The 236845-nt window shown below is 35.6% G+C and overlaps 11 protein-coding genes across 21 annotated transcripts; 6 read left to right on the plus strand and 5 right to left on the minus strand.

Moving 5' to 3' along the window:
* Positions 1-21257: 21257 nt before the first annotated feature.
* On the minus strand, positions 21258-29875 carry LOC144433788 (26S proteasome non-ATPase regulatory subunit 11A-like). The gene is made up of 11 exons (XM_078122152.1): positions 29778-29875; positions 28671-28772; positions 28085-28209; positions 27720-27849; positions 27135-27246; positions 26384-26466; positions 25625-25769; positions 24974-25097; positions 23014-23175; positions 22373-22424; positions 21258-21868 (listed from the first exon to the last, which is right to left on the minus strand). Exons 1-11 carry the CDS (start codon positions 29857-29859, stop codon positions 21726-21728), a joined length of 1260 nt encoding a protein of 419 aa, XP_077978278.1. The 5' UTR covers positions 29860-29875; the 3' UTR covers positions 21258-21725.
* Positions 29876-30133: 258 nt separating this feature from the next.
* Positions 30134-39073, plus strand: LOC144434509 (uncharacterized). Its single transcript, XM_078122969.1, has 7 exons — positions 30134-30294; positions 30859-31009; positions 32066-32111; positions 32650-32732; positions 37117-37275; positions 37578-37718; positions 38394-39073. The coding sequence occupies exons 1-7, from the start codon at positions 30201-30203 to the stop codon at positions 38977-38979; spliced, it is 1260 nt and encodes a 419-aa protein (XP_077979095.1). The 5' UTR covers positions 30134-30200; the 3' UTR covers positions 38980-39073.
* A 2213-nt stretch (positions 39074-41286) lies between these two features.
* LOC144434681 (ADP-ribosylation factor 1) lies at positions 41287-46678 on the minus strand. 4 transcript variants are annotated; one of them, XM_078123195.1, is made up of 5 exons: positions 46534-46678; positions 45340-45537; positions 43661-43771; positions 42995-43119; positions 41287-42651 (listed from the first exon to the last, which is right to left on the minus strand). In XM_078123195.1, exons 2-5 carry the CDS (start codon positions 45485-45487, stop codon positions 42490-42492), a joined length of 546 nt encoding a protein of 181 aa, XP_077979321.1. In that variant the 5' UTR covers positions 45488-45537; positions 46534-46678; the 3' UTR covers positions 41287-42489. The 4 variants fall into 4 exon arrangements, with proteins under 4 accessions (XP_077979321.1, XP_077979320.1, XP_077979323.1 ...); XM_078123194.1 differs by having other exon boundaries at positions 46464-46621; XM_078123197.1 differs by lacking the exon at positions 46534-46678 and adding an exon at positions 45761-45916.
* Positions 46679-50643: 3965 nt separating this feature from the next.
* Positions 50644-61176, plus strand: LOC144434630 (kelch-like protein 18). Its single transcript, XM_078123119.1, has 6 exons — positions 50644-50738; positions 52738-53786; positions 55626-55991; positions 57204-57319; positions 59875-59984; positions 60647-61176. Exons 2-6 carry the CDS (start codon positions 52817-52819, stop codon positions 60882-60884), a joined length of 1800 nt encoding a protein of 599 aa, XP_077979245.1. The 5' UTR covers positions 50644-50738; positions 52738-52816; the 3' UTR covers positions 60885-61176.
* Positions 61177-65856: 4680 nt separating this feature from the next.
* LOC144433885 (uncharacterized) lies at positions 65857-74065 on the minus strand. Its single transcript, XM_078122277.1, has 2 exons — positions 73951-74065; positions 65857-71421 (listed from the first exon to the last, which is right to left on the minus strand). Exon 2 carries the CDS (start codon positions 71370-71372, stop codon positions 68754-68756), a length of 2619 nt encoding a protein of 872 aa, XP_077978403.1. The 5' UTR covers positions 71373-71421; positions 73951-74065; the 3' UTR covers positions 65857-68753.
* A 532-nt stretch (positions 74066-74597) lies between these two features.
* Positions 74598-90607, plus strand: LOC144434155 (mitogen-activated protein kinase kinase kinase 20-like). The gene is made up of 15 exons (XM_078122610.1): positions 74598-74691; positions 77162-77340; positions 78275-78362; positions 79854-79952; positions 80773-80867; positions 81429-81566; positions 81863-81949; positions 82970-83099; positions 83743-83794; positions 84470-84681; positions 85085-85287; positions 85938-86036; positions 86658-86849; positions 87199-87481; positions 88149-90607. Exons 1-15 carry the CDS (start codon positions 74646-74648, stop codon positions 89369-89371), a joined length of 3126 nt encoding a protein of 1041 aa, XP_077978736.1. The 5' UTR covers positions 74598-74645; the 3' UTR covers positions 89372-90607.
* Positions 90608-100494: 9887 nt separating this feature from the next.
* LOC144434679 (serine/threonine-protein phosphatase 6 regulatory ankyrin repeat subunit C-like) lies at positions 100495-151108 on the minus strand. 7 transcript variants are annotated; one of them, XM_078123187.1, is made up of 27 exons: positions 150876-151108; positions 150617-150670; positions 133572-133655; positions 127733-127811; positions 126101-126171; positions 123873-124073; positions 120248-120335; positions 119712-119854; positions 119086-119211; positions 118288-118453; positions 115659-115682; positions 113288-113402; positions 112367-112449; positions 111832-111895; positions 110911-111120; positions 109988-110171; positions 108785-108859; positions 107606-107807; positions 106654-106859; positions 106099-106303; positions 105201-105288; positions 104571-104654; positions 103727-103872; positions 103357-103439; positions 102893-102975; positions 102124-102215; positions 100495-101426 (listed from the first exon to the last, which is right to left on the minus strand). In XM_078123187.1, exons 1-27 carry the CDS (start codon positions 150993-150995, stop codon positions 101200-101202), a joined length of 3303 nt encoding a protein of 1100 aa, XP_077979313.1. In that variant the 5' UTR covers positions 150996-151108; the 3' UTR covers positions 100495-101199. The 7 variants fall into 7 exon arrangements, with proteins under 7 accessions (XP_077979313.1, XP_077979316.1, XP_077979311.1 ...); XM_078123190.1 differs by having other exon boundaries at positions 109988-110099; positions 111832-111925; XM_078123185.1 differs by having other exon boundaries at positions 111832-111925.
* On the plus strand, positions 150865-159156 carry LOC144434680 (bifunctional coenzyme A synthase-like). The gene is made up of 9 exons (XM_078123193.1): positions 150865-150980; positions 152281-152914; positions 153698-153918; positions 154605-154736; positions 155418-155607; positions 156346-156495; positions 156987-157084; positions 157638-157784; positions 158407-159156. The coding sequence occupies exons 2-9, from the start codon at positions 152290-152292 to the stop codon at positions 158491-158493; spliced, it is 1650 nt and encodes a 549-aa protein (XP_077979319.1). The 5' UTR covers positions 150865-150980; positions 152281-152289; the 3' UTR covers positions 158494-159156.
* A 927-nt stretch (positions 159157-160083) lies between these two features.
* On the plus strand, positions 160084-197307 carry LOC144433800 (sterol regulatory element-binding protein cleavage-activating protein-like). Of its 2 annotated transcripts, none has more exons than XM_078122166.1 (23): positions 160084-160183; positions 168630-168799; positions 172930-173092; positions 176002-176159; positions 177335-177543; positions 179934-180048; positions 180621-180723; positions 181569-181647; positions 181769-181895; positions 182330-182442; positions 183267-183361; positions 183688-183786; positions 184303-184635; positions 185362-185744; positions 186407-187003; positions 187894-188632; positions 189139-189227; positions 189548-189651; positions 190289-190446; positions 190738-190818; positions 191408-191620; positions 192573-192635; positions 193000-197307. In XM_078122166.1, exons 2-23 carry the CDS (start codon positions 168681-168683, stop codon positions 193180-193182), a joined length of 4323 nt encoding a protein of 1440 aa, XP_077978292.1. In that variant the 5' UTR covers positions 160084-160183; positions 168630-168680; the 3' UTR covers positions 193183-197307. The 2 variants fall into 2 exon arrangements, with proteins under 2 accessions (XP_077978292.1, XP_077978291.1); XM_078122165.1 differs by lacking the exon at positions 160084-160183 and adding an exon at positions 161217-161326.
* A 1062-nt stretch (positions 197308-198369) lies between these two features.
* On the minus strand, positions 198370-204443 carry LOC144433906 (acyl-CoA-binding protein-like). The gene is made up of 4 exons (XM_078122308.1): positions 204323-204443; positions 201920-202037; positions 201128-201190; positions 198370-199621 (listed from the first exon to the last, which is right to left on the minus strand). The coding sequence occupies exons 1-4, from the start codon at positions 204329-204331 to the stop codon at positions 199551-199553; spliced, it is 261 nt and encodes an 86-aa protein (XP_077978434.1). The 5' UTR covers positions 204332-204443; the 3' UTR covers positions 198370-199550.
* Positions 204444-204509: 66 nt separating this feature from the next.
* LOC144434712 (cullin-2-like) lies at positions 204510-229543 on the plus strand. The gene is made up of 22 exons (XM_078123229.1): positions 204510-204586; positions 206273-206400; positions 206831-206933; positions 208182-208276; positions 209379-209481; positions 211173-211255; positions 211888-211984; positions 214472-214582; positions 215608-215770; positions 216512-216601; positions 217033-217067; positions 217950-218057; positions 218489-218551; positions 219035-219163; positions 219874-219960; positions 221045-221191; positions 222073-222150; positions 222746-222812; positions 223194-223393; positions 224423-224521; positions 224945-225061; positions 225683-229543. Exons 2-22 carry the CDS (start codon positions 206282-206284, stop codon positions 225812-225814), a joined length of 2226 nt encoding a protein of 741 aa, XP_077979355.1. The 5' UTR covers positions 204510-204586; positions 206273-206281; the 3' UTR covers positions 225815-229543.
* Positions 229544-236845: the final 7302 nt, after the last annotated feature.

Below are 236845 nucleotides of genomic sequence, written 5' to 3' on the forward strand. Positions count from 1 at the left end.
TTCCATTCAGTAAAATTATATGAGCACCAAAAACAAGCGACCTATATATAAGAATAGCTCCGCTGTTGTTTTTTGGTTTTTTTTTTCGTAACCTGTAGAAGTGGTTCTGTTGTTCAGCTCTTCCACTATGCAGTTACATTTTAGCAAAGTAATAAATTGGTTAGTGGTTTCATATCATGACTCACACACATAGTCACACTATAAAACACATTTCACACAGAAAGTTGGTAAATATTGTATTTTTATATTATAGTAACCATTTTACAAAATTTCTATTTTTACCCATAATTTGCATATTAATAACCCAATCAACTTGTCTTGAACAAACTTATATCTGCTCATCCCAAGACACCAACACAATAAATTTCAGCTCAATTGACCCAGTAGTTTTGGAGAAGATTTTAAAGCATTTTTACCAAAAATTCTATTTTTACACTTTATTTGCATATTAATGACCCAGTCAGTTTGACTTGAACAAACTTATATCTGCTCATCCCAAAACATCTACACAACAAATTTCGACTTAAATGACCAAGTAGATTTGTAGAAGATTTTTTGAAGCATTTTTACCCAAAATTCTATTTTTACCCCTAATAACAATACATAACAATAACCCAATCAATTTCTCTTTAACAAACCTATATCTGCTCATCAAATGACACCTACACACCAAATTTCTGGTTAATTTACCATGCCGGTTTAACGGACGGATGACAGAGAATCAACCTAAAAATGGAACACAGTGAATAAAGAGTACAGAAACACATTGTCAAAGATTCCAAGATTCAAAGATTGATAAATTCATTCGACTTCTCAACAAAAAATCAATTTACATCATTCAGTTAAAACTTGAAATCCCATGTATGCCTTTTTTCTTTACCTCTTTCTTTTCATTGAATAGCTTTTGTAGTTCATTAGTTTTATTATGTTATGTAATGCTTCTTTTAGATAGTTTATTAGTTTTTTTATTATTTGTACCTTTTAACAACTTTTGTTACGTGTACTCAAATAAATAAATATATAATGTAACATTAAAGAGGACGTTATTTGATGCCATATTTGACACTGGTAGGCAATTTTTGGGATGTATGCATCACTGTGGACACGTCATAAAAAGAGAGAGGACAAATGTATAGAATAAGGCAGCAATGCAAAGTTCTTTATCATGCTGTCTAAATCTCTAAGTGTGGTGTGGCCTGTGATAATTTGAATATGACCCATCGTAGGCAAATCATATAGACAGTTTCATCTGCCTCATGTCTATTTCTTGAAGTGGAGATCACATATAGAGTAATTTTTGAAACTATGTGCTAGTAATATTGAACACATATTGCCTGGCCTATATTCGGGCTATAGCACCCAGTTTATTACACCTGAGGGACTGTGAGTTACCAGAATCACATGCTATTTCCCGAGGCCAAAGGGGGTAATGAACGAGTGCTATATAGCCCGAATATAGGCCAGGCAATATGTGTTTTATAATATACCTCATGTCGTGAACTCGCGGTGGCAGACGACATCTGAACTCGCGGTGGTCACGTGACCATGTAAAAAGTTGATGGAACTATTTCCCTAGGGAAATAGTCATTCTATTTTCCTATCACGTGACTGATTCTAGCGAATCATGGCAAAGCATTATCACTAGGTATATTATAACACTACCTATCCACATGATTAGTTACTTATTAACAGACACATGAGACCTTGAGACAAGCAATGTGAGATGTGGTTAGAAAGGTTTTGGTGTTTTATAGTCTTTTATAGTTTTTTTGCTTACCCTGTCTGTTTCCTGACAAATGTCAAAATAGACTGCTAGACACGACGTCATATTTTTCGAGTTTCAATCTCTGACATTATTGTGACTTGCTGTCTTCGAATGAAAGAGATTTTCAAGATTACTGTTATTTGCAGAAAATGCAATGTGCATGTGCGCGCTTCTTTTGCACTTTCCCGCACATAGAATCTATAATTCACTACGCTGCAAAAAGTTACAATTTTTCACTGGACACATTTTTATGCAAAGTTAAGACAGCATACAATAGAGAGAGACATTAGCAAGGAGTCAGTGAAGTACAGTCGATTTTTAATAACATCACTATGTATTTGAAAAGTTGCATTTTTTCCCTAAAAATCTCAGAGGGGGGGGGGGGGCACATGCCTTTCATCTGTCCATGGGGCACCTGCATGATATAATAATGTGAGTTTGTAATGTGCCTTTCCTCCTGAGAGCTCAAAGCGCTCACAATTATTATTCCTGGCACAGATCAATGGCAGCACAACGGCCCTTTATACTCCCTGGGGAGCATACAATCCACTGCAGCCTCTATAAGCGCATAGGATTCAAGCATTCACAAGGCAACCTCTATCCTACCAGGTCCCCAATTATACAGCTGGGTTGACTGAGGCATAATCATGGTTCAAACCTTGCCCAAGGACTTTAACCATTCAGAAACAAACGGCAGTGACAGGGCTCAAACCTGCAACCTGCAGATTCCAAGTTGGCCAAAATAACCATTCACCCATCATGACACCACACTCCTTTCACCTGTCTATGGGGCACCAGGATTTCAACTATCTACAGGGAACCTGACTTTTAACAATTTATGTGCCACTTGGTTTTCAATCATCATTGTGGCCCCCACATTCATCTGTCTATGGGACTCCTGAATTTCACATGACGTTAAACTCTCTACTAGGTACCTGGTTTTCAACTATCTGTGGGTCACATGACGTTAAACTCTCTACTAGGTACCTGATTTTCAACTATCTGTGGGTACCTGACTTTCACCTGGCAACTCGGGCTTTTATAAGATTGTATCTACATCGAATGATTGTTGACAAACGCTTATGTGCACACATGACATTTTCAGTAATGTATTGCAGTGTGAATCCCAATTGTATGCATACACACTGGTGTAAGTAATCATTTGTACATTTGAAATGGTGATATATTGTTGATTTCACATCTCAAATGAATTGCTTAATCTATCTATCTATCTAATAAATTTATATAGCGCCAAATATCCAAAGAAAACAATGTTCAGTGGCGCTTAGAGTTAGAAAGGAGATGAAAAAGCTCTCTGAAATATGTGGGTTTTCAAGCGTCTTTTGAAAATGTTAACATTGGGAGAGGTTTTAATGTCCAGGGGTAGAGAGTTCCAAAGTTCAGGAGCTGCTGAAGAGAAGGAGCGGCGACCATAGGAAACCAGATTCCATTTGGGTGTATGCAGAAGGCATTTATCCGATGAACGAAGAGTGCGTAATGAAGAACGAGGTGTAATTAAGTTCTTGAGATATTGTGGAGATATTCCATTTAGGGCTTTATAAGTGAAGAGCAGAAGTTTGAAAACAATACGATGAGATACTGGAAGCCAATGAAGTTGTTTTAGAATAGGGGTTATGTGTTCGAATTTCCTGGTGCGCGTAATAATCCTAGCTGCCGTATTTTGGGCACGTTGTAAGCGTTGTAAGTGAACGTCAGGCAGACCATATAGTAAGGAATTGCAATAGTCCAGCTTCGATGATATGACAGCATGGACGAGGGTGGCACAAGAATCCTGAGAGAGGTATTTCCTGATGTGTCCAATTTTACGAAGGAGGAAGTGAATGGTGCGGCAGGTGGTAATTATGTGTTGTTGAAATGTATAATTGTCATCAAATATGACACCAATGTTTCTCGCAGATGAAGTAGTTTCAATAACACTTGAACATATGTTGATGGAAGTGAGAGGCAATGGCGAATGATCAAATTTGGAACGAATTAAAATGACTTCTGTCTTAGAATCATTTAACTTCAGTTTATTTTGCGTCATCCATATCTTAATATCGTTGACACATTCTTCAATAGAAGATATGGCGGAGGTGGTGTTGGATTTCTTAAAAGACAAGTACAGTTCATTATCATCGGCGAATTGGTGAAACTGAAGTTTATGACGGCGAATGATCTGACCGAGTGGTGAAATGTAAATAGTAAACAATAGAGGTCCTAGGACAGAGCCCTGAGGTACTCCGAACCGTAGCAATTGAGCAAGTGACATTTTCCCATTTACTGTAACTGACTGAAATCTGTCTGTGAGGTATGAGCAAAGCCATTTAAGAGGAGTTCCTTTGATACCAAGATCTGACAAACGCTTTAGAAGTATTTCGTGATCTATGGTATCAAACGCTGCAGATAGGTCTAAAAGAACAAGAAGAACAATTTGTCCGGAGTCGAGTGCAGTCAGAATATCATTATGTACAAGGAGAAGTGCTGTTTCGGTACTGTGATGTTGTTTGTAGGCAGATTGAAGTGGCTCAAATAAAAGGTTATTATTCAAGAAGTCTGTGAGCTGAGCAGCAACTACCTTTTCAAGTAACTTAGACAGAAAAGGTAGATTGGAAATTGGACGAAAGTTTTTGAGAAATTCCGGATCGAGCGTGGGTTTCTTTATAAGTGGTGTGACAACTGCAGACTTCAATAAATGAGGTACAACGCCAGATTCGAGTGACAAATTAATAATCCAAGTGATAATCACGAGTAGTTTATCAAGACACAGCTTGACAAATGATGTTGGCAATGGATCTAAACTACTTGACTTGTTTGGTGCACCCCTGATGATATCGTGAATTTCCTTCTCTGATACTGGTTGAAAACAATTAAGCGATTCCGAAGAGATGACTTCCACATTGCTAAAGTCAACAGCTGAGCTTTGGGCATCTAGACTTGAGCGGATATCAATGATCTTTTGCATGAAAAAATCACAGAAACGGTTACTTAATTCTAGTTCAGATATGTGAGAAGGAAGCAAAGTGTCATTAGGTGATGAAGAAATTGATGACAATATTTTGAAGAGAGACTTTTGATCATGTGCATTCTTTTCAATGAGATCTTTGTAGTAGGTCACTTTTGCGTTGCGGATCAGGAAGTTGACATTTTTACAAGATTCACGATATGTTTGTCGGTGAATTTCAAGTTTTGACTTACGCCACTGCTTTTCAGCACAGCGTCTATCTTTCTTGGCAACTGCAATGTCAGATGTGTACCATTTACAATCCGGTCTAATAGTAACAACACGCTTTTTTATGGGTGCATGCTTGTCAAGAAGTTCTCTAAGTTTGGTATTATAAGTATTAACAGCATCAATAAGATCAGACGGTGGATCGGAGAACTCTGTAACGCTGTCAAGATCTTTCAACAAATCTTCCGTTGAAATTCTTGCAAGTTGACGATAAGTAATTTCTTTTTTGAGTCGACGTGGTTTAGGGAGAGATAACTTGGCAACAACCGGGTTGTGATCAGAGGAACGGAGACCATCCACATGAAGAGATGATATGAGAGAGTCATTGTTACATATAACTAAATCCAGCGTGTGATGATTCCCTTGGAAGTAAAATCAATAGATGAGGTGTCGTATGAGATCCAAAATAAGACGATCCGCTAGAAATTGACGTCACCCCTTTGTACTTACACCTATTGACACTTGACGTCTGCCCTTTCACATTCACAGCCAGACAGCAAGTGTCTTCTTCTATTGTACGTCATATCACGCAACACAGACTGCGATTGCTGCTATCATTACCTTTTATGGTACATTCACCTCAGACTGTTGCATTCATCCAACAACAAATAAAAGATCTGTTTCTCTTTAGTAGCCATGCAACCATAATGGATGAGCCATGCATTACACTTTAATAGTTTGGATCTACAGTCATTAGAACAACAGTACTACAAAACCATTTTCTATTTGACAAAAAACAATGTGAAACAAAATAGACACAGCATGTTTTGTAACTCAATAAATTGCAAAAAAACTGTTACAGTATTAAAAGTTTCATATCATCTATCCAGGAAGCAGTTTGTAAATAAACTGAGTAAAGATATGAAATCACAATGTCGGGTTCAGTCACATGCATCAGTCATTAATTCCCATAATTATGTTGAAATGTCATCTTATAGTTAGAAGTGTTTACTTGTGATTATTAAAAAGTAATAACTTGTCATTACCTGTCACTTTTGTAAACTCAAAGTATTATTTTAATTAGAAATTTAGCAAAACATTTTTTTTTGCAGCAAAAGAAAGGGACCAGCAAAGTCAATCCAACAGAACAACTAAGTACACATATCAAGTACACATGACTATGTATGCATTCTGTGATCTATTTATTTTCATTAAATTAAGCCCTCGAAATCATTAATGTAAACTATTTTTTTCTCAGTTATGTAATACTTACAGGCCAGTGGTCTACGGTATTGAAATAAAGATTAATATTATTATTGCCTGGTTGTTTACAAATTGCTCTTTGTATGTATGTTTACAAAGTGTCTTTTGTATTTTTTCAGTTTTCTTACAATTTCTTGATTTAGAAAAAAAACAAGTCATTTGTGAATATTTCCATCTGGAGAGACAATATGAATAAAGCCATTTGACCATTTAATTCATATGAATGTCTAAAAGACACGCATCCAGGCACCTTATACTTAATGGAGAAAAATGACTTAGTTTGGACGAATTATTAGGAGTAGTAGTAGGAAGTATTATTACTACACAAATCAAAGACATAAAACCACATGAAAAATAAAATAAATGTTTTTATTTCCAAAAAGTTTCAACACAGTCATACAACAGTAAAGTATTTACCACTAATACTGTTTTTAGACACCAGGAACTACAATTGAATGATGATGTCTGACTATGAGAGGCAGACCACCTGGAATCAAAGCAACAAGATTAAACAGCTAGTCATTGGCATGACTTCATTGTAGTGACGCAAAGACAAGCGCAATCCATCGGGACTATAGATTTATCTGACGTATACTTACACAATGCAGTGTACAGCATTCGTACGTAGTTAAACATGTAGTAATTACACAAATATAGACTGCAAAACAAAAGTGGTTACATATCTGACGCATTGTTTTCTTAACAACGACGTCTGTGTTTTTCAAAATGTAAAAACAGTAGGGTAGAGAGTTTAGTAACCAGGATATGCCCAGCCATGCATGCAGTGGTAATGACATTTACAAGACAGTACATGACAGTATATCACGCTTGGATTCAATTCCAAAGTGCTATAATTTGACATTTATGATGACAGCATTTTGGAATTTACCAGACCACGAACTCTGAGTCTCTAAAACTGATAGGTGCAGTTGATGGTTTGATTACTAATATTTATTGATATAATTTACCTCGTCTTTTCTAGTTCTTGGTCTGAATTGAAATGTAGTACTTTTGCATCTTTTATATGTTTCATCTATTTGTTTTGACCTTCAGGGAATCATAGTATACATTGTTTGAACATGTCAAGTAAAATATAGTATACTACCCTGTCAGTCTGTGTGTGTGTGTGTATGAAAGTATGTATGTATGTATGTATGTATGTATGTATGCATGTATGTATGTATACTTATGTGTATGTATGTATGTATGTATGTATGTATGTGTGTCTTAGTGTGCCATTAATGTCTGCCTATGACATCTTTCATCTACTTGCAAAATACAAATCAATGTCAGTTTTAATACACCTCATAGCTGTAGATTACAAAATCCATTTTTTTGTTCACTGAATCAATACCATACCTCTAACATAAATCTTTCAACTCCACCACAGACAAAGTGCTCTCTATTTTGACCTTTCTATCTCAAAACAATAAGGTTTTCTTCTCATGTTAAAAATCTACACACAAACATTCATAAACACAATGCTGGCAATGGAAATTTAAGATACTTTCTACCATTTCCATTTTGTTTCCCAGTGATCCATTATAGTGTTATTTTGTCACAGTTTTGTATTTGTATTTTCACATTTTCCCTTTTTTATATGGACCTTGAGTCTGATTCAAACAATAAAGAAATTTAAAATAAAAATAAACCACTGACTTGTCACTTTCCTACCAAGTCTTTCGATCTCTGTCATCTTCAATTTTTCACACCACTGCTCATTAGCATTCACCTGACCTTTGACCCTGCCATCTTTTTAATACACATAAACAACTAAATCTGTGCTGCCGATCCCGGCCTAATCCAGGAAGAAATCAAGGCTTTTGATCAGATTTCGAATAGATTTTTCAGCACTTTTTCAAAACACCTACTCACAACAAGCTTGTCCTACAGAGAGTAATCAATTCCACATATCCTGTTTATGTCGTGGCCTAGTAGCCTGGTACATAATTGGTCACTTTGAAATGATTTTTGAAAAATGGTAACGAAGCAATAAAAATTGCTTCAATATCTGTCCAAAAATACTGACAACTGTTGACAGGAAAATTTATAATAAAGAGAATGTGCTTGGATATATCCTGTTTGTGTTCATCAGAATGAACCTATAACATAGAAGACGCCTACGTGCAACGTTATTACTATTGTCGTCACCTAGGCCTATATTCCGTTCACAGGAAGTACCAAACCTTGAGTGGCCATATGGATAACAAATGGGTATTCATTTAGGATTTTAATTCATAAAACAACACTATGCTTTTATACTTGAAACAATAGCACCAATGGTGTTGTAGTACAACTGTACAGTTTATTATCTGGTTGCCAGTCAAGTGAACTATCTTTACCATTTATGCCATCATTTCGCTGTTGCTATGGGCATAGTCTTGTTTATTTGCATTCACCTTTTGGATGTTTATTCACTTGCCTAATCATCTCTGTTGTTATCTTGGCGATATACACCATCATTTGGCCGTTGCTGTAGGTGTGGTCTTGTTGCTAGGCATATTTGCATACATTTGTTTTAATGTTTATTCCCTTGCCTATTAATGTCTGTTATTAACATGCTTCATCTTTTGGCTGTTGCTATGGGTGTGGTCTTGTTGCTAGTCATATTTGCATACATTTAAAAAATATTTAGTCACTTACCTACCCATCCCTGTTGTTATCTTTGTAATATGTATCATCATTTCACTGTTGTTGAGGGCATGGTCATGGTTTCTAGGGCCTGTTTTTTTCATATATTTTGACCAGTAACCACAGAATAACACCTCCAGAAACATCCCCACCAAGTTTCACCCCCATTCCCCATTTAGTTTTCAAGATAAGTTTTTGACCAAAAGTTTAGTTTTTACACCTAATTTTTATATCACCAATGGGATCATCATGTAGAGAATTCACCTTCATCTACACATCCCCAGATGCATTCCCATTGAATTTCAGCTCATCCCACTCATTCATTTTGGAATTATAGATTTTTGTCCACTAAGACACATTTTTAACCCAAATCATACACCGGTGATAAGACCATTCTGATTTGAACAATTTCTAAACTAGACACCCAAGGTAATATACTCATCAAATATCCTGGCAATCGGTCCAGTGGTTTTTGACATGACTTTAAGTTGTTTAAACGCACGCACGTACACACACACACACACACACACACACACACACACACACACACACACACACACACACACACACACACACACACACACACACTTTTCCATGCCTATAGCACTACTGAACCTAGTTCAGGTGTGCTAAAAAACAATGTGAAACATAAACTAAATCCTTGTTTGTAACTCAAAACATTACAAAACATTAAAAAATGTTTAAAATATTTGTTATCGTACGAACAATAATTTACAAACTCTGCATGCTTTTTAGCTATTTGTAATCTATTGAGTTACAAACATGGATTTTGTCAATGCTGTTTCACATTGTTTTCCCAAGTAGGAAAACATAGTAGTGTTGTCTTAAAACTTAAAAATCCAAAATAAAAACCCATTTGTCATTCATATGATATGGCATGTGAACTCTAAATCCTACTTTGTTCAAGAAAACCCCCAAGCTATTCTCAGTTCAAATGAACAAAAAGTCTGGGGTATAATTTAACTACCATACTTTTTTAAAAAAAACAGAAGTCAAAATTTGATATCAAATTTACAGCAGTCATTTTAGAATCCAATATGGCCATCAAATAGTGTTATTCAACTCTATTCAAAAATAAATGGTTGATGGTTTCCATGAAAACAACTTACTGAACCCCCAATTTCTTTTACTATTTCAAAAGAACCTCAAACAAGCTTCCATATAGCAAAGTTTGGAGACAATGGAGGAACTCATGGAAAATTGTCACGGAGACATTCTCCATTTCTTCTACATATAGTAACTTTTTTGAACAACACACAGATTGTCTATCAGAAGGACTGTACTTAATTCAATGTTTCTAATGACCCAACCAACTGTATATTTCTTGAATTTGGCAAAATAAAAAAAATACATAATTGCTTGAAAAAGTCTATACAGCAGCAGTGACTACATTTGTACTTAGACTGGACAAGTTGGCAGACTTGAGCAACATTATCACCAAATCTACTGAAAATTCAACACCTCATTTTACACAGGCATTTCAGGCACAATACTGCGTTGAGATTATCAAAAGGATGAACTGAACTTGGCTAATGTAGTGTTAGGTTTGAAGGACTAACCATGATGTACTTCGCCCCCGAGTATGTGATATAATGCTTAGATTTATTTGGCTAAGCAGTTAATCTAAAAACATGATCAAGGACTTTAAGTCTTAACATTTGTCATAACAGCTGAGACCAAAAGCTGATTTTATCGTAAGCAAGTGTCTTTCTATAGCACTGATGCAGTATTCACATCAATTGGTTAGGTAGCATTTTCACCATTTGAATCCACTTTACTTGAATGTATGTATGTATTCACCATTATTCAGTTTGGTTTTGATTGAATTGAATTGAATTGAATTGAATTGAAATTTACTTCCGACAAAAGAGATAAACATACAAATAACAAGTAAACATTAACATCCTAAAAATGGAAGTGATTTAAAGTTGTGAGTGAGAGATTAGAAAATAGTTTCACTTAAGAATGTTCATTGTTCTTATAAACTATCTCCAAAGCTGGTATGTATTTTGACCTGATTATATCAAAGCACATCTGACAATGCTCTGTGTAAAAGTGTGAAATATTGAGTTTTTCTAAATTAAACCTTTTGAGTTAAGTCTTGTTGAGACCATCCATTTTTCATTTTATTTTCAGTTCTTATCTTGTTCATTGAAATTCAGTCAATAACAGGTCTTCATTGAAGACTCCATCCCCACCCCCACCCCCCACCTCCAAAGTTATACTTAATATCTGTAACTGTTCACACGGACAGGACCATTTGAAGCGTCTTACATTGTATTTGTGTGTATTCCATTGTTTGGTTTTGATTCACTCATGAATTTTGAAGTTTTGTTATAAAACATTTGCCAAGCTTTATTACTTCAGTTTATCCTAAGTTATATCCTGTCCATCAAAATCCAGTAAATAGCAAGCGTTTTAGCACTGTGTATGAGTGACAATCATTACTTGTGTTACAACTATCAAAATCCAGTAAATAGGAAGCGTTTTAGCACTGTGTATGAGTGACAATCATTACTTGTGTTACAACTATTGAAATCCAGTAAATAGGAAGTGTTTTAGCACTGTGTATGAGTGACAATCATTACTTGTGTTACAACTATCAAAATCCAGTAAATAGCAAGTGTTTTAGCACTGTGTATGAGTGACAATCATTACTTGTGTTACAACCATTGAAATCCAGTAAATAGCAAGCGTTTTACCACTGTGTATGAGTGACAATCATTACTTGTGTTACAACTATTGAAATCCAGTAAATAGCAAGTGTTTTAGCACTGTGTATGAGTGACAATCATTACTTGTGTTACAACTATTGAAATCCAGTAAATAGCAAGTGTTTTAGCACTGTGTATGAGTGACAATCATTACTTGTGTTACAACCATTGAAATCCAGTAAATAGGAAGTGTTTTAGCACTGTGTATGAGTGACAATCATTACTTGTGTTACAACTATTGAAATCCAGTAAATAGGAAGTGTTTTAGCACTGTGTATGAGTGACAATCATTACTTGTGTTACAACCATTGAAATCCAGTAAATAGGAAGTGTTTTGGCACTGTGTATGAGTGACAATCATTACTTGTGTTACAACCATTGAAATCCAGTAAATAGCAAGTGTTTTAGCACTGTGTATGAGTGACAATCATTACTTGTGTTACAACCATTGAAATCCAGTAAATAGCAAGTGTTTTAGCACTGTGTATGAGTGACAATCATTACTTGTGTTACAACTATCAAAATCCAGTAAATAGGAAGCGTTTTAGCACTGTGTATGAGTGACAATCATTACTTGTGTTACAACTATCAAAATCCAGTAAATAGGAAGCGTTTTAGCACTGTGTATGAGTGACAATCATTACTTGTGTTACAACTATCAAAATCCAGTAAATAGCAAGCGTTTTAGCACTGTGTATGAGTGACAATCATTACTTGTGTTACAACTATCAAAATCCAGTAAATAGCAAGCGTTTTAGCACTGTGTATGAGTGACAATCATTACTTGTGTTACAACTATCAAAATCCAGTAAATAGCAAGCGTTTTAGCACTGTGTATGAGTGACAATCATTACTTGTGTTACAACCATTGAAATCCAGTAAATAGGAAGTGTTTTGGCACTGTGTATGAGTGACAATCATTACTTGTGTTACAACTATCAAAATCCAGTAAATAGCAAGCGTTTTAGCACTGTGTATGAGTGACAATCATTACTTGTGTTACAACTATTGAAATCCAGTAAATAGCAAGCGTTTTAGCACTGTGTATGAGTGACAATCATTACTTGTGTTACAACTATTGAAATCCAATAAATATGAAGCGTTTTAGCACTGTGTATGAGTGACAATCATTACTTGTGTTACAACCATTGAAATCCAGTAAATAGGAAGTGTTTTAGCACTGTGTATGAGTGACAATCATTACTTGTGTTACAACTATCAAAATCCAGTAAATAGCAAGTGTTTTAGCACTGTGTATGAGTGACAATCATTACTTGTGTTACAACCATTGAAATCCAGTAAATAGCAAGCGTTTTAGCACTGTGTATGAGTGACAATCATTACTTGTGTTACAACCATTGAAATCCAGTAAATAGCAAGTGTTTTAGCACTGTGTATGAGTGACAATCATTACTTGTGTTACAACCATTGAAATCCAGTAAATAGGAAGTGTTTTAGCACTGTGTATGAGTGACAATCATTACTTGTGTTACAACTATTGAAATCCAGTAAATAGCAAGCGTTTTAGCACTGTGTATGAGTGACAATCATTACTTGTGTTACAACTATTGAAATCCAATAAATATGAAGCGTTTTAGCACTGTGTATGAGTGACAATCATTACTTGTGTTACAACCATTGAAATCCAGTAAATAGGAAGTGTTTTAGCACTGTGTATGAGTGACAATCATTACTTGTGTTACAACTATCAAAATCCAGTAAATAGCAAGTGTTTTAGCACTGTGTATGAGTGACAATCATTACTTGTGTTACAACCATTGAAATCCAGTAAATAGCAAGCGTTTTAGCACTGTGTATGAGTGACAATCATTACTTGTGTTACAACCATTGAAATCCAGTAAATAGCAAGTGTTTTAGCACTGTGTATGAGTGACAATCATTACTTGTGTTACAACCATTGAAATCCAGTAAATAGGAAGTGTTTTAGCACTGTGTATGAGTGACAATCATTACTTGTGTTACAACTATTGAAATCCAGTAAATAGCAAGCGTTTTAGCACTGTGTATGAGTGACAATCATTACTTGTGTTACAACTATCAAAATCCAGTAAATAGCAAGCGTTTTAGCACTGTGTATGAGTGACAATCATTACTTGTGTTACAACTATCAAAATCCAGTAAATAGCAAGTGTTTTAGCACTGTGTATGAGTGACAATCATTACTTGTGTTACAACTATCAAAATCCAGTAAATAGCAAGCGTTTTAGCACTGTGTATGAGTGACAATCATTACTTGTGTTACAACTATCAAAATCCAGTAAATAGGAAGTGTTTTAGCACTGTGTATGAGTGACAATCATTACTTGTGTTACAACTATCAAAATCCAGTAAATAGGAAGCGTTTTAGCACTGTGTATGAGTGACAATCATTACTTGTGTTACAACTATCAAAATCCAGTAAATAGGAAGTGTTTTAGCACTGTGTATGAGTGACAATCATTACTTGTGTTACAACTATCAAAATCCAGTAAATAGGAAGCGTTTTAGCACTGTGTATGAGTGACAATCATTACTTGTGTTACAACTATTGAAATCCAGTAAATAGCAAGTGTTTTAGCACTGTGTATGAGTGACAATCATTACTTGTGTTACAACCATTGAAATCCAGTAAATAGGAAGTGTTTTAGCACTGTGTATGAGTGACAATCATTACTTGTGTTACAACTATTGAAATCCAGTAAATAGCAAGCGTTTTAGCACTGTGTATGAGTGACAATCATTACTTGTGTTACAACTATTGAAATCCAGTAAATAGGAAGTGTTTTGGCACTGTGTATGAGTGACAATCATTACTTGTGTTACAACCATTGAAATCCAGTAAATAGCAAGTGTTTTAGCACTGTGTATGAGTGACAATCATTACTTGTGTTACAACTATCAAAATCCAGTAAATAGCAAGCGTTTTAGCACTGTGTATGAGTGACAATCATTACTTGTGTTACAACCATTGAAATCCAGTAAATAGCAAGCGTTTTAGCACTGTGTATGAGTGACAATCATTACTTGTGTTACAACCATTGAAATCCAGTAAATAGGAAGCGTTTTAGCACTGTGTATGAGTGACAATCATTACTTGTGTTACAACTATCAAAATCCAGTAAATAGCAAGCGTTTTAGCACTGTGTATGAGTGACAATCATTACTTGTGTTACAACTATCAAAATCCAGTAAATAGCAAGTGTTTTAGCACTGTGTATGAGTGACAATCATTACTTGTGTTACAACTATCAAAATCCAGTAAATAGCAAGCGTTTTAGCACTGTGTATGAGTGACAATCATTACTTGTGTTACAACTATTGAAATCCAATAAATATGAAGCGTTTTAGCACTGTGTATGAGTGACAATCATTACTTGTGTTACAACCATTGAAATCCAGTAAATAGGAAGTGTTTTAGCACTGTGTATGAGTGACAATCATTACTTGTGTTACAACTATTGAAATCCAATAAATATGAAGCGTTTTAGCACTGTGTATGAGTGACAATCATTACTTGTGTTACAACTATTGAAATCCAATAAATATGAAGCGTTTTAGCACTGTGTATGAGTGACAATCATTACTTGTGTTACAACTATCAAAATCCAGTAAATAGGAAGTGTTTTAGCACTGTGTATGAGTGACAATCATTACTTGTGTTACAACTATCAAAATCCAGTAAATAGCAAGCGTTTTAGCACTGTGTATGAGTGACAATCATTACTTGTGTTACAACTATTGAAATCCAATAAATAGCAAGCATTTTAGCACTGTGTATGAGTGACAATCATTACTTGTGTTACAACTATCAAAATCCAGTAAATAGCAAGCGTTTTAGCACTGTGTATGAGTGACAATCATTACTTGTGTTACAACTATCAAAATCCAGTAAATAGGAAGTGTTTTAGCACTGTGTATGAGTGACAATCATTACTTGTGTTACAACCATTGAAATCCAGTAAATAGCAAGTGTTTTAGCACTGTGTATGAGTGACAATCATTACTTGTGTTACAACCATTGAAATCCAGTAAATAGGAAGTGTTTTAGCACTGTGTATGAGTGACAATCATTACTTGTGTTACAACCATTGAAATCCAGTAAATAGCAAGTGTTTTAGCACTGTGTATGAGTGACAATCATTACTTGTGTTACAACCATTGAAATCCAGTAAATAGGAAGTGTTTTAGCACTGTGTATGAGTGACAATCATTACTTGTGTTACAACCATTGAAATCCAGTAAATAGGAAGTGTTTTAGCACTGTGTATGAGTGACAATCATTACTTGTGTTACAACTATCAAAATCCAGTAAATAGCAAGTGTTTTAGCACTGTGTATGAGTGACAATCATTACTTGTGTTACAACTATTGAAATCCAGTAAATAGCAAGTGTTTTAGCACTGTGTATGAGTGACAATCATTACTTGTGTTACAACTATCAAAATCCAGTAAATAGGAAGCGTTTTAGCACTGTGTATGAGTGACAATCATTACTTGTGTTACAACTATTGAAATCCAGTAAATAGGAAGTGTTTTAGCACTGTGTATGAGTGACAATCATTACTTGTGTTACAACTATTGAAATCCAGTAAATAGGAAGTGTTTTGGCACTGTGTATGAGTGACAATCATTACTTGTGTTACAACTATCAAAATCCAGTAAATAGGAAGTGTTTTAGCACTGTGTATGAGTGACAATCATTACTTGTGTTACAACTATCAAAATCCAGTAAATAGGAAGTGTTTTAGCACTGTGTATGAGTGACAATCATTACTTGTGTTACAACTATTGAAATCCAGTAAATAGGAAGTGTTTTAGCACTGTGTATGAGTGACAATCATTACTTGTGTTACAACCATTGAAATCCAGTAAATAGCAAGTGTTTTAGCACTGTGTATGAGTGACAATCATTACTTGTGTTACAACCATTGAAATCCAGTAAATAGCAAGTGTTTTAGCACTGTGTATGAGTGACAATCATTACTTGTGTTACAACTATTGAAATCCAGTAAATAGCAAGCGTTTTAGCACTGTGTATGAGTGACAATCATTACTTGTGTTACAACTATTGAAATCCAGTAAATAGCAAGCGTTTTAGCACTGTGTATGAGTGACAATCATTACTTGTGTTACAACCATTGAAATCCAGTAAATAGCAAGTGTTTTAGCACTGTGTATGAGTGACAATCATTACTTGTGTTACAACCATTGAAATCCAGTAAATAGCAAGCGTTTTAGCACTGTGTATGAGTGACAATCATTACTTGTGTTACAACTATTGAAATCCAGTAAATAGGAAGTGTTTTAGCACTGTGTATGAGTGACAATCATTACTTGTGTTACAACTATTGAAATCCAGTAAATAGGAAGTGTTTTAGCACTGTGTATGAGTGACAATCATTACTTGTGTTACAACTATCAAAATCCAGTAAATAGCAAGTGTTTTAGCACTGTGTATGAGTGACAATCATTACTTGTGTTACAACTATTGAAATCCAGTAAATAGCAAGTGTTTTAGCACTGTGTATGAGTGACAATCATTACTTGTGTTACAACCATTGAAATCCAGTAAATAGCAAGTGTTTTAGCACTGTGTATGAGTGACAATCATTACTTGTGTTACAACCATGTCCTATCCTTCTTATTTGTATGTTTTTCATGACCTAACCTTCATCCCGTCACACAGCTTAAACCAAAAGGTTGATCATATCTACTCAATCAAGATACCACCCTCAGTCTTTACTGCGTTACATGACTGACAGTCAGCTTAGAATCATGTTGCTAGTCATGATATCAGTCACAATGGATGGTTACATATAATCATCTAGATTGAATCAGTGTTCAAATCATCCGGATTGAATCCGTGCTCAAATCATCTACAAAGATTGAATCATGGCTCCAATCATCCAGATTGAATCAGTGTTCAAATCATCTAGATTGAATCAGTGCTCAAATTAATTTAGATTGAATCAGTGTTCAAATCATCCAGATTGAATCAGTGTTCAAATCATCTAGATTGAATCAGTGTTCAAATCATCTAGATTGAATCAGTGCTCAAATCATCTAGATTGAATCAGTGCTCAAATCATCCGGATTGAATCGGTGCTCAAATCATCCGGATTGAATCAGTGCTCAAATCATCTAGATTGAATCAATAATCAAATCATCTAGATTGAATCACTCCTCAAATTGCCTAGATTTACATGTAACATTCACTTTCCACTATAGTCGGGTTTCAGTGACAGAGTTCAATCTCATTGAAATGAAGAAATTATTCAATTTCATTATTTTTACCATAATCCAAACAACTGTGTGTTTATACAGTATACTTTGTGTGATATATAAAACAAGTAAAATAGCTTGTAACTACAGACAGAATGCCAGATTTCCAATTACATCCCTTGCACGTCCTTGCAATGAATCATTTTCTGTACAAAATATGAGTGACAGGATTTTAGAAATAAGCAGTTAAACTTTAAGTAACATCTGAGTGCAAAGGGTTAAACTTTTCTAGGCCAGGTGGCACAACAATAGATTTGCAGACTATAAGAAGACATTAGTTATGTTCCTTTTAGTACATATCATGACCAAGCCAGTTGCATCACGTTTGATATGTACCGGTATGTATTACAGGGTGTGTTCCACAGACTTGAGGGGTAGGCTGTGTCACTCAGCCATGGCTCACTCACAAGACGAGAATGAATGGGGGGGGGGGCTTCTAGAGTACCTATGAGAGAAATTCCACATTCCTGTACAAAATTTATTCACCAAAATAACCATGTTCAAAGTATACACAAGTTCAACATCTCCCCTTATACCTCCATCATTCAAATCCCATGATAGACTGTCCTTTTTTATGGTATAAAAACTCATTCATGCACCCTGATGAGGAAAAACATTCCTTCCCTGCATCAACAGAATGTGGCATTACACACAGCAACAGGTGAAACTGATCTTGCTATAGTGAATCTCTATACAGCTTAGACACAATCACAACAGGAAGCTACCAACCCTGACCTGGATACATATACACACTTTCTCTCCAGGACATGGTTTATACATGATATCACTTGTGACATTAATGTGATAAACATGCCAATATCCTTCAAATAGTCTATCCAACTGAGTCTGTTGTCATTGAAAACATCTACAACTAGGGACATGTAATCCCTTGTAATGTCCTTCCTAATGCTCATCCATCAAACTCTACATACTGTATTCTGTAGATGTCAGCTTTAGATACTGGGTAATGTTTATAGGACCCTGCAGGTGATTCAGACTACCTAACTTAACCACTTTTCATAATAAAAGACCCTTAATTTGATGAAGGTTACCCTGCCCTTCAAATAGGGCTGTGAATGGGTAGGTCACACTGTACAATATTTTACCCATAACTCTCTCTGATTTGTACTTTCAGACATCATCTCCTTGAAGCCGGACAAATCTCACCAATGTACAGGGTTTTGTAAAAACATTTTTCACATTCGCGAAGCATAGAATTGCTACTGATGAGTTTCTGAATACCCATTTTCATTGGTTCTGATATTACTGAAATTTTGTAGGAGATAGCAATTTTAGAAATTTGTCAACAGATTTTCTTGAAAGACATGCAGAATATTTGTAACGAAACTAAGGAATATATATGCACCTGTTATGATTTTGCCAAAGAAGTAGATTACTCTGAATAGGTATAACAAAAGAAATTTGCATATTAAAACTCTTCATACAAACTGACTACCCAAGTTAGTGATACTTTCATATTGAAAAGTGTTTTATTCAGAGCACATGTTTAATTTGGTTGTTAATACATTTTTATACAATATTTAGAACTTTATTTTTGATTGGGAAGCGTCTTTGTTACATATTATTTAAACATAATTATTATGCTTAAAATATTAAGGTTATTGAAGAAGTTATAAAATAAAGACCCTCCAAGCATACCAATGGCGCCCTCTAGTTTTGATGGTATGATCGGGACATCGTTTAGGTTCTAATATTGTCTGTGTGAACAAAAATGTTTATGTTTTATAACAGTAGGTGATGCTCTTTGTTTACAATGGTGTGAATACAGCCAACGTCTTTGGTTCTAATGTCATCTTTCTGTTAACAAAATTTTTTTTTAACATTAGATGGTACTACTGTAGTTTTCAAAGGTATAATCATGTTTATGTTCCAAGTTTCTGATACCATTTCAGTTAAAATAGTACCCTGGTCTGTGTCTGCCACTTGGTGGCGCTGCAGTTTTCTATAATTCATCAACAGAGCCAAATATTATCAAGAATTCATTCTATCCTGAAAAAGAACATACAGTACTTTGAATGTATTGAACTGTTAATAATACCCTTGAATCGGCCTTTAACCTTTAACCTTGCTGCACATTTTTGTTCAAGTCACATGATATAAAATAATCAATCATACCAGTCACGTTCAGATGCAGTGGTCAAAAGATGAAAATCAAGCACATCAACATTTTTCATCCATATGTGTTGAAAATATAAAGTTATTAAAACTTCCCTATAAATGTTTCGGCAATGGCATGAATTGACATGAATATTGGCAAGCCATGTCTGATTTATGTCAACTTTTGTTAGTTGGTGTACTGTTTACTCAACTGTATGAAAAGTTAGCCGTTTGTTACCCGTTTATATCCTGAACTAACCTATACTACTGTAGACCCTGCATGATGAAGGGAGCCCTCAGTGTCATCAATTATCACATTGACCTGTCTATGAGGTCACTGTACATACATTGTGTAGCTCATAGACCCTCCACCCTGGGAGGAGGGTCTATGTGTAGCAGGATATACACTATATATCTACTGCACTTCTGTAAAATCCTCAAATGTGTGTAATATCATTGCAGTTTTTTCCAACAATACAGCATCTTTGACTGTGGTATAAATGTCTGTCTGTATTATAAACACCATCTATTACCATGGTAACGTAGAACCCCCAGTCTTTTAACCATTTGTCTAACATTTGTCATCGTTGACTGTTGTAAAATACATGTAACCACCAGCTGTCCATCCCCCAAGCTACTGTACCATAAGACGTCCAGGGGTCTTACTAATTGTCCAGCACTGCACTGTAGCATGGCGAGACTGCATCAACTTCATTCACATTTACAGACAGGGGATTCGTTTTCTATGGGACAATCAAACCCTGAACACATTGACATGGGGGGGGGGGGGTGACGTTATCGAAGAGTGCATGTATCAAATCTCCATGAAATACGAAACTGGTAAGTGCCATTGATGGTAGATCTGATCACAACGTGTACACCAGCAGTCTCCAACAAATATTCACAACCTTCAGACAGGGAATACACATTTGTACATTCATTCAGTCACAACTCTTTTCTGAACTTCTTGGGGTGTTTACAGAAATAAGCTTAATTAAATACACAGCATCACTGCCATATTTACTTTGCTTCTTTTAAAAATTGGGGGTGGGGGACATTTTCAGGTCAGACTGAACTAATCACAAACTGATATAGATGTTGGTCAGTTCTTCACGGCAATGTCTACATATGACCGACAGAGGGCGCTGTTTACAAAGGTTCACATATCCTTCACAACAAATTATTTCAACACCTATGGGCTATACATCATCATCATCATACCACAGAACTACAAACACATCAAATTTACAACATACACATATACAACCAAGTTGTGAAATACTGGTAACATTTAATAACTGGTGATAATAACGATTTATACAAGGTATTGAATTTTGTTATTAAAGACATCTAAGGTACTTCTCTATCACTGTGTAGAGTATATATAAAAAATTCAACAGAAACATCTTTTCTCAGAAAACAATATGTTGTATTTCAGTTACTGAATCTACACTTGAGAAAGTAAAGGAACTTAGCGTATGAAACGGCTGACATAAATGACACCAATTTGTGAGAAAGAAAGTCATTTTTTCTGACTTACTGTCGTGTTTAGAGAAATAAACTTTAAATACAAGATATTACTATTATATGTTTAATTTGTTTCTTTTAAAAAGTAGGGCTGGGGAATATTTTCAAGACAGACTTAACTAAAAACAAATGATAGGTTAGTCGGTTCTTTGCTGCAATGTCTACATGTGACCGACAGAGGGCGCTCTTTACAAAGTTCATCTCAGGGGACTGATCAATGACAATTTAGCATTTAATACAACTTCTTTGCTTTGTTGTAAAGTGAGTCCACCACTTTACCCATACTCTGGATTGTTTCTAATGCATTTTCATAAGTTTTATCCACGACTGGTTCATCAAAGACAACCAAAACACCCATTCCTTGGTCCAAGATACCTGTGGGTAGGTGAGAGGGTGTGCTGTTTACCAATATCATCAATATGTGTGTATGTGTCAATGAGTGCCAATATATGTACATTGTGTGTGTGTGTGTGTGTGTGTGTGTATGTATACATGTCTGTCTAATGATGTGTGTGTGTAAATATGATGTAGTATGTCTTACAAAGTCTGTTGTTAAAATAGTTTTACTTGTGCAACTATGGTGTTAACTTTACTGTACAAGTGGAAAATCAGTCCAACCCATCACCCAATGGCATACGGATATAACTATTCACTGTTAATTTCACAGCAAAACACAGCACACAATTGGGTTAGTAGAACACACACAAATTACAGTTACAAATTCCATATGGAAGCAACCCCATCACCATTATCATAATGCAAAGAAAGTCACACAATGACACAACACAAGCAAGGCTATCTTACTATGAAAGCCACACCCACATATTTAAACAACACAATGTAACACAACATAATATAACACAAACAAAGATGTCCTACCATGAAACTTTTTATCCAGGATCATCTGTGACAATTTCTTCTCTACCAGATCCTAAAGACCCCAAAAAGGGACAGAAACATTTATAATAATCAACAAGACAGAAGCAAAGGGAAAGTAACACGGAATATACTAGAAATCTACCAGAGTATTACAGAATGGTGTTCACAAAATTGGAAATCTTCCTTTCTTTAGGGAGTAGTCTGCTGCTGTACTGAAACTAACACAATGACAGTATCATACAGCTTTACATTTGTCAAAAGAAGAGAGAAATGCTATACACCTGTACATTGTACATTGGTCATATTGTGACAACCCCACCACCCCCATCCCTCACCCCCCTCCCACATCTACAACTTCTCACACCAGACAATGGGTACATTATAATTCTCACTTTACCAATATAATTCTAGAACTCTCCCTTACCAATGTAATCATGCAAGTCACTTACCAATGCTAGTTTTATAACTCTCTTACCAAGACTAGTTTTATAACTCACTTACCAAGACTAGTTTCCTAACTCTCACTTACCAAGGGTAAACCTAGAACACTCACTTACCACAGCTAGTTTCCTAACTCTCACTTACCAAGGCTAGCTTCCCAACTCTCATTTACCAAGGCTAGTTTTATGACTCTCACTTACCAAGGGTAATTTGATAATGTTGGCTACATGCTGTACTTGTACTCTGGAGAATGGTTCAATAATTCTACACAGATTCTGTTCCAGTAAATTATCATAACAGGAATCAACATGTGCTTTGATAATTTTATCTTCTACTAATTGTTCCTTGTAAACTTGCAGGGTCTATAGAGGTAGACAAAAGACAAGACAAGGTTGAATGAAATCATAGATTTTCATGTTTCTCAAAACATATAATATGAAATTCTATCTACGTTGCTTATGTTTCACATTACACAAACAACTCCCAAATGTGAATTGTGTTTGCCAATTTGGATGAAAGAGAGACACTGATAAAGACACAAGGTATGTGTGGACGGTGTCACTCTGTGCATGCATGTGTGAGTCTGTGCGCACGTGTGTATGTGCATGCGTGCGTGCATGCGTGCATATACGATAGACTGGACAGCTTGCCAGCACCCTCCTATGGTAAAACAGATTACCAGAGGCAAATCATCCCCAGCAATCATGGGAGTTCAATCGTTCACCCATTTATCAAATTGTTCATGAATAATATATCAGGGTTCTGCCAAGCTTGAGAGTAGTCCCGGTCATGCTAATTTGCATAATTAATATTCATTAATAAATTAATGGTGCATTCAAAGTACATGGAGTATGATCAAAGTTGCCAATGAAAAGATAAAACCAACTTTTCTTTCTCTACAGATTTATAACTCTAATCTCAATCTTTGCACATCGATTTTTTCAATCACAGTTTTTGATTAGTTTTCTCAGAAAAGCTAAAGTTGTTTCAATCAAACTAAATATCCAAAGACGATTGCAGTTTCAAAACTCTAAAAAGTTGAGTATATCCACACATGTGCATTGCATTTAGACGAAATCTCGTGATACATGAGACCTCGCGATAGTTTGTGACGTCACCACCCGCCATTTTGGAAATTACGTGTTTTCATCGTCGTGCTATGTACGATGTCAAACTACTAAGTAAAAGTGTTTTCAGAGTAAAATTGAATAGAAAACTAATGATCGGACACAACGTCAACACTTTATAAAAAGGTATATGAGGCTGTTATACTTTTTTGACGACGCTGAAGAATGCTAGTCAAAAGTCTGCAGCATCGTGTTTGCCCTGTAATTCACACGTACTCACTGTATACGAGATATCAATGTATAGCGTCAGCTGTTGTCAGTTCACACTTCATCTTTATAAATAGTCGAGTATTTGTCATTACTGTAATTAATGGTCGTCTACATTGTTCTTTTCTCAAAGACATTTTAATACTTCATTATCTTTTAAATCAATGCGACCATGTGGGCAGAAAATGACAGTAGAATTATTAAAGTGAGTGTGGGGGGGTCGATGGTAACCGAAAAGTTACACTTGAAGGTGGTGGTTGGCAACCTGTTTTGGTGGTCGCCAAGACTGAGTCCCGGACGCTAGCGACCGGTGCCGACCGGTCGTTGGCAGATCCCTGTATATATCATCTTGTCAGATATTCAAATCATTCCCAAACAACACACGATATCAAGGTCACAAGATTTCACTGTCATTTGAAACTTACTTAAAACATCACTGATAGAGAAACATCTTAAAGTGGTCATATGGATGAGGATTTGGTATATATTTGAGATTTATAAAACATTTTTATCATGGCTTCCGACTTGAAAACTCAATGTGCAACAACATTGACCAAGTGCGTGTTTGTAACTTAAAACATTGCAAGAAAACTATTTTAAAAAATATGTAAATGTTTGTTATTGTACGTACAATAACAAACATTTTACATATTTAGTAATTTTGTGCAATTTATTGAGTTACAAAGAAAGACTTGGTATATGCTGTTTCACATTGATTTTTCAAGTAAGAAGCCATGATAAAATTGGTTTATAAATTAAAACGCCAAAATAAATACCCAATCCTCATGGCCACTTTAACAGACCTCTGTACACAATGAAACTTTACCTTATTGAATTCTGATAAAGATCTTTTCTGGTAAGCTGACGCAATACTTTTCATGGCTTCTACTTCTGGACCTGCGTACCTTAGGGCCAACTTTCCACTGATAATAGACTGTACATCATCAGGACTGAAATAGGAATCAGAATTTCAAAATATCATTGATGAGAACAGTACATAGGTACAGTTTATCCCAGTTTTTTAATGACAAATTTAATCTTAATTTGCCCGAGTTTGAGTACATTTCCCCCATTACCAGCTTTTTAAAGTACTGATTCATAATAAAAGGTGTTAGCCTGGGACCACGTCCATATTGAGACACTTTTAGGTGTTCTTTACCAAATAATCCCACATATACACAACTTCAATAAATGGCAATGTCAAGTCAATAGCAATGTGGCTAGTTCACAAATGTTTGCGAGTTCTCTCTTAAGGGTGTGTTATTATAGTAGGTGCCCATGTCATGTAATAAATGAATACACACTGGCCTCAAACATGCCATTTTCTTTGGAAAGCAAAAGGGATGGCATCACATACAGGGCCAGGTGAGAGTTCCAAGATTCTGAAATTAGGTACAAGTTTTTTGTTTTGTTTTCGTACACAGCGCCCTCTAGCAACCATATTTTGAGATTCAGTTGCTCTCCCTATTCTACTCACCTGTTGAGTAAAATTTTACAGAGTAACATATATTTCAGAGCTTGTACAGCTTTAGGACTATCTATGGAGTCATAGCCTTCAAAGGCTTCATAGAAGTATGAAAATGCAGTCTTGAAGTCTTTGTCATCAGCAGCATGGAGAATACCTGTAAAATGGTACAAACGTGTGGTTTATAACAATTTCAGAAATACTAGTATCTCGCTCACAGCTGGCAATTTTTTATATAAGTTACAGCACCCTCTAGTGGTAGCATTTCAAACACATCATTGTAAGGTTCCTTGCATCAAACCTAATTCCTCCAGGACTTTGCTGACTCTAATAGTCTTTGCTGCACACATAACGATTACAGTGGAACAGCTACACTGCAACTAGAAATGGTTGCAATCAGCAACAGGGGCTGAAGAATGAGGCAACTGGGAATGTGCAAACCCACCAGGTTGAATGTTGCATCATGGGAAATGTCATAATAAATACTAATCAATTACTATTGTAAACAATATTGTTACATTGTTTATAACCACCAATAATCAATTCATGTTTACCCTGACCAGTGTGAGAGATTTATTTCATCGGTAGCTCCAGATAAGTTATTACGATAACCACAAATAATCCCATAGTCCTTTGCATCTGAGCATGCTCAGTCTGGATTGCAAGTCGCCTATTACTTCTGCCTCAAAACACCAAAGCTCAGTGGAATGAAAAAGGCATTCACAATTTAAAAACTTATCACAAGAATAAACTGTTTACAAAGAAATTTACCTGACTGCATGTCCAGAGCTGCTTGGAGTTTTGGTGGACAATATATCGTGTTGGCAGTTGTACGTGCTGATGTCAGGGCAGCTCTGTAGATGTGAAGTTGATACTAGTATGTTTAATTTAATGAGATGAAGACTATCATTAAATCCATTTAAACTATGTACCGAGGTAAGAATGTTGATCATACTCTCACAAATTTTAATACAACTTCTTCCAAACTTGGCTTAAATTTAGGTCTAACAACTGAGAGTTTAGTAATCTTAAAGTGGTCATATGGATGAGGATTGGGTATTTATGTTGGATTTTTAATTTATTAAACAATTTTATCATGGCTTCCTACTTGAAAAATAAATGTGAAACAACCTAGGCCAAGCCCTTGTTTGTAACTCAATAAAAAGTTTATCAATACGTTCACTAAATAATTCACCATTAAATATTTAGCTTGAAACTTTGAAATAGGTGAGAATGATGATAAATGCTATAGATTACAAACAACTTGGTAAAAGATAATTTGTCAGAAGGTGAGAAGCACAATGTTAAACACTTCAACAGCAGAAAATTTTCTTTTAGTCAAATAATAGTCTGTAAGAATAAGATATGTCATGTCGCTCTGCCCTCATCAGCCTCCTCTCTCCAGCTGGGGTTGACTGATGTGTGAGGGCCCCCATCACGGTATACCTTACACACTAGGCACATAACTGCACATAGAAATCGTTCTTGTAAGGGATATGAAAACGACATTGAAATGCTTTACCTTGACTTTGGAAGATTAGAAAGACCATGATAAACTTTACTCTCTAGTAGCTGGACTTCCATTAATAACGCCTTGTCGTCCATTTTCTTCAGTTCTTTTAATAGTGCAGTACCTGAATGAAACCAAGTAGGGCAATAACTGTCAACATGGATAACTCTATACTTTGATTTACAACGGTTATAACGCACAAGCTGTGCAAAGTTTTTAGCACTGAGCTTTCAATCTGACTTGGTCCGATGATCTTCATCTATATTTTATTTATAGAAAAGTATCTCAAGTATGTTTTGGGTATAAATTGACAAAAATTGGGGTATACATTTCCATCTATAAAAGAAATACAAAAGGGTGATTGGAACTATGTGTTGGATTATGCAAACCTTGGAAAGAGTGACACACACATTGACAGAAAGACACCAACAGAAATAAACCGAGATATGCACACACTGTGTAACACTATGTCGTCGCGTCAGTGCAGTAAGGTTGTATCTGCCTATACAATTGCATAGCAGATACGAGCTTACTGCACTGACATAGCAATGTGTGTGTATCTCTGTCTGACTAGTGTCATAGCCACACACTACTTACCTAACTGAAGTGCTTCTAAGTATTGTATAGTTTCATAGTAAAGTGCTATAAGCCGAGCTTCTAATGCCTGTCTTAGGAATGTCCTCTTCTCATCTTTGGCCCATTCAATACACTCCTTACAAAGTTCAACCTACAACAAAACAACAGATGTTCTTGTATGTTCAAAGAAAGGCATTATAAAACAGCCCTACTTCCTTGATGTGTATGCACAACAGTTAATTGTAAGTGGTGGTTAAGTATGCTTTGACAGTAAGTACAATACTGGGAGTACCTTTCAAATATGTAGCAAAATCTACACCCAAATACTTATAAACTCTGCATGTGTCCATTTAAACTTCAAGAATCTGTTTTCCATTTGTTCTTACCTCTTTACCCGTACCAGCCTCCATATCTAAGAAGAGATCAACCAGGGCTCTAACCATTTTAGCAGCCTTCGCTTTACTAACCAAATTAAGGAAAGGTCTTGCAAACTTGATTAACCCGGCCAACTCTGAAAAGTATCAAATATTCAATATTAACCTCACACAGGCAAAATAAACATTTAAAAAAAAAATCAAATTCATACCCTGGTAGTTCTCCATCATGGCAATGCACATCTACATTACTAGTTCTACAAGGCTCAGGCAATGAGTCAAAACATTTTAAATCACCATTATTTTTTCCAATTTTTCATAAATTAGTTTGTACAATAATATTATTCACCATACACATGATGTAAAGGTTTTGTCACTACTTGTCCTTCAACCTGTAGTGACAAGGCCCCTTAGGTTACTAGTATTTTCCTTGGCTGATTTTTTTTCCACAAAAAGATGACCAAAATGAATTCAAGTCAGTACAAAATACAACAGACTTCAAGAAAATCTTCCAAGTAGAATTCAATCAATGGATGGATGATGGGCTAACATACTAAGTTTAATGGCATGGTTGCTTGTTAAAATAAAGACAATCTACCTTCTGCTTGGCCAGTCTTTTGTAGAAGTGTCCCCAGTGCTAAGACACCTTGCTCTTTGACCCGTACACCTTCTTCATCTTCTACACTGACATCTCGTTTCACTGGAAAAATCAAAAGAACAATCCATTTGATAAATAACGTCAAAACCTTCATATCAATTATATGACAATCTCCCTAACAGGACAGTGACATTGTCAGAATCAAGTCCAGACTTACTCTACAGACAGGACTAATACTTTACATGAGTGTGTGAGCATGTGAGTATATTTTGGGGGGTTGTCGAGTGGTTAAACCACTTGCCCCTTACCACTGCGGTCAGGGTTTGAACCCATTCAGGGTTTGATTAAATTTACCACGCTGTAAGTAGGAAAAGTGTCATTAAGTTTGACTCTACCAAACAACACGTTTTCCCTGGGTTTCCTCCTGCACTAACACTAAACCTTCCTCCTGTTATTGGTATAAATAAATTGAACTTGTGGACCATACAACTATGTTTTTTGTTTCTCTTTCTTTTCTTTTCTTTTTTTTTTTTTTGGGGGGGGGGGTCATGGATTTATTGTCTTTCCTCTTGTCGTTAAAATGCCACGTTCATACATTACAATGGGCATAAATATGAGAGAATTTAGTTTAAGAGGACTAGGATTTTTGTTATTTTTTCAAAGGACACAATTTATTATTTCATTCATTTGATACTTAATTTATATTCAAAAAATTCAATTTTGTGCCATATCATGCCTATATCCTATGCAACATATTTACATGGGTATATTTACTGTTAGATCAAAACAACTGCAAACGTCAGTATATTGATATCCAAATACAAGAAAATATCTTGAGGAAAGAACTGTCTATGGTATCATGAAACATGGTTTGACAGAAAAACCTACAAAAATTATTGCCAACATATTCACAATTCATAAAACGATACAATAATTGTCACACTGATACACACACACTGTGTGAATGTCTGTATCGTAACCGTTGCCGTGAGTCAGCCACTTTCGGAGTTTTCAAAATGGATACAATTCGTGAAATAAGGAAAGAAAATAATTCAAAACAGGCAGACATTGAAGTTATTAAATAAGCGACAGTAACTTCCCACTTACCTATGGCGTGTAAAATACCAACTGCTGAGCTTGGATCAGTTTTTGCCAGGGCTTGTGCTTTCTCCAAGTCGGCTGCGGCCATTTTGATAACATGTGAGTACCCACAATTCAAAGTAATTTAACCTTTGACACAACACCTTGTTCAAAGAGTATATTTTGAAGTAATTCATTTATGTTCAAAACAAATTCTATTTGAACTACAGAATATACTTAAAAATACAATATACAAAATTAAATATACAGTTTCAAGTATAATAATGGTATTGAAATATTTCAAAGAATAACTAACTTAGAATACTTTTTTCATATGGGAAGAGGATATAGTAACCTCTGACCTTTCTTTCAGTCAGTGGGAAACTTGACATGATACAAATATATGTGCAAAAGATAGATGAAAATTTCATTGAATAGACTACTTTTAACATGTATCATCCCTCTCGTGGAGGTGTTCGTGGTGGAACAGACCAGTTTACTTGGGATGACGTGAAATCAGATAAACACAGAGAAAGTTACCTTGGTAAATCTCACACATTTATGTTGTCAATGTCAAGCATGATTTGTACTTTGTAAAACTTGAAAGTTTGTTGATTCACTGCCTTCCATAGGCACTCGAATCAATTGTATGATTTAAAAAAAAATGTGTATGAAATAAGAGCAAATCGGGACTTGCATGTATGTATGTATGTATGTATGTATATGTGTGTATATGTATGTATGTATATATGTATGTATGTATGTATGTATGTATACATACATAATGTGTATATTCCATTAATTATTTTATGACAAAGTATGGTCAGATACATTACATAACAATCAGTAGAGCTGAGGGGCATCATAACAATCATTTATTGATAATTTATATAATTTTACTGTCACCATATACATTCTAGATTGTAAGACATGTCACTCCTCCACCTGTGTGATTGGTGGCTGGTTGGTAGACCATTTTTGAGATTGGTAGTTGATGGACCAGCATACTGTGTCATGTCTTAAAAACTATATTCATAAATCCATATTTTCCACTGCTGCATTTTACTTATGAAATGTGCTGATGATTTGTTCATATTTTTACTTTAAGGTCACTCTGTGAAAGCACCAGTAGGGCGATGGCAGAAGGGCAAAGACTTGACTTGGTACGCCAAGGAAAAGAAGGGAGGCAGTGGACTGACAAAGGCTGAAGAACTAGCTTTGATAAAACAGGCAGAAAAAGAAGCAATGATGGTGGCATTGTAAGTATTACTTCCCCACCTCATCCCACCTCGTACCTCTGGGGCAGGGGCTACTCCCCTTATATGAGTATGCGTATATGTGCCGCCCTTTAGGGGGTGTTTTCTAGCCCTTTGGTCTAAAATGGGGTCTGTTCGTTTCGAGCTAAAGAGTCTAAAATGGGGTCCACTTTCCATTATATTTTTATTTTGCTTGGTCTAAAATGTGGTCCATTGTCCTTTACCAAATCATTGCCATTAAATTGTCTCAAAATGTTGCCTCCTAAGGAAAATATATTTGTCTAAACTTTCATTTTTTTAAAAACCTGTAATGATCTAAAATGGGGTATTGATTTTTGGTCAAAGTTGGTCTAAAATGGGGTCTGGGGTTTCCAGCACTGGCCACACACCCCTACCAGAGCTGGCCCTTGGTACTGCCCCTGGATTCCACCTTTCTGCAAAAGTAACCCATTTACTATCTACCTATCTATCTATCTATCTGTCTGTCTGTCTGTCTGTCTGTCTATCTATCTATCTATCTATCTATCTATCTATCTATCTATCTATCTATCTATCTATCTATCTATCTATCTATCTATCTATCTATCTATCTATCTATCTATCTATCTCTCTAGCTCTCTAGCTCTCTAGCTATATATTAGATCTACCTATCTCTCTATCTAGCTAGCTATTTATCTATCTATCTATCTATCTATATAGCTATCTATCTATCTTTCTTTATTTATTTATTTTACACTACCAGAGAGTGTGGTATGGTACAAATCTTGAAAAACAAAATGTACTAGACAAGGCTCACAGCTCAAAAAGTAAGCAAGCAACTTGCTGCATGGAGCTACTAGAATGAAATGTGTATTTAAAAGTTTAGCATATATGAAATGAAATACATGTACATAGAATTGATATATCCTATCCAAATAAGAAGAGTGTGTTGTCCAAAAAATGGGTTTGTTAATAAACAGACTGTGACCAATATAGACATGATGTAAATACTTGGTGTTTTGCTGTTTTCTATTAAAGAGAATACAATATACAATATAGGTGATTTGGTTTTTGTTACAGAGGATACAAAGTTGTCAAGAAAGAAGCATCAGGATTATCTCAACAGGTCAGTGTTGTGGTTTGTGTATGAATTTGAATATTCTTGTTAAGTTGACAGAGTCTGTGGAACAGAATGGGGAAATCGGGTCAACTGTATCTTCCAGTACTATACCATTACCGTGGTAGGGAATCCTCATAACGTAACTTGGGAATTCAGGTATATTTTACGTACATGTAAATTACCAGCATTAACAAAAACACTGGTAGAGAATGCAGGTAAATGACTGTGGAACTTGGGTAGATTTTACCTAGTACATGTACACCCGTAACAAAAAATACTGGCAGGAAACCCAAGTAAAATTATTTCATGGTTCAGGTAGATTTTACCAAATTACCAAAGGGCTCTCCCAAATTGTCATGGAAGATCAGAAAGGTTGTAATTCCTACAGGACATACATATAGTAAAATTGTCTGACTGACTTTGGTCTTGTTATATAAAAATAAAGCCTACATGTATATGTAAAATTATTGTTTCTGAATATTTCAAGTATACATTGTATATTGATGTGTTGATGTTTTTCTACACATACCCACAATTTTCACAGGAGCTGGCTGAGGTTTGTAAACGAGGAACAACAGAGAGAGATTCCAGAGATATTGAGAGAGTACAAGGAATGGGATATGGAGGGTAAGTGACTTTAAAAATGATTTTGATAAAAACCTGGGATTGAAACTATGGCCTTTAAAGCTGCATTAGCTGTACCTGGAATATCAATTTTGCAATCAGACAGCCAACAATATATTCACTGACAATTTGTTAAAATATTAATAATTCTATAGACATAAACCATAATAGCTAGAGGTCGATTTAGTCCGTAAGTAGTACAGTAGGAGGTTGAAATCTTGATCACATTGGGGTACTGAGTTTTAGGGTGCGGACCCAAAAATGATTTTGATTTATTGTACCATATTATGTGTACATCAACATGAATACATTTACCTACAGGTGATTTGATACTGTGCAGGGTGCACAACATGATGACTAACTACATCATTATATCTAACAAAACAGGTTTTTTTTAATGTGTCAGTTGCAGCTTTAGCAAAGTTTTTATGTAAATGTTTGTCCATTTCAAGTTTAGAGACTCATATTTTGTTTTCTCTATTGCCCCAAAAGTTATGTACAGTTACTGTGGCTCAATCATGATTAGGTCTTCAAATTGCTGAAGGTTTTAGTATGATTTTGAATAGCCATTTCACTGACATTTTTGTTTGTGCTGGGAATTGCTCCCAGCGATTTTCTGCTATGAAGACATATACACACAATCACACATAATGTTACAGAAATCCATTCAGCTTTGGAACTAAGTGACAGGGCTGTGTTGCATGCTCTATATCACATTGCTGTGGAACTGTTAAGGCTTTCCCCCGTCATTCCACAGGCTATCCCAGAGTCAAACAGGCACGGCAAACATAGCACCTGCGGGCTCCGTGTGAGTAATTGTCCCTGACTTTTCAAGTCATTTCTCCAGGAGTCCCCCCAAATTCGCACTCGTCTTGTGAGTGAGACACGGCTGAGTGACACAGCCTACCCATCGAGTCTGTAGAACACTCACCCTGGGTTTGGGTCGGTCACAGAAAAATCCTGTTTCCATTGGGATTCAAACCCATGGCCTCATGACTGCTAATCCTGTGTGCTAACCACTATGCTACAGGGAGCTGTTTTCATTTCACTGATATACGTGATAGCTGTTTTTGTTAAAACTCCTACAATAATTAATACCTAATGTATGAAATGCCACGGTTTCCTGTCCCTCTCTCTGCAATGTGTATGCTTCAACATTATAATTCTCTCCGATGCTAAAGTATGACCAATTGAGAACTTCCCAACCTCGAAAATCCGAGGTTAGTTAATATGCTAAGCTGGTAGAAATGTGTTAATTGGCCTCATCATCTATATCAACAGAAATAAAGAAGTGTCGGGTATTTGCATAATCTTCTTTTCCATCTTTTCATTGTATGCATGGTGCGCTCAGACCACTATAGAAAGAGGTTGTCTTGCTGCTAGATGTTCGGGCTTCTCCCGACGAAGTTCGCTGTGACGGCGAACGCCCATCCTTGTCGTATTGTAAATTCGGAATAACACCTGAGGTCTAGCAGCTAGACTAGGACATGAGTAGCTGTGGCCAGATTCATAGGAAGTATTTATAGTAGGAGCACAGAAACTTCAAAGGCTTATTTATTCTTTATTGTTTAGTATAATGTCGTAGCGTTATTTTACAAATTGTGACGCGAACTTGGCCGCTTTATAATGAACACGCAGGACAATAGCCACCTTAGCTCTGAAATATGATTTGAGAACTCTCTGTCAGCAGTTGTGTCGCAGTTCTCTGAGTGCACATTTCCAAACTTTGACCCGTCTTTTTTACACCTGACCCCATGAAGACGCGACATTACACAAATATCCATTATTTGATAAAATCTGATTTTAGACTCTAGGTTAGATGCTTGCTCTGATTCACTTTTTATGATATTATCCTATAAAAAGTACTCTGTACGTGCGAAGAGTAATATTAGAGTCTAAAATTCGATTTTGTTGGCGTCTGTCAAATCGCTACCTAATCTTGCTGCTAGATGTTCGTGCTTTCTTTCGATACTAATTACTATAAGCGAACGAAGTTCGCAGTGAGGGCTTGCCTTGGATGTTCCATCCTCGATAGCGATGTTCGGTCGTGTGTCGAATTGTATCGGAAGAACATCCGAGGTCTAGCAGATAGACTAATCGCTACCATGAAAAGAGGCCAATGGTTTGCGTGATGTTGAAAATAAAACATCCATATGATTATTATATTGAAACGGCTTAGTGAATACACACAACTAGCACTATAAACGGAGATGTGTTCCAACTCAGACTCAGACCACTAATGAATATTTTCAGTGATCTGAGGTTACACAGACAAGGAACACAAAATTGCAGTCCCGTGCTTTTAAGTTTTATAATGTTTTGCACTCGCAAATCCGTGATCAAAGAATGTACACTTGCTATTGGATCCAGGATAAATAAAGTTTAAACGTTGTAAACCTTTCTCGAATATATTCTGACAGTGATGTTGAATTTGAGGGAAAATTCTGTTTGACAATAGAATAGACTAGCCAAGATTACTGACTACATAGCTCTTCAATGTAAGTGTGAGCAGTGAAGTGAAAACAGCTAGTGTACTTCCCGTTTCTCGGACAAGGCAACATTATATCGCCCTTCACATGCTATTGTTTGTAATTGATAAAACAAAAGGCGTTCTATGGAATATCATATCCCTTCGTCGCTAAAATTAACAGAGACGAGAAAATGACGGAAATGCAAGTTATCGAACATTCAGGACAAACACCTTTTTCAGTTAGAAAAACTTCCCTTTTTGAAATGGAGATTAGTCCCCAGCATCATTTTCACAAACCTGCAAAGAGGCCTTGATTGACACAACATTGTACAGTCATGGACACAGTCTATCTGAGAGACATTCCTTACTGTTCACAAATACAGGCATTTCTACTAGGCTACATCCATTTCGTAGGGTCTATGATCCATCTCAGACCGGTTGACCACTAGTGGTCTGAGGGTCCATGTCGCCCTGCTTGCATACGGAGTAAGTCACCTACAAAGAGACAGTTATGAAACCTGGGCTTACCTGAAATGCTAGTATAGTAGTAACTAAAGATTTAACGCATCTGTGTTCAAATATCAGCAATAAATCGACTATTTAGTAATTTTACCTCGCCTTGGTTACAAAAGTACTAGTCCCAGTCCGGAGGACCAGAAATCCCGAAATCACAAGTTCAATCGTAAAATTTATGCCCAAGCGGACGCCCGATCAAATGTGGCGGAGTTTGTAAGGCGGGACTTTGAAATCAGTCGGAACTGGAAAAGTTCCGATTTCGACACCTTTTGTGATCGTACCAGCGACTACTATCGTCAAAAAGATGTAAAATGAGTACATATTCGACCGATTGCTAATATTTGATAGCTTTATAAAAAAAATTATATGTAATTATTTTGTTATTGGTGCGAAAGTATTTTGTTTTCGCACTCGCTATAGGACGGTTACTTTTCGTAGGACGGTGTTGAGCGAAACGCGTGCACCTTCTGCAAGCAGGACTGTGAGCCATGGTACAACATCTGAGCACAGACAAGGAACACAGTTTCTTGTCTGTGATGTGAGGTACAACTACTGACCATTATCGGATTGAGAGGTGTCAACGAGTTCCAGCAAGATGCTTAGTTTAGACAAACAAGTTTTATTTACACATAGCCCCAAAGCATAGGCTGGTGGCGTTATTCACCATATGGGTACAGGTGTAAGAAGGTGCTAAAAGGTGTTACTTTTAGCATCGGCAGAATTGTAATGAGTAACATTCTAAACAGTCACTCTTCTAGCAGTGTTTGACTTCGTCATTTAGACACACATTTGCATGCAAAGCAGTACAAAAAATAATAATTTATGTCAAAAAGTGCACTCAAAAATTTTTTTGGAAATGGGTTTCATGGGGGTAGTGATGTACTAATTGGTGTCTAGATTATAAATGAATCAGTGTAAGATGATGTAGTAAATGGTGTCATGTGTAAGGCCAAAAAAAGAAAGAAAAAAGAATTGTTTCTGGTCTGCCTGCACTCGCATCACTTAAATACACCCACCCCCCACCCCCGTGTTTGTCCAGCCCATGCAATCTGCAGATCTGTGGGGAAACACAAAAATAACCCTCTGTCCTCCCTACTTCAGTGAAGACAACTGCAGAGCCAATTATAAACAAGCAAATGATATCTACCCCACATACACACTTGCTCTAAAGTAGTAAATAAAAAGAACAGTAACTGCCTTAAATAGTAGATTGAGTGACATTTTTGATGAGAATTAAAAAAAAAAGCATGTCATCACACCATTTTAGACACTTTCCTGGCCAGAAACAATTCTTTTGTTTTACTTGGCCTAATTGAGGTCACGTTTTTTAGAAAGAAATTGCTCTGATTTCTAAAGTAAGTTCAGTCATGTGACAATGCCGTTGGTGTTACTTTTTCACAGTTCAAGAGCACAAAAACTTGAAGTGTCCAAGACTGATAGAGATGCTGAGAAGATAGGGGGTACTGTGTTTGAACATGTCAAGCCAAGTGGTTCATCCATGGCAGAACATGATGAAGAGAGAAGACAAGATAAAAGAGATGGAGATGATAGTACTCATAGGTAAAGTGACTTTTTTACGGTGTGCACCATCTGTCCCCTGTAGAGAATTTCACAAACAAGAAGCAATGACAGGAGCTAACTCGGAGATATGTTTGGGACGATCACAGTGTTGCATAAGTCTCAAAAATAGAATTTTGTTCGTTTAGAACCCCCCACCCCCACCCCCTTGTGTGCTTGTGTGAAATTGTACAAGTTATACAGAGTTTATGCATTGGCACCCACTGTTTTAAAAGGTGTCAAGCTCCTGACTTTTAATCGGTTTCCCATGATGCCTTGATTGAACCATTTCTAATGATCTTCAGGGAAACTTCAAAGAAGAAGAAAAAAGACAAGAAATCAAAGAAGGAAAAGAAAAGAAAGAAAGAAAAGAGGAAGAAAAAGAAGAAACATTACTCAAGCTCGTCAGATTCACAATCAGTTTCATCATCTCCACCAAGAAAGAGGTACTGTAGATAGTACTAAACCTAATACTCTTTAAAAAGGAATACCACTGCAGAAATGAAGGCATTTTCATAAACTTTAGGGTCTGGAGAGTCTTTTCATGATTTTACATCTCTTACATGCACAGTTGCTGAAAAACACCAAATAGGGAACTTGCAATCCAGACTGAGCATGCTCAGACGCAAAGGACTATGGGATTATCTGTGGTTATCATTATACCTAATCTGGAGCTACTGAAAAAAATAACCTCCCACAATGGTCACGGTAACTATGAATTGATCATTTGTGGTTACAAAGAATGTATCAACATTGTTTACAATGCTAATTGATTAGTATTTATTACCACATTTCCCATGATGCAACATTCAACATGGCGGGTTTGCAAGTTCCCTATTGAAACTTTTTTTCCTGTCATTGTTCAGTGGAGGTCCTTACAAAGGATGTGCATTTTCTCACAGGAGTCAGCAGAGATGTATATTTAATAGCGGGACATAAATATTCAAGAGTGTTTATTACCAAAAGTATGGAAACCTGTACCAATATGATAGTCGTGGCAAGAATGAATTTTCATGGACTCTGCATTCACAGTTATTGTGAAATGAAAAATTCTACTCTGAGTCAAAAAATGTTTTAGAAGCAAATCCCAAATTTTCACCGACATTTCGATTTTTTTTTAGGCGACATGATAGTGATTTAGATGAAAGCCAGTCACCTAGGAAACAGAGGACAAGAGACAGTTCATCAGATAATGAGAGGCCAAGTACTACAAGAAGGAGAAGACATGACTCATCTTCAGGTGATGAGACAAGAAGAGATAACAGAAATAGAAGACAGCAACAGTTCAGTGACTCAGATGACAGGATAGCAAGACACAGTGACAGACCGAGAGACAGGAGGGGGGTTAATACCCATCAGAGAACACAAGACAGATATGATGATAGAAGGAATTATAGACCAGAAAAGAGAGAGGAATATCCATCAAGATCTAGGCATCAGTCAGATGATGACTCTAGAACACCCTATAGAAGGGACTCGGAGAAACCAATTGACAGTTACACTAAAATTGATAAGAGACATGACAGTGATTCGTCAGATGACGATACCTGGAATAGACATGACAGAGACAGAGGTAGAGATAGATCAACTTCAAGGACAGGAGAAAGGTCAAGTGGAAAAGGGTATGAAAGTTTCAGACACAGACAAGATACATATACACAAAGAGAAGAAGATAGACGTAGAAGACATCATAGATCCAAATACTGATAATGTAATCAGATTTTTGTACTTTTTAGTGACACTATTTTGCCATTTTGTCTTGTGTTTTTACGAATAAAATTTTAGTTGTGAGGATTACTTTCATTGCAATTGATAGAGAGGTGCTTTATTCCTTGTGGCCAAAATTTTACAAGTTCAAGTGATACGAGATTGCGATAAATACTTCCCCCAATATCGTAATTATGCCCCCCCCCCCCCCAGCAAGAAAAAACAGGAAATTGTGAAAGTTCGCAAAAATTGGTCTTGATTTCATTCGTTAACCTTGGTGTAATGTGTGTACAAAATGTGACATTCCTTACTAATTGATGGCAGCTATTTGAAGTCAAGTCAGCTAGTTTTTTTACTCATATCTTACAAATTCTGGCAATTTAAGGTTTTAGAAAAACATGTCAATGGTGGTGTGGCACAACTGCACATTTATGTAGGGATTCAAGATTATGTTCTTTTTGGAGGATTTGATTGGTTAGAATTTATGTGTGTTCTATACACATAATGTCATAGTCATGTGATTCAAAGCAACATAGGTGTGCTGTATCAGATGATGCCATGTCAAAATGGCGGTCTTCACCTAACTGTTAATACGTGTTAAGTTTTAGTCATTTTGCATTTTCGCATTTTTTATATCAATGTTTGGCGGCATAACAGTAAACTAATTGTTTGCTTTTTCATTTGGGTAGTTCCTGGAAAAATGGCAAAAATACCGACATGTTTAGAAAACAAAGTCATGTGTTTGGCCTTCTGGACAGAAGATGTCAACGTGCGCATGCACATTCTAATGCCTTTCACGTTTGTGTTCAGAACACATAAATAAACACAACTTTGTACACATCATTACATGTACACCTGCACATTAAATGCACCCGCACACGTATGCGTTCTAACATGTATCTAAACCTCTCTTATGTTGCCTAAAAACTTACAATTTCTGACATCAGACCGGGGACAAATGGAACCTGTTACAAACAATGAAAGTAAACAAATGAATTGGATTAATAACACTTGGCATAGCATGTTGGAACAGCAGAGACTTGTATTTACACACCATGGTTTGATAAGAACAGTTTTATGGCCTCTTTATGTGTACATGAAATGCCAGGGGAACTGGAAATTTATTTGTGAACATGAAGTATGAGGTAAAGTGTCCATAAAACTGTTCTTATCAAATAATGAAATGTAATACAAGTCTCTGTACTTCCAACATGCTGTGCCAAGTGTTATTGTTTACTTTCCCTGTTTGCAACAGGCTTCATTTGTCCATGGTCTGGTGTCTGAAGTTGTATGACCTTAGTCTACCAAATGGCTGACATTGTGGGATAAACCATTCAGAGCCTCCAATTCTAAAATTGTGTGTGGAAGACATTTAGTCTGCACGTATAGGAAACTAACAGATCAGCCATTGAGGGCATGGTCTAATCTCTCTTTTAGGGCAGGCTGATATGCCCAGACCGATGAAGTCATTTAGTCTAACATGCGAGCATCATTGGTACCCACTTCTATTATCTTGGACAAGACATTGTTGTTAGGTTGTAGCTTAGCCACAGACGAGTAAGATTTCTTACTTGTCTGTGTTCCAGCCAAGGCCATGTTGTTATGTATGTTCGTGTGTATAATTCTAGAATGCTCATCCACCTGTATTACCATCAGTGTGGCTATCTTTGTAAGATATGTCATTGGGCCATTGCTATGAGCATGTTCATTGTTGCAAGGCATGTTTAGTTTTGAAAGCTTGTTCACTTGTCTACTGAGCTGTTATTTTGCTGACGGCCGAGACAGAAAAGGCGTCAAGGAAAGAAGAAAAAAAGTTTTATATCACCACAAAAATCAATGAGTCAATTGATCAATATCACACACAAAAGAAGTTTCATTTCACCACAAAAATTTATCATTCAACCAAATAATAAATATATAATCAATCAATCAATTACATGTTCGCTGCACCCTGTGGTTGATCGTTTGCACTTCACAAACAATAACACAAATAATGCTGAAGTACAAAAGCAAGATAGTAAGCTGGGTGGTCTCAGATCAAGTCACATTTACTATTTGAGTAAGTTGAGGGTCTCAAATACGGTCTCAGATTCACTCGGATCGCCTTCACTGTTTACAAGCAATGTTGAGTCTCAACAGCAGTCGCAAAGACAGTCACACTTCATGTTTACGTCATACCGAGACTCTCAGTTCTACTCGTATTTACCCAGTTGAGAGGGTTGTACATACCTGGACTAGGGCACAAACGCAAAACAGTACTACACCACACTTGCTAACATGGACAAAAACTTCACACACAAGTATAAATTGGTTTAAATGAATATTTTATTAGGGATTGACCATTTAACATAACAGCACTTTACATGTTTTGCTTTTTTTTTCAAATTCAAAAACCTGCATAATTACGAACATAAAAGTCAAAAGACAGAAATGATAGCACTAATAACCAAATCACAATTCCAAACTATTGTTTTTTGTCTATAAAAATACTAACACTGATAGTTACTTTTTCATGCTTGATCATCCTCTAAGTCTTTCTCTCTTGGCTGTACACAATGACATTCATATAAAACTTGTACATACAGTCTGTAGTTCTCTGAGAAAACTTCTGGCCTGACTTGAGTGCAACCAAGAGACAAAGACTGACATCCACCAAATATGCTATGTGTCATGTTAAGGTCCATCACATTACAATTAGCATGAACTCTAGACACTACACAGGAACGATGCTGGTTTTATATCTACAGCAGTATACACAGAAAGACGTATAGTACGCATGTGATTCATGTTTTCTACTTCACATGGGTATGTGTGAGCAGACAAGATATTCTGGACCTTCTGCTGGTACAACTATGCCCCACCCCCCTCCCCCACTTCTACAAATCCACCACTGAGGAATGTACCAATAACAAATGGCTCTCACAAAGCATGCATAAAGTTTGACATCTGCTCACAAGCTTTTGCGTTTTTTTCATAACAAAACTGTCTTGCACGGAGCTCTCCTCGTTGACCCTGCATAAATTACAATAGGAAAGGCCCAAGTATGGTTCGACACCATATTAAATACTGGTAAGATCCCCCATGGTTAGGAGACATTTCAATAGGGCAATTATTCAATTTTTTAAATGTTATTTACCAGTGTTTATATCATTTCTGAACTATAAAAGGTACTGATGATTACACATTAGAGAGTCTTTCCCCCATCCCCACCCAGTAAGTTCCCACACCCCCATGGTCTTCACTGTTTTGTTCCTGGTCTCCACCGACAAAAGTCCTCTATATCAAATGTTTATTGAAATAAAATAGGTTGTGTAAAATTGTCCACAGAAAACACCTTCCTTACAGGGAAGGTCCAAGTAGGTATGACTGGATGATGGCCAGGAACTAAAATTGTAAGTCTTCAGTTTTATTTCTCTGTACATATTGAACAAGATATCAATATTGGTGGTGGAGATGATGCTAACCAGACAATTGCTTGTTCACTCAGATTACATGTGTGTTGAAGACAATCTACTTAGCATTCTTCAACTGATTTGACAACCAGTCAAGTCCTTCATAAAGACCATCTCCACTAGTAGCACACGTTGCCTGGATGTACCAATTACGGTTGCGAAGTGAATGTAGTCCTAGTTTATCTGTTATTTCTGCTGCACTCATAGCATTTGGTAAATCCTGTACAAAAAACAACAAAGAACATCATTTCACAACTATACCCAGAACAGGATGTCAATATTCACATGAAAGCAAAATGTTGAAAGGGAACATTTTTCAGCTATTTTTCAAACCAAGGAGTCTTCTTATATTTCATTATTATTATATTATCAAACACAATTATTCCTGTATTTCCCAACTTTCGAGGACAAACAAAATACTCACGCCCCTGACTGGATGACTCATCAGCTGTAGTTACCATGCAATCATGAGAGACGGCACTGGTCTACTACAAGGCGTTCTTTACTCAATCACAAGTCAACAATGCTAAGCTCAAGCAATTTCAAATGATTGCCATTCATACCTGTTTGTTGGCAAATATGAGCAAGACAGCCTCTCGAAGTTCATCTTCTCCCAACATTCTCATGAGTTCATCTCTTGCTTCGCAAACACGTTCCCTGTCATTGCTGTCCACGACGAAGATTAAACCTGAAACAAAACATAAACACTTTAACTAACCTTGCAAAAAAAGTATATATATATATTCAATATTTTGCACTTGGGACTGTCAGGTGCAACACACTGTATCCAATATAGACTCCAGACTATTAAGAAGGAGAATAAGGTCTCACGTCAATTGATTGCAAACAACATATCTTGTAGCAAAGGTGAATATCAATGGTAAAATCACACAGAACAAGTTTAGAGGCAAACAGTTCTCACGATGACAAGATAAACAAGTCTTCTCTTGGAGCGTGGCAACTCAAGACGTAACAACACGGGAAAAACCACCAAACTGTTTCCCCACTGGGCAGGCACTGTTATACACACATACTAGCTTCTAACTATGCAGAGAGGCATGTCATGGCCACTGCTTAAAATTCCTAATCCTATACAGAAAATTCTTCCTGCTGTGAGTTACTGCATGTAGAACAAGAACACCCAGTCAAGGATCAAGGGTCAACATGGTCAATCTAAGCATGTCGTTAGTTCTAACGAAACTTGGTTGGTAGAGTTGAAATCTGCTTACCTTGTGTGTTCTGGAAATAATGGCGCCATAACGGTCTGATTTTATCCTGCCCACCTACATCCCACACTGTGAAACTAATATTCTTGTATTCAACTGTTTCTACATTGAAACCTGAAACACAAAGCCAGAGGAAACTGCTTGAAATACTTTCAAGGAAACGACTGTACACCAAGGTTACTTGAAAACAAGTCTACATGACATCACATCTTGAATTGCTTTTGTTTACAACAAAATATTTTAGAACAAGGTCAACTTGTAAAAAGATATTTCTACACTAGACCAAGGGGACATCAGTTTCAGACTGCTTTTCACGATTTTCCTTTCAATACAAAGACAATCCATCTGAACAATAGAATGTTAGTTTGATAGATAGATTTGTACACTACCAGGAACAGTAGATCCTGTGAACTTTATTTAGCCTCACACCAAATGATGCCCTTAACTCATTTCAACACCTACACCTTCACCCCCACCCCTACCCAATCTGTAAATACCAACTTTAGTATAATGTATAATTTTTACTCAGATTGAAATGTTACTGTTGAGGTGAACTTGTACCATCTTGACATGATCACAACAATTCCCCACTTTTCTTCATCTGTAGTTAAACACATAAACTGAACTGCAATCTATTCCTAGCTTATCCATCCACTCATTCACTTGCCCAACCCATCCCACCCTCATCCCCACACCATACATTTCATATCATTCTCCATACAGATGTATGATATTGCAATGGTAACTATTCTACTTGATTATCAACATTTGACTTTTATTTGAGGGTGTTTGGGATAACTAAAATTCTAGTTGACAAAGAATGTTTCGGCTCTGGAGTGCGATATTCCTTCACAGGAGTGAAATATCCAGTGTCCTGGTATCAATTTTGATTATCAATGACTAGTTATATTCTTGAGCAAAGTCCAAAGCTGCTTCATAGATTAACAGTAAATATATCAGAGATTTTGACATTCATACATAGCTGTAATAATTGCAGCGTTTGCTGTGAGTTTGAGGCAGTTTTCTGCTGTTTGTCGTTCCGATGTGAAGTGGAAGCAAGCGCTACAATTCCTGTAAAGTAAACGCAAATAGACGAGATCACACTGAAAACGTCAGCAAGATGTCAGCGTACTACCCATTTCAAAATGCTGTATGTGTTGCTACTTTTGTTGATTTTGATGGGATTGGGCTACCTCTGAATATTTCTTGGGTCTTGAAGGCTCTGTAATTAATGTTGGTGTTAGGAAATGTCCAATTTGTTGGCAGGTATAGCATAATTTAGCAGAAAAATTCATCCAACTTTGCAATTCAGATCTGAATCACTTCCACCTATTTGCGTTTGTTACAGAAATTGTAGCATTTGCTTCCAGTTAAGCATCGGAACAACAAAAAACACAAAAACAGCAGAAAAAAACTCAAAATCACAGCAAACGGTACAATTATTGCAGCTAATTCATACATACATACATTTCCTACTTTCAACGAGATTAAATATGACAAACGGATTATAAACATGTAGCCTAACACCACTTGGCAATGTACAAAGCACTTCAAATTTTTCCATTGAATTCTCAACTTTCCACACAACCATAATCATATTGATTTCGGTTACACATTTTAGTTATCTTCACAGCAATTTCATAGACAATTAGACGATAAACTAAACATAAAAGAGTACTTACCAATTGTGGGTATTGTAGTTACAATTTCACCCAATTTGAGTTTGTATAAAATTGTTGTTTTACCAGCAGCATCAAGTCCTACCATCAAAATACGCATTTCCTTTTTACCAAAAAGGTTTTTGAAAAGGGTCTGAAACATGTTACCCATCTTAATTTATCTATGTCGTCTACAAAACCGGTATCAAATAAACACAGTGCCTGTGGGATAAATGAAAGACTAAATTAAAACAATTGTCAATATACCATTTCCCTTAGCAGCAGTTATAAACTTACAAGCAATAATTACTCGCAGCGTGAGTTGGTTTTGAGACATCTACTAATATTATAATCCCGAGAAATTTCCATTTCCAAGGACCGTTCTTTGGTTCAGGTAACCGAAATAATTCGAGATTTCATTCATTTCTATTACGCACGAAAACACTTTGGAACCACTGTCCGCAAGGTGTTAGAATTCCTCTTTATTCCCTTGGTCGAAAATCTGCGTAGATATCAAACGATGTGTCCGTCTCGAAGCTGTTAGAAAACCAAATAACGAAAGAATGTACAACAAATCAAGGCGTCTCCCGTCTAAGAACAAACATTGACGTTTCGGCCAACACATCCGTCGCGTCGTAGATACGTGGCCTTTTATTGTAATATTTTCTGGTTTATTTCCGGTACAACATTCAACCTGTATGATAGTTACGGTGTAGGTCCTGGGTAAGGAATATAAGTAAGTTCAATACAATAATGAAAATGCTCATTCACTTGTGCCATATACACGATTTACGGAAGAGTTCACGAATCGTTGCAAGCTGTGTCACATGATAACATTTTACCACCCGTTCGACGAGGAAGTGAATCTGAACCAAGTCAACAGTTTGCGGAAATTTGCGTTACACCTTGATAACAGTTCATCTTTTTTACGCTAGTTCATACCCATTTATATATATTCTTAGGGTAGTACATTAAACTCCTAAAGCACCACAAAAAAAGATAATATCTTATTCTTATGATAGGCTGAAAGACAGGAAACAAGATGGCGACTACCAAAATGGAAAAACCGGTTTTTCTACATATTGGTTACATTCGTCTAATGTTTACCCACCCATTTGGCGTATTTCTACTGTAAAGTACTGCCTTACCTGTTTACGGTTGAAATGAAGGTATTGAAATGAAGTAATAGCTTATGTGCTGAGGAATTCAAATACTGACCTGTCTCGGTCACTTCAAAATGGCGGACGTGGAAGCAATAACGTTACATGTGCCACGTCAATGTCTAGGCAATTGGGGTATGAGTAATGCAGCATTCAGACCCCTCCCTTTGAAATGATGATATCATCGCTTAAACTTTGAACTATGGTGGCGATGACGTGAACGCCTACGTACAAATGAACATGCGAAAGCTATCCTTTTTCGGAAGTGAGTTGACAAAACCTTCCCCATTGTTTTCGAATGAGTTACATGGAAAAATGACATTGGAAAAATGTAAATTTCACAAGGAAGTAAGACACATTCCAAGAAAAAGTAACAAATCACTACCATCATTGGCCTTATCCTAGATCCTGTACATAAATAATAATAGTTTGCCATCATCCTCTCTGTTGGCAATTACCGTCAGTATGAGTATGATGCGCATGCCGAGTTCAAATCTTTGATATCTTATTTTCATAGTAAATATTGTTTAATCATAATTTTCTTGGAAGAGGAGATAATCCATAGTCTTTGAAATAAATAAATAGTTAATATATGTATATACAGTATATGGTCGATCAATAACACACCGGGGGCACAGTGTGACCAGGAAAATTTCGAGAACGAGTGGCCAGAATCATATATAGCATCCTTTTGATCTTACACGGTTTATTTTTTTTAACTATGTGAACTTGATATATTAAAATGGAAACAATGGAAAACAACGTTTCCCTTATGGCAACCGTCCAACTTGGCTCTTACATGTAAATTAATCATATGACGTAATGGTATATACTAGTAATCCCATTGTTGTCACATATGATGTACGCTAGAACGTATGCATGTGTCTGGCTGTGGTCCGGCTGGATCACGATCTGTGTATACACGTAAATCACACACATCATCATGTAAATCATATTGTTTCTATATGCATGGTACTGTACAACTTACTGGTACATAACAGTAATCAGTCGACACGTGACTGGCCGTATATATAAAACTGATGGTATTGTATCGATATGATATAAACTTTCCGTCGTATTCGCACCGTTTACATTTTGTAATTCGTTCAAAGTATCAAGATATTTCGATTCCTTTATTCTGATCAAAAGAAAGGATTTTTTTCCCTTTTTTTTTAAACTTGATTTTCTTTGTACTTAAGGACCGGTCAGTATCTTCTGCCGGGGGGGGGGTTACCCTGTTTTTGAAATTGGCAGTGGGGGGGGGGGGGTCATGCTGTTTTGAAAATTGTGGATATGGGGATCATCGTGTTTTGGATTGTGATGGAAAATCCCTTTCTACAGTGGCATATAGCCTTGTCTGAACTGACTGGTACATGTATAATATATTATTGTCCCTGTTTCTTACAATTACATAAATTCTTTAATATTACTTCACATAAGAGTTCAAACATACCTCTGCATATACATATACATGTACATGTATTTTCTAGCTAACACATTAGTTACAGAACATGTCATGTAAATACTTGGCTGTTTATATTGCACTTTGGGGCAAAAGTGAACTTGAAGGTTTCGTAATGCTCATCTTCAGAGATAGTTTGTAAAAGCAGTTAATCTAAATCATTCTTCTCTTCTGTATGAATAGTAGATGCACTTTCTATTTTGTTTTTATTTATATTAACACTTCATGTTATCGAAACTACAAATCACCACATCTCATCAAATTCCAGTTTCTATTAAGTATTATACACTAGGTATGACCACCTAAAGTTCTCTAACATACCAGTGACTTTACTATACATGCAATATTCAATAATGCCACTGTGCCAATGTTAAGGGCCAATTTTTATATGACATGGGAACCTCATTTAAAATTTACATTAACTAATAGCTTCGAAAACTTTCGAAGCTTTGAAATATTACCTTAAAGGCTATGAATAACCTAAAAATTGTACATATTCCCTTCTCAAGCTCCCCCCCCCCATCTTTCACGGTCTAGATGCTATTAAACTCCATTTTGAATGTATTTACCATGTGTTGTCAATAATTATGTGATAGTGCTATCCCAGGATCTTGTAAAGTATTTGTGAGACAGTCAAGCAGTCCACATTGAGTCACGATCAAATCATACCTGTTATGTGAATATGAATATGGTATATGGGGGGGGGGGGGGTCATCATGTGGGTCAGCCTGGGTTTGGTTTTACAGATAGGGGGGTCAGTAACTTTTTGTCGGCCTAATCGCAAAATCCACCGCCCCCCCCCCCCCGGCTGGAGAAGCTGACCGGTCCCTTACTATCGTAGCCACCATGATATATCATCAAAAGATACACTGGTCCAGAAATAATATTTCCAGGCAAGGCAATATAGTAAGCGTGTGTACACTGGTGTTAAATTTACTGTTGATGTTATGTCCAGAAGTGAAAGTTTTTCCCACCTCCTTTCCTATCGGGATGTGTCCTTGCCATGGTGGAGCGCCCCCTTTGGACTGAGTGGTGTTTTCGGCTCATCCTTGTTTTTGCACGTGTCATTTTGCATGTGCTAATATATATATATATATATATATATATATATATATATATATATATATATATATATATATATATATATATATATATATATATATATATATATATATATATATATATATATATATATATATATATATATATATATATATAGTTCGGAAAACAAAAGTATGAGTCGTTTGCGTCATCTAAACACAAGGAACGCATGCTCAGTTAGGGAGCCGTCATTATTTACGGTTGGGGGGGTCGGAGTAATTGGTTGATAAGAAGTGGAAATTCAACTGCCCCCCCCCCCCCCACCATCCTGCAGGGAAAAAAATCTATGACCCCCCACCTGACTTTAGAAATTGGGATGACCCCCCCCCCCCCCTCGTTTCCACTATATACATGAAGTGGTGGGTATTAAAAAGAGGAAATTATATTATTTATATTGCTACAATTGTATTATTAATGATTATTGGGGTACTTACAAAACAACCTCATTTCAGTAAGAATACTTATTTAAAGCAACAACAAATCCAGTTACAACCCTTGTCTCACTTCTTTGTAATTTAAATAATTTAGACTCACCAGAAACAAGGCAAGTCTTGTGAGAGTAAGGGTAACCATCACAATAATGTGTGATATTAAAGTAAGCCAAATTACCCAAAGTTTGTTGGAATGGTCATCTGTCTGGTCACAGGTATTACATCAATGCATGCCTTTGCTTTTAGTAGTCAATTATCCAAAGAGTGAAATAATCAGGTGAAATTTACGAGACTGTAAGACATTTTTTTTGCAATGTGTTTTACTAGTCGAGACTTTCCATTGATATATTTGCAATCAGAATTTTTACCTTATTTAATACAAAGCAGAGACACTTCTAAGCTGAAACAAAATAGTGATGACAAGCTAGTGTTACAGTGCGTGACACCTGTCAAATTATAATGACTTCAGTACATATTTACAAACTGGGTGACAACCTAACAACTAATTGATTCAAAGTTTGCTTTCAGAGTTTATACTGGTAGTTATATATTACTCACATATTTATTTTAAGATATTGTTATATAATTTAGTTTCTACTTCACACACAACTCCACATTGTACATGTAGTACATAAACAAATATTTAGGAAAACCAAAAACTTTAAGTTTTGATAATATTTTCTATTTGTTTTAAAATGTTAATAAAGTTACATTTTATGTGACAGGTTAAATAATCCTGATACTGTGTACACACGTTTTTCGAAACACATTTTTGTGTAGCCCCCCCCCCCCCCTACTTTCCCTCATTTTTCGGTAGACCCCCTGACCAACTCCAATTTCCAAGTGACCCCCCCCCCCATTCCTCCGACCCCCCAACCGTAAATAATGTCGGCTCCCTTAGTTTTGCTAACGAAAACAAACAAACAAACAAACAAACAAACAAACACACACACACACACACACACACACACACACACAACTATATATAAATGAATAAATACTATACTGACAAACATCAACAGTAATCACCCCAATTTGACCCCAAGTAGTGTAAGAGGTCAGTTAGGTCATTGGGTCACATGATAGTTTTATCACATGTGTCACGCATGTTTAGTGTATGCAGATTAGTTGACCGCGGTAGTTAGCGAAGCGGCGCTTTTGCTTTCACATTTCACGACAACCAGTCATATTACCATGTACATTGTACTAAAATGTAGAGTACCAATCCGGATGTAAAATACCCACCGTCACGATCCCGGCGATTTGAAGGTATGTATGGTAGCGTACCATGGTAGATTTTCATTTGCTGATATTGAATCCATTCAATACATGTAGCATTTAGACTCAGGTACATGTAGGTAGTCTTTTCTAATAGTATAGTATTGTTGGTTAGACTTAGAGCATGGAGTCTGGAGCGAGGTACGAAGGACTATGGATTTTTTTAAAATAACAAAACTGAGTTGAGGTTTAGCATTGTGTGATGTGATGTGATGTGGTGTGGTGTGGTGTGATGTGTGTGTGTGCGTGTTCTAACACCCCAGGGTGGGTTGGTGGTGGTGGTGGTGGTGTGTGTGTGTGTGTGTGTGTGTGTGTGTGTGTGTGTTCTAACACCCCAGGGTGGGTTGGTGGTGGTGTATGTGTATACAACTACAAGTATGTATGTATTCACTATTTATTTATTCATTCAACACAAAATCCACTATGGAAGCTGTATAAGATTACCATACAAAATGGAATAAAAGAATGAAGGCAATAAATACAAAATAAAACTTTATAAATCGTGACAATGAAAAAGAAGCAAGCAAATAAACAAACAAAAATGATATTGGTTTGTTGGTGCATGGTCAGTGTGTGTGTTTATAAAAGAACAATTTACAACACTGAGCTCTGTGATCCACACACACACTAAACCATTGTTATTATTGGACAGTGCAATATACAATGTACTAGTTGGTACTTTGGGAGGGTAAATTGGAAACAACAGATGTGATGTTTCAATCCATCTAGACATAGTCGGAACGAGACGTCACATTCACTTCTTGGAACCATGAACAATATATTCTCCATTGCTAATTTGTACTGTGAATATCTGTATACATCCACAACAATGGAACCAATACACTGTACATGTACATAACAAACGGTAACTGTAATTTATGGACACAGGATAGCTCGTTTGCAGAGGTGTAGAAAACACACATGTGGAAGCTTGTATTCAGACTGTGTGATGAGTGCAAGCTTCACTTGGCCATAGTGAATAATACACACGACATCAATCAAACATTGCACAATGATCATGAATCTCATTTCCTGTTATGAAAGATAAAACTGGTGTACAGGCCTTGCTTGACATGAAATGCATTGTCAACTGTGTTGATATTGTAATTGTTCATGTATAACAACAATACAAGCAGTTAACAATACATCTAATGAAAGTTGTCTAGTAAGACACATAGTAACTTCCACCTAAATGTTGGATGGAAGCCAACAGTGTACTGAAAGCGAATTTGCATTCTATCTCATCATGCAAGGTTTTATCAACATAGTGAATTCATAAGGTATCCTTTCTCTATAATGTTATAACTGGTGATGTATATTTGTAGTTGTTTTGTTTTACTTATACCATCATGCACAAGTCAAGATATTGTCCGTGAACAGAAAATATGGATTATATACTCTGGTCATTCTACGTCACGACAACCTGTGTGGTTCTGCGGTGTTTGAAAGTATGAGTCAAAACGTTCCAAATCGCCTTTCTTTTTCCTGAATATCCATGATTTGTATGCTTATGGGGATATAATTATATTACTCCCCATAATATTTTTCTTCAGTCAGCTGGAAAATACTCAAAACCCAAGGATTTGTCACTATGAGTTACTAGACAAGGCCCCTTAGGTCACGAGCGAAGAAAAATATTGGGGAATAATATCTAATTACATCAGTGTATGACTGGTACAAAATTTTAAATATTTTGATGAGAAATTATTTTGGGGTGAAAAGAGAGCCATAGAAATAACAACATAAGTATGATATGAAATTAACGACATTTCTTTTCAGAGATTATTTATTAAAACGATATTGTATTCTTCCTTTGAACTCAGACGTTATCTATATATTTGTTGGTTGTAAGCACACAATATGTCATGAGAATGTGTTTGTACATGAAAGTATGATTTTGTATATACAATGTATGTATATTTTGTATGTTTTGCATGATGCAGATATTAAGTATGATAAGCAATTGTTATTATGTGGATTTACATTGCAGGGGATGGACAGATGACAGCTGTACAGTTTATCTGATCTTTTGACTTTGCTGTGTGTGTGTGTGGAGGTTATTATCAAGAATGCAGGAAAACCAAGGAATTGACATTGCTAATGCTGGAAAGGCAGGAAATTACAGAAATGGTCTCAGGCGTTTGAACATCCAGGATGAATGTGTCAGTAGCAGTGATATGGATATTGAGAAAATGTTACAGTTGCAGCAACATGCAGTTAGTATGCTGTCTACCATGCAAACACTGTGGCAGAAACAACAACTCTGTGATGTGACACTTTCGGTTCAGGGAAAGCATATTCGGGCTCACCGCTTAGTGCTTGCAGCATGTAGTCCTTATTTTAATGCAATGTTTACTAGTGAAGTTCGAGAACGTAAAGAAGACGTTATTGTTCTGAAAGATCTTGAATATAATGCTGTTGAAGCTATCGTTGATTTTGCATATAGCGCTGATGTGAAAGTGAACGAGGATAACGTACAGGCATTACTCAAAGCAGCCAGTTTGTTGCAGCTAGAAACGGTACGAATTGGTTGTTGTGAATTTCTGAAATCGCAGCTTGATCCCACAAACTGTGTCGGTATTCGTGGATTTGCAGAACTGCACAGTTGCTTTGATCTTCAAGCAACAGCAGACACTTACATGCAGCAACATTTTCCAAAAGTAGCACAAAACGAAGAATTCCTCCAACTCACAACTGATGATCTGATTGATCTGATTGCAAGAGATACCTTGAACGTCAAAAACGAGGAAGAGGTGTACCACGCAGTCATTGCCTGGATCAAACATGATCCTGAAAATCGCATGAAAAAATTAGTAACAATTCTGGAGTATGTACGTCTTCCACTCTGCTCATGGGAATTTTTAACTTCCCAAGTTGCAAACGATAACATAGTGACTGCAACTAAAAGCTGTAAGAAATTCTACAATGATGCTAAACGTTACCATGCACAACAATTCCATCCCCAATTACAAGGTGAACTCAATATCAGAACTTTACCAAGGGATTCTTTCTGTCAGGCCAAGTATATTTATGCTGCAGGTAAGCTAAGTATAGAATTATTTTTATGATATCTAGGCCAAATAAAATATAGTTTGAGGATCTATTTTGGCACTTGAGGTCCACAACGGATTTGACATTTTGCTTTGGATCGTGACGGGAGAAAACTGGGTCCTTGTCTATGCGTATTTGACCATAGACCACCCTAGGGTCTATGATTTGACATACTGTCTTGGCGAAAGAAATCACGACATAGTCACTCCAAAGTTATGCAGGAAGTCCTTCAGCTGTGGTGCCTTAAACTTTTTGAAGTTGTCCATGATGAACACAATGGAAAACATAAAATAAAAGTCCCTTATACATGTATACGGGCTTACACAGTGTTGTCAAGCATTTTAAATGATACATGGCGGCCAAAGCTTGACTTTTGTCATGTGATGTGGTTAGCAACTGTTGCTAGGCGATCTCGCAAGATCTCGCCACTACTGGAAGATCCCTTATTTGTGAATGGCATCCATTAGTGTATCTGGTGTAGAGAACAGTGATCAAAAAAAGAAAGATAAACATGTAATTATTTCAACATGAAACTAAAGTAGCCAACAAGAAACATAAACTTACTTTTTATTTGTATTAGCTCCAAACTGAGAACGCAAATAGTTCATTAAGTATATTTTATCTAAATCACTCAGCTTTTGACCTGTATACCATAACAGCTGAAGAAGGCAGAGTGATGTAGCCATAGTAACAGTCCGCCATATTGTTTTTAGCATTGACACTAAAAGCCAACACACAAATTATGCAGGTTTATTTTGTAGAATTGACAGGTACTTTAGTGATTGAATTCAGAATTTGATAGTAAATCCAGTTATACCATGTATAAATTTACTTTCAAAACAGAATTGAAAATGGCAGTAGAGATACTAGTGAGTAAACACAAAAATAATGATATGCCTGAATACAAATTTATGTACATATTAATTGGGGACACCACACACAACTGAAAACTCCAATTGAGAATAGACTATGTACAAATTGTAATACAATAGAAGACGAAGAACATCATTTGATACATTGTAATCTATATACAAAGCAAAGAGATAAATTATTTAATGTCATTTATAATATCAATTCAGAATTAAATAGTGTAGAAAAGAAAGAGCAATTTAAATTTATTATGCAATCAAAACAAAAAGAGATTATAATTGCAGTGTTCTCCCCAGGATTGAAGATAAGCATGGTGGAAAATTTGCATATCAAGTTGTATATCATTAGCATAATAATTTACATATATTAATTTGCATATCATTAGCATAATAATCTACATATAATATTTTTGCATATCTCCAACATTCAACCGCTTTGCGCCTAACAAATGTGAGGATGTTGCTGTTTGTTAGTAAAAACTTGCACGAGCATTGTCGGTAAGTTCTAACATAGTGGGCTGAGTTCCAAGCATGGCAGTAACTTCATGGTTTCTCTATGCTAGGGAGAACACTGTTTTGTATCTAAACTCATGGAAAAATATTTAATAAACTAAATTGTAGTGCTCTCTAATATCTTTACTACACTTATGTACCCAAATAGAATTGTATTTATTTTGCCCAGCGTCCTTATATCTTGCCATGGTGGTGGGTATTGTAACATCCCTAATCCAATTTACATCCTTCATTTTGGTTGGGGAGGAAACAGGCTAAAGGTACAACATACATGTATGTATGTGGTCCATTTTACCTCAGTGAGAACTAACACCTCTAACCCTAATGCTACTTGTCTGCCTTCATTTTGGATGAGTTACAAAATGGCATAGATACACTAAATCCGTATTGGTCATTTTTCTTGTCTCTCTTAATAATTTATGGCATTTTGTATCTTGATGTACAGGAGGTGAAACCACACCAGGTAGATGCACTATCAGTAGTGTAGAAAGATATAACGTCCTGTTAGAATGCTGGACTCCGGTTACACCCATGCGAAGCTCACGTCGTGGAGTCGGCGTCGCAACCTTACAAAATGTCCTGTATGCAGTTGGAGGATCTGATGGATTAAACGCATTGAAGTGCGTCGAGTGTTTTGATCCACAGACTGATTCATGGAGGATGGTTGCCCCGTTGAATGCCCACCGTAGTAGCGTTGCAGTCGTTGCCCATCAAAATCATCTCTATGCATTGGGTGGTTATGATGGCATGACTAGTATTAATACAGCAGAGAGATACAACCCTAATAACAATGAATGGATTCCCATACCAGGTAATTTTTGTGTGAAATAATACAACGATACTATTCATACTCATTAATAGCACTATTACGAAATGTTTTGCTACTCTAGGTAGGTCACTTCCATTTTGCAGTTATAATCGATCACATCTGCGATATTATGTGCCACAAACACAATCCAGCGAAAGTACTTTCGGAAGGCTGAGTTGATCGTATGACCGTTGTCACAATATTGCTCAAGATTATTTCATTTTCAAACACTGAGTACAACTAATATATCTCTACATATTATAAGGTATTATGTATTTTTGAAGAGAGGAACTTATTAAGTGCTTTTGCTAGATCATGTGTCAAAGGCCGCTGCACGCTCTATTGGGAACGCAGCGATAAAATATTTCGAAATCGTGCTATTGCACATGTAGTACACTTTCCATGATTGTGGTAGCACAATGAAGACATACATTGTATGAGAATGCAGACAATGATGCTATGATATTCTGTTAGGGTCTTAAGCTTTGTCATGAAGAACGACAACATGATGGTGAATGCCAGGTCTCTGGATGGATGCAATAATTGTGTTCTATACCATAAAAACTATGACAGAGATTACTAAAATCCCATATTGCCAATGGGCTGAGATGGAATATCTCATACAAGTTGGGGAGACAAAATGTCCAAATGAGTTTGAGATATTCCATTTTAGTCCATTGTGTGTGGGATTCTTTTTCTCATATCCCTTTTTTTTCTGGTAGGAAAACAAGTTAAAATCAGGTTATTTACTGATTGAAATAATAACACCAAGGGTGCCTTTACCTTGTGTGTTGGTGTCAAAACATTGTCCCTTTAATTCAATCATAACTACTAATTCCAGACATCCTAATTGAGATCAACACTGTCTTTATTCTTTATTCTCAAAGACTCATATCTGTATTACATATCATACTTCTAGTATTCAAAATTGTGATCGTCTCTGAGTTTAACTTGCACACTAATACAGAGTACAAGATCAAATCGATCTCACACGGGCTGTCCCACACTCTTAGCTTGCAGGGACGTGAGAATACCATTTCCAATGCAAATAGAAGGTAAAATCTGAAAAGAGAGTGAAATAAGTGTACAATATCAGAAAAGGTGGTGCCATAGTGTACTAATGTAGGAATTATGGGTAATATGAAAGTTACCATGTAGCTTTTTGATGACACAATATCAAGTATTCTTTTGTATTTTTTGTTCCATGTTTTGCAGACATGTCTAGTCCTCGCAGCATGGCAGGTGTGGTGGTATTTGGTGGTTGTCTGTATGTGATTGGTGGATATGATGGTGCTAGTGATCTCAACTCCGTAGAACGATACAACCCAAAGGTAATTTATACATACACATAAATGCATTTGGACTTGTTACTTTTTAGATCAAAGAAAACTTAAAGAGAAACGCACCTCATTGCTTCAGTCTTTCAGAGAGTGCATTCCACGATATTTCATTTTACAAACCAGGTAAAATAAAATAAGCATGTTTGAAAACTTTGCCACTGTGAAAATTTGTTGAAATTAAGTCCTTGGCAAATATATGAGAATTACTTGATATTACTTGATACTTGGTCTTATATGTTCGAATGATTTCATTCACCGTGAAGAGTTCTCAACGAAAGTTAATTTCATTGACTGATAATGACAGTATCAAGGACTTGCCGTATTTTGACAACCAACAGCCATCTTCAACTGAGAATGAGGTCATGATGTTCTTGTCGTTAAATTGAGAAGCCTGAAGATATAGTATACTATCATGTACCAGATTTGAACTGCCAATTGCTAGATTGTATTGTTAAAGAGGAAGATGCACAAAAGGAGGATTAGAAGGGCGATATATTTTCAAGTTACTTCCCAAATGAAGTAGTAAATCATTATGCAGTAATGGGTCTCAATCTTATGATATTGTGAACTACCATAAAAATTCCACTCTTCTGTTGTACATCAATAGCACTTGAGAGACCTGAATTTCACTTACTGAGAGGGTTAGTATTGTCATCATATTGGCTAAATTACATTAGCTACTAGGCTCAAGTCATGCATGTCTATGTTCTATGGCTGTAGAGTTTACGATTGAAAAGTTGATGTCAAAAGAATTGGGATGTTAAAAGACTCTGGTCATTATGGTTCTATGTTTTTAGTACAGTGAGTATTTCTGCAGGGTGAACAAAACTATTACTTTCAGGTAGAAGACTATGCCAAGCATGAACAAAATTTGGTTTGGCAGAAATTAGTCCAATTCTACAGCAATCTAGCTTTTCCCCATGTACAATAGGTGTAAATACAGCAATGATATGTCAGTTTTCGGCCATGACAGTATTGTCATCACCACTGCTGGCATTGTTACTCGTATAGTGACTTATAAGATGTTTGTTTGTTTGTTCCATTTGAACAAAGGTGCTATTCATGACACATGAATGTACTGTCTACTGTATGGTTATATGACAATCTCCCTCTCTTTATCAAGTAATTGTCTCCCAGAACTGTCTGGTCATTCCCACAACAATTCACCCAAACTACAAAGAGCTTCTAGGTTAATTAGCACTTTATCACTTTATCAAACAAATAGAGCATGACGTGCTCTCCCCCCCCCCCCCCTCAAATATTTGAAATTTTTGATGACTATACACTTTCAACTGTTGTCTGCTATGAAACTTTAACCTTTTGTCAATGCTGATCATTTGCACTGCAGGGAGAAAGATGTAGACAATTCACACATTTCATTTTGTATTTCTTAGTTGACTTTTTTTTTGTATTTGATGACATTTTTATTGGGGTTTATTACAAAGATAAAGATACATCTCTTTTTCATAAATGGAAATTTCACATTTTTCTTATAGTTTTCAATTTCAAAAACTTCCCATTTCTTAATGTGTGCAATTAGTTTACTTTTTCTAACCACAGTATGAAACTCTACACTCTGAACATTTTGCAAGTATTTTCACTTTGAGAAATATAAATATATTGTTTAGCTACAAGAATGTCAAATTTAAGAATGATGACAGTTGTTTTCTTAGTTGACTTTGTTCGTCATAAAGCTTTGCTCAGTTCAAGGTCATAGAGACATATATAAAGCAATTGTTTCTGTGAAAAGTAAATCACGCTCCAATAGTTTGACAAATTGATGTTGACATAGACTCCGTCTGTATTGCAAGGTCCAGATATGCTTGATCTATTTAACTTGTATGCGTATCATAGACTTCCAAGAAATGCATTAAATGACACAGCACTGCGTTCATCATTTTCGACATAACACTTGACTTGCAGTATTTTTGGTAAGGGTGGTAAAGTAGGTAAAATCTACCAGGGTTCCCATGTCATTTGACCTGGGTTCCCAAACAAAATAACTATACAGACGCTATGGGGAAACACTGCCATTTTTACCCCTTTCTCCCTTTCTGTTACCGGGGTTCCTCAACCTTAGCAAAAACACTGGACACATCAGTTGCTTCTCAGAGTCTCACTCTGAAACTTGCGAATACTACCATGTATGTTCAAATGTCACTACCGGTACTGTAAGAACAGCTTGTGCTTGGTACCAGTACTAAAGTAGTAACACAGTAGTCATGAATATGTTGATTGTAAACACTTCATAAACAACCTCTTTACTGTCGGACGACAACAACAATCATAACAGACAGTGTTGTTCATGTTTGGATTTCTGCCAAATTGTAACTTAAGTGCAGAAATCTTCAAAATGACACAGCAAATCTCTTCACTAGCATAGTACTAGTACTTGATACAGCTTTGTCATGAATAACCAACATGCAAATTAGAATGAATATTAATGAGCTCCCAGGATGCCCCTCTGCTTCAGCAGACTCCTTTTTGTGCATTATGGGTACCGTATTCATGACAATGTGTTTCCTCCTCCTTTTATCCTTTGCCAGACAAAGCAATGGAATACAGTATCACCCATGTTAACAAGTAGATCTATGTTAGGTGCTGCAGTATTGAATGGTAAGATCTATATAGCTGGTGGTTGTGAGCAGGACTTGAGGTAAGAAATATCGACATATGAACTTGGGATCTTTTCACTTTGTGAGACCCTGCTGTATTATTGGGAACCTGATAGGATGGATATTGCTATGTGAAGGATTTAATCAAATACATGCATTGTATACACAAGGGATTGTATGCTCCCCAGGGAATTGAGGAAGAATAAAAGAGTTGCTGTGTTGATATAGGTCCATGCCAGGGGTACCAATAGGGAACTTGCAAACCCGCCATGTTGAATGTTGCATCATGGGAAATGTGATAATAAATACTAATCCATTAGTATTGTAAACAATATTGTTACATTGTTTGTAACCACCAATAATCAATTCATAGTTACCCTGACCATTTTGGGAGGTATATTTTAGCGATAGTTCCAGATTGCGTATTACAATAACCACAGATAATGCCATAGTCCTTTGCTTCTGAGCATGCTCAGTCTGGATTGCAAGTTCCCTATTGTAAAACTGTGAACAATACAGATGAAAGTGCTATGTAGAAACTGCATTAACTGACATTACTATCAGTGTTGTTATTTTCCTTCTAGTCTTGCCAGTGTTGAAGTGTAAAGGGTTGTTGTGCTTTTATGAGTACATACACTTTGAACAAAGTATTGGAAAGCATTGTGTGTATAAACTAAATTTTATCATCATTTGTACTTTTTAGTCTTGCCAGTGTTGAGGTATATGACCCATCTATTGATACATGGAGTCTGGTGTGTCCTATGAGTCAAGCTAGGAGTGGAGTTGGTGTCGTTGTACTACAACAGAAACTCTACTGTGTTGGTGGCTACGATGGGAATGATTACTTGAGAACTGTAGAAGTGTATGACCCAGATAGAGATGTGTGGAATGAAGCAACTAGTATGACAACATGTAGAAGACGATTTGGTTGCTGTTGTTAGTTAGCATGTGATAGAGTAATGGAATTATAGGAATTTGGTATATGTACCTTCCATAGCAACATGTAGGAGATTTGATTGCTGTTATTAATTGAATAATGAAGGTACATTAGTTTGTATACCTTCAAATATGACATGACAACGGGTAAAAGAATTTTTTATTCAAATGATAGCCCAGAGACTTGGCTATCTGACTTGACATGCTGGCTTGACAGTATAGCCCAGAGACTTGGCTATCTGACTTGACATGCTGGCTTGACAGTATAGCTCAGAGACTTGGCTATCTGACTTGACATGCTGGTTTGACAGTATAGCTCAGAGACTTGGCTATCTGACTTGACATGCTGGCTTGACAGTATAGCCCAGAGACTTGGCTATCTGACATGACATACTGACTTGACAGTATAGCCCAGAGACTTGGCTATCTGACTTGACATGCTGGCTTGACAGTATAGCCCAGAGACTTGGCTATCTGACTTGACATACTGACTTGACAGTATAGCCCAGTGACTTGGCTATCTGACTTGACATTCAACAAACTACATTGCCAGGCTAGATAGTGATGTCTCAAGGCATCTATATTTTGTATACCTTCAAACGTACTGTATGTCAAGTTGACAGACACACTTCTGTACTAATAACTGTTAGTAACTCACTATTATTGTGTGTCTTTCCACTTGTATCATTTATAAATGCACTCAACATACTTGGAGATATATTGTCAGTTTTAAATTTTACTAAGTTTTGGAATTTAACAGATTTTGTATATATAAAAAAGACAATCAAGAAATATCTAGTTTAGAACATATATATGTAAAGTTGGTCTCAGATTCAGAATATGAGTAAGATTGGAGGTCTAGTCTCATATTGAGCCTCAGATTCATATTGAGCCACAGATTCAGCCTCATATTCTCTGAAATGGAACACCTGACAAAATCTGTGAAATACCATTGAGACTACAGGAAATGGTCCCACTTCACACTCACTTGATGGGTGAGGGAGTGACTTGGTTTTTACAATTTTTATATGGGAAAATGACATGAAATAGGGATAAGCACCTGTCACCAAGACATTTGTAGTAGGTCATAGTTCAGCTGATGTGTGTTTGTTTGTTTTCACTACTTCCAATGTTATATCTGTAGTTTTACAATAGAGAAATATTTTAATCTTATTTAAAAGTCTGTAGAAGTAACATTACATGGTGAGTGTGAAGTGAGACCATTTCCTGTTGTCTCAATGGCATTTTTCTTGTTTCACTGATTTTGTTGGGTGACTCGTTGTAATTTCCATATCTGAAACTAAGAGGCTAAATGGTAGGCTCAATACTAGACTAGCCTTTGAATCTGATGATCAACTTCATACACATAGTTTAGAAGGAGAATTTTTTTAAAGTATTTTCGTTTGATAATGTTAATAGGATGTACCTATAAATCTATGTGTATTTTGTATATTTTTGGTCATTGTTTATCATCTCTGTGGTTACTCAAAATAATCAGAAATTATTCTGTATATGGATTGTGTGAATATAAATAACTCAGACGCACCTTTTGGAATATAGAATTCTTGATTTTCTTGGAAGACGTGATTTAATATTTTTTTGTAGTTTTAGTTAGCCATTTAAAAAAGTCACTTTCGTATGGAGGAATTTTGAATGCAGGTGCTGATAATGTTTTTTTTTTTTTTTTTTTTTTTTTTTTTTTTTTTTTTTTTTTTGATAGTAAATATTTAGACTGAACATGGACAATGCAAAACTTTATGTAAACTCTTTTTAAAAAAATACCTATGATAAAAACATGTTTTGTTTGTACTTTTGGAATGTAAAATGACCGACTCATGATTAACTTTCGATGTTGTACCTATCATTGAGTTTGAAAATTATGGTGTGCAGTGATACACATTGTATGTTGGGATCAACACAATGACGTGGTGTTTTTCAATTGTGTTTATGCATGCATATGATGTATACAAGTACACACACACTGTGACACACAGATAATTACCCATAAGGCAATGCGTGTGGGGTGTTTATAAAACTACAAGTGAGGGATTACAATTACAATAGAACAAATTGATAAATATGTTGGAATTACAGGTGTTTCAGTTTTGAGGCCAAGGATTTACAAAAGCAGACAACAATGCAATTAACTTGTTAAATAATATATTCTTTATCTTTTTCAGCTTTCATTAATGTTGTATATGTTGTATAGTTTCTACTGAAATAAGCAAGGAAAGTGATGGGGGGGGGGGGTGATGTGAGGAAGCAGTGATGTGGGGGAGGGGGTGATATGAGGAAGCAGTGATGTGGGGGTGATATGAGGAAGCAGTGGTGTGGGGTGTGGGGGGGGGGGTATGAGGAAGCAGTGATATGGGGCTGGGTGATATGGGGAAACAGCGATATTTGGACTGTGGTGGTTGGGGCGCTAACCTCACTGAATGTGGATCTACAGGGGTTGAGTAATTGCGTCATCCTTTTTGTAAATCATGAGAATAATATGGATGGAAGTTTATTGGTATAGAATCTATTTCTGTAGTCATAGGTTGTTTAGGTGTATGTTTTGAAATTAACTGATTTTAAAGCAGTTGATTAATTTATTTGTAGGTGCAATACCTTCATATTAGTATTACTAATAGTGCCTTTGCCTGTGTAAAATGAACCCACCATATCAGTACGAGTGATAAACGACGAGTTTGTCAACTCTGATACTAAAGTGCACAGTGCCTTCTCAGACCTGTTTTAAATTTTAAGCCTTCAAATTCTTACACATTTAAACAGTTTAATATAGAGATGGTTAGATCTCAAATGTTATTCATTAAAGTCTCCTGCTTCAAAATTAATATTAGTACACGTCTATTCTTGACAAAGAGAACAAATAGCACACATTCTGTAGAGGAAACCTGTGATGGAACTTTATATAGACAACATTGGGTCATTGTTACCATGGTAACATTGGGTCACTGTAACAGAGGTAAACTCATCTGAAATATTTTTGACACATTGAGTCTGTTGACAGGACTTTTTTTTTTTTAGAACATTGCAATTTATAAGAAGACTGATTCAATGTGATGATCACGGACTGGATACTTGTGAATTATATTTTCTTTATTTTCCTTCAAACATTTAATGTCAGAAACTTTTATCTTATTCTGAGAAACGGGGAAAATTTTATATTTTGGTAAGATTTAACAATATCATTACTTGATATCAGTTCAGATTATAAGTGATTGATATGAAGTTAATAATTAATATTTGTATAATTTCGTGTATTGTAAGTATTTCATTTTGAATAATGATTTATTATTTATACAGGAAGTTTGGAAAATAAGTGACAAGTGCAGCTGATAGTGCTTTGTGTGGTTTATTTACAATACAACTGCCAACACTGAAGCATTGACAAACAAACTTGTTACGAACAGGGAATGAATTGGATACACTTGGCACAGCATGTTATATTGCATTTCATGGTTTCATAAGAAGAGTTTTATGGCTTCTTTATGTGTGCATCAATTGCCAGGGAACTTCAAATTTGACTGTGAAATCATTGACCCTCCCCTATGGAGGGTCAAGATGGCGGGTCTATGGTGAAATGAACTATTATGTAAAGAGGCCATACAACTGTTCTTATCAAATGATGGAATGTAATGCTTGTCTCTGTACTTCCAACATGCTGTGCATGAAGTTATTAATCCAATTCAGTTGTGTATTTTCCCTGTTTGTAACAAGTTCCACTCATCAATGCTTACATGTCGCTGATTGTAAAACCAACAATAGCCTGGCCTCTCTACTCGAATTCAATTCAACAAACCTACCTAGTTCTGCTTGTTGTGAGGTTGTGCTTCTGTTACTCAAATATCAAAGACATTCACTTGACTGTGATGCAGGGACAGCTGAGTTGCAGAAGTCAAAACATTCAAGTGGAGCTCTCTTATCATGTTTTACTTGCATGATAATATCTTGATAAAAGTACTAACAGAGTAATGAATTAACATTGGTAACTTGATAAAGACTGAACATTTCCAGAACCTGGCAATTTTTGTTTTGAACTTTTTTGTGTGTTTCTTAAGAGTATTTTGTATTTGGGGGTACATTTTTTTTCAATTTTTTCCATAAATTTTATACTATAGATATTTATTTGGACAGTTGTCCCATATTTGTTGTTATTTCTAGATTCACTTATACTTTGATTTGCTAGAGCGACAGATTTCAAGTGATTTTGGGAAGTTATCCCTGATGTTTGTTGCAGTTCACTACAAAATATTACCATCACACTGCAGGATACTTAATACATGTTGGAATCAATTGTACAAATTAATTTCTCTTATTTCAAGTGGCATTTTGTCGTGTCTCCCCCCCCCCACCCCCACCCCCCATTCATTTAGGATCTGTTCAATTGTGAGTAAATAGGGGTGAGCAGTATGAATGATTGGGTGGTGGTGAGATGTTAATTAGGTAATATAAATTCTTTATCAAGTATTGTATTTACTTGTTGATGATGATAATGAAAACAATAAAATTGCAATAATTGTGTATCACTGTATCACTTGCTTTAGCTCTTTTTGATTGAACATGTTGAAGAGATGTGTATTTGTCAAAAAACATAAAACACTTCACCCAGATACGTTTCTGAATGGCTAAAGTCCTTGGGCAAGATTTGAACCATGACTGTGCCTCAGTCAACCCAGCTGTATAATTAGGGACCTGGTAGGATAGAAGTTCCAATGGGAATGCTTTAATCCTATGCGCTTACAAAGGCTGCAATGGATTGTATGCTCCCCGGGGAGTTGAGGAAGTATAAAGGGCCATTGTGCCGCTATAGATCTGAGCCAGGATTAATAATTCTAAAGCACTTTGAGCACCTTGACGGGGTGGGAAACCCAGCCAAATATCAACATTAAGAATTGCGACATCTCATTATATATTGTTTATTTCACAAACAACAATTTAATATTTGCAAAAAATATACAGTTACAGTTGTAATTTTGTGAGTGATTTTAAAAACCATATTTATGCACATCAAATAAAACCTCATTTACATTATGTACATGGTGAAAGCAAGCATCAAATAAAAAATAAAACAAAATACAAACTTTATCACTGCAGCATTCAGATTACAATTCATAATTTTTTTAAATTTACTTTTAAGATTTATTTTTAGAGAAGTTTGAATTCTTCTGTACAATTCTATTGTTTCATTTCGTTAATAACTTATTGCGCAATATATTAAACTGTGTTGTCACTTACTGTTACCATGGGGATCACTGAAATCAATTTCATCAATTTCAAATGACTTCCTCATCATTGTAAACATAGATTTATTCGTCTTTGAATAATCATGGGATTATGACAACAATATCGTTTCTAATCATCATAGCTTGAACCCTTTCCTTACAGGGTTGTATAGTTACAATGAAATGCGTAAAATGTGAAAATGACCTTAGTAGAAACACTATTTTTTATAGACAATCTTGCAAAACAATGGATTGAACCTTAGACTGAGATTGAACACAAGATATCTATTTCACGACCTCCTGTTATCAGATATCACACTTGTCAGTTGATTGTTTGAATTCGACTTTCCAAAGAGTGTGATTGTTTATATACAGGGGTCTATTAATTGAGTTTATCTTGAAAATCACCAGTCATTCCTTTCACACTGGTCATTTGAATTTCGTTGTAGTTTGGCTCCAAAACAGTTACAAGCTGTTGTCTAGCAAACAAAATTGACCAACCAATCACAAATACACCCCTTTTACTATCAAACTGTTTTTTTTTCAACATGGTTGCCTCAGACACCAAAGTCTTCAAAATTGGTTGATAGGTCAATTGACATAAAAACACAACATCAGCTCTAAAAATACTTAATAGGGGATGTTGGATCACAGAATCGACAAAGGTATGGACCTGCCATGCCTTGTCATCTTCAAAACTACTAAAGCACATCATGGCACCCAACTGTACTTTGAGTTGTTAATGGCAGCCAATCAGGTTAAACCGTTTGGGATGCACTCACATTGCAAACACCAAGGAAACAAGTTCAAGGAATGTCACGATGACAACTGATACTGTACTCAGAGAATACCTTGATTTGTCAAAACGAGATTCAAAAGAAATGTAATTTGTAGTATGAAAACAATGAAAGGGTCACAGCAAAAAATTGAATCAGGACGGATTGTTGAAAATGATATGGACGCAACCTATAACATAAATACACTCCTACATCTATAAAACATTGGTCCTTTCATATCACAAAATACAAAAAAAAATATGAAATTCTGTACAAATCTATATATATCAAATATACATATTTCAAAGCCATCTTGTCAAGTACAAACGACAACCAAACACATCTCAAGCACAAGCAGTACTGTGTTTTTATCTATTGTTCTACCCAGCTGTAGTGATCATTTCAATAGGAAGTGACTACCCAAAGGTTTTATGATCAGTAGACCTGAGGGGAGAGATTTACAGAATCTGCCACTGGGGGCGCTGTCACTAGATCCATCAACATTCCTCTGGACAGTGGACAGTTTCTTTTATGGAGGGCTTGAGCAGCAAGTTGTACATTATAACAAATTTGTCCATGTCATTATTTCTCTAAAATTGTGCAAAACCTTAAATGCAAATGACACTGTGTGATAAGGCAATTATTAATTTGCTTTTTAAAGCATTTGAGCATCTGTGTAAATTGCAGGAGACAATAGATGATAACTCACAAGTCACACAACTTGCGGTTGAAAGGAAGTCTGATCTACAGAGAGTGTTTGTAACCTTAGGGATGAAATCTAAGATGACTTGGCTATTGAGAATAATAGTTGAACTCGAGTCAATTTATCACTTTTCAGTGATTTCAGTCAGCAAAAGACTACAATGTACCTGTATTTTGAAAATACAGTAGTCTAACAAATGTGGATGTAAGGGAAAAGATCAGCCATCAGAAAATGTTGAGTTGTGACAGTTTCTCAGCTACTAGTATATATACAAATCAGAAACAGCTAATCAATATTTCTACTCCCTACCCTAGGGCTTGTTAGTATTGCTCCCTCACCTTTGTGTTGCGTTTGAACATCAACGATACAGAAAGAGAGAGATGTAATCGAAGCCACCCCCCTTGCCTCATTGATAACTAATGGTTTATAAAACCTATATTTTGACAGGATGTGCTTTACATTACAAGACTTTCTACTAGCTGAGTGATATGTATTACAGGTATTGTGTATTCAACCTGCATATCAAAGTGACATAGTTTAGAAATTCATTGGCTTTCATATTTATTTTTGTACGTAAACTAATTTATACCTATGGTTTATGTTACCATGACGACATTTACATAATGTCCTTATTATCACTTACATAACAGCACCTAGACCATAGCTGTATTGTAAGTGGTGTTTTTCCAATTTATGACTGTTTGTAACAGCTTTACTCAGTTGTTTGCACTATACATAATTATTCTCAAAAAGCAATAGTATATTTTCCTACTGATGCAACCAATCCAACAGAAAACAAACAAACTGTGTTTGTATTATATGGATATTAATTATTCATGAGTAATACCTCATTGAGAATTGTCATGACCAATCAATGATCAGCTTTCACAGAACAGACTCTCTGATTGGTTCTTCTTGTTAGGTTAGGACAACTGTTCCAAATTTGCTGCACTGCACTCATTCTAACCCCGGCCTCTGTGAGGAGGCATCTGTGTGCAGCACCATAAAGAGGCTAGTAGTTACTATGACAATGACATAACTGTACTAGCTGGTTTTATGTCAAAGTACAACATCACCTAGAGAGATACTATCATTGTTTTTTTGTTGATATATGACATCATCTAGCTGAGATAATCTTGTTGGTTTTCTGTCAATGTATGACATCACCTAGAATAGCTGCACTCTGTGGTTTTCTCTGTCAACGACTACAATCTTGCCATTAGACATCAACCCAATTCCTTCCACTCCTTTGACCTGGCCATTACCTGTACCATAGGTACCAAAACTTGACATATATGTACCAGATGGACGGAAGATCTGAACCCTGTTATTTCCGCTGTCACCGACAATGATGTAGCCGCGTGAATCTACGACAATGCCACGAGGGTACTTGAACTGGCCGTAGTTGCTGCCTTCCTGGCCAAATTTGTATTGAAACTGGCCCTCACAGTTGAATACCTGGATGCAGTGATTGCCACTATCACTGATATAGACTTTGTTGTTGTGGATCGCCAGGTAGTGGGGATGATCCAGCTGACCAGACATGTTACCATGTCGACCAAACTTACGCACGAAGGTGCCATCTGGTCTGAATACCTGGATTCGGTGGTTATCTTTGTCACAGACATAGACGTTATCTGACCGATCACAGGCCACTCCCCAGGGGTAGTTTAACTCTCCATCACCTGCACCCTCTTTGCCAAATGTGCTGACAAACCTACCACTGGGTTCCATTATTTGAATTCGATGATTATATCTGTCTGCTATGACAAGTTGCCCTCTACTGTTAACGCATACGCCTGTCAAACAGTCAAACTCACCATTCCCTGTACCACGACTGCCAAAGGTACACAGGATCTGTCCACTCTCATCAAACACTTGGACTCGATGGTTACTGCTATCACATACTACAATTTGATTGTCAGGTAGTGTGGTGACACCTCTAGGCCATGAGAAACTGGACTCGGCACCACCCTTCTTACCAAAGCGTAACTGTGATCTTCCTTTCTGGTAGTAATTGACAAAAGGGGGAGGTTCCTGGCTAATTTCTCTCCTACTTGGAAGAGCAGCATTGTCGCCATCCTCTATGATAATAAATTCATCTGTATTACCATCCAATCTAATATCAAACCTACGTGGTCTTGGTCTTGGGCCAATTGTTAGATTCCCGGCAGGATTTCTAAAGTCAGAGTTAGAATTCGTTGCCTGGGTAACTGAGATTTGTGTCCTCGTTGGCGGAGTTGATGAGTCATGATTCATCGTTCTTGTAACAGGACGTTCATAGTGATTCTCACCAATCGTCAGGTTACCTGCAGGATTTCTAAAATCTGATTGGCTGTCACTGACTTCAGCAATACCAACCATATCATTAGCAAAACTACTGATGACTGGTCGATCCCACTGACGTCGTCTTCCTCTAGGTCCCCTAACGACTGCGCTTCTTGTCACCTGTGGTCCTATGGTATGGTTTCCAGGCTGTCCTGTTGTACTGCCAGCAAGATCTTCAATGTCTCGAAATAGTAAACTAGGATTATCACCATCACCAGGTGGCCAGTGACTAAATGGTGGGATGCCGGTACTAGAGGCTGCCCTGGTGGGACTAGCTCTGGTGGGAGTAACTGTAGACTCGGTTCTCAATGGGGGTGGTTCACCAAATATTGCACTTGGTATGGCATGGTTGATTTGTAGGCTTATAAAGTCACTGGTAGTTGGGGGAGGAGGTGTACTTCTTGATCTCCTCAATCCTCTTGATGCTGGCATTGAATCTGAAGTTGGAAGAGGAACAGGTCTTGAATTTGAAGTTGGAAGTGGGACAGGTCTTGAATTTGAAGTTGGACGAGGTACTGGCCTTGAATTTGAACTTGGACGTGCATTGTTTTGATTAATGATGCTAACTTCACCATATGACATTAAACTTGAATGGAATTCATGCCGATTTGTTTCTGTGAACTTTACTTTCTTGTTTTGAGTGATAGCTGGATTTACATCCAGGTTTCTCAATTGATCCACAAACTGCACACATTGTGAGTATAAAGTCCCTAATTCATGGAGACCAACGTCGTTTGGGGCACCGTTCAAATGTCTCTCTGTAGCATCACAATGACTCGATGTACTCGCTAACTGCACTTCTAGGTTCTCTTTCTGAATATTCAATGCTCTTGATTCAGCCAACATGAAAGTTTCAACTTCACTAAGCAGCATATGTTCTCGGTTCCGTAACTCTGCAACAAGTCGATCAACATGACCTTGTATCTCACCCTTAACAGACTCACAGTGTTGGGTCAGCCGATCACTCCTCTGTTCAACCACAGTCAGTGCATCAGATATCTTTGGTGACCCCCGTCGTAGATGATTCACAAGTCGGCCTATGTCTAACTTCACTTCATCCCTATGTCTGTTCTTGCAGCTTTGACAGAAACTTCTGTTGCAGTGTGAACATTTTGATCCATCAGTCAACTCAGCCTCACACGATGCACATCTCTGATCACTCCCTGTTCCTGTCCCCCTCTGGGAACCTCTTCCTCCAATAGTGCTATTCAAAGTGTCTGCTGGAATATCCAAGAAGCGTGAGATTGTCAAATTGTTGGGAAAACCACTAATCCCATTTCGTGGTATTTTGTGTTCACGTCGACATTCTGGACATTTGAGGGCCCTGGTGCGAATGTCCACAAGATTTTCCAGACATGGACGCTGGCAGAATGTGTGTTGACAGGGTAGTATTTTAGGTCTGGTAAACCTTTCCAGACATACTGGACAATTCAACAATTCCTCTATTTGTTGTGCCATGGCTGTGATGTCAATCACCTGACCATCACCTGACCATCATATCCCTTCCCTGTAAGAAGTGGAATTAAAAATTCATTAACATACTTTTGTACACAAGCTGATCAGGAAATTTAACCCATTACAGTATATGAATGATGTTGCCTTGGCGACATAACTCATGTGACATAACATTTTAGTTACACACACTCAGACAACTTCAAATGCAAAAAGAAACAATTATATAGGTTCTGTACATCATAGTGGGGATGTTAACATGTTGATTATCAGTTGGAAAGTAAACAGTTGAAGTCATTAAATGATCAAGTCAACGTTTAATTTTTTCAGCAGAAGCCTGTTTCTAGCCGTAAAAGAATTCCAACACATATCAATTTTCAATGTGATAGGGTAAAGGATCCTGCTTCAGTGTAAGTGTTGCATCTCTGCTATTGTGTTAGTCTGTCTGGAGTTGTTATCTTTGTGTCAAAAGCATGTCCTATGAGTGAAACACCAAGCCAACATCATTTCAACTATAAATTTTGAAGTAGTCTACCATATTCTTATATTTGTGATTCATGTATTAGATAAGAAATTCCTACAGTTTGCCATACAACCTGGCAATATTTTAAAAACCTTTTTTTTTTCTGTCTCAAGAAAAGACTTATCCTTTAAAAGGTGAGTCTAAATGCCCCAAACCACAACCTTGAAAATGGTTCTTTATTGTTTCTTCATCAGAAGATGCAAAACAAACTATTCAAAAATTGCACATGTGAGAAAAAAGAGTCAAAACAGGCGATCTGTGAGATTTGTGATTATTTAAGCAAATTGTTTACATTTGTAGAGACTGGTAATGAATCACCGTCATCTTAACGTTTTCCCATCAATTGATATTTTAATATTTCAACTTCAAATGTGTCTGCAACATCTACTTTCACTATATTACACTTCCTACAATATTGTATAATAAGTAGAAACCATGTTTTCATATTCAGATATGCTTATCTTTGACATGAAAATGTGAAATGTAAAAAAAAAAATTGCTGTTAAACATAAGTTGAGGTAAAGCAATTATATTGTGTCTTGTATCTATGTAGCACACAAGATTGATAAAATTTAGGATTTACTTATTAGTTTGGTATATTGTTTTTCCCCTACTGGGAGAAAGCAATATCCCAGTTGACAAGTGATTCCGTTGTGAGCTGAGGATTTGCGTTCAATGTAATATAATGTGTATGGCACAATTTCTTCACATTATACATGTAAAGCCTAAAAGAAATTGTGTAGTTCCGATAATGCTCAATTTTAGAATAGGTTGGGTGGGTAGATTTTGGAATTTTTGTTTTATTATTTGATCTTTTTTTTAACCATATGTGATTGTCTAGTTCAGGTAGTTATGTCTTCCATATAGTCTCTGTGTTATGCCCATCAGATGTACAGCCATTACAGATTGGAAGAACAGTTTTATATTGTCTTTTTAAGTTGATGTCAATTTCTGCATCCACTATAACTATTTCTCATGAGATTTCACAATGTTCCTGATTTCAAGGTAACCCGGAACCAAACAATTCTTTTTATAGGCCTAATTGGGATTAAATGAACAAGTCATTACCTCCCACTGTCCTCTCATTTACCCAGATTCACACTGTTGGTGGCTCTACAATCTGATTAAAATTGGATGTAGATGTCGGCTAGAGGAGGCGATCAGGATAAAAAATGTAAACATGTACCAAGAAGGTCAATTCAAAATAACGAAGGTAAAATAACAATGAACGATTAGCCAACATCTACATCAGATTTTAATCAGATTGGTGGCTCTACTGCCCCCCCCCCCAATTATTGAATATAACAAAAATGTATATCATTATTTTCACCGCAAATATAACACTGTAAATTTGACTACTATGCTCCAATTCAAAAAATGTCATTGATTTCAAAAGTGAGATATTGTGGAGCTGATTTAATCTAGTCTCCATCTAAAATGTTTACATAGTTGATGATAGATTCATCAATTGGTTTCAAAAAGTTTGTCTCGAAGTTTACTTCACTTGTGGAAGTGTACAATAAATTACTTGAAGATTTTAAAATCTGTCAAAGTTGGATACTGATAAGTAGTTGATGCATTTATAATACTAGTATCATATTTATTGAGCTATGTCAGTCAGTGCTGTCTATCCTATCATGTGACTGTCGATGGAAATATTTAAAGATAAATCTAAAACATCTCAAAAACAAAGTTTACAAATTCAACATCACCTGATCTGGACAGTTGATCGATTGATCAATCAATCAATCAATCAATCAATCAATCAATCAATCAACGATTTAAGTAATCAGTCGATCAATTTCCCAATAAATCAAATGTTAAGAAAGACATCTTGGTAGATCTTGGATGTCACTGTCATTCGACACTTTCAATGTCATTCACCACTCCTTCACTGCAACAGAAATACATCATATGACCATGATAAGACCATGGTGGGTTATACTTCCATGATAAGACATACATGCAGTGCATATAATAAACAACACATTTTGTTTATATTTGCTTGTCACCTCTATGTCCTTGTCAACCGATTTTTTGGAATGTGGTAGCGATACTTACTTCCTTAATTACGGCCCTTACTCCATAATGCCCAAAAACTGTTTCAATCATTACGTACGTGTTGTCATATTTGGGTCTCCGTGCGTAGACCCCGTAGTACGTTGGCAGACCACAGTATGGACCACAGCGTAGTGCATTGCTAGCACACAATGTTAGTGAGTTCCCATAAGGAATCTAAGTAAACAATTACAATGCACACCTCAACCATTTCATTGTTATTGCGCATGTAAAGAATAAGTTCCACCGACATCACATCTATTTCGCACCTCTCCCGTTCGTTAATCAGTGGGATTAATTCGTATTTTGCAAAATATGCAGAAGAAAATTAATAAAAGTAACTGAATATATAATTTAGCGGAGCTGGTTTGGTTTGTGGATGTACCTCATATCAACCAGGTACGTGTGAAACGGTTACCTGAAAAGGGTGAGTTAATGTTATCGCAAACGCTCCTTTCTTATATCTAAGAATTTTATGAAATATTCTATGACTAAACACAGTAATAATATTTGTATTATAAATTATAGCAGTTCCTCTGTCATCTATATGCTAGAGTAATGACTTTTTATTCTGTATTGCGGCAAGGTGTACCTTTACGGCAGTTGTATCTCCTTCCGGAAGGACAAACAGACCACATTCATTTGATTGAGGGTTTCGACGCGACGAGCGAGTGATTCATGTGCTGTGAAGTTTGTACATGAAGCATCCAAACGTGGCCAGTGAAGCCGTTTCCAAAACGGCGGGTAAGTATAAGGGCTTAGATTACACAAAACGATGGTGTACGTGTGTAATGTGTCAGCGATCGGCGCGGTGTGACACTGTCACCATAGCAGTGCCTGCTTTTGCAAGAGCGAGCGAAACGTGAAGTTGGGTTAACTCGGTGACTGCACGAACGACATGCAGCGATCGCGGCGTGACTCATCTGCCAGGCTTGCTTACTAAGTGCATGACAATGTAATAGTCATTGATATTAGTGTAGAGGAAATATTTTACTCTGTGCCCCGCTTTCTTAGGACATTGTGAGATCTAGTGATGTTTACACCGGAGCTTCTCTCCGATGCGAAGTCGGTGAGATTGATCGCTCATATACGGATGATGACATTGTTTATTGATACAACTTGTTTACAATCCGTCAAGGTCGTATCGTGGAACCCTGGAATCTTGCGCAATCCGGGAATCGGCGTGTTGTTTCCATAATTGGGGTTTCCCCATCTCTTGCTCAACGAATATCTTTTCTTATACACGCCCTACAACAATTTTTGCTATAAAATTGTATATTAGTCGCCATCATGGTAATACTGGAAGGTAATATTTGGCTCTGATGATGATGATCTGTCCTGGCTGCAGAATCATCGGAGATTTATCATGGTCATATTAGGTCATTGATAGAGCAGGTATTTTTATACGGCCCTGCTTACAGAGGAGTAAGTCTGGACTCGATTCTGACAACACTCCTCTCCTCTTGTGTAAAGGAACAATTTTAGAATCGAGCCCTGTACACCATTTGCAAGCAGGATTAGGCAAAAAAAAACAAAAGAGTTTGTTTCTCGTCCTAGGTAAATTAAAAAAATGATGCGGTGAGTGTTGGTTGGGGAAGCACACTGACTCATCAACCATTACACTATCACATACATGGTGTTACCACTGAAGCTGCCCTGAAAAATTAAATAACATTTTAATATTAAACTCTGAAAGTAAACTACATGCATTGTAAACTTTTACAGCCTCTCATCTGTACTTCTCAGCTGTTAGGTTTCACCATCAATATGGAAAGTAGATGTTGGCGAAAACGGGAAAATAAAGTAAAAATGTGTGACGCGCATGATTTCAGATGGCGCGCAAGGACAAGAAACATTTTTAGCCTTAGTGCACATACATGATACAATGTATATAAAATGTCCTATGGATGTACATGTAGAACATCAAAACATAGCTGTTGACACAGTCTTACCACATTCTTCTTTCCCATTACTGTTCTTGGCCATGATTTTTTTTCTGTCACTTATTGTTTTTGTGGTTTTTTTTTGTTTTGTTTAAATTAAGTAATTAAAATTCAATGTCATGTAAAATTACGTCACCATGATATGAACGAAGTGGTAGATGGGGTCTAGCTTTATTATGACAGGGATCAGTGATGTCTCTCCGGTGTCACTGAGATTGATCACATTATTAATGATGAAAACAATTTATTTTTGTCCAGTTTTACAGATATTCAGTTGAATTTCCATTCATATAATTATAACAAAGAAAAAACTGCAATAGTTTGGTGCCAGTATATACTTAGTATTCCTTGAAAAAAAAAGTGTTTTGAGGTTATGCAAATTTAGACATAAAGAACATGTGTAAGCTGTAGGCAGCTAACATGGCTGTAGGGATGTCCCAGAAGGTGGGAGGTATAGGTACTTTTTTTGAAGTATTTTTTCAACGCCATTACTTAGTTACTTTAGCCAAGAAAAGAAAAGAAGGTGTGGCAGGTGCTTGTAAGATTGAGTAAAAGTCAGTTATTTTTAGTACTGGATGATAATGAGTCTGAAATGATGAAGCTTAGTTTTTCAAACAAAATCGTTACTATGGATATTGATAACTGTTGAAATGTTTTAATATTTCATAATAATAATTGGAGTATATACTTGTTAGTGTTGGCATTGTGTTAAAACCTTGGGTGGTATGTCATATTATCTTTGTGAGTACCTGGAAATATGACAATAGCCCTGTTTGTTGTCCCATGTGGTTTGAATGATCAAATTACAATAATTGTGTCCCCAGTTGACTTGATGGAAATATGACATTAGACCTTTACCAACTGACTTCAATAAATGAACCAAATTACCCTGCTTGTTATCTGTATCTGTATCTGTATCTGTATCTGTATCTGTATCTGTATCTGTATCTGTATCTGTATCTGTATCTGTATCTGTATCTGTATCTGTATCTGTATCTGTATCATTTTAGAGTCATTTTAGAGTCATTGAGATTGAGTTCATGACCATAATAGTTTTTTGGGATGGGGGTAGGGTGGGCGAGATCATAATAGACTTTGGACAACTGCAGACTTTGGACAACTGCAGTAAAATTTGAATAAAACATGAAAAATAAAGAAACATAGACACGTAGTACATCATACAACACTCTTATCCATGTAATATTTGTTAATTTATATTGAAATTGTGGGGAAATTGATTTCATTTATTTTTTTATATTATTTGATTGCAGGTCTTAACAATTTGACCCAACATGCTCTCACAATGTGTGATTTTGTGGAAGTCAAATGGGAAGACTTGGAATTCTATGAGAGGTGTGGATGTGGTACATTTGGCAGTGTGTATAGGGCAAAATGGAAATCAAAAGACATGGAAGTGGCGGTCAAAAAATTACTCTTCTTGGAAAAAGAGGTTGGTCTATTTTTTTGTTTGATCACAAAAGTATGATTTAGTGACTGAAAAGAGATGCTGCAAAGTATGTGGGAATGTTCTCAGCTTTGGTGGATTTGGAGGAGGGTGGGGGGGGGGGGGGCAAAACATTGAAATGGAAACATTTGAAGGAAACAGTTCTTTTTGTAACACTCCTAATCCATTTCCTATGTTGTGATTTGTCAATACCTGGTCACATGGTATTTTAGAATTTTTGCACTGTTCAATGCAAATGATGTTTACCAGTTAACAATTTTCATGGTCATGCCTGTATGAACATCATCACTAAAAAATCATATGTGCATGTGTACATGCTTTCACAGCAGATGAATATGGTGTCACCTTCTGCTGGTATAGACACTAGGGTAGAAACTTCACAGCGTGTACAATTTTCTGAACACAAACTTGCCACCCTCGTGCCAGATAGAATTTGGAATGAACAAAGTTGGTAATTATTAAAGGAGTAAACTTTGCTGATTCCTGTACTGATTTCCAAACTATCTTATGGTAACCCTGCAGTGTACATGTACTGTATACTTTTTAGGTACAGCATACAATATGGGAAATGATGTGGTGTGTTACAAAACACGTTGACTGATTGTACATCATACGTCAGGTTTACTTAGGTTTACTTAGGTGTATTCTGAACACAGGCTTTGCAGCCTATATGTTCAGATCCAACTGGTCTGGAATTCTGCTCTGCTTGAATTTTGCCTTGTAATTACACTTGATATCTATGTTCTTCCAGTGATTGTCCAGGTGCTTGTTTATAAGCCATACATCAGCTCCCTTCAGGCCTGTGGGTAACCCCACAATTCCTCTAGGAAGTAGACATATGATATTGCCCCTGTGATCTGTCAACATGTGTATAATGTATGATAAACTGATACAATTGTTAAATTATCATTTTTTGCAGGCTCAAGTACTAAGTCAACTCAGTCATAGAAATATTATCAAGTTTTATGGTGCTGTAACTCAGGAACCCAATTATTGCCTTGTTACTGGTAAGTTATGGTGCTGTAACTCAGGTACCCAATTATTACCTTGGTACTGGTAAGTTATGGTGCTGTAACTCAGGTACCCAATTATTACCTTGGTACTGGTAAGTTATGGTGCTGTAACTCAGGTACCCAATTATTGCCTTGTTACTGGTAAGTTATAGTGCTGTAACTCAGGTACCCAATTATTGCCTTGTTACTGGTAAGTTATGGTGCTGTAACTCAGGTACCCAATTATTACCTTGGTACTGGTAAGTTATTAATAACTGTAAGCCTAGATGGTACAATAGAAATTGCTTCTGTACTCCTTTAAATACAGTTAGTACAGACAAATCTTAAAAGTACCATTTTTGCAGTCCAATTTGAAGATACTACCGAACTGTCAGAATTACTTGGACACTAGATATTTCCATAACCAGAAATTTCAACCATTTTACAACCTTCAATTAGTTCCCAAGGACTAATTCTTACAAATTACTCTGAACTTGATGCATTGTGTTAACTAGAAGGTAATTTTAGTCAAAGCTTATTTTTGTGTATTTGCTTTCTATTGAAAGAAGAGAAAATATATCTTTAGTGAAAATGTCCAGGCACTAGAATAACAGAAACTGAAAGAAAGCCAAGTGGTGAACAGAATAATATGTATGTAGCATACAACTCTGTTGTACAGAGTGCAGTAGCAACACAACTATTTATCACAACGTGCAGTGCTTCTGGGAAAATGGAACGGTTTGTGTTATTCTCAGAATTCTTCATATCTTATGAGTTCCAGGAAATACTTTAAAAAAGGAATGTTGGACGATAGGAATGTTGAACAATAGTATTGTTAACTTTGATAACATTTTGACCCTAGTCTGTAAGATAGGACATTGTGACAGTTAATCAGGTATTGTTGGTTTAGAAGTCTGATACAGCTAAACAATTGACATATCTTTACAGTCTAGATTGACCCTGGAGTTTGTGACCTTTCAACTCTTTTTAGACAAATGTAATTTTATACCGTTAGTATATACCCACCTTACTGTAGGGATGGGGGGGGGGGGGGGTTGTGTTGTGTTGTGTTGTGTTGTGTTGTGTTGTGTTGTGTTGTGGCTTTGGTTGTATTTAAGGTGTGTGCAGTAACAGTTTTCTACACATTTGCTCAAATATACTCCTATTATCCCTAAAATAAGAATTTTGACGTTTGTATGAGTTCTTTGTTCTTCACTTAACACAAAATTATGTATTAAACCCGGTGAAATATTTAGAAGAAAAAGAATATTTTTATCTTTGTTCGATAAAATTCAACCCCAGCTGACACCAACAAAATTAGTTTGAAGAAAATCTGAATGTACAATTCAATTAAATTTAATCTAAAATTTGTGGAATTCCAGCTACTAAATGAAACTAGCCAAATTCCATTGGTACTTGCATGTATAGTCAACTGTTGTTGACCTTTAACCTTTGACCTTAACTGTGTAGTTTCAATAAACCTTCTCTATGTCTTTCTGTTGACAGAGTATGCACCCTTAGGGTCAGTATACGCCTACTTAAATAATGTCAAGAATGACCTTGGCTTTGAACAGATACTAGCCTGGTCTTTACATATCGCATTAGGTAAGTATATTGTATATTGCATTCTTTTTATCATTTCGTTGAAAATTACAAGTGAAAAACTTAACTATTTGCATTTATCTTTGAATCGTTGCAAATCAAATTTGAAAGTATTAACCTGAATGAAATTAGAAAACTGGTCTGATGTATGTGTGTCTACAGTGAAATGTTTCTTTTGTGTAGATTTTATCAAATATTTGACCAAAAAATGTCATTATTTCCCAGTTAGAAGATGCATTTTAGAGTCTGAAGAATTGTAGTCTGCTTCAAGTGTTGTGTCTGATTATTGCCATTTGCTTGCTTGAGTGTGAATGCAGTTTGGGTGGCTACAAATATGAATTAATTTTGAACACATTTATTCGCTCCTAGTGGGCATGGCACAGAAGGCTTTATAGGCATGACCCATGTCTGTCCATCTGTCTGTTCATGTCTGTGCATCCAGTTGTCTATCTATGGACAGCCATATCTTTGACATGTATGAAACTCAATTCCAAACTTGGCATAAATGCATACTATACTATACTATACTATAGAGGGCTCCCTTCATTTCGTGACCTCCATATCTTAACCTTTTAAAGCCTGACACTCTATGTTTAGAGTGTAATTACTAGAAACTGCAAAGGTTAAAACAACATTCATATTTGTCAAAAAGATTTGATTAGTTTAAACCCTGGAGTGAAGATTTGTAAGGCTGACCATAGTGTATAAATTATACACAAACCAGGTATATACATATAATTTGTCCCTGGTACTGTGCACAACACCTTACATACTAGTAATTACTACTGTACTTGGAGTCACAGTGTTATATTACCTCTTTCAGGTGTGAATTATTTACATAATGAAGCTCCGGTGAAAGTCATTCATCGAGATTTGAAATCTAAGAACTGTGTTATAAGCTCTGATTTTATTATAAAGGTAAGTAACTTAGTCACAACCATATGATGTGTTGATGGGTCTATTATAGCAGTATATATGAAAACAATGTAGTTACTATTGTCAAATTGGTGAAATAGGAAGAAAGGCAAGAATGATTTGAACTTAAAATAAGATATTGCCCCTTGGCTGTTTGATAATTACATGTTGTGCCATGCTATAAGCTGTAAGTGATAAACAAAGTGACAGCTGATAGTGTGGCACATGTCATATCTTACAGACCAATATAACCCCCACTCCCCATATATAATTTATGCCCATTAATTAACTGCTCAGTTCTACCTCGTTATCCTGTACTTCGAGATCACGTGAGAAAAGCATTGCGACTGCGTGGTCTTCAATGTGTTGTTTGTATTGCGTATGATGGACGTCCATATCTGAGGCTGCAAGTATTGTTGCCGGGAACATCCGTTTTAATGTTTCTATTTTCTACAAGTTCAAAAAACAGAGTGCCTCTGAATTGATGTAAGTTTTGTCCAGCATACACTCCAAAGAAGATATTAAATCTTGTTTTATGTTGAGATATTTGTTTATTTCTTCCAGTTGTGTGACTTTGGAGCATCTAGATTTATGGGTAGTACAACCAAGATGTCATTAGCTGGTACATTTCCATGGATGGCACCTGAAGTCATACAGAGTCTACCAGTGTCTGAGACAGCTGATACGTTCTCCTATGGAGTAGTAAGTATTAACACTTTATACGGCATGGAAACATTCCTCATTTAGAAATCTGGATGGGTTGGTGGCCATAGAAATCCTCTAACCTCCCTCAAGACATAGACGATGGGAACTCCCAGCAAAGATTTATGGCAAAATCCGTGGTGATAACAGTGCATTTTCTAATCTCTTAGTCTTTGTATTTGTTGAGACAAAAAGTTTGGGTATTAAAGTAAATAAGAATAATTGTATGTTTTCACTTCAAATGCAAAAGCTTGTGATGTGCATGATGTAATAACAATATTGCATTTTTTTCACAGGTGTTATGGGAGTTACTTACCCGTGAAGTACCATTTAAAGGGTTAGAAGGAATTCAGGTGGCTTGGATTGTCGTTGATAAAAATGAGGTCTGTGTTAGTTATAATCTTATGCTTAGATCTCAACAATTACAGTTACTGAAACCACAATTTGATTATTATTATCGTGTACAACTTAAACATACATCGGGTCGGGTTGTCGGTGGTTGAGTAGTTAGCTTATACGCCTCTTATTTCTGCAGTCTGGGTTCAAAGCGGCCAAACATCGGGTTTGATTAAAATTTAACCAGGTCTGCATATAAGAAGGGTGATGCTTAGTTTGACCCTCCAGGGAACACCAGTTTCTGCCTGCTTCTTCAATGCTAGGACACTAGGGTGCTGCTCCCGTGATGACCATTCAACAAATTTATTTGGAAGAATAAAGATTAGTATTATTACATGATATACATTGAAATGCATTAGCCCAGTGGAAGTAACCAAATTAAACAGTCACTATTAAACTAAAGTACATTATTTTAGTTTATGTGTCTTTGATGATGACTTATTTGATTATATCAGCATTAACATAGCATATTAGAAGAGATTCAGTGCGAATAAAATGCTTGATAAACAAGACTATATTTGAAAAAATGTTTTGGTTACCAAAAAATAATGTTACAGTTGTATCATATCTAGATACCTAACAACTCTATCAGTTGCTACATACCGTACTACCGGGGTAGGTCACATTGGACCTTTTATCTAGGGCCTATCCATGGCCAGGCCAAGCAAAGGCAAAAAACACAAGTGCAAACAGTTTTGGTTGTGGCCAAGCTCGAACAAGTTCTTTGTTCCACCAGAGCAAATAGGTTGTGTAGGGCTTTGGAATATTAAATCTGTCCGTAATGGCTAACTTGGTGATTTGACTACTTTTAGGGACTGCCACAGTGTAGTTTCGGTATCTTTTACATCTGTGTTGATTTTACAAACAAGTGAATTGGAAGGCAGTAAGAAGACAGTTTAGTTTATTGCAGTTCTCATTCTTGAGCTATTCACCACTGGTCATTCATGATTGATAGTTGAAGGCAATTTGTGATGTACAATTTCCTTTTTTTCTGTTTTCCCTGACAGAGGCTGACTGTTCCTACCAGCTGTCCTAGATTATTTGCTGATTTGATGCAACAGTGCTGGGATGAAGATGCCAAAAAAAGACCATCATTTCCTGAAATACTTGCCAGATTGGAACAGATGCTGGATGACAGTAAGTCAAATGATCTGTCAAACGAACAGCGCTCTCTAGTGGTGATTTATTGTAGCCTTACATAGGTTTACCTAGTAAATAATACACTACCCTTTACATTATTTATATAAACTGGTCTGATAGTTGGAAAATGTGGTGTGCAAGCTTGACTTTAACCTGAAAAACTGTTCTTATACTACGCTGAACGTCTGGTTCACATAATTCTGTCTATGTCTTGCCCAACCTGTTCCAATGTATACACAGGTATAAGGCTCTCTGAATTCAGTAACAAATTTATGTTTTATTGAAATAATGAAAGTACTAGAATGGCTCTTTGAGAGTGTTAAATAGAAAATCCAAATAAATATTTAAAATATGACCTAGGCTATGTGCATTATATAGTGCAGCAGATGTTTCTTTGAAAGTTGTTCCCGAGTCAGTCAGTCAGTCAGTCAGTAAGTAAGTAAGTCAGACTGCCAGTCAATCAGTCAGTCAGTCAGTCAGTCAGTCAGTCAGACAGACAGACAGACAGACAGACAGACAGACATACATACACAGTCAGTCAGTCCATGTCAATTAGTTAGTCTGTCAGACAGTCAGTCAGTCAGTCAGTTAGTAAATGAATGAATGAATGTATATAATGTTTATTTTGTGTTTTTCACAGGTGAATTATCTGAAGAAACAAATTCCTTTCTGGCAAACAAAGAAGAATGGAAGTAAGTTTAATTTGCATATTGGTTTCATTTCACTGATCAGGATTGTAATTCTTAAAGATATGATTTGTATCAACTGTCAGATATCCTAAGTTGTGTAAATATTTGGGATTCTGTAGTACAGTCTTGGTACACTGTGTAGTGATGACCATGAACGTGAAGTTTTTATTTCAAGCATAACCCAAACAACTTAAAATGGTTTCATCCATTCCAGAGAAAAGAATAGGAAGAAACCAAATGTAATAGTTAGTGGGGATAACCAGGCTATGTAATGTTCAATAAACTAAGCCAATCTCTTTACTTACTACACCTACAACAAGCGTTAGTTGTGAAATACACATTGTCTGTACTTTAAGATCTTAGATTGGATCCAAGATCTATGATCAGTAACTTCCACCTTTTGTCAAATATAGTTCTATCTTCAGTGACTTTTTATTTGTATAAGTTAGGGACTGTATTATCAACAATATTTGCTGTAAGCATAATTTCAGCTGCTCCAGTCAAAATGTACATGTTGTATAACACCATGATGTTTGTACTGTTGTGAACTTTAGAACTGTAGATGAAATTGTCTCAGCTTTGGCAATCAACTTTTCCAGTTGATTTTTCTTCAAGTTTTTCCCAGTCCATGTAGCTATCTGTAACTATAAGGTTCCATCTCTTCCATCTGTCTGACAGGAAGGACATTGAAGAAACATTTGAGAGGCTAAAGAAAGTGGAAAGAGACTTGTGCAGTAAAGAGCGGGAACTTGAAGAAAGAGAAAAACTTGTGGAGCAACGAGAGAAGATTCTAGAGCAACATCATTTACATATTCCTCCACTAGATCATGACGTGAACTTTTGGACTGAGGATCAGGTGTACGTGTGGATACAGCAATTAGGAAGTGATGGTGAGTAGTGGCTTTGTGAGTGTTCGTATCTAGATATTTACTCATCACAGCTACCATGTTAGCGCCCTCACACAGCTGTAAGCCAAGTGCTTTTGTTTAAACAAGCTTTTTTTTTTTTGAAAAGATTCTGCTGAACATCCAGCCCAGCATTTCTACATGCAGTGTGTATGTTTATAGCAAAAAAGTTTGTATGTAAAAGTTTCCGTGGTTACACCTAGTCACTTTCTACAACACTCAGTTGAAAATGCTGGTAGAATTAGAATTGGAATAAGAAAGGTGCGATAGTTATGTATGAATATACAGTAAGCTGCTTTGAGGTCAATTATGTTCCTTTAAAAACAAATTGTATCTGTAATGGTGTTCGTTGTCAATAACTTCAAGTAAAATATTTGCTTCTTTGTAGGTGTAAATTGCAGTGACCTGTCTCAGTATGCTGATATTTTCAAACAAAATGACATCAACGGACGCAGGATGTTGTTACTGACAATAGATGACTTGAAATCTATGGGCGTTACGTCAGTGGGACATCGGGTAGACTTGTTCTCTGAAATAGAGACTTTGAAACAAGACAATCACAGACTCTTACATTTCCCTCCACTTGCTGTGGTAAGTTTTTACGATCTATGTGGTTTGAATGTTGTCGGATACATGTGGAATGATGGCCAACCATTGAAGGTGATGCATATCAAATGTATGTTAGGGAGTCTTACCCTGTTCTTATCTTAACCTAACCGTAGCCCTAGCTCCCTAGCTTGAATACAAATGTGAATAATATACATTTGGTCCGCTGTTTTCTGTTCTTGACAATTTTATCGCTGTTTTGATATAAGTAGCAAGTTGGTGAAATATATGTGTTTTAGCCTCTTTCTAAACATATTGTTGACCAAATGAATGTTATCAATGCCAATTTCATGTGATTTCTAAAACCTAGGCAAATTAAAATTACTCATTATACACCTCTGGTGAACTACGCCCTCTAGTGTCCTGATATAGAAGTACAACTCTTTCTTTAAATTTGTTATGAAAGACATTTTAGTTGCCAATGTTACTAATTCTGATTTGACAGCATAATTGCCAAACAAATTTACAAAAAAAAAATTCTTCAATGAAAGATGTAAAATTAAAAGGACTTCTAGAACATCACTAAAAATTATCTTGTCATGAGAATAAGCCATACAATTGCTATTTTTTCTGGAAATTGTATAAATATCAATACATTTCTGAATTATGTGATTTTGTGTTTATTTAAATTCCAGACACAGTCTCACAGTAAACAAGTATCACCACCAGTACAAAAGAGCTTGACCTTGACACTGCTGGTTGGAAATCACTGTAGACTAGGAGCATCAGTACAGGTAAACTCTTCTGTATAAATTATTTTCAGAAACAATACCAGTGGCTGTAAACTTCTGACCAAGTGTTGTTCTGACCTCCCTACATAGCAGTATGCATTCTGTGTTGTTTGTTTAACACTCAACAAATCCAAGTTTTGCACCAAAGGATGCTATACCAGCATAACTGAGAAAAAACCCCACATTTAAATTGCCAAATATGTCAATTTAATTTCTCTGGATTTTTTAATGTTCTTTCTTTCGATATTTCCTGTTAAGTGCCTATGAACATTTTTTTGGGATATATGGCACTATATAAGTGCTCATTTATTATTTATTTATTATTATGTACGGACACTCAGGTGTTGATATTGATTGATGTGATGTGGTTGTCATCAAGGATTATAGATGAAAGTGGGTACTAAGAGATTCATTACTTTGTTGTTCTTGAGTAAAAAACCACGATTGTTTTACTAGGTTTACACTGAACCTTGTTTCTTCAACACAGCAACTACATAATAATCGTTATAATCATGCTAATTTATCAACAGTGAAGGACTACAGAAATGACTTGATCCTTCCAATAGTTTCACACATCAGTGGGTTAATTTATGAAATTCACTGTGATTTTTCTTTTGCTGCAAGGACCATAAATGGAAGATGTATCTGGAGATTGATGGAGAATCAGCTGCTTTGACTTGTATCAAAGAAATTACGTTTATATCTAAATCACCTCCCTATGATATGAATAAAATATATCAACCACCATTTGTAGAGGAAAACTGGCATGTAGGACCTACCCAATCTATGAATGTGGAATGTGTTGTCACTTATGAAGTAAGTTGTGTGTGGGTGTGTGTGTGTGTGTGGGGGGGGGGGGGTGCGTGTGTGTGTGTGTGTGTGTGTGTGTGTGTGTGTGGAGGGAGCAAGACAGACAGGCACAAAGACACGGACAGGTACAAAGACTGACAGACAGTGAGTTAAAAAAGAGAAGAAGAAAGTCAAGTGAGAAAAAAAGTTTGTGTATAGGTATAAAATGTGACAAGTCAGCCACTTGTCAGTGACAGCTTTGTTAGATGTAGTCCCCCTTCTATAAAGCTATGAAAAGGTAGCCCAGAATATTAAAGTCATGAGTAGTAATCTATATGATTAATTTTAATATGTAAATCTTTTTCTCCATCAACAGAACCATGTTAAGAAACCAAGGAGCACCAAATGTGTGCACAAAGTCCAGCTAAAAGAAGGTGGAGCGGTGACAGAGAAATCTGTGTCCATTGTTTACAAATGTGGTGGAAGCGGTAGTTCAGGCCGTAGCACGCCAGATAGTTTGTACAATACACAACATTGGTCTTCACGACCTTTGACCCATTCGGTGACATCGCCAACATTGAAGGGTGTATGGAGTGAGAGAAATCTGAATTACATGACAGGTCCTCCCCCTCCGTCTGGATTCAGAGACCGTAGTGAAAGTAAGTTTGATGTGTTATTTGTCAAGTTTTACTTGATACAGAGATGAAATGTTAAAAGTTACTGAAGAATTAATGCATATCATGTAAGTGTACCACATTAGCTGTAAACAGTAGGCAGTTTTTTTGCACGTGTTGTTTGCATGACAGAACTTCAGTAGTGCTAAAGGCATGGTGAAGTGTCTGTCTCTCTGTGTGTGTGTGTGTGTGTGTGTGTGTGTGTGTGTGTGTGTGTGTGTGTGTGTGTGTGTTTTCAGGTGTGTATAAATGACTTCAAGTCAAAACCATTGAACTGCTGTCAAATCAAAATGAGCAGAGCATAGATATATGATTTTGGTAAAGGATGTGATTATTGGTAAAAAAAAAAGGCAAATTGTTCTGAAATTGAGTGGGGATGTTTCTAGGGATGTGAAGATGAAGAATTGTTCATGACACCGTTGTGTGTATGCAAATTAGGTAAAAAATCTGACATATTACCTCATCTGAAATGAAATTTCTCTGATGGGTACTGAAAAGCACAATAAGCTATGTTGTTCACAACTAGCATGTTATGTTCATTGTGTTAAAATGTAGTAAGAATGCCTCTTTCTGTTGTGCTAAATGCTAACTGAGTTATTCAGAAAAAGATAATATTTAAACATCACTTCTTTTCATACTTTTTCTTTTGCAGGCAATCCATCAGTTTGGGCAAATGTTGTCTCTGGAAAACTAAGGACACCTCCACCTGGTGTCATGGCAGGGAGACCTACCTCACCTACACCGCTGTACAGGCGATCTCAATCTGAGAAATTTACAGAACAATCTCTGCAACAAATGTCTCTAGGACAAAGGAGATTGTCACGAGAGTTTAGTGGGAAAGTAGAATTTATACTTGGGTCGGAAAATGAGGAGGAAGAAGAGGAGGAGGAGGATAATGCTACCCCAAGGGCATCAGAGAGGGGATCAACATCAACTATTTCTACATCAACACTTGATAATGATGTCAATTCTCTGTCATCAAGTTATGCTGATGCCATCAAGAAAAGATCTTACTCACAGAATGACACCGTTGCCATGGCAACTCATGACGCTAAGTCAAGAACTTCAAGCAGGCGACAAAGTGGACCTCCACAGTATGGGAACAAATCTAGGCATAAGGGTAAACGACAAGATGCAGGGTGGGGTAATGGTTGGGACAAAGGTAACGCCAAAGGTTATAATAAACACAGTGAGGCTGATAGTGGATATCATCCAGAAACAGAAGACTCTGGCACTCAGACTCCATCTCAAAGAGGGAGAGGATTTTTCCGTGGATTTAATCGAGGACAAAGAAGGGGTTTTCGAGGGGGCAGGGGTAGAGGAAGAGGAAATTACTCCCGCAGTAAGAGTGATACACAAGATGAAAGGCATCATGAACAAAGACACACAGAAGGTGGTAGGGGTTACTCTAGGGCGATCAGTGCAGGCACTGACACTGATTCCAATGACAGGAGACATTATGAATTTAAGCAACAAGAAAGGTCAACACCACGTAGATGGAACCCTCGTAGGAGGTTTTCAAATCTAAGCAAAACACCAGAAGATAGTGACGACAGCAACTATGCAGAGACCAATGAATCTAACGTGCAACGCAGACCAAGCTATCACCGCCGACATCATCACGTAGAAAGACAACACAGTACTGCCAGTAGTGATACACCAGACAGTGTTGAAAAACAACCTGAATCTGCAAACAGGACTTCCAAAGAATGGCCAAATAGGGGATGGGGTAGGGGCAGGCGACCTTGGAAGAGAGGTGGAAACTACAGTGGGGTAGGGTATGGGGAGGAAAGAAGTGGCAATGTAGGGGCAGGTGGACCAACTTGCAATAGTGCAACCGTGCATGGGGGTAATATGAAATGGATGAGGAAATAGCCAAGAGATATATATACGCCATTTCAATGCATTTTGTTTTAAAGGGGAATTGAAGTATGGCTGGAACTGTCATTAATTCATTTAGCATGTTTTAAAACCTAGGAAAAAAGATACTTTTGCATCATTGAGCTGTGTGTCATTCCTGAAAAGTGAAGTGAAATTATAATTTTTTAGGAATCAACATTTTCATAATATCCTAGGGCTTTACATGGTCATGAATTGAACCCTGGAAAATGAGTTACATCCACACTTAAATACCCCATTTATTTTGATCAGAAATACAGCGTCATTTGTATTGTTATCTAGGTTTCGTTCTCGGTCTCGGTGAAAACATTTTTGTCTACAAAGTTGTACTTTTAATACCCCAGTCAGTGTTCAGACATTTTGGGTATTAAAATGAGATTATAAAACCTTTGAAAGGCCAAAATTGAATGTAAATGTGGTACTCCTAATCTGTACCATCCAAATTTGTCCAAGCTATTAACTTAAAGATATTTTAGAAATCTTGTGAATAATATTGCTGACTTCCAAATGTTCAAGCTTTGATATCTTGAATCTGTCTTCATTAGCATAATATGATGTAATGTGTGCTTTGACCAATCAGTATACAGGTAGCCTTTCCCTATGAATACATAATTGATGCCAATGATTATGTGTACGTAATGACTGTAGGTGGTGATGTACAAAATGTGCTAGATACAAACCAAAGCCTATAATCATGGTATGACAGTCAGAATTCAAACCACAGTGTGTTAAAGTGTAATGAAGAGAGGGGCAATATAGCATTCTTCAAAAGAAGTTGAGAAACCCTGTTGATTGATAGCAAAATATGCCATGGACTCAAACAATGTTACTTTCATCTGGTATTTATTTGAGTTTGTGTTTACCTTGTTACTCCATTGCCTGTCATCATTTTGTGTAACCTTTGGTATATATGGCCTTGCTTCTCAGGTTACTGTGTCCTCATTTGCATAATATGAAATAATGTGTGCTTTGACCAATGAATTTACAGATAGCCTTTCCATATGAATGTATAATTAATACCCAGGATTACATGCTATGATTACAGGCAGTGATGTCCACAGTTCTCTTGATCCAAATGCAGTTGTGACACTAAATAAGTATATTATGTTATCACAGATTTCAATTTTACTTTAAATATGATATTCAGTTTGGGAATCAAGGTACGATCTTCTGATTGAGTGGCTTAAATAATGAAGATATTTGGGAAGGTCAGAATACTTTTTTTTTCACCTTTACATGTGAAACTGCTGGCAGTATTGTGTAATTTTGATGTTGTAAGTATTTTGTAAACTTTCTTAACATCTGTATATTGATGCCTGTTCAGTTTATAAACTTTGAAATAATGTTAATAGATGAAATGAAAACTTGCTCGTGAATGGTATGTTTGTGTTACAGGCCATAGCATCAACTGTGCATGTCTATACTTTAGTAGTATGTGTATTTGATATTGTCAAAATTATATCAAAATTTAGTCATTTTAAATTTCAACATGGTTGCTGAGTACTGTGTTAACTTCATGGAAAAATACAACAATTATCACTGAAGTAAAGCACTTTCTCAATGGGCTACACTCATAATAGCATTCATATCAAGTATGAAAATATACTGTTTCAATTTGTTTATTTACTTACTAATGTGGTCAATTAGCAAATGAGACAGTATACTTTTACACTTGATATGGATGCTATAAATGACTGTGGTACATACAGAAAACGCTTTACTTTGGTGTTAAGGGTTGTAAAAGATTGTGGATTCCCCAGAAAAAAACCTTGAACCCCACATTTGTGTGATGATTTTGAAGTGACCAATCACAAGCTTTCATATTGTAACCTTTAGAGAGATTTTAAAGTCTTTGATATTCAGGGAAATGTGTCTCCAACGAGTTTCCTATCTAAAATACAAATCATGTTTCAATAAGATTTTCCAGACATGTGCATGTGATACTTTGGCCCATTAATTTGTTGATAATGAATAGTGTGGTGTGTGTAAGTTTTGTACTTTTTTGTATGTTTATTTATGTGTGTTACTTATCAAATACTTGTTTTCATCAAATTATGACAAACAACTTCAAGAGTACAAAAATCTATTATTTTCAATTCAAATTATAAATCTTCTCTGCTGTCAAGTTGAACCTGTAATACTTGTAAGATACGTTGTGTTACTTCACCCTCATGGGCCTTGTTCCTGTGAAAAGGTTTGGTCGATATGTGAGGGGGCACCCCATCATGGCATACCTTACAACATACAGCACAGTCTGTTTGACAAATTCAATTTTAAGAGTAGTGAAATAACAACACCAAATATATCTCTGGTGAACATTAAAGGGGAATACCACTCAAGGATATAAAAAGGCATTTTCAAAAAGGCACAAGATCAACTTGATGTTTCTCTGAAATTGCAAGTAATTGTAGGTGATGTAAAATCATGAAATGACTCTCCAGAACCCATAGTTTATAAAAATGTCTCTATTCCCTGGAGTGGTGTTTCCCTTTAATGTTCAGTGTTTTGCTATCATAAAGATTCTGACTAGATTTGTAAGTAGATTATTTACAAAATGATGGTTCTGTACCACTGTAAAACAGCTGTACAAAACAAGAGTTATCAAATACTCAGTGCAGTTATTTGTCAGAATCAAAATGTTGCCAGCTACAATTCTTGTATTATCATATCTTGTTACAATACCAGATAGTCATGGTACCGGTTATAGTCATAGTATGGCATATATTACAATTTTTAAAACCAAATTCTGCTAAATTATATGTGTGTAAGTTTAGCCTGTACTCTGTGTATTTTATGAATTCAAAACATTGCCAAAAGTCAAAGTGTTGTGACTGTGTATTATCATAATCCATCCATCCATTCTTAGATAAGGGTCACCCCTTTGATGTTTCTCATCACCTCATCAACCTTGTATTTCTTTTGATGCAACACATTTTTTTGGTTAAATTGACACAATCTACAGAAAAAGATAGTAAGAGATACCACATGCATGTATCTGGATGAAAATGATCATGTATTGCTTCAAATTTGGATATTTAGCAAAATTAATGGTTCAGAACATTGAAAGGATGAGTCATATTATCCTTCCAACTTTATTTGTCATTTCTGAGTCATCCAGACTGTTACACATAAAAGTATGATTATGAGCGCTGAGATCTTATTTGTCAAACTATTAAAGCAACTCACAGAGGTTAATTTCTAACAGCTAGCAGTCCTTCCCTCACAAGTTTATTTAATACATCATGTCAAATTATAAAGAGACCAAACTCTGTTAATGTACAGATGTCATGTACTGGTATAGGTGACACTGTGACTCTAGGCTAACTTTTGATATCTGAAATATGAAAAACACTGTAATATGCAAACCATGTGCTAAGTTTTTACTAAAAGAGGATTTCTAGTATTAACAATGGTGTATTTGGTCATCATGTCATAAAAAGTAGAAGTATAAACTGAACATTACAAGCATTTTCCTATGGCAGACTGAACTTTGAACTTTGAAAACATTCATAGAGACTATATTAATATACAAATTATTGAGTTGCTATTATCAATTGTCGTATTTTGTGAAAAAAATTTCAAATAATGAATGATTATGCTGTTTGAGATCGAGGTCTTGTGATCAATATTTTCAGAAGAGGTCTTGAAACTATAATTAAAAACTTAAAACAATATTCAAACTGTCCTTTTGTGGATTAAAATAGTTGCCGCCAAATCATATATTTGATGGAAATGGGACTGAAAACAATCTCATGGGAATACTTTCTGTAATTCTGATTGGCTAAAAGTGCATCACAAGTTATGCAAATGATTTAATGTTGACATTGCTGTCCAATCATGTTATAGAATAACATTGTATTTAAATTACATGTAAATGAGAAGCACTAAACTTCAGCTTACCTCACCCTTTGACCTGTACGTGTTGCCATGAAATGCCTTGTATATGTGCAATATTAATGGTATTGTTTAATGATATGTAAATACTATGCTAATATTGTTTTTTAATTCCATATAAAGACATGAAGTCAAAGGTCATTGATGTGATATTTACATAAACATGTAAATGATGTTGGAAAGTAGTGTGAAATTTACAGTTACTGTAACTCTGGGAATGGGATCATGTTCACGGGATCCTGATCATGATGACAGATTTAATACAACATTAAGGGATGTACAATAAACAAAGCAAGTTTATGATGAAGGAGTTTCTGCCTTCATCTTAAGATTATATGGAATACTGACAATTCCTGTAATTTATGTTTGTAGTGTCATTAGTGTATAAGCAATGGCTTCCATGGTGTTTGACTGATAGTGTTCCTGCTGTGTTAATGTCAGTTTTCGTGATGTATGAATGGCAGTTTCACTATAAATGAATGGCAATTTTCAGTGTATGAATGGTAGCTTCCACTGTGTATGAATGGCAGATACTGCTGTATCCACTGTATGAAAATATATGAATGGCAGCTGCCAGTGTGTATGAATGGCAGCTCCCTGTGTGTAAGTAGAAGTTTCCACTGTTAGCTTCCATAGTGTATTTTTACGTTGTGTGTTTTATACAGCATAAACAACAGAGTCCATTTAAATGTACATATTACTGCAACATGTATTCTTCTACTTACAGTACAAAATAAATATAGGCTAATAGTAACATTCTATGACTCAGTGTGTACAATGTATTACATCATATACTACATATCTACCTATGTGTCATGCCCTCCTGGTATGGAGGCAGTACCAGTTGCCAACTCTGGTAGTGGTCAGCGGCCAGTGCTGCCAACCCCAGGCCCCATTTTAGAGCCATTTTGACCAATATACCAATACCCCATTTTAGACCATTACAGAGATCAAATGTTTAGACCAAAATACATTTCCCTCAGGAGGCAGCATTTTGGAATTATGATTTGGTAAATGACAATTAATGGACTACATTTTTAGACGGAGCAATATCAAAATTAATGCAGTGGATCCCATTTTAGGCTCTTCAGCTAAAAAAAACCTAGACCAATGGGCTAGAGAATGCATCTCAAAGCCAGGGTGGCACACATGTCAAATAAGGGGAGTAGAGCTGCCCCCCCCCCCCCAGCGGTCATGCCATTGGCATCTTCAAAATTACATTTCAAATTGGCGTCAATATCATTTGTGCACTGAAACTGAATCTCTGAAGTCCATCCACCTTTTTTTTTAAATATTCAAAATAAATAAAATTATTGTTTTTCATCTTCATGAGGTATACGTAAGGTACATGCTATCCTTCTGAACTAGGAGCACTGTGGCTGTAACTGGAGAAGTGTCGTGAGTATTCAGCATTGTCTATAAAAGACATTGTATCTGTTAATTAGTGCTCAATATTATTATACATAGGTAGTGTAGTGGTAAGTTTCAATCTTGAGCATCAGCTTGGTTTTGAATCTGTAATCATGATCGCCGTTGAGGGCGCTGATTTTGGGTGCATACTCAAAAATCAATTTGATTTGATTGTGTGTACAGCTACAAAAATGTGTTTATCCCAGGTAATGTAATACTATTCAGGGTGTACAATATTACGAGTAAGTTATTGTACCTAACACTTTAAAAAAAAATCAAAAACCATTTCAGTTGCAGCTAGTGCAGCTTTAAAACACTACCATAAATTTGATCTGTAAATTGGCATCATCTATTGAAAGAATAAGTAATAGTAAAAACTTGTTGGTAGAACCGTGTGGGGGGGTGGGGGGGGGTGGTGGTAATATGGTGGCAGGACATGAATGAAATACCAAGACATCACATCCCTGAAGAAGACCTGAGGACTGAGCTTGAAAGCTAGGATTTATCCAAGTATTTTGTTGCAGCACTACAAAGTTTAGATTTATTTTGTAACTATTAATCTGTACAGACGAGTCTTCATCGTAAGAACGAAATTAGTCTATGCCCGCTTTCCTAGCTGGTCAAACATATATTTCATATGACATATTTGTATAAGTTTGTGAAAGAATGTAAACAGAGACCATATATATGTAGTGGGTTAATACAGCTGTATTTGTAACACTTTTGAAATTCAGTAATATATCCAATATATATATACAGTACATAAATCCACAGCATTTTGCCCTATTGCATAGTGTCCATCTCTTTTCTACATGTCATACAAAATCAAAAATAATGCAGTCAAAATTGTTACAAATCAAAAATACGATGAAATGACAGACCTCTTGAAAAGACCATGACCCAGCGTATGTGACATTGAAAATTTAACAAGTTTTTTTATCTTGACATTGAGAGTTGAAGGCTGGAAGAGAACTGGGTCACTGATTCACAATGGATTTCTTTCAAGTGTCCCATTTGAAATAAAAACCCTGGCATTGAGATGCTAAGTGGCGCTTTAGCCCCATCAAAACACTCTTATCACCATGGGAACTCAATAACATGTAGTATCCAAGTGTCACCAAATGTCATCAAAACAGGTGGTATTGTATTACACAATGCATGGTTTCAGTCAACAGAGATGATTTAATTTACAACATCTAGTTCTGACTATCTGACTTTAATAGTTGATACAAGTCTATCATGTATTTTGATCTCCTGTGGTTTGATTCCTCTTACACCACATTTTATTACATATGTACCAATGATTACTTGCACTGATGCATGCACATACTATTAGTATTTGCAGCGCAGTGCAATACCGAAAATATTATTGCATACCTGCATATTAATGATATGTAAATGATGGTGCAATCATTCTTGTACATGAGAGCATGTGACAGCACAATGTCATTATTGTCGTTCGGTGTTTCAAGTAAACATATGTAATAATAACAAAACCCCATGCCATGCGAGTGCCAGTGTGGGTACTCAAAGGTATTTGTACTCATGCTTGCAGTGTTTTCTGCTGCACTTTCACTCGCTACGGTCATGAAAGTACGGCCACATGGAACGCTGCAAGCACTTGAGCAAATACCCTGAATACGCCATACTTGCATTCACGCATCATGAGGTTCTGTCGTATTATTGAATTCCATGGTACTATTAAAGTACATACAAAACTTTACAGCAAGGTTAAAACACAACAATTAACACAGTGTGTCAGGTTGTGGTAAATGTAACATTTCAAAGCAAATCCATTGTCAATGTCATATGTACAACACTATGTTCAAATTTGACACTCTGTTCCAGTGAACTTGACATTTGTAGATTTACCAACGACGTGACTAATTTACATGTTAATTTGTGCACCAAAATAATTTCACTGAGAGAGAAAAACCAAGACTAAGAATTCATTCCATCTTTACATTCATTATTTTAAGAGTCATTTACATATTAAACCTCACTTTTCAGATCGCAATTTTATCAGTAACATCAGTTGAAACATATATTGTAATTCTATAGAACTGTTAGTACACACCTGCTTATACTTGTACAATAATATATTTTACATGTAAAAGAATGAAGTGTAATTTTTTTGAAATAGTACAAGTGAGTATCATACACGGAATGACATATCAGTGCGTCATTCTGGATCAAAACTCACATTTTTGGGGGGTTTTGTATTATTTTTATTCATTCATCCAAGTGAAAGTTTCTAAAATATAAAGGCTGTCACCATCTAGGTATTGTAGTTATCTAACTCGGCTATTTCAGATTGTGTGTGAGTATACATACACTATGCTATGTATTCCTAATGTTTTTGTATGACATCAAGTGTATACTTGTGAAATATACACAATATTTATGTGTTTTTAATATAACATCAAAGTGTGTGTCATAAAGTTGGAAGACGATTGCTTTGCTGGAAATCTAACACTTCTAGTACTTTTAGCCTTAGGTTGCTTTAAAACAATTCTACATTACAATATGAAAGCAAGTTTTTGAGTAGAACCTCTAGCCTTGTTGGCTAGCTGCCACTAGAGGGCGTAGTAGATAGGTGTTGTTGGGTTGTTCAGAATTTTGAAATGCGCAACATACATGAATAATGAATGTCGTCTGGGCAAAAATCTTAATATAAAACACTGCTTCATTTGCTTGTTTGACATAGTAAACCAAACTCTTACTAACACTGTTACATTTTATTGTCTAGTTTCAACAAAAATCTTACCAATAACAGATATGTCAAGAAGACAACAAAATGTGGTAAAATGTTGGTAAGATTTTTGTCAAGCCAGACATTTTGTTTCAGGTCTTGTGATTTTCGTTGTATTACTAAAGACTTGTCACACTTGAGGTCAAGCTGGCAGAATACACAAGTTTGTGCCATCAGAGTGAGACAGTTCAAGTGTGTTTCCCTTTATATCAAACATACATGTGTAAAAACCAATCCAGTAAGATTCACATAAGAATTCATGTAAGGATTGAATGAATATTCATGAATTCTGGGGGTTCATAATTACAAATTAAATTTCTGCTAGAATCAACTCATTTTAAAAAAGACAACTCTCAAATTTTGACTCATGTCTTTGAGCAACGAAATGACGACAACCAAATGTAGTAAAATCTCTGGCCAAGCTGATGAAATGTCACTGAAAATTTACGAATTTCCTTCTAAGTTATTGTTTCGACTTTAATTGCAAGTGGAAATTTTCGTTTGTGCACTTGTAGGCTGTGACAACATATTCTACCATAACTAGTTTTTTGGGGTTTTTTTTAAAAAGGGGGTTATTTTTTTCTCTTGAAAAGATTTGTGCAGTCATTCGTTGTAAAGAAATTTGCAGCCATTGTGAGCATCTTGTTAGTTTTTGTAAGGTGTTAAAAGTTTGTGTAAGAAGTCTAATAAAGAAGCAAAAATTGAATAATTTAGTATAATGATGCTGATCTCTCTATTCTGGCCAACTACTCCAAAAAGTCAAACTTACACAACTCGTTTTTGCATGGAAAATGACAAAAGTACTAGTACTGTACTTTGAAATCAGTCAAAAAATTCAACAACAACAAATACTTAACAAATCTGGGTATAAAACCCAGCTCCTGTGTACAAATAGATATGATTATTATGAGGTAATTAAATTGTCCCCTCCCAATCCAACCACTCCACCCCACCATATCTGGTTATTTGGAATGACCTCATCAGTTCGATTGATAAATTGATCTATTCTACAGGGATGGTGGGGTGGATAAACAAGAGGGGCAAGCACAATCTCCTGAGTCATAACTGAATAAAACTACATACCACAAACAAACAAATACATCGCTGACATGCAACAAACAGATTCACTGTCAATTGGCAGCCAAGAAAAATTATCAAGTTATTCTTTACAATTCATTTTTGAACTTGGTTTTATTGTATCATAATTTAGAAAACATTCATTTTTAGAGGTGTTAGCCTTAGCTCCATAGGATCAGTACAACAAATGTTAAATTTTCAAACCAAAGACACTAGTTGGTCAGCCCACCAAATATATATTACAATCGGTTACTTTGGTAAGAATCTTTCTCTCTCTCTAATTCTGGGGAACAGACCATGGAATTGTCAAGTTTTACACAAACATTTCTGACTGAAGTAGATAACATCAAAATATATATATCAATTAGTTTCCTTTGATAACGTTTTTTGCTAAGATTTTAAACCTTGGTATAGAACAGATCAGAGTAAACATTGTAAATGTTTCACAGATTTCTAATATATTGAACGATGTAATGTTGGCATGGAAAGCTGGTAAATTGACTGATGAATTTTAGTCAAAGTTTACCCTCTTTAATACCACCCCTTCACAAAATCACACTTTGATGTTGTCTACATATTTTACAGTTGAGCAATGTCTGTAACAAACGACAATTCTATGTTCTTTGGAGAGAAAATGAGAAACCATTTACCCGTTTTTAAACTTTGCCAGTATCTTTCTGGTGCAAACATAAATTTAACAATGAGTGCGTACGTATGAACATAGAAAAGGGCATACAGATATATTGTAAACTTTATGATAATGGACTTTGTTTTAGGGAATACTCTGTTCAAAACATGTTCTCGTATCCTCCAAAATCATATTTCAAAATAGAGTACATACTTCTCTATAATAATCATTTCATTGTAAACCCCTTTTCATGCCCTCCAATGAATTAATTATAGAGAGGTTACAGAATTAATAACTGTTTTACTTTTCTTAGCTTCTCAAAAAGTCAAAGGTCAAAGTAGAGATTCAACCATTTTAATGGCTATAATCTGAAGTTAATACACAAGAAATGGTCCTGAAAGAATTACTGCTGGGTACACTGCAAACATTTCTACTGCATTTGAGCATAATGTTAAAAGAAAACCCACCTCCAGTTGTAGAAAACATAAATTTCAACAAATAGCCCCTCTATATGCATACAAAAATGGAATCGCCAACAGTACTTGAGCAGATATTGACTATTCCATTATAAACCGTAGGGGAGGACATGCAAATACTAAGGAGTTATCCTGAGCATATATTGAATACCTGACAATCCCTGACATACCATACATATATATTGATTGTGCACTTACAAAGACATAGATTACAAATTTTTTGGCAACTTTTCGGAAGTTATTATTTTTAACGTAGAAACACCTCACAAGTACAAAAATATTATCCAATTGAATTTTGCTCAATTTTCAAATAGGTAAATCAGTGTATCACGAATTAAATCATTCACTTGCATGCACCTTTAGTGTGAATCTACTAAAAACAAAAGCATTTTAAAGTTCTACCATTGGTGGCACCCTTTACAATTGCTCGACTGCATTGTGCCAGGCATAGTACTCCATATATATACTACACTGTACACCCTTAAAGGGCAATATTTTGGTAACACTGAATGCTGTCGTATTTCTTTATTTACAATTTGTACATCTCAAGGCAAACATTTTCATCATCTTGTTGTACATTAGTAGGTAGAAAGATGCGGTAATCAAGAAGTACAATCTGCCACAAGGATTTGCCCTAAAATTGACATTTACTGTGGCAACCAATCAAGTACATCCAGAACATCAGCGTTGTATGTATGTATGTATGTATGTATGTATGTATGTATGTATGTATGTATGTATGTATGTATGTATGCATGCGTGTGTGTGTGTGTGTGTATGCACACACACACATGCACACGTGCGCGCACACACACACACACGCATCAGAGTTCTGGCAAAAAAAGGGCCTAAAATCCACGCAAACTATCGAGAAAGAGAGAAAAAGCTGTCACATGAAATGCACATATTTTATTCCATAAATTCTGATACCATGGTAATTTATTTGAGAATCAAACATGTTGGGCCCCTAAAACTCAAGATGTCATGGATTCAATTTACATACTTACCAAAGGAATGTATTGTATTTTATGTCTTGAAAATTATATACATCATGAATATAAATGAACATTTACAAAACCAAATAATCAACAGCTATGTGTCTAAAAACAGACCAAACTGGCCTCTATAGCAATATTTCAGTGAAGTTATCTTGTATGTGTTTTATTAGAATATTTACACACAAAATTCCATTTTCTCTGTATATATCACCATGTTTATTTATCTTGTACATATTATTTGGTGAGGTTCTTCAAGTGCACTTCATTTCGTATCAGTTTGGAGTTGCTTTTCTTGGACTTTTTTTTTTATCAAATTTCTCGCTCAGAATCAGAGCATGAATCAGAATTCCCTGTTATATTGTCTCTCCAACCATTGATATTGACTCTTTGTTTGATCTTGCATAGTCTGACGTTGCTTGGATCATGCTGGAATTTCTTGTCACATTGATCAGTTTCACCTGCTCTGCCCCCTCATTTACATTCATCCACCCCTCTGTTCATAATAAGCCCACCTTATTTCAATGGGAAGTCTGTACTAATTTCAATTTACAGGTAGTGTCAGGATCTTATCAGTACGTTTCCGAATCTGAGTCAGCATAGCTTTCAGCCCTGCTACTGTTCTCTGGAGTATCCGATCCGAGTGTCCGTGTTCTTGACAGCTCCCCTGTCATGGCTAGTGCTATTCTGGAGTTGTTAGTACTACCTGGTGAGGCAAACGGCATCATGTTGGCAAGAATAAGAGCCAAACAGTCTGCCACCTGAGAACTGGAGGCACAACTCAGGGCTGGAGTATATCCTGTCAAAGAATAAAAGAAAATGAAAACTCCATCAAAGTGGCAAAAATCCAGCCAAAATTGGCCAAGTGAAAAATTTCAGCTAATAAAATTCTCTATTGATTTCCATTGGTCGAACAGACTAACACCTCATAAACGTAGGAGTCTCAATATGGTGTTTAATAGTGTATGTGTCCTGAACTACTGATAATTTGGTAGTCTAGATACAATGTTTAATAGTCTATGTGTCATGGACTATTGATAATTTGGTAGTCTAGATACAATGTTTAGTAGTCTATGTGTCCTGGACTACTGCTAATTTGGTAATCTAGATACAATGTTTAGTAATCTATGTGCCTTGGACTACTGCTAATTTGGTAATCTAGATACAATGTTTAGTAATCTATGTGCCTTGGACTACTACTAATTTGGTAATCTAGATACAATGTATAGTAATCTTTGTGTCCTGGTCTACTGCTAATTTGATAGTCTAGATACAATGTATAGTAGTCTATGTGTCCTGGTCTACTGCTAATTTGGTAATCTAGATACAATGTTTAGTAGTCTATGTGCCCTGGACTACTCCAAATTTCTAGCCCTGCTAACTTTCACTGATCATGCCACTGGGAACTTCTTTTCTATTCAATGTATGTAGACATACTGATTTAAAAAAAACTAAAAATGTTGTTCTTCCACTGAATGACAATGTTATAACCTCACCATGCTCATCTACAGCCAAGACACTAGCACCTTTTGAGATGAGTTCCTGCACTACTGGTACAAGACCATTACGAGCTGCTATATGCAGAGGACTACAGGGGAGAAAACAGACAAGAAAATAATTATATTTTATTCCCCCAAATTATTCTTCGTTCAGTCAAGGAAAATATGAGTGACTTAAGGGGCTTTGTCACTATGAGTATTTTCTAGCTGAATGAAAAAAACATTTTGGGGAGTAATATAATTATACCATCACCAGTAATATCAAAGAAAAAAATAGGGAAAGTAATGAAAATTTTGAACGTTTTGATTCATATTTCAAACAAAACAGAATCAATGATGTAGACACCTGTTGTCATGACAGAATGACCAGAGTATATACAGTTGTATTCCATATTTTTTGTTCAACTTGACACGTGCATGGTATAAATATCATTGACAAAAACCAAGATGTATTAAATCAAGAGATGTACGGTCTTTTAACATCTTGGAATTTTTTGTTGACATTTTGGGTTTTGTCGTTTACTTGCATTCACATCAGTGTTGAGTTGAAGAATGATAAAGATGTTGTGTGCTTCCTAGAATTATTTTTACAACTTTGTAATGAGCAATAATGGGAGTACCCACAGTATTTTTTTATATCAGAGTATTCACAAATAGAGACCAACTTAAACAGACGAGAGAACAAACTATCATAAAAGTTAATGTCACATCAATCGATAACAAATACAAATTTAACGAAATGAAAATTCCATGTATGTTATCTCACCATTGTCCTTTACTGTTTGCTAGGTTTATTAGGGATACATGCTCTATCTTCTCCAACACCAGCAAGGCACATGTGGTGTTACCCTGAAAAATCAAAGTACACAGAAAATGTCACAGACAAACCAAACTAGCTTGCTAAATAATGGTTCAATATTACAGGAAAAGTCAGACTTATTTCTGTCCTTAGTACACTTGTATTGATTACTGCTATTGGCTTACCTAATATGAATTTGGGTGATAAAATAGCACCTCCTTAAGTTTCTCAACATTGAAATCTTATTAAGAAGCCCTACTGCACTTGTCATGTGTTCAGCCATTTTTGGAATTTCTTGCAAGGGTTTATGGGTAAAACCTCTGGTGATGACATCACATTTATCACAATCTCTTTGTTTTGACAAATACAAAGAGTGTTAAGATGAATTTGAACCTATTTATAGCTATATGAGTGAGCCTAGAGTGGTTTACCTGGTTACATGCAGCATGAAGGGCTGTGTTCTTGTCTTCATCTGCGAGAGTTATGTCAGCGCCAGCACTGTTTACAAGCATTTCTGTGACAAGACAAGAAAACATGGTATTAAAGAAACATCAAACTAGTTTTTACATACATCAGATAGGATGATAGACTGGTATACATGTATTACTAAATGACTAAAGTGAAACCATCTTCACCTAGGACACCTATGATATTGAGAAGTCTCTTGAAACCATTCTTAACCTAGTCTACATGTGAACATGCATGATTTCCATAGCTGTATTGTTATGTGTAAATACAAACTGTCCAACCTGAGATAAGGTATGTCTACATGTAAATGGGGGACTACAGACAGATACTTACCTACAGCACCAGCTGATCCATTCTCTGATGCCAGGATAAGTGGAGTTTTACCCACAGTGTCTGATATGTTGACTTCAGCACCATTACTTAGTAAAAGTTGTAGACATTCAATCTGGTCATTAAAGGATGCTGCATGTAATGGAGTCCTATAAATAACGAAAAATATATTTAATTAAATTGAATGATATTACGTATCATTGACTGACATTGACACTGATGGTATCAAGTGAATTCATTGAGTGACACTGCATGTAATGAAGTCCTACAAGCATCAATGAGATATGATGTAATATATTCAAGTTTTTCATCACTATGGTGGTGATAAGTGCTCATACAGTCAAGGTCATACTAGCAAAGACTGAAAAGAAGTGCAACTACATAGACAAACATAGGATGTCTGATATAACACTGGACTTCTAACTAATACCTAAAATTGTCTAAACTAAACACATACACACACATGATAAAATGCAAAGTTTAAAAAAAATACCACTTATGAGAAAATGCTTATATGTGTCTGCTCACAAATGAATACTAATATTTACTGATGTGAATTGACAAGGAACATACAGAAAATACCCCCCTCCAAACAACAAACATATGCACACACACACACACACACACACACACACACACACACACACACACACGCACGCACGCACGCGCACGCACGCACACACACACACACACACACACACACACACACACACACACACACACACACACACACACACACACACACACACACACACACACACACAACAGCTACCAAATACTTCAATAACAACAACAATGAAATACTTGCAAAATATTGTAAAACTTTGAAGTGTAATTCTATTCTTACCTTCCTTTCTGGTCTTGTCCATTTACAATCTTGTCTCCAAGTGCTTCTAGTAACAACTCACCACATGTTTCATTGTCATTCAGACTGAAGAACAAAAAGCATCAATAAATATTAATTTTTGTCACAAAAATTACTACACCACACACACATGCCAGGTTGAATAAGGGGCTTCATACTTTTAGGCCCCCGAGATCACTTGTATTTTTCTTGCCTGAATGAAGAACAAAATTGGGGATGATATAGTACATACATACTGGTGTGATCCCTATCAAAGGATTGGCTTCACAATGATAAAGAAATCATAACTTCCAGGTTTTAGGTCCAGAAGAAGAATAAAGAGACATGGTTATTTCTATATCAATACAAACAAGAATAACATTTCAATGTTCAACAATGACTTCTCCCATAGACAGTGTCTCAACTGTCTATGCTTTTCCAAAACAGTTTCATTACTCTGAAAGTAATGTTAGTGATGATGATGAAATACAAACATTAACTTATCACACGTTTACTGTAATCATTTTTTTCTACCTTCAAGTTCATGGTTTGATTGCTACGCCTAGTATACAGACTACATATCAAGTTGTCCATGGTTTGGATAAAAGGTAAGACTTGGAAATATAAACTTACACTGCACAGTGAAGAGGAGAGAATGTATTGCCTTCAAAGTAAATGCTTTGGTCTTGTTCTAGAAGGAGTTCCACACAGCTCTCATGACCTATAGTATTATGAATATAAACATTAGAAACATACTATCATTTATCTCTCTAGGATGCATCTAGGCAGTCACAAACTTCTTTAATTTTTTGTCATTTCAATTTTAAACAGCATTGCTGTCAAAACAGTAGTTGAAGTACAGGATTTCGCAAAATAGACAAATATTTAAGATCTTTGGTGATATTTGAGTTCCACTGTAACCAACATTATACTATCCAATAGTTCTAGTACTCTTGTCTCTTAAGAAGTGAAACACAAGTTCTGTGACAGTGAGCCCTTCATTACTCATGACAATTTCAGTATAAAATTAAAATCACTCAAAAGGACTTTCACAAACTCATGTATACGAGAAACTAAGATCAATATGTTAAAGAGTAATGCCAGTCCCAGAAATAAAGTCATTTATGTGAACTTGGGGTTCTGGAGAGTCATGTCATGGCTTATTCATGACCCATATGAGCTATCATTTTTAGTCAAAATGACATGCATATTCATGACCCTTATTGCCTTCAGTGAAAATGACATGAATATTCATTGTTCAATCACTGCATACACATTTCTACTGACTCCAATGAGGCAGTGTGGCCCACAACAAAGATCCCCAAATGAGGCAGAAGTTCAAATTGATGTTTTTCTGAAATCATATGTAATGTAGGTTATGTAAAACCATGAAATAATTCTCAAGAACCCAAAGTTTATGGAAATGCCTTTCTTTCCTGGAGTGGTATTTCCCTTTAAGGAAACATTCTTTGTCAGGACAAAACAGAGTATGGTAAGACTTGAAAACAAGTCATTCCTATTATACACTCACCATTATAGCAAGCCCAATGTAATGGTGTGTAGTTTTGATTGTCAACCACATTATCACAACCAGCCTGTATTAATGCACCTAGCATACCAACATGGCCACATGCTGCTGCCATGTGTGATGGTGTGCGACCTTTGACATCACGACATGATGGGTCAGCATGGTGTTGTAACAAGGCATCTACACATTCTTCATGACCATTGGCAGACTGGAAATAAAAGGAAAATTGAAAGACACACTTATTATTTGGTACAAAGTTTCTCAGAAACAATTACTCTTTTGGTACACTAAGGTTACTTACACCTCTAAGTAAGGCTGTCCTGTGGTAGATATATATCAACAGCATTAACATCCACACACTAGCCTAGCAGGAGTAAAATCCAGTGCTAACTATCACAACTTGGTAACAGGACAACCCCCCCCCCCCCCCCCCCCCCCCGGACAAACAGGGTCCTACAGGGGCGTTTGTCCGGGGGGAGTTTGTCCTAGAACCTCACAACTTATAAAGTGGTGTGGTATAAAGATAAGGTACCTTACCACATTGGTAAGTTTACTTACCCCTCTATGTAAGGCTGTCCTGTGGTAGACATCATGAGCATTGACATTAGCACCTTGACCTAGTAGTAGTAATGTACAGTCTATATGACCATTAGCTACAGCTATCATTAGAGGACTTCTACGTTGTTCATCTAAACAATCAACAATACTTTGACTGTCTGCATTCTGTATTAATATCCGTAGACATTCTGTGTGTCCATTATACCCTGGTAACAAAGAAATTAAATCATCATTATCAAACAATGTTACAATTGGTTTGTGTTCAAGTGTAAAAAAAAATAGCAAGATAACTCATCAATTCAGGTTAGTTAATCAATTCATCTAATTCTGGTTAGCCCAAAACTGCTTTTGAAGCTTTCAGTTGACTAACTATTTAAAACATGAGAGGTGTCTAGATTTCAATAAAATCTTTTCAAAATCTTTTCTCAAAGTGAAGGCAATTTGTGGTACCTTTTTCGAGTATGTCATCAAATTCGAATTCTGCTTTGGGAAGGAAAAAGACTTTAGAACAATCCTGGCATTTGCCAACGAACAGAGGACTGAGATTGGTGACTTTTCTAATAATTTCTGTACTGTAATGTACCACAGTGTACTGCACAGTGATGTGATGTGATGTGATGTGATGTGATGTGATGTGATGCGGTGAGGTGTGGTGTGTTGTGGTGTGTTGTGGTGTGGTGTGGAGTGGTGTGTTGTGTTGTGTTGTGTTGTGTTGTGTTGTGTTGTGTTGTGTTGTGTTGTGTTGTGTTGTGTTGTGGTGTGTTGTGTTGTGTTGTGTTGTGTTGTGTTGTGTGATGTGATGTAGTGTGGTGTGTTGTGTTGTGTTGTGGTGTACTTCACTGTACTACACAATAATGTTCAATTATTTAGAAGGTCAAATCAAGCATTGAAATTAAAAACTACTGTAATTTTTTACTTCATTTTGTTGAGAACTTGAAATGAAAGGACTTACCAGCAGCATGCAATGGTGTTCTCTTAGATACTGAGTCATGTACCAGTATAGTAGCACCTTGTAATATTAATGCTTCAACACATTCTGAATGACCTTTGAAAGCAGCTAGGTCAAGAGGTGTCCTACCATTAGCATCTTGGATATCCAGATTCATAATATTACGCATTAAAACTAACAATGCATCTACATGGCCATTGTATGACTGCAACACAAAACAATCTACATTAGATATCATATGACAAGACAATGGTAATGGCTGATGCATTATAGACAGCCATTATAGTATAATGAGGAAGAGAATACAAGACCACAATTAATTTTACCCTAACATGTATGATACATACAATCTTTTCAGTGAGGTATGGGAACCTCAATAACAGAAAAGGAAGAGATATAGTAAAATTCATACATACACAGTATCATAATTTTTTTTTTTTTTTTTTTTGGGGGGGGGGGGGTTTATAATGACAAAAAGTTTGTGTAGATTTTACCTACTTCATACTACACTTAACTAAAAACATTGAATTTAATGGTACCATCAATCTAATGTTTACTAGTACTCAGTCATAAACATTGAAGTCATAACCATCTAGTGAACAATGTGATGCTATTATATAAACCTGTATTCATTCATTCATTTATCTAGTTAACTACTCATTGGCTTTGTATTGTGCACAGTATACTATGGTACATGTAAAACCAAAAATGAGTCTTTGAACTTTAAAATTTGGTCTCATACCATACAGACATTCATACTTTGTTTTAAAGCAAGTCAATCAGGTGCTGCATACACATGATAGTAAGGAATACCGTAATACTAGAGTGTAATAAAAGTGTGTAAAGAGATTCTGTCATAACTGTCAGTGTTTATGCTAAGGTTGGGGAGCCTCCAGTAACAGAAAGGGGGAATGTGGTAAAACTGGCATAATTTCCAATACATTGTACTGTGAATTTGATAGGGAACCCTGGTAAAATGACCAGGGGAACCCTGGTAAAATGACCAGGGGAACCCTGGTAAAATGACCAGGGGAACCCCGGTAAAATGACCAGGGGAACCCCGGTAAAATGACCAGGGGAACTCAGGTAGACTTTACCTGCTTACTTATACCACCTTTAACAAAGACACTGACTATTCTACAACTCAGTTGTTACACAGTGAATAAAAATATAACAACTTACAGCTAAATGTAATGGTGTGGTAAGAGGTGCTGCACCACTTCTACTAAGCAGGTCTGTGGCTGCTACATCAAGTAACTGAAACGGAAACAGACAAAGTAAGGCTTTATATCAATACTGTGTGATTACTCCTGTGGGCACCCATTGCTTCCCAAAGTATGGCAAAAGAACACCAACAATGGCAAATCTATCAGTCTAACCTCCACCATGTGTTTAATATATTCATATCAAATGAATATATGGGAACCAATTGTCAGTACCTGTGATAGCATTTTACCTCATGCTAGAGGGTCAAAATAGAACAAGAAGGTTGACTTATTCTCAGTATCTGCAATAGCATTTTACCTCATGCTAGAGGGTCAAAATAGAACGAGATGGTTGACTTATTCCCAGTACCTGTGATAGCATTTTACCTCATGCTAGAGGGTCAAAATAGAACAAGAAGGTTGACTTATTCTCAGTATCTGCAATAGCATTTTACCTCATGCTAGAGGGTCAAAATAGAACAAGATGGTAGACTTATTCTCAGTATCTGCAATAGCATTTTACCTCATTCTAGAGGGTCAAAACAGAACAAGAAGGTTGACTTATTCTCACATGCGCCCATTGTAATGCATGTGAAGCACATGGAACGGAAGTTATGGTGTTGACCAGAAATCCGAATGTTCATAATTTTTATGATTTGCCTAGGATGTTCTATTTCAGGTACCGAGAGTTAACAGATATAATTCATTCTAAATTAAAATCTACTTCAAAATTAAAATCTACCTGCAACTATTTTGGGATATTTTCTACCTTTTGAAATACTTTTCTCGTTTTCATTTACTTTCATAAGGACATTAAATTCTCTAATTTATTTAGCATGCTACCAGAGATTTTACATGTAGTTATATAAACCCTGATAAACTGCTGACCTGATGCTCTGTTAACAGGGTGAATGCTAGTCAGAACTTTTGGAAATCTTGTTTTGTTGAGATCAACTGGTTTTCACTTGTGTGTTTTTAAACTCAGATAAACTTTGCTTTTGAGTTGTGTTTTGCTGAGACCACCCAGTTCTCATTTGTGTGTTTTTCAACTCAGATAAACTTTGCTTTTGAGTTGTGTTTTGCTGAGACCATCCAGTTCTCATTTGTGTGTTTTTTTTAACTCCGATAAAATTTGAAGACACAGCCCGTTTATAACTTATTTATGCTATACATATGTTACCATTTCCAAAGCCAGTTTATGTCCATTGGCTGCAGAGTAATGGACTGGATTGAATCCGTTGCCATCACGTAGACAAGGGTTGGCATCGTTCCGTAGCAAGTGTTCCACAACCCTGCAAACAGTGAAAGTACTTGTCATTTGGGATTCCTCTACATACGACCACATTGTGAAAGAACACCGGCTTCTACAAAAACAATCATTTATACGTACATGGTGTGGTCAATGTGTGAACATCAAGTCAATCTTTTCAACTTCTGTGCTGAAATTTGGTGCATGATATATATTAGTAGTAGTGAATTAGCTCAATAGTTTGATAAAGTTCTCATGGCGAAACAGTTACCAAATTAACACAATAATGATACATTTTTATAACTCTTGGTCATTGACTCACACTCTTGCCACAACATGCTTATATATGAAGTGTACAAATTACTACGGATAGTAAACGATTTAAAATTAAAGTTTTCACACCCACTACTTCACAATAATACACAATCTCTCCAAGTGATACACTAGCAGGTGAAATTCTGAACTTCCTTTGCCTTAAGTTTGCACCTACGATACAGACATAGTCCAGTGGCGGTACAATCTTTATCTCAACACCCCCACCCCCTACTACCCCCATTCTCCAACCCAAACCTCTATCCCAATCTTAATACATTAGTAGCAAGTAATGCTCTAATGATACTTTGCATGTGCACCTGGGGTAGAAGTATAATGATATGGCGTGCAAGCTCTACTGTACAACCTCCCTCCCTCTCAATGAAATTAACCCCGTCTTGATATGCTAGTAGCAAGTAAAACTCAAAAGTCTGCACCCGAGGCAGCAGCACAGTGGAATGGTGTGAGTTCTCTTCTACACAACCCCTCCCCTCCCTCCCCCAATCTTAATACACTAATAGCAAGTTAAACTCAAAACTTACTTGGCATCAGCATCTGAGGCAGCAGCGTAGTGAAGAGGTGTACATTCTCTACTGTCCGTCTGGTTGACATTAGCACCCATTGCCACTAAAGACAAGACACATTGGTAGTGAACATTACCAGCTGCGTAGTGTAAAGGTGTCCTACCAAAGTTATCAGTCAGTGTAAAATCAGCACCACTACTCATTAATAAGTCAAGACATTCAACATTGCTGTCAAGAACAAAGGAAAGGAGTGTTAGTTACAACATTGTGCTTCACGGCTTTGTGAGTTTTATCAAACTGTTGAACCACAGGTGATTCATGTCTGATAAAGTTTACAGTTTGTGAATTACACTAATGTCAGATGGTGGGTGTGCATTCTCACATGCTGCACCCCGTCCATGGAATACACTGCCAATAGCTAACTCGTTCAAAAAGAAGTTAAAGACATATCTATTCTCCAGAGTGCAAGTTTGGTGTACTTGCAGTGTTCTCTGTGGCAGTACTTTCATGAGTATAGTGAGTGAAAGTGCAGCAGAAAACACTGCAAGCATGAGTGCTAATACACCCCCCCCCCCCAACATTAATTCTATATAATTCTAAAAAATTCTATAATATCATAACTAGGCAAAGCACATAACCTCGTGAAGCGTATATGAGGGTAGATCTATTTGTGACCGGCTGCCTCATCATGATATTGTAGATAGCGCCCTCAACGTGGAGAATGTGCATAGTATATAGAACGTGCATGCGTAGTCATTGTGCCGCAATGCATCCTTGGGTAAAACCACCCAAAAAACATTGCATAGTATAAAGGATGTGCATGCGTACTAGTCGTTGAGCTGCTACGTGAGCTATAATTTACGATATAGCAGTAGTCAAAAAAATTGTCAACATCACAAATAATCTATTAGTAAACCTGTAAAGGTATAAATGACTCACCCGCCACATGCTGCAGCATGTAAACACGTCCTACCACTGTCATCTGTTGCGTTTATCTCGTAACCTGTAATGAGGTTACAATTTTCATAGTAACCTTGTAATGTTAGATGTAGTGTTAGTCCTCACATGGCAAACACTCACACAGTAACCATACAATGTTAGACGTAGTGTTAAGTTCTCACATGGCAAACACTCACACAGTAAGCGTGTAATGTTAGATTTAGTGTAAGTTCTCAAAACACTGTGGAGTACTCATATTTACCATGTACTTTGTGTTAGGATTCTCATCAACAATAATGCAGTCTTCATTAACAACCAAAGTGACAATTTTACCACACAATCACTAATATTCTCAAAAGTGAAATAAAATTTCAAACAACACACACACACACACACACACACACACACACACACACACACACATAGACATATCATTGCATCTGTGCAATAAGTTCGCATTTGCTATATAACATAATAGCAGATACGACCTTATAGCACTGATGCGACGACATCAGACACACACAGAGTAACTTACCACATTCAAGTAACTTCTTACAACAGTCTACATAACCACTGAGACTAGCTAAGTGTAGAGGTAGCATGCCATTCACACCTTTCCTGCAAGGTCAAAGTTAAACATTATAATTTTAAATAACATATATTAGGAAGAAAACACTAATGCCCAAGGACATGAAAAACATACACAAAATATTACATACTACCTTTACATGGCAGAGGAACATGACATGAGCTTTCCATATTTTATATTTTAAATAAGTCTTTGTACTAAATTGTAGAACACATTCTTATCAAATAACATATTCGTCTGTGACAAATGGTTGGAATTGATTTTTTTAAAATTTTGATCGAGAAGATCAGGGTCAAATACAAAGACACTACCAAAAGGGTCATACCTGATACTACCAAACCAGAAAGACCATAGAGTTTCACTTACTTAGCATGATGTATTTTACATTACACAACTTTTTTTTGTTACGAATTACAGACGACATATGGCACTGATGTTAACACGCAATATGTTTTTTTTTCACAATGAACACAAATAAACAGTTTTGTGTTTGAATATTCCTTGTTTCCTCCAACAGTGATGTTGATTTGTGTTCACAATAAGATAAAATGTATCATTTTATAAGCTTGTGTGTTATAGGTGTTTGTATTTTGTTTTATGTAATTTGTAACAAAAAACCATGTGTGAGACATAAAAAACATTGTGCCTGAAACTCTAGTCACTCTGGTTTGGTAGTAATACAGGGACAGATACTATAGCTACTGTACTGGCCTAATTGAAACTCTATAGTCACTCTGGTTTTGGTAGTAATACAAGGACAGATACTATAGCTACTGCACTGGCCTAATTGAAACTCTATAGTCACTCTAGTTTGGTAGTAATACAGGGACAGATACTATAGCTATTGTACTGCCATTCTAAACCTACCTGTTGTGATTAGCTCCATTGTTGAGTAGAGTTCCTATCAATAATTCATGACCATATCTAGATGCTATATGTAGAGGTGTGTTATTATTCTTGTCAACCATGTCAACATGAGCACCTGTCAACAAATCAACAACATAAGAAGTCAGTTGTAATCTATACATCAACACACACAATGCTGGACTAGTGTAATAATGACCTGGTAATACTAGAACTCAGCTGTATAAATTCTACCTTGAGACCTTTTACTGTTGTGGATTTTGCCTCTGTCCTCTCCACAATAGCTTGTACATTTGAATTCTTAATTTTACTGTGGGCGCAAATTCTTACTTGGTTCTAAATCTATCCACTGTGACACACAATGTCAAGAGTGATCATACATGGTGTGAATATTCAAGTAATGAATGTTTATCGGGTACTACACTATACTGCATACATAATATTTATGGGAAGCATATACTGTTGTCATTAGAACTGGTATGCCTTAGCATGGATTTCTAAAACAGTACTGTAACACCAACTTGATGTACATTAGTACTAAGGTAGTTTATTCCAAGTTGTTCACATCACCTTTGGGATGACAATTTATCACTAACATTTTATGGCTTCATGTTCTAAAATGATCTGATAATCGACTTCAACTTGATCTATATTAGTACCATTGTAGCTTATTTTAAGTTTTTCAAAATAGCAATACTAGGTTAATATAAAAAGACAGTACATCACTAATTTTTATGGCTTTATGTTCTAAAATTATCAGCTTCATGTTACAACCTTTCTACAGGGACATAATGTGTGTACTGGAAGTGTTACATGTAATCTATATAATACTCAGACCTTCTAGATGCTACATACTTTTACACACAGTGTATACTTCAATCTTGTCTGCAAGGGACAGCTTGAGGGCAGAATGACACAACATATCTTACACTAAGTTACAGTCTAACTTGGCCATATGGATGAGGATTGGGTATTTATTTTGGAGTTTTAATTTATAAAACAATTTTATCATGGCTTCCTACTTGAAAAATCAATGTGAAACAGCATTGACCAAGTCTGAGTTTGTACTCAATACATTTGTTATTGTATAAATTGTACGTACAATAACAAACATTTTACACACTTATTGATCTTCTGCAATTTATTGAGTTACAAACAAGGGCTTGGAATATGTTGTTTCACATTAATTTTTCAAGTAGGAAGCCATTATAAAATTGTTTTATAAATTAAAACGCCAAAATAAGTACCCAATTCCCATCCATATGGCCACTTTAAGATAAGATATTGATGTTTAGTGGTAGCTGTTAGTCTCCCTTATGTTACATATACAAACTAGTAGGAATTCAACAAACCATTGGTTTACTTCACTTCACAGGTTATACCAGTTGAACAAACTGCCTTTATAGCACATTAACATGCTATAAACTAGTATGGTATCTGAAGTGAATGACATGTATCTGGATATGGGGTTGGGAGGGGGGGGGGGGGGTGGCCAAGGGTAGGTGGACACTGGCAAAAGGTTGGATTTTGATAGGAGAATGGTGGGTAGGTGGGTTAGGTGTTCAGTGTGGAGACAGGGATTTCATGAGCATTGCAATTGGGGGGTGGGGGGGGTGGGGTGGCTGAGGGTAGGTGGACACTGGCAAAAGGTTGAATTGGGTGAAGACAGGAGAATGGTGGGTATAGGTGGGTTAGGTGTTCGTTCAGGGTGGAGACAGGAATTTCTTGAGCATTGCAAGTCCCTGTTATCATCCATAGTAACAGCATTTGGCAGATACTACTATGGAAATCAAGATGTAGGCAAATTAAGATAGAAACACACAAAACTACTGTTCCATCATGTTGATGTAATGTAAGCCATCAATGGATATTTATGTAATAACACTAATAGAAAGGACTGAGGATGGTATCTCTGATGGCAAGTTTCATCTAGTGGCCAGTGATATAATAACACTCTCAGCAGAGTGATGTCTCTGATAATAAGGTAAATTTTCCTCTTGCTGTCATACATTCAGTGTATACAATATCTTGACTACAGGGTGAGTATATCCACAAAACCAAGGCACTCGTACATTGTATAAACTACTCCATGCAACAACAATAGTTTGTGTCTATCTTAGTTTGATTATAGCTTGATTTCCATAGTAGTGTATCAAAATATGCCAAGTAAACGGCGTAACGCTTGTTTTTTTTCTTCTTTTTTAACATAGGTTTGCATAAAGTTGCACAAGCAATAAGAGATATATTGTACCATAAGAATTTGTTTTTATAGGGATAATGGTATGTAGTAACCTCTTCACATTTAGAGATAGAAATAACGAAAAAAAAGGACAAAAAAATACATGCTGGCATTTGTGGTGGAGCATTTACTCACCCTTGCGTATAACAGACTGCAATGCTGAAGTTCAAGTGAAAAAAATTATCACAATATTTTCAAAAAAGTGATTTTTAAAATTATTGATTTTGATAAATTAAAGTATATATTAGGTCTAGCATAATACTGTAGGGATGCAGAAATAATGGCATGCTGTTTGGGTACTTTGGGACATGCTGGAAGTTATCTATGGGGCAAGACATTCCAGTGTGCAGGGGTATGAGGAATGCTGGCTAGAATCGATGGGCCGTGGCCATGTATACAGCTAGCAAATCCCTATGGTTTCTTTGGGCATGCTGGTCTGACAATACTCAAGACATGTAACGATCCCTATGTGCTTGTGGTAGTGATAGATGCAGGCACTAACAGAGAGGTTACTAACTAGTTTTAATATGGGATGCATCTCTGAACTTACATTTGATGATTTCTGCTATTGTGGTTTATCTGATATTAGCTACAGATGATCTCTGTTTTGTAGATCATTCCACATTACATTTGCCTGTCAGTGACTCTGGATGCTTTTATTCTAACAGATCTAGAACCAAGGTATTGAGTATATAGCTAGCATCATCCACAGTTCTACCTTCACTGAGTCAAATACTAGTCAACTCTCAGTCTTGTTGTGAATATAATCATATTGTTAACCACACACAAGCTAGATTGAATGTGTTCAAACAAAAAATATGGGGTTTTATACCCAATTTGTTGTACATTATGACAACACACATCTATGTCACATTCTGAGGTGCTCGAAATATGAATCAAAGCGTTTCAAATCATCATAATTTTTTCCTGATCATAAATTATGCTTGTGGAAATATTGTAACATTATTCCCAAATACTTTTTTTTCATTCAGCCAAAAACACTCGTGATCCAAGTGCTTTGTCACTACTTGTCTAGAAACAAGGCCCCTTAGATCACTCATATTTTCCTTGGCTGAACAACGACAAATACTGGGGAGTCATGTTGATGACTGTACACAGCTTGGCACAGGAAGAAATGTGGGTGATATATAGTAGCACTGAAGCCTTGGTTCTGGTCTAGTTGTATCTACTCTAGCTACCGTTTGACTACATATAACTGTCAAATTCCAAGCACTGTTTAATTCAAAAGCCAAGGCCGTATATTATCCTAAAGCTCACATTCTTAAGGTGGTTAGTTGACATTTTCAAGCAAATCTATTAACTGCATACTGGTGCAGATTATACCATTCTGTTGCAAATAAAAACCTCACAACAGTAAAACCCTTTGATAGATTCCAAATATACATCAGTGTTTTTGCTAAGGTTGGCAAGTAGGTAAAATCTACCTGAGTTTCAAAGTCACTTTACCAGGGTTCCAAAACAACACTATGGTAATCTGTATAAGAAACTCATACCAGTTTCACCTGATTTCTCCCTTGTCTGTTACTGGGGCTCTTAAACCTTAGCAAAAACACTGTAGATAGATACCACACAAGTGTGTGTGTGTGTGTGTGTGTGTGTGTGTGTGAGAGAGAGAGAAACAGACAGAGACAGAGACACAGACAGAGAACAAGAATGACAGAGAGAAACAGAGAGACAGAGACAGAGACAGAGACAGAGACAGAGAGTGTGTATGTGTATGTTGTACTTTTTCTCAAAATGCAAAACATAATTTCATAATTTCATACATTTTAAGGAATAAACCCCTGTAGGACAGCAAAGTTGAGACGAGCAAGCATCAAAATAACACCTACATCTCTATCCTTACCAAAACATCCAGAAGACATGCAATCATGATATAACTCTCTTTTTTTGGGGGGTTGAGGTTTTGAAATCACCCAGATTTAAGCAAACTATTCATGACCTTTCAAATCAAGAACATTTAGCTGGCAAATATTGTTGATAGGAATACATTACAAGTTATATTTCTTTCATATTTTTTTTTTTTATATCAGTTAAATTAACTTCATGTTGAAAAGAACTGATTAGATGAAGTCATATGATGCCTGTATCATGTTGATTGTATCAATACCCAGATGTGACCTAGTTGGCTGTATACAGAGAGATGTGACCTCAAACATCACCATGTGATAGGTTCATTTCATGCAGATATTTCTCATGGTGAACATGTGGTGATACATGAGGCATGGCTAAAAATACTAACATTGTCAATAATGAGTTAGCAGATGGTGTGTTAGAACACCGACCTGCTTTGACCACTAGTCTGCTATGGGGGACTAGGGGGGTTATCTGACAGTTGACGTTACTATTTTGTGGTCATGCAAATTTAGACTAGCATCAAAAGATATTCAGGATGGTCATCAGAATAGAGACGAAGAGTTGGTTGACTTGCGACTATAAATCACTCAAATGTTCAGTCTGCTACACAGAAATGGACAAGATTTTGTTGCTTGATTTATAACTACATGTATTAAACACGGCATTTTCAGGATGGCTATCAGAAATGGAGGGGAACAGTTGGTTGATCTGTCACTTAAATTTTAGTACCACAAGATTATAGTGGTTGATATTGTGACTACCGGTAATATAATACAATTTTCAGCAGAAATGTACATGACATGAAGCACAGAATTTTCAGGATGGCTATCGGAAATGGAAGGGAAGCATTGGTTCTGCACTATACACGAATGTAGAGACTATTTACCATGTTGTAGTAAGGTCTGTGACCGTGTAAATCGTCCATGGACTGCTGTCATGTGTAGTGGTGTTTTACCATCTTTACATTGTAGATTACAATCAGCACCATCATTAGCTAGTAGGTCTAAACACAAGGCACCATGGGTAGATGCAGCTGCTAAATGTAATGGACTCTGAAATACGAAACACACAGTATGGATTATTCAATAACCCTTTAAATGGCATGCTGGTATATGCACTATTGTGGAACTTATGGTGCTGGGGTCATACAAGTCTAATCTGAAGTATGACAACATGACATTCATCTGAAAGTTTACTTTTGAATGCCACACTAGTGTATACACTATCATGGACATTAAGGTGCTGGGGGTCACACAAGTCTATTCTGGAAATTAACGTTTATCTTTGAATGCCACACTAGTGTATACAGTATAATGGAAATTAAGGTTCTCAGCTGGGATCCCACAAGTCTACTCTGAAATATGAAAACATGGCATTTACCTGAAAGTTTATCTTTGAATACCATACTATCATGGAAATAAGGTGCTGGGGTCACAGAAGTCTACTCTGAATATGAAAACATGGCATTCATCTAAAAGTTTATCATTATTCACTTTGAATGCTAAGCTGGTGCCTAGTGTCATGGAAATTTGGATGCTAGGGCCATGCAATTTGAAAATGTACTTATATAAAAACATGGCATTCATCTAAAAGTTTGTTGTCCTTTACTTTAACCTTTTAATGGCATGCTAATGTATACACTATTAAACACTACATACATCATATATACAATCAAATGTCTCACCTGTCCCTTGTGATTGAGAGCATCCACTGATGCACCATATAGCAGTAATTCATTGACCACTACATCTTGACCATTGTGACATGCTACATGCATGGGTGTGTTGCCAAAGGCATTGGGAATGTCAATCTAGACAGAGATAAAAACAAAGTCAGATTGTTAAACCTAGAATATGCAACAGAAAAAAACCCCTGACACTTTACAGCTGTTATTCTGTTCAAGAAAACTCCAATCCATTCTGTTAAAATGCAGAAAAAAATCAGGGGTCATTTTTGAAATGGAGGTCTAAATGATATCAAAATTATGCCATTTTAGAATCCAATATGGCGTCAATTACTGTATTGTAACCCTATGGAAAAGACCCCCTTGGGAGAAAGAGGATTAACCGCCACTCGTTATAAAAGAAAGTATATCAAGATCTGCCAGTGAGGGCGCTACTCTTGTGGCAATGAAGACTGTTCCTTAGTCTTTGTCTCATCTAATATCTGTTCTCAAGAGTATGAAGTCGTTTCTGGTGATCAGTGTTTAGTTTACTCTTTATTGTAATTTAAATCTGTTTTATTTTGCTGTATTTTTTTTTTATCTATGTGAAGGATTCTGAATAAGGAGATTGTTATTGTGACACTTACTGAAATACCCATATCAAGGAATAGTTTGACTACACTAATTTGTCCACTTGCTGCTGCTGCATGTAATGATGTGTACTGTTTCTTGTCCTTGCACTTTATGTCAGCTCCATGATGTATCAGTTTCTTCACTATGTCCACATGACCTGCATAGGATGGAAACAAATCAAAGTTTTACTGTTATCATTTTGGGATATCATTGAATTATTATGTTTCAATACTAGATGTTTTAGATTACAAGAATTAAGTTACTCGTCATAATTTGAAAAAATGATGCAAGCTCCATCCCACATGATTGATGGATTGTCAGAAAGTTGATTACTGCAGCAGAGATTGAAACAATGTTAACAGAATCGATAGATTTAGCTATTTTAAACATTATTAGTTTAAAAGTTCCTTCTTAAGGATAATTTTTTTTTGGCCAAGTGTTCATTAATCATTTAAAGGACATCGGGACAATATAAATACATTAACTTGTCATACACAACTGACATGGCCATCAAGATAACATAACTACATATATATATGCTGTCACTTACCCATATATGATGCCCAATGCAGGGATCTCCTATCTCGTTTATCAAAGGCATTGATGCTAGCTCCCTTGGATAAGAGCAACTCCACCATCTAGACAAGAAAAATAGAGTGGTTCTATAAATAGATTGTAGGGCAAAGGTCAGATATTACCAGTACATTTGAAGCAAGAAGTGAAAGTCTCTTTTTTTTCATAATTTCTGTATATGCAGTATCACATATCTCAAAGTTTTTTTTTTTTTTTTTTTTTTTTAAAGTGTGTTAGAATTGTTTTCAGCGATTTTTTATACAGATATATACAAAAATACAAACGTATAATTCTACAGATTTCCAAAAAATGGAATTCTGCATATCTCAAAGTTTATAATCCAGTATTGGTGTAACTGTGTTTCAAACATACTTTTCTTCATAAACACATACAGAACCCCTCATATCTACCAGTACATCTATTTTACAGTTTGCGGATATTGAAAAAAACCCACCTAAGTCATCAAAATCTGTATTGTTCATATTCTAAACACAAATACGTATTTATTTCAGATTTTTATTCATAAAACAACTTTACTATGTTTTCCCACTTGAAAAATGAATGTGAAATGGCATATAAAAAGTCCTTGTTTGTAACTCAATAAATCCAAAAAAAATTAAACCATGCATACAATGTTTGTTACTGTACATACATATTTTTTTTTGCAATTTATTTTCAGGTTATTTACAAGTCGTGTCTTCTTTACCTTTGCACTGTCAACCAAATTAAAATACACCTGACATGTCCTAAATTACCATTCCATAGTATTATTCATGTGTCAACATAAATATGTTTACAGTATTCAAATTTGTTATAGAACTATATAGCCTTGTAATTATCTATTGTGGATGAAATATACATACATCTTTTGTAGGACTGTGTATAGAACATTTACATATCACAGATATCTACCGTACATGTATTATATATAGACAGTACCTTACAAGTATTGATTGTGTCTGGGTGCATTAGACAGTTGAAATTAGAGTGAGTGACACATGACACTCCAAAGCCTACAAACATGGAGAATCTAATTTGATTTTCAATCCATATCATGGTCAGTACATGTGGGCGAGGGATAGTTAGACCGACATGTGCTGGGGATATAGGACTTATTAGGTATTCCAGACATTGGGGAAATTACAATGTAATTGAACACAAATGTCAATTATTGAACCTAATCTAAGAACTCCACTTGAATCAAATACTAGTTTTGGCCAATAAAATTGGTCATGTATATACAACATTACACACATCTCAATTCAACTGCTTGTCCTATTTCCCTAATTGCCAAATAAATCTTTTTTTTTCTTCAGGATTTCAAATTTGATTAGTCTGACTGAATATTTATACATAATCTCTGACTTTGGACAATCATGTACATGTGTATGCTTAGAAACTTGTTCACTGTCCTTATCACAAAAATGATCAATGTCACTGAAAATCTGTAGTAACTCTCTGACTTTGGACCATAAAGTACATAGTATGCTTAAATTTTTTTTTGCTGTCATTATCTAAATCAATTTCTGTGACTGAAAATATATAGTAGGTCTTTGAATTCTGAAATTGGACCACTATATACATTTGTATGCTTAGAATCTTGTTCACTGTTGTTATCACAAAATTTATTCACGTCACAGCAGATTTGCAGTTACAATAATCTCTGAAATTTTAGGACTACCATACTCAAGAAACGTCTAACTATTCTTTTGCTTCAATAACGCTTATCTGTATTTTTAAGGTATACGTGTCAGGTTAGTCTCTGAATTGGAATCATTCTGCTGTTCTTGGCCTTTAGAAACATGCTGCAGTATTTTCATACCCAAGAAACGTCTGAATGATTCTTCACTGACAGTCTTATCTGCATTTAGGTACGTGTAGGTTTGTACACATTTAAGTAATCCCTTGGCTGTACCTCTGCGTGTTCATTATAGGAAATTACATGTATTTTCTCTTTGCAAATGGTATATGTTTGTAATAGGCCTTTCCAAAATTTGCCATGGTGGCGCTCTACTTCCTGTCTGTGTGTGTACCTTGAGGGTATACATGGTATATAGGTTATTCAGTTAATCATAGAGCACTGCTGCTTTCCTCTATGTCTGATGATACAAAGAACATCCCTGATTTACACTTCTACAGAATACCAAGATGGTACCGGTACTATAAGGCAATGATACCCCCAACTTGAGCGAGGGCGCTGTATTCTCAATTTCCTGTTGGCAGTCTGGAATGCCCTATATAGTACAGATATATTATACAGTATGTAAGCTATCTGAGCTTAATTTAGTGTACATTTATAAAGTTAATTACAATCCTTCTTAGTGTCACGGCATTTTGAAAAGCTCTCTTACTAAAAAAAATCCCATCAGTCATTTAAAATTTAAAATGATTTCCAGAATGTAAAGTCCCTTTTTTAATATTCAATTAATGAAATCAAGAATAGAAATCTTTGTATGGTATTTTCCTCTTGATGTGTATTTTTAGTGACAATTACTGTCCACATGCAAATGTTTGCAAGACTTTGTTACTCTTCACACTATTCATGTGTACAGGAAAAATGGCGTTGTATTTCCTTTCATTTTGATTAGGAAGATCTATTTTTATTTCTATGTTTTTCATCGTAAGGCACGATCAATTAATTTTTTTGTTTGCCATCTGTGTGCGGGGTAGGTTTGTCAGTAGATTGAGAAAAAAATAAACACATTTAGCTATGTTTAAAATTTTCACGGAAGACTGTACTTTATACTAATTGTAAATGGAAAGACTGTTCAAATATCTTCATAATAACTACACATATATCTAAATAGTTGTTTAAGACAATCAAACTTTGGATACTGACATTTATATTTCAATGATATAGTAGGTACATACAGAAAATGAATCCCCAGAAGAGTGAATATTTCATGACATGCTAGCATTGGTTTTTTTTCAGTGTTTTTTTTTTGTCCTTGTCTCCCTGGTAGGTTTTATGGAAATTCAATGACGGCAAACAAAGTATTTAGAATTGATGGCACCTAACACCTTTAGAAGGATGGGTTTGTTGGTTTGTTAAAAAAATAAAAAGAAACACTGAGTGTGTACATGTTGGTGATGTTTTCAATTTATATCATATTTGTAACAGTCTCATTGCCTCTTTACCATCAGTAATGGTGTGTGGTCTTTTGTAGAACCTGTATTACCTCTGTACAATTATGTATTTGTATTTGTATACATTGTATGTCTGTGTAAAAAATAACTGGCTCAAAATTTTTTTTAAATTATCATTTTCTGAGGTCCTATAGAGGGAATTATTTTTTAACATTGTAGATCAGATTCTAGAAATCTTGGTACCTGTAATAGCATTTTACCTCATTCTAGAGGGTCAAAATAGAACAAGATGGTTGACTTATTCTCATGTGTACCTATAGTACTGCAGGTGTAGTGTGTGGAACAGAAGTTATAGTGTCAACCAAGAAATTGAATAGTCCCTATTTTCATGACAAACCTTGGGCCTAGGGATAGAATGCTATTGCAGGTATCAAGAATTGTAGGGTCTGTCAGGTCATAGAAAACACAAATAAATAACGACGATTAACCCTACAAAATACTGATTGTTGACTTACCTCCATATGTCCATTAAATGCTGCATGATGTAGACTAGTTCTTCCTTGCCTATCACTGACATTCACATTGGTCAATTGAGGAATTATCAACTCGGCACATTTCACGGAATTGTTGGCGGCAGCAACATGGAGAGGAGTTTGCCAGTTTTTGTCTCTGGCATTCACATCAGCATTGTGTTTCAACAGTACTTTGACAACCTCCTAACAAAGAAAAACACACAGACAGACAAGCATTTTGGTTTAACAGTACTTTGACAACCTCCTAACAAAGTAAAATACACAGACAGACAAGCATTTTGGTTTAACAGTACAAGCATTGTGGTTTAACAGTACTTTGACAACCTCCTAACAAAGTAAAATACACAGACAGACAAGCATTTTGGTTTAACAGTACAAGCATTGTGGTTTAACAGTACTTTGACAACCTAGTAACAAAGTAAAACACACAGACATATATTAGCATTGTGGTTTAACAGTATTTTCACAACCTAGTAACAAAGTAAAACACAGACAGATATTAGCATTGTGGTTTAACAGTACTTTGACAACCTCCTAACAAAGTAAAACACACAGACAGACAAGCATTGTGGTTTAACAGTACTTTGACAACCTAGTAACGTAAAGCACACAGACAGATATTAGCAGTGTGTGCCAACTATGCTTAATTAAACACTGTCGCCAATAAATAATTTCTGAGTAGAAAACTCTTATACTTTAATTGCATTGAATGCATCTTTAATGACATTAGTCTATTGTCAACACATACTGATTTTGGACTGATTTCAATGGTGTTTTTTAGACAGGTGATAAGATCTCTGACATACTGGGATATGTAAGTTAAAAGTCAAATTATGTGGCATTGGTAATTTTCTTTTGTCAATATCAGTGATATCAGATGAGGAAATGTAATGTAATAGGAAATCTATAATTGCAACTTTTTTATTATTATTTGTACTCTGATTTCGTGTTTTATTCAGAAGAGATTGGTAAGGGAAATGAAGAACTCAAGATTGGTTAGACTTAAGAGAACAAATTAATTGTATGCTCTAACATTTTCTAAAACGATGCAATATTTTGCTTTGAAAGATGTACAATGTAACAATTGCGCTTTCAAGTATCAAGTTGTTATTTTGAACAAGACAGCATCACCATAGCAACCCTGCAGGACTGTCAATTTGATGCTTCATCAACACACATTAATATGTAGTGTTGCACCCAACATTTGATATTTCCCTATCTCTAACTACCTAAGTGGAGATTTACAAGAAAAAAATGTATCTTTCATACTGATTACCCTAGCAACCAGAACATCATGGGCACTGATCTAGTGTTTTTTACCATGTTGATAAAAAAGATGAAATCTCCATGTACCCTTAACCAACTTCTTGTAACCTACCGAACATTTCCATAACAGCCATCCTATTATTATGCAAATTACAAACATCAATTTTTATCATACAGAAAACTACTGCAGGTACAATACATATCAAATACCTGTAATGTTTCCACGTATATTTCCATGACAACAACCCTATTATTATGCAAATTACATAAACATGTCAATTTTGTTCAAGTGGAAAATACTGCAGGTACGATACATGTGAAATACACTGTAATATTTGCATACACTTTAACTGTAAGTTGTAACAGTTGCCGTGTGATATTGCAGCTCTATCCAACTCTCGATTTCCTCTTTATTAACATACAATATAAGTACATGCATAAAGACATTAGTATCTAATGAACCACAATCAACCTTCGCTCAGCTAAAGAAAATGTGATTGCAATAATGGGGCTTGCTGTCTTTTATGGCTAATACTATTGACTAAAAAATGTACCTTCATCCAGCAAAAGTCATGGGAAAATATCTAAGATTTCAAATAAAGTGTGTATAACGTACAATGTCTTTTCTAGCCTAGAAACTTAGTTAATATGCAGCTTGAAAATGCTTGCCAGAAAAATCAGCCAGTATGTCATGTATGCCAAATGTCCAAGTCTCTGACTTATGTCTTTTTCCAAATTTATTTGTTGCTTTATATACAAATGCAACACAACTATATAAAAGACACAGAAACTTAAAGAATACATCCTGACAAAAAATTCAGTGGTCAATCAATTTTGATCCAAATAAACTCAGTTTACCAAGTCAATAAGTGGACTCTGGGCTATGTTTGTCAGAACATTGAAATAGAATTGCTGACACTACAAAGACACAATAGATTAATTACCTCACTCCTTGATGCACATGCTCTGTGTAGAGGTGTCAACCACCTGTTATCTTTGGTATTTACCCTAGCACCTGCAAAATATAAATGTGATTTGTCAAAAACATTTCCCAAAAGGATCCACGAATTGATGTCATAAATGTACCATATTATTCAAAACCTAAACACACATCGACATTTGTATATTCAATGTCATTCTCTTCACATTATTTAAGGACTTTGAGTATATCATTATAGCTTTAATAGCAAAACTGATAACAAACCTGGTGAACAAGGAGGAGTAAAGTTGGTTGGGTTTGGGACTCAGAATGTAAGATACGTTGTGTTGCACTACCCAGAGTCACCAGCCTACTCTATCTATGAAAGGGGTTGAACGACGTGTGAAGGCACCCTTTCAAAACATGCTTTACAGACTGGGGTGGGACTTGAACCCTCCAAACTCCAAAGCGATGAACTGCCACCTGTCACAAGCTAGGTCGACATCCATTAATCCTACCACACTACCAACCAGGCTACCCAAGCTGACATCCATCAGTCCTACCACACTACCAACCAGGCTACCCAAGCTGACATCCATCAATCCTACCACACTACCAACCAGGCTACCCAAGCTGACATCCATCAGTCCTACCACACTACCAACCAGGATACCCAAGCAGACATCCATCAGTCCTACCACACCACCAACCTGGCTACACACAGGCTGTAAATTTCCCAACTTCCCATACACAATTATCTTTTAACATATGGGAAACTACAAATATGCAAATTTTAAGTGATTTTTCCCAAATAAACACCATTTAAACACAGGTTTTTGATTCAAGATTAATTTTCAAAATAAGCATCATATCAAATGATAATAATTACCTAATAACATGAATTTTTTTTTACCAAAACTAAAATATTTTGTACAAAATAATGCATGCATCCATACACTAGTAACAATACACTGTAAACCATGATATTTTTGCCACCAGTAAAACTTTGTGTCTTTGCAGTCTTCAACTAGTTCTCAAAGATTACTGTTTACTAATTACCAGACCGGTACTCGTGTTCAACAAGGCATTGTAATCACTACTTATTTTTGCGTGTTATATTTTCCAGCGAAATAGGCAGAAAGATAAATTTGGATGAAAATGTCCAGGTTTTACAGTACTTCATTGATGCATGTACATCTGCTGAATATCCTTTTTTACAATGTAAAATCTATACATTTATCAATAGGACTGAAATATCAATAAGCCATGAAAATCAGAAACATATTACTTTATTTCATTTGATTTCAGAGATGGTACCTTGGAATCAAATAACAATTTCTCCCAATTATAATATTATTACTATATTGAACACATCTCACAATATAAATATATACATGAAAGACATCAGAATTTAATATTTGTCTGTATAGAACTTAGAAGTATTGATAAAAATAACTATCATAAATTGAGAGTATACATGTACATATTCTATCATTCTCATGCTATTGTCAATCCACACCACCGTTTCCTTAGATCATCTTGACAGCACAATGGTTTCAAAATCCTTGACAAAATCTCAAATACAGAATATGTTCCTTCAAAATTATGCTTTTATATCAACCAAGTTATATGAATACAAGAAACATATGGTTCTTACCGCTTTGGATCAACAAGTCTACAATTTCTGCTTCTCCGCAGTACGCCGCTGCATGCAGTGGGGAACGTCTCTCCATATCCTACAATGGAAGATTGATATTGATAAAGACAAGGGTAAAACTCCTACATACGTCAATAGAGAGATAGATGTTGACAACTGCATAGTCTTGTACATGTAGGGTGAGCTTCACGTTGGTCAGCAGATACCCTGGGGGCACAATATGACATAATCCAACCATCTTTCAACAATGGGTCATTCTATTTAATACAGGGGTAGTATTCTCTCATTGCAGACAAGTCACTGGACACGCCAAATCAATACATGATGTGGAGACATGAGTTAATTCAACAGGATGATGGATGCATGTTGGTTGTGAAATAGCATGGGTACGGGTTAGGAATATAGTCTTTAGGTTAAAAATAGAAACGTAGATTTTCACAGAAAGCATATAACTTTAATTAAAGTGGCAATATGGATGAGGATTGGGTATTTATTTTGGATTTCTAATTTGTAAAAATTTTTATTTAAATCCCTACTTGTAAAACCAATGTGAAACAACATTGACAAAACTCTACATGATTTGTTTTTTTTACTAAATACACTGCAAGATTATAATAAATGTCTAAGATATTAATTCTTGTATGTACAATAACAAACATTTTTACACATCTTTCAGCTTTTTGTATTATACTAAGTTGTAAAACAAGGACTTGGCATATGTTATTTCACATTGATTTTTTCAAGTAAGAAGCCATGATGAAATAGATTTTAAAATTAAAAATTCGCTTTAACAGATGTACATTGTACATGTGCCTGCTGTTTTGACATTTTTTTGTTTTTTGTTTGTTTTTACTTCACAATACACCCAGAGTAGACTACATGTACATGTATATCATGTAATTATTTATTTTGATATTTCAATCCACAATGGTCAAAAGTAAAATATACCAATTCAACATTTATAATCAATCAATTAACACCTGATGCTAATATAAGAACAAAAGTGTTTTCTGTTTGTTCTTGACAGTGTTCATATTGAACCTTAATTGCACTCATGAAAACTTTTCCTATATCCTCAATAAAACGATGCTTTCATTCAATAGGGAACTTGCAATCCAGACTGAGCATGCTCAGACGCAAAGGACCATGGAATTATCTGTGGTTATCGTAATACCTAATCTGGAGCTACCGATTAAAAAAACCTTCCACAATGGTCTGGGTAACTATGAATTGATCATTCATGGTTGCAAACAATGTAACAGTATTGTTTACAATACTAATTCATTAGTATTTATTATCACATTTCCCATGATGCAACATTCAACATGGCAGGTTTGCAAGTTCCCTATTCTGCTTGCTTTGTAACACTGCACACAGGACACACAAATATCATTTCATTGTTCAAGATTTATCGCTGGAAATGTCATAATATTATGACATTGTACACTGAAGTAGAACAGTACTGTCATTTGTACTATACTAGTACATACGTTAAAATTCAGCTGAGATTTCACTTTTCATGGTTCAGTGACAAACTGCCAATACTGATGTTTTCTTAGCAAAGCAGTGAAAAGATTCATCACCAGTTGAGACGTAGATAAAGCATAACAATTTCTTCAAACACACACACACTTGTAAAACTGACATGATTTGAATAATACATCACAGCAGGGTTTGAATTTAACTTCTTTGGGTTTCTTCATCAGACTTTAATACATGTAGTCAAGTAAACTGTTTCAGCGATAACCGTATTGATTTCTGTTTACAGTCTGCAAGACAACCACCTTAAAAAAATTGTAGTAGTCTATGTGTCTTGGACTGCTGTTGTGGTAGTCTAGATAAAATTGTTGGTAGGCTGAGACTAAGGCTACGTGTCTTGGTCTGTTGTATTTTTAAGCCAAGCAATTGACAGTTTACAATACTATCTTATCCATAAAGAACTGCAATAATTGTAGCGTTTGATGTGATTTTGAGGGGTTTTTCTTCTGTTTTTCTGAGTAACCTGAATCAAACGCTACAATCCCTGTATCATAAACACAAATACATGTAGATGAGATCAGGCTGAAAACATGAGCGAGATGTCAGCATACTGCCCATTTCAAAATGCTGCATGCGTTGCTACATTTGCTGATTTCGATGGAATTGGGGTACCTCTGAACACTTCTTGGGTCTTGAAGGCTCCGTAATTAATGTTGGTGTTTGGAAATGTCCGATTTTTCTGCTAAATTACGCCTTATCTGCCCAAAAATCAATTTTTGGCAGCTAAGGCGTAATTTAGCAGAAAAATCCACCCAACTTTGCAATTCCAATCTGAATCGCTTGCATCTATTTGTGTTTTATGTTATAGGAATTTTAGCATTTGATTTGGGTTAAACAATTAACATCGGAACGAAAAAAGGCACAAAAACAGAAGAAAAAACCTTCAAAATCACATCAAACGCTCCAAATATTGCAGCTACATGTAATCCATAAACATCCAAATTTTCACATGACTTATATATTAATCATAAAGTAAATGGAGAGGATTTTCCGACTTCCTTTCCCCTCATCTAAAAGTAAGCACACATGGTGTATTAGAATGCCAAATTGGATCACCACGCTGTCTGTATTCCAACGTCCTTTCTAACTAAACCATTTAACATGTGAGTGGAGGTATAAATCGTAACGATACCGCACATGTACATTGTAGTTGTAGATTCTAAACTATAAATGTAGCTACATAAACATCCATATTTTCACATCAGGATTACTAATGGTTTATTAATGATATAATGTAAATTCATAGGCGATTTTCCAACTTTCTTGAAATAAGCAGACATGGTATATTACCATTAGAATGCATGAGTTAGGCTACCATACAAGGTAGATTCCTTTACAATGCAGAAGTTAGGCCACCATACAAGGTAGATTCCTTTACAATGCAGAAGTTAGGCCACCATACAAGGTAGATTGGTGATTAATAGTAATGATGAATGGTGGCAATAATGAGAGCATAATAGCACTGAAAGGTCACAATGTTGGCCTTGCTGGGTAATTTTTATCATCTTTACATGTACCTCTCCCCTCCTCTGACCATTTCATTCAAGGTCTATTCAGAACTCTGCACAGTAGGAATAGATTGGCACAATGGAAAACGGAAATTGATTCTTTTTGAACATTCAGAATCTAAAATGGTGAAAACCGCTGACATTCCGGAGTGTGTGTATATTGGGAATACACATACAATGGCTAAATTAGGACGTATCTTTACTCCTTTTACCAACAAAAGGGACAGCACATGAAAACTACACTTTGTGAAATCACAGCTACAAATGAGAGGTAATATAAATTTCCTTTGTGAATTATAGGCTGTCTATGTGAGTGTACGACAAAGTCACTCTTCTGAGTGACCTCAGCGAGGCACACAGATGGTAAGATAATGACCAAATTACAAACAAATTTAACAGAAGATGAATTGATAGTGACCTTGACTATATACAATCATTCTATTTGTTGCCATGGCGATCTTGTCTTGAATGGGGTTATATGCAAATACATGCATAGGTGTGCACGTAACAAATTTGCAGCTCAAAAAAAGTATGAATACCGTTTCTTTTCACAAAGAACCAAATTAGCATTTCTAACATATATATGACAAAAAAAGTTACAGGGTTCGTACACTTAAAGCAAAACAAAATTCCAGGACTTTCCAGGGGTTTTTCGTCAGTTTTCCAGGGGTATTCATATTGATTTTGACCATTTTCCAGGGGTGTTGACACTATAGTATATTTTTTGAATGACATCTAATTGTCTGATGTGGACGAGAAAAATCAACAACAGTTCCCATATGTCACAAAACATTTTAAAGACAATCGACACTATGCAAGATATTGGTTTAAAAACCACGTTTACACGCTAAGATTAACGGAGAAACCTCTGTCCTACCCCCTAGCTAAGTAGCCGTTTCGTCAAGCTGGTGCATTGATCGTGTAAGATTGAGTCGCAGCATTCGTCAGTCTAATTCAGACATATCCAGAAAAATAAATCAAAAAGTAAAGTTTGTCCTCATTATTGTTTGGTTTGATGTTACTAGATTTATAAGCGACCTAAAATAATATTTTTCTTCAAAATTTAGAATAAAAACGTCATTTACGTAACGAAATTTCGAGCTATGAATAATTGAATACATTCATCGCTTGCGTCTCGATGTTTATGTACCGATGCCACGAGTTGCGGAACATCGCGATTTCAACTCAACTTGACCATTGACGAATGTTACTGTACCGACAACATAAAACAGTAGTTTATTCTTTTAGAACATGTAACACAAATACCCATTTATCGACGAAATAAAAGTCACAACCGTACTTCCACAACCCGGAAATTCAACTGCACTTCTCTAGGCCCTAGCCCTAGCTTGTAGTATCAGTCGACTCGTGCGCCGAACTTGTAACAATTTCTAATCGAGGTTGATGATGCTTTGATACTCGCTACAGTGTTACGATAATCTTGTTAACAGACCTACTGTACATGTTACCCCGGCCGGGACTGTTACAATATCATGTCCCTGAAATGACGACTGGGAGATGTACGGAGTAGCAATATATGCAAGATCGAAAGGAACACTGCGGCGCCCATTCAACTAATACGCACGGTTTGTGGGGCAAAGTGTCTCGTGGAACGATCGCTTGACTGTCTGGGTTCAATCGGCGTGAATTTTGATTCATCACCCAGCGTGGCGAAAGACTTTGAAAATATTTTCGCGATTTCACATTTACGAGATTCAAAATCATATGAATGGGTGGCTCGAGCACGGACATGACGATCGTCAATATTAATCGATCGATTGAACATGATCATTTTCCAGGGTTTTCCAGGGGTAGGGCGCATTTTTCCAGGGTTTTCCAGGGTTTTCCAGGGAGGGTTTGAAATTCCAGGGTTTTCCAGGGTTTTCCAGGACCGTGCGAACCCTGAGTTAGTTCAGTTATGCTACAAATTAAATCTTAAGACAAATTTCAATAGAAATTGCAATCTGATGACTACTTTTTCTCTAAAAAAATCAACAATTGAATTCAGAGATTAATTATTCTTGAATGAGGAGATTCCAAAAAAGAAAAAGAAAGAAAATATTGCAACATTTAGGATGTTTTCAAAACTGTTAACCATAGATTTCTGTTATACAAATGATAAGAAAAACTATACCCTACAATGAGCTGACTAATTTTTTTATTTTTATGTTTCTCTCCCACTTGCTGTTTCGTTGAACAAATACATGTACTCTTATATACAACTCATATCAGCCCATATGGTATTAGTTACTTGTAAGTCTCCTGTACTGAAATGATATGTCTTGCAAGTTGCAATCTATTTATAATTGATATATACTGCTAATCCAAAGAGGTTCTTTATCAATGATTGACCAAGCTCAAATTCCATTGCATTCACTTAGCATTCCCAGTCATTAAATATTAATAGTTATACAATGTATAACTGTCATTTTTTATCAGATGACTGATCTAAAAATGCAATAGTGCAGAAAATGTTGGTCAGATATTGACATATTAATATCATAAAGTCACAAATATAGACCTAGATGTAGTGATAAACGCAATATTATTTATTATTATGAGCAAGAAATTTATCATCAAGCACTGAATTATTTTGAAGGAGACACATTCGAAGTGAAAAGCAATGAAAAAAAGGATGAATTTTTCAATTTTCAACATCTATCAATGAAACTTGACATGTTCAAATTCAATCCTAATAGCTATGGAGTATGAGTCATCACAATGAGGCAAAAATTGAGTTATGTGTGAATAAAGAAATATAGATATTTCTAGTATATCTAACATACACATACCTGGACGTTGACATCTTCCTTTTTGTAGATGAGTGCTCTAACTTCGTCAGCATCTCCATGGAAAACAGCTTGAACTATCAGCGGCTGAGGTAGAGAGAGAGAGAACATTTGGAGTCAGGGGATATCTTTACACACACAAGGTTAAATTACTGAGATCCATGTCATGTCAATATCAGAACTGGCAGTCTCTTGACAGTGAATAATATTCCATATTTGTCTTTGTCCATGAGATCACATCAGCAGGAAACTCCATCATGACATCTGTATAACAGCTGTCTTATTCCCCGAGTCTGTAACACTTTGAAATTTACATTAATCAGCATGTCCAGAGTTATATATTCACAAAGTCTGCCCAATTGGCACTTGTATTCAATCCGTGGTAACTGTACTGAAGATATCCAGTTTAGAAAAACTCAGATTTTTTTCAATTTTCTTGTATCATTCCCTGAAGTTCCACGACATGTACAGAGGGAGATAGGAATATGCAGACTGAGGCTGCATTCTGCAGGTAGGGTAATACCATGAAACTGACACAATGACGTAAATGACATCAGTATCAGTTACTTTATATGCAGTTTATCAACCATGCAAAAGTACAAATTAAAATAATATGCATGCCAAATTAAGTTGTGTGATATCTGAACTTCTATTGACTTTTACCGCACACAGCTAATGAACCTGAAAATGCACATGATGACATGCATGGGGGCCAACACGGGCATACAATGAGTCTATGGCACAATGACCTTTTCATGATGCCTGCAATGGACAATCTCATTACATACAATGTAAGTATACATTATAGTATGCAGGGAATTTCAATGTGATAGGGTATTATTTTTCTCCTTTTATCTCCCATCAAATGTGTTTCACAACTGTACACGTATTGATGATGTATAACGCGGAAGTGTTGCTGTGACTGTTAACTGCACAGACTGCATAAAACATGATACAATATACTACCACTACTACTATAATTACTATTAAACAATCACAACATATCATATCTTACATTTCTGTGCCTGCGCCAATGGATATTGCCAGATAACATGATGAGTGAACTTCCAACGCAATCATTTCACATACACATGGTACAATAGCTTCCAGGCTACAGTATACGACTTATCAGTTCCGTACCAGACTACATGACATTATCAACGTACTACACATAGCTGCTGTTATCTGAGTGGACTGTCTAGATAGCATCCCACCTTACATAGAGGCCTGCCTAACCACGCACTCCCGATGAAACACGAATAAATTACTATTAATACTACTACTACTATAACACTACCACTGCTTCACAGATAGCATGGGATATTTTTAGATGACTAATGTATCCCGTAGGCTTACTATATACTAGATCTACTCAGGAAATTGATAGGTTTATGGCCAATTTCGTCAAGGTCAAATATTCCATACATGTGGTCTTAATTTACAGGACACAAATAACACATGTATAAACAACATAGACATATAATACTATAAACATTCTATATACTGTACACTTTGTTTTACAATTTGCATAATACACCCTGGGAAATAAACAGTTAAATATAAATAATTTGCATACTTTTTTTTATATTTGCACAATAATTCAATGTACAAATGTATGGTATTTGTATGCATTATAATTTATATGAAGATTTTTCAGACATTTTGTCATTGCATTACCAGGGTATTTGATATATGGTGTAGGTGTGCATTTTAATAAAAGTAAATACATGTATAATCAATTTACATACATACATGTACTTTTTTTTAATTTACGGGATTGATATATGGTACATATGTTTGCAATTATAGTTACGAAGTTAAAACGTTTATTTCTACAGGTCTTAGATGATTAGTTTATTTTCTCTACATATATGATAAAATGATATAGGCTTGCTGTTGCACTCATGGGACATTACGTTTTTTTTACACTGAGCTCGACATATTTCAACTTGAAACTAACAATTAACACAACAAACACAGTAGGATCCTTTGCCCAATCACATTGAACACTGATAAACATTGCTATTCCTTCACTGTGCAGTAAAAACAGGCTTCTAATGAAAACATTACACATGGACTTGATGATTTTAATGGCTGCAATTGTTTATTTTCTAACTGACAATCAACATATCAACTTGACTACTTCTACATCCCCACTGTGCACGACACCTATGCAACACTAATTGTTTCTTTTGCATTAGAAGTTGTCTGAGGGTGTGTAATAAATGTAATGTCACATGACTGAAACACCAAGCCAACATCATTTTAGCTATAAGTTGTCTAAGGATGTTTAACACCAAGCCTACATCATTTTAGCTATAAGTTAAAGTTATCTGAGGATGTGTAACAACAAACTTACATCATTTTAGCTGTAGATGTGCACAGGGTAGTAACTATCTTCAACCCAACATTGTAATTTTGCACAATATACATAGTACATTCAATATGTACAGCACATACAACAAATGTAATAATTCTTACATGAATAATTTGTATGATGGAAAAGTTATGAATTCCAATTTCTGAAACATGAATATATTTATGGATTTTACAAAGAATATTTGATTATGGGACTGCATATTTCCATACAGACTACAAAATTACTTCTAGCTAATATCACCTGTCAAGTAATGATTCTAATATGTACTACTATCATAGTATGCATATCTCGCAACTGGCAATAATATAAAGAAAAAATTATTCTGGTTTTCTATTTAAAAAAAGATCAAGTACATAAAACTACTGTTGGGTGGAGTAGTGGTCATTCTCGTAAACCAGAGTTATTATTACAGTTATCATTTCTACTACTACATTTCGAAATATAAGAACGTTGCCGTAAAACAGGCCGTAGTTTGCGACAATGAGTACTGGTTTACATTGTAATTACATGTAATGGTACTGATCCAGTTTCTACTACTCTACAAGCTGGTTTCATGTTCAGTTAGGTTTGGTCAATGTTTTTTGCTAAGGTGTATGGGGAAACCAGGTGATAGACAGGGGTAAATTTGGTAAAACTGGCCTAGTTCCCATATATTTTTGTACATTGTAATATAATTTTGGTGGGGAACCCTGGTAAAATGACTGAGGAACTCAAGTAGGTTTTACCTACACTGTACTTAAAAACCAACTACTGGTACACTGGAAGCTCCGTTGTATAGTTTCACCCTCAATGATACATTGTATGTGTGAGGGCGCCCTGGTACAGAATACCTTATACTAGATCTTATGTTTTGTAGAAAGTAAATATTTTGAAACTAAAATCAGAATTACCAACTGCTTGTTAAACTAAAGTTAGAGTTCATTATTTGGTTTGAAAAGCAAATAATAACAAAAAACAGTAAGATAAATTATACCATGCACAAGTCAAGTTGAACAAAAATATGGAATATATACTCCGGTCATTCTACATCACGACAAGGCACATCTACATCACTGGTACTGCTGTCAAAAGTCAAAACGTTCAACATTGCCATTACTTTCCCTGATTTTTCTTTGATATTTCTGCCATTGGTATAATTTTGCTATTCTTCCATATTTGTCTTCATTCAGCCAGAAAATACTTATGACCTAAGGCCCCTTTATAGGTCACTCATATTTTCCTTGGCTGAACAAAGAAAAATATTGGGGAATAACATCTAATTAAAATATTATCACTTTTCCAGTATAATTTATAAATGTAAGAAGTTTTAAACCATTTGATAGAAAAGTTAAACTTAATTTTTTTGAAATTATAATCAAAACAACCACCTGATTGCTACTAACGTTTCATCTCATAACTTGATTTGTAAAATACAAATGTAAATCAATATACATGTATGATAAAATATTATTACTTTTCCAGTATAATCTATAAATATAAGAAATTGACAGACAGTTAATATTTTGAATCTAAAATCAAAACTGCTGATGTTGATTGCTACTAATGTTACACATCTTACATGTATGTAACTATGAAAGTAATTTTAACAACTAACAATGAAATAAAAAATATTGTAACTATTCCAGAATGATTGATAAATATAGGAAACTGTCAATAGCTTGACAACGTAAGGCAACATCTTTATTTCACTATACATGTGCTTACATTGTAGAATCATGTTATTCTTTCAAGGTAACTTGCATGTTAATATCAAATGATATCTGGTGTAGGGTCATGATCTATCAAGATCTAAACATCGACATCATGGAGTTTGCCTGGGGCTCGCTCAGGCATATACCACGTTGTAGGCACGCTGATTTACATGTACAGTGGAAATCAATATTGCATGCAGTTTGAAAGGGAGGTATATATACCAAATTGCAGTCATTGCTCTACATGTACTTCTCTGGAAATCAATGTCATGGAGTTTGCCTGGGAGGCATATACCATGTTGTAAGAACTCTGATCTATATGTACATGTACAGTGGAAATCAATATTGCATGCAGTTTGACTGGGGCACATACATATACCCTATCATTCTGATCTACATGTACAGTGGAAATCAATATTGCATGCAGTTTGACTGGGGCACATACATATACCCTATCATTCTGATCTACATGTACAGTGGAAATCAATATTGCATGCAGTTTGACTAGGGCACATACATATACCCTATTGCTATCATTCGGATCTACATGTACAGTGGAAATCAATATTGTATGCACTTTGACTGGGGCACATACATATACCCTATTGCTATCATTCTGATCTACATGTACATGTACAGTGGAAATCAATATTGCATGCAGTTTGACTGGGGCACATACATATACCCTATTGCTATCATTCGGATCTACATGTACATGTACAGTGGAAATCAATATTGTGCACAATTTGACTTGGAGGTACATTGTATATACCACATAGAGGTTACTCTGCTCTACAGTGAAAATCAATATTGCATGCAATTTGACTGGGGCACGTACATCTACATGTCCCACATTGCAGTCACTCTGCTTTACAGATACAGAGGAAATCAATATTGCATGCAGTTTGACTGGGGCATGTACATGTACATGTCCAACATTGCAGTCACTCTGCATACATACATGTACGGTGGAAATCAATACTGCGTATACAGTTTGACTGGGCGGCATGTACCTCATTGCAGTTATTCTGCTCTACATGTACAGTGGAAATCAATATTGTGTGCAGTTCTAATGATCAAACATTTCTGATAGGAGCAATATTCAAGCATAAACACTAACAAAAAGTGAAACAAGTACATGTAACCTCTGTCAATTAGTGTATGTTAACATTTTAAAAACCCAATGTGCAGGCACATCTACATGTATATTGATACCATAAATAGTTCACACACAATTCAAACAGGTAAACACTTGAATCAATAGTGAACAGCGAAGGTTTTGAATTACACATGCAAGTTTATGTGAATTCAGAATTAGATTGTGAATACCAATCTTTTATTACTTATACTGATCAGATGGAGGTTATATACAGACTTAGTTTGCAGTGAATTTGTGAGGTTGACTATTAACTTGTATCAGACAAGGTTGATCGTTAAAACTGCACACATTCTTGATTTCCACTGTAGCTGCTCATCTGTTCTACATGTAGTTGTTTGACCAATTCTGGCATCTCTCGTTCACCAACTGTGCAGGACTCTATTCTATTTAGTCACATAACTTTAAGTTTAATACTAACATTAAGTTTAATACTCTACAAGAACACATAGTAATACTGGTCTGTTGTACTTGTACCAATCTGGCATCTCTTTCACCAACTTCACAGGAATCTTTTAGACTATTAGCACTTGCGCATTCCCGCAATGGTGGGAATCGGTGGTGAAAGGGTTAAATCTTGGGTCAAACCAATGTTTACCATTCACACAATTTTAATGACCTACATGTACATGTACAGACATAGTCACTGGTCTGTTCTACTTGCAGGAGTCTGGCGTCTCTCCTTGACCAAATTGACAGGAATCTTTCCTGCATGTACCAATCTTGGGTCAAAATCAATGTTTACCACTCAAACAATTTTAATGATCTACATGTGTACATACATGTACTGGTATACCCATGTAGTAATTAGTCTGTTCTACTGGCAGGAGTCTGGCATCTCTCCTTGACCAAATTGACAGGAATTTTTAGCACATGTACTAATCTTGGGTCAAAATCAATGTTCACCACTAACACTATTTATACAGTAAATGCTCTACTACATGTACACATAGTTTCTGGTCTGTTTTAGTTGCATGAGTCTGGCATTTCTCTGTCACCCTGACCTACTTGGTAGGAATGTTTCTACTTTACCCTTGGTCAAAACCAATCTTTACCACTCACAGTATGTAATTGATTTCCTACATTTACTAATCAATCTAGGGTCAAAATCAATGTTTACTACTCACACATTACTGGGCTACAGGTACATATAATTGCGGGTCTGTTTTAGTTAAAACCATAGACCCTACACTTTCTAGGGTCAATGGTTAAACCTGTCTGACTTTCCTCCCTTTAACCCTGACCCACTTGACAGGAATCTTTTCTACTTCTCCTTGGTCAAAACCAATGTTTACCATTCAACTCTACATGTGTACACATAAATTGTTGGTCTGTTTTAGTTAAAACCAGTCTGGCATTTCTCTGTGTAACCCTGACCAGGAATTCTTAATACTTCTTGTTCAAAACCAATGTTTACCCTTCATGGGATGTAATTGGTTTCCCCACTACTCCAAGATATGTTTACAATGCCAGTAATGCACACATATAAAGCATTTCAAGTTTACATTGGAGATATATGTGGTATTTAGCTACAGGTCTTAATTAAACAATGCCACACTCTCAATGTTTATTTAAAGTAACATTAAACTGTAATATATCATAACAAAAATAATTAATTGCAGTAATCAAAATTGTATTATAAACTTTATTTGGTTTTAATTTCAAACTATGAATGCTTATTTTGTGGATAAGAAATTTCAAATTAATTACTTCGCTGTTGAAAGTGAAATCAATAAGGCAGTTTTTAATGAAGTATAATTTGTACTTACTTATAACTTTTACAGATCTGCAATAAATGATAAATGGGTACACACATAGCGTGGATCTTCAATTACATTTGTACACTGGCGGGCTTTTACTAGAAGCTTGAATCAATAGTTTTCATAAAATATCACGAAAAAACCTATCAACACTTGAAACGTGACAAAGAATCAAGCCGTTGCAGTTGTTGGAATTTATTGCACGACATTTACTAAAGGTACATTTTTAATAAATGTGTGTACAAGAACATCTGTTGTACCTTATGAGGCCTACTTTCAAATCAAAGCACATTGCTGGAGTTTCTGTTACCGTAGTAATCGACCAGAAACTATAAAATGAACAATGCCACACTTTTGGAACAATCTGAAGAAAGAATCAGTCTAACACACTTTACTTTTAAGGCTTACTTCATCAACACTTTGCCTAGTAGGGCTAACATGATATACATGTACACACAGTACAGTCATCAACACTAAAATTGTAAGACTGGCATCTTGTTTTCTTCTGTATCAACAAACCACTGTACAATATTTCACCCACAACTCTCTCTGATTTGTACTCTCGCACATATGCTTCTTCAAGTCACCAGTGCAAATCTCACTAGTGTACAGGGTTTTGAGAAAACATTTTTTTCATTTTCAAACTGTACTATCATCACTGATGAGTTTCTGATGGTATATAACAATAGTTGGATGAGACAGACTGCTAGTGTTAATCAATCACATATGATATTCAAGCTGGAAGCAGTGCGAAAATGCGTAATTTCAAATGACAACATTTCAAACAATAGGGTTTAAACATTTGTAGATCATGTGTAGATGGCAAAACTGATCTATACTGACTCTGTGCAATGCTTGGTATGATACCCATTTTCCTTGGTTCAAATATTCAGAAGTCTAAGGAGATAGAAATTTCATAAATTTTCAAGACTTTCTTGAAAGCAAAGGCATGCAGAATATTTGCAAGGGAACCAAGAAACATTCGCACTTGTTATGACTTCACAAAAGATATTCATTTCTGTGAATAGGTAAAACAAAAGTAATTTACATGTTAAAACTCTCTACACAAACCGACTACGAGTACTACACGCAAGTTGGTAAGTACTTGATGTTGAAAAGTGTTTTATTCACAGTATGTGTTTCATTTATTTGTTGGTGCATTTTTATCTAAAATTTGCAACTTTTCTATTTTATTCTCAATGATCATACTTTTGGTACATATTCAAATGTAATTGTTATGCTTTGAAATGTGAAAAAGTATTGCTTTAATCTCGGAAGTTATAAAATAAGGAACATCCAAGCATTGTACAAATCAGCGAGAGTTGTGGGTTAAATATTGTACAGTGCAAGCAATCTTCACAGATAAATGAATACCCACGACTTCCAATTATGTTTGTATAATAATAATAATTACTCCATATAGAAGTTTATCCTTGACTCCAGTGAGTCATGCACACAAATTAGATCATTTTCCTGTTTCTTACTATTTTACTTGTCATTCAGAAAATGACTACCAATATAAGAGTTCATACAATCAATGTACAACTGCCGACATCACACCATTTACAAACAGAACCTGTTACAAACAGGGAAAGTAAACAAATGAATTGGATTAACAAACACTTGGCACAGCATGTTGGAGTAGCAGAGACTTGTATTACACACCATGGTTTGATAAGAACAGTTTTATGGCCTCTTTATTGTATACATGAAATGCCAGGGGAACTGGAAATTTGTTTATGAACATGAACTATTATATGATATATCATATTATAGCATTACCAATTCCAGTGAATTTTGTGACGTCATCGCTGTACATTATTACTGATAATGTACTCCTTTATTGGGCATCGCGGGTCCGGAACGAGCATAACAATACAAGCTTATTTGTTCTGTTTCTTCATACGACTATTTTTTCGAAATGCATGTTGTTACTTATGATTGTCATTTCCACTGTTTAAAAATACAACGCATTCATGAAACAAATTTGTGTTCACAGCAGTTCATTGGAGTGTATATGTGTGTGTACGTGTACGTACGTGTGTCGCTATGATTAGTATTCAGCTTCCGGGCCAAACATGGCAGACGATGTTCAGCGCTGTGTATATTATACGTTGTTTTGCGTTTCTCGGTCTACAAATTCACTGGAATTGGCAAAACTATAAAATAATAACAATAATGTACGTCCTCCCAGTCCATAATGGACTCAAGCAAACTTTGCACTCCATAATGGGCTCGGCTGTCGCCTCACTCATTATGTCGTTCAAAGTTTGCTTTCGTCCATTATGGGCTGGGAGGGCGTACATTATTGTTTAAATAATAAAGAGGGCATAAAACTGTTCTTATCAAACTATGAAATGTAATACAAGTCTGGACTCTTTGTATGTCCAACATGCTGTGTCAAGTGTTACTTAATCCAATCCATTCAGTTGTTCACTTTCCCTGTTTGAAACGATTTCCGTTTGTCTACACTCTGATGTCGGCAGTTGTAACATCTAGCCTTGTGACGGCCGACAAGCTCTAGGATACAAGACAGTAGTTTTGATAAGGGCGGTAAGTAGGTAAAATTTACGAGGTTACCATGTCATTTTACCTGGGTTTTCCAAACAAACATGCATGACCAACTTAAAGATGCATCTCGACTGCACGGTAATCAAGCTACATTGTATGTAAGATCCAACACTTTACAGTAATTTCTAGCTAGAGACATAAATAAATAAATAAATAATAAATAAATAAATAAATAAATAAATAAATAAAAGATATATAATAAACGCATAATCTACAAATACAATTGATATTTTTTTTAATTCATGAGAGACTACGGCAAAAGACAAATAAAATCTGTATGGAAATTTCCAATATTTAGAAAGTTAAACTAAAATAAAGTACAGTACTGTACCATTTCCTTCAGGTGTATATGATATATGATATCTGACACTTTTTTAACTGATTTATGTCAGTCGTGGGCAAATGTTGTGTAAACATCACAGTGACTCTGCAAATAACTAATTTTCTGGTATAAGCCATTCCTACTTTATTTTTAAAAGCATAAATATGTATTTGAAGAATTCAACAGACTGCATACAACTTGGCTTGAACCATAGATGTTAGAGAGACGTCTATGCTTGAACATACTAACTGCCTTTCTGAAGATGATGACTGTTATTGAAAACATCATCCCGAAAATAATGGTACAAGTCCTTAACACAATTTGTGTGTACATGTAGATTGTGTTATTGCATGCTGCAGCCATATGCAATCCGTGCCACTGTTTCAGATTAGGTCAGGAAACTTGCAGGGCAGGTAAAGGTAATGAAGTGTACCTCATCTAAACTGTGACTTTGAACAGATGGTCTCATACTTAGACATTGTTATACTAGATGTATTATCCTATTACAAAAGTCAATATGTATTCCCATTCATTGTATAAAATGTTCACATGGCATTGCATGGCAATGCATGTAATAACAACATCAAAGCCTAGTAGTATGGCTTTTTCAAATTTGACATTTTTTAGCTTGAGATGTTATTTGTCTTCCTCACATCAGGCAAATTTACCATCTGATCATCTTGCACAAATCAGGGCTCGAAATTCCCGCCGGCCCAGCGGCCCAGGGCAGGTGAAAAGTGGTGCTGGGCCGGTAAAATTTATGCACACCTGCCCAGTTGGGCCGGCGCTTTTTTTTGGAATACTTTATTATAAACTGCTTATTCTAATTTGGTCAATAATTGTTACCGCAATCGTTTTGGGGTTTTATTTTTTGTTGATTTGTCTCTTGTAACTTAGCTTGTTTCGGTCAAACCTAAGTTACTTCATTTCCGCATTGCCTAATGCCAGAATGCAATGACCTTTCAACCTCCCCATATATGGACATTCGCGTCATAGCACGTATAGGTTTGATTTGCATATCAATAGCAACCATGTGTTTCACTCATGTGACCAGCCATGTCATGTGTTCATGAAGTAGTATTTACCTCAGCGGGCCCTGACCTCGAAGTAAAGTTACGTATACTATTAAATGAAAGCTGTTGAATAAACATGAGCTTATTAAAGTTTGGATTTACGAAGTCTTCAAACAATGATACTCCAAATGAAAAGAAGAAGAAGCAAGAAAGAAAAGAAAGTGAGAGTGGTGACGGCGCGAAAGCTGGGAAGTTGCGTATGGAGAGTGATAATTTAGTGGCAATACCAAGTACATCGAAAGAGACTGAAAAGTCACACAAAGATGATGACGGAGATAGCAAATCGACAACGTTTTGGAAGCAGGATGAAAGGAAAAGAAAGAGAAAATTCCGTGAAGAATGGGAGAAAGAATATAAATGGTTGAAAAGAGAAGACAACGATTGGCGCAGTTCACTGAGTATCGACTCATTAGATGCGTTACTACGTATTGTATTGGATGGGCCAGAGTGTGAGGCTATGTTGCGATCAGGGCATTAGACAGGTGGCTCAATAGTGGTACTTACCGTAGAAGACTTGATCTAAAGGACTAGTAACAAAATTAGTGAAAGGTGAATTGGGCAGGTAAAATTTTGGTTGGGCAGGTAAAATTTCCAACCACCTGCCCTTAACCACCTGCCCAATGGGCAGGTGGGAAAAAAAACGAATTTCGAGGCCTGCAAATGCCCATATATAAAAACTCCAATTAATCGTATTGTCACATTCTAAATATTCATTTCAATCATTTCTTGTACGTTTTTTTTCATTGTACTAAAACCAACTTCCTGTATTTGCTCACAGTTTTTTGCCCTCATTCCATCTCAAGGATCACAAAGGAAATAACTTGTGTTATCACTGGTAGAATTTTCATATGAATGTTCTGATAATATCTTACTGCAAAACAAATAAATCTAACTTTTTTTTCAATACTGGGTAGTTATTTAAATTACTGCTTTATATGTTCTAATCATTCTGAATTCTAATCATGCCAAACAAAGTAACAGGGCGGAACCATCATTCCATGTAAAGCCTGGTGAAAACCAAGTCTTTGTCTTACAATTCAAATAAATCTATATCTTTGACACAGTCATAAACAGACATGCACAATATTTGCAATAAAACTAAGGAAAATATATGCATCTTTCAAGAAAATCTGTTGACAAATTTCTAAAGTTGCTACTCCTTCAGGGTATTCAAAAATTCATCAGTGGCAATTCTACGTTTTGCAAATGGCAAAAATATTTTACAAAACCTGGTACACAGGTGAGATTTGTCTGACTTCAAGGAGATGATGTCCAACAGTACAAATCAGAGAGTTGTGAGTAAAATATTGTACAGTGATTCATCTGTTAGTAACATGTAAGTCAATGGCTATTTACAGTGGTACCACATGTACAAAGACTTATCACTGATGTCGGCATAAGTGTTTCAATGATATTAATTAATGAATTAATTAATCAATTAAAGTTAATAAGACACTCAATTCATTTATAACAGATTAGTCAAATCAAACAACCTCATTTAATAACTACTTTATTCATTTACGGACACATAAATGCAAAAACAGACATTCATTGATCTATCTTATTTATCCCTTTAATAAAGTATTATCTATTCACTGCTCAGTTAAGTTCAGACTACATATATGTGAGTATATATAATAGTTATTCTAACTGTGTGAAGTTAATAATAACATCGCCTGGAATTCTGATGAGTTGAGATACATTTGCATGTGATGTAGTCATTAAATTCTTAGTAGTTTACTGCAGGGCATCCGTTGTACCGATTTCTGATGCAAGCGTAACACCTTTTAGTTTTACTCCATCCAGAACCACACTATTAAATGATTCAAAATGCCCATCATTACAATAATGTTGCACTGAACTTCTCAATTCATTCATATCTCTAGCTAGACTACAGGGCAAGAGGTGCAAGTTTAGACCTTGACATCTTTTCTAACAGAAACAGTGTGTTAGTAACAAATGAAAAAATTCTACTCAGAGTCAAACAATTTTCTCGAGGAAAATCCCACATTTTCACAGATGTCTCGCCAGTATCAGTATCTGTGTCACAAATTTTTGCAGACATCTCATCGTCTGCAAAAATTTGGGATTCTGACAAGAAGAGATGTAAGTGAAAATTTGGGATTTTTTCCAGAAAATATTTTGACACTGTGAGTAGAAATTTTCATTTGAACTAGTATGAACAAGTCCATGAAACATTCATTCTTACAACAGGTAAGTAAATTGTGATGTTATTACATGCCTCAACTCAAGCCATCTTGCCATTGTGTTAGCTAGGAATACATAAGATACTTGTCAGGTTAAGGAAGCTCATATTACCCATGGGCAATATACGAGAAACAGTACTACATGTCCGTCCTTCATCCAGATTACACGTTATGAGGATCTAACTGGATGAAAATTATGTGTATCAAATTACAAAAATTCAATATACATTACCCACCATATGAGATGTAATACAAATATTACAGCCAGCATATGAGTGTTTGCCCATTCAGATCTGAATAGTATCCACCCTCCTCAAGTCAGGCAGATTGTCATCCTTACCTCATGCGCAAACAGTCACAATGGGGAAGTAATACATAATGCTTTAAACTGGAAAGTTTCGCTAAAGACATGTTTTCACTTGAAAAAAAACAAACTGCAGAAATAAGTAGTGACTACACTGCCTTCTTATAAACAAATATATTGTTTCAGTCTGGTAATTAGTATAAATTAGTCTTTGAGAAGTAGCTAAAGATTATAAAATTAGGGGAAAATACCTATGTTTACACTTTACATGGTCCTCAGATGCATTAGCAGCTACAATGTAAATATCTGTGTCAAGGACTACAATCATACACATACTTAACATTTTTGGATGCCTTCAGTTCAGTACCGTGTCCTCATTAGTGTACATTTGTATATATGAGATATTATATCATGACAAATGGATATCATCATTGCACTTTTTATACCTTACTATATTACACTTACACTTACACTGGAACAGTGCACTGCAAATGACTTTCCTCTCTAAAAATTTGTTTTATATGTGTTATAAATATGTCATATGATATACAAATATCAATTAACAATTATTACAAAATCAAGTTTAACAATAATATCACTTTACATGACTCGTCTGACTAAAACAAAATGTGACATACATACATATAACTTTATATAATGTATGTAGTGGATATGTATGTCTAGGACTTGATTTTGCTTCTACACTACATGTACATGCAGCTTGTCAAATTTAGCGAAGTGAACCATTTCAACCACAATTTTCTATTGATTTTGATTGGTCCAACAGACTAGCCCCTTATTATTTTTTGGTAGTCTAGATACACTGTTTAGTACATATAGTCTTAATAGTGCCCTGGAATTTTATTAATTTGGTAGTCTAGATATGGTGCTCAGTATATGTCTGGCCCTATTGCAAATTTGGTAGCTTAGATATGGTGTTTAGTAGTCTATGTGCCCTGGACTACTGCTAATTTGGTAGTCTAGATATGGTGTTTAGTAGTCTATGTGCCATGTACTACTGCTAATTTGATAGTCTAGATACAATGTTTAGTAGTCTATGTGCCCTGAACTACTGCTAATTTGCCAACTCTAGATACAATGTTTAGTAGTCTGTGTGCCCTGGACTACTGCTAATTTGGTAGTCTAGATATGGTGTTTAGTAGTCTATATGTCCAGGACTGATAATTTCTAACTCTTTTATCAAGACAATGAACTGTCATGTATTTATCATATCACTGAAAATGCTGACATGTAAAATTTATTCAGACTATATTTGTATGTGTTTTCATCTCCAAAGTTGTACATTAGAAAAGCATCTATACAGAGAACAAGATATTGTCTTGAAATACATAGGCCTGTAAGATAGCAGACAATAATTGGGACATTATGTACTAGCAGCAAGTATTGACTGTGCATGTCACTCTAATGTATGACTAAGCATTCCAAACCAATACGGTTGTGGTTTCTTTTAATATACTGCTTATGAAAGAATATCATAAATATTAATTGCTTGGTGTAAAGTGAAATGTACAATGGGAAAATTACATATCGAGGTCATCAAACAATGCTTTTTATTCATTCTGAAGCAACAGACAAATTTACTGTACCTAGATAAAGGACACTTTTAAACCTAATAATGGCAATAAAAGTAGCTCAGTCAGGGGTGAACAAATCAACTGGTCCTGGGTCCGGGACTGGCGATTTTTTGGGTGGACCACACAAATTTTAAGTTTCTGGTCCGGCGGACCAGTACACGTATGTTAAAAAGTTGGCCGAATATACATATTTGTAGGCAACATTTAATTTTCACATTAGCGGGACCTGGGACCACTAATTCTTTCAGCAGGACCACTAGAATCTTTAAGGTACTGGTCCGGGGACCACCAGTTCACAAAATGATTTGTTCACCCCTGTCAGTTTTATATCTCTAGTTTCTTCAATTCTTTTACATGTACATGTAGTCCCAAACAATGTCTGGGCTACTCTTGCAGCACTGAGACTTTTGTTGATTTGGGGCCACTAGTACACATTCAACTACATACATTGTATGTCATTTTGTTTGATAGCCCAATATTCAGGCCTAAACTTCAAGTTCAAGGCTACATTCCACTGTAATCTGTTTTCACAAGTGCACAAAGAAACCATATTGAGAGATATCATAGTCTCCAAAGCCACTAATGGCTGGAGGTACATGTGTACAGTGACACTACCATATTTCACTCTGTACTGTTCAGTTCCAATAGTACACAGATAACTGATAACACATTTGCAGTGGGTGGGTAGATGGGTGTACATGTGTCATGACCCCATTGTCAAGCTTTTCATAGCAGTTCAACCATGGATATGTGCAAACAACAGAACAAATGGTGTCCCTGTTTATCTTTTTTTTATAAAAAAAAGAATTCAGGCAAATACCTTTGCCTTCGTACATGGTGTTTTCAATGTCAAAATACTATGGCTATCAGATACACACATGTAGCAAATCAACTATCACACATACTCAACCAGCATTTTCACATTTATCAGTCCTACCATGCTATACCTCCATGGTGTTACACTGTTTGGTGGGATATTTACATACGACAGCCTGACCTAACACTTTCCTTGGCCTCTGTCTATATGCAGGCAGTGTAGACGTTTCCAATGAACAAACACCTGATCAGGATTTATATGTTTATCAATTTACCGTAAAAGTTGAACATCAAGTTCGTTTTCAGATTCTTCCTTGTGGATCACTTCAAAAGCAAAATTTAGATTGGTGTTGTTGATCAGTGGTTCACCTAGTTAAGTATGGACTTTAATTTCATAATGATAGAGGAATGACAAACATGATGTGTCACTTAATTATTATCCAACCAAAGTGTTAAATTGTTCTCATTAATTAATATATTCTCAGTGTTTATTAACTTATTCCTCCAGAAATAATGAATAGGTAGTATTCACAGTAGTAAAAATGTACACTTTGAGAGGATCTTTGAGCGAAAATGATAACATTTTTCGAATATCTTACTGTATGCACTTCACACTAAATAAATTTGCTCACGAGTCACATGATGATTCATCAAAAAAATTGCTGGTGCATGTTATATGGAGCTATATTTAAAATTTTGGACGGTACATATATTGGTCATGAACAATTGGGGAAGTGTGAAATGTTAGTTTAAGACAAAAGGAGTAGTGCCCGATTCCACCTTGCCCCTTTCACCACAGCTAGCCATCCCAGGGGCTGTCACGTATAATAAAGACTTTCACACTCCGCTGGTTGCACTAAAAATATAGAAACACTTCCGCGTTGGGACACTTGCAGTTCCGGACAACTTTTCAACTCCCAGCACTTCCTTCGCGATAAAAATGTTACTGCCAAAAACAATTCAATATCATCCATATAGTGTATTGTAATTCGGAGGTACTAGGTAAAGCATTTGTTACCTCCATGGTAATAGCATTGCAAGTTGGTAAAGGCTTACAGACACCTCCCTCTTCAGCAATGCATAAAGTGTGCACATATGCGAAGTGGTATGTCTGTCAGCAGCGGACACGCTTCAGCAGGATATGTGACTATCATGAAAACAGTGTACTCTTACCTCATCAAATAGATGCTGAATGACCATGTCGGTACCAAAGGGGTCCAATTTTATCTGAAAATAGTCGAGAAATCACGACAACTGTGAGAAATCAATGAAATCCAAGTTTGAGTCTTGATGCAAAGGTTACCCACTTGCCGCCATGTCAGTGAAAATTTCCGTTTGTTGATTGGTTGATATTGCCCATGTGACTATCAGAATCCAGTCTGGGCATGCTCAGTGGACAGGGTTAAAGGTCAAAATTACTATGGTTCCTTACCTGAAAGGATCGTGAATCATTTTGACGGGTTCGAACAGGATCGTTTAGCACACTTGCCAGATTCAGTCGGAGATCGAGCGGAGACCAGTCTTCCTCTGACGATAGGTACAACTTATCCATGCTTAGATTGAAGAGAGACTTTCTTGTTGTCCGTACTTCACATTCCGTTGACGACCACGACTCTTTTCCGTAGATTTTTGGGGCATGAAATTTCAAGCGTCACCTGACAGTGGGGACACCGTTCGGAATCTCAGTGTCCTCTGGCCCTTTGCTATAAAATTTCAACTAGGGGTCTTGTTCTGGCGTATTGCCAATTATAATTGTTAGGAGTCGTTTGACCTTTGAGACGCAATAAAAGCTGTATTTGTGCTTTGCCAGTCGGGAAATATTCATTTCAATCCAAATATATTTATTGCCAGGTTACTGTACTACATACTTGCTTGTGTTGTTATGCTTCGGTTAAATCCAAGGAGCGTCATAATTTTATTCCAAATGAATGTGAAAACCCCCAGATATACGATCTCTTATCGTTAGACGTGGTGTAATTCAGCCACGAAAGGTCGTATTTACATTAACAGCCTTTTACACAGTAGCACTGAAGTGCAGTAAAATATCTCTGCCAAGAGATGAAACACCACCTCTGAAGGTAATGGGATGGTTCAGTCGAGAAATAAGACCAACCATTAACCACAATTGTACCATCACCTAATTTAAGACAGTGGCAAGAATTCGAAATCGACTCATCCTATTAAAACCGTCCAACCAAAAGATAGGTATTGCAGATAAATCTTCAGATTTATTCATCTATTTTATATATATATTTTAGATTTTTAATTATGTTATTTAAAAAAAATTGGGGAGGGGGGTGTTATGTAACAGTACAACTACTGACATTGTCTTTATACAGAACTGATAGACGTTTAGAGTATATGGTTACATCATAGACCCTCCACTCACGAGGGTCTATGGTTACATGTATGTTATTTACGTTACCTGTTTTCCATCAGCCATATATTTTTTACCTCCAGTGTTTCACTTTTTGTTTTTAGACATTATGACCTCCACTCTATTATTTGATGTGGTTTTAGCTACCTGAGGAAGATCTTGCATAGTTCAAAACAATGTGTATTTTATAAAAAGTTTCCAGATGTGGTAGCCTCTAATCTTTTCATTCAAGGTTATTCACCTGCCAAGACATCATTGTCTGAATTGGTAACCCTGGTCTTCCAGCACATTTCATATCATGTATGTCTCAGACATCTTCACAAGTAGATAGGTTTGCTCAGGTCAAAACTAAATGTATTGTACTTGAAAGACAGTGTAAACACTTGAGTCTTGAGAATTTGACTTCAGACTGTTGGTATCGTTGACTCTTGTAAACACTTTTCTGTTCTTTTCCTTTCAGACCTTCAAAATGTTCCAAACTGGACTGTTGCTGCTCACCTCACCAATCTCGCTGGTGAAGTCAAGAATTGCGCCAATTTTGATAGGTGTTTCAAAACACGTAAATGAAACTCTGTACGTGAACTTGCAGCCTTCACTGCAGTCATCTGAGACAGAGAGTGCTGCAACACCATTACCATTGACAGATGAGGTGCTCTCATTGGTCACAAGTATATACGCCAATGCTGCTACTGTATGCAAACATATAGATATCAGAGTTCTTCTGCGAAACATCAGCAACAAAAACATAAATCAGCTGTCACCATGGCAACTCTCCCACAATATCGATCTAGTGATGACAGACAATCCAAAAGATAGATACAACGTAGCCCAATTAATTCGTATGAAATTTGGAATGGAAGTTGAGCCACAAGTGAAATATTTGGAGGATTTTGAAGGTGATGTTCTTCCAAATAAGAAAAGCAAAGTAGATACAGCTGACAATAATCTACAAAGGTTGAAATCCTACAGCAGTATTGTACTGGGTGGAACTTTTGATCGTCTTCACAATGGACACAAAATTCTTCTTAGTGAGTCCTGTTTATTGGCGGAAGACAGAATCACCATTGGTGTTACAGATGGAGATATGAATAGAAGTAAGTGGTCATCAAGTGAAAGTAACCCTTGTGGCTGTATGTATGTTATATAAAAGGCTTTCTTATGAAACATGGTGATTTAAAGGAAAAATCCAGTCAGACTTATTTCTGTCTTTAGTACACTTGTATTGATTACTGCTATCAATTTAAAGGAAAAGTCCAGTCAGACTTATTTCTGCCTTTAGTACACTTGTATTGATTACTGCTATCAATTTAAAGGAAAAGTCCAGTCAGACTTATTTCTGCCTTTAGTACACTTGTATTGATTACTGCTATCAACTTAAAGGAAAAGTCCAGTCAGACTTATTTCTGCCTTTAGTACACTTGTATTGATTACTGCTATCAATTTAAAGGAAAAGTCCAGTCAGACTTATTTCTGCCTTTAGTACACTTGTATTGATTACTGCTATCAATTTAAAGGAAAAGTCCAGTCAGACTTATTTCTGCCTTTAGTACATTTGTATTGATTACTGCTATCAACTTAAAGGAAAAGTCCAGTCAGACTTATTTCTGCCTTTAGTACACTTGTATTGATTACTGCTATCAACTTAAAGGAAAAGTTGTATTCAGCCATTTTAAGGATTCGCTGCATATTTTCTAGGGATGACATTATGAATACCTCAATCTTTGTGTCTCGACATTTTGTATTTGTCAAAAAACAAAGAAATTAGGTATATGCTAGTCAGTGTAACAGGAAATCATGTTTTTATCATGACTCAATTTGACGAAAGTAATAGTGCTTTATTTGTCAGTTTCATTTCATACTTTTTTTCAAATTTTCAGAGAAAACCCTTAGTGAACTAATACTACCAATCCATGACCGAATAAGTGATGTTATGAGATTTCTGAAAGATGTGAAACCATCAGTTCTACATGACCAGTCTGTTGTACCCATAATTGATCCATTTGGCCCATCTATAGTAGATCCAGACATGCAGTGCATTGTGGTTAGTGAGGAAACTAGGAAAGGTGGGGACATGGTAAATGAGAGGAGAATTGAAAAGGTAAAGTGGTAAACACTGTTTTGTAAATTAATGTGGAATTTCCTGAAGGAGTTGATTTGGGTTGAAAAGTATATTCATGATTCTTTGGTTTTAGAAGATTCAATAGAGGGCGTCCTTCAATTACAAAATCGATTTTAACTTGTAATAGATCTGTTTATAGTGTCCCTAAATGCAAATTGAGAAATAGATGAATTTTCACAATAGTATATGCATGGCACTAAAATAAAGTGTCAACAAAAGAACAAATTTTTTCTTAATATTCTTGATACTCATCTGCAAAAGTGCTTTTGGTCATAGACCCTCCACCCATGGAGTCTATGTTTTGGTGAAATGAAGTAAAGTTATTTTTAAAGAGTATGCTATACACAATAATCATGATAATGGAGGAGATAATTGAAGGGCCCCCTCTATTGTCAGAAAAAGTATAATGTAAAGCTTAGCACATTGATATCAATATCTGAAAACGCAGTGCAAACTTTTATATCATTCGTCATAATTCAGTGTATGACAAATTACCAATAACGAAGTGTGTTATCTCTGGACTATTATAACTTGGCTTAGTCACACATGGTATATCCAGCAAGTAGATTGACTGATTTTACCTGTTTGAAGAAATCAGACCAGTCGTACTAAGAACCTCATGCTGCTTCAACTTGTCAGTTACATTTTCATACATTCAATTTTAGGGTCTGTGCAAACTTGATGTCCATGTGATCAGCCTAGTTCAGGACTCCCATCATGCACCTCATGAAGAAAGCAAGATTAGTTCTTCCAGTCAAAGGCAAAGGTTGCTGGGAACTTTGCTCAAAGCACCCCAGGTATGGTAAATAGAAGTCTACAGAAGCATGGAACTTTTGATATTTGAGAAAGACTGAATACAGTAGTGTGGATGAAGTAATGTTCATGTTCATAAAGTAATGAGAAAATACATTGTATAGAAATGAATAGTTGATATGTATAGTTGCTGCTTATTTTGTTATTTTTATGTACTAATTTTCCCCTCTTGTTGTCATGTTTGTTCATTTTTATCTGTCGTTATCATCTTTACAAATATTGTTGAAAATATCTACATTTTGAAGTGTGGGAATCAAGCCAGTGTTTTTGCTAAGGGTGATAAGTAGGTAAAATCTACAGGAGTTCCCAGGTCATTTTACCAGCATTCCCACCATAGTCTCTCTGGGAAATACAGCCATTTTTACCACTTTCTCCCTTTTTATTACCAGGATTTCCCAACCTTAGCAAAACACTGTCAAGCTAGCTACAGTGTATGGTATGGAATTCCTACATTGATGGACAAAAATCATTTTAAAACTTGTTGAATTGATGTTGATAAATTCCGAGTGTCATTTGTTGTTGTTGTTGTTGTTGTTGTTGTTGTTGTTGTGGTGGTGGTGGTGGTGGTGGTGGTGGTTGTTGTTGTTGTTGTTGTTTACAAGAATAAACATAAAAACACTCGGAAAGAGTAAACAATAAATCAATATGTTTTTACTTGTATACAGAGCAAACCAGAATTGGCCAAGACTCCATATATTATAGGTTTGACTGGGGGCATTGCAAGTGGAAAGTCTTCTATCTGCAAGAGATTGGAAAAGCTAGGTGCTTTTATTGTCAATTGTGATAAACTTGGACACAAAGCATATGAACCAGGAACAAATGCTTATAAAGAAGTCATACAAGAATTTGGTGAAGGTAAGGATAGGTGTGATGATTATGTCTCCATAATGTATAAATCCACGGTTTATCAGAAAAACAAAAGATTGCACACTTTGGCCACTAGAAGTGCTGTTCAAAATTTCCTATCCAGAAGTGAGCTTGAGAATAGCTCTGTCATCTTTTTCACAGCATTTCCCATAAAAGTTATATCCTTCTTAGTCCAAATAGTTCCTTATTTTTTTTAGATTTTATTGGTGTAATTTGTAGGAGGTCACAACTGTCTTCTATATCCTTTTTTAAACAGTTTTAAATACTTATGTGATTGATTCCATGACAGTAGTTTTTGCAGTCACGTTCCCTAATGTTGGCTGTCGTCAGCAAAGCTTTAAAAATTGCAGGAAAAACTGAGTATTAACATATCTGTGACACAGTGTCTTTTTTGTCTGTATTATTTGTCAGAGTTGATTCTGCTATTAGTAATTTTTTTTCAGAATCGAGGGTTGTAAAACACAATCGTAAACCTTAATTTACCCATATTTTCATCATGTTTCCATTTCAAAATTCATGTAATTTTATAGATTTAGATCAGATTTTGTCAGATTTTCTTTTTGCAGTTATTTTGGTTTTAGTCTTTTGAAAATCACTGATTTGAAGCCAATTTTTCAAAACTGAAAATAATTCCAATTTATGCAAAGTTTCCTTGAAACTGTTACCAAGTCTCTTTGTATTCGTAGTGTTTGAAATGTGACATTTCTCAAAATATTGATATTTCAGACATCATAGCAGATAATGGTGAAATAAACAGGAGAGCATTAGGTCCCAAAGTGTTTGCAGACAAATCAAGGCTACAGAAACTAAACCAGATTGTATGGCCAGAGATTGCTAGACGTGCTAAAGAACAGATAGCTGATTGTGCCACTAAAGGTAATAGTGGATTATTGGGGGGGGGGGGGGGGGGGGGGGTCTTAGTGGTTCATTTATTCACTACCTTACCTTTACTGTATGACTATAAGACTCCCAAGGAAGCTAGGATGGAAGTGTTATGTTTGAAATGGATCGAGGTATTGGTCAAAATGCAATGCACTTTGATAGTGTAAAGGTTTGCATGGCCTAGCTTAGAATCTAGGCAAATGGCAATTTTGAATTTCGATTTCCTCATTTGAATGAATTCCAGGCTATGTATGGTCCTAGTAATAATGATAATGTATGCACTTGCATTGCAATACATACATGCTAACCTTCAGTCTTAATTTATCCTAGTTGACTGCTTCCTGACATAGAATTAATTCACGAAGAATGTGAGAAGATCTTTGTTAATGTTGACTTCGCTGAAGGTTATAGGTCTTTTTTTAAGGATACTTTGGATTCCCTCTACATTGTTTCTTGAGTCATTGACTGTGTGTGTTTCCTTCCAGGTATACAAGTATGTGTACTTGATGCAGCAGTCTTGATAGAAGCTGGCTGGATTGAGATGGTACATGAAGTATGGGTATCTCTCATTCCAAAACAAGAGGTGAGGAAATGAAGTTATCCCTTAAAACACATAGATATATAATAACTCAATACCAAGCTGAATTTTTTTTTCAAAGTCACTAAGATTCATGGTTTCAAAATCCAAAACCATTTCCTAAAATAGCTCACACTATCAGAGATTGATTTGGAGAAGGAGTAGCAAACTGTTTTAAAAGAACTTGTACTTTCTTTTTGTACAATCATGTAGAGGTACATTAAATATTTCATTCAGAAAGAAGGGACAAGTGATATGCTCTAACTATCTTACTTCTAACAAGCCTTAGTCAAAAATTGATCACAAATAATTTCCTACAAAGATAAATGGTTATATGAGTGACCCTTTTGCGAAATGGATGGATATTATGATAAAAAAAATTATAAGTAATTACTTCCAATACTTTGTTTGAGATGAATGGCAAAGTTTGAAGAGATGAAAATTGGTCCCCATGGCACATTCCACATGCTAAAGTACATAATGAACAATAATTCTAAATTTGGAAATAAAAAAGACCCATTGACGTTTTTTCTCAACTGACTGTATTCACTTTTCACAGGCAATCAGACGAATCATAGACAGAGATGGTCTGAGTGAAGAGAGGGCAGTAAATCGTATTGAATCTCAGCTAAGCAATCAAGAGAGAATAGACAATGCTAATGTAGTGTTTAGTACACTATGGGATCCTGAAGTAACACAGTCTCAGGTATAGTTAGTTATTGATAAATCAAGATTACTATTTAATAGTTCCCAGATAGTTCCCAGGCTTATTCTAAATGCAATTTTTGGTTCACAACTGGCAGTTTGTGTGTGTGTGTGTGTGTGTGTGTGTGTGTGTGTGTGTGTGTGTGTGTGTGTGTGTGTGTGTACCTGCATGCATGTGTGTGTTGTGTGTATGTATGTATGTATGTATGTATGTATCTGTCTATCTGTATGTCTGTATGTATGTATGTATGTATGTATGTATGTCTGTATGTATGTATGTATGTATGTATGTATGTATGTATGTATGTATGTATGTATGTATGTATGTATGTATGTATGTATATGCGCGTGTGTGTGTGTGTGTGTGTGTGTGTGTGTGTATGTATGTCTGTGTCTGTGTCTGTGTCTGTAGTTCAGTGCATGCTTTGACATTTCCCTATTACATGCCTAAGTATATCCAAACTTACACTTACTGCTATGTATTGCAGGGTCATGTACACATCACTTTGTTTTGTGGATCGTCTAGTAAATCTGTGTCCAAATTACAGTTCGTTTGTTGTTAAATTCCACAAAATACAAATTTACACAACATTAACAATTAATTTTCTTTGTTTATTCTGTAGGTTGAGGTGGCATGGGAACATCTTCAAGCACGGATACATCCTACAGAGAATCCTGCTTCAAGTTCAGAGCCCGACTCCAAACTATGAAATACAATGTACAATATTTTACCGAAATAAATTACTATAACAGTGTTGTCACTTTGTGACTGATAGTTGATATTTACAAGATTTGATTTTGAATTCATCATTCCAACATTGTACCGAGAATGCATTTTGATATTACCTCATGGGGGCAGTATTGGTTGGTGCTGAAAAATTAGATTGATGTACTTTTTATCGGCAATTTTTGTACTTTTTAGAAAGCTTATTTCTGCTACAAGTATTACAGTTCTTTTTAGCATCCATGGGGAAAATTGACTCTTTTTGAGTCATCACTGCTTATAGGCATATAAGTTTCACGTATAGACTGTATGGTGTTTTACACAAATGACCTTTGGCCTCATCAAATTTGACACATTTGATAACGTACCAAGCAGTGGAACCCACTGATAGAAAATGAACAATTCACCCTGTGAACCGAGAAGACAAAAGTTCAGAAGGTTATGGATTACAACAAAAAGGAAAAAAAAACATTGTTACATCACCTTAGTCAATTTCTCATTTTACTGAAATATTTAAATACTCATTTTGAATTCATGAATGTCAAATGTTCATAAACTGTAAGACACAAAACTGTATGTAGAGTTGTTGTGTGGGTTGATTTGGTGACTAATTTACAACAAAGTCAAATTCACTTAAAATAACTCATAAACTGATGTAAATTGTTGATTATTAAAGTGCAATAAAAGAAGTTTGATATTTACTAGGTTACATGTATTTTGCACTATGTCATTGCTTCTTTGTAGACAACTGTTTATTTGACTGATAGACTAATGTTTAAGGTATAGTTTCCCTATTGTACCTTCTTTCAGTAAAATGATAAGATTTCAAGAAAACTGATATCTCTTTCTTATCTTCTGTACTTATTGCCTCTACTATTTACATGCTGTAAAGAGATATACACTATATACAGAAAAGGAAACAGTTTTTAAAATGTATTGATAAATTAAAAAAAAAAGAAAGAAAAAACAAACATGTACTGTATCAATCAAAATTATCAAATGGTTGAGAGTTAATTCAGCAAATTATGTATAAACCATTGTATTATACATCATCAATGAGAAACACATGAATTAAACACTTTCAGACCAAAGTATTCGTCAGCTTGGTAGATCCCTGGGTGTAGATCAAACGATTGTGTACAAGTTGATCATAGCGCCCCCTAGAGGTCAACTATAACTATTCAATTTGTCATTCTGATGAGGACTGTGAGTCAGGACAGAGTTCAAAAGCTCAATATTCTTATCTGCAATTTATAAAAAAAAAACACTTTCTTTTACCCTATAAGGTATAAAAGTATAACTTTCCTAATACAGGATTTGTTAATGTTTGATGTTTACACTTTACCAGTACCTTCGAAGTACGACAATCTCAGGAGCTTTATTTAAAATTTAAAAAAATCATTTGTCATTTCTATATTTGATTATGTTATTATCATATTTTAAGTTTTGTACAATTCTTTTCAAACATCCCATACCGTATAAAGGAGTCATTACTTCCAACATATTCGCGAGTCTGGGAAACCAAGACTAAGTTCCCTGCCCTGTTATCACGATGGCATTGCACCCTGGGTAATAATAGCAAAATGGCGGACTTCACAGGGATACGCATGGATCTCGTTTGTCAGGACGAAAAAAATAATTGACCTGAAAATATGAAACACGAAGACTTCAATATGGTAGGTAGTATTATATAGCAATCTTGTGTGATATTATTGTGGGTGTTTATGCCGTCCACAGGTTAGTGTAGCTGTTTAACGCAACGTGATCAATATTGAGATGGAACTAATGACTTTTCTGGCATTCCTGTAGCACGGTAAATCATTACCATGTCTGTCAGTTGTAAGGTAATATTGTGACACATGTATCTGATGAAAGATATCCTGGAACTCAAGTATCAGTTTGTAGACTTGCGATACGGTTTAAATTTGTGTAAACTTCCCATATTCCCTGGTGGGGAAAAGTAAGATAAAATTGCGAAGGTACTATTTATCTGCCAGCAGTTATTACTACTAGGAACTGCCCATTATTCTATTAGGCATTGTCAATAATTCGAGAAGTGACCTATGAACATTTCACTTCTATTAATGATTGTCCCGACCATGCATGCCCTCGTGGAAAGTTGTAAAGATCACCCATGGAATGATTAAAAGCTGAAGTTATCACTCACTCAACAGATACAGTATACATAGATGAACTAGTAAAAACTAAAAGTATTCAATGGTAGGAATATCCTGGTGGTATGTGTCTGGCCATCTGTTACTTTTAAAGTAATGTCAGAGGGCCATGGTTGCTTTCGTCAATCCGTGTTTTTTGCCATCTCGACAAAACACTGAGATGTATAATACTCATACTGTACACAGTAGCCATGCATGTAAATATTTTGATAGATACCATTAACTTGAAATGTAAAATGACACCGTTGGTCAGGTGAGCAATGACGGAATGTTTATGTTTTTTGTTTTGGACGGTATCACTGTTATATGTAAAAGAGCCGGTAGTGATGACTCATCCGATCTGATCTCACCACCAGTGACTTCATAGTTTGAGGGTATAAATATAACTCCAAATAATCAAAGTACAATTGTGTAATGACGTCAATGGTTACACTCAATTGAAACACAAAATGTTCTTTCTTTGTACTTTCACTAGTAGACAATGCAAATGAACATAAATTATGTAGCAATGTTCACCTCAAACTTACAACTTTACTAGCAAAGGAGTGTAGATAGAAGAAGTGATGGCAGAATGAGCCTGTAGGTTTTTTTAACAAGAATTCACACTTCAACCATTTTGCCTTGTCATTTGATAATATTTACCAGGTAGGTATGTGTACATGTATCAAGCCTAAACTTGTTCATATCTTAAAATAAGAAACAACTTTCAAGGTAAACTAGGAAAGAAAGTTCTATTACTTTGACATTTCCTTCTGTGTTTTTTTCCTTGTGTACCATGAAACAAGTTGCTATATAACTTGAGATCGCGACATTTTCCACATACAAAGATGTATGAAAATGTTTTAATGTCGTTTTTGTGTAGAGAACAGTCAGCTATGTTATATAAAAATACATGTAATCATGTTGATTGAGTAATAGGTGCATGAAAGTAAAACCCTTCATCAGATCTTTTCAATCAGGAACTATCATTTTCTGACCAATATCAGGAAGAGAAACTAACATGCATGTAAGTAAATTTTTAAGATTTTAGAAATCAAAAGTTTTGAAATTAAAGTATGAAACTTAGGATTTTGATTACTGGTAAAAATGATACTGATAAACTACTCAAATAGAATATTGCCCTGGATTCATGTTGTACAGTAAGTTAGTACATGTACATGTAGGTTTGTTATGATTGTACATGTTGTGTTTTTGTACAAATATGTACAGATACTTGAAGATATTGTTCCCAATATTTTTCTTTGTTCATCCAAGGAAAATACAAGTGACCGTAGAGACCTTGTCACTACGAGTCGATAGGAGAGTTGTGGAAGACCCTTAGGTCACAAGAATTTTCTGGTTGAATGAAGAAAGATATTAGGGAATGATATAGTTATAACTCTTCAAGCAAGGATAATTTATTTTTAAAAATTGAAACAATAATGATGATTTGGAATGTTTTGACTCGTATTTTGAGCACCGCGAAACCAGTGATGTAGACACGGGTTGTCCTGATGTAGAATATGAGAATGACCAAGGTATATAATATTTACTGTTCAATAACTATGTGTATGGTATAATGTGACTTGTAGTGTACCATGTAGTCAGTGATACCAACCTCTTCATATTAAAGCAGTATTACTAAGAGCTAGAAGTGCACTGTAATTTAGACACATTCTCAGTCACTGGCTTCACCAAGCTCTTTCAAATTGAGGATATGTACTTAGTCTAATGTAATCATGGATGGTATATCATAATAGTAGATTACACATAAGTGTACAGCTAGCTATCAAATTAGTCCAAATTAAAAATAATGACAGGTGTATGAAGGCAGTAATGAGAGTGAGTCTTCCCCAGTCCATTAGTCTGGAGGCCAGTTACTGAGAGCAAGTCTTACTGAGTACATTAGTCTGGATGCAATGTGGTGAGTAGAGGTGTAAATTGTAACAGTATCATATAGGGACTATATTGTTTAAAATCACAAAATTATGCCATAATTAAATTGACACAGGTTTGAAATGAATCTAAGGTACAATATACATTGGTAGGCGTATTTGTTTACTCTTGTTTTGCTAGGTACTGGGTACATTAATGTTATATTACTTGGTGTAGGTAACTTGTAGAGTGATTATTTATACATATGACCACTATGTGAACCCAAACCGCACACTTCTGTAATTTAAGAGTTGTCCTTGGTATAAACAAGTTGGCATTTTATATGAACCCTTTCTGACTTACAATCTACTAAGGAATTGTCTCAATCATTGTTGTTATGTGTTACACTGTTAGCATTTGCCAATTAATCTCAACAAAGATAAAAGAAAAATTTCACTTTGCCTTCAACATATTTCAATCAAGGGCATGTATAGATGAATGTGCAACTGGTAAATTCTAGCTATATATTCCTAGCTCTAGACACACCCACCAAACACGCCCACTTCAATAGCATTATAAAATGAGGAAAATATACATTTTTGTGTGATAAAGCAGACGTTAATTTTATGTCAGTACTCCAAATTCAGTCACAAATTTTGATAATAATTTTACTTGGGAGAATATAAGAGTGTCTAAAATGAATTTGATGATATTTTTTGGAAACGTGATTTAATAGTATACCAGAATGGAAATATGTAAATTTCTGTTGTAGAAATGTCATAATTTCTCATTCTTTTATTAAAGTTATGTATTTAATTCAAACAAAAGTGATGATTCAGATATTCATTTGTATGACCTAATTATGTGCCTATTATTATTATTAATATAAATTCATGTATGTAGCATTCTGTACATAATTTAGATATTCATCATAATTGACCACAATACCTGCACTGTAACATGCAAACAGTGAATGAATGACTTACATAATCTCTATGAGTATACAGAAAACTAAAGATATCATAACAAGGATGATGTTATAAGTATAAAAGTTTATATTGTATACTGAGTTCAGAGTGAAGGGCCATGTGCTGACTGTTTTATACCATTCATGTACAATACACTAGTACCTGTTAGTCTAGAGCTACCCATGGTATTGAGTCATTTTGAGATTCAGTGTCACGGAAACTGAAGGAGCGGTCATCAGATTCGATACCATATATAACATTAGACTAACTACAAACAAAACTAGACTTGGTCTTCAGTATACTTTTACTTCGAAAGGTTTACTTACTGATGTGATTTTCAGGATGCAGACTGTTCTAGAATCCTGCTCTGCTTAAACTTTGCTTTTTCGTTTAATTTAATGTCTTAATTCTTCCAGAAATTAGTCACACAACATATTTCCATAAATCTGATAAAACTGTAGCAAACCACAAAGGTTGTGTTATACACTAAAGTCTATTACTACATATATTTGTATTGTCACTCATAAATCCTCTTTCTCCCAACTTGTACTTAGTTGTGCGCAAACAAATATTCCTTAGGGAGAAAGAGAATATTCATGTGTTTGAAGATGTTTTGTAGATATATGTGTATCTGTGTACACTACATGTTGTGCATTGGGACTATAAAGTATTAATATTCATGACACAAATGTAAACAACCTGTATGTTATGACAGCTTTGGTGGTGACTATTTAAGAGGGAACTGGGCTTTGTAAAAATGATTTTACTCAACAGTGTTGTAAAGTTTGACAGGTATAGCAATAACAATTTGTAACATTGTAATCACTCAATAGTCAGTGAAAGTACAGGCATATAAGTCTAAAAACGTATTTATAGTAATTTTGTATGTTTGACAATAAATGTTTTATGTACTTTGTTTTATCAATATTTACAGAATTATAATTTATGTAATGATTGATGATTATATGTGGGAGGTCAAAAAATATCACATAAGTTTGGTAAATGTTGACAATTTATTGCTATGTCTTTTGTTGTTATAGTGGAACTTGCCATAATGTTCAGACTGTTAGATATGATGGTGACGTAGTCGACTGTGGATCACAGTCGTCCTGTTGTTCAGCTCTATCAGGCTTCTAAAACATAGCTGATAGTGTGGCCTGAATGTTGTATCTGCAAACATCAGTAATCTAGAAAAAAAACTGACAAATAACATGAATATGTATGAATGAATTATGAGAGTACATACAAGATTATTCAATTTATTGATAATGTTTAGTAAATGTTGGTGTAAATTCCTACTAGTTCACACTCTAACCAGGAATCCCTTCAATCATCTTCATCACTATTGTGTTTGTAAGTTATTGTAGAAATACTAAGCTGCTGCTCCTGTCATATAGCACAGATTCAAAGTACCATTCCTCCAGTCCACATCAGAGTCTTTCACAAAAAATAGCAGTATTTCATATCTATTACAACCCAAACTATGATTAAAAGATGTCACTATTGTAATGGTAAACTAGTAAGGACAGAATTTTATTTGAAACGTGTTCTTCCATTTGTCATTTCTTTAATCGTGCAGCACTCAACATATATAAATGAAACCTCAATTCTGAATTAACTACATCAATCACAGGATTTATAGGGGTCAAAATTGACGTGTGGAGTGAAAGGTTGTCATTAGTCAAATTGTCATCCAGAATTCACTGCATGTACACGTACATGTACTACATGTGTTGTAGTATGAAGAACCACTTTGTGTCTAGAATTCATATTGTCAGTGATTAGAAAGACCTAACAGTGATACAGTGTATGTCTAAGTCTGGGACCGTACTCCAATTCAAGACACGATAGTCCTTTCCGTGGAGTTTTCGACTACAAGGAGAGGTTGGCCACCAAAGCTATTGTATGTCTGTGTCTGGCTGGATAGATGGATGGATGGATGTACATGTTGTATGTATACATGTAAATTGAAAGTGTGTAATGTATGTACACAATGAAGACTATAGGTTCCAATGACCAAATCAGTAATCATTTGACTGACTATCACTACTTAGCTAGTACAAGACGAAACAAGACAGTCTGCAACGCTTCATGTGGATACATGATTCTATCCATCCTTTATCTGTGTTAAACTTACAGTTTCCTATTTTGAATGTGTCTTTTATCTTTATGGCAGCCGAGAATCCAGACAAATGGGGATTTTGAATATTGATGGGGAAATAACGAATTCAAAACCCACATTCACATGGAATCTTCCAGGCTATCTATATGGATACTGGCTGTTGACAACATATGTTGTCTAGATGAAGTACAAGTACACTAACAATAGAGTCAAGCAGCTGGAGTCAAAGTATTCTACCCTTGTTTCAATGCACATTGTGTGCAACCCAGCCCTGGATAAACGAATACTTATTAGATCTACATTAACTATATTTTCTTTATTTAAGGAATAATGGAGTGTACAACAAAGTGTATTTGTACAAGTATCCAGAATGAGATAATTGTGTTTCTGCACATGATTTCTTTTCATTTTGTGTGTTTGTTGTTAGTGATTAATGTCTTCAAGTCCTGCCTTGTTTCTATTCCTATATGAATAGGTTCATAGAAATGTCAGTGTGTATGTTGACATATTGCCTCACTGACCTAGTGGACTATATTCCATCTCTTATTAATTAGATGGCTTTCTCAGTTTCTGGCTGATGCAATAGTACGGGACAATCACAGCCATGTGGTTAGAGCATGCATTTTGCAGATTAGATAGTTCATGCTATTAGCTAGTCATCAGACACAGTATACGTTCATTGTAATTTAAGAATATGCGAATATGTTAGAACATTTGCCCGGATGAAGGTATAGTTATTGTAGTAGAGTACATGTTCATCTCACTGTCATAATGTAAAGTTAATGTTACTGCACATACTTTTTTTGTCCTGTTTCTGATACATTTATCTGATCCCATTCTTGGACTCATGAGGTCAGTTATGTACATTTGCTATATTTATACAAAGGTAGCATTATGTGATTAGTAGATAATCGATGTTGTAGTGCAAGTTAAGGTAAAGACAAATCGGTCTGTGGTTTATGCAAAGCCTTGTTTTATTAATGTGCAGTTGGACAATAAAAAGATTTTTGATTGATAGGTTCCCAGCAACACTGTAGGTCCAGCTGTACTATAGTATAGAATGCATTCATGATTCTCTTCTGTGACACAGTACGAACAGACGAAATCTAAAGTGTGTTTTGCATCATGGCGATGGGTTGTAGGCTTAGTTAGGGCTAGCTTAGTGTTAGTGTAGAGGCTTTGAATCCTGATCCAGAAGAAAACAGATAAAAGATCTAAATGAAAAAAGAAAAAAAATATCAAAGTCACAGATAGCCTCTAGACTAGTGTAGCCTGTATTCTGTTGTTTCACAGCAGGAACAAAGTCTAAAGTGTGTTCCAATCAGTGTACCCTCTAAGCTAATTTGATGTGCCACTGGCACACACAATTTCTAGTGATACACCAAAATTAATCTCTTACTATGTGGTGACTCACAAGAAATGCCAGTTTTTCTCATTTTGATTCGCAACAAAATTTGTCTATCATTAGAGGGCACACTGGTTCCAACATAGCATGGTGATGGGTCCTAGAATCCATTCTGTTCTGTTTGACAGTATGACAAGACTACCCTGTAGTATGTTGCAGTACAGCATGTGTGTGCTGTGTGACCTTATAAGTCTGACTGGCAGTTTCATTTTAATCCTATTTCATAAGAACAGGACAGAAACAATCATCAACGATAATCAGATTGGGTTGTATCATTGCAATCATTGGGGCAAGGTCGAACATTCTGTGTACCTGCATACAAGATTCTTGTAATCCAATCTGGGAGGTAGGGTTTCATTAGACCACCACTTACATGTAATGCTCCTCTGTTACTATACTATCACCAACTGGTTTACTCTCCCATTCGTTGACTACATTGTACTCTCAGTGTAAAAACGTGTGTTGAAAGCGGTGGACAAAATCAAATCAGGGTACGCATTTGGTACAGTTATTAGGCTGGATGCCAATGTGGCCCCTAACTATTACCACTGTCAGTGGAGGTGTATAAGAACTAGACTATACAGTTATTGGTATTCAGAATGCATAGAGGCAATTCCTAAATCGATTCTAGGCTTGTTGTCACACTCACAGGTATACTAGTGTTTGCACACATATACTAGTGTTTGTGTTGGTTACTTTTGTTTGTCAGTCACTGTAATGATTTATAACGATATTCTATTTCTGGGGAATTTTTGCCATTAATTATTAATGATTAACTGCATTGTGAAGTATGGTAATTTTAATGACAATGGGGATGGTAAGATTCAGTAATAATTTTTTCATTGTATAGAGAACTCCATGGTGATATGGCTTTTTAAATTTGAGAGAGATTACATCATGTAAAATCAAATATGCTGGTTTTGTGACCATACTATGAATGTACTTCATGTAGTCACCAATCTGTCTGTCAAAGTTCTTGTAATATTTTAAAATAATATATCTTTACAGAGAATCAGATTTACATATATTACATGTAACATTAAAAATGTGTGTACCATATATTGTATCAACTAAAATGTGAATTTCTAGTGGTATGGTTGTAAAAAAAATCTGTACTTCTAATATTTGGACGATTTCATGGACTGCTTGTGGGTAGGTGGTATATTATGTAGGACATGTCATGACACACTGTCAACCAGCACTCAAAAAGCAGACCAATGTGGGTAGAACAACAATATGTCATGTAGTCCGACTGGCAGCGAGAGAAAATCATAGTTATCATATAGGTTCAGTGAACAAATCTTGTAAAAATACCTTTTACGTACATTTGTATGGATATTACATAGGATTTTACAACAGTTTCATTTTCAATTGTCTTTACTTTTTGTGTAATTATTATTATTGTTCCAGGTTTCAGATAATGGAGGAAAAATCTGAATAAATTTAAATATTTTTTTGAGGTTTGGGTAAAATACAATGTTTCAGATAATGCAAACTTGAAAATTGCAAGTAAATTTTTCAAGTTTGGGTGAAATATTTTATGCTAATGTACCGCTAATGTTCTTCAATTAAAAAAATGAATTTCTGTTTATTTTTCAGATTACTATAAGCTAACACAGAAGTATTAATTAAGAAGATATTACATCTGAAATGGCAACACAGAAACTGAGAAGTTTGGTGTCCAGTGTGTATTACTATCATGGCTTGTTCTGTTCAAGTCATCCGTTCCTCATGATAGTTTTCACCATATTTGTTGCCATCATATGCAGGTGAGTGATAACAATTAATACACTCAATGATATGAATTCCAAAGTTTGTTCATCTTACATTGAGATTGAAGCTTTTTGTTGCACACTCATGTATACATATACCTGCCTTTTTTAATGCCATGTTGCCTTGACAACTGATCAATCATTTCGATGTGACCTGATGTGAGTAGTGTGTAAGGGTACATAAAACATTTGCCATTTGTTTGCCATCTTAGACTGGTCACAAATCATAAATTTTTTTGCAAACTGAAACTAGTCTCATCTAGACGGGTTTTTTTGCAATAGTTTTAGTTTGTGTCTATCTTAGTAAACCACAAAGGTTCAATTACCACAGTAATAAGAGGTAGGGATGCAGTTGTATAATCTACATCATCAAGTCATCACAATTAGAGCTGTTATATCAGTAGTATATACCACTCAGCACTCATGCAACTCTGCTGTATATCTTTAACTTAGACATTTGGATCGGTCCTAGTGGATAAGAAACCAAGAACAGGTTTTCCAAAAAAAAAAGGAAAAGAAGTATCTCCATTTACGGCCTGCTAGTATTATAAATCCATTTTAGTGTGGTTTTTAAATGGCTGCAATATCTGACTTGTTTTGAACCAAAGTTAGTCCAGAGATTTGTCCCGGTCTCACTAGCTCATTGTTGCAAATAAACTTAGTCTATCGTTAGATGTTATCATGGCTAGATGTACAGAGTGATGTATTAGACAAGTTACAACAAACCTTGGTAAATGTAAGAGGTGCCAAATTTGAAATTTATTACAATTGAAGTTATCAGTAATGATGTACACAATTGCGACATATCATTGATCTGACCCTACTAAGACACGGACCCATTTTGGTAATGTATCAACAATATGTTGCAGTAGTTTGTCATTCATACCGTGATTGGAAACACGGTAAGAGGTAGGCATGAGATACTGAGACAGTGACAAGCCTTGGTAAACCAAATTGGTCTGTATCAAGGACTTCAATTATCCCTTGAAAATGTCCTAAATGTAAGACATTGTAGACTAAATAGTGCAATAAGCTATGGGTTGAGTCATATCAACATATGGTGTTATTAGACAGATTTATGATGTGAAAACCTTGATGTAACCATATGTTTTCCAACTAGTATTAAAAAAAACAGCTTGTGTTATTAAATCTGTACTATTATTAAACTGAATAGGATTAGAGTACTCAAAACACTGCATGGGTATATTTTTTTCAAAATCTACTTTTGTAAGACTAAATTTGGTATTAGAGTGTACTGAGTGTTATCTTGTGTGTATTAAACAGTATACAGAGTTTGGCATTGACATGGTTATGAACATGCATTTTAAATTTACATAAATATGATGCACATGCATATATTGTAGTACATATATGTGTATGTGTGTATACATATACATATATGTGTATACATACACACATATATGTATATACGTATATATATTACATAAATGCCTGTAGCTTGTATTTTTAAAATGTCATTCTCAATGTAATCTAGAGGGTATCCATGGCTTCATATCCCTTCTTGGGAGATCTTGAGACTCAAAGTCATGGATAGCCTGTAGACTATACGTATATTCAGTGAGTCTGAGATTTACATCATTATTCAACTCAATGTTGTATTCTGTACTACAATTACATTGACAGAACTACCATACAAACCTAAACAGATCTCATGTACACCTCCCAATCTGTGTGTCTCATTTAGTTTCATGGTAACACAAAGTACACCTGATAATATGAGCAATATAAACATTCAGTGGCTTATTAGCTCCGCTGTCAGCGAAAGCTGAAAGCGTAGCTTTAGGTATAGGTGGGTATTGAGGTATAGAGAGTAGAGTGATTCATAGGTGTCCGTCAAACTTTTATATTTTTACTATCTACTCCGGAAGTGACAGTCGGAATTCTTCGATATTTGGTGTGCATGTTCCCTGGGGGGAGGCTATTCAGATTTGTTCATGCCAAGTTGATCTGTGCCATTTTCAATTTTTTATGATTTTTTTTCATAAAATGTCATTTTCATCAACTCCTTGAAAACCTCTTATTAGATTGCTTTGATATCTGGCGTGTTGATGCGCAGGGGGTAGCTTACTCAGATTTGTTAATTTCAAGTCAGCACATCCTCATTTTTATTTTTTATGATTTTTTTTTTGTAATTTGAAAAAAAAATGAATATGTTAATGAGCATAATGACCGACGCCATATTGGAAATCAGTCGACGAGACTTTAAGTAAACTGCCACTTTTCAAAAGACACTATTGACGTCAAACAAACGATGTAATATGTGCTATAGTCATAATTCTACGCATTGGGCGCCCAAATGACAAGCGTTTGTTCGAAACAGGGTTGTAAACTTCAAATCAGTCCGCAACATCCTCATTTGCATACTCTATCCTGATTCGACCAGAAGCTGAAGGTGACCTCATTTGACCGAGCGATTTTCCACAGCAAGCATCTTGAGTATCAACACAGGACGTTCTTGGTACTCACTAAAATCACACTTCAGACCCACTATAAAAGTGTGATGTTTTCAGATAACATGTAACTTGTGGTTAATTCTATATTGTCGTGCAATTTGGAATGACAGTGAACCAGAATTCAGACAACTTGCGTAAGGAAGGGCATGCCAGACATGCGGTTGAAGTTATGGCCGACAGTTCACATGTAAAGTTAAACGACATGAACGTGTCTTGCCTTTCCAAAATGCAAATATTTGGCAAGTAAAAATAATTAAAATAATTACAACTTTAATTTGGCTTTAGACTTTGCATTATGTTTTGCGTATCTTTCCCCGTTTTACATGTAAATCCGAAAAGGTTCTCTCTCATCATGTCATCAGTGTCAGTGATCATACCGCGCGGGGCTGCTTTGAGTACGAGCGAAGTGAGGCATGTTGAGGTATTTTGTTGAGAATTATAAATATTGCGAAATGTCAAGTACAAGGTTTAAATACAATGGAATGATGAAAAAAATGGCAGAGTCTGCTGACAGGCGCCGGTCACAAGAAACACTGTGAATTAAAATATCAGACGATGTATGTGTTAATCGCCGACAATCCACCCGTATGCACGAGGGACTAACCCGGAAGCAAGTCGTTGTCAGCCATACGTTACAGTGGTAACATCGTCCGAGAAATCGCTGCGTTCAGAGTGTCATTATTCACAGAATTGTTGTTTTCGAGTGAAAACCCGTCTTGAATTGTATAACTCTAACAAATGAAGACATGTCAAGTTATATTTTGAAAGTTGTATCGCTAGTTTGAGACGATTTTCTCACGTACTATAGTACTATCGAGGCTTACTTGGAAGTAGTAGGACCTTACTCCAGTTCATCGGGAAGTTTAGCCAGTCCGATAATTCTTTCTGGTTTAGTTTACAACACTTTTGATCAATCACGCAGATTTTGTTGTTGTGATGAAAAGAAATAAAAAAAAAGATCATTTCAAGCATTTCGTTGTGTTTTCTTTGTGAAAGGTAACCGAACATGAACGAGTGTTACCACTGTAACGTATGGCTGAGAATGACTCTCTTCCGGGTACTTAACTTGAGATTGTCGCCGTACGGAAACTAAGATGGCGATTAATACATTTCTTCCCTATATATATCTACCACAACTAGTACAAGTTGAATGTTGTTGACTTTGTAAATTTGTTAGAAAATTGAAATTCAAATTGCCTCAAAATTATTTTAGATCCCTAGTTTATTTCATTCATCATTAAAATTTTCCAGGGTTACAGCTGTAAGACACTGGAATTATTTATAGCCAACCTCAAAATCCTCTTTTTTTCTTTTTCTTGTGTGCATTTCCCAGTCATTTTTTTCTGAGATTTTGTGCAATTTTTCATAACAGTAGATTTTTGTTATAAAATGGTGACTATGGTATAAAAGTACAATACATTACCAACTTCTGTGTAAAATGTGTTTTATAGTGAGACATCATATGAAACCACTAACCACTTTATTGCATCACTAAAACAAAACTGCATAGTGAAGACCTGAACCACTTCTACATGTCACCAAAATAAAAAATTAAATTAAAAAAAAAAACAGCGGAGCTATTCTGACCGATAGGTCGCTTGTAATTATATGTAGCCGTGTCATATTGATGTGATTTCTTTTAATTCCCTGTAGTTATCCATTGGTAAATCTACCGTTGCCAGGATATGCACCACTGGAATTTTCCACACCAGTCAAAGAGTACAGTATTCCACTCAGGAATGATGAAAATAAACCAACCGAACCACCCACAGATAAAAGCACTGTTGATTTTGGTGGCACTTCTATACCAAATTGGGTAAGGACACATCCCAAAGCCATGAAAAATGTGCTTTTGTACAAGGGTTATTTTGGGACAGTACTCCTAACATGTACATGGAGTAGAATTTTACCACCTAGGTGTGTGTTGAAAATAACAATCATTCGATTTCTTGGTCAATACCATACAAATACTTTACTATAGGCATACTATAACAGTTTTCATTACATTTTTTTCTTCCACTCTGTCATGCTTTGGGCTTTTCGTTAGCTGTGTTGTCTCCCTTCATTGGTTTTGTCTTTGTGCTGTTGAATAAGTGTTAATAAAAAAATCTAAAAAGAAAAAAACCCTAAAAAAAATAAGCACACTGGTAAGGTGAACTTCTTGTTCTAGTTGACCCTATTTGACCCATAGAACTCTATACAGGACTAATAGGACATGTATTCATACACGCACGCATGCACGGGTTAGGAAATTAGGGAGGGGTGTGCTAGAGGGATACAGGAGATAGAAGGACAATGGCCAGTCTTATATTGAAGTTGATGTATAGAATTCACATCATTTGCTCTCTTTGTCTCAGTTTTTGGAACATTGTTTCCAACCTGTCTGCTTCAAATTTTGATGAATGTTTTCCGAGTTGTATTTCTGTCCAAGATTTTGAGCTTCAATGTTTACTGTAAATTACATTAGTGTTGTAAGTTATAAGGTTTGGGTACAATGCCTTGAAAAGTTAGTAGAAGATATTTGTTGATATTTTTATACAGTTGTATCAATGTTATTCTTTACTATGTTTCAGTGAATGAAGCCTATGATTTTTGTCATAAACTAAGTCACTGTCCCATTCTAGTAATGATAGAACAAAATTTAACATAATAATAACATGAATAAAGCGAATGTATAATGTGTCTGTTTTCCCGGAGAGAGCTCCAGACCAGACACAGAACTACTAACAAGATTAAATGATACAGAGAAACAATTTGAAAGCATGGAAGGATGTAGAAAGAAGTGTGTAAGTGAGTGAGAGTTAAGATTGAAATAGGTAAGTTTTAAGGGCAGAGCATAGCCATTGACAACTACATGTATTGAGTGGCCTGACCACAAGAAACCTTTCAGAGGGTGGTATGTTGCTGAAATGGTCATTGACTAGCATATGTAATAATTACACAAACTAGGGAGTCCTGTTAATAAGTTCTGAAACTAATATCCATTCAGGACACTCATTGACCACACAGCATGGCTTTTAATACCTTAAATTACAGCCCCACAATAATCCTTGTCATTATACAGAGGTCATTCCTTAGAAGAAAAAACCCTCAAATTTAGGGTAACAATTTGCAAGATAAAGAGAGATCTTCTTGTGTAAGTGCTTTTTCCTGAAGCATAAGAAAGTACTGTGTGTGTATAAGTGCTTTCAGCAACATTGCAATCCCAGATATTGTTACTGACAATATATGACTCTATGAGTACACAATTGCAGCTGTAATCCATGACATTTCCAGCAAAATGCTCTTTGCTCAGGAAACTATCTTCAAAATATATTAGATTTTGATGTCTAGACATGTATCAAAAGATTGTAGTGTTGCTAAAAAGTATAATCTCTTCGCTGTTGCCTATTGATTTTGAGGTCAGCCATCATTTGTTAGGTTAATCTGTAATCTCACTGTTATCATAATGGGTGCTCCTGTCACAGTTGTATGGATACACTAAACCCTGTCTGAAATCAAAGAAATGAGATAAAAAGTCAAATCTTAACTCGTATGCAATAATGCTGTCTGTGTCTAGGGTTAGGAGACATCTAGTATTGACAGCGTTAGCTGTAAGAGAGTGTGTTGTAGCAAACATGTTTAGATAGACATATGTATTGCACAGTGTACGTGTATTCAGGTATTTAGTGTCGAATTGAAGCTGTCTAATGGGCAATACTGATTTCATGATATAGGAATGGAGGTAGTCAGATCACAGACTAGATATAAAGATGCACAGCAATCCATCCATACAGACAATATGTGCACACTTATACACACACACTTATTCACAACCACATGCATATGTGCACACATACATACACACATAAAGACGTACGTACGTACGTACGTATGTACGTACGTACGTACATACATACATACATACATACATACATACATACATACATACATACATACATACATACATACATACATACATACATACATACATACATACATACATACATACAGAGACAGACAAAACAAATAGACAGACAGACAGACACTGTCTGACAATCTTGGCTATTTGGACAGCTTTCAACCATTCAAAGGTGAATGATCTCAACTTCAATATATACATGTAATAATAATAAGGTTCAATGATCTAACAGTCAATAAACTTATCATATCCTCCCCAAGGGCATACAAAAATATGGACAAATAATTTAGCTTGTTTATCGGCATTGGCAGCCTGTCAGATACAAATTATGCTGGCTGATAGAGTGGCATAAAATGGTCTATTATTCTTAAAGACTATTGGCTTGGCTTTCCCTTCTTGGTATCGAGAAGGGGAAAGGCTAAATCCAATGCTTGCAGACAAGCAAACATCAATGAATTGAATGCCCTTACAGTATGCATAAGCAAAGTATCACAACCAAGCAATGAATCTGCCTTCAAATCTACATCAAATAGATTGAATTCCATTCTATATTCTACAAATATTGAAATTATTATTGAGATTTTATAAATGTTTCAGTGTTTTTGTTCTAAGCAGTATGTATGATGAAGTCTACCTATGTTCCAAGTCAGTTTACCAGTAGTTCCACATCAGCATTATCAGTAGAATTTATATAGGAAAACTGCCAGTTTTACCAAATTTCCTTCTTTTTTGTCCCAGGGTTCTCCGAAAGCTTTGCAAAAAACGCTGCATTTGATGATTTGTAATGCATATTCCTAATTCTGTATTATATGCTCTTTTTTCAGTTTGATGGTCCACCTTTTGCTTTTATACAACAAATCAACATCAAAGCTGTGGTATCACCATGGCAACCCACTCTCATCACCACTGATGCTTTCCGAGCCCCTCTTTCTAAAATTTTTAAATTGGTAAATGATATCAATGAATATAAATACAACAATAGGTAAGTGTGAAAATTATGAATTCAAAATTTATATGAAATTATTGGTTTGTGGGAACCAACTTATAGATATAATTTAGTAGACATTATTGAGAATTTTATGTGCACACTTGTGTGTACTGTAATGAAACACAGTGTTTTAATTATATTCTTTGCCAAAATATCAAAAACATAGTCTCTTATGACTTACCACATTGTATCAAATTTTGATGTGTCGCATGAAATTATGCGTTAATACTAATAGTGCATCAAAACTGTACTGGCTCACAGAAGGCTAGTCTGGATGACCAGCCTGTGATTCTAACCACAGGTATAAATACTGTACAGGAACTAGACTAACAGAGGACTAGTCTGGTCACCATAATAACTGAAATAAAGGATACAGGGATACCAGGAAATTGTTGTGTGTCTGTGATATACATCAAATTGGCCTCTTGGTACAAGTTCCTGTTAGCAGCTAACTCTATTTTACAATACAGTATCTTATGTATGTTAAAAAGTTGTTGACTTACAATTTTTTTGTTTGTGACTGGTTAATGGTTGACTGTCACTTTAATATTTCATCATATTTATACAACTCATTTTTTGATAAATTGTGAAATTGGCATAAAGCAATCTCTAAATTTCGTATTCATACTTTTGGTGCTTGTGCTATGTTTTGGAAAACCTTCGTCGATGATTTTCTGTTCAAAAGATGGAATATTACAAATGTACCTGTATACCGTATATTATGGCCCTCAACTTCTTCAAGCTTTTTCAACTGTCAAAATGAATGTAAATTTCCTGATCGATGTGTGTTTATTAAAAGGGAACACCACTCCAGGAAATAGATATATTTTCGTAACTTTCATACTCACTTCATGATTTTACATCACATAATTCCTAGTCATGAATATTCAGTGTGCATCTAATAAATATGTACATGTATGTCTGCTAAGTCTTGAGAGACAACCGTAGACCAATGTTAGAACAGCAGAGGTGAACTACAGTACTATAGTTTCAATTTCACGTTTCAAATCAATGATAACTGATTATGCAATTGATTACGCAAAATATATGTGATGTGAAATTATGAATGACTCTGTGGAACCCAAAGTTTAAGAAAATGCTTTTATTTCCTAGAGTAGCGTTCCCCCGTGAACTAAGTGTCACAATCTTGATATCATTCCATATTTCAGTCTTACAGTGCGGAGTTTTTGTTACTATGTTATGGAACCGTTGCCAAAGTACCAAAGTAAAAATGTCCTTCCAAGCCACGACTGCCTAATGATGTCGCCTGCCCTTATATGGCAGAATGATAAGGAACAATTTGTTAGTGATGGAGATCTTATACAAAGTATTTATAAACACCAGGGAACTACCATTGATTACTCACCAAATCTCAAAGGTATGTAAAAGATAGTCCATGAGATAGGGCAGTGAGCATTGCTATGGTTTTAGCTGGTTTTACTCCATGTTGAAAATCTTGAAAAGTTGGTGGAAATATTTGTAAAAGTTAATTGAGAATTATTTAAAGGTAGTCAGTAAAATGTTGAAAAATTCAAAAGGAAGCTGGAATTTTTTTGACAGGTATTCTTTGCTGGCCTCTTGTCTATAGTGTATGGTATCATTAGTACACTATTGGCAACTTATATATGCTAATAAGAATATTGCTCTTTTTGGTACATGGACCTGGTCATCAAAAATTCATAGAGTTTTCTTCAAAGTGATGTATGTAGTCACTAGTGTGACCTGGCCATGCATTTGTATATAACCACAGCATTGAATTTACATTTTATCATGAACTTCTATGGTTTTCAACTAGTACCAGTACTAGTCTGACATTCGTGTGACAATAAGCAAGTCCTTGAGTAAAGCTATTGTAGTGTAGGGAAGATAAATTCTCTATTGAGTCCAGAACTCACGTCCCGGCTGGGAATTTCACATTATACTTTTTAAAGGAGAACAACATGAATTCAAGGTAGTCTGGGACCATACCTTCATTTCAGACACAATAGTCGTTTCTGTGGTTTACAAGGAGAGGCTGGACTCAAAGCTAGAATTCAAGGCTATACTCTATAAAGTTTAGAGTAGAGCTCTGTAGTATTGTGAAATGTCTTTGTAAAGATAGGACATAGTTCAGATGGGTTTAAGCTCAAGGTCCAGTTCCAAACAAACCTATACTTAAAGACTAGATGACTCAGTTTGTATACATAATGTCATCTATATGGAATGTATGCAGAGACAGCTCCACCCACCAACCACTGTGTACTAACTAGTCTGGATGCAATTGTGGTCTCTGAGTGGACATTATCAACGTAATGATGTCAAGTGACACTCTAGTATAAAGTCACCAGACTCTCTGTATAGGGACTAGACTATGTACTCACTAACCCTGCTGTACAATCCAAGTGTAGTTATGTTATGTGCTAACCTAGTCTTGTAAGTTGTTATGTCCAAACCTAGTCGGCTAACTGTCTAGTACAGTCCAAACTTAGTCTGCTAACTGCCTGGTACAATCCAATCCAACCCCAAGTGACTTATCCTGTGAAATATTGATTGTTATCATTGTAAATGTCCCTAGATGTACAAGATAAATACAAACACAGTGAGTGGTAGTGTTTGTTTGTCTTGTGTACATGTGTTCATCACTGCATACAACTATAACACTTGATATAGCATAGCACATCAACTATGGTGAATCCTAACTAATGACAAATATGAATTTGATATTAGTATCAGATTACATATCACCCAGTTATACTTATCCAGTCACCAGCTGCAAAAATAATAAATAAGATAGAATTAATAAGTGCATATGTGTATATAACTATGTTGACATTGGTATGAGACACTAGTGGTTGATTTTAGGTCAAGGACATGGTCATCCTGTTTGATTTATCTATGTATGGTGGGTGCATACCACATGGAAATGTACAATATATCATGTTTTGTCACAGATGGAAGTATGTCAAAAAAAAATAGACAACCAACACCTTAATTCAATAATTGTGTTAGATTTAGATTGACCTTCAGTCTATTGTGTTATTTATAGATATGATCAGATGTATTTATTTAGGTATGGTTTCATAGTTTACTATTTTCATGTCCCACTATGACTAGCAAATATGAAGCTATGGGTTGGTGAGAGGGATGTGGATGTGTGCAAGTCCATGTGTTGATGTGCATGTGCCACAAGCATATACGCATGTGTGTGTGTGTGTGTGTGTGTGTGTGTGTGTGTGTGTGTGTGTGTATGTCTGTCTGTGTATGTGCATGCATGTGTGTGTGTGTGTGCGTGCATGTGTGTGTGTGTGTGTGTGGATGTATGTATGTATGTATGTATGTATGTATGTATGTGTGTATGTATGTATGTGTCTGTAGTGTATATGTGTATATGCTTACACATATACCTATGTACTAGACTGAAAGGTTTATTATTGCGTACACACATTTTTTAATCTGTTGTTACAAATGCTAATGGTCAGCAGGAATACCTACTGTGACAAATTTATCAATCTGTCATGTCTACAATGTGTACTTAAATTACTTACCTTCAATGACATTTTGAATACAACATGTCATGTCATGCCTATCAGCTAGCACTCACATGAAAGGCATTGCCCAATGCATTAGGGCACCTCGTTATAGCGTAACGGCTACCACTCAGATGACATGAGTCTGCCAATGCATGAGGGTACCCTGTCATGGCATACCTACAGACTAACTGTGTTTTATGATATTATAATATAAATACATGGATATTAAAAAAGTTATATTCCTTTGTTTATTTGTCAGATTTGCTGTTTGGTATTCCATGGAAATACAGCGGAATATCCAGATTTTATGTGCGGAATAGAAAAAGAGTTATATCATTTGCCATTACACTTGTATTACAAAGATATGATGCCAAGTAAGTTAAATTAGTTCTATCATCAAGTTCTGTTACTGAAATATTTACACAGCAGATGTCTACCTACTCCACATGATAAATAGCAAACCCCAAATGGCCATACTTTGATATGCCATATTCACCTATCTAGCAGTCATTTTCCAAAATCAAATGCCAGTACATAAAGCAGTGGCCAATGTGACTAAAACAACTCCATGAGTTCATAAAATGTACTTAATCTTCTAACAACATTAGCAGAAATTTTTGACAGGTTGAGAATACCACCAGCTTTTGCTGTGAAAAGCTGAGAATTGATTTTTCCAAAGGAGATAAAAAGGAGGCTATGGTACTCAACTATCAAAGCCCTCTCTTATGGCCAAAAGGCTGCTTTGAAACAGCACACCTAGTGGCCAAACTATACAATCTTTTGTTTTTCTGCTAAGTGGAACAGTGTATGTGCTTTTTGTATTCAATGACAGCCTGTTAACTGAGTATTTATGTATTTATAAAGATAACACACTGAGAATTACACGTAAAAACCTGTGCTGATTTGTGTACATCATTTATGTTATGCTCTTTATTTTGCGATACAGTTTCATAGATGGAATGAAAACCCATCTAAAGAAGATCTATCCAGAGAGTATTGTAAATATTAGTCAAAATCAAGAGGAAGAAATAACACATATATTTTTTCAGGTAAGAAACAAACAAGTCAACACAAATAGTGGGAAACCTTTTCTTGTGAGTTCCCATATTGTAAAAGATAGGAAAAAAGTAGAAATTACTGTGTGTAAAAAAATAGAATTACTGTGTGTAAAAAAATAGAAATTACTGTGTGTAAAAAAATAGAAATTACTGTGTGTGTCAGTTGCACATCAGATTGGTTCAGAAGGCAAACTGGTAGACAGATAAGGCATGACATGAATTTTTATACAGAAATATGCTTACTTTGTTCCATTTGTTTGTGTCCATAGAAACAGGTTTTAGTCAAAAAGTCAGAATACTTGAATAACAACAGTTTTTCAGCTGATATAGGTATTGATACTGTCTTACAGAGACACAAGCTGTGTTTATAAGGTTTTTACTCAAGTGAAAATACTAAAACAAAACCACATTCCAGTATATTGTTAATGTCAATCTATGTCTTCTATAACATTGCGATTGTCTTCTGGTAAGGTTAGAACAGCTAATTGCATAGTACGGATTTCATGAATTTTTTTTTGATATGTATGATAAATTACATCATTGAATCCTTTATGGGTTATATCATCATACCAAGTTTGTTTTCAGTGAGTTGCGAGTTGTGGTTAAGTGTGCTCCAGTAAGTACAATACTGCGAGTAATTTTTAAATATGCAGCAAAAACTATGCCAAAATATGTATAAACTCAGTTTATGGCTGGCCCTTTATATAGGGTGATAATAATTGTGATATACAAGTGAACAAATCAAGTATGATAACTGATTTATTGAACAGACAAAAGTGAGCTTTCCTTATATGAATATATGAACATTGATATTCTTTTTTTCTCTCACCACACAGGATGGACCAGAGTTTGTGGAACTTACATGGCTATTCCTAACTTATTTTATGCTATTTATGTACATGTACTTTTCAGTTCGTAAGTATCATAGTTCAAATTTCTTCAATAAGATAAGGTTTTCTCAATCTTTTTCAACAAACAAACAGTAATTCAATACATGTATATTGGTAACAAATAAGAAATGTCTCTCATTTTACAGGTAAAATTGAAATGGTCAAGTCCAAATGGGGGTTGGCTTTTAGCGCTGTTGCTATGGTGATAGCATCACTTCTCATGTCAGTTGGGTTGTGTTCGTTTTTTGGCCTAACTCCAACTGTACGAGAAGGGTAAGTATTCCAAAGGCATAATTTCTATTTTACTCCAGTTTGTACAAAAAAAAATTTGGATTTTGTGACAACAAGGCCACTGATACTATATATCCTCATATCTACGACACAGAGTCAACTCGATTTAGGATAAAGTTAGGTGCCTAATAATATTATTTGCAGTCATGTGTTTAGTGATTATTTTGTATTATATTAAAGTTGTTCATAAAAAAAAATCTTGAGGAAAACAATATCCATATTTTCATAGCATGAATTTTACAAAATAGAAAACTTACTACTGAACATTTCTCCATTGGAAATTGTATGCTTATATTTTATACAAGAAAAGTTCAGGAAATCACAACTCAAATGTTTGTGTGTATCCGCAAGAAATCAATTTTCCTAACAGAAACTATGACTGACTTTCATATATATGTGTATTTTCTGTTTTACAGAGAAATCTTTCCATACATGATAGTATTTATTGGTTTAGAGAATATTTGGGTTCTGACCAAATCAGTGGTATCTACACCAGTACACCTGGATGTCAAAATTAGAGTTGCGCAAGGTAATGATAATATACTATTTTTGAAACACCAAGGACACTATACTGGGGGCCGGATATGCTTCTTGTAAGCCAGACATAACATCACAGATAACATGTAGAAGTAACTGGACATGAGAGTGTTATCAGAGCTGGTCAGTCATCCCTACTAACTATAACAACAATAGCAGCACACACACTGTCAAGCACTGTCAAACATATATGTTTGAAATTAGGTAATATAGGTCAGAGTCTAACAACTTCATCCTTTGGGAATGTTCAGAAAACCAGATAATGTCCGCCCCTACAATAGCTTAACACGATAATGTGAAGTGTATGTTGAGCTCTTCTCAGTGTATTCATGGATTATATAAAACTCAGTTGTCATGAATTTAGACGTGTATAGATCGATTTTTCAACACTTTAAAGTAACTTCAGAGCTGGTTATCAAAATGTACATGTCAGTAATTCTGGTAGATTACACATTCACATCACTAGCTGATAATTTTACGACTATTTTAATCAGTGTTTTTGCTAAGGGCTGGGAACCTCGGTAACAGGAAGGAGGAAATCTGATAAAACTGGCATAGTGTTCAATACACTATACCATAATATTAGTGGGGAGCCCTGGTAAAATGACAGGTGAACACAGGTAGATTTATTTTACCTACTTTACCACCCATAACAAAACCACTATTAATCATGGTTTTAATGTGCTATTACCTTTGTAATTCATAATTCAGTGGTTATACTACCTGCAAAACAAATCTAGAAAATATTTATTATTTTCAATATTACTTATTCTAGTATTGTGTTGAAATCATGTTTGTTTTCAACATTACTTGCAGGTTTGAGTCGTGAAGGTTGGCATATTACAAAGAATCTGTACACAGAACTTATGATTATATGTTTGGGATATTTTACATTTGTGCCTGCAATACAGGTATGTACCTTGGAGTTACTCTCTGACTTATGGACGGTTGGATGAAAAACAAACAAATGTGTATCCAAGTTAAGACTGTTGTTGTCAAAATAATTCTATTGTATTGTCAATTTGTGAACTTGTTTTGGAGTACGCTTAAATGGTTGTTGTTTTTTGTTTGCCTGCATGCTTTGTTATAGTTGGGTGGGTGGGTGGGTGGGTGGGTGGTTGGTTGGTTGGTTGGTTGGTTGGTTGGGTGGATGGTTGGATGATTTGTTTTTTGAGTTGGGATTGTTTAGTTAGTTAATTTGTTGTGATTATAATGTCATTATTGATCTATATTTCAGGAATTTTGTCAGTTTGTGTTGGTTGGATTGGTCACTGACTTTTTCCTACAGATGTGTTTCTTTGTGACTGTGCTATCTATTGATATCAGGAGAATGGAGGTAAGTCTATACGCTACCAAAAGACAACAATATTTAATTCCCTTGTTTTCACCAAAAGCAATCGACTACACAATTATGGAATATAATGCATACAGGGTATGTTGCGCAAGAACTTGTACTGTGTTAAAAGGGAGTACATTTGGAGTGAGAATATTGTAAAACCTGTAAAGGCTGTTTCATGCCATGTCAAGTAGTGTCTAGAATGTGTCCTTTAACCATTACAAACTCATCAAATCAACTTAATAAATGAAAATGTCCTTCAACTGTGAGTGCAGTTACAATCTTCCACCTATTTACAAAAGTCTACTGTCTGGTGACTTTACTAGAGTGTCACTTGACATCATTACGTTGATAATGTCCAAGTGATTTAAGTGAAAGCTACATAGTTGTTTCAAATGGGTAAAACTTTATTTCTACTAACTATATCTAATTAAGGCCAGTATCAGTTTCTATTGTACTGAACTTACGATATCTTTGAAAAAGTAGTTTTAAAATATGTTCATGTTTCCATTTCAGTTGTCAGATCTACAGAAACAAAGCATTAGAAGAGAGTTATTAGCGCAAGAAGCCCAGGCTGCTTTGGAAGCTAGAATGGAAAGAGAAGCATTAGAAGAGTCAGAGAGTTATAAAGAGCCTAGTCAGTTAGTGAGGTCCAAGTCAGCCCCTAAGTTATCTTCAAGGACTACACCACAGCCACCAACACCTCCTACACTTTCACTGATCAACCCACCCACCCAAACACCATCACCACAGCCACCTACACCACCACCTAGTGGTATTAAAATGCCAAAGAGATTACGATTAAACTTCTTCTGGGCAAGGTACAGGGTGGTTTCAAGAATGGTTATGGTAAGTGTTTAGATACTGTGTGTGTGTGTGTGTGTGTACGTTGTGTATGTTGTGTGTATGTGTGTGTGTGTGTGTGTGTGTAAGTGCGTGCAAGTGTGTGTGTGTGTCTGTGTGTGTGTACATTCATTGTGTGTGTATGATGTATGTATTTGTGTGTGTATGTAAAGGTGTCTATCTTTATGTTATAATGTGTTTCTTTATATCTAAGTGTCTAAATTTGTGTTTGTGCATGTGTCTGTCTCTGACTCTGTTTGTCTGTCTGTTTGTCTGTTTGTCTGTCTCCCTGTCTGTCTGTCTGTCTGTCTTCCTGTCTAACTCTCTACCTGTCTATCTGATTCAATCCACATTACAAACTTACAGATATTCAAGCATCTGACATATAAAGTTCTGACAGGGGTACAATCAAAATTAGAGAATTCTAGCATGTCATTCTAGTTTTGCATGTTTCTTTCTGTCTTCTTTACTCATATTTTTGATAAAGTCTGGGAAAGTTGGTAACAGAAGTGGGAAAGTCTGGTAAAAGTGTCATACTTTCCCATACGTGACACCATTAAGTTGATGGGGAACCCTGGTAAAATTGACTGGAGAACTTGGGTAGTTTTTACCGACTTGCCGCTCTTGTCAAAAATATTGAATATTAAAAAAACCACTAGCAAACATCGAGAACAGTTGCATGAAATTAAGGAATCCAAAAGTTGACATTTACGCTTTGTTTTCTCCACCCAGGCTGCCTCTGTTATTTGGTTTTTAGTGACCATCTTTCTAGTATATAAATCAGGTATAGTCCATCAATTGACAGAAAACAAAGTGCCTGGTAAGACGACGCCATCACTGCCTTTTGACAGCCTCACAGAACTGCCAATACACTCACAGCAGATGGATATACCAATGCCAACACTAGAGGGCGTGCTAGACTCTATCACTAAGCCACCGCCAGTAGATGTCAGGGATAGCAGTAGCAAAGAGAGGACTATCAAACAACAAAGGAAAGAAAAGAAAGCCTCAGCTAACCCTACTGGACTTGGTAATACTAAAGATTGGTGGAGAAGTATGTCTTTTAGACATTGGCCAACTTTGTTTAAATTATACAATGTCAGTCTGAGTAACAGGTAAGATATGTATGCAAATATTGTGTAATTTAAAACAAGTTCAATTTATTTTAATACTCAGCCTCAGCCCATCACAATGTCATTACATTAACAATGAAATTAAACAAATATTGTTGGAAAGGTTAGCGACTTTAAAATATTACTTTGGTAATTGAGCCTTCGCTTTAATATTAAAGATAAACACAGACTAAAACTATTGTCACAACAAGTTGATACAAGAGTGATAAGCTATTGATTGGACGTTGGTTTAATTATAGTCTCAGTAGGGAGGCATCTGTAGAGTTTTATTGCTGAGTTCCATGAACTTGAAGTGTACTGTTTTGGGACTTCCAATGTTTACACTATGTTGATCACAGCGTGATTAGAATTGCACAACAGAGGAACCGCTATCAACCACTTGTGTAATCTACCACATTGAAGAACAATAGATTTAGTTTGTGTCTATCTCAGGAAACCGAAGGCTGGATAACCAGAATCGTACTAAACTTAGACAACATAAAGATTAAAATCTAAGCAAATAAACAAACATTTGGACTTTATTGGTGAATTCATTTGTCCTTCCACAGTCATGAATTGACTGGTTGTAGTCAAAACGGGTACAAATGAGATGACAGTTTTTGGTCTTCATCACCTCTAATTTCATATAATTACATTCCTTTCAGATATATAAGTATGTTACCACCAGTCCAGTTATCATTCATAATTGATCCTGAAGAGGCCATCAGTATGAGACATAACAAAGAAGTGTATCAGGCAAATAGGTATTTTGCAACAATGAAACCAGATTTGCGACAAAGAATTGAAAGTAACCAGGAAACATCACGTGAAGATCGTGCTGGTATTGATGATGACGATGACGATGATGACGACGACGACGATGACGATGATGATGTGAGACGGATTTTAGAGGACAGACCACCTGTACCTTTGTTTAAAGCAACTAGGTGGGATTTCTGGCTGACAATTGTATTAGCCTTGCTAAGTGCAGCATTCTTTGTGATAATGCTGGTCATTACATATAAATGTGTATCTGGTCGAAACCATGGTAAAACTGGTAGTTTTAGATATCTGCAGTCCAGGGCGGAGAGCTATATCAGGAGGATTGCTGAGACTATGCCTATGACTTTGAAAGGTCATATACAAGAAGTAGAGTGTATTGTTAGTGATGGGGCGGTCATTGTGAGTTCATGTCTGGGTGGGGAAATCAGAGTGTGGGATCCCAAGACTGGAGATTGTATAACTGCACTAAACAGAGCTAGGTAAGTCCTCAGTTTTATTGTAACTTGATACTATGGAAAATATACTGTTTATTGTAATATTAGACAATGAAATTTCATCCCTTTGGAACGGTAAATTAGAAATGAATTCGGCAGTCCGATATGTCAACCATGGACCATGATCTCGCAACGATTTACTTATTCAGCGATCTCTCTCCAGTATATCACTCCATGGCATAACACTAAGGTTCTTGCCAGAGAACAGGTCTGGTTGAAACATGAAGTAAAATCATTGTGTGGTCAGGGTTCCTAGTAGATGGATCGATGGTTTCTTTACAAGATTTCAAAGTTGAGTATGTTAATGAGATGCTATTTTATCACCCAAGTCATATACAAAGTGGCAGCAGTAATAAATATAAGTGTCCTAAAGGCACAAATAAGTCTAAGGAATTTTCTTTGAAGTTTTTGTACACCAAGAGGTATGAATGTTAAAGTGGCCATATGGATGAGAATTTGGTATTTATTCTGGATTTTTATTTGATAAAACAACTTCACTATGTTTTTCTACTTGAAAAAATAATGCGAAAGAACATATACCAAGTCCATGTTCATAACTCAATGCATTGCAAAATGATGCAAAAAGTGTAAAAAGTTTGTTATTGTATGTACAATAACAAACATTTTACACATTGTTTAATGTTTTGCCGTTTATTGAGATGTGAACATGGACTTGGTATATGTTATTTCACATTATTTTTTCAAGTAGAAAAACATAGTGAAGCTGTTTTATCAAACAAAAATCCAAAATAAATACCAAATTCTCATCCATATGGCCACTTTAATGTTTTCCTGTCAGTGTGTTTTTATGGATGTTAATTGAGTCTATTTTAAAAAGAGATGATTGAATTCCAGCTATTGTGTTTTGTTTACAGTCCAACCTGTGCTATCAAGTACAGAAAACCATATTATGGAGGTGGAGGAGATCGAATGACATCACCAAGGGAAGGTTTTACACAGCCTGGACTTGATAGACGTACAAGTACTAGTAGTAATAGTAGTGGTATACATGATATGGGACCAAAACCTAGATCATTATCAGATCCATCCAAGTTGTGTGCTGTCACAGGAAATCAGCGTAGACTGTTCGGAAATCAACCATGTTTGCGAGCTGCAATAGATACAGATTTCAGTGAAAACGGCACCAACGAGGAACAGCGTTCCTTTATAAAGAAACATAGCAGGACGACAGGCAGTGATGATTTAAGACACTGTGGTTATGATTTTGATAGCAAGTATTCAAGTTTTTACAAAGATCACGAAGATAAAATGAGAGCAGCAGGAGATTACAGTTTTGAGGAATTTAGGAAACATTCTAAAAGTGTAGATTCCTATTTCAACTTACAGTTACAGAGAAAGCTACCCAGATCACCCAGTGGTGCCCAGTCACCAGACAGAATGTCACAACACAGTTTACAGTATACACTGTCCACAGAAAGTCTTGGTTTGGGAGAATCGCCACCAGAAGAAGAGATATTTACATCACAAGTGGCAGATTATGAAGATAGTTTTGGTTACTGTGGGGATAGATTTGATACACTGCCACCATCTATTTGGTGTCTTGGTTGTCATGACAATCTTGTTGTTGCTGGATGTGGGAATGGTAGAATAGAGGTGAGATGACATACATTGTGGTATAATGACATAGTGTAAATATTTGAATATTAGCGTTTGATTTATGATGTTTTCTGATTTACTTGACATTGTGTTTAATATTGTACTTTTCTCTAGCTTATCCTTGTGCCCTTCCCACCCCTACACAAACACCTATACATACACATACACACTGACATACGCTTATGTTCATATACATACACAACTATTTACACAGCTACATGCATGTTTAGACACACACACAGGCACACACACACACACACACACACACACACACACACACACACACACACACACACACATGCACGTGCGTACACACAGGTACACTTGGGTATGTACATACAAGGTATATACACAAGCTCAGATATACCTAAATCTGGAGACACACAGACCTGCACACACATACCCCGTCATCTGAACAATGCTGTATGTTTTAGACTGATATGAAAACAAATCAACATTGCAATTACAAATTTAATGCCATTATATGTTTAATTCATTACTAGATGTGGGATGCCATGAATGGTTTGTTATTAAACTGTTACCATGACGAGAGAAAAGCTGGGGTGACTGCGCTGTCAGTGTCATCAACCAGGTAAGAGACCACCAACTGTATGTGGTATCAAAGGCTGCAACTATTCTTGAGATTATAAGACCAATACTGTGACAGAACACCATGACGTGCGAGGGCAAGTGTGGCGTACTCAGGGTATTATCACGAGTGCTTGCATTGTTCTCTGCAGCAGTATTTGCACAATCATAGCGAGTACATATATGATAATGAGTATGTAAATGTGTATATTCACTTCTTTGAAATCAAACCTTAACACAGTAGTGTGTTGAAGAATGATTTTGACATAAATATGATGTTTGACTTACATAGTGCAAATATCTATATTTTGTATTTCTGTATAGGATTGTTGCAGCTAGATTGAATGGATACATAGATTTCATTGATATCAGTGGAAATGGCAGATATAGCCCCACATCACCACATGGTTCATTCCAATATCACATAGGTAAGTTAACACCCCTCTCAGTATTCACAACACCTTCTTGGCATTCACAACACCCCACTCAGCATGCACAACACCCCTCTTGGCATTTATGACACCCCTCTTATTCACAACACCCCTCTCGGCTGTCACGGCCCTCCTCAACATTGACACCCCCTCAACAATTACAACCCCCCTCACATTTAACTTGAACTTGTAGCACTCATGTTTTGTCACTTTTAAAGAAAACAGTCTAAAATGAAAGATGTAATTGTCAGTGTTATTGTAGTCTGCTTCACACTTCTACTTATTTCTCATTTTGTTGTGAATGATGTCAATTTTAGGAAAGCATGAAGTTCTTTAACACCAATTGCTTGGACAGCTCCTTGAACTTGGACTGTCATGGAATTGCCATTCTTGATTACAAGTGTAAACATCACTTTCCGCAATCTTGGGCGTTACTAAATTTAAAGATTTATCTTTATGTACACCCCTTTTGTCACTTGTTGGGTTAGCTACTGTTTAACAGAAATGTTGACAAAAACAAGTGTTTCAGTCTAGGGCCTTATGCAATGTTTTCTAAAAACACCAACAAGTGTGAAACAGGTAATCCAAATAAGTCCTATATTTGACAAGTGAGCATAATGTTGATTTATTGTAGCTATGGCCAGACACATGTCAACTAGTGATATTGGTCACTATAATGGTATACTACAATGCCAGTTATTACGATGTGTTAAAGCACATCAACAACCCATCAATGACTTGAAAACTGCTGGTGGCAGAGTTGTAACAGCTAGTCAAGACCACACACTCAAGGTAAGTCTGGCATACTGTGTAACCTATGTGTCACACTCAGAAATTCACTTAATTTAGCCAATGATACAATTTTCCTGACAAAAATGTTCAAAATTAACCAGTCAGTGAATTGATAAACTAAAGTCTTTCATATAAGGGAATTTGGAAACATTTCAATAACTTTATTTTCCGATTCTATTACAATCTGCATATGTTTGTGTTCACTTTGTTTTGATGAGTCATACACTGGAAAACATAACAGTACAAATAAATCTGTTCTTTCCTGATATTTTATACCATTGTTTTATACAGGTATTCAGATCAGAAGATGCTTTGTGTCTTTACACTTTACATGGCCATACCAGTAGTGTTACTGCTTTACTGTTAGACCAGGTAAGATACAGAATTGACAGTCAGAATGCTTGGTTATTTCATTCTCTCTTTATATTAGATGTAGCTTTGTAGTAACATGACAAAGGAATCTTACAAAGCTAGAAGTCAGCTGGTATATTAGATTTGATGAGGAAGAAAGAATTCTGTTGAACAGTTGTCGTTATCACAGTGTTTATGTTAAGGGTTGTAACCAGGTAAAATCTACCTTGTCATTTTACCAGGGTTTCCCACCAAAATTAGGATACAATGTATTGAAAATTATGCCATTCTGACCATATTCCCCCCACTGGGGTTCCCCGACCTTATCAAAAAAAAATTGTATCACCAGTGTAATATGGATTTTCAAAAGTGATCATGTTCATTCAAAATGTTACCAAACAAGAATGTTAATTGTCAGAAGGTAAACTGTAACTTATTACGACAGTTGATACAGCTGTGGTGACCAGAATGTCACGTTTTGTAATAGTAATAACACATTCTTGTACCATGACCAAAGGTTCTTATTACTTACGAATAACGTCTCGGTACAAGAACGTATTATTACTATGTTTTACTGACCTGATGAATATGTCTATGTTTATTTTGTCAGTCTGTACACTTGGCAGCAGTGAGTGGTGGAGGAGATGGTACAATTAGACTATGGGATTTATTGACAGGAGCTTGTGAACATAATCTACATGGACATAACGGTCCTGTCAATTCACTGGCATGTACAGCTGCCTATATCATTAGTATAGGACTAGATGATAGGTTATGTGTATGGGATAGGAGACATGGATCGCTACTCAATGTTATACATCAGGTAAGTCAAAGACGTCCATGATTTTATGTTGTCAAATTTCTGCCACTTTATGTACTTTTTAGCACAACTGAATACTAAATTAATTCAGTGGGGCTATAGGCATCACAAAATGTGTATGTGTGTGTGGTGTGTATGTGTGCATGCTTGCGTACATGTGTGCGCGTATGCATGTATATTACTTAAAGTAAAAAATGACTGACCGATTGCCTTGAGCTTTGATGGAGACATTACTATGGGTGTCTAAATTAAAAATTGTTCAAATGAAAGTGATCAGATCAGTGGTTTTCAAGTTGCATCCAAAAGAGTGATATTCTGTCAAAATAGGTCATCTTTTATGATGGAAGTCTATGAGGTATTGTTATATAATGTTACATAATGACTTGGCTAAAGTCCACGGTATGTTCCATTATCTTGTAGGAGTGTTTTCATGTTTGAAGTGTGTTTCTCTCACTACATGTGTATGTCAGACATTTGATTTCAGTTTTGCACATTGCCAATGAAAGCTTGCCATGTTTTACAGTTATTGCAAAATCTTCCCTCATAGCGTGTAAAAGTCCTATAGGGTAACAACTCTTAGCAAGCGTTGTTGAGGAAATTTTTACAAACCAACAATTTAGTAATTGCTCTTCAAGTACTGACCAAGATTTGCCATGAGAAAAAAAAAATCATACACTCACATTGTTACTTGTAAAAAGAATGCGAGTTTTGTTTATATGCATCGAAGACAGTTGTTTGTAATACTCAAATACTGTGATATGAGTTTACAAGTCATACAGAGATAAAGGTAACTTTGATATGCTGTAAGAAGTCGATCTACAGAACAGACTACCTTTTGGATCAAAATTTGTTAGATTAAACAGATAGAAAGACTTTGTAGATTTTGGCAAACTGTTTCAAAAAATCCTCAAATGTTTACTGTACTAATTTTGCTGTGTGTTTGTTTTGGTTACAGGAATGTGGATTCAGTAGTAGTGTTGCCATGTTGTCACATGACCTCCTTATATCAGGTGGCCAGGTAACTAGCATTTTATTTTAGTAGTATAACTAATGGTCTTCAGTATCTGATTTGTGTATACTATTACTAGGAGTAATGGTTTGATATGTTAGCAATGATGTTTTGAATACTAAGGAACATATTGATAAATGACAAATCTGTGTGACTTTTCACAGACATTTGACTAAGAGTTTCTTGTACTTACGATGCAAGATGTGGAAACCCTTGAAAGTTTTACAAGCCTTAGCAAACAAAAGTGTACTTAGTGCACAGGATATGTAAATTTGTTATCATTTCAGCTTTGTTTGATGCTCTGTATCTTTTGTGTTACCATGAGAACCATGATTACTTTTTAACTGACATTCTTAAATCTTGTTGCTTTCAGGGATGTATGATTCTATGGGACGCCATAAATGGAGTGAAATTAAGGAAAGTGCAACTAGGAAGTAAAGATCAGTCTGTTGAGCAGGTGAAAACAATCGATTACTCATCTGTCTTATGTGACTTTGGTAAAGAACTGAGAGTGGTACATTTCCCAACAGTACTGCAAAGAGCCAGGGATGACTGAAGAGAGTTTGTGGATGTCATCAGAAGACGACATTGGGCAGAAATAGACTTGTGTACATCCTGCAGTACCTCTGCAGTGTCAGAGTCTGCATTATGCTGCTGCAGTTCTCGCTGAAGTGTGCTAGTACGAGAAGTGAGACTTGGAGAAAGAAGAATGATGTAAAAATGTGTGCTATCAGAACGTGTCATTATGGATAACGTTAAACAGAAAATGATCATTGGACCATTTTTTGGGAAGAGGTTATCAAACTTGTGGTCTCTCTCTACGTTTAACACAGCTTGAATGTGAATGAAGGGCTGAGAATTAAACACAGTGGTTTGATAGAACAGAACCACAAGTTGGTCACCAGTGAGGGTAACAACCTTGATTTGGGGCATTGAAAACCACCTTGACTTAATATTTTATAAAAACTTGTCAGCAAGCTTGAGTACAGTGAATCCAGACTGATAGTCAGCTTATCAGAATCATTGGAACTACAAATGCATTGTTAATTTGCATACATACAACCAAAGTAGGGAATGATGGTGAAAGTACGTAATGTAACCCCCTCCCCAAAAAACAAAAAAACACACACACACACAAAAAAAAAAAAAAACTATCAACCTTTGCTCATACTTTCATCAAACCCAATTTGTTATTGATAGACCTGGAATATTGTGTGTCAGTTTTGTTTGAGATCCTGTACATACGAAACCTGCAATGTCTTGTCATCATTTGTTTGCCAATTAAGAGACAGACCAAGGTGCAATCCATCTATCATTTCTATTGCCTGTTTTATAGGAAGGGATTTTTGTAACATCCCTAGAGCCACAAAAAAATTTGTCTCTGTAAAAATCAACCAGTGGGCATGGAATATTGCAGAAAATATTCATGAATGATATTCTTGAAAGTGAATTGATAGAATGATTACAGGATAAAATAATAAAAAAAATAGCCACCAGTAACAACTGTAAAATAAACCCTTCAATTTTTTTGTAAACTTGTGAGTTAGTGAATTACTGAAAAAAGGAGCAGTCAGGTGAAGAAAAAAAATTGTGTGTGTTTCTGATTACATGGCCTCAGAAAATAGTGTAGGTAGGTCGGAATATTTTATTTTATTTTATTTTATCTTTTTAATTGTTATATTGCTTCGACCCAAAAACAAACAAAATGTCAGTTAGAATACCCTTCTGTGATAGTTCGATGATCAGAAACATGTACAGCCATCGCTGGGGAAAGAAAACTGACGTCAAGAAGACAATGAAATTCTTATCTTTTTGTTTTAAATGTTTAAAAAAAAATGTTTAGGATCGGAGGTTTAATTAGGGTCAGTCGAGTTATCAGAAACACATTTTTTTTTATTTTGCCTTGTTTGAAACATTATGGAAAATAATGGAAAATTGATCAAATCAGTAGCAGTCAACCAAAATTTGTATGCCGCCATCAAAACTTATGATTCAGAGGATTACTTCAATTAATTGAATTTAATTAGTGTCAAAAATTGCTAAAAACTGAAAAAGAATTTTTTTTAGTATATAATGAACTTACCATCAGATTCTATACAGATGTATATATATATAAATTATGTATGTTACATACTTTTTGTGATTTCTTTAAAAATTTAGTAGAGAATCAAACTTGTGAAATTCCATGAATTATATCCTTGATGAAAACTTCGTGTTTTTAAGACTCATTTTTTTTTTCAAATCAAGACTTGTCAGTTGCCAAATACCAGATTAATGTTTTTTATTAACATTTATTGCTCACTGTTAATTTTTATTATCGTATTTTTATTTATACTTCAGAAAGTGTATATGTCATTCATGTGTATTTTCTTCTAAGAGATTTAACTTTCAAAAGATATAACATTTTGTTGGTTTTTTTGTTTTATGACTGACAAATTAACTACTGTTAAGTTAACACAGACACAGACTAAAACTGTTCTTGCAAGGTGTTGAAATAAGCCATCAATAGACTTTGATGTAATTACTCTCACATTAGGGTGGCATCTCTGATCCCAAGTTTTCCTCAAGTAGTAACACATTCAACCTCATCCAGTGTTTACGCTATCTTGATTACAGGGTGATTGTATCCACATAATCAAGACATCGATATCACCCAATTACATAATCTAACATCAGTTTTAATAATTACACTCGCAGTATAGGGTGGTGTCTCTGATATTGAGTTTCCCTCACGTGGCCACATATTCAACCTCATTGAGTGCTTACACTATTTTGATAACCAAGGCACCACTATCACCCACTTGTGTAATCTACCACATACAACAATAGTTTTAATTTGTGTCTATCTTAGTTTGCCGATAGCTTGCTTTCCATAGTAGTACATCAACAACAGTTTTAGCTTGTGTCTATCTTAGTTTGCCGATAGCTTGCTTTCCATAGTAGTACATCAACAACAGTTTTAGCTTGTGTCTATCTTAGTTTGCCGATAGCTTGCTTTCCATAGTAGTACATCAACAATAGTTTTAGCTTGTGTCTATCTTAGTTTGCCGATAGCTTGCTTTCCATAGGAATAATTAATTGTATCATTGGCTGTGAAGAAACTTTACATTGTATGATCTACATGGTTGGAAATGACTTGTTTATTGATAATGATCACCATGGTAACAGACTTGGAATAGCACAGAGACTGTCACACAGTGTGGCATGGAAGTTATTTTAATGGTATGTATTCGATATTAGAGCATCATCACGTTAAAATTCACAACATTGAACTTTGACATGCAGCAATGACTCCTCAGAACTCAGAATTTTTGTACTCGGAATCTGAAATCACAAAATGGTAAAGTACAGTTTCTTACCGGTAGAGATTTTTGTTGCAATGTAATTTTGACCAGAAGCTTGCAAATTGTAATGCATTATGTGTTGTGTCATCATTATTTTTCTTTACATTTTCTGTAATTTTCTTTTGACAACTTTCACATTTTTAAAGGTCAACAAACAGAATTAGCAGTATTTAAAATAGAAAAAATGAAATATCATTTGCCAGTTTGTGGAACCCTGGCCTCATGTTGTAATTTTTATGTTTTTGATTTCCAGCCATATATCAGGGTAGTAATTTATCATTTGTTTACTTTTATATGCCCAAAACTGTATTTGTAGAACAAAACTTCATTTGTAGACCACTTTGCAGGTTGCTTTGCCATTAGACAAAACTTTATTTGTAGACCACTTTACAGGTTGCTTTGACCTTTGACATTGGAAGTTGTCCAAGTCTGTGGTTTGACATAGCTTTAGTACAAAAGGTACATTTTTCTGTTATTATTCCTGGAATGTACATTCATTTTCATCTTTTATTTTTGAAAAAATAGTTTGAAAAATACATTGTAGAATCTCCTTTTTGTTGCATATCATTTAGAGATACAGTTTTACTTAGAAAAATGAAAAGGACCTTTGCTTCAACATTGTGCTAATCTTTCACTATTCAAGCGCTTTCTTAGAATTACTTTGTATGTTGCTGTCTTTTAATTCATGCTATTCAAACCAAAATGCTCATTTTAGAACACCAAGCTCCAACCACACCAAAGAATGCTCCAATCAGTTATTAGTTCAGGAGTAGTGACTCCAGCATCTCTGAAGTGTTGAGAGTGGAAACAAGTTTCCCTTCTAAATAGCGCCCTCTATGGTAAAAGTAATGCTGAACAATTTTCACGTCTGATAGCGCCCTCTATGGTGAAGTATTGCCTGTTGGGTAAACCACTTTTACATTGCAACAGCACCCTCTCTGTGAAAAGTATTTCTACTGGGTGTTTGATCTTTTCATATTTCTGAACTTTGAGGTTAAAACATATGAAAAGAACAAAGGAATTCATTGAAAATGATCATTCAAAAATTTGAAATACAACACTTCAAATAATCCAGGTAACACTTTAGTAAGTTCTACTAAAAATGATTTTTGTGTTTTGTTTGTTTGATTTGCAGCAGAACGTTTCATTTGATGGGTACTATAAAAATATGAACAAGTACAAGTTTTGTAAATGATAGATTTAGTATTTTGATGAACATTGATGGCAACCAAAGTCTTTGATACTGTTGCACCATTCCTCAAAGATAATTGCTTTGTCCCATAAACGTGTACAAGGATGTGTAAATTAATACTTTGTAATTCAACGTTTGTATAGTTTCAGTGCAATTCCTTTAATTAAGAATCAATTTTAAAAATAAAAATTACAAGAATATGACAATCTACTAAAACACTAGTCTCCATGGTTTATTTGTTGGTCGATTGTATGTAATATTTTGTATTTTCTGCAACTTTGATGTATCTATGCAAATCTCACTGTCCATAGCAATAACATTAACTGGAAGTGCAGTAAAAGTATGAAATCAAACTTCCAGATAACATTTCTATTTTGAGATTCAAAGTAAGTGTATTACTGAATATAGCGCCCTCTAGTGATATATTACCACACAAATAGCGCCCTCTATCTATTAAATGCTTTACCATGTAGAATAGTTTAATCACAGGGGGCAGCGAGCATGTAACTGATTGATTGATTGATCGATCAATTGATTTATTGATTGGTTGATTTATTAATTGGTTGAATGATTGATCGATTGAATGATCAATTTTGTGGTGCAATTTAACTTATTTTGTGTGTGATATTGATCAATTCACTGAGTTTTAAAACTACTTCTTTTTCTTTCCCTGGTTACTTTGCTCTCAGCTATATATATATCTCTCAGACCACTAGCAGTCTGAGGCTGTATGTAATTCTCTCTTTTCTTTATTGACTAAATAAAGATGCCTTGTCCATTATTGGCCTCTTATCTTAATTAAAACATCCTTTATCTTATAATTGGCGAGAGATCACTTACATTAACAGTTTGCTTTATCTCTCATCTGCTGGGAGATTATCACACTGGACAAACATTCGATCATGCATAAACTATCAATCAATCAGTTACATGCTCGCTGCTCCCTGTGGTTTAATCAAGGTTTTGTGCAAGTATTATCATCCAGGTAAAAAGCATACAAAATCAGCTTGTGCCACTTTAATCTTATGTTAATGTAATCATTATTCATCAGCAAATTTACGTCTGAAAACAAATAGTTTGTCAAGAACTTAGGATACATCATTGAGAATCTACATTGCACACATATATGGCCACATGTATTACATTTCACCAACAACTGTCCAATAGCCAAAGAAAAACACTTGAATCTGACGAGTTTCAATGCCAAATTTATTACAACAAAGACATTTGTAACAAGACAGTCATTTGTATACAACTACAAATTAAAATGGCAGCTAGCCCAGAATTCAACAGATTTTCTGCAGTCATTGAATAATTCTCACTTTGGAAGAAAGCATACTTTCATCAGCTAAGAAGTAGCACCTCATTAAGTGTATACAATCTTCCTGATTTCATATAGAACTGATGCTACACTTGATTGGTTCATTCATGTCATGTGATAACCATGTGGTCCCATATATAGGACTAAAGCAGAATATTGATATTGAGGACTTGATTGGTTCATTTATGTCATGTGATAAACATGTGGTCCCTTTACTTTATAAGACTATTAGAATATTGATACTAAGAGGGAAGATTTTTGGAACACACCAGTAGGTAACTCGCATCATATCTGCATACATTTCATGTAAAAGCACCCCATAGCATATCTTGAAATGGCGATAGAATTTTCACTTGAGTATCTACCTTCTAAATTTTAAATTGCATAAAATTCAATAAAACATAATTTCCTTGTTTTGGCAATAAACTATTTGTAGGTCCAAACTCAAGAGTTTTGATCAAATGTAACACAGATTGGTAGTGGAATGGTGGAGCTCTTACCATCAAGGTATATGGAATGTCATTGGTTCATTTAGGTCACATGGATTGCTAACATGGTCACCTGACATGCATGGACCAATCAAAGTAAGCACTTGCAGTGGTCCAAAAAATAGTGAGTTGCAAACTCCTACACAGAAGAACACACTCGCTAAGAATCCGATTTCTAAAAAATTTAGCACCTTGTGGAAAATGCTTAATTTTAATTGACATTGCATAAAAAAGTACTTTTTTTAATCTTGCCAGCAGTCTAGTTCATTCCTTAGTAGCAGGTTTGTACTGTATTGAGGAAACATTAAGTGAAAGTATAACTTTGTCAGTGTAAGCATCAACAAGCAGCAATAATAGTGTCAGCTACCTTTTCAGTTATACAGGTTTTGGACACTTGAATCATTGCTGTCATTGGGCCTAAAATATCTTGGAACCAATATTTAACAAATAAAAAGTAAAATCCACCAAAATTTACATTACATTTTAAAAAGTACATTATCTCATTCATTACTTTGCCTTAGACATTGTTTTTCATTGCTATAAACTATTGCATTTGACTTGAAGTACCAATCACATTGTTCAGTTATATTTCTTCTTGAGTTCTTCTACTTTAGCGATGTACTGTGCCTCGGCATCAGCCTGGCTTGTTCCTGTGAAAATGGACAAATACCACACATACAGCCTTGTAAGTATCATACTAACTGTTGATTTCTAGCAGTGCATACTTCTGTAATAAGACCCCCTAGCACTAGGTAAAGTTCTAGTTCTAAGGGAATGTCACTCCAGGATATTAAGTCTTTTTCATAAACTATGGGTTCTGGGGAGTCATTTCATGATATTACATCACCTACAACTACTTGCGATTTCAGAGAAACATCAAGTTGACCTTGTGCCTTTATAGAGTATCTTTGCTGTGGGACATTGCATCATGGGAGTCAGCAGAAATAATATATTCAAATTTTGCACTGAATATTCATGAGATGTTTTACACTGAAATGTATAGGCATTTTGGACTCATGAATATTCAGTAAAGGCACGAGATCACCTTGATGTTTCTCTGAAATTGCAAGTAATTCTCCAAAAACCAAATTTTATGAAAATGTTTTCTGGAGTGGTCTTAACCTTTACATGTAATAAAGCTCTTCAAAGTGAACCTCTAGCACTACATACATAAAGTTCAAATTGAATCACACAGTTCTTCAATGAGATGCCTAGCACTAGCCTAGATTTAGGTAAAGATCCCCTAGCACTACCGGGTATGTTAAGTTTGATTTTAGTACTACAGTTCTTCAATGTGATCCCCTAGCACTATGTAAAGTTTGATATTAAAAGTACAGTTCTTCAATCTGATCCCTTAGCACTGTGTAAAGTTTGATATTAAGAGTACAGTTCTTCAATATGATCCCTTAGCACTGTGTAAAGTTTGATATTAAGAGTACAGTTCTTCAATCTGATCCCTTAGCACTGTGTAAAGTTTGATATTAAAAGTACAGTTCTTCAATGTGATCCCCTAGCACTATGTAAAGTTTGATATTAAAAGTACAGTTCTTCAATGTGATCCCTTAGCACTGTGTAAAGTTTGATATTAAGAGTACAGTTCTTCAATGTGATCCCTTAGCACTGTGTAAAGTTTGATATTAACAGCAGTATGTAAAGTTTGATATTAAAAGTACTGTTCTTCAATCTGATCCCTTAGCACTGTGTAAAGTTTGATATCAAGTTAAGAGTACAGTTCTTCAGTACGATCCCTTAGCACTGTGTAAAGTTTGATATTAAGAGTACAGTTCTTCAATCTGATCCCTTAGCACTGTGTAAAGTTTGATATTAAGAGTACAGTTCTTCAATGTGATCCCCTAGTGATCCCTGAGTACTATCGGGAGATAAAATTCTAGCTGTAAGCATTGTGGAAACATCCTGTTATGTTACAATTCAAATACTTTTTGGGGCAGTAAAATGGACTTACTTTGGAAACAGTACACTGGATAACAAATGTGACATTTCGATTTTGTCTACTATGAACCTTTTATGATTGCAGTATTTAGTGCTGTATCTCCTTGAAACTGGTGGAATACGGTATGTCTATATTAATTGATGGTACTTGACACCCCAATTGCTAACTGCACTGTTTGTTACTATGGCAACAGCAGCAAACTTACCCTTTTTACCATTCCATGCATCCCATTTAGCCTTTCCTTTAAAATCCAACATTCCGGGACGGTCTATCAGAAATGACAGTAAAGAGTAAAAGTGGTCAGATTAAATGTTTGCAATGCTAGTACGAGGACATATCTATTGATATTTTCTACAAAAGATGATGTTTTGAATGACAGTTCTTTTAATATTGCATGTTACAGCTGTTGGCTTTTATTGGAATCCAGTCTGTCAGTATTCGGCCTGTTTACATCATAATCTGTGATTTTCCTGTCTCACTAACCACTTGTAATGCTATCAATTGCAAACAATTAATTTAGACACAACCAAATGGCAGTTATCAGAATGCCTGTCTGTAGCTACTTACATAAAATTTGCTAAATGTAAATTATGTCAACAAGGGCACATTTACATATCGACTTCATTTGCATATTGTCCATTAGGCTTATGTATGTTATCACTCCCCTTTGTGACCAATCAGTTAGAGGGCATTTCTTAAACTAATCAGTTTGAGCATATTATTTTCAAAAGGCATTTGCCGGTTAGTAAGACAGCAAAAAAAAAAATCACAGATCGCGATATAACAGGCAAATCTGTCCACGGTTTAGTCTGTAAGGTATACCGTGGTAGGGCGCCCTCACATATCGGCCAACCCTCTAACATGTGAGAGGAGGCGGTGAGGGCAAAACAACATGACGTATCTTACAGTCTTCATTCCAAGGTGCATTCTTATGACTGCAAGTCTCAAGGTCCAAATAAACACAATACATTTCTAATCATACAATACTACTATTTACCTGTGTTGCAATCACCAACTGAGGCTTGTTTGAATAAGGCATAAATCTCTAACATTTCCTCATCAGTGGGTCTTGTTTTAAGATCCTTAACCTCCGCAGCAGCTGTATCGAAAGCAGCCTACAAGATCAAAAAAATCATAATCATATGTATATCTACTGGTTTATAATGAACACAATTCCTTGGACACCTACACCATTTGGAAAGCCTGCAAGACATATTTGGTGTGTCCTAGGGGGTACAACCACTAATACCCCCCTAGCTTCATAAAGATTGTTTGATTTTGCCAATAAAAGAAAGAGGGTGTCTTTTTGGCTTTTGAACTTTTTGTTGTTGTTGTTGTTGTTGTTGTTGTTGTTCGATATTGTTTTGTTATCGTTTTGGGGCACATGTAGAACTGCCTGTGTTTGGCATGACAAATCCTGGTCATCTTGGTGGCGTTTAAACTGTTCCAGGTCAAATACATGTATTTCCAGTTATAAATATAAACTAAACCAGTCTCCATCACATCTAACTTACTTGAATGCAATTTTGCATTTTAAAAATTATTTTATAGGTGGTCCCCCAGGGGGTGGTTACTCACATAGTATTGAGATATATATATATATATATATATATAAACAGCCTGATGAAGGTGGGCTAGTCACATCGATACATCGCTGACGCTTTTGGGATTGGAAGTAAGACTGACTTCAGAACTTTACAATCTTTAGTTCAGCTAGTCATTTTTTCGTTTATATATATTATATATACACACACACACACCATGGTTTTAACCACCTTTCTACCTATGTAGATTTTTGACTTTTGATTTGTCCAGCACTGTGTAGGTTTGACCCCTATTTATATGCAATTGTATGTAGGACTTTGGACCCATATTTTGGACAATGTAGTTTCCAAGTTGTCATTTGTCTAATTTTTTAACTGAAATTGGCAATTTGGAAACAACATTGGTGGAAAAGTTTCTCAGCGAGGCACTTACAAAACTGAATATGTCTTAGAAACTTTTTCACCAATGCTGTTTCCAAGTAGCCAATTTTCAAACAATTTTTGCGAGACTTTTGACTTTTATTCTCTGGCTGAATGTAGACTTTTCACATACTGTTTGTAAGTTGAATCTACTAGGGTACACCTGTACCCATCACCCAGCCAAGTAACCCCCCCCCCTTCCTCAGGGTCAGTACACTGTTCTACATTCTTGCTGTTTGTTGTTCTTGTTGATTTTTAGGTGTGGGGAGGGGTGGAGAAGTAAAGTGTTTTAAAACACAATTCATACATAAAGATTTTCCTACTAAATGACACTTTGAAATTTGAATTTGAATTTGAATTTTGATAAGATGTTTTTTCCTGATTCTACATGTATATACATGGACAGACTTGTATCATGATACCCCTTGAATAGAAAGGTCACAGGTCAACTTAATTGTATTTTGTATCTTGATACAAAGTTCCTGTGAGCTATGGACAGGTGATTATGGTGATAACGTGGTGTGGTCCACGTAACACTAGTCTAAGGTCGCCAGGATGAATTGTACATTGTTACAGAGTGCAGAAATGATGACAAATACCATGTATAATGTTGAATATGAAATGTATGGAAAACAATTATATTATGTATATATATATATATATATATATATATATATATATATATATATATATACTTATAATATACATGTATGTATAAAAACATAAATGAGAAAACTGAATGTCTCAACAAAACTCATCTCACAGTTTCCAAAAATTAATAAAATAATATATTTATAAATACATTTGCTACAAAATTACGTATAAAAATCACAATATCATAAAATAAACAAAAAACAGAAATGCTAAACACATGCTAAATATAGTAATAATAATTACATATATATATATATAATTTCACACAGTCCGTTTTAATAAATCAATTGAAGATCCCAACTTTTCAATTGCAACTACAACTTTAACTGTACATGTACTGAAAACCCCTATTGTAGATGTAGCTAGCTAATATCGGCCACTACCAGAATAATTCACCACGCCCATTCACCATAATGTCTTATTTTCTACATCCATATCCATGGCTTGATGAAGGTCACAATTATCATGTGTTCTAGGAATCTAGGAGTCAGCTTTTCGTGCAAATTGTTAGCAATTTGGGGTTTACCCGGAATGAATTTTCAGACTTCGAGTAAATTAATCAGAACATAAAAAAAGAACATGAGACGACATGGGGCCCTCGTTCACTCAATCGGATCATTTATGCATGACTCGACCGGCATCACGCGTTTGGCCTCAAATCAGATATAATTTAATGGCTTCGTGTGGTGGACGAATTTGTTTTACGTTACATCCCTCTATAAAATATCAGTTATAAGTGAGATATTATTAAACTGTGCATAAAATTAAAATGCATTACTTACAGAAGGCATTTTGCTGTCTTTTAAGTACGAAAGAGCAACGAATACACACAATTGCACAACACCGCGGTAGTCAGGTTTGCTTGGATTGTGAATGAATCAAGTGATCTCACGCTTTGGAAAGGTCAAAGGTTACACACGCACTTACGCGAGATTTGACGAGATCTATATTAAAATGGCGATTGCCACAGAATGTTGAAGGCTTGTGAAGACTTCGCAGAAAAGGGCTAAAAATTAAACTATATTAAGGTAGCCATCAGGGTAACGGTAAGGATCAATTTTTACACCTAATATCCATGTTTTCTTACTAACAATAGTTCATTAACATGGAAGATTTGTTTATTTTCATCAAGGAACAATCAGGTTTCGGCGTCGGCGAAATCTTCCTGTACAGTGTACGATGCGGATTTCGCCGGCCCAAGTTTATACACACTGTGTGTGTGTGTTTCGCTGTCAGAAAAAATCAGTGACATGAAAAAGACAGTAAAAGATCCAGTACCATAGTACAATATGTTATTAGCTGAAACGTGACGGCATCATCTCTTTTTAGCTACATTAAGAGGTGACTCAGCAACCGACCTCACTGTCTTCTGTGACCGTTTTCATTTGCGCGTGCGTGTGACATATCAATGTAGGATTGACGGGGTTGGTGCAAGAGGTCTTGGGGGCAGATAATCCGTAGAAGGGAGAAAATGCAAAGCATGTATGCTACCATGCAGATCTGACATTAGATTCCAGTGTTATCACACTGTTCTGACTTTTGAGAGTCTGAAAACCCCACCCTTATAAAACTAGAGAAGAACTGAATGAAATACCTGACACTTCAACTTCAAGACCTATAAGAGACCATGGATGTATTCACTAATACATCCATGAAGAGACTTACTTATTATTAAAGTTGAAGCTGTCATTTTTCATTTCAGTTTTTTATTACTTCAATTCGTTATCAATTCCACATACCTGTCACATCATGACAAACTATAATATTGCATTCTTGTATTGAAAAGATAGGCAAGAACAGCTTTGTAGTTTGGTCCCGAGTAAACTCATGGTTTACATCCAGATTACATGCACGTTTACAGCTGACTGATGTCGCCCATATCCCCTGGACCAAGAATTGCAGAGCTCGCTGCCGTGTAAAAATCCATGCTGTGAGATAGACTCAATCTAAACACTGTAACAAGTTATAGTAAAAATCATGGTAGGCTTTGATCTTTGGGATGAATGTTTTCAATGCACAAGGTGAAATTGGACATTGATGACTTGACGTTAGTAAGGAAGTGAACAGACACCATCTACCTTTGCCAGGCTTCCAATAGATCAGTACCGTGATCAGGGTACTAGTCACAATGTAAAACTAACATTGAATTTGACCTCTTGATGTTTATTATTGGTCAGGTCTGGCCAATTCAGGTCAAGTCATGCAAGGAATGTTTGGGGAATACCTTGAATATGTCAACACCATGCCATCTATGGGTGTCTAATGTATCTATAGATACCTTCTATGTGTATCTATAGGTACCTGCTATGAGGGTCTATAGGGACCTTCTACCAATGCATAGGTACCTTTTATGGTGTCTATATATAGATACCTTTGCATGTGTACACATAGTTTCTATGGCTGTCTATAGGTACATATATTGGGTGTCTATAGTTACCTTCTATATGGGTATCTTTACATGTAGTTACCTTCTATGTGTGTCTATAGATACCTTTGATAGGTGTCTCTTGATCAGGCCAGATCCAGGACACATTCACATGTTATGTAACCGTCCTACTGGCTGTTGGAGTCACTGAGTCAGGGGTTTCTTTTTTTTGTCCATGGAAACAGGACTATATTTGTAGTCAGTACAATTTTCTGAGTCCATACATCCATAGGAATACTTTTGAATTCACATTGTCTTTCCCATTATAACTGTATGTCTCCTTTCTATTTTCTTCAATTTCTTGTAGCTGAGAGCAATGTCCCTGAAACCTCGTGTCGTGGACTTTGATGAAACGTGGGGAAAGTTGCTTGAAACTGTAGAGGGCGTGATAAAGCTTGGCAATGTTCCCAGGGCAACATGGAATGACAGATTCTCGTATCCTTTACCTCAGATACAACATATTGATATTGTCATTAATGCATAGGGTGAAATACTACCAGTTACTGGGTGTAGATCATCATGTCTATGTAGCAATTCTTACAAGTTCAAGAACAACATCATATGACACTGTTTGTTATACTTCCATCTATAAGATAACATAACACATTGTTGTGAATTACCACATAAACAAAGTACAGACACTGATAACTCACACATACCTGTAATTTGACCATCTGCAGGCCAGTTAGTTGTGGTCTAAGGAATATGAATTTGGTGGAAAGGCTTCAACTCAGAAATTGTTAGAATTTCTCCTGTAATCATTCTGTTTATACTTGCCGCAGATTGTTATGGTTTTTAGTATATAAACCACTGACTGCATTTATAGATTTTGGTGTCAAAATGAGTTCCTTGACCATGATTACAGTGATGTATATGCACTATGTGTTGCATACCCAGAACCACTAGGGGACAAACTGTACAGTGAAACGAAGAAATTCCTAGAAAATCATGTAAAGGGCTTGCATATGGTAAGTAGTCATTCAGGTATATTGGTACAAACAAGCTACTAGTCTTGTAGTATACTAGTAACACTTCAGATCTGCACTTGAAAGGTTGTCGGACAAAAGTCAGGGATGACAGTGCCTCTGATATGCAGTCCTCTACAGTACCTTTGACACACTGTGACTTATGATTACATGTACTTTAAAAGTCAACAGAATTACCCAAGGTTCTAGCTACTAGACCGTCTGACAAGTTGCAAACATTGAACCTGGACTGAATGGTAGCAAATACAAAAACAGAAACTCAATCTAGACAAGAGTTCAAGAGTCTGTGTCAATTATGATATGCCAGGGTTGGCATACATTTTGTAGGATGCTTACGGCACACCATTTAATGCTGATTAATTATTAGTAATGGTCTCTGAATCTTTGGTGGTAATCATTGAAAAAGTAATCCTCATAGCACTCCATATTCATTATACTGTGACATCAATATTAAGTACATGTGTAATGCAATGCAGTGTGCTTGTGATTATAATAATGCATTGTACACATCAACATTGTATGTTGTGTGTGTGTGTGTGTCTGTGCATGTTTATGTATGTATGTGTGTATTACATGTGTGTGTGTGTGTGTATGTATGTATGTATGTATTATGTGTGTGTATGTATGTATTTATGTATGTATGTATGTATGTATGTATGTGTGTATGTGTGTATGTATAGCATGTATGCATGTATTTATTATGTATGTATGTATTACGTGTGTGTGTGTGTATTTATGTATGTATGTATTACGTGTATGTGTGTGTGTGTGTGTGTGTGTGTGTGTGTATGATGGATGGATGGACACAGTATGCCTTTTAATTATAGTCAAATATTGTTGTTGTGAGTCAATATGAGAAAAACTGGCATTTCATGTGAGTCACCACATAGTAAGAGATAGGGGAATACCAAATTTTGGTGCGTCTCTAGAAATTGTGTGCGTCAGTGGTGTGTCACATTGGCTTAGATGGCATACTGGATGGATGAATGGATGGATGGAGTGACAAATGAATGACTGACTCAGACAGATAATTGACTCCATGGATGACTGGTTGGATGGAATGATAAATTTGTACATGTATAGACAGGGCTAATGTTAAAGTGCTTTTGAGTATTTTAGTGACTAAAACATCCTCTTTCAAACCATTTTAAGATAGAGTATCTTTGAAATTAGGTCCCATAATAACCACCATCATTGTTGTTGTTGTTGCTATGTTCTACACATTTTCAGGAGGTCAAGGGAGCTGATGAAAATTTGCTGCAGATGTACCATAGATACTGGGAGCAGTTCAGTCGGGGAGCTAGCTATATGAATAAATTATATGGGTAAGTTTAGTTTACCATAGATATTGGGAGCAATTCAGTCAGGTAGTTAGCTATATGAATAAATTATATGGGTAAGTTTAATTTACCATAGATATTAGAAGCAGTTCAGTCAGGGAGGTAGCTATGTAAATAACTGATATGTATGGGTAAGTTTAATTTAGCATAGATGTAAAGCTGAGTCCATACATTTATCAAGGGTATCTTTTGCTGCTTAGTAAGGATACATTTTGTACCTGTAGTATTTGACTTATTGAAGCATACTACTACTACTTGCTATTACTGAATTAGCAGAACTTAAACCTAGTATTTAGGCATGATGTAATATTATATGTTTGATTTGATGATTTACTTGGCGTATGCTAAAATGGCAAGAAAACGCTTAGGTCTAATAAAAAAAAATTGTGGTTCCGGATACTCTCAATTTAGATTAGTAGGTAGATTTTTTATTTCATTTTATTATATTATTTTTCATGTGTGAGTGTCTAGTTCAGGTTTTTTCATTGTTTTCCAAATGGTCTCTGTGTTATTGTTGGTTTCTTCCCATCAGATGTACAGCTATTACACAGATTGGAAGAACAGTTTTATGTTGTCTTTTTAAGTTGATGTCAGTTTCCGCTTCCACTATTTCTCATGAGACTTCACATTTTTTTGCGATTTTATTATTTTTATCTCAAATACGTAAAAAAGAGTTTAGGATCAGCAGTGAAAAATTAGATGGGGTCGGGTAAACGGAACCAAACAATTATTTTTTTTTACGCCTTATCATGCCATCAATTGTGCTAACAACACAAGAGAATGGTATTCAAAGCTATTCAAAGGCAAGCATTGAGATAGATTGTATAGGGAGAAAAAAAGCCTACAAATTCAGCTCATGTCACTTTAAACCATATTTGTGTAGTTTTAATATCACTGAAACCATTCTATGTACTAGTTTAATGAAACTCAAATTTAAAAAGTAATTTTGTTATTTTGTTTCACAGGAGACATGGAGCTGTGTGTATACATGTCTCATTGTGTTTAAGTTAGGCTGCAATCATTGGACAGTATCTTAAAACTCTCATTTGTCATCAATATTGTCATTTTTGTATATTTTGCTTTGTAGGTATTTAAATTCTCAATTTATCAAAAAGCAGAAATTAAGTGATGCTGACATTCAGTATGGCTATGGTATTGATATCAATGAACAATTGATGGACATAGGAGAGGTAGGTGTCTGAAAACTGAATTCAATTGAATTTTATTTCCACCAGAAACATAAGATAATGACAATGCTAAAAGAAAAATATTAATAAGAAAACTATTTACTTCATGCATGGTGTTGTCAACGTTATCAAATATATTCAAGATTCTGTCATAAAGAAATAATAACTCTGATTTGCGAGAATGCTGTCAATTGTAATCTTTATATATCTAGTCTGTTATCTGACACCATAAACCTCTACTTTCTTCCTGTATGCCATCTCAATTCTCCCTACATTAGTATATCCCAATTTAATGTAGTCTTTAATTATTTAATATATCTGACAACCTGATACATGTATATGGGATACTTGCTAGTTCAGTGAAGCAAATATTCCTGCTCCTGAACTCCATTAGTTTATATTATAGTGTCCATGCCACGGACAACATTACATTTTGAGGTTTTGTATAACTAGACAACTCATCAGACACATGCCCATCTTGGTGTAATGACAGAAAATCTATTTTGTAAAGCTTGATATTATTACCACTAGAAAATTTTTTCAATTTTGCAGTCTTCAACTTGTTCACAAAGAGTAATTATTTACCGCTTTCTATAAATCAGGTGCAATGGTTTATGTACAAATTTAACCACTACTTAATTTTTGTGTTTTTGTTTTTCGGCGAAATAAGCAAAAAATAAGTCTTTGGCGTCAATATCCAGAGTTACTTCAGTCTTGGCACAAATTAAATGTGATGGAATATTTATAAAACATTTGATGTGAAATGATAAATTGATTTCATTTGAGAAATGAAATAGGAAGAAAGTAGAGATTTATGGAGTCAGATTACAGAGTAGATACGTAAAGATTAATTGGTAGTTTTATGATAGTCATGTTTAGTCATGTCCTGGTCTGTGATTTATAGGATTTTTTTGTTGTTGCAATATTGTGCTGGAAACAACCTTCAAAATGTCAAGAGTTCAAGCACATATATTCATGTTCTAGGGCACTGATAACATTAAAGGTCATGACCTTTCACATATTTCCCAATCATGATATACTTGAATTGGAAAGATGGTTAGCTATCTTTTTCAATTAGAATATGAAAATGAAATAATTCATAATAGATTTGTTTGTTTATTGGAAATATGATATGAAGATGGAAAGTCAACTATCAGGAAGCCACACACTATCTATCTCTCTCTCTCTCTCTCTCTCTCTCTCTCTCTCTCTCTCTCTCTCTCTCTCTCTCTCTCTCTCTCTCTCTCTCTCTCTCTCTCTCTCAAACTGTCGTTGCAATATGTTAATATAGGCTTTTAATAGAGTTAAGGTAACACTCACAGAAGGGTGGTGTCTCTGATAGAAAGTATTTTTTCAAATCACTAGTGGCAGCAAATTCAACCTTATTCATGTTTACATTATCTTGATTATAGGATGATTATATCTATATAACCAACACCCAGTTGTGTGACCAACCACATAAAAGTTCACTCGGTATATCAACATACCTCAACAATATTTTTCAAGTCATTTTTGAGGCTTTGCTCTTCAACAATATACCTCAACAATAGTTTTAATTTGCCGACAATAGCTTGCTTTCCATGGTAGTACAAGTACATGTAGCTGGTTGTACAATGTAGTATTATTCGACTAGAGTATTAATGTGGGTGATGACAGATTTGACTCCATGTCATCATTTTTTTATGTCACTACAGCTTGCCCTTGATATCTGGAAGAGACTCATGATTGAACCATTGAAGGAACAGCTGGTGAAGATGATACTTGGTGAAATACACAGGTCAGATTTAGAAATCGACAAAATAGTGATTGTGATTATAAGAAGGAGATTGAAACTGTGGAAGTTTTTTTTAATGAAATTCAGTGGTTAAAATGAATACCTAGATTCAGAACACCAGACACAGAGGAGGAGTAAGGGGGAGGGGTTGCATTCTAGAGGCTTTGTTGTCAGTGAAATATTCTTGTGGTTAAAATGGGAACACCTAGATATCCTGGAAATATTAGACCAAGAAAAAGAAGGCAAGAAAATAGAGAGCTTTACTTTTAATACTGTATCATATTCATTGCTGATAATGGAAATGGAAACCTTCACTCAAGAAGAATTCAGTTTTTGATCAAAACAGTTGAGGAAGTAAAGGGCCATTGTGCCACTAAAGATCCATGCCAGGGGTAATAATTGTAAAACGCTTTGAGCACAGAGTGAGAACACGGTACATAAAAACCAACATTGTTATACACCATGTGCATGCATAGAATTGTAATAGACTTGTGATAGTCAGTTCCTCAACATAAAGCAGTGTGGGATATGTGATAAATAAAGAACCACCATTTTATATACCATATCTTGTGTGATAAAAGTCCTTCTATACACATTCCCATATATATGTTTGTATTTATTTGTTTGTACACCAGGGATCGATGTGGTGAAAGTCCAAACCAAGCTGTTATTCATGGTGTCATCAATTCATTTGTCAATGTGGAAGAATACAAAAAGAAACTTAAACTCAAGGTGAGAGTCTGTGGGCACAGATAGACATGTACACATATACATTAAACACACATGGTGGTACATACACACATACACATAACATAACATAACATACGTACGTACGTACGTACGTACGTACGTACGTACATACATACATACATACATACATACATACATACATACATACATACATACATACATACATACATACATACATACATACATACATACATACACACACATACATACATACACATACACACACACACACACACACACACACACACACACACACACACACACACACATCTGCACACTCACTCATACAAATATATATACTGAGAGGCAGTATGATTACAAAGTATTTATTGTACACAAGTATCAACAAACTTGGGAAATGGTCAGTGTTAAACCAAACCTAACATGTATCATATTACTAAAAGCAAATTCAACACAAGAAAAATAAATTCTTACCTATTAACAATACTTTTGAAAAAACATGTAATTGGAAACTCATATTATGGTATATTTTTTTCCATCAACTTTTAACATTGAGTTTTCAAAGTATATAAATATGAAAGATTGGCATATACCGATATGTACTCCCAGGAACCTTCATGAGATGAGTGACAGACTGAAATAGGTTATACAAATGTATCATTCTGTGTTATACATATAGTTAAACAATAATGTATGCCCTCCCAGCCCATAATGGACTCAAGCAAACTTTGAACGACATAATGGGCGAGACGACAGCCGAGCCCATTATGGAGTGCAAAGTTTGCTTGAGTCCATTATGGACTGGGAGGGCATACATTATTGTTATTATTTTATAGTTTTGCCAATTCCAGTGAATTTGTAGACCAAGAAACGCAAAACAACGTATAATATACACAGCGCTGAACATCGTCTGCCATGTTCGGCCCGGAAGCTGAATACTAATCATAGCAACACACGTACGTACACGTACACACACATATACACTTCAATGAACTGCTGTGAAGACAAACTTGTTTCATGAATGCGTTGTATTTTTAAACAGTGGAAATGACAATCATAAGTAACAACATACATTTCGAAAAAATACCCAGTCGTATGAAGAAACAAAACAAATAAGCTTGTATTGTTATTGTTATGCTCGTTCCGGGGCCGCGATGCCCAATAATGGAGTACATTATCAGTAATAATGTACAGCGATGACGTCACAAAATTCACTGGAATTGGTAATGCTATAATATAATCATGATAATCATATATAATGGACCAGTTTGTTGAAAATAGAAAGTATATGTGGCACCCATTTCTGTAATTGCCCATAGATTCTTGAAAACAAACAATACATTGGGGTGTGCATTATTGATAGCTCCAATTACATTACTGGTACCAGCAATATATATACGTATCAGTCTGAATGCATACATCTCATCATATCAGAGTTGATTTGGTTTATGTCAAGTTATGGCTATATCAATATCATATGGACTCATTTTATATTTATTGCACTTCAATCAACAGAGTCATATCATAGATGTAGATATATACATTATCTAGTATATCATACTCGAGCTAAGTTATTGTCCTCAAACAGAAAATATGGATTGTATACCCTGGTTGTTCTGCATCACAACAACCCGTATCTACATCACTCATTCACTGTGTCCAAAAATATGAGTCAAATCATTCCAAATCGTCATAATTTTTCTCGATTTTTCATGAATTATGCTGGAAGAGGTATAATTATGTTATTCCCCAGTATTTCTCTTCATTCAGCTGTAAAATACTTGTGATCTAAAGGGTTGTCACTACTTTAATATCTTGTGACTGTAATGACAAGGCCCCCTAGGTCACTCGTAATTTCCTTGGCTGAACGAAGAAAAATATCGAGAATAATATCTAATTATACTTCAATGAACAGAGTCATATCCTAGAGATATACATTATCTATTGTCATATCATAATGAATTATGGGAGGTGGGGGGGGGGGGGGGGCACTACCAGAGATTTTAATAGAGCATATCATACATCACATGTCAAGTCAAGAGAAACACTCAAAGGAATAACAGGCTAGAGACAATATGTCACCCAATCACTAAGCCATACAATTTGTTGGTAGTTCTACCCTGTCCTGTTTTCTAGAAACTGTAACATGTTTATATGTTAAGTTGTTCATTTCTCTTCCATTCCAGTGTTCTCCATAAAACAAAGTAACCAAGATGTCAAAATGCTCTTGTAATCTCTGAAAATATTGGTACTTTCTGAAATAACATTCTGAAATTTAATGTTAAAAAAGTTCAAAAAAAAGAACTCCAAAACACTTTGTTTTAATGGAAATCATATCAGCCACCAGATTCCAGCTACAACCTGCTTCCAGGGATCTACAGCTGGTAACTGTTGTTAACTGTTACTAATCTCTGAGCCCTCTTGTGGAAAGAAAATCCATGGAAAACATTGTATTCATGGAAGGAAACTGGTCACCTGGTTCTAAAGTATTTCTATATCTCTTTACAGCTGTATCAGGATCTATTTGAAGTTAAGTTCCTTCAGGAGACTGGAGACTACTATAGATCAGAAGCTGCAAAACTTCTTGATGAAAATGATTGTTCACAGTACATGGAAAAGGTAGTTAAAATCCTTCCACTTTGATATGTAAAAAAAGGAGTTGAATTTGTTACTTGTTTTTAGAGTTTAATCATGCTGTATTGAAATATGCAGTTGTACCATAGTTACAACTCTGGTAATCAAGCCTTTGGTTTACTAACATAGGTGCAAACTAAGTAACGATTTTGTTCTTCAATGTGGTAGATTACACAAGTGGGTGACAGCAGTTCCTCTGTTGTGCAATTCTAATCACCCTGTGATCAAGATAGTGTAAACATTGGAAGTACTAAAACAGCACACTGCAAGTTCATGGAACTCTTGTCAATGAAAATCTGCGGATGGCTCCCTACTGAGAATATAATTAAACCAACATCCATTCAAAAGCTTATCACTCTTGTATCAACATGTTGTGTTTAACTCAGTAAATCAAAGGCTGAATTACCAGAGTAATATATGACTTCAGTACTGACTTAATTGTGAAGCACACTGTACAAAGTGATATTTCATCGGAAATAAACTGATATATGCATTAATATACATTTTGGGTGTAATTTTTGCTGCATAGTTAAACAACACTCATAAAGTTCTACTTACTGAATACATATTTGAATACTGTTATTACTTGTCCTGGTAGAGACACTCTTTCTATCACTTAGTGCCTAGCTATAACGGCACTAGTAGACATCTATTACATCTAGGGCTGTTATGTAGAAATGAGGATGGTAATATGATATCTACTAGTGCCCGAATAAGGGCAGGCAATAAGTACAATGTACATTCTTGGGCATGTATTCTTGCCATAGTTAATGCAATTCACTGATAGGATTCCCATGCTACATTAAAAGAGCCTTTGGAGAAACAGAAATGAATAGTGACCTGTATGCAAATTGAGGTCACTTTGGGTCACTAGTCTGTACCATGTGATACAATCTAAGCCAATCACTGAAGTCTGTATGGAAATGATGTGTTGCAGTTCATTCTACAGCATGAACACTGTCATTGTTACTGTATAGATGTTCCAATAATCCTTCTCTTTTCCTCTCTAGGTGCTGCACCGTTTATCTGAAGAAAATTTACGAAGTAGGAAATTTTTACATCCTAGCTCTTACAACAAAGTTACACAGGAATGCCAACAAAAGATGGTGGCAGAACATCTGTTATTTTTACACAATGAATGCAAAGAAATTGTTAGAAAAGAAAAGAAAGAAGGTAAGAACTGGATAAGTTAGTATTTGTCAGATTGTATCCTTTACATGTCTACAATCCACCATCATACACCATGGATTTTAAATAAACACAGATTGAGTACCTGTTTCTTTCTTGAATTAGATTTTATAACTGTACATTACAGGCTCATTTCTGCCTTTAGTAAAGTTATGTTGACTTATACTGTCATCGACTTGATTTTGGTGATAAAATATCACATTGGTAACTTATTCAACTTTGAAATCTTGTAATGAAGCCTATAATGCACTTGACATGTGTTCAGCCATAAGGGTTTTCCTGCAAGGGTTTATGGGAAAACCTTTTATGACATCACATTAATACCACAAATCTCTTTGTCTTCAATACATTGTATTTGTCATAATATATGTATAGTTATCTTGTCAAGTTTTACCAGATATAAACCTTTTAAAGATTTTTTTTTCATACATGATACCCTTGTGCTGACTACCTCAGCATTGCAGGCAACTTCAAAACATGATGTGATGTATGAATTCAAATAACTCAAATGAATCAAATTAATAAATTTGAACGAGCTCTTGTTCTGTTTTAACCATTATTTCAGGGAATGTTTGAACAACTTATGACTACCATTAGACTGTTCTTGTAAGTTTGTCATAAAAAAAACATCTGAAAATCTTCCTCGTCAGACCTAGTAGTTCATATAATTTCAATTCACAAATCTAGTCTCTAACGACATCTGTTTGTGCTTTCCCCATCTCACAGATATGCAAAGGCTGTTTAAATTATTACAACCCATTCAGAATGGGTTAGGTGAAATGATACAGGAACTAGAGAAACATATAAAAGACACAGGTAAGTGGTTTGTTATTACAATTTAGATTTTCATGATAATAATGAATTGTATTTATACTGAATTTCTTTAAGTTTTTATAAACTTGTCTCTCAAGTGAGGGCCAACTTTGAGTGACTAGGGAAAACCTGCTTTGTTCAGTAGAGTCAAACTGAATGAAAATAGTTTCGTAATACTTACAGCATGGCAAATTTTATCAAACCCAGACCCAAACCCAGACTTGAAACATGACCACAGTGATTTAACCACTTGACCACTGACAACCTGTCATTTCCACATCAAAAGAAATATTGTACATGAAGTCAGTGCTCAGTGCACATAGAGGCTCGTTTTACGATGAAAAAGTCTGTTAGTTATGAATTGTTAATGAGTTAATTATTATTATTATATTCTAATTTCTTTACGTGTGTCTTTTCTTGCTTTCTTTTACCAGGGCTTGAAGCAATCTGCAATTTAAGAGGGGATAATGTAAGTTTGTACAGTATAATCTCAATGTATTTGATATATAGTGATGTTATGTTCTTGCCCATTCTATGGTCTGTGTGTATTTCAATCTACTCAGCTGTTGTGTATTTGTTATTTATTCACTGTTCTGAAATATCAAATCTAGCCAAAAAAGTGAGATATATAGATATATGGCAATACTATAAAACAAGAAATACTCAAATTCCTTGAGTTGTTTCATGAATGCTGTGGTCTGAAATTAGAAGTAATTATTGGACACTGTACCTGAAGCTTTGCCACCTTTCAACTATCAAGATATCTTACCACTGAGACTGTCTGTATACATCATGTACCGGTAGTTTCCACTGTCCCCAAGAAAGACCACCTTTGAGCGGTTGAAACATTGGAAGTTTTATTTTATAAACTTTAATTGAATCAGACTTTGTTTTATTGTCACACTCAGTGTTTTCATTGATTCTGACTCAAATACTGTAAATCTAGATATTTTCACTACTACAAATTTTGTGATTTTACAGTTTTCAACTATGTTCTCAAACTACGACTAATTTCTACTAATTGCCAGATTAGTACATTGTGTTTATGTACAAGAAGGTACTTTAGTTACTATTTATTTTTGTGTTTTTGTTTTCTAGTAAAATAAGTGAAAATAAGTCTTTAGTGAAAATATCCAGGTTTATAGTAACACCTGGTGCTTATACGTCATAATTTTTAGTGTTTTAAACAAATTTGTATGAAGGCAGTGATAATGGTAAACTAAGTGAAACTCACTGTATTTAGACATTCAGTGCCTCTTAACTTTAGTTTGTATTGGATACAGTCACTCTGTAAATTTTCTGATTGATTGATTGATTGATTGATTGATTGATTGATTGATTTCTATTTCAGGTACCTTCCCAATTTGTAGAGTCTGTGTTAGATGTTCACACTAAATTTTCTAAACTCATACAAAGTGTCCTAGCTGGTGACCAGGCTTTCACTAGTGCTTTAGATAAGGTAAGTGTAAACTTACATTCACATATCTTCACATATCTGTAGTTGTCGTTGTGTCTAGAGAATAGGGACGAAATCTACCTCTTCTCCTAGTGATATGGCTTTGTTGGGTGCAATATGGCCTGATGAGAAGAGTCTTCCAGAATACCATATACAACAAGATACAAGAAAACTTGATTATCTTTCAGAAGAGAAATTATGGAGATGTGATTCCCCTACATTGAATACAAATAAAATAAACAGAAAAGTAAAATTTTATAATTTAGAGGTGTTTGTTGTAAATCCATCCAATATTTTCACCTACTGACAATTTAGCCACCCATTTTTAGTGAGGTCTGATAAAGTTGATAATAAAACTTGTGTATGCTATTTTACAGAACTGCTAGTTACTGTTTTTATTACAAGTTAATGTTGATTATCTGTTTTTAAAATAGGCATTGACAGCTGTTGTCAACTGGAAGCCATCACCACGACATGTATGCAAAGCTCCAGAACTGGTATGTGTATATGCAAAATATCATATCAAGCAGTTACATTTCTGTGTCTGTGTGTGTATGTGTGTGTGTGTGTGTGTGTGTGTGTGTGTGTGTGTGTGTGCACGTGCAATGTATGTATATGGTGTGTGTGTGTGGTGTATGTGTGTGTGTGTGTGCGTGTGCATGTGTGTGTATGCAAAATATATCAAGCAGTTACATTTCTGTGTGTGTGTGTGTGTGTGTGTGTGTGTGTGTGTGTGTGTGTGTGAAAATGCCACACCAAATAATAGCTAGGTGTATGAAGATATATACTGTGAGTTGTTTTATGTACAATGGAACTTAATAGTTCCCAAAATATGCTGTATGGTCAGTTTTATTAGCAATGGAACTCATAATGTATTCAAGCCAGGGAGTTACATGTGAAGTTAGCTTAGGAATAGAAGTAACTATAGACCCCCAAATTTACAACTAATGTGTATCATCTACCACAACTTGTGTACACAGATAGCCAAATACTGTGACTCTCTACTCAAGAAAAGTTCTAAGGGAATCAGTGAGTCTGAAGTAGATGACAAACTCTCACAGTCAATAATTGTCTTCAAATACATCGATGATAAAGATATCTTCCAAAAGGTAAGAGTTGAAAGTGTTCCTTTAGTTCATATGTATCAATTTCTACTATCAACCTACGTATAATTTTCACCCCTGGTAGGTAATATTCAAATTTGAAATCTTGTAAATAAGCCATACTGAACTTAACATGTGTTCTTTGATTTTGGGGATTTCCTGCAATGGTTTATGGGAAATTATCTAATGGTGACAATACCCTAATCTCTGTATCTTGGCACTTTGTGTTTGTCAAGTTACAGCAAGTCTTATTTTCACCCTTTGTTACAGTTGATTTCATCTAGCCTAGAATGATTATTAGATTACTAGAATTGGTTTCCAACTTTGTCTCTACATTTGCTACAACAGTGACAGATATTGTTGAAGTTACACTCAAACTTACAAATAATATCAGCAGTAAACACCAGGTTGCACACACTTGGTAGTTACTTTGTCTGGAAATACCAGTCCCATGTATTTTTGAATGCTATGGCTGTTACGATAATAAGTAATTCTACTTCAAATATGTACTTTCTTTCATAGATAAAATATGCAGCTATTTAAAAAGGACACAAAATTGATGAGCATATATCTCTGAAAAGAGATTATCATTTTCAGTGTTGTAACAATTCACTCAAAAATTTAAAATCTAGGGTAAAACAGACAAGCTTAGGTTGTTGAAACTAAAACATAGTTCCAGATATTTATGATGTTGCTTTTACTTTCTTTTCCCCTAGTTTTATTCTCGTATGTTAGCCAAAAGATTAATTCATGGGTTGTCCATGTCAATGGACGCAGAAGAAGGAATGATAAACAGGCTGAAGGTAAGTATACAAACTAAGTCTAATGTATTTCATTTATGTTTCTTTGATAGTCAAAAACTTGTCATATGTCAGCCAGTCCACAACACCCTCATTTGCATACAATCTGTCCTTCAGATCGCGACCGTTACACTTTGAATGGCTGCTCATGGGCCTTATTTTTGGGTATTTTCAACTAGCCGTAACTTTCACTAGAGTCCACCATTTTAGATACTGTAAACGCCAAAACCTCAACTGACATCTGTTCTTTCGTGCCAGCAAAATAAATTTTGGAATTACATTTAGGAATAGCGGTTTTCCGATGAATTCGGGACACATACTTAAGGCCCTGAAATTTCGACCTAGTTTTTCGCTCATAGTTTCAATTTATTAGCGCATATTTTTCAATTTTCCTATCACCGATTGGAGACTTTGTACTAATTGAAGCATTTCATCAGATTTCTGAATGTCTCTCAAGGGAACAAAATGATATTAAAAAAATGGAAATTGATCAGTGCAAATTATGTTGGGGAAAGTAGGTCTTAGATTACTCAACCTAGCAAATTTGTTCAACGTTTTGTATGTATGAATTTAGCAGAAGTGAAATTGATGTATAATACAGAGTGAATGTAAGAAGAATAATGTATGGGTGTAAAGTGGTAGACGTCAAACTTACTGCTAGCCAGCTGTTCTTGTTTAGTCCTATGTATGATTGTGTGCTTGTAGTAATGACACTGAAGACTTTCTGGTATTTCCAATGTATGATTTGAAAATACTAATGAAAGTCACAACAATGTTTTTTTCTCATCTCAGCAAAACTGTGCTTTTCAAATTTCTGCCATATTGTCATATTTCCATTGTAATACTGCAAAGTACATTGCATCATCACTACAAGTAGTAAGCAGTTGTTTCTAGTGTGGGTTTATCCTATTACTGCATACATTTCAATTGAATCAACCCTATACCAGTGCAACTCAGAGCAATACGGAAAGTAACAGTTCATAATGTAAAAACACACTGAAAAGTAACACTACACACCATAAAACATACAAAGCTTAATAAGCATTTAGTTAACTTTTTTTGTCTTTTCTTTGTCTAAATTTTACAGCAAGCCTGTGGTTATGAATTTACCAATAAACTCCATAGAATGTTTACAGATATGAGTGTTAGTAGCGATCTTAACAATAAATTTAGTAATTTCCTCAAAAATAAAGAAGGAGACCTTGGAATTAGCTTCTCTATCTATGTACTTCAGGTAAGTGTATTATCTTATCACATAGCTAAACTTAGTTTGTATATTTCTATGTAATGTCCAGTAGATGTGTCTTTCACCTTGCTAAGTAGGAAAGACATGTACATTGTTAGTGCGTACTAAGTACTATACCGTCTTTTTCAGATCTAGTCCATTCTACTCATAACATCATAGATTTCCTACACTTTCAGTAGTGTTAGGATTTAGCTCATAGAATACTTAATCCCCGAAATGTCAGCTATCTATCACTTTGTTGGACTGAGAGTACATTTTATCGAAAAAATACATTTCAAGCATTCCATGATGTAACCACTAACAAATATGAGATCTGATAACAATGTCCTTTAATAGAAGAAAATTCATTTTCATACAGTATCGTTTATTGACATCGTCACACACATGTAGTATTCTATAGTTATCTTAATGTATTTAGAGCCTAGTTTAATAAATGGCATCAAATGTATTTGGTCCATTGGAAATGATATTGGACATGATGAAAACACATCTACATCCCCCAAGTTAATGACGCCCTGTGATACTCCCTGTCAGTATTATACATAGCAAGCAACATGCCACATGTACAGGTGTACCAAGTGTGAAATCTGAAAGGAAAAGATTTTTGTTGCATTTGTTTGACATGTGAAGTGAAATGCTAGCAGTAAAATGCTGAGACTATTCTTTGGTGTTCAAGATTTGATCACGTGAACGAGAACAGTCATGTAGCCAATGTTTCCATCTAATGATCTTTGTTGCATTTGTAAGACATGTGAAATGAAATGTTAAGACAATAGTGATGTAAGAAATCACTGATATGCTCTGTGCAAACACCAAGTCATTTGTGTACTGTTTGTTCCAAGTATTCATATTAAGTTCTTCTGTTACAGGCTGGTGCATGGCCTCTAGGTCAGACTGCCCTCACACCATTTGCAATACCACAAGAACTAGAGAAGAGCGTCAGGGAGGTGAGTCCATATTGATGAATAAAAATATATAGTCTAGTGTTCTTTATCACCAATGACATTTAACTATTTAAAGACTATACACAGACAATATTTGATGAAAGAGATACGAAGCTTTCCTCCACACCTATTGACTTATTCACTAGTCTGGTGTTCAAGTGATGTTTCGAGCTTTGAACAAGTTCACAGGTTTGGACAAAAAGCTTCAGTTTCATTTTCAGAAAATATCAACTTTATGTAGTATTTCTATAGTTTAAATGTCATTGTTGATACAGTAACATACACATGTGAACTTTCAACAATACATGAGAATGAATGTTCATGGACTCTGGGTTCAACATCAGTCATGAAATTTCTACTCACAGAGTCAGAAAAACACACCTGGCAATGCTGAAAAGACGGCGAAAATTTGAGATTCACTTCCAAGTACAATGTGTTCCACAACATAGTTTTCTGTATCTTTGATCATGAATTATTTGTACACAACCTCATGAAGTCCAAATACATAGCTGTTTATAGCTGAATAACTGTAATCTGTATGTACCGGTAAAACACCACAAGATGATTACTAATGTCCCGTGTTTTGTTTATGTTACAGTTTGAACTATTTTACAATACCAGTTTCAATGGAAGGAAACTAACATGGCTTCATCATCTATGTACAGGTAGGTTTCATAGTTTTAAAAAGCTATTTAAAAAAAACACACACGCTAGTAACAAGTTGGAAATTGGAGGAGGAAATTATGAGATGAGAGGAGATTATTCTGTTTTTGCAAGCTTATTTGAATAGCTCTACCACCCATCTACTTATCACACTACTTATAAAAAAATCTAAAAACTGTCTGGGTTGCCCTCCTCAAGCTGTCATCTTTGTTAGTAAGCTCAAACATAGTGAACACACACCCATAGCAACATTTTCATAACATCCAAATAGTCTATTCTGTCTGTTTAGTGGGTCTATTCATCATGCAATTTATAGAATGGTTGAGTGTGAATTGCGCCACCAAGAGGTCAGATAATTTGCACCTCTTGTTTTTTTTCCCCAGGTGAACTGAAATTTTCATACCTCAAGAAACCATACATAGTGACAGTGACAACGTTCCAGATGGCATTGTTATTGCTGTATAACAACTGTGATAGTATGACGTACTCAGAACTGTTTGAAACAACCCAGATCAATGAAAAAGAACTCACAAAAACATTACAGTCACTAGTGGATGTTAAAATACTTAACAAAGAAGGACAGGTAAGTGATGCAGTCCAAAAAAAATTAGCTTAGAAGTTTGAGGAAAAAATATTCCGTCTTATAAAAATTTGACTTGAAAGTTGAAAATTGTATTGCCATCATTTCATGAGTTTGCAAAAACTAAAATGCATCCATGTTCATGAATTATCCCCATCACTTCTAGACGAGAATTAAAAACAACAATATCAACCCAAATTATCCAAAATTTAATATTGAAACAAAACAAAAACAATCAGATCTTAATGTGCAATGGTTTGTTTGTTCCCAAGGAGTTTAGAGTGTATATATAGGGTCATTTTGTCACTATAGGTCTGTGTTAGTCGTAAGAGTTGTATATTGCCATGGTTACAACATTCCACCATAGAGGGTGTATGTTTCAACATAAAATGATGTACAGTGTACCATGACAGGGAAATGCCACTCCACAAAATGAAGTTCTTTTCATAAACTAAGGGTTCTGGAGAGTCATTTCATAATTTTACATCAACTCCAATTACTGTTATTTCAGAAAAACATCAAATTGAATTTGTGCCTTTACAGGGTGTCCTTGCTATGAGCTGTTGCATCATGGGAGTCAGTAGAAATAATGTATTCAAGTTGCACACTGAATATTCATGAGAGCTGTTTTACACTGAAGTGTATTAAACTCAGGACTCATTGCAAGTAATTGTAGGCGATGTAACATCATGAGATGACTCTCCAGTACCCATAGTTTATGACAATGTCTTCTATTTCCTGGAGTAGCGTTCCCCATTTAATAATTGTACAAATGAAATTAACATTTTTTGAAGAAATGTAGAAGTTGGTATATGTTCATGATAATTGATAGGAGGATGACAAGAGCTAAAAACATTTTAACTGCATTGTTGACAGTAGAACTGAAAAGTAGCTGAATCGGTTTGGTTCCAGGTTGTTCACAATTTCTTAGAGACTGATTTCAGGTTGGACCTGTTGCCAATTTTGTTAAAAGTAACTATGTCTTGTGCATTGTATTCTCATTTCTAACTTGATTGCTGTGTTATTCCCCAGGGCAATGAACATAAGTGTACATTTACACTGAATAAAGAGTTTGCCAACAAGAGGACAAAGTTTAAAATTACTACAGCTGTTCAAAAAGAAACCCCACAGGTGAGATATGAATTACCACTATGATGATATTTGTTGGTTTGGAAAGTCAAAGTTTTCCATTTCAAATTTTGTAATCATTGCGGCCAAAGTGACTTCCACATTACAAACTATAGTAACAGTAACACTTCATATTTGTATTGTTTTAGAGTCTTGAACCCAATATTTAATGTGCCCTCCCCCCCCCTTAGGCAGGGCCAGAGGAGGGGGGGGGGGCAACTGTTACAGTGGGCTCCACATGTCTGTGTGCAGCCATATCTGTGACATTCCTCGTCCAATTTTTTTCAAACCTGGCACAAAGATAACATGCAATATAGGTCACTTTGTTTTGTGACATGTCCTTGCTTTAATTTCAGGGTTGTAAATTATTTGATATATCGTTTTTTTTATTGATCTGTACTGTTGTGCGTGTATGTTTTTATGCAGGAAGTTGAACAAACGCACAGTGCTGTAGACGAGGATAGGAAACTCTACCTTCAAGCAGCCATAGTTAGAATTATGAAGGCTAGAAAAGTACTCAAACACAACACTCTCATACAAGAGGTAAGTTTACACATGGTATACACGGTGTGTGAGGGTAGATGTGGGTCTGAAATTGTGAATATGTGGCTTGTAGTGCATAGCAGGGCTAATTTTCAGTCCCAGGTCAGTGTCTCAACACTTCCTACGTGTATCAAGCCAACATTTCATGAATACAGTTCCCCAAAATGTAACTAATTTTAAAAATACAGTGACTGATTTCTTTCCTGTTTATTCATAATACCATAGTCCAATATTAGGAGATAAAAACATTTGTGTAATACTCTCTAAAACAGCAGTTTCATAGGTGCTCTGTGAGTTCTCAGAATGTGCTACATGGTTAAAGTCATCTAACATAATGAACGTCATCTTAAGCCAACCCCTATTTTACCTCATGCTAGAGGGTCAAAGTAGAACAAGATGGTTGACTTTAATATTCTTACATGCGCCTACATAGTAATGCATGTGGAATGCATGGAGCAGAATTTATGGTTTCGACCAAGAAATTGAATAGTCTTTATTTGTATGACAAACCTAGGTGGTAACATTCTATTGTAGGTATTGAGAATTGATTTTTGGAATCATGAGCAATATATTTTCCATTGTCGATACTGACTAAATCTTTTCTCCTTTATCTCTTTCCAGGTGATCAGTCAATCCAAAGCTAGATTTTCACCCAGTATTAGCATGATCAAGAAATGTATCGAGTCACTCATAGATAAACAGTATCTTGAAAGAAACAACACATCAACAGATGAATACAAATACGTAGCATAGTCACCCCCACCCCTCCCCATACCCCCTTTAATAATAATTTACCCTAGGTTTTTGTACCTAATTGTGTATAGTGGTTACCATGGCAACTGATTACCTATCATTTGTCTGGCTGTGAATATTACATGTGTACAGTCAGACTTCTACTATTTCTTCTTCTTTTTTTTGACACCATAGACGATAGAGTCACTCACCATGCTAGCGTGGTTTTAATGAGCATTTACGTAGCGTGGACTAACAGGCGTTTACGTAGCGATCATCTCGTTCGAAAGAGTGATGAATTTAATAGCGTTTTGGTAGGTAGGAAAGTAGGAGCAAAAAAAACTGAACAATCTTGCAGTGTATATTTGTTTTACTTGGTTTATTTTCTGCTTAAAGCCATACACATATTTTTTTGGAAATGATAATATTTTTTTTCAGTGAATGTAAGACCTGAAATTTAGAGATTGCAAGAATATCCATGTGTGTACCTTGCAGCAAGACATGAATTTTGTTTTTTTCAAGATTCGGTTTTTTGATTAGAATGAACTTGTTTCCTGTGCCACTCAAAATTTACAATCATTTGAACAGGAATGTGATATACACATGCACAACCACAAGTTATATTGCATACTACTTGAGTTGTACAAGTTGGTTGTCATAGCGTACGGCTAACATTTTATTTCTGAACCCACGCACTTTGACATTTAGGGCTACCGTTGCACTCTATCGCAGCATACTTCCCCCCTGCATGATGGATGACAGATGAACATCAAGTGGTATTAATATTAATAACAGATGATCAAATTAAAAAAATAATGAAGCCATTCGTATTTTTAAAAAATATTATATTTCTGTTGGTAAGATTTACATGATGTTTCAGAGGAGTTCAAATTCTTCAGAGTAAAGCTGCAGCCACAATTAATCTGTGTGAAGCGCAGTTGATAACTGCTAAAAAGCTGTACTTTTTTTATTTTACAAACTTGAAATGTCACACCCAAAATGAAATTTCCTGTATCCTGAGTACTATGTCAAACATTGCATATGATGCATTCAATGATACCTTACACGCAACATAAGTACCAACTGGTACATATTCCTTTCTTGCAGTGAGTGCCGCAGACATGTAAAGTTATTTTACTACACTTAGTTGGGATTGATCACAAAAAGCATCATTATAGAATTATTCTAGACATAGCCATGTAAACTTGTGTAGAGAAAAAAAGCCGTCAACAATCTTCCTAAGAAATTATTTATTTCTGTAATGTTTTCATCCAAATGTATATTAATATTTGGTCACCATCCAAAATCCAATCTTCTGTTGGGTATTCATTTGAATGAAAAGCGCCCCCTAGTGTTTGTTCTTTGTAGCAGTAGATCATGCCATGAAGGAAAAAAACACAGTTATATACTGTACATAATAAATATTTCAACTATAATATATAAAGTATTACCCGATTCTTTGTTTGTAACCAATAGTATGATCTTTCAACCTGTCATGTTACGACAAGTGATATTTTGTACCAGTTTTGGAAAGTTATGATGACAAACAGTCAAGTATCTCAGTTCTTATCAGCTGGTATTCATTTTGATTAAACGTGACGTGCCCCGGAATAAACTGTTTAAACTGCTGTTACTTTGTTCAAGACAACTCCAGTGCATTCTCAATTCAAATCAAAAAAAAAAATTTGAAATAGAGGTCAGAATGTAATCAAAAGTCAGTCATTTTAGAATCCAATATGGCTGTAGAATCCAATATGGCCGCTGACTACTACATGTTTACTCTATAAGAAATCAAAGATTGTCGATTTCCTTGAAAACAAGACTGTGAAACCCCAAATTCCGTTCATTATTTCAAAAGGACCAGAAGCAAGCCTCCATATGGTTTAATTTGGAGAGTTTTTAAGAACATTGATTTCAGTGAAAGTTGTCAATTTGATTCATTCAACCTTAAACACATGTCAACACTTCAACAAGTATCCTTGGTACCTTGTCAGTACTCAAAATAATGCTGCGCCCTCTCAGTTCAAATTGAGAGAGGGGATAGAAAGGCTTTCTCTGTTCAAATTGAGAGGGGGGATGGAGGAGGGAATGAGAGCCAGGAAGAGGAAGAAGCCACACTCAAAAATGTTTTGCTTGGCACACTTTCATCCTCATCAAAATGTAAAAATTTCCTACATATCTCAATCACTTACCCTACAGTCTCATTATGCGTTATCACTTTTTCTGAACTATGTCAAGGAAGCAAATCTTTAGTAGTGGTGAGACGTTGAAAGTACAAAATGTCCAAGAACTTGACCTTATGATGTCATCTGAATTAGTTATACAAATTTGTTAGAAAATAGGTTGACATGTTTGTTTTGATAAAGCATAAAGATAAAAAGTTTCAGGAAATATTTTTGTCAGTATGACCAGCTGTACATGGGTTTTCTAAACGCCAAATTATACTTTCAGGTTTAAACACAGCTTTGAAAATGAAATCACTGATACTATATAACACATAATGAACAGAAGGAACATCATGTCATCATTGCAGTACCATGAATGTACAATATATACATGTTCATGTAGTAAACCCACTCATAGGATGGTATGCCCAGACTGTAAAGTTTATACAAAAACAGTGAACCCACTCCTAGAATGTTTTACCCAGAATGTACAGTGTATGTACAGGCAGTGAACCCACTCCTAGAATGTTGTGTCCAGAATGTACAGTGAATGTACAGGCAGTGAACCCACTCCTAGAATGTTGTACCCAGAATGTACAAGCAGTGAACCCACTCAGAATGTTGTACCCAGAATGTACAAGCAGTGAACCCACTCAGAATGTTGTGCCCAGAATGTGCAGACAGTGAACCCACTCAGAATGTTGTACCCAGAATGTGCAGACAGTGAACCCACTCAGAATGTTGTACCCAGAATGTACATGCAGTGAACCCACTCAGAATGTTGTACCCAGAATGTGCAGACAGTGAACCCACTCAGAATGTTGTACCCAGAATGTGCAGACAGTGAACCCACTCAGAATGTTGTACCCAGAATCTGTGGACTGAATAAATCATATTCTGGCCTAATGAACTTGTCAATGCTAAATCATCATCTGGTACCTCTATTTCATGTCTATGTACAAGCAGTGATGAACCCATTCAGAATGTTGTCCTCAGAATGTGTAGTTTCTAATACTTGCAATATACCCACATAGGAAGTTATGTTCAGGATGTCTCATGTCTATACATGTACCCATGCATAGGATACTGTGACCAGAATGTGTAGACTGTGTGTACAAGTTTTGCAAATTGTTCATTTTTACCCTGCATACTGTTTTTGCTTCACAACTCAACAAATCACATCATAGCCTAATAGAGAAAACAGCGTGTAATAGAGATTTTTTAATTTACTGTTGAAATAAATCAAGTCTCAGTGAAATACATTGGTATGGAACAATAGCAAATCATTGTAAAGTTAGAAATTAATTGAAATTTAATCTTTCTCAGCTACAACTGACTAGACTGGGGAGCTGAGTTGTCAAGTAAAAAACACAGGACGCCTCAGCTGTGAATTTTAGTAATACAACCCTTTCTTTGAAAACATGTTACTCTATCAGTCTGACCTGATAATATAAAACTTGATTTTTCACAGCCATCTATTTATAACCAACAAAAGATTGGACTGGGGTACTTGATTCCAATTTATCATGGGGTAGAGCCTTTGTATTTATTATTTTGAAAGTATGTATTTTGCTAATGATTTTAAGAGAACCGTTACTCATGTAACTTTCATACAATTAATGTATTTGGTTGCTTTCAATAATAAAACAATAGCCCAATTTCTATTTAATACTTTGTGATGTGATTGTGTGTTTGATAGAACTTTCTAACCCAGACCCTTTACTTGGTTGATTTTGGCTATGTTCCTCTAAACACTGTAGGCCACAATACATGAACATCATATAGCCAGCCACTACTGGTATGAGTACTTGGTGATAAACCAGGCACCTATACATCTAGCCCAAACCCTTCATTTGGTTGATTTTGGCTATGTCATCTCAACACTCTAGGCTACAAATACATCATATAGCCAACCACAACTGTTATGAGTACTGGGTGATAAACCATGTGCATGTATCTATTCATCTAGCCCAGACCCTCTATTTTGTTGATTATGGCTATGTCATCTCAACACCTGCTTAGACATTTGAATTCAGTATTATACTTTAAATGAAGCATCATCCAGAAAATGTACTGCAAATCTTTACTGTGTTTTAAATCTACCCACTGTGTCAGCTGACATTGGTGTCTTCACGTGATCTGAATCAATAAGGAAAGAGGAGCTGTGCAACACAACATAGTCAGTAGACAGGATCTTCCCTAAAGATTTCGTGATGGACTCAGTGGGTTGAGCCATTGCTACACAGAGTTGTTATCTAATTTGTAGTTTTCATTACAGCAAAAGTCTGATGTAAGTGTTTTGAGAGGGCATAACAAAATTGTGAACAACAGAGAGGAAGTTGGTTTAATTTCAAGAATTAAACTGAGCACATGATCTACAAATTGAAATTGGAAAACATAAAAGACCAAAACTAGAGATAATGCAACACCTGCAATATGATAGAAGATGAAATACACTTCATCACAACATGCAACAATTATAACATTGTTAGACAACAAATGTATACCAGACTAAGTACAATCAGGAGTGTAGACAATTTCAAAGAACTAGATAATGAATCAAAATTTATTACTCTTTTTAACTTTGATCAAAGACACATACTTATGGCTCTGACAACTTTCATAAAATCAGCATTTATCATGAGGAAAGGCATTCTACAGAGTTAAAAGATATACATTACATTTATCTAACCTAAAGTTTACACTTTCGTATAAACCGTATTTTGTTAACTAATATTACTCTAGTTGATATTTTTGCTAGTTTGTTTTAGCACCAGACACTCATTGCAGAAAATCCAATGAAGAAATGTAGTTTTCTTAATGGATGCAATAAAGATTCTATTCTATTCACAGCTGAAATTAACCAAGCAAGAGGTAGGTAGGCATGCAACTATCAAGAGATGGTTAATGTACTAGTCTGACAGCAGGAAGCTGTCTGGACAACTATTGCCTCTGTTTCCAATCAATGTCATCCCTTTCAACATTACAGAGACATTGTCTAAATGCAGTTCTAAGAAACAAGGAAAGCTATGACATGCCAATATTAAAATAATATTTTTGGTCAAAATACAAACTAAAATCAAAGATTTTTTGAACAAAGAAAATTTATCTGAAAAAAGTGACATATGTAGTATGTAGAGTGGCATATTTACACTTTTTCTTTTTAAATCTATATCCATATCAATCAATCAATCAATCAATCAACCCACCAATCCTATCTATTACATACAATCAGAACCAAAATATTCAAGTGCAGTGAGCCCTCTAAGCCAATATGACACACCACTGACACACAACAATTCCTATTTAGAAACTGGGGGGGGGGGGGGGGGGGGGGGGCATTTTTCAACTGGTGCAATGTTTCCTATTGAAAGAAGTCATTAGAAGTCCTTGACTTAATCGTTTCCTTCTATAGGAAACATCTGGCAATTATCAGATATATGCCTTGTCAGAAAATTTTGTTTTCATTCTTTTGTAGCGATTTTGGTAAGTTCCTCGAAAAGTACTTGATCTATGTTAGAAATCATTTCAATTAAAATTTTCCGTGTTGTCTTGCTATGGATATTCGTGGTGAATACAAGAAGTCATGATTGTAAACTTGTGGCCAGTCAAATCTTCGGAGTGAAAATTGAACAGCGCCCTCATGTGTTTAGAAAGTATAGAAGGGACGTATAAATTGTTTATACGTCTCTGGAATAGGTGCTGTTTCTGCGTGGTGATATTCCTCGGGGTATGTTCCACCACGAGCGAAACTAAAAATATTAATTAGACATCACAATAACCGTACTGACACTCTTTAAAGACATAATCAGCCTACTTATTATTCTCTTGACAGTTTGAAGTGAATCAGAGAAGGTGTATTCGTAGACCCCCTCACGATAAATTATGTTTCTATCAAAACATGACTGATAGCGCCGCGGTATCGATTTTGTAATATAAAGCTCTCTATCGTTGTAACTGGTATATTTATTTACATTGCAATGTGAACAAATTACATGTGTTTTTCAACATTATCTATAAATGTATGTTATGACGAATGACATATTGCAAGTTTCTCATATAAACTACAAGTCCTTGTTCTTCCAGATTGAAACGGACATCGACAGTATCAACAAAACCTACTTTATAGTAGTCCTATAAGTTTATTAAAGTGTTGATAAAAAATAAACGTCCTTCAGCAAACGACAACGACCGATCGACGTATTCACTGTCACTTTACAACCAATAGCCTACTGTACCTGTGTAATCACTGTTTACAATGTAATTTTGTTCCTAAATACAATGTTGAAGAATGCAATGCAATAAATATCACTATTTTGATATCATGCATGTTTTTAGGGTTTTTTTAGTCTAATGGTTGTGTACGTCGATTAGGTGTACGTACAGCTACCTCACTATTTTACTCGGCTCAGTGTACGCTGGCAATTTCCAACATGACAACATAGGCCGTGATGGAAAAATTCATCAGTTCTTTTGTGAAAGATACAAATATCTTAACCCAACCGTTATATGTTACAAAACCCTTGATCAGAGGTCTAGTATATGTAAACAAAAAATGGAACAGTTTCTCGAGGCTGAAATATGTATCCTTTCTGCTCACGTATCTTGGATTATCTAGTCATTGCACAGTAGTTTGCTTTACACATGTAAATTTACAGTTCTCTACAGTTTGTTTTTCCAATGCTGCAAGCCTTAATCAAACGGAGACAATTTTCTTTTACATGTATCACATTATGAAGGAGCACCTCGTTCTATTAAAATTTTGTAAAAGTTGGTTGTTATAATTTCTTTTCATGCTGTTGTTTTCAACATAATTCTTTGTAAGCGTTAATGTTTTAAGAAAACTTGTGTGTTCAAGATCTTTGTTTCTGTAGTACCTTACATGTAATATACCTCGGAAGGTATAAACAGTGTACTAAACTGAATGAAGTTCGTTTGATACCGAGATTATCTGCAATTCTCATTTACAACATGAATGCAGAGGGTATTCAGAATATCAACGATACGAGAGGTCCAAGGGAAGATATTAATTCATTAGGCTACCGTCACAGACTCTTTTGACCCGAGATATGTTTCAGACTATGATAATATATCGATAATATTGACATATCGATAATATTGCCGATGATATATGAAAGGAGTAAAATAACACAGGTTTCTTAGGATCGCGCAAGTCCACACATCGCGTTGTATATACTAATATTACTCGGTGTGTGGATGTACGTTATACGCGGATCCTACTAGAGAAACCCGTGTTATTTTTTCCAGGTTATTTGACCCCTTTCACATTTAATCGGCCACTGAAATAATTATGTCAATATTATCGATATGTTATTATATATATATTCTGAAACATATCTAGGGACATAAAATGTCTGTGGCTACAGTATAAAACTACAGTCACTAATATTACAAAATGTTAACATTTACAATTTTCCATCTAGGCCATTTCGATTTTATATACAATGTACACAGGCCTACAAGTGACGTGTTTCTTATTTATATCAAATGTTTATCAGCTCTGTCACGTTTCGAATCTCTGGTGTATGATATATTACATGTATAAAAACAAAGCTAAATTGTTCCACATTTTGAGAGCGCGCCGACAATGAAGACATTGTAAAGAGCTCAAATGAGCTTAGAACATGTAATACGAGTGAGCCTAATTGTGCGGACAACCCCAAAAATAAATAACTCGAGGACGCAAATATTTTTCATTATAAACCGATAATTCCATGTGATACCAAATGTTGCCGAAGTCTGCGAAATAAATGAGAATCGTGTATTGGCCTTTATACCCAGATTGCTGTTAAAACTTAAATTAGTGTATAAATTACGTGTAATAATTTCACAGACTTACACTGTAATTATTTCATGAAAGTTTTATTTGAAACCAGATTTTACTCAAAATCCTGTGGAATGAATGATGAGCGGCTCAGTAATTTGTGTAGGCCTAACTAATTTTCGTCCCGAAACTTTTGAATTTGTTTTCGCGTGTGTGGTTAGGCCCAAGGTTTTGTTGTTGTTGAAATCTGTACTACATATCACCGTGGCATTATTTATACTGAGCTCGTGCAAATGTTTACATATAAGTGGCTCAATGCTCCGACGTTTGCAAAACAAATTGATGCAACTGCTCGCTTTCCTATTTATAATCAAACTACAAAAGAAGCAGTAAAACGTGTGTGTTTTCTTTGAAGACCGTCTATCACCTTGTTGTATTGAGTGGATGGCGTCTGTGCACCACCGCCCATGGGTGGAATACTAATCAGGGCGTCTCTCACTGACTTATTAGATATGCAAATGAGTTCGTTCATTTAAATTTCATGTGCCCAGTGTCTAAATAAATCGGCATTCAAAGAATTCGTTACAGCGTAGGAGTCGGGTCTTCGGCCGTGTTTGGAAGTTTTACCTGCCCACAGATACTGATATAACTACAGTTTGGTCTAAAACTGTGACACTACAGACGTTTCACTAATTGTGAAAACCTTTTTTTCACGAGAAGATTCGTCGAGTTGATCGCACTGTAAAAAGTAATCTTGAAGTTGACTTTGAGTCTGACGGTTTCCGACCGTACACTGATAAGGGTAGACGTACGGTAGCCGAAATCATATGCACCCATCATTTTGGTGTATGGGGCAATTTGTGTTGGGTTTTTCTTCGACCACGGAAGAGAGGAAGTAATACTTTGGATCGTTAACTTCTGTAAAATATCGTTTGACCTAATTCCAGGTGAATCATTCGGATTAATACCTGTGGATCGGAGCCGTTTGTGATTTTGTATGAGGGCGGGCTATTGTATATGGGCAGCCATCTTTGTTGTGCGAGTAACGCAGTCATGACTTTGCTTACGATCGCCATCTACGAACTTCCTGTGGAGTGAATCATTGAAGAGAATTTCACACACCTTGACGCTCAAGGATTACGTATCGCTGTGGAATTAATGGAATATTAGTACAGCCTAAAGTAACTTTTTCAACATGAAAGTCACCGTTTGTTTTGGTGAGGTAAAAATAGTAGTTCCCTGCGGGAACGGGGAACTCTTAGTCCGGAGTTTGATAGAAAAGTCAATTTTACGATATAAGAAAGCTACTGGAAAGGTGAGTCCCTAACAGTTTCTTATCGTGGCATGAGTTAGCGAACATGTTGTCTGTGTATAATTGATAACAATATCAAATTTCAGTACGTGTTGTCGGTGAGACCTCTGCACTGGGAAGTTGCCAATTTCCAATATGGCGACCATCACAATTTAGCCAAATCCCAAAATAGTTCGCGATTGTCTATCCAGCTGCTTGGGTTGTCTGCTAGCTGTCAGGCCAACAATTGTACGGTTAAATTTGTTATGATTATGGTAATTTGGTGAGACTCAAAACTTGTTGTCTACACAACAATAGGCAGTTGAAAACAATGCGTTAGTGTTGTGTGTGTGAAGTATGTTTTGTGTCATGAATTTGAAATCAGAGCAGAGCACCGGTAATCTGTGAATTGCCCAATAATTGATTTCTGTAGCGTTTGATTGTCCGTCTTAATTACTTAGTATGGATAGCACACCCATACTTTTGTCACGTTTTAATATAAAACATGCTTCTGCCCAACCAGTTCTGTTATTTATTTTGACATTTTTCATGTGTCCTAAAGCAATAATGGCGATCCAGTATATAGTATAGGTGAAAGTTTATTATCTGAAATTATCAGCTGTTAGCAGGTTTCCAATACTCTACATGTAGGTTACAGCAAGACACTCTAAGACAGTATAATAAAAATATAGCTTCTTCTCATACTTTTTGGTTCTTTGACCTGATTCCCTTTTGTTGGATGTAATTTCTAAGGCGCACTATTTTATCCCTCAAACCCAAGTCAAATATTATTTATGCTCTTAAAACTGGAATAGCTCAGTTGTCCATTAGACATATTTGAACAGAACAATGCAGCCACTGAATTGAAAAGGCAGTAACTAGCACTATTTGTTGTTCATTCAGAAAACTAACAAGGCATAGAATTATTGTAAAATAGAAGCCAATGCACACAAATCCCTTGGGTTTTCAATATCAAATATTAGAAGTAGAACATAAACAAGTATTAGATATATATTATGATACACATGTTTAAAACTTGTATCCATGTGAGTAAGCATTTTGCTGATTAAGAAAATAATAGTGCTGCTTGGAATAGGTAAATTATTATAAGTCACTATATTCAAAGTCTTACACGGGTCATGATACAATTTGTAATTTTACATACATATGCTGAAAGTGTAAATGTTGGGGATCATGATGTAGCCAAATGATGAAGTTATTACATTACAGTTGTACACATTTAATGCATTTTATTAGATTGCTAGGACTGTTGCTAGTTCATCATGCAAGGTCAAACTGTAAATGTAGTAATATAAAATTGTGACATGTAGTATATCACCCAAGTTTTCAAACGTGATGACAGTGAGTGTAGGTAAAAAAAAGTTACTAAACCATTGACAAAGATAATAAAACTATTAAAAGACAGGATTTGAAAATGTAGTACGGTATGTAAATAGGAGAACCAAAAGAAAAGAAACACAAATACACCAAGTTCAAAGGGCTGTCAGGAAATATGAGAAGAACTTGTTTATTACATAGGTCAAGATGAAACAACAGGGATCTATGTTAGCAGGAATTGTTCCCCCAAAATTAGCAATACATCATACCAAGACCTTTGTGTCTTTCAAGACTAAAGAGTAACACTATTGACTATTGTACTAAATTGTGCTTGAAAACTCAGCTATACGAAGGCCTTTGTGGATTTCAGAGAGTGAAGGGTAACACTATCGGCTATTGTTTTGTGTCCCGAAACACAGGCCTATAGACTTGTGAGAGAGTGAAGGGTAATACGATCTTGCACTGTACACAAA

Source organism: Glandiceps talaboti, chromosome 4, assembly GCF_964340395.1.
Source record: "Glandiceps talaboti chromosome 4, keGlaTala1.1, whole genome shotgun sequence".
Lineage (NCBI taxonomy): Eukaryota > Metazoa > Hemichordata > Enteropneusta > Spengelidae > Glandiceps > Glandiceps talaboti.

Bases quoted from the DNA above. Each gene is read 5' to 3' on its own strand.
- LOC144433788 (XM_078122152.1), bottom strand. From the start codon at position 29,859: ATGGCCGCAGCCGACTTGGAGAAAGCACAAGCCCTGGCAAAAACTGAT. The intron at 28,210-28,670 runs GTAGATTGTCTT...GATACTTTTCAG, and splicing joins AAAGACTGGCCAAGCAGAAG to AGTTGGCCGGGTTAATCAAG. The intron at 23,176-24,973 runs GTAAAGTTTCAT...CTACCTCTATAG, and splicing joins CTTTATCAGAATTCAATAAG to ACCCTGCAAGTTTACAAGGA.
- LOC144434509 (XM_078122969.1), top strand. From the start codon at position 30,201: ATGTATCATCCCTCTCGTGGAGGTGTTCGTGGTGGAACAGACCAGTTT. The intron at 37,276-37,577 runs GTAAAGTGACTT...AATGATCTTCAG, and splicing joins GGAGATGATAGTACTCATAG to GGAAACTTCAAAGAAGAAGA. The intron at 37,719-38,393 runs GTACTGTAGATA...ATTTTTTTTTAG, and splicing joins TCATCTCCACCAAGAAAGAG to GCGACATGATAGTGATTTAG.
- LOC144434681 (XM_078123195.1), bottom strand. From the start codon at position 45,487: ATGGGTAACATGTTTCAGACCCTTTTCAAAAACCTTTTTGGTAAAAAG. The intron at 43,772-45,339 runs GTAAGTACTCTT...TTTGTGTTTCAG, and splicing joins AACTACAATACCCACAATTG to GTTTCAATGTAGAAACAGTT. The intron at 42,652-42,994 runs GTATGAATGGCA...TTTTTTGTACAG, and splicing joins TCATATTTGCCAACAAACAG to GATTTACCAAATGCTATGAG.
- LOC144434630 (XM_078123119.1), top strand. From the start codon at position 52,817: ATGCAGGAAAACCAAGGAATTGACATTGCTAATGCTGGAAAGGCAGGA. The intron at 57,320-59,874 runs GTAATTTATACA...ATCCTTTGCCAG, and splicing joins TAGAACGATACAACCCAAAG to ACAAAGCAATGGAATACAGT. The intron at 59,985-60,646 runs GTAAGAAATATC...TGTACTTTTTAG, and splicing joins GGTTGTGAGCAGGACTTGAG to TCTTGCCAGTGTTGAGGTAT.
- LOC144433885 (XM_078122277.1), bottom strand. From the start codon at position 71,372: ATGGCACAACAAATAGAGGAATTGTTGAATTGTCCAGTATGTCTGGAA.
- LOC144434155 (XM_078122610.1), top strand. From the start codon at position 74,646: ATGAAGCATCCAAACGTGGCCAGTGAAGCCGTTTCCAAAACGGCGG. The intron at 80,868-81,428 runs GTAAGTAACTTA...TATTTCTTCCAG, and splicing joins GCTCTGATTTTATTATAAAG to TTGTGTGACTTTGGAGCATC. The intron at 87,482-88,148 runs GTAAGTTTGATG...TTTCTTTTGCAG, and splicing joins ATTCAGAGACCGTAGTGAAA to GCAATCCATCAGTTTGGGCA.
- LOC144434679 (XM_078123185.1), bottom strand. From the start codon at position 150,995: ATGGATAAGTTGTACCTATCGTCAGAGGAAGACTGGTCTCCGCTCGAT. The intron at 112,450-113,287 runs GTAGGTTTAGAA...TTGACCTTGCAG, and splicing joins AATGGAGCTAATCACAACAG to GAAAGGTGTGAATGGCATGC. The intron at 106,860-107,605 runs GTAAGTCCTTTC...CTTTGTTACCAG, and splicing joins AACACCATTGCATGCTGCTG to GGTATAATGGACACACAGAA.
- LOC144434680 (XM_078123193.1), top strand. From the start codon at position 152,290: ATGTTCCAAACTGGACTGTTGCTGCTCACCTCACCAATCTCGCTGGTG. The intron at 152,915-153,697 runs GTAAGTGGTCAT...TCAAATTTTCAG, and splicing joins AGATGGAGATATGAATAGAA to AGAAAACCCTTAGTGAACTA. The intron at 157,085-157,637 runs GTGAGGAAATGA...CACTTTTCACAG, and splicing joins CTCTCATTCCAAAACAAGAG to GCAATCAGACGAATCATAGA.
- LOC144433800 (XM_078122166.1), top strand. From the start codon at position 168,681: ATGGCAACACAGAAACTGAGAAGTTTGGTGTCCAGTGTGTATTACTAT. The intron at 183,787-184,302 runs GTAAGTCTATAC...TTTCCATTTCAG, and splicing joins TTGATATCAGGAGAATGGAG to TTGTCAGATCTACAGAAACA. The intron at 187,004-187,893 runs GTAAGTCCTCAG...TTTTGTTTACAG, and splicing joins ACTGCACTAAACAGAGCTAG to TCCAACCTGTGCTATCAAGT.
- LOC144433906 (XM_078122308.1), bottom strand. The intron at 201,191-201,919 runs GTAAATAGTAGT...CATTTCTGATAG, and splicing joins AGTTGGTGATTGCAACACAG to ACCGTCCCGGAATGTTGGAT. The intron at 199,622-201,127 runs GTAAGTTTGCTG...CCATTTTCACAG, and splicing joins TGCATGGAATGGTAAAAAGG to GAACAAGCCAGGCTGATGCC.
- LOC144434712 (XM_078123229.1), top strand. From the start codon at position 206,282: ATGTCCCTGAAACCTCGTGTCGTGGACTTTGATGAAACGTGGGGAAAG. The intron at 206,934-208,181 runs GTAAGTAGTCAT...ACACATTTTCAG, and splicing joins ATGTAAAGGGCTTGCATATG to GAGGTCAAGGGAGCTGATGA. The intron at 215,771-216,511 runs GTAAGAACTGGA...CCCATCTCACAG, and splicing joins TAGAAAAGAAAAGAAAGAAG to ATATGCAAAGGCTGTTTAAA.